This window comes from Halichoerus grypus, chromosome 4, assembly GCF_964656455.1.
Source record: "Halichoerus grypus chromosome 4, mHalGry1.hap1.1, whole genome shotgun sequence".
Taxonomy (NCBI): Eukaryota; Metazoa; Chordata; class Mammalia; order Carnivora; family Phocidae; genus Halichoerus; species Halichoerus grypus.
Window position 1 is genome coordinate 142,706,436 of NC_135715.1, and position 288,358 is coordinate 142,994,793.

The following is a 288,358-nucleotide window of genomic DNA, read 5'->3' on the forward strand; positions in this document are numbered from 1 at the left end:
AGGAAAAAAGACCCTGTAACTACGAAGAACAATTTTACACTTATGTATTGAAAATTCTTGCTTAGTCCCAAACGGTAGCAGCATTGGCCTCACAATCCGTTCCAGAGAGACTGTGATGGCAGCAAACAGTTGAATATACATCTTCCAATGCGTTTGTCCCAAATAGGTTTTGTTGTTCTTCAAAGTCAGATTTAATGCATATGAATTACTTAATTTTAGCAAGCATTCCTCAATTATTATTTCTATAATGAAAACCACACTAAATACACAAGTGAACTATTTCTCTCATTACTGATAATAGAAGTTCTAAGTTAGTTTTTATGTATGAGAATGAGAATTTACAACACATTCATGTAATTGGAAAGTAACAGAGCAAGTAAGAATATTTTTTTAATTCCTCAAAGAATCACTGCATTTTATGAGGTAATTTGTTAAAATCAACAAATGCCATTTCTGAAAATATGTAGAGTCCATTCTTTGCTAACAGACACTCCGTGGCCATATTTTTTTCCTATCTACATGGGACATCCTTTGCCTGAGACCACGTCAGCTCTGTATTTTGTCTTTTTTTATGCTATTATTTGGTGTCAAACTTCTTTCCCACTGTGTCAAAGTCCCACCAGTGAGAATGACTCAAAATAGCTTTCCCAGTTAAGGAAAATCAAAACACAACAGAACAAAAAACTGGCTGCGTCGTGACTGGCTATTGGAGTTCAGCCAGTGAAAGAGAAAAATGTGGTAGCAAAAGTGGCACCACGTAAATGATTATCAGTGGAAAAAATGTCACACATCATGTGGCCTCTGTCTGTTAATTTAATGTGATGCACTTGAGTGTAAAAATAATGGGCTCTGTCAGCCTTATTAATTATCTATGCTTGTTCTGGAAGTCAGGATTGTGAAATGCCTCCGAACCACCTGATGTAATGGGCCATTTTAGAGCTTTACATGCAAGCCTCCTGCACAAGCAATTGCGATCCCAGTGGCTAGCTCATCTGCAGTTAGAGATGTTGTACTGAGCTGGACTCACATAATAACGATATTGGCCGCAAGATGACGGAATAATCAATCTTTCTATAGTGGATTTCTTTAGCTTGGTGGGACAAATTTCCTAGTTAATGAAACCATTCTGATGCCCGGGGCACTTCTTGAGCTCAGGCTGCCTCTGTTCATCCATTATAGTTTAAATATACGGCATTTATGTTAATGGTAGAAGCAGATTAGTCTGTTAAAATTCCTCATGTGCACTTCTTTGGTGTATTCTTTAATATGGCCCTCAGAAACCTGGGAGACAAGCTAGCCAGATAGCGCTCTAACACTGGGAACTATTAATACCTTCATGTCTGAGAATTTACTAATGGAACATTTTAAGAGGGAAATGTTTGTGGGTGAGACGGCTATGAAGAAAGATCTGGCTGCTGAGGGCCATTGCTTCTTTCATTCTTCAAGCAAGCTGATCCATTTTGGTGTGTGTGTGTGTGTGTGTGTGTGTGTGTGTGTGTACATTTACACTATGAACTGCTGAAGGATAAAGAACATGTCTCTTTTTTCTGCCCTGGATCTTGGCACCGTGTTAAGTACCCAATGGCTTTGTAATACTTGTTTGTGAGGGGATGGGTGATCTGGTGAAGATACATAAAGATTGAGATGATAATGATGATTATTTATTAAATGGACTTTAAGATCTGATCTATCCCTATAGATTTTAATATTATGTTGATCTTTCTTACACAGTTTAGGAGAGTATTTTGTTGCTAATGTCTTTTATGCAACTATCATGTATCTTGTATTCAAGGAATAGAGTCTTCTTAGATCATTCATGAAGGAATAAAAACATTATGAAGGGTTAATGTGGAAACTTGATGTCAAATATTCAGGTCCACATGCCATATAAGAATTATGAGACATTCTCATTAGATAAAGATCATTATTTATGTAGTTTCTTCTCATAACTAGATTGATAACCAGATTTAGTTATGTCACCTAGATGCATGTCTCACCAACATGGAATAATTAGTCAATGTGCACCAACAAAACTTTTCCCTTTACTCTTTAACAGTGAAAGCTAATTGTTCAGCTAAAGTCATGGGACATTGAGTAAGTCGGTTAACACACCTGAACTTTGGTTTTGTTGGATACAATGAGGGAGTAACATTGAACGATCTCTAAGGCCCTTTTTAGGTCTGAAAGGATTTGGCTTTGTGATTTTGTGTGTCTCTGAGAATGTCATAAATAAATGATATTACACTGTTCACACCAGGGAAAGAATCATCTTCAGCTCTCTGAAATGGTTCTTTTCACTCAGTTATTCTAGATTATATAACTTATTCATTTTCTTTATAGCCTTTACCACAGCCTCTGATTATCTTGTTTATTTGTTTATTTTCCTGTTTAGGGTTTGCCTCTCCATGAGGCTGGAGACTCTCTTGATCACATATCGATGCCCAGTGCTTAGAAAACCTGAGTGCCTGGCACATGGGGAGTCCAATAAATATTTGTTGAATGAATGAATGAGTACATGAATTCAGCTGTGTCCCCTGGGTATACCTCTTTACTCTTTAAAACAACTTCACTTGGAGTTCAGTGGGATAAAGATGTGGTTGAAACTACCATTTATGTAAAATAATCACTAGAGGATACGATTGAATGTTTTGCTATATATATTCATATATGAATATATATATATCTATATGAACCATCTGCATTTTATTTATTTATGGCCTTATCACTTTAGCTAATCAAAAGTGGGATTTTCAGAAGTAAGTTGTTTATGTGCTGGTTTTTTTTTAGCAACTAAATTTAATTAGCTATTTTGTTCCTAAAATTTATGATTAGCTGTCATACCTGAGTACATAGTAATGTGTAGGTACATTTTTACATCCTGTAAATAAATTTGCCTTTGGGGGCATGCATTTTCATGTGAGAGAAGAATTTTTATCACCATGAAATGTGAATTGTAAATTTTAGAATTCATCATGGAAAGTAGTACATCTTGTAATTTCCTACCAAGCTATTAGAACATCACCTGTTCTTCTATACTTCACTTATGTAACTTCCCATAACATGAAAACGTTGGAAAATCTTGTTTATCTTTCATGAACTGGCTGAATTACTCCTTGCTTCAACATACATTCAAGTTAAGGTCAATCTGGGTACTGTTTTCTGAGCTGTAAATCTGTGGCAAAGGTAGATCCTTCTTTGGGAGACATGACATTGTGGACCTTGCCTCCCAGTGCAGTGAATCCTTGCAAATTAGAAAAAAAAAAAAAGTCAATTTTGTTGGAATACAGGATTTTGTTTTTGTGTTTTTGTTTTTTAAAGATTTTATTTATTTGAGAGAGAGAGAGTGAGAGAGAGACCACAAGTGGGGTGAGGGACACAGGGAGAGGCAGGCTTCCCACTGAGCAGGGAGCCCGATGCAAGGCTCAATCCCAGGACGCTGGGATCATGACCTGGGCTGAAGGCAGACGCTTAACCGACTGAGCCACCCAGGTGCCCCGGAATACAGGATTTTGAATATCAGTGAGAACAGAGTCTGTTACTCCCTGTTATAGGGCTCTATAATCACTCTCTTTTGAACAGTTAAAGGGAGCATTATCTTTCATTGTCCTTGTTGTTTATATACAACATGAAATAGTTTTTCTCACAATGTTCATTTAATCTGTGAACTAACATATTTTCCTCAAGGAAAAGCTCTCAGAGTTTGATAACGTGTATTTATGACAATTTGTTGGAGGCAAACCTTTGCAGCCTTTGATTATGATTTGCCCCCTCAGTAGATCTGGGAACCTTTCCCAGCAGTAGAGCTAAGCCCATGTGGGTTTCATAAGCACACTTGAGATTACAAATTAGCCAGGAGGTAAGAACAAACCCAGTGACATACTAAGGAACACGGGTTTTGGTGGCATGGTCGGGGCGGAAAAAGGAAGGAAAATAATTTGCATTTTCTTGCCTGCAAGAAGTTTGTGGTGCCTCAGCCGCTGTGGGCAAACGCACTCGGCAGTATATCCTTGCTGTATAGCAAGAGTTGAACAAGAGACTCTCACCACAAACTTTAGCCAGTATCACACATGCACGTATATGTATTTCCATGGTACTTGCATTTTGACGATTCTTGAACGGCAACACATTGCATATTAATTAAGTACAACCGGTTCTGAATTGTCTTTAAAAAGGTGCAAATTATGGCTTCAAAGTGACCTGGTAGAGGTGCAAATGAACGTTAGCACAACATTTCTAAAATGGAATCATTTTAAATATACATATATAGATGTGAATTCAGAGTCCGTCTACTTCATTTTTTGGTCGGGAGTTTACTGCCTTAAAATGGGAAATAAATGTGTGAATGCTATCAAGGGTGTGAAATCCTCCATTTGTACAGACTGGAAACTTGGTAATAATTATGAATATAGAAATAGGAGAAATTATACAAAAGTTTAGCCACATTTTAATTTTAAATGCAAGTATTTCAGGGGAAGAGTTTAAATCTGCTTGGAGAGATTTTCTTGCAGTCTTTGATACTAAAAATTTAGGGATTTCCAACCAGCTTTTATAAATGCTAATTTTCTTGTAATTTTAAAACAGAAAATTGCATTGACTAATCTTTTTTTATTTCAAAAGCTGCTTATTCTAAGTGTGTCTGAATCTGATAAACTCATGAGCCCCGACTTAACCCAACCTAAATGAAACTTAACCTTTTCTCTCGTCTCACATGAGTGGACAATGGGTCTCAGCTGCAGGGAGCATTGGAGAAGCCTGCCCAATCACTAGGCCAGCTGGAAGGCCAGGCTCCCCTGCTTTTCAGCCAAATAGACACTGGCGCTGAGTTACCCTAGGGCAGAGGTTTAACATGGTTTGAATGAAGCTTGGATTTCAAAGTATCCATCCCTTTAGGTTGATGTCACTGGGAGTCCAAGACTCCTCTTTCATTAACTGGCCTCTCACATCGATGGCAATAGTGACAGAAAACAGCCAACCACTAAAACAGTTGGTTCTTTTTTATTATTTGTAATTTGGTCTATTTGCATGAGAGCCTGGCAGCATATGGCCTGATGAATTAAAAAAAACAAAACCCTGTAAAGTCTCATCTACGGGCCAGAGCCTCCAGCTCATGGCATTAGCAGGGGCCAGTGGTGCTCCACCTGCCACTTGTCTGGAGGGTGGGGGCATAAACTGATGACCTACTGGGTTTCCACAGCCAAATAGCACTCGGCTGATGCCATGATTTAATTCCTAACAGTACTGTCACAAATGGCTAGAAGTGGCAACACCCACTGTTTCAATAGTAAATCCGACTGGCAAGCTACCTGCTCTTTGCTCTACCTAGTATTCTGTGCTAATTATGCCCTATCAGGCTAACAGCAATAGAGAGGAGCAGAAATGCTTCTTACCCAGTGCATACAGGTCAGTTTTGAAGAGGAACACGTGGGAATGTATAGTCACATTACCATTCCTTGCTAAAGGGATGAGCAGCAAACCAGGGAAAGAAAAAAACATCTTGGCAATGCATCTGTTTACTTTTTCTTTCTTTCTTTTTTTTTTACACTTGGTCATTTCAAAGTCAAAGATTTATATAGTTGTTACATGTTGGTTTTTCTGAAATAGCCATTTTCTTTAGCTGTCAAGTTGGGTCAAAGGAATATATTTTATGATTTCTGCTGAGGCCTGAACATTTCTTTGCCTGAAACAAGGAAATTAAAATTATTTAGAGTCCTACTTCAGAGTTAAACCAAATTACAAACCTTATTTTTTCCTTAATTTTGTGTGCACATGATTATATAATGTCAAACAAACCATACAAACATAGAAACAATGTATAATTGTTACGAAGGTCAAAAAGAGTCATCTTGAAAGTCCAAGTCCATCTACTAGCCCATTTTGATGTAGTTTAGAAATCTTTTATTTCTCCTGCATTTTAAGATTACTAAATACATGCATACTAAAGACATGTGAGTCAGAATTGCCAGCAATCAAAGAAAGGAAGAAATAATTTGGGGGGAAAAGCTTCTGTGATCTTACCAAGTGAGAGATTTTCTTGATAAACCACAGCAGACACATTCAGCACTGTGAGGTTGAGCATAGATAGAACAGTTTACGACAGAGAACACAAATCCCTGCTAAATGTTAAGCATTGCTAATCCCACTAATCCTAAGAATAACTGTGTGAGGTATTTTATGTTTATTATTTTATGTGTAACAACCAGTAAAGCAAGGGCACCGACCAATCAGAATAGCAGCCCTGGAGTAGAATCCCAGAAGCCTCTCTGCTGGGTGAGGTTTTGACCCTTTGGTTCCTGAATTTGGAGGAGGTCCCGAGGATCCTGGTATGGGGGGGCGGGTACGGGGATTGGTGGGATTTGGGCAGTAGCCATTTACCAATATAAGAAAGTGCTTCAATTACTTATTAATCAGTATTAACTCTGTGGTGGCTGAATATCCCAGAGGTAGGCATTATTTTACAGATGAAGACCTTGTGGTTTAGAGAGGTTAGTTAATTTATTTCAAATCCATATCTGTCTCCAAAGACTGAATGAACTCTTCTATGTCATGCTGCTACTGTAATGCACTAAAGAGTTGAGTCAAATTTTTGCTGCTACTCCATCTGAGTAATGTGGATAAAGATATCAGATATGCCCTAGCAAGTGATGAAGCTTGCCTGAGAGTAGAGAAAGTCTATTTTAAACTCAGTGGCCTCTGACATTAGATTGGTATATGTTCCTACATGTAACTGATGCTTGACAGTTTGTTGAATTAAAAGAAAACCTGTGTTGTTGCACTTTCATATAGAGAGGTGTGTAGGAAATAACACCAGCCACCTTTTTAGATAAAATTCTAGGTAAGGGCAAGATATTAAACTATTAAAAATATTTGTTTCCAGTTGAGGTAATTTAGTTTAAACTGAGCTAAGTGAACAAGTTTTATTTCAGTTCAAAATGAATATAAATAACTAAAGCTTAAATTAAAAGGAATACTTTAAGGTTTAAAATTTTCATGTATAGACGTGAAATTTTTCAAGAGAGGAGCATGTATTAGGTGCTATATGGTAGTTGATTTCTTCCTAAGGAAATAAAAACATTTTGCAAAGAAATTGGAAAGAGATGAGATGTTAAGCTCTGTCCCTTCTTTATGGGACCAATTAAGGAAAGACTATAGATACACTCAAATGTATAACCACATTCTATTTAGAAAAATAAGTTCAAGAACATTGATTTTACTGGATAAAATGTAGCTGAGAACATTCCCTAATATATGAACAGATTTTGTTCCAAATGTTTATATGTAACTTGGTGTTCAAATTTCCATACATAAAATTGAAATGGTAGTAGCTTTGTCCTCAGTCTAAATAGTAAAATTTATTTTACCTGTAATTTACCTATTTTTTATTTTACCTATAATGTTTAAGGCTCTACTTTCTATATATTGTTAATGAGAGGAAAAATATTCTGAGTTCCAAGGTAATTCCTGGAACATACAATCTTGACACAAAGCAAGCAAACAAACCAAAACCCATAGTTTAGATCACATCCTCCCATATTTTTTCAGGAATAAGACAGAGGTTCATCAAGGAAAGTGCTGAAGGGTGAGCTTCTTTGTTTAGATTTGCAGTGGGGCGTGGGATTGGGGTGGGGGCACCTGGGTGGCAAAGTCTGTTAAGCCCCACACTCTTGGTTTCATTTCAGGTTGTGATCTCAGGGTCTTGAGATTGAGCACTGGCCGGGCTCAGCGAGGAATCTGCTTGGGACTCTTTCTCCCTCTCCCTCTGTCCACCCGCCACCCCCCCGCTACATACACCTCCCCCCACCCCAAGTGCATGCAAGCTCTCTCTCTCTCTGTCTCTAAAATAAATCTTTTTTTTTTTTTTGTAAAAAAAAAAATAGATTTGCAGTGTAATTCTGGGAAAACACTTTGAAGAATGCTGTAAATGTAAGTATTCCAAATTCCAGCGATTGGCATAGATTGTAGTACTTAAGAGTTTAAGAGCTGGATAGGACTTCCAAAATCACCAAGTTAGGCATGTCCTTCTAATTTGGATAAACTGAATGAAGTTCTTTTTCCTCCCTCTTCCTTTAATTCACAAACACAGGTTAGGGCTAAAGAATCTTTACAGCTTTGCCTGGCCCCATGTTTCTTCTTGGTATGGTCCAAGCTAGCTATATAGCAAGATTTACAGAATATTTGAAGCCTACATGCTAAGAAATATTTATTTTTCATTGCAACCTTCTTTCATTAAAGCATCCATTCTGTTAGTAGCGTCTACTCATTGTGCAAACATTTCTTAAATTTCTGTCCTGTGCACAGTATAATCTTAGCTAATGGGTAAATACGGTAAATAAATAAAATGTGGTTTCTATTTTCAAGATGATTATTTTCTAGGGGCGTCTGGATGGGCTCAGTTGGTTAAGCATCCACCTCCTGATTTTGGCTCAGGTCATGACCTCAGGGGCAGCTCCCCGCTGGGCATGGAGCCTGCTTAGGATTCTCCTTCTCCCTCTTCCCTTCCTCCACCCCTCCCCCCACCCAAAATTATTTTCTAGGCAAGAACAAAAGCTAAAAGTAAGTCAAATAGCAATTCAAGAGCTTAATCAAGAAAGTAAATAAATGCTTCCAAAATAAATCTCGGATGAGAGGGGCCATGAGTTCAGAAGAAGGAAGGAGCACTGTAGTGGCATTGAGATAGATTGATCCATGAAAGGGCAGGGCAACTGAGGTTGATGTGTAAAGTATTTAAGCAGATGAAAATGGAACAGAGGCACAGAGCATGGGCCAAAAAAGGACTCAATACCAATGGATGATTTATTGGAAAGCGTTACTAAGGGGACAGAGTCCAGGTTTAGTGTGTGATACCTACGTTAAAACCATAACCATCCACTAACAAGCTGGTAGGAGCAGTGAAAACCTCCTTATGGTGGGATGACCCTGAATTTCGTGGAGTTGGGGGGATGTTGTCAGGAGACAGAGGTTCATCTCTGCCACATGCCAGAAATATGGTTTTTGAGGAAAAGCTAGACATTTCCTGTCTTCAAATGTCTTTTCCATTCTTCAAATGTGAAGGGAGGGGTTTGTGTTGGGTGGTCTCCAAAATCCCATCCAGCTCATTATTTCTAAGTGATCCATTTTGATGAAATGAGAGTGGTGGGGTAGTTGCTGAACAAAGGGATGAAAGGAGTCTAAGGAAGGGGGGTTCTAAAGAGGACCAGAAGGGAGGGGGACTGATTGGAGCACATTAAGAAGTGGTGAGTCAAGGAGAGGCAGGAGTGTCTAGAGGGGCGTTTCTGTAGTTTGAAATGGCATCTGGGTCTGGCCTGAGAATTGGCACCGCTACGTCAGACTGCCTTCTGTAAAGTACACCTGTTCATTAACTACTCTCTTTTCTCTCCTGCACTTCCTTCAGGGTCCTTGCCACCCCGCCCCCTAACCACCCACGTGTACCCAAACAGTAGAGATCAGAGCACAGAGGAAACGGTTTATCTGCTTCCCAGAGCTCTTGCTTTTCCCTTTTAGATTTGCACAGTTTGAATTGCCATTGATGGTGGTAACTGCAACTCTGCTCCTTTGGTTTGCGTGTCCAGGGCCTCAAGCTTGAGGACTATATCCTTCCAACCTTCCCAGACACACCTAGAGACAACACTGTCAAGTATCTCCAGCTCTGTGTGGGACAGAGGAAATGTTAGTCAGGAGCAGGGACTAGAAAGAGACCTAGTGAATGCAACTCTAGGGATCCCAAGGGAAAAAGACTACTTATCAAAGGAGTAGTAGCAAGTACAGCCGCAGAGCCAGGGTCAGTACACAAAGCATTTCTTATTTGCTAAATGCAGCCTTATATGGTACTTCCATTAACATCTGTTTACCGAGTATCCACCATGTGCCAGATACTATTAAACCTGCTGTAATTTTCTAGGTCTTAGACTAGGTCTAAGTCATTACGTTAAATGAAAATAAAGTGGATATAGTTTCTTCAAAAGGGACTAGTATTTTAAAATCTCTTTCTATTTCACGAGTTAGCATTTAGAACATTCACCATTGTGAAAATCTATTACTATCCTTTTTTTTCCCCCCTTGGACATAAGCTATATTATTGAAAGCACCTTGATATATTTTTTTAACACATTTCTTTAAAGTGATCAATCTTTAAAATATTTCTTAAGTATTACATGAATATACTTGCCATTTATTTTTCTTGTGAGAGAAATGCCTCCTGACATTAAAAATCATCTCGTTAATGTCTCAGTCTCATCCCTAGTCAGGATCCTCTGCACTTCATCAATATAGAACTGGCTGCAGTTCTCGGAACACACCGTACTTTGTTGTCCTATGGATCTTTGCATACACTGCGCTTCCAGTGGGGAATGCATTTCCTTGTGTGGAAAATGCCCATGCAATATTCTTACAGTTAAAAAATCTCCTTTGATCAATTCTTTCACCCCAGTTAGATTGCCCATCTCTCCATCAGGGTCCAATATATTCTATGTAAACTTTTATTATCCTCTCACATGCTATTCACAGTTACTTGCTCAGTTTTCTTTCCCCAGCTAGATTTTATGACCTTGAGGGCAGGGACTATGTCTTATTTGTGGTTATATCCTCAGGGCATGAAGAAGAGAAGCTTAATATTTATACAGCTAATAAATTAGATGAATGAATAAATGGATGAGTGGATGAACAAGCAAGGAAATGACATATGCGTGCATACACCTTCAACTCCTAGGAACACATTGTGCTTGTATTGTGAGGAAAGCAAAGAAAGACGCAGTAGCAATGCATTCTAAGAGATGCATGGAGTGGCTCCTGGATAACACATCTTGAAGGAAGAAGCCTTCGCTTTCTCAAAAATGCAGTCTATCATAAAAAGTCTTTGTAAGCTGGGAGAAATATTTTTAAAAAGCAGAACTCTGTGGTAAAAATTCCACAGTCAGAATGCTTCACTCCTCCATGTGTGGACGGAGTGGAAACACTTAGCCGCCTGATGTTACACTACTGTTGACTTCTCAGTTTTACTATTTGGTCTCTGACCTGAACTTTTCACGTTCCGTGTTAGATTGCTCAAGCTGTCTGCTCCACAGAGAGCCACCTCCCTAACCACTACTTGCTGCTTTCTCTTTTCGAGTTAGCCTACACCCAAAGCCACTGTCAGATGTCACAGGGATGAGACTTCACAAGGTAAGTTAAGACAAAACAAAACAGGAACAAATGCTTTTCAAAACAATCTGGTGAAAGCATTGGTGCAAGAACGATAAGAAGTACCTCTTTGCAGGGTTCCCTAGTTGGGGTGTGGAAGGGACGTAGAGCCTTGGGTTTTGGGGAATCAAAGATGGTGTGAGTGAAATGAGACAGAGCCTGGGGTCCCAAGTGCCCTATCTGAGAAGGAAGCAGGTTATGTTGTCTAGACAAGAGGAAATGCTTTATTTTTTGTTGGAAGATGATTGGAATTTCAAAAGTCAAATGACTAGAAAATGTAACTGAAGGTTTATTTCTTCTTTCTGTTTCATTCTGAAAGTCTATCTTTAAGCCAAAAGTGCAAATTTAAACTTATAAAGCGATCCACAAAGATACAGGCCTGTTGCTCAGCAGGCATCCTCTTTTTCTTCCCCCATCAGGAGTTGTAAACTTGGGGTGGATTCAATACCATGTCTGATATTTTTCTTACTCTCCTTTTGGTGAACACAGAATACATGGCTATTTTAAATGGGGGTTTTTATAATCATCTAAAAATGCTATAGGCATCAGTGTTTGAAATAGTTTCTTTTTTCTATATCATCAGAATTAGATTATTAAGGGATCCTTAAACCTTCCTTTTCAAGAAAAAGGAACATAGACTTGACAGGTATTTGCTGTTCGTGTTCTTCAAGACCCTGCCTCTCATTGAGCTGCAGGGCTATTGGGCTTTTTCCAGGCTGCTTCCACTTTTCCCCTTTCCTCCCTCATAGAATGTAAGGTAGATCAATTGAGAAAGAAAACCAGAGGTTCTGAGAAAAGATTGGACAATGAAAATTACAACAAGGTCCTTTCAGTGTTGATTTTTACACATTTTACACATTTTCATTCCTTTAAACTATTTTATTATCATTATAGCTGAAAGTCAGCATTTTGGCATATTTAAAAGACGGTTTCCTACCAACCTAGATAATTGTATTTTGTGTTGATACATGTTGGGCCTCTTAGCAACCTCTCCTGGCCGATAGCTTTGTGTTATATTTGTGCCAATTTAAAGTCTCCAGTTCTGGCTCTGCCATCTCTCTGCAATGGACCTGAGATTACACCAGAATTTCATTTTTTTTTCCCTCAACCTGAGATGATACTGTTTTTCACAGCGGAACTGTCCTATTTCTCACTGGTGGATCTAATATCCAGGCCTCCCTTTGGATTTGACAGACATATAAGCTAAGGAGAATAGTCTGCATGTGCATAGCTTTTCTATACAAATATTTTATTCTCCTAATACCTTTTCAGGTTATCCACAAATTTTATAGAATAGCAAACTCAAATGCCTGGCAAATAGCTGTGTGGACTCTAGAGCCAGACTGCCTACGTTTAAATTCCTAAACCTCTACTACCTAGTTATGTGACCTTAGGCAAGTTACTTAACTGCCATCTGCCTTAGTTTCCTCATCTGTAAACTAATGGTTTCTACCACATTGGGTTGTCAAGTGAGATAATTTATGTAAAGTGTTAACAACAGTGCATGTCACATAGTAAGTACTCTTTACCTTTTTATCAAACAGAAATAAGTAAGCAAATGCTCAACTTCCCTAACAGGGAAATGAAAATTAAAGTAACAAGAAGATACCACTTTACACACATCAAATTATTAAAAGTTAGAAAAGTGCACTTCGTATCAGGGAACTGTATACTCATAGACGGCTTGTAGAAATGTCAATTGTGACAACCTGTTTGGAAACCAGTCTAGCAAGATCTGTGATGTTTACTGTGGCATTTTCTAAAGTGCCCACCACAGCCTACCACGCCCTACAGCATCTGGGCCCTGGGCGCGACATCTTGCTAATGCCTTTGCCTGCCTCCATCCTCGTGTTCATTGCGCATCGGTCCCAACGATGTTGCCCATTGTCCTCAGTCACTCTGCGCATGCCCTCCCTTCAGACCCTCTGCGCCGTTCCATTCTCAGTCACTCTGCGCATGCCCTCCCTCCAGACCCTCTGCGCCGTTCCATTCTCAGTCACTCTGCGCATGCCCTCCCTCCAGACCCTCTGCGCCGTTCCATTCTCAGTCACTCTGCGCATGCCCTCCCTCCAGACCCTCTGCGCCGTTCCATTCTCAGTCACTCTGCGCATGCCCTCCCTCCAGACCCTCTGCGCCGTTCCATTCTCAGTCACTCTGCGCATGCCCTCCCTCCAGACCCTCTGCGCCGTTCCATTCTCAGTCACTCTGCGCATGCCCTCCCTCCAGACCCTCTGCGCTGTTCCATTCTCAGTCACTCTGCGCATGCCCTCCCTTCAGAGACTTGGTGCTGTTCCGTCTACTTGATCGCTATTCTCTTACCACACCTCGTTGTTTACTCTCTCAAGCCTTTCACGTTTGTGATCAGTTATGTCCTCAGAGCGGTTTTCCCTGACCACTGCGTTTAAAGTAACAATTTCCTCTAACCTTCTCTTTCCTTATTTAGCTTTATAAAAGTATCGCATTTTGTTACATAATAAATCGTTGTCCGTCCCTTCTTCTAGAATGGATGTTCTGTGAGGGCGGGGACTTTGTTCACTGCTGTTCCTAGAGTTCAGTAGGTACTAGAGGGCATGTAATAAATTCAGGCATGTTGCCTGAATGAATTTTTTTTTTTTTTTTTGTAGTAGCAAATGAACAAATAAAAGGAATATGCCCATTGGTAAGAAAATGGTCTGATGAACTGTGACATATCAATAACATGAAGCATTATCCAACTCCTCAGAAGAATGAATTAGAGTTATATCATTGAGGGGTTTCTAAAATGTATTAAGGAAGAAATACAGGTATAGAAGTGTGTATATAATACGACCCCAAGCAGTGATCAAACCTTCCCTCTATCTATGATTTCATGAGAATGGTTACAGAAATACACTCGCCAGGTTGTAAATGTTGATTATCTAGGGAAGGGTGTGCAGGATGATTGTTGAGCAGGATGTAGAAAGGAAGCCAGAAGGAATAGTTGGCTGAAAGGCAAATAAAACGATCACCAGTGTGGGATCCAGCTTCACACCAGCTTCAGTCATATCCTTCTCCACCCCCACTCTTACCTTGACTTAGTGTCAGGCTCTGCTCCTGGTGGCTGATTCACCCCCGTTAAATACTCTCCTTTGAGAGTCAGTGTTGATGTTCTGCTCGAGGCTCCAAGAAGTGAACTCAAGTCTTGCCTTTGCCTACCACTTGAAATCTTGCCTTCCTTGAAAAAGATATCTTCTACTGTGTACTTTACTTTTGTTTTTCATGCAAGGAGTCCTTGATGCTCTGTGGCTGTTGCCTATCACCTTTCGGGGGTTCTGAAGAAACACTATGAAATTGATTCCTGAGTGCTTGGGCCTTTTATGTTCACTAGGGCCCATAAGGCTCCTGAGCCAGGGAAGTGTACCTGGGGGGATGACAACATTGATTAATGGTAATGTGCTTTGCATACATAAAGAGAACTCTATGGAGCTCTCAGAAATTTTGGGAAAAAAACATCAAGTAGAAATGGTAAACATTTTGAAAATAAAGCAGCATTGTCTTAGAAATACAAGAAAGCAGAAGCAAAATATATGGTTTAAATCATTAACAGTACAATTAATGACCAGAAAAAAACATTTTCATGTAAGAATATATTCCCTTTATCATGGGGTTCAGACATGTGAGCTTTATATTCATTAGTCTGATTGTATTTTCTACCAGCTCTAAGGATGGGGCTGTGTCCCGTTTTCACTGACACTGGATGGCAGTTTTCATTCACCCATTTGTCTTGACTTTAAATATAGTAATTTAGGGATACTAATTCTAAACTTAGGCTTCCTGAAGGCAAGATAACATTTCATAGTGACTGATTTTAGAAGACACAAATGGTTTTGCTACAACATAAGTGTGCTACGACTTCTATCTTTACAGAGTTTCTAGCTTATTACTGTCTTAAAAGATGAACATCAATGGTATAAACTTGAGATAGACATCAAAAATTATCCTAGTACAAAAAGAAACTGGGCCAACACATGCCACAAGCCGTTTTGGACATTTTAAGTTAGTTCAAAAATTATTTTTCTGAGAGGAGAAAAAGATGTTTAAATCTTGAAGTTCGGAAAAAATTCCTAAGAATATTTTTCTGACTTGTAGGTTTTCTTGAGCAATTTCTTCTATCAACATATTTATAAAGCCCAACTCTTTCCTTTTCTCAAAAAAAAAAAAAAAGTACATAATATGAAAAGGAGACATAGGGGGTGATAGACTAACACCATGTAAGAATTCTGAATTTCAAACATGCATGTTTAATAATCATCAACCAATAACAAATATCAGATATTAGTAATTGTTTTCTTTCACTGCAAATGCTGGGCTTTAATAGTCACTTGCTTAGGACAGAGTCTTTTGATTATGTGAACTGGCAAAGTTCAAAAGAAATACATCAATAAATCAAAAAATGGAAATACCCTATTCACTTTTTTTTTTTTTTTTAAGAAACGTTGGAGGAAATCAGCAGTATATAAAGGGCAGTAGGTCAGACTACTGCTCTTTCTGTGCTCTCATGATTGACCTTTCACCTTCTGTTGCTTTAAGTTAACTCCTCTGAAAAGCTGTTTTTATCAGCAAGGGGTGGGCGGAGGAAAAAGAGTTGGGGGGGCTTTGTGGTGTCCTTTTCAAAATTCATGAGCTAGACTTGAATAAGAAAGCCATGCTGAAAGCCCATGCTATTAGAATTATGGGGGAAGTTTACATGTGTTGATTAGCTGAGAAGCTCACTTTCAGTATTAACGTGCAACAGTCATTCCGGTTGTGTTCTGATAAAAGTCAGTATAGATATTAGACATCAGCTCAATGACTCCTGACAAGACATGTCTCTATAGAGAGAACCCTCCAGCGCCCTAGGGTTTTGCTCGATTGTTAAGTCTAACATCTTTACCCTTTTTAAGATCTTGGAACCTAAAACAAATAATGCACTTCAATCTTATTAGTAGAGAAAATAGTAGAGAAAACTAGTAGTAGAAAATGTATTGACTAAAGACAATGGCCTTTCATCCTGAACACCTAGAGTCACCCTGGAGAATCTTCACGGTAATTGAAATAAAAGCCTTAGTGGGCTCTTCCCTGGATTATAAATGTGTCTGCCAAGCAATACGATCAGAAGCACATTAATGGACAGCTGTTTAAGATAATGTTCTTTATAAATGTCATTGACCTATCTACTCCATATTTCTAGTCTCTTCTAAGATTTATAATTTTCTGTTCTCATGTTAAAACTACATGAATATAATTCATTTCCAGTAAAGCGTCACCAAAGAATAATAAACAGAATGTCTTTCTTTTAACTGTACATACATACTGATGTTATCTGCTACTCTATAAACAAGAGGAAGTACCGAGAAATAGGTTGAAAAGCTCACTAAATGTTTTAATGTGATTAAGATATGAAAATCATGAAACTAAAAAAATAAAAATAGGCATGTTATTGGGAACATAATGAGCAATATGCAAGTATTTTTACCTGTGAATATGGAGATCTTGAAAATAAGCATTTAAAAAATTCATAACTAAAATTTACTGTGTGGAGTAAAACTTTTAATATTTTATTTTACGACCCACACATTATTTTATTACAAAAATATTTGAATAAATGTTTAATTTCTGTACCACCTCTTAATTCCATTCTCTTTTATAGTCTCCCTGTGTGTGCATGCATGTGCGAACGTGCACACACGCACACACACACACACACACACACTTTTCTCTTTACCAAAAGCAAACATGGACTATTTTGATGAAAATTGAAAGATTGAGGTCAATATATAACTTCAGATAATGGCAGCTATAAACACTAGAATTTTATTTAGAAAATGCAAAGGAAGTATTCCTAGGAAATGAAAAAATAATTATACAGGCTAATTTTACATGATTATGGAACACATGAATACAAATTATATACACTTTATTACTTGTAAACTGTGATTTTGATGAAGAATTTCTTCAGTGAATAATTTTATATAGAAATGAAGAGCAATTTGCTTTTGTGACAATGAGACATATTCTTCCATTAGTGGCATCTACATGGATAAAGACTTTCCAAATCCTCTGGGTTCCCTAACCAATAAAAGGGATCTCACTGTAGATATATCTGGGCCTTGTCCAGGGCGGATGATGCAACAAGAATCAGCACATTAAGTCGGCTTTATCTAGGACAGTGAAGAGTCCCTAATGTGAGGAATAGAGCTTCTCTGGGCTGCAGCATGATGGTATATTCTCTGGTGCAAATTATACCTTCATTTACTTTTGCTTACTTTCAACTAGACAGGATGTCTATAAGATTCATGTAGAATGAGCCCTGGCTCTCGGCCAAGTGGCAAGTTCAAATGCTTTCTTGTATTTTACCTTCTAGAGCTTTCCCCCACAATTTTTATGTACTTCTCAGTAACCAACAACCACAAGTTTATATTTGCTTTTCTGAAAACAAGTTTATATTTGCTTTTGGCATGCTTCTATTTTCTACCCTTTTCTTTCTCTTCCCTCCTCTGGATAACCAACAACCACAAGTTTATATTTGCTTTTGTTTGTTTTTCTGAAAACAAATGTGTTAGAAATTGGAACTGATTATCTGGTTGTCACTTGACACATTATTATGACATAGTTACAGGTATTTCCCCTTTTGGACGGTCTCTTTGTGCCATTTTGCTTTTACTTAAGATCTATATTGGTACCTTTTTTCCATTGAGAGAAATCCGAGGGGAATTTTTGCTTTCACACACACACACACACACACACACACGCACACACAAAGGCAAAAAGCAAAAATAGCATCAGCCTTTGTTTTGCAGCGAGGGAGCCACGATAGAGAGAGGCAGTGTGCACCCCCAGCAGCGAGAGCGACCCCGCCAAGCCCCTTCAGGAACCACACCCAGCATCTCAGCGTCAAGCCGCCAGCCAACTCTGTCAGAGTATCTGGCTTTGTCTAGATTTGTTTTGTGCTTCCATTAACAAGATGTGGCCTAAAAGAGGTTATTTTTGGGGTCTGGGAATGTTCAAAATCTTTTCCATATAAATTAATGGTAATTGCATCTTTGTCTTTCTCCATCTGGCTAACAAAAGTTTTCACTCTGCTTTCGGAGCATGGGGGAACCTGTATTTGGTAAAGTTTATCCTTTGCTAACAGACTTGCTTATTGTTGAATGGACATGACTTGTAAGCTGTTAAAAATAACATATTGTCTTAATCTGCATCTTCCAGATCCAGTAAGAATTAGCCAAGCGATTGAGGTAGGCAGGGGTGGTTCTGGCTCCAAGAGGAAGAATAGTCTTTCTTTCATGGAAATACACATAAGTGATGAAGCTGGAGGGAAAAACATGGATGCAGATAAGATTGTCCAGGAGGAGGGAAGAAAAAGAAAAGGGTAGAAAATAGAAGCCTGCCAATTCGGAATTTAAGCTGAGAAGGAAAAACTCAGAAACTGAAAAGGAATAGCCAGTGCGGTAAGAGAGGTGGGATCCCAGAAGTACGAAAAGGGAGCCGTGAGAAGATTGCAGCCATCTGTGGTGTCGAGTGTTGGAGCAAGCTCAGGAACGGGAGAAGGGGGAGAGCAGAAGCATTCTCAGGGAGGCTGGCGCCTGAGACTTCACGGGGCTTCGAGAGAGCAGTTTCAGAAGAGCAACAGGCTGGGAGGACTGGGAAGTGAAGCCAGGGGGCATAGGCAACACCTGCAGAAGTATCTGCTAATGGGCAGGAAGAAGCAGCGTGAACAGGCTGAGCTAGGGAGAAGACTGAGGGAAGAGACGCATTGGAGTTTTTTGTTCCTGGAAATAAAACTCCGATTCTGATATAAATATGAAGATTTCATCTAAAAAGTTCCTGTAGTATCTAGAAGGTCTCAGGACTATCGCTTTAATATAACAAACAGAAATGAACAAAATGGACAAAGTTAATTAAGTCACTTGATAAATTATATTAAGCTTAAACACAAATTTTATTTTTGAACTCTAATGAGCTTAATTTAGGATACACTGACCCTTATGAATATCAATCAAATTGACAGTGTTCACACTTTTGTTTCTGTGAATACTTTGTATCAGTACTCTGTTGATGAGACATGACAAGTATAATGCTCTTAGTTTAACATTAAGTTAGAATGCATTTTATCTTCAGAATATGCTAGCATGTTTCAGGGGCGCCTGAGTGGCCCAGTTGGTTAGCCACTGACTCTTGGTTTCAGCTCAGGTCATGATCCCAGGGTTGTGAGATCGAGCCCCAGGTAGAACTCTGCACTCAGTATGGAGTCTGATTAAGAGTCTCTCTCCTCCTCCCTCTGGCACTACCCCCTGTGTGTGCACGCCCTCTCTCTCTCTCTCAAAGTAAAGAAATAAATCTTTTAAAAAAGAGAATATGCTAGCATGTTTCATAGAAATATAAGAAAATATTTTCTCTCTGATGGAGAGTTTCGAATGGAACTTCTGAAAATAATAACATTGGGGAAAAAGCAAAAGGCAACTTCTGTAAATTAAGATCAATAATAGTCATGTTAAATACTAGGGACTAATGAAAAGGAATGCGTATAAAAAGACACAATAACTGTTAAGTTATAAACTATCTTAAATAAATCTGTATTCCTCCTGGTTCAGCCTGTAATGAATACAATGATGACGAGATGCTTCAAACTTGATATTGGTTGGATTTAAGCAACTTAAGAAAACAAAGAGTTTGTCATGAACCTCTTTCTCTTAAACATCTAAAGTTTGGTTTTTCTTAAGGCGGTATCCTAGGTCCCTGTCTCTCTTCTGAGTACTCTTTCCCTATGTGGCTTCATTCATTCCCAAGGTTCGGCGTATTGTCTACACACAGATCACTACCACGTCTATATCTGCAGCAAACACTGCTTCTCCAAACTCACGGTCTACTTCCTTTTCCTCCTCGTCTTCCTGCATCTCCTCCTTTTTCTTCTCGCAGCTTACTCAAGAAATAATTGGCATGCAATAAATGGCCCATATTTAAAATGTAAAATTTGGTAAGTTTTTACATACGTATTTGCCCATGAAACCATCACCACAAATAAAATAGTGACTATATTGATCACCCCCAAAGCTTCCTCATACCTTTTCCCCCACCCCCTCACTAGTCCCCAGGTGACCAAAAACCTGTTTTGTCATTGTGTATTGGTTTACATATTCTAGAATTTTATATAAATGGAATGATTTGGTATAATGAATGGAATGTTCCTTTAGCATTTAAAAGGTTTCAGGGCTATAGCTTTAAAATGACAAAACACAAACAAGGTTAATTTAAACATCCATTTGAAATAAATTTTTCAATCTTTTTTTTTCATCTGGCCTTTTTTCACTCATCCTGATTACTCTGTGATTCATCCGTGTTGCTGCATTTATCCATAGTTCATTCTTTTTTTATTGCTGAGCGGTAGTATTCCATTGTGCTGGTATTCCATTGTATGAATATCCATTCACCTGCTGATGGGTATTTGAGTTGTTTCCAATTTTTGGCTATTACAAATAAAACTGCTATAAATATTTGTGTAAGCCTTTGTATGGACATATGTTTTAATTTATCTTGGGTAAATACTGAGGAATGGAATGGCTGGATCACATGGTAGGTATATGTTAAAATTTTGGGGAAGCTTCCAAACTGATTTCTAATGTGGTTGCACCATTGTTATTCCAACCACCAGGGTATGAGAACTCTAATTATTCCTCATACTTGTCAACACTTGGTATGGTCAGTTTTTAATTTTAAACAGTGTTTACTGTTAATCTCACTGTACTTTTAATTTGCATATTCCTAATAACATATGATGTTGAGTGTCTTTTCTGTGTTTATTTCCTAAATGTGTATCACTTTTGGTAAAGTATCTCTTTAAACCTCTTGCTTATATTTTAATTGGGTTGTATCTTACTGAGATACAAACCCATTATCAGGTATATGATTTGAAAATACTTTTTCTCAGTCTGTGGCTTGTCTTTTTATTCTCTCAATGGTGTCTTTCAAAGAATAGATGTCTTTAATTTTGATAAAGTACAATTGACTGATCTTCTCTTTTCTGTATCACATTTTTGGTGTCATTTAAAAAAAATATTTGCCTAAACCAGAGTCACAACAATTTTCTCCTGTATTTGCTTCCAGAAGTTTTATAATGCTATGTTCTACATTTAGGCGTAGGGTCCATTTTGATTTTTTTTTCTTTTGGCATAAGGTATGGATCAAAGTTCATTTTTCTGCATATGGATATCTAGTTTCTACATATGGATGGAACCACTTTTTGAAAGACCATCCTTTCTCAATTGAGATGCCTTTTCACCTTTGTCAAAAAAAAGCCCAGCTGTCTATCAATGTGTAGGTCTATTTCTGGACTCTATTCTGTTTCATTGATCTATTTATTTTCATGCCAATACCACACTACTTTCATCAATGTGGCATATATCCATATTGAAATCAGCTAGTGTTACTCTTACAACATTTTCCCCCCAAGGTTGTTTTGACTTTTCTAGGTCTTTTCATTTCAGGGCATCTACCAGATTTCCCTTCCCTGTGCCACCTTGTGGGAACCCTCTCAGGGATTTAAATGAGATCATCTTAAGACTTACCTCATTTATTTCCTGTATCTTAGGGATCACTCTCCTGTTGCCTGATATCAAGGGTCTTGAAGACAATTCTTTTATTTATTTGTTAGGTTATTTTGTTGTTCTATTTTGGTTGGGTGTGGAAGCCTTCTCTAGCCAGCTTTTTGATCTCCCTCCTTGGATGATTCACAGTTGTCTTAAACTTAATATATCGAAAGGAGAACTCTACCTTCTACAAAAACTCTTCTTTTCCCATCTCAGTATGTGATACCACCAACCACAAGTTGCTTAAACTTAAAACCTAGAAGTCATTCTTGATTTCTCCTTCTGACCAACACCCAATCCTTCAGCAAGTCATAGATTACACCTCCATAGTATACCTTCAATCCATTAATTTCTCATCATCTCTACTCTGTCATCCCAGTTGAGGGTACAGTCCTCTTTCACTGAGATTCTTGTAATAGTCTCCTAACTGATCTCCATATTTCCTCCTTTGCTTCCTCCTTTACCCCACCATAATCGTTCATTATAGTAGCATTGTTGTGAACTTTAAAAACTGTAAACTAAGTCAAATCACACTTTTTAAAAATTCTTTAAAGTCCTCATTGTACGTAAAATAAAAATCCAAGCTCCTAATAATGTCCTACAAGATACAAAAGATTTGACCAACTTTACCTTGAACTATTCACATCCTTCTTAACTATGCTCTAGTCACACTAGCCTCTTTTCTTTCTAGAAAACTCCAAACTTTTTCCTACCTTAGAGCCTTGCCACCATGTGGAATGTTTTACCCTTAGTTTTGTGGTATGACTGATGCTCTCTCATTTTTCATGTCTTGACCTAACTAATAATATCTCTACAGACAAGCTTCCACTAACTTTTCCATTTAAGTACTTTTTCTATCATCATACCCTGCCTGTTATCTTCATGGAACTTGATCACCTTGCAATTATATTCTGTAATTATTTAGCTATTTATTTACATATTTTATGTCTGTTTCTACTAGATTGTACACTTTGGGAGGTCTGAGCCATACCTCTTTCCTCACTGCTGTATCCCCGCTATTTAACATTGCTGTCACAGAGCAGGTATTAAATATTTTGCTGATCAAATGAAGAAAATGATGGAGTTGAAATCACATTTGCTGTGGTTTCCTGATGCTAGAAAAACTATCATTGCTACTTTTTATAAATTGCTGAAATCCTACATTTAGAGAATAATCTCTTTAAGAGTTAGTACTTCAAAAAAAATTAGACTTTTTAGATTTTCATTTATGAGATCATTTCCTGAGGATTAAAATCAGAGGATAGAGTAAATATGTGAATACTGTAAATATGTGAATATGAATAAGATATTCAGGGGAGAAAGAATGGGAGAGTGGAAGAAAGGGGCAAAAAAGATTTTGGAACATAGAATATAAACACAAATTATGTCATATTTACTCACCTAGGTGAATCCTGATCATTATATTATTTTTTAAAAGATTTTGTTTTAGAGAGAGAGAGAGAAAGAGAAGAAGCATGAATGGGGGGAGGGGCAGAGGTATCGAGTGAGAGAGAGAATCTCAAGCAGACTCTGCTGAGCATGGAGCCCATCCCAGGGCTTGATCTCATGACCCTGAGATCATGACCTGAACCAAAATCAAGTGTTGGATGCTTAACCGACTGAGCTACCCAGGTGCCCCATTATATTATTTCTATATTTGTATCTACTATATGTTCCAGTGGCTGTAATATATTTAATATTTATATAATAGCTACTGTATCTCATTTAATTTTCATAACCCAGTGAAAAAGTTATCTTTATTATTCCCATATTATAGATGGGAAATGTAGTTCAGAAAGATTATATTATTCCCTCAAAGTCACAAAACTAGTACTTGCTTTCATAGTATGAGCTTTTTGTTGCTCAGTCCTACTGCCAGACAACCTGGAGTTCTTGAAGTCTTTTCCAAATATCTACAAAGAATATTCTGGAAAATATAGGGACTATGAAGGACAAGAGATACATCTGAGAGATCAGGTTGTATTCTGTGTATGTTCAAAAGCACTGCTCTCATTCTCCCAAGAGAGCTCTCATATTAGAAATGCTATTCTTATGTATAAAAATTGTCCAGATTCTGTTATTTGCCACATCTTAAGTAGCTAACGTTAGCTAATTACTAGTCCCATGCTCCTGTGACATTTAGAATTGCTAAAAGCACAGTTATTAAGCTAACATCAGCCTTTGTGCTGATTATTGTTTACTTTTAATGCCTGACATTCTGTGCAGACCCTAATTTGTCAAAGTTGATGATCTAAGTTCTTGGCCCTTTCTTCCTTTTAGTACGTACCAGATTGCACTGACTAGATTAGAAGTAACTAGGGTTTAATCTTTATTCACTCTGAGACACCTTGATGCCCAAGAAGCCTTCAAACAGCTACCATTTGGGTGGGCTGATCTGACCTCCAAGTTGAGGTTGGTGTCTATGCTATATAAGGGTGTAGTTTCTATTGCTCTCTTTCCTACCTTACCACATTGTCCATCATGTTCTAGCTGCTGGGTGACCTACTTTAGTTTCTTGTTTTCCTGTGAAGTTTCATCCATTCATAAATATTTATGGAGTGAGTACATGTGCCAGGCATTTAGTGCTAGATATGTGGGTAGTAAACTAAAAGATAAAAATATGTGTTTGTGGTTTATATTCTAGCAGGGAGATAAACATGAAACAAAACAAATAAGGAAATGATGTAGCATGTTAGATAGTGTTAGAGAGAGTTAGAAAATACAGCAGGAAGGGGGAATTCGAGAGCCTGGAGTGGTTTGAGATGGGAAGAGTTGCAATTCTAAATAGGATAATCAGGGAGGGCCTCACAGAAAAGATGACAAGAGGTAAGGGAAGACTCCATGTAGGCAACAGCTTTCCTGTTAGGGGAAACAGCATGTGCTCTGAGGTGGGTGCATGCCAGGAATGTGCCAGATGCAGCAAGGAGGTCAGAGCGGCTAGAGTAGAGTGAGTGAGTAGAAGGAACTATCAGGTGAAGTTAAAAAACCAAAAAACAAAAAACAGAATAATAGATGGTTTAGGCTTTATACAGCATTGTAAGTACTTTCACTTTTACTCTTGAAATAAGAGGCCATTGGAAGGTTTTCACGAGAGCAGTGATATAAAATGATGAATTTTAAAGGATCATTTTGGCCTCTGTGTTGAAAATAGACTCTAGGGGCCAAGGTTGGAGCAGTGAGACCACTTAAAAGGCTGTTTTAGTGTTCTGGGCAAGATGAAGGTGGCTTGAGTCTGGAAGGCAACAGAGAAGGTCATCAAATGCAGTAAGCTTCTGGGTATATTTTGAAGGTAGAGCTGACGGGATTTGCACTAGATTTGATATGGGTCTGAAAGAAAGGGCAAGGCAAGAATGACTCCAAGATTTTTTGTTCTGATCAGCTAGCAAGGTGGATTTGCCATTAACAGAGATAGGAAGACAGAAGAGCAGCTCTTGGAGGGGAGGCTCAGGAGTATGGACATGTCAAAGTGGAGATAACTCGCCTGGATGTTTAATAGATATTACGTGAGCAGTTTTTCAGTCAGAATTTGGAACCAAGGGAGGGGTCCAGCCTGAATAGATTGTATCGAGAGCTGTGAGACTGAATGAGATCACTTAAAAAAAAAGAAAATACAGATAGAGAAGGTGTCTAAGTCCTGAGCTCTGGGGTATTCCAAGTTTGCAAGTTCATCTAAATAGATGAAAGGGAAGATGATTAGTGTTGACATGAAAGCAAGGTGAAGAAAGGAGGAAGAGGTAATCACCATTGTAAAATTTTGCTGATAGAATAAGTGAGAAGAAACTGAACACTAACCAGTGCCTATGGCAATATGGGGGTCCTTGGTGGTCTTAGAAACAGCAGTTTGGGTAAAATGGTCGAGGCCAATGCTTGAGTGAAGTCAGTTTAAGAGAAAATGACAAGAATATGAATATGGGCCCTTTGATTTTAAACATTAGTGTCATTTAGAAGGTTCTTATTCCTGACAACAATACAATCCATGCATGCTCTTTTCTGGAGTATTTTGGCTTACCCATCACTTTAAAGCACAGTTTGGGCTCTCTTTCTGTCTGATCATTATGCTATGACCTCCAGCACTGATTAGCAGTTTTGTCCTTGAGGAAATTCCTATTTTCCCCAAAATTTAGATTATGCAATTTTTTAAAAAGATTTTATTAACTTTAGAGAGAGAGAGAGAGCATGAGCGGGGGTTGGGGGGAGGATGGAGAGAAAGAATCTCAAGCAGACTCCCTGCTGAGCACTGAGCCCAGCCATGGGGCTCCATCCCAGGACCCTGAGATCATGACCTGAGCTGAAATCAAGAGTTGGACGCTTAACCAACTGTGCCACCCAGGTGCCCCTAGCTTATGTGATTTTGGTGTGAGTATCACAGAAGGGATGCTATGTTTTTGTACCCTATTACATGATATTGCATAGCCCACTGCTTCACATTATTTATCTCAGTATTGGTGATGTAACTATCTGTTAGTTAAGGTTGTGTTTGTTAGGTTTCTGCGGTGTGCAGTTACTCATTTCCTTTCATAATTTAATCACTATTTGTATGGAGATAATTTGAAACTCATTCTTTATTGAACTCTCTCCCTCATCTTAGTATTCATTCATGTTTGTTTTTTTAGATTTTATTTGTTTATTTGACAGAGAGAGAGAGAGAGAGAGAGCACAAGCAGGGGGAGAGGCAGAGGGAGAAGCAGGATCCCTCCTGAGGAGGGAGCCCGATGCTGGGCTCAATCCAGGACCCTGGGATCATGACCTGAGCTGAAGGCAGACACTTAACCGACTGAGCCACCCAGGTGCCCCTTGTTGATGTTTCTTTCCTGAATTATTACAGTGATTGTTGACAAATGGTGCTTTTCTAATTCCATCATTTATTCTGCCTTTATTAGTTGTAGTCTACCATGAGAAAAATGTTTCTATTTTCCCCATTTAATCATTTATCTATTTTTATTAGTATGAATTCATGGGTTCCTATTTTATTCAATGATTTATTATTTACTAATACCATTACTTATTTTGATAACTATTTTGTCCCAGATTTGGCCAGGGGGAGTCTAATCTGGTTTCTGTGTATTTTTAGCATATTCATTTCGTTCACTGAGGACTTTCTTACTTTCTGGCACAAGGAGCACATCTTGTACTTTCTGTGCCCTGGCCCTGGAATTAGCTTTTTCTCCAAGCCACTCTGCTTCCTTTCTTAAAGGATGGTATTTAGAAACCAACATCTGGGTATTAGATGTGTTTATTGTTGCTGGAGTGTCAATGCTCCCAGGTTCTCCTAGTTGACAGTGTTAGAGAATATATGCATAGAAAAAAAAATATATCCTTTGTATTTTCATATCTGTCAATGACTACTGAAAACCTTGAATTTGCCCTGATACTCCAATTCTATTCCAATACCATGAAGTTCATTTCAGTGTTCTCTGTTTCCATATGGAAATTGTATGTATAGTGAGAAACCTGGCTCACTATACTAATACGATCTCCCCTGTATGTAAAATCTCCTACCTCCCTAGCTCACTACTGCTGCCCCCTGAACAGTAACTTCCCTAACTTCTGCTGGGGCTCCATCTGTGTTCCAGGCTGGTGACCACCATCTCTCCCTCCTCCTAGTCAACCTCCTCATCCCTTTTGGGCTCCAGCACCACAATACTATGCATCGGGCTGGGCCCCTACAGTCATATCACTTCCCTGTCAACTCCTACCTCACTAGGAAGGAAGGAAGGAGGCAAGGAGAGAAAGATAAAATGTATCCATATATAGAACATATTCCATGACCTTTTAATGAACCATTAACATTCATAATTCTGAGTGTTCTTGAATCTACAAGGACGGCAAATTTAGGAAGCTGATGCAATTTTAACTCACGTCAATCATATGATTACATTTTCCATAGTAAATTCAGTAAATGTAATCTCATACAGATGCATTTATTCCTTTCCAGCTTCAAAGTCTTTTTTCAACTAACTTCGTGAAATACTTGTATTTTCATCTTCGTGAGAAAATAAACATTTTGTCCTTTTATCCCATGCAGTCAGTTTCACTCATTTTTCTGATACTTTTGAGTGGTGGTGCTGTTGGAAAGCCATTGCAGTTTCTATATGAAGTATATTATCTGAGAAGACAATAACATATATCCCTCAATTTTAGTAATTGTGGAAAAAAATGCCACTGTTCCCTCTGGCCCTGGTCCAGTCAAAGAAGATTAATGTCTCTGTCCCTTGATAGATCAAAAGGAAGACCTGGGGATCAGTGGCATTTTGGGTATGAACACTTATTTATTATTCTTTGTAATTCCCTCTTTATTGTTATTTCCAAGCATAGGTAATCTATTTGCTCTTTAAAAAAATTAACGTATGTTAATTCCACACATAATACAACAATGAATCCTATAACTTAGCAGAGAATTTTTTAAAGACAGGGATATAATTTTAAACATTTTAACTAAATTTATAATTTTGTTTTATTAATGTCATATACAGTCAATATACTACATTATATGTTTTTTTTTTTTTAAGATTGTATTTGTCAGAGAGAGAGAGGGAGAGAGAGAGAGAGAGTGCAAGCAGGGAGAGTGGCAGGCAGAGGGAGAAGCAGGCTCCCCGCTGAGCAGGGAGCCCGACGCGGACCTCGATCCCAGGACTTTGGGATCATGACCTGACCCAAAGGCGGAGGCTTAAACCGACTGAGTCACCCAGGCACCCCTACATTATGTTTTACATGCAAACATTTATTAACATCATCTGTGCTATAGAAAAATCAACATAAAAAGCTGAGGAAATAGTTTAAATCATGAATTTAAAAGGAAGAGAGTTCAAGAGAGCTTAGCTTCTATTTGGAAATTAGGTGATGGTGGGAGTCCAATGAGAATGCCAGTTCACTTGAACAGTATGGAGAAAAGCCACATTCTAGGAGATAGGTCAAGGTGGAAGAAATAAAGATTGAAGCTGGTCCAGATACTCCTCAAATTTCAGGTGACTGTTCCAGTACTTCTTACAGGAAGCCTCACCTGAGCCCCCTGCTGGCCATTGCTTCCTTAGCAACCTGCACTCTTTTTACCATAGCACTCACTAGATCTTTATTTTGCTTTTCTGTAGTATAGGGCAAGGACCATATCTTGACTCATAAAGCACATAACACAGTGCTTGGCCTATAACAGGTGCTCAAGAAATTAATTTTAGCCTGAAAGCAGTAGAATAAGAGTTTGAAAGAGCAACGTGGTCCTATATTCAACTACAGTGAAATAACCCAGAGAAACACTTTGTTAATTTCCTCCATTAAGATCTTTTAGATACAATGAAAGGAGAATGAATTGAAAAAAAAGTTTCCAAATCAAGCAATGAAATTAAGCAAAACTTGAGACCCTGTCAGTGCTATTATAATAGTGTTGTGTGGTGACAGATGGTAGCTGTACTTGTGATGAGCATGGTATAACATATAGACCTGTGGAATCACTATGTTGTACACCTGAAACTAATGTAACATTGTGTGTCAACTATACTTAAAAAAGAACAACTGAGACACTAATGCTCAATGTTCAGGTTATAGTAAGTGTTAAAATGAAGCAGTATACAGAAATGAATGAGAGCACTGTGGAATCAGATCATGTCAGTTTGAATTCACACTGCACTTATTAGATCTGTGATCTTGTGTTAAACTTGTGTAAACCTCAGTTTCCTCATCTTTAAAATGAAGATCATAACGATCTAATGACAAGATTGTCGTTAGGTGTAGATATGTGCACAACTTGTATATCTAGTAAATTCTCAACAAACACAAACTGTTCTTATGCCTACCTCCATTTTCTAATCTCTGTTCCTTATTTGGTTTAAGATGATTGATTTTGTACAAGAAAATAAATCTTCCAAAAGGTACTGATAACTACTATACAGAAGCTTTCATATTTTGGACTTTAGAGTAAAAGAGGTGTGAGGTCCCAGAGGAAAAGAACACTGTCTCATCCTCCAGTTTATCTCGTGTCTGGTATACAGTATGTACTACATATGGAATTTTGTCACCAAATAGACAATAAATATGAAAATATTCACATTTTCTAAACTTCTGGTCTCTTTTTCTGCAAGTGTGCTTTCATATGTAGAAAAATTAAACCCGAATGCAAGAGTACAACTCCTGATGAAAAACTGAGATTAGTATGAAATTAAGTTTGAAGGACTTAAAACTGAAGTACTGAAATAAACCAGGTATGTGGTGGTTGGTAGGTCTGCACTTTTGACATTGTTTGCCAACTCCAGTTTTGATCTGTTAGATAATCATAGTGCAATTACCCTATCTACCATCTAACCTCACAGTCTCGCTTGAGTATTAGAGATAGCTCAGGTGTCATTTTTAAAAATTGAAAAACAAATTGATTTTGTATTTCTGCACTGCCACCACCAAGAACCAGTCCCGCATGCCTTTCATTAGTAGAACTGTGTATATAATTTACATGTAAAGCTATCATAGAGTTATCATCCTAGACAGTATGCCTGGGGATAATGTGGGAATTATGCTCTTTTGTGTAACTGGGAAGGTCTCCAAGATGAGTGCCATTTCTTGTAACAGCAAAATTCTTTTCTCACATGAGCTACATGACAGAGGAGTGTTACACAGCTCACCCATGGATGCTGGCAGCCAAGTGACACCCAAACAGAGTTCTGATTCTGCATTATGTAATTGGAAATCCCTGCAGTGCAATAACTTTTCAATGTGCACAATGATCTAAATTAATGTCTCACTTCTACTCAGGGAGAACTAGGCTGCCAATGATTTCATTTTTTTTCCCCCTCTTAGTTGAGAGATACAATTTATCTTAGAGAAAATTGTAATGGATGTTCCCGCGTGTCTGTTTTGCAGAATGAAGATATGTTCTGGGCTGTCCTTTTTGTTTTTCTGCTTAATCCTTTGATATGTGTGAGCTTTTCAGTGCTATTTGTGTGCTGGTGTGTGTGTGTGTGTGTGTGTGTGTACTTCTGCGTTCATTAAGTTGGTGTGAGGGACTACGAAGGTACCATAGCTATTGTATATGTTACTTTTATGTCTTAGGTATGGTTGCTTAGTGGCCAAAGTATGGGAGAAACTTTTCCTAAGGCAGCGAGCGGAGAGTCTTCTGGCAGATCCCAAAGATGATGCCATTGGTTATTTTAGAATTATTACTACTGGGTCTGTTTCCTATGGGCCTTTCCCTTTCCTGGATGTGTTTGTGTTTCTTTCAGCTTCAATTCAAAGGTATTACTGCTCTTTGATCTCATTTTTCATAAGTGATTGTTTACCCATGGCATTTTCACGCTAAGAAGAGTATTTCAATGGAAATTACTTCCTTTGGTTCATCTTCAGTATGTGTTTTACAGTAATATTTTGGCTTTCACCAAAGGGAGATGATACTGATTATTTAGAAATGGGCATTTTGATGGTTCCCTCATTGAATTCAAATGTGTGTAAAAACCCTTTTACCCACCATTAGCCTCTACTTGGATTCTCTGGAAGATTTCAAAAGAAAAATGTCTTTACATGAAAAACGTGACTGTGCAATCGGAAAAGAACGTATGTTTTCTGGAAAACCAAGCTCTTCCTTTATCACTTGTAAACACATCGAGCTCAGCTGCCCTAATCTAAGCTTTCACATTCTCTTTCTTGAACCCCAGCAACAGTCACGTAACTGGTTTCTCCACAACTGTTCTGACCCCCTCTAAACTGTTCACACACAGAATTCATAGTGGAGCCTGTCAACCTCTTCCTCTCCTCAAAACCAACCACGTACCCAGGCTTAAAATTCCTCGGTGGTTTTCCTTTGTTTCTTATCCTGGCTTTCAGGGTGCGGCTCAGTCCCCAGCCTCATGCCATCCACTCCACGCTTCTCCTTCTCTGAGGGCTAGTCTCCGCCTGTCTCCCTTCAGGCCCACAAGGGGCCAAGTTCCCTCCTACCCATACCCAGATCCTTAAACTTGCAACGCAGTAGCTTACACTTCTTATCCTGTTAACTCCACTCTTTCTTCTGATACTAACTCAAATTTCATTTCCTAGGGGAAGCTTTCCCCATTGATGTAATTTGTTCCTTTCCTTTTAATGTCAGACTCCCACAAGCACTAGACTTTTCTCCTCTATAGGACATTTTACAGTTGTAAGTTTATATTCATTATGTGGAGTGATTTGGACTAATATCCATCTTTCTTAAGACACGAAGGCAGGGCTTATTTTTGCGTGACTTTATATCCCACCACCAAATACAGTGCCTGGAATGTGACAGGGGGCTCCAGAAATACACACACACACACACACACACACATATATATATATATATATATATATATATATTTTTTTTTTTTTTTTTAATGAATGAAGAAACAAAGCCACATGGCAAGAATTTGGAATAAGCCTTTACTAAGTCTGTTGTGATGGTTTAAGGCTAGAAAATATGGCTATTAAGCTATTAAAGTGTGTTAGAGCTTTTCTTGGTGGGTTGATTTTGGTTATCAAGTTCACCAGCTGCATTGGAAAGCAGGATCACTTAGATTTCATCTGAAAAGACTTTACAGGGCAAGTGCCCCAACTCATGAAAGAAGATGAATCTGCGGTGCGTTCTTAACCTCCTTGGTGTTTACAAATAGAGTTTGAAAAGTGGTCAGCGTGTCTGAAATGCCTATGGGAGGAACTATATAATCATATTGTAACAAAAAAGTTTATTGAGTTATTACTAGGTGTCAGACAGTGTGCTAAACTCTAAACCTTTGCTAACTCATTTATATTCATAAGTCTTCCGAGACTTTGGTACTACTATTATCTGCTTTTCACAAGTGAAGAAACTGAAACGTGTTAAGTAACATACCCACAGTCCCAGAATTAGGTGGATTCGAGAGGTTTATAGGATTCAAAGACCCAATTCCTATACTGCCTAATTAAAAATAACATATCTGTGTGTTTTTTTGAGCAAGTAGAAGATGAACATTTTGTGTTTTGCCTAAGAAGTAGGAGTAGGAGATGAAAACTAAAGAATAAAAATCTTTAAGAATAAGTGCAGTGCCTGGGATGAAAGTTCATCTTTAAGAATAAGTAAGTGACTCAGTCAGTTAAGCATTCAACTCTTGGTTTCAGCTCAGGTCGTGATCTTGGGGTCGTGAGGTCCAGCCCCGAGTTGGGTTTTGCGCTTGGTGAGGAGTCTGCTTGAGATTCTCTCTCTCCCTCTGCCCTTCCCCACTGCCCTCTCTTTCTCAAATAAATAAATGAATCTTTAAAAAAAAAAAAGTGAGTGCAGATGTTTTTTGCTCCTCTCCCAATATAAATATCATCTGTGTTATATTTTAAAAAACAATGAAATAAAAATTAAAATGATAACCTATTTTATTCTGTTTACAGAATACTTTTAACATTTTTGGTATTGTTTGAATCTATACACTACAATCTTAATATTGTCCTTGGCATTAAAATTCAGGTACTATTAACAATAATAATATGATACCTTACATTTATGTGCCATTTTGCAGTTTATTAGGTATTTTCATTTACATGCTGAATTTAATTCTCCCAAATCCTGCTTAAAATAGGAGTCATCTCCATTTTAAAGACATGAAGTTGAGGATTCGACTCTCAGGCATAGAGTGGATGACTAGATCAGGGCTGGACTCCCCATCTTCTGACCCCAAGATCAGTGCACAGCCCTCATTATCACAGGGCCTCTCGGTTACCCCCAAATCAGAGGATAATCTGCTTCTGTGACACATATTTCCATCAACAGGACCTGCGTGCTATTCAACATACGCTGAAATACTTTGCTGCATTGTGTTCTGTTTTGTTTCATCTCTCGGTAAAATTTAGGTAAAGTTCATTAGACATGGTTTCTTTTACGAAAAAGAGAAAAACTGAAATGTTTTATTTTTTTATCAAAAAAGTTTAACCTGTCAAGTTAGACACACACACAAATTTACTTTATATATACTTTATACATAAGTGTTAGTCATTACTTTATAAGACTGCAAGGGAAGTATGATTAGCAACATTTTCCTTACACCTCATTAGTATCATGATTTCTAGTAAAAAAATGGTCTCAGGCTGAGCTTGACACTGTTTTCTTATTGTTAGCTGCTGGGAATCACAATAAATACAAAATGTTTAAAATATGGTAAAACAATTAAAATGGCATTTTTATGATAGGTCCTATTATCCTGGCACAAATGATGATATTTTCAATGCAATAATTATTGTGTCTCATTTTTTGAAAGTCTGTTTTTGAAAAGCTTCCTTTTTAATCTTGCTCTGTTTACACCAAACAATTCAAAATTTCTTCAGTGTAACATTAGCACAGGAAATTAGTGACAACAGGGTAGCCTGCCTGACCGTAAGACCTCCAGAGATTTTACTTTGAAGGCCTTAGAGGGTGCAGTGAAATTTTACCAGCATATACCACAGTGCAGGGCAGATAAACTCAGAAGAGACTTCTTCAAGGTTGTATTTTTTTTTCTTATTTGAATAGCCCAAACTATAATATGATTTAGATTTCCCATCAAGTTTTGATTCTTTTCTATAGTGTATTATATGGATATGTTACCACATTGCCTCCCATGGTGGCTGGGAAGATGGGAATTTTACAAGCAGGCAGAAATAGAATAAAGAAACAATTCAATATTCTTTCATTCAAGCATCCCTAGATGTAAATTGACAAGGTCAGCCAGGAGTTGTATTGGTAGTTACAGTTGGTTATCTAAAATCAAAATGACAGGACACAATGTTCTTAAGTTCTGAGCTGAAGGCTCAAATGTTGCAATCCGTTTGTGTTTCATTTTGCAAAATAGTGCAGTTCCTTTTTAACAGTTTTGACCTTTATAAAGAAATTTCAGGAGAGACCAAGAAAAAAAAAATAAATAAAAGCATGTTGTTGGACTCCTTCCTTAGCAGAAGAGTAAACTTTATTATATATCTTATTTTCCACAACTGTGGAAAGCCTTTGCTGTGTGGGGAAGGAGAAAACCCAGAGTCTGAGAAGACATGAGGTGTGTCAGAGCAGTGAACACAAGCTCAGAAGACCTGGCATGGAGTCCTAGGCCTGCCACATACCAGCCTTGAAACCGGCCCTTCCCCCACTGTACAGTTCATGATCCCCAGCTTACCGAATTCCCAGAGTTATGATAGGGCCACGAGGTTCTGTGAGGGAGAGTTCTGTGAAGGCTTATGCCAAGGTCAGGTGGTATCTCCATCATTTTAATCCTTTACACAAATTAACAATTCTTTTTTCTCGTTTCCTAACATCAAAGTTGATGATTTCTCAGTTGCAAAGTGAATGTCTCAGGAAGTGCAGATCTGGAAAAACCAGATAACTGCACATAAGTTTGGTCAGATCAGCAATGTTGTTATGGTATATGTACTTCATTGCCGTCTTTGTTTTTACTACCAGCCCTTTGTAGTGCTTTAGGTACCAGAGTTTTTGAGAATGGATATCCCTATTACACTGCTGAGGGTCAAGGTTAAGCTTTATATAGGATGGTGGTGATTAGTTATCGGCCGTGGCTGGTTTCCTCATCATGTCTCTCAGAAACTGTCAACAGTATTTATGATTTTGCTGATCCTCAAGCATGGACACCCACATGCCTTGTGGTGGTCTGATTCTGCCATATTGCTATCATTATTAACATAAAATGTGGGGGCGCCTGGGTGGCTCCATCTGTTAAGCATCTGCCTTCAGCTCAGGTCATGATCCCAGGGTCCTGGGATCAAGCCCCGCGTCTGGCTCCCTGCTCAGTGGGGAGCCTGCTTCTCCCTCTCCCTCTGCTGCTCCCCCTGCTTGTGTTCTCTTGTGCTCCCTCTCTCAAATAAATAAATAAAATCAAACAGAATGTGGTGTGTTTTCTAACTTCTTTTGAGTTAGGAAACATAGAAGCCAGTGTCATTGAGGGCTGGTAGTGGTGGTGAAATAAGCCCATAACAAGAGGCATCTAGATATTTTGCTGCCTTTTTGCTGTTAAAGCTCAGTTGGCATCATAGCTAAGAATACACTTGGTCTACATTTCTTACCTAATCCACACAGGGATCAAGAAGACGCCTTTCATTCTTTTTTTTTTTTTTTTTAAAGATTGATATATTTTTTTAGTACTCAGTACATTCAAATGATTCAAAAATCAGAAGGTATACAAAAACACATGAAAAGTCATTCTTGGCTTCTCACAGCTACAGCTCTGAGAGAGAAGAAAACCAAAGCCAGGATGTTAGCTGTATAGGTAAATGGGAAGGGTTGAAGGGGTTCCTATGTTGTCCATAGTTCCTATGTTCCTGCCTACATCCTTAATTCACACACATCTTTTTCTGCCATGGACACGAACAAGGTAACGCTGCCACAGGTTTCTTGTGCATATTTACAGCGATAATAATAATATATATTGTTTTTCTTAAGCACAAAAGTATCTTAACATAATACACATGGTTTGGCACCCTTATTTTTACTTAATAACTTAAGCTTACTTTTTCAGCAATACTCCTGTGATTCTGTGTACGAAACTATTCCTTTGAAGGGTTAGGTTTCAGGATGTACTTCTGTAATTTTTTGTAGTTTTCCTCAATGAACTCGGGAAAAGCAAGGTAACTGGTTCTTCCAGAAATTGAGCAAAAAAGTGAAAACAGGCATTCTGTTTTAAGGATGGGTCCTCCTAGTAGGTGGTGTTTGAGTTTCTTGGGTACCCATTAAGCATCTTTCCTATTTTCTAAAGAAAATGATAATGGATGTATTTGTTTCTCCTCTAATTCATCACAATGTAGGTGTAATGGTCTGACATACAAAAAAAAAAAAAAAATCAGAAAGATCTAGTCAAATGTGCCTTTAAGATAGATGTAAGAAAAGTCCTGGGCAAAATTGATGTTTCTCATAGAGCTTGAATACCTAGCAATTGCCTGCCTTTCTCTGTTCTCTGTAAGTATGTGTTCCATGAAGAGAAATCCTAAGGTTTTTCTGTGTTGGTCCTAATGTATCCAGCACATTAGCACATGTTTTCAGCAAAGTTTGGCATAGCTTCCTTTCACAAAGGACAGAAAGTGAAAGTTTAAACACAATTTATAAAATTCAGAATTTATAATCCTAACATTAAAAGTATATTATAATTAATATTTTTACAATATTTAATCTGCTGGAAAAAATCACATACTCGTCATGAATACTGTTTCAGATGGTTTTTAGTTATGTAAATTATTTCTCTCCTGACTGTAATTACATGATGGACTGGTTTCTAGGGTATCATATACTTAATGTGAGTTTCTAAAAATGCTTTAATCATATAATTGCTAGCTTATCAAGTAGAAAATGTAGGTCTGAGAACACTATCATTATGTCATTATTCTCCACAAAAGACTGTGAAACACGCTGAAGAGGCCATTATGAGGCAAATAACAGTTTTCTGTGGTGTCTAAATTTGCAAGGATTAAAAAAAAAAAAAGAAAATGCCTAAAGGTAAAGAATTTAAAACCTAGCCAGGCTATTTATCTTGTGTCTCTATCTGTGAAAAATCAGTGCAGACAAAGGAAGAAAATAGGTAACACTTGGAATGGTGAAGCTAGTAGATTATCTAACTCCATGAGTGACACTAATATTTAATAATTGATTCATTAAATTCCACGTAGAAAGTCTAAAGGAAATAAAATAAACCTGAGGCTTACTGTTTGCATTAGAATCTAGTTCTAGAATCTAGAATCTGTTCTTGTGCTTGTTCTTACTGGGTGTACTGTGGTCAAGTATGATTGCAATAGATACTGATTTATATTCACTTGGCTTATACCCAATAGGAACCCAGAAATATTATGTGGAATGGCTAAATGGTTAAATTCAAATCTAGTTTTACAGAACTCGAAGATTAAAAAAAAAAATTCTTTTTTTGACTCAATGGGTACCATGGGTCAGAAAATCTATTTTCAGCGAAGTCTACTCCATTTGTGGGTTTGGTATGAGAAGATAAGACCCCTAAAAAGTCCCTCTCTTTCTGTCAATGTATCTTTGTTACACACACACACACACACACACACACACACACACACGGAGATATAGATCTGTACATTTCCCTGCTCTCCCATTTAAAGTGGTGACAGCTACAGCTCTGAGAGAGAAGAAAACCAAAGCCAGGATGTTAGCTGGGTAGGTAAATGGGAAGGGTTGAAGGGGTTCCTATGTTGTAACCTCAAAGTCCGGTAGTTACTCTGTTATTGTTGATTCTGCTATTGAATCTGGTCCATGATTAATATAACCAGCTGATTTGTATTTTCATGCAATAAACTCAGTTTTTTCTCCCATAAAGTCAAGGTTTAAAAAGCGTTGTTAAAGCACTGATACATTTTGCTATTGAATCCTTTTCTTTCCCTTCGCCTGTTAAAAAGCAACTAAAACTAATATTTTTTTTAAAAATGATGAGTTTTACAAGAGTGTAGTTTGCTGAACTGATGGAAAATGGATTCATTCCTAATCACTCAGGTCTCTCAAGGAAACCTGAAACTTGATGAGTTAGTTCTGTTGGTGACTTTTATGCTTATGCCGGCGACAGGCTAGGGCAGCGCTTGAGTCAGAATGTGCCGACCCAGAATGTGTCAGAACGCGTGCGTTTGAATCCTGGCTCTGCCACTTACCTTTCCGTGACTTTGACTGACTTACTTGGCCTCTCTGTGTTTCAGTTTCCCCATTTGTGGAATGGAGATGGTGATATTAAGTACATCATAGAAGATTAAAGGCCGTTCTCCATGCAGCCCTTTTAACTCAGTGGGGCATGTAGTCCACACTCAGTGAATGTTAGTCCTTGGTTTTCTTCCTGATAACCCTCCTGTTCTCTTTCTTCCTCCTGTACCTTCTTCACAAGTCATTGCCCCGTTCAACGAAGCAGTCAGTACTCAAAACATAACCAGTATTTGTTTAAAAAGCGTCGTTGCCACTCGGGGGCGCCTGGGTGGCTCTGTTGGTTAAGCATCTGACTCTTGGTTTCGGCTCAGGTCATGGTCTCGGGGTCATGAGATAGAGCCCCATCTTGGGCTCTGCGCTGAGCTGAGTGTGGAGTCTGCTTGACATTCTCTCTCCCCCTGCTCATGTGCTTGCTTACACACTCTCTCTCAAAAATAATTAAAATTAAAAAAAAAAAGTGTCCCTGCCACTTAATAGCTGGGCAATCTTAAGACATTTCTCTTAATTTCTGAGGGTAACTTTTCTCATTTGTAGGATTCTGTTTTCTTGAGAGGATCAAATGACATATTAAATGTGAAGATGCTTTAAAAGCTGCAGATCAGTAGAGATTATAGTTAGAGGTGTGAACTGTAGAAAGGTAAAGATACTGTCCTTATTTATTTCTTTTTTTGAACAGAAGTAATTTTTTTCTATTTGAACAGATCTTTATTTTGGAAAACTGGAAAATCCAGAAAATCAGGAAGAAGAAAAAAAGCCTATATTTCTTCCATCTCAAAGAGAGATATTGGTAACATCTTAGTGTAGTGCATTTTATTATATCATTTAAGTTACACCATAGAAATATAATTTGGTATTATCATTTCTTACTTCGATTTTTGCATATTGCTAGTGTACCAACGTTAAAATGTAATTGAAGCCCTGTTTCTTTAAGTCACTACCGTCAATTTCTTTGTATAGTATATATACATACTGTATATGTGCAATGCAAGTTTTTTTCCTGTTTTATTTGTATGTTTTGTATGCCTTGTAGAGTAATATATGCATGGCTTTTATATTGCACTTTGGGAGGTGAAAAATTTTAGATGCTAAAAATTTTCATAAGAAGCTATATTTGGCTTTAATTACCAAATCAAGTACCTTTTTACTCCACTGCATTATAAACAATCAAAATGTCTGCCCTTAGGTGTATTTGTCTATATGCCTTAATTGCAGCAAAATTTGTTATGAAAATTTGAGGTTGAGGAAGGAAAGTTGATGAAACCCTCAGCTTTAAGAATGCAGAAATTTGAAACACCCATGGACTAACAATCTGAAACCAATAATCAATAAAGCTAATTTGTAAACTGATACTGATTTTGAATCTATAGGCGGTCAAAATGGGTATGGATGCACATGCTTTGAAATAATTTTAAGTTGGTTAAATCACAGTTATCAAAACATCATATCATTGACAACTATTTAAGGACAACTGTTTTTAAAAAAACAGAAGTTGTGGTATAATTTTTGCCAGCCACTCTTCTCCATTACCAACTAACCACATAATACTATATGAGAACTTAGGGAAAAAATGAGAAAAAAAACCCGGACAATGTTTGATAAGGTACAAGAACAAAATACAAAACAAAAACAAAAACAAAACAAAAAAACCCACAAAAAACAAAAACCCAACCCACCCAAAAACAAAACCTCAAAGAAGCAGAATAATAGACAATTAAAAACCAAAACCAAAACCAAAAACAACCCCATACAGGTTAAAAGAGGTGCTCAGTGAAAAGGAAAGCTGTAAGACCAGATTCAAGGCAGCAGCATCCACAGACATGCCTATTAGCGGAGTTGAGCCAGAACTTGAATTTGGATGGTTCAGATGAACTTACTGTGAATACATTTAGTTTTTTTCATTTGCAAAATATCAATTGCTATGTGCTAGAACATCTGTTAAGACACTGAGATTTAAAAATAAAAGACAAAGTCTCTGCCCTCCAGATCATGGTGCAATGATGAAGACAGATCCATACACAAATAATTCAAATGTAACATGGCAAAGGCGGTGATGGTGTTAAGCCCAGGTTATTATGACACCCAAGGGAGAGAAAGTGTAGGCACGTGCGGCAGGGTGGGGGAGTTTAATTTCAGGGAAGGATTCCTGGGGAGGTGACGTTGTGTTGTCTCACTGTGAGGAGTTAGGCACGTGGAGGGTGAACGACCTATAAACCAAGGCCTGGAAGGGACAGACCGTCTGTTGTTAGTTCTGTATTGTTGATTCGGAATCTGCGGTGGGAAGACGGGAGCCGTAGGCTGGGAGTAGACTGCGGAAGAGCATGGTAGCTATGTGAAAATGCTGGGACTTTATTCTGAAGGGGAAGGGGAAAAGCATTTTAGAGTTTTAAACCTGCAACTTGTATGTCAGATAGGTTATCCTGCTGTCGCTGTTGAGGATGGAATTGAATGAAATGATGCATAAAACAGAGAGAACTCTTATTTTCTAGGACAATCTAGAATCTCCTCATAGAAGATCTTCAGAAAATTAAGGGAAGAATCTAAAAATGGCCCTGTCCTTTTTGCGTGATGATTTTGCTCTTCTCTGTGGATAGAGAAGCTTATGGAGCGTGGGGCAGGGAGGGAAGTAGTAGGGAAAATAATGAGACTTTCCTCCCAGGCTTCACCTGCAATCGGGGAAAAATGGACACTGTGCTCCTTGGGGACCACATAGGTGAAAAGGCTTAACAATTATTCCTGGAGAATGGCTCCTTCAGAGGCTAAATCTTGATTTGGGGAACTTATTTTGAGGTCACTAATTTAATTGATTTGGTAATCCAGTTTTTACTTTTTATCAGATGTCATTTATGTTTCTTTTTAAAAAAGGTTTTATGTATTTATTTTAGAGATAGTGCAAGTAGGGGGAGGGGCAGAGAGTGGCAGGGGAGAGAGAATCTCAAGCAGGCTCCACGCTCAGCCTGACAGGGGACTCGATCTCATGACCCTGAGATCATGACCTGAGTTGAAACCAAGAGTCAGACACTCAACCGACTGAGCCACCCAGACACCCCTGTCATTTATATTTCTAACATTCATATTAAAGAGCTAGAAAAGATAAATGTACAGAGTGGCAAAATTAAGGTAGAAGAGTCTAAGATAATAAATGTTTTTTACTGGGATGCCTGGGTGGCTCAGTCGGTTAAGCGTCTGCCTTCGGCCCAGGTCATGATCCCAGGGTCCTGGGATCGAGTCCCACATTGGGCTCCTTGCTCAGCGGGGAGCCTGCTTCTCTCTCTCTCTCCCTCTGCTTGTGCTCGCTCTGTCAAATAAATAAAATCTTAAAATAAATAAATAAATAAATAAATAAATAAATAAATAAATAAATGTTTTTTACTGACCATAAGAATTGTAACCTATCCTATGGCCAAAAAAAAAAATAAGTAATTGCCTAAGAGCAAGTATAAATCTTATTACTAACAGTGTTTTTCATTATGAACAAACCAATTTACAGAAGCCCTAAATTACATGAGATAAACATCTAAAATTCTGCAGCTTTCTCGTGACCCATTTCAATGGTAATACCAAAATATTCCCCAACTCTCTCATTCTCTCTCCCCATCATTCCTCCGGTTTTGTGCTGGCACAAAATCCTCTACATGTGTTGGAGAAACTATTTTGTCAGTGGTTGGTGACTGGCTTTAAAAAAGAAAGAAATGATTAAGGATAAGCAGTTATTTTTACCACATAGGTAAAGCACTACCACTAGTGTCCGTTATAGATTAGTGATGGTGATGTTGTTTTATTGAGTACTGGAATAAAGAAGGCAGAGTGAAATGTTCAAATTTATATATGATACAGTCTTTTCTGGCCAGTAAAATCCGAGAGAAGAAAAAAACTGCAGGCTCTGAGAGGGAGCAGAATATGGCCAATAATTTTGAGACAGACAAGTGTTAGGCTCTCCTTATGGAGAATAATTAGAACTTGATTTCTGAACTAATGGACATCTTGCAGATGATTTTTGTTGGTGGTGGTGGTCAAAATCGACTCAACATTCTTTCATGACCAAAGAGGAAATCCTGGGAGTTATTAGAAAAGCACTTTGAAGCCAACCAAAGTATTTTTATGAAGGCATTTTAAAAATGGAATTTTGAAACCTGTATTATTAGTTACATTTTGGAAGTTTTGCATCAAGAAAACCAATGAATTGCGGAGAATGAGGGGTCACTTCTTATAGCTCCAAACAAGAAACTTGAAGACATAAAGAAATCAGTAAATGTTGGAATGGTCCAAATGTTGGTGGTCCAAATTGAGACAACTGAGACATTGCTTAGATGTTGAGGTGAACTTATAATGATACATTGTGGTTAGACTGTTTAAGCGATCCAGGCCAACAGAACCTTCCCATACAATGGATACAGGCTTGCGGTTTGGGAGTCAGAATGAATTGTATTAGAGTTTGAGGAAGTTACCTAAACTAAATTAGAATCTTCTTTTTCTTGTAAAGTGAAAATAATGAATAGTGCCTACGTGATAGGGTGAGGATTTAATAAAATAATACATGTAAAGCTGAGGTTAGTGGCTTGTATTTACCACCTAAATATAAGCTGAGCACACCGCAAGTACTTTATAGAATGGTAGCTGCTGTTGTTATTACTACGTTATTCTTACGTAATGCACCCCTGTGCAAAGGCCAGGCAGGTGCCTGAGCTAAATGGGCCACAGGTTCGGTTTAAGAAACCATTTCTTAGGTATATTCTTGTATGAGTCTGGGCAGACTAACGAACGAATTACTCCCAGATCCGAGTGGCTTCATACAGCAAAGGTTTATTGCTCAAGTTCTGGTGCAGTGTGGATGGCAAGGTTGGGGAGAGTAGTAGCTCTATTTCATGTAGTTATTTAAGGACATAATTCCTTTTGTCTAGTGGTTCCACCCTCCCCAAGGGCTTCGGAATCCTCTCTGGATTTCTGGCATTGGAACAGCTGGTAAGGGAAGAAAGAAAAATGGAAGGTGTTGTGGGCCAGCCCTGGAGGCTCTGTGCATTGCTTCTGCCCAAAGCTCATCATCTGGAACTTTAAATACATCGCCCACTGTAACTGAACTGGAGGCTGGGGAACATAGACTGACTGTGGACCCAAAAGGGAAAGGAAATATCTGTCACAGATTTCTTCCTGAGCTTTCTGTTACATGTCAACCAGGATAGAAAGTGGAAAGAAGAAATGGCTACAGTGTATTATCACAGCATGCTCAAATGAATGAAATATAAGCATGAAGATGAAGCAAAGGGTTTGTTGATTACATTAGGTGATAAATAATTCTAATCACTAATCCTTGTATTCAATTGTAGTAACATTTAATAAAGTCCTTAATTTACAAAATGCAGTCCTATCCTTTAGGTAGGTAAGGCAGCGTAGTGAAAAGACCATGGTCTTTGAAATAACACAGGCTTGGGTTTAATTTGTGGCTCCCACACCCACCACCTGTGTGAGCTGAGGCTGATTTGTTACCTCTTTATGCTTTCATTTCTCATCAGAAAAGTGAAATCCGGAGAACATTTCCTTGGGAATTATGAGGGTTAAATGAATTACAGTAGTAAAGCATCAAGCCTAGTGCCTACTCTCTCTCTCTCTCTCTCTCTTTTTTTTTAATAGTAATTACTGGGTCACCTGGGTGGCTCAGTGGGTTAAGCTGCTGACTTTTGATTTCGGCTCAGGTCATGATCTTGGGGTCCTGGGATCAAGCCCCTCTGTGCTCAGCGGGGAGTCTGCTTCAGGATTTTGTCTTTCTCCTCCTACCCCTACCCCTGCTCACACATGCACTCTCTCTCTCTAAAATAAAAATGATCTTTTAGAAAATATGTTAATTTTCTTTAAATTAGTGATTATCATTTGACTGACTTATTCAACACTTTTGAGAAATGTTATTAGCCCCAAGACACTTAGATTCAGGTAAAATAAATGATTTGTTAGAGTTTGGCCAGAACTAAACCCACTTTTCCGATTTCAAATCCCTGATCTTTATTTTACCAAGAACATATATCAGAAATGTTTCAGTTAACATGGTAGAAAAGAACCTCAAAGGCAAGCACCTAAAATCTTTATGGAAATTTATCTAACCATGGCTTACTTTAAAACTTGAGGCAAATCTAAAGAAAAGAAAGTACTCAAAATTTTCAAGTATTTACCCATCATTTAAAATTCTATGTCCCACACTCCTTCCAGGTTATAAATTAAGTTGTGTCTTCCCATTCAGACATACTTCCTATCTCTTGGGAATGAAATGCATAGTGTGATTCTTTGTGGTTCAACTGTAAGTCAAACAGAAGAGAGTTCTGGGATATCTAAACTGCCCAGCTGGAAACCCCAGGCTGCTCTTAGTCAGTAACCCAATGTGGATGTGTATAACCTTTCAAAGACTACTATTACTTAGTATCACTATGGAAATTACACTATTTCTGAGTAGGCAGTATGTTTAAGGCCCCATGATTCTTAGTCTGGTTGGCAAGACTTTTTTTAGGAATCACAGCTGTAAACATGCACTTAATTTATTTTACACCCTGTTTTACACTTTTTTCTGCAAGCATTTTAAGTTACATTCACACCTATTAGTAAACTAATGCCTGCATATCTTCTCATGCTTGCCCTTGTATTTATTTTGTATACATTTTTCTCACCCACTTCTAACTTGGCTTCACACTTTTTTTTTTTTTTTAAATACTAGAGCTCATTAATTTTACTTCCTTTATACTCTGCCTGGATCACTTCTTTCATGTCCAGTGAAACAGCCGGCTCCACCAAAAATCAAAGTAGAAAACAACATTTCCATTTGAAATCATTGCTATATTTACTATACTATTATGAAATGGTAAAGATAAGAAAAATGAGGTCATTTCTGGCAAGTTAAGATCTCAGCTTAAAAATACAAAATCAAAACCAAGCATCAGCTTATCCAATAAAAGTTTCAAATTGTCAAATTTACATTTAAAGTCTTTTTTTGCCGTCACAGAAAATGGAAGCCTATTTATCAAAGCATCTATGTGGCTATCCAAGCTGGTGCATGCCTATTAAAAATCAAATGATCTTTTTAAAGCTGATCTTAGTCCTTTGAAATAAAAAGTTCTTGAATAAAAAATAGCCTTCAGTCTCCCTTATTTAAATACTCTGTTTCATTAGACTATGTACTTTTATCTGGGCAGACACAAGTTTATTCAGCCCCATATTAAATTAAACTGATGTGGATCAAAAATGAATTCAAGGGGCCGCAAAGAAAATATATGCTGTTATTTCTAAACCAAATGCCTAAAATGGGAGTGTTAGGGCCATTTATTAAAACTTTATCTGTACCACACAAGCACAGGAAATTCGAGCTGTATATATTATGCAACCAGGGTTACTATTAAAAATACTTAACAACCAGTACAGCACAGGAAGCAACTAATCAGAGCGGATACATATTATTTGCTGTAGACTCTTCTGGATGATACTGTTAGATCTCTGTCGACAATAAAAAATTAACAATGCATTTGCCAGCAGGTGATTGTATTTCTATGTTACCAAACCATAGATTAACATTTTCGTCAAGAAAATGACTAGTCTTATAAATAAAATCTTATTCTAACTTTTCTTTGTAATTAATATAAGCTTCTTTAACAAAAATTATTGCCACGTCTACTATTGGCTGAAACAGTTCTAATTCTTCTAGAGTTGCATAATTAACAGAGCCATTATTAGTCAGACGGACTTGTGTGGAGAAGCAATCATGATTTGAGGAGCTATACAGATCTGGTACAAGGATGGTTTCAAAGTATCAGATAGGACTAAAATGTAATGACTCCAGTTCAGTTCTATCTATAGAACACCTTGATTCTCAAGACTTCATACTTTCAAATTATTACAAATATATAAATTTTTTAGAACTCAGATGCTGTAATTATATAAGTATTGCATATATAATGTATGTATTGGATTAAATATATTTTATATAACTTCTAATATTAAATATATAATCTCTAATCTAATTTTACATAATTTCTAATATTTATCTAATATGATTCACAGTATAACATATACATTATATTATTATATATGTTATAGGAGTATATTATACATATAATTATATACTTCTAATGTATGATTATAATGTATAATTATAATTGTGTAAACATACATAGTTATATAGTTTATGAGATATATACACATAATTTGAATGTTCTATATTACCTCACTCTATTAAAAGAGAGACAGTAGGGGAGCAGTGTAGTATAAGTAATGGAATGTTTCAGATCTTAGGTTTGCTCTTACTAGCTATACAACCTAAATGTGCTTTATTTCTCTAAGTTTTAGTTTTTTTAACTTTAAATGGGAGAAGTAATACCATCTTAGAATTGTAAGTATAAGGTAAGGAATGTATATGGAAGACTTACTGGGGTAGCTGGTATTGGGTAAGCATAAAATACATTGTCTGGTAAAGCAGAAAAGGAGGGAGGAAGTAGATCAGAGTAGCAAGAAGCCGCTTTTAACTGTTACTATATTTACTTACATTGTTTCGATTCCAGTGATCACATTGAACTACTTTGTAATATATAACTCAAGTTTCAAAAACAGAGCATGGGTTTAAAAATTCTAAAACAGGAAAAAATGTTTTGATGTTCTCAAACAAGTAGTAAGCGGCTATTTCTTGAATAAGTCAGGGCAGTGAGACTTATGAGGATGAAAATGACCAATATGAGGGGAAACTTTGCAAACACATCAATTGTAGTGTGTGGTTTGTGATTATAGAATGTTTACATGGTGGGAAAATGCTGATTTCAAATGACTCTTCAGTTTTACAGAGTTCACATCAGGGTTAAGACTAGTGAATGTAACACAAGAAGGTTGATGTAGAAAAACCAAGCCACAAAGTCAAAACTCCCCAAACAGTATTTGGCTGAGCCCTTTGCAGTTAACAGAATTCTCCATGTGGCTTTCTCAATCCTGCAGTCAGAACTCCCACCAGAAATGCTAGTGGAGATTCCCTGAACCAGAAACAAGCATCATTGTGAAAAGATTTCTGCTTACTTTGCTTCTCAAACTTGGAAGTTGGTTAGCATTTCTGATTTGACCACCAGATGTTTAAGAAAGGAAAATAGTCTTCAAGAGTCTTAGCAAATATTCCAAGCATAAACAACACTTAGTATTTTTGTTTCATAAAGGATTAATATTTGTACAAAGAGAAAACAAAAATGTCTCTGTATCAGATTTCTCAAAAAAAATTAATTTGGTAGACTTGGGAAAGGGAAAGAAAAAATGGATATAGCAAAGTTTATATTGATTTTTATCATCATATTGAACTTGTCTAGGACATCTGGATTATTTAGGATATCATTTTATCTACATATGCTGTATTTATATGATTATTTTGTCAAATTCAAAACACTTGATATAAATTTAAAGCTCTGTGTTTACATCTGAGTGCCAAACAGCTTAATTTTTTTTTAACATTGCTATAAACAACATTCTGATACCCTTCTGCATAAGGCTCTCAAAATATTGAAGAAATCCCAAGCCCTTTCTTGCCCTACTCTTTAAGGGGAGGTGTTGTCAGCTTTCTTGCTGGTGGGATATTAGAACACAGCTGCGGGTAGTGACGTGTTTCGCATTCAGAAAGGCAAGGGCATAACCATGGCAGATACTAAAAAGATATAAAAGGTAGATTCCCAATCCCATAAAGTCTATAAACATGTTGACATAATGGGTAAACCAGCAGGTAAACCTTACAATACTGAGTGGAGGATAGAGGATGCTTTAAGTAAACAGTTCTAAATCTCCAGTTTTTGAGGCAAGGTCAGAAACAGATTTTCTGTGGGAATCAAGCAGGGATAGAACAGCAAATAATTCTGTACTTACATGGCATTCATTGGCATGCATCCCCTTGTATATATATATATCTTGTCTTCATTTTTTTTTTAAAGAATTTATTTATTTGGAGAGAGAGAGGGTGAGAGAGCACAAGCTGGGGGAGTGGCAGAGGGAGAGGGAGAAGCAGGCTCCCCACTGAGCAGGGAGCCCAACGACGTGGGGCAGACACTTAACTGACTGAGCCACCCAGGCGCCCCTTTTGCCTCCATTCTTGGAAGATATGTTCACTAGATGTAGAATTCTAGGGTGACCAATTATTTTCCCTTCAACTCATGAAGGATGAAGGATGTCAGTGTTCCTAGCCCCTAGAGTTTCTGCTAAGATGTTGGCAGTCATTTGAATTATAGTTCCCCTATATGAAATGAAGGCTTTCTCTCTTAATCCAGCCCCACTTTCCAGCAGTTATAATTGTCCTGAAGTTTGTCCTGTGGTTTAAGTCCTAAGACCGTGGCTTTCTATCTGAGTTCTAGCCATCCCATATATGTGCCCCTCACAGCAGCCTGCATTTGTGTTAGGTTAAAAAAAAAAAAAAAACTGTTAAAAACATAGGAAGCATATCATGCCATTTCCTTCATCTGAGTGTTGAATCCTCTTCATTATCATCTTATTTTTGTTCACTCTCTGGAGACTTCAAGTGGTTTTATTTTTTGTTTTATGCAGATTTTTGTAGTTTTATCTACAGAAGGGTTTACCTGAGAGGAGCTTATTTGGCCATGACAGGAAATAGAATGCTCTCAGTATTATGCACCCTGTATTTCTCAGACTGGACTAGATAAATGGTTAAAATACAGTCATAACAATAGTTTTAAAGTAAGTTCCAGCCACACCATTACCTACTCAGAAGGAATTTTAGCCCTCGTCAATTTTTTCCCAAATTACTTGGAAATCCTCAGTGGATGTTTCATTTACTCTCCATACATGGTGTCTCATTTTCTTTTCTCTTCCTCTGGCTTACTATAACTCTTATCCTTTGTGAGAATTTTGGCCCAATATAAGTTAGAGGAAACAGTTATCACAAGAGACTACCCTCACTTCTGACACCAACTACAAATTTAGGGGTTTCCCTCAGCTTTGATAACTTACCAGAAGGGCACCAAGAACTCTCTGAAAACTATTATGGTTATATCTTATGTAAGGGAGGGAAAGGTACAGATTAAAATCAGCCAAAGGAAGCAGTACATAGGGCAGAATCTAGAAGAAGCACCAAACACAGAGCTTCTATTCTCTCCCTCTGGAGTCAGGATGCCTTACCCTCTTGCTATCAATGTGTGACCATATACAGAGAGTACTGCAAACCAGGGAAGCCCACCTGAGCCTTGGTGTTCAGAGTATCAACTGTGGGCTCCATCATGAGGCCATGATTGATGGCCATGTGGTTGATCTCAATCTCTAGTCTCCAGCCCATCTGGGCATAACCAAAAGCCCCCTCTTCCCTAGATTGCATTGTTGGTTGCTCAGACATGGTCATCCCCCAACCCTAAATACTGTTGAGTATGGCCCTTTCCCACCCTAAATCACTTTGTTAGACCATCCAGCATGATCTGAGGTCCTAAGGTAAACAAAGACACTCCTATCAGGAGAAATGGTCTCCCAGAATCTGAGATTACCTACCAAAGGCCAACCCTTCTCTTTGGGCAAGGCCAAATTCTTTACATACTTGTTATTAATGGCAACCAAAAACAGTAAGGTAACTATTGATACCCATTAATCCCTCAAGGATATTCAGGGCACTGTGTTCTTGTTGCTGCAGAAACAATTGGTACTGATGTAGTTGACACCTTGTGTTCGTGATAACCCATGGAGTTCTCTGAGAAGCAGGTCTCTTTACTTTTTACTGATTATATTTTTTCTGATTATTAACCTCTTATGTGAATTGATGGCCCCAGCACAGAGGGCAATCCCATGGTAGAAACTATTATCTTTTCTTTCTGCCACATTTTGTTTCCTCTGCTGGAGATGCTCTTCCTACTTATTTTTGCCTGGATAACTCTTGATTCAGATCAGAGGTGACTTCCTATAGGAAAGCATCCTTGACTGCCTCAGTGTTGGGGAGATGCTGCTCCTAGTGCTCTCACAGCATACTTGGCTTGCCTCTAACCCCCACAAAAAGTGTGATGATATGACACATTTAACCTTCCCAATACTCTGGACTATGAATTTCTTAGGGCAGAAATGGGTCCTATTTACCTTTGCATGTCTGGCATCTTTCATGACATATGACACCAAATAAAGGGTCAGCAAATGATTTTTAAATGAGTGCAATACTTTGAAATGTCACTCCTCTGAAACTGACCTACTGTTTTTAAATAAAACATGTATAGCTCTTCTGTCTTTTCTCTTTGACTGTTTACTGAAAAGATTTTTAGTCCCTCAGGCTAGGAGGGAGGATTCCTACAGATCCCTAATATGTCCACTCCGGCTTGAATCGTGGAGTGAGCAGAGTTTAATATCAGTCTGGGACATGTTCATTGACCAGAATTTATGCCACCATTGTACATTAAAAGATTAAAAAAAAAAAAAACTGCACCTGGACCTTTGCAGAGAAACTTCATTTTCCTCTCAGAAGTAACAGGACTCCTCTAGTTCAGAGGTTGCAGGAGAGGTTCTCAGAATATAGTGCTTTACATCTCATAATGATATGATGTTCAAAATTATCATGACATGAACATCCATGTGTAAATCATATTTGTTTATAGGCAAATGAAGAAATATAAAATAATCCTGATATTATTCAATTACCTTGGAATTCTTTATTTTTTCAAGTTCTTTGTGCGTTTTTAATTTTTTTAAAGTTTTTGTTTAATTTCCAGTTAGTTAACATAAAGTGTAATATGAGTTTCAGGTGTACAATATAGTGATTCAACACTTCGATTCATCACCCTGTGCTCATCACTGGTACATTCCTTTTCTCCATCACCTATTTAACTCATCCCCCCATCCACCTCCCTTCTGGTAACCATCAATTTGTTCTCTGTAGTTCAGAGTCTGTTTCCTGGTTCTTCTCTTTCTCTCTTCCCCACCCCCCCCTTTGCTCATTTGCTCTGTTACTTAAACTCCACATATGAGTGAAACCATATAGTATTTGTCTTTCTGTGACTGACTTATTTCATTTACTATAACACTCTCCAGCTCCATCCATGTCATTGCAAATGGCAAAATTTCATTCTTTTTTTATGGCTGAATAATATTCCTGTGTGTGTGTGTGTACGTGTGTACCATACCTTCTTTATCCCTTCATTAATTGATGGACATTTGGGCTGTTTCCATAATTTAGCTATTGTAGATAATGCTATGATAAACATTAGGGTGCATGTATCCCTTTTGAATTAGTGCATTACTAATACCTAGTAGTGCAATTGCTGGATCATAGGCTAGTTCTATTTTTAACTTTTTGAGGAAACTCCATACCATTTTTCACAGTGGCTACACCAGTTTGCGTTCCCACCAGTAGTGCAAAAGTGTTCCCCTTTCTCCACATCCTCACCAACACCTATTGTTTCTTGTGTTGTTGATTGTCACCATTCTGATAGGTGTGAGGTGATAGCTCATGGTAGTTTTGATTTGCATTTCCCTGATGGTAAGTGATGTTGAGCATCATTTCATGTGTCTATTGGCCATCTGTATGTCTTCTTTGGAAAAAGGTCTATTCATGTCTTCTGCTCATTTTTTAATTGGATTGTTTTTGGGGTGTTAGTTTATAAGTTCTTTATATGTTTGGATACTAACCCTTTATCAGATAAGTCATTTGCAAATATCTTCTCTCATTCTGTAGGTTATCTTTAAGTTTTGTTGATTTTTTTCCTTTGCTGTGCATAAGCTTCTTGTTTTGATATAGTCCCAATAGTTTATTTTTGATTTTGTTTCCCTTGCCTTAGGAGATGTATCTGGAAAGAAGTTGCTATAGCTGATGTCAAAGAAGTTACTGCCGGGGCACCTGGGTGGCTCAGTCAGTTAAGTGTCTGCCTTGTGCTCAGGTCATGATCACAGAGTCCCGGGATCGAGCCCCATGTTGGGCTCCCTGCTCAGTGGGGAGTCTGCTTCTCCTGCTGCCCCTCACCCCAATCATGCTCTCTCTCTCACTCTCTCTCAAATGAATAAATAAAATATATATATTTTTAAAGATTTTATTTATTTATTTAACAGAGAGAGACACCGCGAGAGAGGGAACACAAGCAGGGGGAGTGGGAGAAGGAGAAGCAGGCTCTCCGCTGAGCAGAGAGCCCGATGCGGGGCTCAATCCCAGGACCCTGGGATCACGACCCGAGCTGAAGGCAGACGCCCAATGACTGAGCCACCCAGGCGCCCCTGAATAAATAAAATCTTTAAAAAAAAAGTTACTGCTTGCATTCTCTTCTCTTCCAGGATTTTTATAGTTTCAGGTCTCATATTTAAGTCTTTAATCCATTTTGAATTCATTTTTGTGTATGGTGTAAGAAATGGTCCAGTTTCATTCTTTTGCAGGTTGCTCTCCAGTTTTCCCAGCACCATCTGTTCAAGAGACTTTTTCCCATGGGTATTCTTTCCTGCTTTGTCGAAGATTAATTGACGATGTATTTGGGTGTTCATTTCTGGGTTTCCTATTCTGTTCTATTGATCTATGTGTCTATTTTTGTGCCAGTACCATACTCTTTTGATGACTACATCTGTAATATAACTTGAGTCTGGAATCGTGATGCCTTCAGCTTTGCTTTTATTTTTCAAGATTGCTTTGGCTATTCAGGGTCTTTTGTGATTCTATACAAATTTTAGAATTGTTTGTTCTAGTTCTGTGAAAAATGCTATTGGTATTTTGATAGAGATTGCATTAAATGTGTAGGTTGCTTTGGGTAGTATAAACATTTTTAAAATATTTATTCTTCCAATCCATGAGCATGGAATGTCTTTCCATTTCTTTGTGTCATCTTCAGTTTCATTCATCAGTGTTTCATAGTTTTCAGAGTAAGGTTAGGTTGTGTATTTGAGATTTTTCTTGTTTCTTGAGGTAGGCCTGTATTGCTATGTCCTTCCATCTTAGAACTGCTTTTGCTGCATCCCAAAGGTTGTGGACTGTTGTGTTCTCATTTTCATTCATTTCCATGTATTTTTTTTATTTCTTCTGTGATTTCCTGGTTGACCCATTCATTGTTTAGTAGCATATTGTTTAACCTCCATGTACTTGTGGCTTTTCCAGATTTTTTCTTGTGGTTAACTTCGAATTTCTTAGCATTGTGGTCAGAAGATGTGCATGGTATGACTTCAGTCCATTTTTATTTGTTGAGGCCTGTTTTGTGTTCTAATATGTGATTTATTCTGGAGAATGTTCCTTGTGCACTTGAAAAGAATGTATATTCTGGTGTTTTAGGATGGAATGTTCCAAATATATCTGTTAAATCCATCTGGTCCAATGTGTCACTCAAGACCATTGTTTCCTTGTTTATTTTCTCTTTAGATGATCTGTCCATTGATGTTGATGTCCCCTATGGTTATTGTATTAGTATCAACTAGTTTCTTTTTTTTTTAAAGATTTTATTTATTTGACAGAGAGAGACACAGCAAGAGGGGGAACACAAGCAGGGGGAGTGGGAGAGGGAGAAGCAGACTCCCCGCTGAGCAGGGAGCCGGATGCGGGGCTCGATCCCAGGACTCTGGGATCATGATCTGAGCCGAAGGCAGATGCTTAACGACTGAGCCACCCAGGCACCCCTCAACTAGTTTCTTTATGTTTGTTATTAATTGTTTTATGTATTTGGGTGCTCCCATGTTGCATGTTTGGGTGCATAAATATTTACAATTGTTAGATCTTCTTGTTGGATTGTCCCCTTTATGATTACATAGTGCCCTTCTTGTTTCTGGTTACAGTCTTTGTTTTAAAGTCTAGTCCAACCAGAGTATTGCTACTCTGGTTTTCTTTAGACATCCACTTACGTGATAATTGTTTCTCCATTCCCTCGCTTTCTTTTTTTTTTAATTTTTATTTTTTTTAAAGATTTTATTTATTTATTTGACATAGAGAGACAGCTAGAGAGGGAACACAAGCAGGGGGAGCGGGAGAGGGAGAAGCAGGCTCCTGGCTGAGCAGGGAGCCCGATGCAGGGCCCAATCCCAGGACCCTAGGATCATGACCCGAGCCAAAGGCAGACACTTAATGACTGAGCCACCCAGGCACCCACGTTCCCTTGCTTTCAATCTGCAGGTGTCTTTAGATCTAAAATGAGTCTCTTGTAAGCAGCATATAGATGGGTCTTGTTTTTTTTATCCATTCTGACACCTTATATCTTTTGATTGGAATGTTTAGTCCATTTAAATTCAAAGTAATTATTGATAGACATGTGTTTATTGCCATTTTATTACTTGTTTTGTGGTTGTTTCTGGAGATTTTCTCTGATCCTTTCTTGTCTCTCTCTCTTTCATGTTTTGCTGACTTTTTTAGTGCTATATTTGGATTTTTTTCTCTTACTCTCTGAATGTTTATTAGTGATTTTTGATATATGGTTACTATTAGTTTTGTATATAACCTCTTCTGCATATAGCAGTCCAGATTAAGTTGATGATCGTTCATGTTTCAACCCATTCTTTTTCCTCTCCTCTCCATGTTTTACATATATGTTATTATATTTTATATCCTTCTTTTGTGTGTGTGAACCTTGACTTTTATACAAACATTTGTTTTTACTGCTTTTTTAAAAATTTTATTTTGTTATGTTAATCACCATACCTTACATTATTAGTTTTTAATGTAGTGTTCCATGATTCATTGTTTGCGTATAACACCCAGTGCTCCATTCAATACTTGCCCTCTTTAATACCCATCACCAGGCTAACCCATCCCCCCACCCCCTCCCCTCTAGAACCCTCAGTTTGTTTCTCAGAGTCCATAGTCTCTCATGATTCATCTCCCCCTCCGATTCCCCCCTTCATTTTTCCCTTCATACTATCTTCTCTCTCTCTCTCTTTTTTTTTAAACATATAATGTATTATTTGTTTCAGAGGTACAGGTCTGTGATTCATCAGTCTTACACAATTCACAGTGCTCACCATAGCACATACCCTCCCCAATGTCTATCACCCAGCCACCCCATCCCTCCCACCCCCTACCACTCCAGCAACCCTCAGTTTGTTTCCTGAGATGAAGAATTCCTCATATCAGTGAGATCATATAATACATGTCTTTCTCTGATTGACTTATTTCACTTAGCATAGTACCCTCTAGTTCTATACACGTTGTTGCAAAAGGCAAGATTTTGTTGTTTTTTTTTTTATTTGATGGCTGCATAATATTCCATTGTATATATATACCACATCTTCTTTATCCATTCATCTGTTGATGGACATCTTGGCTCTTTCCATAGTTTGGCTATTATGGACATTGCTGCTATAAACATCAGGGTGCATGTACCCCTTCGGATCCCTACATTTGTATCTATGGGGTAAATACCCAGTAGTGCAATTGCTGGGTCGAATGGTAGCTCCATTTTCAACTTTTTGAGGAACCTCCATACTGTTTTCCAGAGCGGCTGCACCAGCTTGCATTCCCACCAACAGTGTAGGAGAGTTCCCCTTTCTCCGCATCCCCGCCAACATCTGTCATTTCCTGACTTGTTAATTTTAGCCATTCTGACTGGTGTGAGGTGGTATCTCATTGAGGTTTTAATTTGGATTTCCCTGATGCCAAGCGATGTTGAGCACTTCTTCATGTGTCTGTTGGCCATTTGGATGTCTTCTTTGGAAAAATGTCTGTTCATGTCTTCTGCCCATTTCTTGATTGGATCATTTGTTCTTTGGGTGTTGAGTTTGATAAGTTCTTTATAGCCCTTTATCCGATATGTCATTTGCAAAATCTTCTCCCATTCTGTCGGTTGTCTTTTGGTTTTGTTGACTGTTTCCTTTGCTGTGCAAAAGCTTTTTATCTTGATGAAGTCCCAATAGTTCATTTTTGCCCTTGCTTCCCTTGCCTTTGGTGACGTTTCTAGGAAGATGTTGCTGCAGCTGAGGTTGAAGAGGTTGCTGCCTGTGTTCTCCTCTAGGATTTTGATGGACTCCTGTCTCACATTTAGGTCTTTCATCCATTTGGAGTCTATTTTTGTTTGTGGTGTAAGGAAATGGCCCAGTTTCATTCTTCTGCATATGGCTGTCTAGTTTTCCTAACACCATTTGTTGAAGAGACTGTCTTTTTTCCATTGGACATTCTTCCCTGCTTTGTCGAAGATTAGTTGACCATAGAGTTGAGTGTCCATTTCTGGGCTCTCTATTCTGTTCCATTGATCTTTGTGTCTGTTTTTGTGCCAGTACCATACTGTCTTGATGATTAAAGGTTTGTAATAGAGCTTAAAGTCTGGAATTGTGATGCCACCAGCTTTGCTTTTCTTTTTCAACATTCCTCTGGCTATTCGGGGTCTTTTCTGGTTCCATACAAATTTTAGGATTATTTGTTCCATTTCTTTGAAAAAAGCTGATGGTATTTTTTTTTTTTTTTAGATTTTTTTTATTTATTTATTTATTGGAGAGCGAGCGAGAGAGAAACAGCATGAGAGAGGAGAGGGTCAGAGGGAGAAGCAGGCTCCCCGCTGAGCCGGGAGCCTGATGTGGGACTCGATCCCAGGACCCTGGGATCATGACCTGAGCCGAAGGCAGTCGCTTAACCAACTGAGCCACCCAGGCGCCCAAGCTGATGGTATTTTGATAGGGATTGCATTAAATGTGTAGATTGCTCTAGGTAGCATTGACATCTTCAGAACATTTTTTCTTCCAATCCATGAGCATGGAACATTTTTTCATTTCTTTTTATCTTCCTCAATTTCTTTCATAAGTATTTTATAGTTTTCTGAGTACAGATTCTTTGCCTCTTTGGTTAGATTTATTCCTAGGTATCTTATGGTTTTGGGTGCAATTGTAAATGGGATCGACTCCTTAATTTCTCTTTCTTCTGTCTTGTTTTTGGTGTATAGGAATGCCACTGATTTCTGTGCATTGATTTTATATCCTGCCACTTTCCTGAAATCCTGTATGAGTTCTAGCAGTTTTGGGGTGGAGTCTTTTGGGTTTTCCACATAAAGTATCATATCATCTGCAAAGAGTGAGAGTTTGACTTCTTCTTTGCTGATTAGGATGCCTTTTATTTCTTTTTGTTGTCTGATTGCTGTGGCTAAGACCTCTAATACTATGTTGAATAGCAGTGGTGATAGTGGCCATCCCTGCCGTGTTCCTGACCTTAGGGAGAAAGCTCTCAGTTTTTCCCCATTGAGAATGATATTTGCTGTGGGTTTATCATAGATAGCTTTTATGATAGTGAGGTATGTACCCTCTATCCCTATACTCTGAAGATTTTTGATCAGGGAAGAATGCTATACTTGGTCAAATGCTTTTTCTGCATCTATTGAGAAGATCATATGGTTCTTGTTCTTTCTTTTATTAATGTATTGTATCACATTGATTTGCAGCTGTTGAACCAACCTTGCAGCCAGGGATAAATCCCACTTGGTTGTGGTAAATAATCCTTTTAATGTACTGTTGGATCCTACTGGCTAGTATTTTGGTGAGAATTTTTGCATCCATGTTCTTCAGGGATATTGGTCTGTAATTCTCCTTTTTGATGGGATCTTTGATTTTGGGATCAAGGTAATGGTGGCCTCATAAAACAAGTTTGGAACTTTTCCTTCCATTTCTATTTTTTGGAACAGTTTCAGAAGAATAGGTATTAATTCTTCTTTAAATGTTTGGTAGAATTCCCCTGGGAAGGCATCTGGCCCCGGGCTCTTGTTTTTTGGGAGATTTTTGATTACTGCTTCCATTTCCTTAGTGGTTATGGGTCTGTTCAGGTTTTCTATTTCTTCCTGGTTCAGTTTTGGTAGTTGATACATCTCTAGGAATGCATTTCTTCCAGATTATCTAATTTGCTGACATAGAGTTGCTCATAGTATATTCTTATAATTGTTTGTATTTCTTTGGTGTTGGTTGTGATCTCTCCTTTTTCATTCATGATTTTGTTTATTTGGGTCATTTCTCTTTTCTTTTTGATAAGTCTGGCCAGGGTTTATCAATCTTGTTAATTCTTTCAAAGAACCAGCTCCTACTTTTATTGATCTGTTCTACTGTTATTTTGGCTTCTATTTCATTGATTTCTGCTCTGATCTTTACTATTTCTCTTCTCCTGCTGGGTTTAGGCTTTATTTGCTGTTCTTTCTCCAGCTCCTTTAGGTGTAGGGTTAGGTTGTGTATTTGAGAGCTTTCTTGTTTCTTGAGAAAGGCTTATATTGCTATATACTTTTCTCTTAGGACTGCCTTTGCTGCATCCCAAAGATTTTGAACAGTTGTGTTTTCATTTTCATTTGTCCCATGAATTTTTAAAATTCTTCTTTAATTTCCTGGTTGACCCATTCATTCTTTAGTAGGATGCTCTTTAGCCTCCATGTATTTGAGTTCTTTCCGACTTTCCTCTTGTGATTGAGTTCTAGTTTCAAAGCATTGTGGTCTGAAAATAGGCAGGGAATGATCCCAATCTTTTGGTACTGGTTGAGATCTGATTTGTGACCTAGGAAGTGATCTGTTCTGGAGAATGTTCCATGGGCACTAGAGAAGAATGTGTATTCTGTTGCTTTGGGATGGAATGTTCTGAATATATCTGTGAAGTCCATTTGGTCCAGTGTGTCAGTTAAAGTCTTTATTTCCTTGTTGATCTTTTGCTTAGATGATCTGTCCATTTCAGTGAGGGGGGTGTTAATGTCCCCCACTATTATTGTATTGTTGTCGATGTGTTTCTTTGATTTTGTTATTAATTGGCTTATATAATTGGCTGCTCCCATGTTAGGGGCATAGATATTCACAATTGTTAGATCTTCTTGTTGGATAGACCCTTAAGTATGGTATAGTGTCCTTCCTCATCTCTTATTATAGTCTTTGGTTTAAAATCTAATTTGTCTGATATAAGGATTGCCACCCCAGCTTTCTTTTGATGTCCATTAGTGTGGTACATGGTTTTCCACCCCATCACTTTCAATCTGGAGGTGTCTTTGGGTCTAAGATGAGTCTCTTACAGACAGCATATCGATGGGTCTTGTTTTTTTATCCAATCTGATAGCCTGTGTCTTTTGATTGGGGCATTTAGCCCATTTACATTCAGGGTAACTATTGAAAGATATGAATTTAGTGCCATTGTATTGCCTGTAAGGTGACTGTTACTGTATATTGTCTGTGTTCCTTTCTGGTCTATGTTACTTTTAGGCTCTTTCTTTGCTTAGAGGACCCCTTTCAATATTTCTTGTAAGGCTGGTTTCATGTTTGCAAATTCTTTTAGTTTTTGTTTGTCTTGGAAGCTTTTGATCTCTCCTTGCATTTTCAATGACAGCCTAGCTGGATATAGTATTCTTGGCTGCATATTTTTCTCATTTAGTGCTCTGAATATATCATGCCAGTCCTTTCTGGCCTGCCAGGTGTCTGTGGATAGGTCTGTTGCCAATCCAATGTTTCTACCATTGTAGGTTACAGACCTCTTGTCCTGAGCTGCTTTCAGGATTTTCTCTTTGTCTCTGAGACTTGTAAGTTTTACTATTAGATGTTGGGGTGTTGACCAATTTTTTTGATTTTGAGGGGGATTCTCTGTGCCTCCTGGATTTTGATGCCTGTTTCCTTCCCCAAGTTAAGGAAGTTCTCTGCTGTAATTTGCTCCAATATAACTTCTGCCTCTCTTTCTCTTTCTTCTTCTTCTGGGATCCCAATTATTCTAATATTGTTTCGTCTTATGGTATCACTTATCTCTTGAATTCTGCCCTCGTGATCCAGTAGTTGTTTATCTGTTTTTCTCAGCTTCTTTATTCTCCATCATTTGGTCTTCTATATCACAAATTCTCTCTTCTGCCTCATTTATCTTAGCAGTTAGAGCCTCCATTTTTTATTGTACCTCATTAATAGCCTTTTTGATTTCGACTTGGTTAGATTTTAGTTCTTTTATTTCTCCAGAAAGGGTTTCTCTAATATCTTCCATGCTTTTTTCAGGCCCAGCTAGTATCTTTATAATTGTCATTCTGAACTCTAGTTCCAACATCTTACTAATATCTGTATTGATTAGATCTGTGGCAGTTGGTACTGCCTCTTGTTCTTTTTTTTGAGGTGAGTTTTTCTGTCTTGTCATTTTGTCCAGAGAAGAATAGACGAATGAGAGAACAAAATGCTAACAGGGTAACAATGACCCCAGAAAAATATACACTCAACAAATCAGAAGAGACCTGAAACCAGGGGAAAAGAAAGGGAAAGAAAGAAAAAAGGAAAAGGAAAAGAAAAAGAAAAAAAAAAGAATATGATCAAATATGATCAGGCTGGTGAATAGATCAGTGCCACACACTAGATTTGGGGCATATTTTTGGTCTGTTAGAAGAAACTGCCTCCCAAAATTTTAAAGAAAGAAAAACTTATATATGTACAAAAATAAGGGTAAATACGATGAAGGGATGGAATATGATTGTAAAGATGAAAATTATAAAAGATTTTATAAAAGGAATTAATAAGAAGTTGGTTGAAAAAGGAAAGAAGAGAAATTTATAAAAAAAAAAAGGGAGAGAATGTGATCAGGCAGGAGACTAGAAGAAAGCCATACACTAGAGATTTAGGGTATATTTTGGTCTTTTAGAAGAAACTGTATCCCAAAATTTTAAAGAGAGAACAACTTATATATATACCAAAAATAAGGTTAACTACAATGAAGGGATAGAATATGACTCTAAAAATGAAAAATAAAAAAGATTTTTAAAAAAGGGATTGACAAGATGTTGGTTGAAAAAGGGAAAAAGAAAAATTCAAAAAAAAAAAAGAAAAAGAAAAAAAGAAAATTAAAAAAATTAACTTTGAAAGACTAAAGAATCATGGGAAAAAGAGCCATGAATTCTATGTGCTGTATTCCCCTAGTGCTGGAGTTCTGCCGTTCTCATTGATTGGTAAACTTGGTCTTGGCTGGCTGTTCTTGGTGATCTTCTGGAGGAGGGGCCTGTTGCAGTGGTTCTCAGATGTCTTTGCCAGAGGCGGAATTGCCCCGCCCTTGCCAGGGCCGGGCTAAGTCATCTGTTCAAGTTTGTTCTCGGTAGCTTTTGTTCCCTGCAAGCTTTCCGTACAGCTTTGGAGGATGAGAGTGAAAATGGCAGCCTCCCAATCTCCGCCCCGGAGGAGCCGACTACTCCGGGCCCCACTTCTCAGTGAGCCCCCAGAGAAAAGCAGTCAATCACTCCTGTCTCCCCAGTCTCCAGCCGCAGTCTGTGCTCACCCGGCCTGTGACTGAGCATTTCTATCTCTGGCACACGACCCTGTGTGGAGTCTCGAAACCCAGCTGATTCCTGCGGTGTGCTCCCTCGCAGCTCCTCCTCCCAGGGGGAGGAAGCAGAGTTTCCCTGGGTCTGCCACTTATTGGGTCCCTGCTGGAACAGAAGTGGCCTGACTGTGCCGTGGATCACGGTTTATGGCAACCCCGAGCTGAGAGCCCACTCCTCGGCTCCATCTCTGTAGCTGGCTTCCCTGCTCCAATACCTGGGAACTCTGCTGCATTCAGGCACCCCTGGTCTTTCTGTGACCCCGAGGGTCTTGAGACCACACTGTCCCAGCTTAGCCACTGGAGCGATGTCCCTTAGTGGAGCAGACTTCTCAAAGTTCCAATTTTGTGCTCTGCTGCTCTATCACTTGCCAATAACGGCTGACAGAGGCTCCCTCCCCCCGAGGTCTATCTTCCCAAATATCGTTTCCGATTCAGTTCTCGCTCATCCTACCTTCTAGAAAGTGGTCACTTTTCTGTTCAGAGAGTTGCTGCTATTCTTTTCTTTGATCTTCTGTTGAGTTCGTATGTGTTCAGAATGGTTTGATCCCTATCTAGCTGAATTCCTGGGACCAGATGAAATTTAGGTCTCCTAGTCCTCCACCATCTTGCTCCTCTTCCCCATTTTTCCTGCTTTTGTGTTTCCTGCCTTTGTACTGTCACTTTTGGTCTCTCCTTTCCTCTTTAATATTTCCTGCAGGGCTGGTTTAGTGGTCATGAAATCCTTTAGTTTTGGGGAGACTCTTTTTATCTCTCCCTCTATTCTGGATTGACAGCCTTGCTGGATAGAGTACTCTTGGCTGCAGATTTTTCCCTTTCAGCACGTTGAATATATCATGGTACTTTCTTCTGGCTTGCCAAGTTTCTTTTGAAAGATCTCCAGCTAACCTTATGGGTTTTCCATTGTGAGTTAACTTCTTTTGTCTTGCTTGCTTTTAAGATTTTTCTTTATCACTATATTTTGCAAATTTAATTATAATGTCTTGGTATTGGCCTACTTTTGTTGAATTTGATGGGATTTCTCTGTGCCTTCTAGATCTGGAGGTCTGTTTCCTTCCCCAGATTAGGGAAGTTTCCAGCTATTATTTCTTCAAATAAATTTTCTGTCCTCTTTTTTCTCTCTTCTTCTTCTAAGATTCCTATAATATGACAGTTATTATATTTGATTGAGTCACTGAGTTCCTTAAGTCTGTTCTCAATTTGCATGTTTCTTCCTTCTCTCTTCTTTTTGCCTTCACTGCTCTCCATTACTTTGTCTTCTAGGTCATTCATTCATTCTTCTGCTTCCAGCTTGCTGTTCATTGCATCAATCCTCTTTCTAATCTTGTTTATTGCACTCTTCATCTGTGATACATTCTTTTTTAACTCTGTTATCTCTGTGGTAATGGTCTCACTGATGTCTTCTGTTCTTTTCTCAAGCCCAGTGCATATCCTTATGATCATTACTTTAAATTCTCCATTAAGCATGTTACTTATATCTGTTTTGCTTAGGCCTCTGGCTGGGGCCATATCTTGTTCTTTCATCTGGGATAAATTCCTCTGTGTTCACATTTTGTCTAAGTCTCTGCCTTCTCTGTGTTAGAAAAGCCAGTTATGTTTCCTGCTCCTAAGAGTAATGGCCTTATGAAGAAGAGGTCATGTAGTGCCCAGGGCCCAGTACTTCAGGCAGTGTCTCCAGTATATGCTGCATGCACTCTGCTGTTGTGTTCTGGCTGTTAGATTCTTCAGGCCAGGTGTCTGCAGAGGCTCTCTTCACCTGCTGTGGGCAGTGTTTGGTCCCTGGCCTGAATGTGGTGAGTTTAAGTGTGCTTTAGTTTGCTTGTAAAATGAGAACTGTCACCATCTCCAACAGAACTGAGGCTCTATAAAACTCTCTGGTCAGGAGATGTAGTGTGGGCAGGGTTTGTGCTGGTATTCTATGAAAGGGGCCCACTGTGCTGGGACTGAGGCAAGCGTGACTGAGAAGGGCAGTCCCACCAGAGCAGAGGGGTGTGGGTCGTGGTGTAAACAAGTGAGGAAGCCAGTGTCTGTGCTGAGTTGCTTCCCACTGCAGGTGACTCTGTGTTTATGCTGAGGGGCAGGGGAGGGAAGTGGCACTGGCCAGCTCCTTTGTTTCTGGAGAGGCATCTCTGTGAACACTGCCTCTCAGGGTTGTGCTCTGAGAATGGTGAATAATCTCCCCACTGTGTGCCCCAGGCATTCTTCAGATGGCTGTTTGCATGCTATCTGCCCTGGAGTGTTGGCCTGCCTTCTCTCCTGGAGCAGCACAGTGCCCTCTGGGCTCTATCCCAGCCAAGTTTGCTGACCTTTAAAACTCCAGGCTTTTAGCCCCATTTGTAAGAACTCACGAAGCCAATGGCTTCGGGGAAACATTCTCCTTGTGTGTTCCTTGTTCACAAAAGAAACATGTTGTCCATCTCTGTAACCGTGGCTTGCTCCCCACAGCAGCACCCACAATCTGTTTCTCCCCTAAACTATGTCTCCTACTTCCTACCTTCCTTGATGTAGCCTCTTCTCTCCCTTTAGTTGTGGAGTTTGTTCTGTCAGTGTCCAGGTCAATTTCTAAGGTATTTAGGATGATGTGATAGTTATCTAGTTGTGTTCTTGGGATGGTGAGCCTAGGGTCCTCCTATTCTATTGCTATTTTCGTGTTCTCTTCTGGAATTCATGTATTTAAAAGTAAAGCAGGATGCATATTTCTTCATTTTATTTAAAATGAATAATAGTGGAAGTGCTTTTTAAAGAAAATGTTTTGCCCTTTCATATCTAATAGGATACAAATAATAGTAAAATAAAGTTTATAGGTCCTGATCATCACATAATTCCCGAGCTAAGAGAACATATGTCTCTAAAATATAGCAAGCCAGGGCATCTAGGGTACACTTTTAGGAGCCAGTCTTGCACTTGCACTAGCCAGAGAGTAAGTGTCCCCTTAAATTTTGTGCCCTGTGCACATTGCTGCCTGAGCCTAGTCTTGGCCATGAATATGTTCTGCGTCCATCACTTATGAAATATGTGGCCTTGGAAGTGGAAATTATTCTCTCTAAACCTCAGTTTCCTCATAATGAGATGATGGCATCTTGAGAATTTTAATTTCATGACAGTGTGCAGGATGAGGGGAATGCAAAAGCAGAGGACCAATAGACAAGTTTTAAAAAAATCATAAACTTATAGAATAATAAATGATAAACTAACCTGATAAATTTATTTTCTTTCTTTCATTTTATTGAGGAGGATCTTACTCAAGAGGATGTAAAGACTTATCTAAGGCCATTAATCTGTTTTGAGCAGAACCAATGCTGGAGATGTTTCCAGGATTCTGTTCAGTGTTCTTTCCATTATACCCCACTTACTAGACAGCATAGTGAAGTAGCTTGGAGACTCTGGGAACACAGAGTCTGAGAACTTAGAGAAGGAAGAGAATAATGCCATCAACTGAAATAACCAATGGAAATTGGTAGGAAAGATGGTGAGTTAGCAAAGGATTGGAGTAGAAAAAACATACTCGCGCTAGTATGTGAAAGATTTAGATAATATGTGAGAAAGAACTTTTGTGAAGGAAGCCTCCTAGGAGTTTGTAATAGGATATTTAGGCAAACTGAGAACATCTTTCTATGATGATCTTTTAAAAGTAGGCTAATTTTGGGGGGCTGTTTAAGTGTAGCATTGCTTGTAAGCAAGAATTTGTATACCGTAATTCCTCAAGCTCCATCTGAAGCCTGCAATTCTTTGAAGTTTTTAGATTTAGTGCACTTGGCTTGTAAAATGGATGTTGGATATGGGACATAAAAATAAGAAGGATTTGAAATGACCCTTTAAATGGGAGAGGAATCAGCCATGCTGTATCAGAGGGGTTACTGTGGTGTAACCTTTTCAAATCCTGCAGGCTGTAGTGCTTTTCAAGACCCAAGAATCTGAAACTTCATCCCTGCACTAGCTATATGTAGCTGGAGCGTCTCTCAAGGCAGTTACAAAGAAGGAAGACTGCTTTATCAAGAGGCAGCATCTGCACCAGGCAACTAGGAAGGTTCTTGAACTGAGTTTTCATCAGCAAAAAGGGAAGATGAGCCTGACCGAGTGGTTGTCTCAACAGTTTCCTGTTGAAGACAGTCTGTAACCTAAAGAAGTCAGATTTAACATCTTTTTAGTTTTCTGGCTCAATTGGTAAATAGTTATATTTTTATCATTGGTGGTTTTCTTCAAACATAACCATGGACTCAAAATACTTTTACAAAAAAAATGATTTTAAGGAAAATACTATATTTCAATCTGTATTATTGTGAGAGAAATCAGTGACCAAAAATGATGTTTCAAAATCCAACTTTGAACTGTGTTAGGCTGATACCCAGAAAAGCAACTTTTACTGTGGAAATATGTGAGTCTTGGTGAACTAGACCAAATAGATTTGCTATATTTCGGTGGAGTAGTTTTTTTTTTTTTTTTTTAAAGCATCTTGATGAGAGAGAGAGAGAGAGAGTGGGGGCTACTAACTAGTTCATTAACTGCAGTGATGGGTACCACTCATGAAGAATGTGTTCAGATCTGTGGTCTTTTCTTCATGGTACACAGATTTTATTTCAATGGCCATTACAAAGTAGTCTGAAGGACATGGGCCAGAAATTATTATTAATTTAGGCAAACTAGAGAAACATTGGCAGTAATTATTTTTGTAGGTATGTAGCTGTGTGATCCCAGGAAAGCCTTCATTGAAATTGGTCATTTGGGGATGGTGACTGCCCTCAGTATCCATCTATTTGAATAGGATGGAGAGGGTCTATAGGAATGAAGTTTTGGGTACTGGATCTTGGGGCCATAGAGGAAGGTGATGCTGAAATGATGACAATATTATGGGATGCATTCACAAGCCCAGTCTATAGATAAGCGTCAGCTTCTCCAGCTTTGACTGGACTACAGAGGAATGCGGAGCCATTTTGATACCAGGAAGGTTTTGTGAGCAATTGCAAGCAGGAATTTTGATATATAGAAATCTTTCAGCCAAATGCTGGCATACTGCAAATGAATTAGAGCTGTTCTTTTTTTGTAGCATTAATTAGTTCATATTCTTGCTCTATAGTCTTTGCCCATTTCACAGAGAAATGTTGGATCAAACTCTTGATGAGAAGTTATGCTAGGTTTGTCACATCCATGCTTTTAGTAGTGTTTTGGAAAGGAAATTTATTATTTATTCATTTATCATGTATTTTTAGCTGGATTCTAGAGTATAAATGAGGGACAATGAGAAATGAAGGCAAAGTGATAAGAGTAAATTATGATGGAACCTTAGGTGACATGCCAGTGAAAGTAGATTTTATTTGTAAGACATGGGGAATAATTGAAGGATTAAAAGAAGCACTGAGAGCAAAGGTGAAACAGTCTGAGAGCAAAGGTGAAACAGGTGAAACAGGTCTGTTAGCTTTATGCAGCCCTCATGTTATGCCTGGATTGTGTTTTAAAACATAACATCCAGCAAGAGTGATGCTGGGTTGACTACAAGCTGTTTGTACCTACTGTGTCACACCTGGTACACTACCCACACTTAGGTTTATTGCACAGCCCCATAGACATTAGTGTTTGCAAGTCTTGATCTAGAAGTGTGTCCTCAAACACTGTATAGAAACACTATCCCTCCCATAAGTATTACCAGGTCTGACCAACCTGTAAGTTCACATTCAGTCTCATTAACATGAATGCTAAATAACTATGGTTCTTCCAAACAGAGGGTTGATGGAGGGAGGCAGGTGGGGTCTGGCCCAGATGGGTGATAGGGATTAAAGGGCACTTGTTGTGATGAGCACTGGGTGTTGTATGTAAGTGATGAATCACTGATTTCTACTCCTGAAACCAATATTGCACTGTATGTTGACTAACTAGAATTTAAATAAAAATTTGACAAGAAAAAAAATTATTATGGTTCTTCCATATACATGACCACCCATTTTCAGCACCATTTATTTCTGAAAAATCTCCACGATGTCTCATATGTCCAAGAGGAAAAAAAAAAAAAGGCCACTCATGTTTGTTACCATGCTGCCAGCAAGTCACTTGGGGGTAGGGATTGCATTATAACCCCTGCACTTGATGCCTTTCTGGGAAACAGCTTTCCTGCTCTCCACTGGCCTCAAGGATGCCTACCACTGCTTGGCCCAGTGCTCTGCAGGCCTCACCAGATGTGGCCACTCCCATTCAGACCACTGGTGGGGTGGTTTCTTTTTCCATACTAATTTCAAATTTTTATTTAGATGCCAGAGCCTATAATCTCAGAGCTTTACTGGAAAATAGCAGCGTTAGCTCTGAATCTAATTTTTCTTCCATATGTGTTGCAAAACCCATCCTTAGAACTGTCTGGCAGCATGACCCCAAGGCACCACATTATTTATCATTTTTTTCTCTGATTTTCTCTAGGTTCTTCCAATCCCCAAATCCCGCATACTTCATATTTCCTTCTTCTGGTGAAAAAGTACAGAAGCTTTAATGCATTTCAACTTGTCCAAATGGGCCCTCAGTGTGGAAGATGACTTTAGTCTCTCAAACAGGTAAGGGAAATCACTTTTGAAGTAACAAGACACAGTACTAGAATAATATTACCTAAGGTAAGTAACAGACGGCATTTATTTTCATGTTTTTATAGTTTGAATGTGTAGCCATAATCACATTGATATAAATCTACCCACAAGCACAATCTTTGTAGAATCTCTGTTTTAAAGGTTGGGACTGTTCTTTACCTACTCTAGTAAATTCTACCTAAATACTCCTTTCCTGCTAGCTTTGGTTGACTGATACCACAATGGTCAAGCTAATTTCTACTCAACTCTTTGCATCTCTACTACGTGAGAGTCGAAGATCAGATGTCAGTCTTGCCTTCTGATGCCTTTTCCCATCTTCTCCAAACATGTCAAAACTCACTTCAGTACTTCTGTCTGTGAATCTTTCCTTGCTTAATTATATCTTGTTTTCATCACTGCTATTATATTAGTCCATCACTTTCTGAAAGGTTTTTTATGGAGAACTGTTTTCTTGAAAGATATTAATAAGTATTCTTTTGGAGGGGTAGGGAAAGAAATTTTTGGTCAGCTAAATTTGGATAATTCTGCTCACTCTATCCACCTTTTTCAGTTCACTTGAATGTATTAAATGTTCTAAGAAGTTTTTCAATAAAGAAACTAATTTTGTATCCAGTGTTATTAATATATGCTCCAAAATGTATGTTACATTTGTTACATATTACAGCTGTGTTAAACTGCAAATTTCTTAGTAAATAAATCTCCTCAATTTCTGTCATAACTCTCCTTAGTACCTGATTCAATACTGTGTATAATGTAACTAACCTTACATATTATAAACTAGACACCGTGTTAGGTCCTGCAAGTTCAAAGATGAATAATTTTTGTAAAGATTTATGGAATAACAAGTAGCTTTCAATGAATAGTATGTTGCTGACATTTAGTGTTTATTGAATTATGGTAGCCTTGGAGTTTGATTTTCAATTCTAACTGCGACAGTTTATGCTTTATTTCTCTGTCCCCATTTAAGAACCTCTTAATCTTTTTTCCCCTGTTGTTATTATGCAAAGACTTTTAAAGATATTTGAAAACCAAGGTAAAATTACCAAAATATTACACAGCAATTTATGATTTTGAATAAGTAAAATAAATTTACTTATTTTTTGGAATCTAATATTTTTTTAAGTGAGAAATAGAAAATTTCTAACAAGAGGAATCAAGGGATGGTGAAATATCCAAACAAGGCTTTAAAATAGCATTCCTAAAACTCTGATATCCCCAAAGCAGGAAGCAATAGGAGCTATAAATAATGGCAGGAAGAGGTGAATGAAATATTTTGTTTCATTGCTGGTTAGGATGTAGGAGTGCTATTGTGGTTATTGAGGGAGGTTGGGCTCAGTGGATGGTGTACATCAGTGCTATTTTTTTTTCTTTTTTTAAAGATTTTATTTATTTATTTGTCAGAGAGAGAGAAACAGAGAGTGAGGACAAGCAGGGATAGGGACAGAGGGAGAAGCAGACTCCCCGCTGAGCAGGGAGCCCGATGTGGGCCTCCATCCCAGGACCCTGGGATCATGACCTGAGCCGAAGGCAGCCGCTTAACCGACGGAGCCACCCAGGCGTCCCCACTTTTTTTTTTTTTTAAGATTTATTTATTTATTTTGAGAGTGGGTGGGAAGGGGTAGAAGGAGAGGATCTTTCAAGCAGAAAGAGCTGCTGAGCTGAGCACAGCTGAGCAGCTCTTGCTGCTGAGCACTGCTGAGCACAGAGCCCAAATGTTGGGCTCAGTCCCACAACCCATGATATCATGACCTGAGCCAAAACCAAGAGTTGGACACTCAACTGACTGAGCCACCTAGGTGCCCCATCAGTGCTAATTTTTAATACTCAGAAGATTAATAGCTTTTGGACCCAAGAGGTAGACAGAGTTCAAAGGGACCCCTTATTACTCAAGAATTTGCAGTAGTATTTGGAGTATTTAATCTGTTTGGAGCTAAAAGAATTATGGCCACAAAAGAAATAGCTCTTGGTTATTTTGTAATTCAATGAACACTTGTTGGATCTTTATTTGATGTCATCAGTGTGTTAGGCTCAGTAGTGGTGGTGGTGGTTGTGGTGGTCATTAAAAATAAACGATATATTCTGAAGAGAATATCATCTTTTGGAAGAGATGGAAAGCTTGATGATATATGGAAAGCTTCAAAATATGACATGATAGAGTATGTAAAAAATGTTACTACATGTGATTGAGGAAAACAACAGAATGTTCAAAAACATCTTGAGGAGTGAACTGGGTTTGCTCTAATTCATTTAGGAAGATGAAGAGCTCCTAGATAAAATGTTAAGACACACAAAAAACAAAAACAAAATAAATAGTTTGAGTAGGTGAAGGAAAACAAATATTAAGGTTAAAATCTTGGCAAGTGAATGCACATGTTATTTCACAGAGAAGAAGTTGAAGAAGAAACTACTTCTGGAGTCAGATAAGGGTCTTGTCAGCAGAACCTTCCCACATTCTATACAATGGCGGTGATCCTTGGCATTAGCTTTAGGGGAAAAAAACTGTGGTCTCCACGGCAAATCACAAGATATATTAAAATTCTTACAACCCACCAACTTCTACATGCTTCTAATACAGCAAGAAGAAAATGATACCACTGAGAAAAATATGTAGAATATGTTTTTTGTAAATTTTAATTCAAACAGAAATGGAACAGTTTAGGTTTACAGACAGAATTGAAAAAAAAAACTTCTTCTTGCTTTTGAAAGTCAGGAGTTTGGAACAGAAAGATGAACAAGGGAAGTGAAACACTGACTTCACAAATAATGCTGAAGAACATAATTTTTTTGACACCATTGCTTGTGATGAAAAACACATGGGTCTGTCAAGAGGAGGAAACACCTCGTTACAGCATGCGGGGCTGTCAAGATGATCTCAGGGTGAAGGAGAGAATTTAAACTAAAATTTGAGATGGATTTGGCATAATTGGAAAAGCAAAAGGAGGAAAGGTGCCAAGTATTTCTTAGGAAAAACTATGAGAAATTATTATCAGAGCCTCAGGTATCTATGCTCCAATTCCCCAAATAGAATCACTTACCAAAATAAGAAAAATATTTCAGAAGAATGCTACCACCTGGTTGTCCTCAAAGACTGTCCCTACTTAGAACTCTTGCTGTCTACCACGGTTTGAGTCCCACTGCTTATGGATGCTATCATGGGCCTCTCATGCCCTTTTTGGAAGGTCTCATTTAGACTTCTGCCCATGTCCTCGGGAACCATGATGAAGTTAGTTTCATTTCTTAGTCCTGGGTCTGTGTTGTTCCAGCATCTTCCTTTCTCAAACAGTTTAAGTTTTGCCAAGTCCAATGCTGGATTGTTCTTATATTTCTGAATCAAACATATTAAGTAGATATGTATTCTAATAAAAACTTTAGAGAGGTTCTTAACTACTAAGATCATACCTGTGATTTTGTGTCCTGTGTTAAAAACGTGAGTGTGATTAATTTAAAACTGAGACCACTAGATGTTTCTGTCTTTAAGGATAGTCCCTAATAATCTGCCAGTGGCTAATTACTGGGAACAGCGTAAAGAAGATGTTTTCTGGCCTTTTCTAGGTGGTGAGGAGGGGAGTCCTTTGATCTGTGAAGGAAAGAGTATAGGAGCTGGTGGTTGTGGTAGAGGAGGAATAGGGGAGGAGATAAGAAAGAGGAGGGACGGTTGTCTCCCTTTCTTTCTCCCACTCCCCATCCTAGAGTCAACCACATGCCTAATATTTAGATCTGCCCTTTGCCCACTACTACCCAAGCCAAACTCTCCTCTGGTCTGCCACTTAATCTCATTTCCACTCCAAATTGAAGTTTTCCAAAGAAACTATTAGTTTACTGAGATCAGATGTGTGTGTGTGTGTGTGTGTGTGTGTGTGTGTTTGTGTGTTAATAAAAGTTGGGAAAGATTTGTTAACTCTTCTGTGGATTAAAAAGATATTTGTGGCAATGTATTCTAACTCAGATACAAGGACAAAGCTAAATTGTATATTTGTATTATAATTGTTACTTAAGTCAAAAGGTATGTAGGAATAGTGAAGTAAAAAAATATTTCATTAACATTTTAAATAATTTTAAAAGCCAGAGTTTACTGAAGGGCCCAATATAATAAAATGGGAAGTACTTTAACCTTCTCGTATTTCTCCAATTAAAAGTAATTTGCAGATATTTAGAAAACAAAAGCTTTTAAAGATTAAATTCATGTCTTATCTATAAGAAATGGGTATGAAAGATGCCATGAAATTGTGTGTGTATGTGTTTTTATAATGTCTTGGGTTAGATTATGCTAATGGCAATATCTCCATTTATTCAATCTAATATTTGGTTTTGATATTTACTCTTCACTTGCTGAGACAGAGTGGCGCGGGTGAATCTGTTGATTGCTATGGAAATGTGAAATAATTTTCTTGTGGAGCTGAGACTTCTGATTTCTAGAAATCAAAGGTCTTAACTTTAAGTATTAACTTTGAAAAGGGGCACGGGAAAAGGGCTAGTCTTTACACCCAAGATTTATATACAAAATCAAATGCATCCATGAGCATATAGATCATTCAAAAAAGGTAAGTGAGGGGCACCTGGGTGGCTCAGTTGGTTGAGCGACTGTCTTCAGCTCAGGTCATGATCCTGGAGTCCCGGGATCGAGTCCCGCATCGGGCTCCTTGCTCAGTGGGGAGCCTGCTTCTCCCTCTGACCCTCTCCCCTCTCATGCTCTCTCTCACTCTCTCTCTCTCAAATAAATAAATAAAATCTTTAAAAAAAAAAAAAAGGTAAGTGAAACCTGATTGTCTAATCAGGAGAGACCATGTTATGAGAGATGTGGCAAAATAACACAGTTGTTCATTGTGTCGTGGTGCCATAGACACAGCCCAGAGATAAAAGGAAGTTTAAGACAGTGCTTCTCAAACTTTAATGGTCATATCAATCAGCTGGGGATCTTACTGAAATGCAAATTCTGCTTTAACAGAATTGAGTAGGCCTTCAATTCTGCATTTCTAAAAGCTTTCAGGGAATGCCTATGCCCTTGGTCTTCAGACCACACCTCATAATGTGGATGAGAAATTGGGGTAAGTTTCATGATTCCATTCTGTTTTTCTGTACCTCCCTTTTCTCCAACAGTGGGCCGACCTTCCCATCTACGCAAGTCGGAGTGAATTGTGGTACTAAAAGGGTAAGGTGAGGCACAGTTTCTGTAACACTTTGCTGGAGATAAGTCAACTAAAAAGAAGTTACATGTCCTTTACATATTAGCTTGCTAAGATCACTGCTGGGCCACAACAGAAATAATAAGATTATTGGTAACATATGTACTCCATGAGATTTTCTTGAGCTTTATGTTGTTTTGTTGATAGTTAAAGGTAGGAAAGTTGGAATTTTCTACCAAACTATGTATCTAGCACAAATATGTCACTTAGTAATTTGAAAATAAGGGAAATTATTACTTGGATTGAAAAAAATAAGATGCATAGAATATAAATAAATGATGCACCACCACTGTAATTAAGTGAATGCTTCCATTTCTTCTGGTAATTGGTTAGCTTATCATTTCTTACAAATCCATGTGCGACTTCCTCGATGGCAAGGACTGTACCTTGTGCCCTGTCTGTGCATTCTGGAGGGTGCTGGGCAGTTCAGGGCGTGCCAGGGCCCTCATCACATGCAGCCTTTTCTGCGCCTCACTCTGTATTCCACTGCTTTGTTTTGCAAACAAGATGCCTGAGTAGAAAGCCTGTCGTGTGAAAGCTGTAGTTCAGGGTGCACATGTGGTTCCAGTTTTCACTTCCTGAGGATCATTTGTTTTGAGGTGACTCTCGTTCTGTTTACTTTTACGGAGAGCCTTGTCTAGCATTTGAAAAGGATCTTGACAAGAGCTGTTGTATGATTCTCTGGAACAAATTATGTCACTTTTCAGATTGTAAACATCTGCCAAATTATTGTTAAAATTTGTGGATGAGTTGATTATACTCTTCTGTCTTGTGTATGTTTGAAACTCTGCATAAGCAAAATCTGAAAGAAATAGGGACTCAGACAAGGGAAAACACTATTTATCAGGTCAAGGTTGTGTAAGAATAGGGAGCCCAAAATGGACACAAAGACATGCATTTATGTATCTATTACATATGTATGTCCTTTGATAGAACTGTAAATTCAAAATTTTACAAAAAGATTTAGTTGATTAATTCTAGAGATTAAAAAGGGTCAACTCTTTAGAAGCTTATTACTATCTTGATCTACTCAACTAGGTTACAAAGGATCTAATGTAAGAAGATATTTTAAAAGGCTACAATGGGAGTGCCTGGGTGGCACAGTCGACTGGTTAAGCCTTGGACTCTTGGTTTTGGCTTAGGTCCTGATCTCAAGGTTGTGAGATTGAGCCCCGCATGGGGCTCCATACTCAGGGGGGAGTCTGCTGAAGTTTCTCTTTCCCTCTCCTTCTGCCCCCACCATTACCACCTCCACCCCCACACTCTCTTCCACTCTCTCTCTAAAATAGATAAATCAATCTTAAAAAAAAAACAAAGGCTATAGTGCCTAATGAAACTTCCCTGCTCATGATCAGGATAGAGAATAAAGCTTCAAGTTTGGTGGTTATATGGGTCCATTCGTTGTCTCATTAGTGCTCACTTACTGAACTTAATTTGTCATGTCAAATATTAGTTACTAAGAAACACTGTATGAGAATCTGGACTGATTAGTGCAAAACCAATACTACGGTTAGTGAAACAACTTGAAGTAAATCAGATCAGTCATTCATGCACTTGTTTGTTTGAGCAACAAACATGTAACTACGAGCATATTTTGTACAAGACATTATTCTAATAACTACAGGAGAAACAAGTTATATTAGGTTTATTTTTTCTCCAGTATCTTGCAGCTTAGTTAAGAAGATATATGTATTTAACTGTAACACAAAGAATCTGCAGTAAGTTCTACCAGAAAGGTATAAATGAAGGTCTAATGAAGTTAGCGGGTAGGTAGGCAGAGTACTTTTGTCTAAGAAGGTTGCCCTGTAGATGATGAGTTAATAAAAGAGTCTTCATGTTAAAAAAAACTTCTAGATAGGTCAGTGTGAGAAATGTTATTTTCTAACTTGAAAATATCCTAGCCCTTTAGGCTTTACTTATTTAGGTAGACATTTATAAACATAAACAGGTCAAAACTGTGATTTAACATTTTAGTACCAGGTTAGGTTATAACCTATTGAATATACAAATAATACAAATAAAGTTACAGACCAGATTGTAGTATGATTCAGATTTTGTAACAGTTCATGTGTATATTCATGTCCACCTATACGCGTCTATCTAGATTTGGAAAATTTGGGACAAGAAGTACACCAAACTCTAAGAGTCGTTAAGTCTAGGGGATAGAGTTGGGTGGGTGGAATAGGGAGAAAATTTTACTTCTAAGGTGAACTTTGGGAGAGTTTTGCTTTTTTTTTTTCTCTTTGGTACTTTTCAAATTAAGAAGTTATAATTTCAGTTCTCATATAGAAAGAATCTTTAAAAAGAATCAAGTCCATGTCTCTGTCTTTAGGTAAAATGATAAAATCATGTCTTGCCCATCCCACAGGTGAGGAGAGCTAGGCCTTTTCTTATTTTAGGTTTTAGATTTTTCCTTTTTATGTAAACAAAGCACTGCAGTGTGATTGCATATTGTGGCTTATATAACAATACTAGGAGGAAAATACACCACAATTAAAACTGTGTGAGAGACAGGAAAGGTTATGGGTGATCTATTTTCTTTTCCTTATATTCCAAATTTTCTGTACTATGATTTTTTGATGTTTTGATTAATATTAATTTAAAGAATAAAACAAAAAGTTATCTAAAATACATTGGCTTATGTAATGACATGCATGTGCATTTTAAGACCATTAAAGGATTAAATTTACAATGCGTTTTGAAACTGTCACAAGAATAAGATTACAATTAGATACGTCTTATTTCTAAAATATAAATCAGTGAGATAACATCATTTATAAGTGATACCATGTGTGAATCATTAACAAGTTAATAATGGCCAGCTTCAAGGATACTCTTGCTTTTCTAATAAATGTTGCATTCACATTAAAAACATAACACAAGAAAGGAGAATATTTCACAAACATCTGCTAAAAGTGTCAGGATGTTTGGTTATTTTTTCCCTAAAAGTCAATATTATAAGTAGTGTTGTAACATTTTAGATATCAAGATGTTTACTAGGAAGTGTTCATCATGCATTTTCCCCTCTTAGCTATGCGGCAGCTCCATATAACGGAAAGGCCATGGATGCTGCTTTTAGACCCAGGTCCACCACATGTGAACCGTGGGGAGCATCATTGTTGGGTGTCCCTTAAGCTCTCTCGCCATCAGTATCTTTGTTTGTTAAAAAAAAAAAAGGAAATAAGAGAAAAAAATTATTCTTTTCTTCCCTTGGTGGATATTATATCTGCTGTATTTTGTCTAAGAAACCGCATGCCTTCAGTTGGGTGGGTGGAAGTGGGTGGGGTTCTTAGAGTGAGGGGATGGTTGGGGGTCAGCAGGGCTGGTTTCATGGGCACGTGACCAGTGCAGTCGCACAGAGCTCCATGTTCAGCAGGGTCTCCCACTTGATTTCAGGTTCTATGGTCATCATTCTAAAATTCTTAGTTATTTTATCTTAATTTTGAGATTTATAAGTGAAGTTGGATATGACAATGGAGAAGGACTGGGGTCTCCCAGCTGACTCCCTGCCATCCCAAGGTGGCTCTTAGCTGCTGGCTCCTTTGCCCCCTGGACTGTGACTGGCCTCCCGGGTCCTCCTCCTTCAGCAGGGTCCTGGGCACAGGTGAGGAGAAGGTCTTGCCCATCCCATAGGTGAGGAGAGCTGGGCTTGGTGCATTGCACACGTGGGGGTGAGCCTTTTACCCACTCCCAATCCAGGTAACTAGTAAAATCCATATCTCTTGGGCTGGGGTGTTGAGCTTGTAAGAGGGAACATGCCTGGTTGAGTACTCCTGTCTGCAACTGGGACACCATGTGTGTGTTGGGGGCTGGTATGAGGGGATACCTGGCAGCTGATGAGCTGTCCACATGTAGATGTGTGCACATTCTATGTGATGGGTGAGGCCCTGGCTCTGTAAGCCACTGAGCTGACCAGATCATTCCTCAGCCCAGGGGAGCTAACATTGAATAGCAAGCAAGTAAGAAAGAAGGATAGAAGAGAGGGAAGAAAGGAAGGAAGGAAGGAAGGAAGGAAGGGGGAGGGAGGGAGGAAAGAAAGAAGGAGGGGGGAGAGGAAGGAAGGAAGGAAGGAAGGAAGGAAAAAACAGAAAAAAAAAGAAAAACAAAAACCCAGAGAGATTGACCATGAATGAAAGGTAGTCTTTCTATTTTAGTGTCTGTGATGACACTTTGTACCTGCTTTTTGAACCACGGACCTCACATTTTCATTTTGTGCCGGGCCCTGCAAATTATATAGTCTGTTCTGTGTGTCAAGGTGTGTATGAGGTTGCTGAAAAGATTGGATGAGGTAAGATACAGTAAGCATCTCACAAAGGGTCTGGTACATAGTAAGTCTTTGCTAAGTAGAAGGATTAGGAAGTAAATTGTGTGCCTTCAAAATATAAAAAGATTAGGAAGAAAATTCTGGAAGGGACAAATAATCCTACCAAAATCATGAGTGAGGAATCCTTCCATTTTGCTTTCCCTCCTCTTTCCCTATCTTTAGTATGGGTGACTATTTCTAGGGCACGGCTCGCTCCTTTGATAATAGAGATTTTGTTTTTGAGGACTCATTCCGCAGGTTTTTGGTATCACTATTTGGAAAGTGATTTGCAATGCAAGAGGCCATTTCTAGAGCCATGTGAGGAAGAATGATTGGCTGAACACATCATGTGTGGTCCCAGTCCATCCAGTCACCTGAGCAGTATTTTAATGTGGGTTAAAAGGTAGCCTGGAGGACGTTAGAGCTGGAAGGCCTTATAGAACCTTTACCTGAGCCCCTCCTCTCCCAAGCTGATTTGTTCTTGTTCTCTGTATGTGTGTCTGAACTTCAAAACGGAGCATTGCAAAAGCAGCATGGACCTGTTAAATGTTGTAGACTCTCAGCAAGAGAAAAAAATCATCGTAGCCTCTGGGACAGGAAAATGCCCTGTTTGTTTTTGTGTCTTAAGATTAGTAGTTTCTCAAAAAGGAGTTTACGTAGCTCACTGAGAAACATTTTCCAGAGAATTAAGTCTCTGTTTTATCTTATTTTTACCTTTGCCACTAACCCATGAGCAGTAAAACTCCAGAACCTTATAAAGTCTTATATGGCCAATAAAATAATTCATGAATGTAATATGTTTGGTCTGGGGAAATCTATTTTTATCCATTACATGGTACATGGAGTGCCCCGTACTTTCTTCCAAGTAACTTTTGGAGGCTATCTGGTGAAATAATTCACTATGACTAGCAGTTATTTTCTGGAGACTGCTATTGTTTTGACATGGAAAGCATTGAAAACATATGGTCTTTCATGTCTCTTGCCTTGTGCTTTCCTTAAAAATGTTTATATTTGCTTGTGGTAAAATGCATTAAGTTTCATAATCCTGAACAACCTTCTGGTACGCAGATTCACTTTCAAGCCGTGCAACTGGAGAAACAGAAGTTTTTACAAAAAGATGAGATTTTCTTCTGTAGCTGTGCATTTTATACAACACAGGTGCCAAATTTTATTTTATTTTTTTTTCTAATGTTCAAATTCCAAAGCAACTGCTAGGGTAAATTATCTCTGGGCCACCTTCTTGATAGCTAACATTCTTCCAGAATCAATGTAAGTTTGGCCAGAATTTGTCAGCCTGAAAGAGATGGCAAGGTCTGTGCTCGTTTAACCTCAGAATGTGGTTTCTACACTGTTCATTGACCCTTTGATTATGACAATAAATGTTTCCTGTGCATATGGTGGAATGAGATGGCTTGATTGAAAGCTTTTCCTTGATACAAGATGACTATAAAGAGTACATTTTCTTCATACACTATGATAAATTGACTGGGCATTATTGCTAATGCTATTTCATTTATGTCCAGAATCAGTAATCTATCTTTCTCCTTAGCATTTGCCATTTTTAAGTCAAGGAAGTAAGAGGTAGTTTTAGCTGTGCTCATTAGCAATGGAAATCCAAAGCAAAATTTGAAGACATCTAAATATACATATTTAGAAAGGAGATGGTTTTCAGGTTTGCTGAAATTAAATCTCAGTTAGAGATTGCATGCTAGTTGGTCAAGCTTTATATTTTGATTTATTTTGTTATATGCATTATAATGTAATGGACTGTATACCATCTTTTTAAGGCATATGCATACCTTTGCTTTCCTGACCTTTGTTTTCAGTTGATGGCAAGTTCAGTCTAAAATGTTTGTTGGGACTAAATTTGGAGTAGTTTTATCATACTGGTGATAGACTTTATACCAAACTAGAATTCCGAGGCCCATTATAAGATTGAAAAATACCTTAGCGTGTTCAGTATTGAAAGTCTGCAACTTTTCTTTTCAAAGCTCCTTTATAATATGTATATAATAAAATATTCTAGTTATGTTTTAATTTATCAATTTATTAGAATTGTGTCTCTTTTAAAGAACTTCAGCGTACCAAAGAAAAATTGGAAGAGACACTCCCTTGCCCCCAAGTTTATGGCAACACCAGTTAAAATATTAGAGTAATTATAATGCCCAAAAGCTCATTTTATAATGAATGTGGTTTTCCAAAGCATATAATTTTCCGGTACTTTGGGCCAATTTTCAAAGAAAAATTATTTAATCTTTATTTGAGGTATTAGTTAAAGGAAAAACAGCTTGACTCTAAGCACTTTGGAATTCATTCAAGACTCAAATTGTTAAAAGTGATTCAATCTGTTCACCGTCTTGGGTTTTTCAGAGATTACCCACCTGTAGTAAATTGAAAAACCAGGGAAAACTGTATTGTTAGAACATCTTCCAGTTGGCCCATTAAGTACTTTATGGAGATTTCTTGCCTGGAAAAGATGGGCATGACATGCACCATTTGTTCTATTTGCTTTGAGAAGATAATAATGGCAAAAAAAACAAAAAACAAAAAACCCCAAACCCTCCAATATTCTTAAAGGTGTACAGATATTCCCCTATGGACAGCACATGAATTTTCAAGATGAAGGCACTTTGAAAGGGATTTTGACTCTATGGAAGTTACATGAGCATTGGGATGGGAGAATCAGGCCAATCCTTATTAGTATGATTAAACCGTTCTTACACAGGCTCTACCTAGAATAGAAACAAGTCATCCAGAACCTGACTGAAGTGAGGTAATGAATATAATAAGCTACGGAAGCAAGAGAAGTCAGGGTGCTGCCAAGTGGTTGAGTTTGATTAGTATTAGAATGAGAAAGCTCTGATTTTGAAGGAAGTATTCAGTAGCATCAGTATTTTCAGACACTAAAAATTCTGACAAGTACTGTGTGACCCAAGCCAAGAGGCTGAGAGTGACTCTGTTCACCCAGTTTCATTGTGAGCATTTTATTCAAGGAAGAGCCCCTAGAACTTGTGAAAGGTACCTACCGTGAAGTTGTCAGAAATAGTATAACTCTGTCTGATAAATTCTTGATATTCCGAATATATTCACCATGATCTGTTTGGCATGCGTTGTGATCTCTCTAAGCGGTCCTTGCCCATCTCGAGCCAATGAAATGTTTTGTGTTTTGAATGTATTTCTGTTTTAGCAGTCAGATTCAGCCAGTGGAACAGATTTCTGAGTCTGATACTGAATGGTTTCAGTTTGGAGTTTTGCAGACTGGGAACATTTTTGTAGTGAAAGCCACAATGAAACAGAGCTTTGCCCTGTGAACGTATATTCAAAAATCAGTCAAACTTTGATTTAGGTCAAATATTTCAAAATAAATTCTTCAGCTTTAAAGTTATAAAAATTATTATAAAAATATTGTTGAGAAATATTTTTTTCTTACTACAAATCACCTTTTAATATATGACGATAAACAGAGCTCAGTCACAAAAGAACAATCAATGTATCTTTTGAAGAAAAACAGTTCTGATTATTTTATTTTGTTTTATTTAGACCTGTCCCGGCTGAATCCAGATAATATGTGAGGAAGCTAGAGACTGGGCCCCCTAACCCGTGCTGCCCTAATAAGGTTTGGTCAAAAACTATAACCAAGTGATTGAAACAGATTATATATCCTAATTTGAGGCACTTTTGAGTTTTGTTTTGTTGAAACTCTGCACCACTGCCTCTTGCTTGAATAAGGGAATTTGACAAACCCAGCCAAGTCCAGGTAGATGCTGGCCTCTGGTGAGGAACTAGTAGGAGGCTAAGGGTCTACCTGGACTGTGTGCAGGGAGAAGCTAAACGAGGTCCCTTGTGATTCTCTTGGCCAGTTAGAAATTCTTCAAAAACAAATCTTGTTTCTAGGAGGTGATCTCTAGGCTAACCTATTGAGAAGCCTTGGAAAATTGCCTTCACCCAATGGCTCCATTTTGTTAGTCATTCTGGAACCTAATACTGGGGGAAATTAGCAAAAATCAAGACTTTCTGTGAAGCAGATGAAAGAAGCTCTTTTACTCATCCCAAACATACAATTTAGAGACGTGTAAAAAAAAAAATGGAAGAATCACACAATATATATTGGAGAATCCATTTCTAGAGAGTGTCATAAATTGCCAGACCTGGAAAGTTCTCAGAACTAGAAGTCATTTAGTCAAACCCCTTCACCTCCTTTTCTTATACCTTAAGTAAACTGAGGACTGGGCTGATTCAGTGACATAATTGCCAAGGCTTATTTATGTAACAAGCTACAGAAGTAGGTGGCTACATGTTATACTAAAACTTAAATTCCAATTTTCCTGCCTAATAATCTAGAGGGTATTTCTTTCCTATAAAAAGACATGCCCATAACCAACCATTACTGTACGCCCTTGACACATGACATCTCCTGATTTCCTAAATTAACAAGTGAACGTTTATGCAACTTACCACATTTTAACAATATTTAACAGTATTTTCAACTTTTAATAAAGTTTTTCTTGCTAAGTAAATAATTTGTACTCTCACTGGAGTATAGGTAGACTGTTCTTCAGTTGCTTTAACTTGCTTCTATATGAAATGTTCATATTAATCCAAGACACTAAGTCACTGCTGAATTGAACATTCCAAACTTTCAGACAACCTTTCACTAGAGCCTACTTTCATTGGCTTCTCTGCTTCTGTTTCCAGCTCTAAGGTTAAATATATTGGGGAAGAGAAGCTGGAAATGGCTTGTTTGTTCACCTATCAAGAGAGACGTGTTGAGATAAGATGCTGACACTTAGCGGGGCCCACTTAGTAGCCAATTTTCTCTTCTGTCTGAGTATTACTGACTTTTGTGAGAGGTTAAAAATGCAAAGGTCAAATTTACTAATTCAGGAGTCTACTGTATCTCTAACCTAGGGTAAGATCTTTTGACAAAATCCTTTTAATTTCTGGCAGTACTACGCACAATCCACCATCTCCCCTATCTGTCACCCATCCTCTCTATCGAGTGATGTAACACGAGGTCAGTAGATACCACTGGAGATAAGTCTACCAGTCATAGACATGGAAACAGATTAATAAGAACAACAACAACAAAAAAAACCAGAGGCCACCTGGAAGTTAAGAGCAGGTGTGTTGTTTCCCTGAGAATTTTGGTCCCTAACTCTGCACCCAGTGACTGTCAGGCTATGCTGAATCCAGAATCAGCAAAAGGTTGGCTTCGTTGTCACTGCATTTCTGGTTGTTTGTTGGCAATATTCATATCACATGGTCTCTTTTTACAGTCTCTTTTCAATTGCTTGTTCTTTCTTCATCTCTTCCCCCATTTCAGTCAGTTGTTTCCTCCTATCTTTGCAGTATCTTGGACATGTGTCTTTTTTCCCATTGCCACTCCTACCACCAAACTCCAACCCTCTCTACCGCTTACTTGATTGATGAATTGGCCTCTAGTTGTTTTTTTCCACCTTGATTTTCCCTCTGCAGTTAATTTTATTTTCCTTTGGTAGACTAAGCTTCTTAAGACACAGGCCATTCATCCACTTAAATTCTCAAAAGATTTCAAAGCTTTGCCATTGGCTACCAAGTGAAGAAGAAATGCTTCCAGCTGATGTTCAATGTTTTCTTTTATGGTGGAGGTAAAAACAACTCAAATACCTATAGGCATCAGATATATGTGAAGCAAGGTTTAAGGAAAACTTGTCTTTATTACAAATGACAAGAAGGCAGCCTGGTCATAATAACAAACGGTAACTGACCTGTGCAGAGGCAATAGGAAGCGATAGGAACTGTGGCCATTGACGGAGTTTATTCCCTGTTCAGAGGTCTACCTCTCATCTCCACTGATATGTGGAAATGCAAGCCCAGCATTGCTGCCAGAACTTTAGATTTTTTCAAGAGAAGCTAAACATTTAGAATTTTATGTGCAACCTCCCATTTTAAAATACTGATAGCTTACTCAAACGAAACTCTCTCTCTCTCTCTTCAGGTAAAAAAGAAAACTAAGTACCGGCCAGGCCAAACAAGTCACCAGGTAGCTAAATTCAGCTCATGGTCTGAATGAGCTGTATGTAGTATACTTTTCCCCCTATATGGACTTTATGTTCCATGCCATAGCTTTTTTCCCATCATGACCTCCATGGTCTTGCTTCTTTGCCTTTGTCCTTGTAGTTCGTATCCCCAGGAAAGTCTTTTTTTTTTTTTTTTTTTTTTAAGATTTTATTGATTTGACAGAGAGAGACACAGCGAGAGAGGGAACACAAGCAGGGGGAGTGGGAGAGGGAGAAGGAGGCTTCCCGCCGAGCAGGGAGCCCGATGTGGGGCTCGATCCTAGGACCCTGGGATCATGACCTGAGCCGAAGGCAGATGCTTAACGACTGAGCCACCCAGGTGCCCCCCCAGCAAAGTCTTCTTAACATCCAAACTATTAAAATCTTACCTATCATGGAAGCCCACCTCAAATTCTATGTCCCCCAAGACCACCTCCTCCTCCTCTCAGCCAGGCACCTTACTTTCTTACAGACCTTGAATCCTCTCTTCTGTGGCCCATTCCTTACCTCTGCCTTGCACATTAGCTGTTTCTACTTGACTCTAAGATGCATGAGGTAAGACTGTCTCTAGAACCCCACAGTCTTTGCAAATAATACCTAACTATAGCTGAAGCTCGATGAATCTGATTTTGAATTTACCAAGAGATGGGGGAAAGAGTGTCTGTATTTGGAGATTTTTCTTTCAATTCAGAACTTTCAGTCCATCTGCTTCTTATCAAAAGAAAGTGGGTCCCTTCAGTCCTCTCCTTCCTCCCAGTGCCCAGATACCACATCCACAATGTCTGCAAAAACTCACTTTTGTGGCACAAAAGGTGGCCTGGAATCTGCCTACTTTAAGGAGGAGAAGCCTCACTGTATGGAAGATCATCTGGTAGATGGACAGTGGGTCCTGGCCAGGATGATGCTCCTATTCCTTTCTCAATAAAAAGACAACGGATTTGCTCATTCTTGTTCTCACCTAGCACTCTTTTAATTCCTCTATCAGGCACCAGATAGTAGCCCTCCATCTTCAGAATTAGTGTTCTGAACCTAAACTTTCTCTGCTCTTCCAACATTGAGTTCTGCACTGCTTTTACTGATCAGATAACAGGCAATCAGGCAGGCTGCCACAAAGCAAAGACACAACCACTGAGAACTTAGTCATGCATATTTAAAAGCACTCAGCCTGAGCACAGTTTTTATTGATGAATGATAAATGCTTTGGCATTCCTTACCACCATAGTGCAATTTAAAAATAAGCCTACCATAGTAGGTCCTTACCTTTCAGATGTAGAAAAGCCTGTGTAGAAAGCAGTACTTCTTTACAGTGCTGATGTGCTTACGAGTATCATCATTCTTGTGCTCTTGACTAAATTGGTTGGGGGTTTTCGTTATACTCTAAGAAACTCAAGCCAAGGACATGCCCTAAACTATATTGTAGTGAGCAGAGTTATAGTTTATATCTAGCATAATAAACATCAAGAAACTATTAAAAACAGGGAGTGTTAGAATAATCACTAAAAGATTCAAGGAAATCTAAAAGAAAAATGCCCATTTTCCAGCCTCCTTACACGTAATCATTAATTTGATTTCTTGTTTCCTTCTAGTATTTCTCCAAATTTGCAAATACGTTTTACCTAGTGTTAAGCATACCTGGTAAAACTTTTGCTGAACTGCTGTTTTGTTTTATGGTTAAATATTTCCTCACCAAAAAAAATGATCCTGGTATATTCCACTAGATTGTTGCATCTTTTAATGAAAAGTGATCTAGAGATATAATAGGAACTAAATATGTGTATTCTGAGGTATTTCGTTTTCTGAGAGATGAAGAAAAATAGCATAAAATCATAAATCAAGAACAATTTCACCAACCATAAATACAGGCTCTCTCTCCAATTGTTTATTATTTGCTGATGCTGGAAACACAATCCAGAGATGAGTTTGCAAAATAGAGATTCATATAGGAACTAAAGAAATATTGCAAGACAGATGCTGGTCCGTATTCATCTTTTTTTTTTTTAAAGATTTTATTTATTTATTTGACAGAGAGAGACACAGCGAGAGAGGGAACACAAGCAGGGGGAGTGGGAGAGGGAGAAGCAGGCCTCCCGCGGAGCGGGGAGCCCAATGCGGGGCTCGATCCCAGGACCCTGGGATCATGACCTGAGCCGAAGGCAGACGCTTAATGACTGAGCCACCCAGGCGCCCCGTATTCATCTTTAAATGGGTTTAACTTGCATTTAGAAAAATTTACTCTTAAATAAAGATGGACACTCTTGCCTTATTGGCCAGTTCTGAGTCACATGTGATTCAGGAGGTTTCCTGAGAGAATTCTCTAAGGTGGAGAGACAGGGCCTTCCTCCTAGCTCGGTAGCCTTCAGTATATCGCACAGTATTGGAGTTTTGTGCATTCAATTAAGTAGGTTTATGGATTATATTTTTAATTTTAAAAAAAACAAAATGGACGAGTGGCTTATAAAACAGTTCAGGAAAGGAGCAGAGGGTTGAAGGTAACGTGGGTAATACAAGCCAAGCACATTTTAACAAATGTACAAATTGCTTTGCATACTCAGTGGAGAATAAGGAGAAAAAAGTATCAAGACTTATCTTGATATATTATTAAACAGTGCTCTTCATTCTCAATAGTTCCTTTCTACACTGTTTTTAAAGGCTGCCCTGCCCCATGAACATCACTGTGAAGTGGTCCCGAGCGTGGCCAGGAGCCCAAGGGCCCCTGTGGGGGAGACGAGGCAGCTGCTTTAGGGTCAGAAACGGACCCTGGAGAAGCCACGTGTTGAGGGGCCTCAGTGGAGCCCACGTGGATGGAGATTAGCTGGAGATAAGATGGATGCTCGTCACTGCTAACCCCTCTCTCCTGCTTTGGTACTTCATAATTCTCCAGCCCCAGTGAAGACAGAACAAGGGGAAGAAGTGAAAGAAACCTCAGCCACCTTGTGCAACTGGGGGCTTCAAAGAGAAATTGCGGTCATTTATAGAAAAACAAGGACTGTTCTTTTTCTTTTAATACATCTGAGTGTGTAGCCTGAAAATGATACCGGGTCCATTATGCAGAGATCATTTCCAGTTCATCTTTGTTTATCTTCCTGTTTCTAGACCTCGTGATTCCCAAAGTTGATATTAGTGTCACCTGGGGACCTTAAAAAGCTGCCAATGCCTGTGTTCCATCCCCAGAGATTGTCATTTAAGTTGTCTGGAGTGCGGCCCTGGCTTTGCGATTTTAGAAAGATCCTAGGTGGGACCCTTGGGTGGTTCAGTGGGTTAAGCTTCTGACTCTTGATTTCGGCTCAGGTCATGATCTCAGGATTGCTAGATTGAGCCCTAAGCCCCACATGGTGAGTCAGGGGGTGGGGTGGCAGTCCACTGGGCGCTCAGCATAGAGCCTGCTTGGCTGCCTGGGATTCTGTCTCTCTCCTCACCTTTCCCTACCCTCATGCATGTGCTCTCTCGCTCACTCTCTCAAAAAAAAAAAAAAAAATTCCTAGGTGATCCTAATGTGCAGACATTGGTTTACTCTTACACAGAACGTTTCGATTTCAGACTGTGGATTTTTTTTTTTGAAAAGATTTATTCATTTGACAGAGCGTGAGTGGGTGCGACAGGCAGAGGGAGAGAATCCTTAAGCAGACTCCTCGCTGAGTGTGGACCCCGACGCAGGGCTCCATCCCACAACCCAGGAGATCATGACCTGAGCCAAAACCAAGAGTCGGATGCTTAACTGACTAAGTCCCCCTCCCCGCCACCGGCACCCTGGTGTTTGTAGATTCTTAAAGTTCAGATTGCTGCAAGTGTTATAGATGCTTCTGTCACAGCCCATGCCTCTCCGCCATCTACATCTCTGTTCCTTGGGCTGCAGCCCCCAAAGGACTGTGAGCCGCCCCAGGGCAGGGGCCTTGCTGTTTTTTTTGCTGGGCATTGCTCTCCAGCATCCAGCACAGCATGTGGCATGGAGAAGACGCAGAATAAATATTTATTACATGGATGAAGGAATGACAGCGAGGTCTTTGTCCCTTTCTTACTCATTGTATCCCACTCCCAGCTCCTCTTGAACTAGAAAGCTCTCTGGCGAAAAGCAGATGCATCCTGAAGGCTGGTTACAGGAGCAACCATGGGAGGAAACAGATGTACATGCACTCCTCAGCTGAACTTCTCGACATCACCAGTTTGGAGATTTTGATCAAATGCCAAGTCTGTTGTCATAGCCTTAAAGTTCTGAGAGGAAGAAAGTGCTGCCTTTTTATTTCTGCAATTAGTCAGGCCCATTCTGTGTAGAGTGAATAATTCGATATTTAGGAATGGTTTTTGTTAGGTTGGCTCAATTCAGGGTTTTATGTCCTTATATTCTATATATTGATCTGCCTATGATATTTTTTTGACATTTACTATGCCTCTAGATTATATATTCTTGTTCAGTTGCCAGGAATTCAGTTGATCACAATAGCAAATTTTAAACTTTACCAAGTGCAAAGCATGATGTCTAAAGCTGTGCTTTAGCTGTAACATTTTATTCCATATGTAGGTAGTAATGATTAGAAGATGAATGCATTTCAAAAGCTTTCTTCTGGGGTCTTTTTTTAAAACCATTTTGTGCCATACACTTTTCTCTCCGATTGTGCCTACAGCTGGGTATGAAGGAGGTCGCTTGTTGTTGTTGTATGTAAGAAGAGCATCGGGTGCTGTATGTAAGTGATAAATCACTAAATTCTACACCAGAAACTAATATTATACCATATGTTAACTGATGGGAATTTAAATAAAAACTTGGGGGGAAAAAGGAAATGCGGATTTATATTTTAAAATTGGACAATGGACTTGATTCACCTCTACCTGATCTGTACTTATCGCTAGGAACAGAGAGCTCATGGCATGCGCAGCACACAAAGATCTGCCAAATAAAGGTGATTGGCAAGAAGAAAAGCAAAGCAAATAGACTTCTCTAGTTTGTTTTCTTTTTTTTATATATATAAATCTGTTTGCTTTTTTTGCTGTCTCATTAAGTTGCCCAGACAGTTGGTGAATCTTTGAAGGCATCAACTCTACTCTCCACTGCCTGCCAAGCAGCGATCACCATAGTAGATTTTGTAAAATGTGAAAGGAAATGTTTTTCTATTCTGTAAAACTCTATCTTTTGACGTTTATTACAAAAAGACAAAGTAATGACATGTGGAGTGACTCTTGTAAGATACTCAGTATGATACAAAATACAACAAGGAAAGTCTGTAAAAGCAAATAACCTACTCACCACTAATCTTTTAAAGCCAGTTGCCATCTTTTCTGGACCCCAGATGCTTGGAATTAAGTTAATCATTATGCTTGGGCCAGGATATACTATCATCATTTGAACAAGCATGACCTTATTTGTTTTAATAACATAAAGATGCCCATGAGCCTACAACCTAACCCAAGAGCCAGAATATTATGTTTCTCTTAAGTTTATATGTACACTCTTTTCTGACCCCCTTCACTTGCCTGAGAGGTAAACAATATCCCATATTTATTTATTATCCCTTTTAAAAATAGTTTTATCATATATACATAAGCAAAAAGATATGCCTAAATCTGTACAATGCATTGTTCGGTTTTGTTTACTTTTGCTTCTTCTCAATATGTATGTTTACTAAGATTCATCCTTGTATCTATAATTCATTCATTTTTAAATTATTTTATAATACAAATATATACCACACAACCATATACCAGAATTTATCCATTTTCCTGTGAATGGACATTTGGAATTTTCAAAGCTTTTGCTGTTGTGAACTCTAGCATAGGAGCTCTCTCATGTCGTGCCTGGTCCACACATGCAAATATTTACCTTGCATGTATGCCTTGGAAGGCACTTGCTGGCCATTGGGTATTTAAATGTTTGAATCTACGAGATCTACAACTTTATAAATTATTTTCATAAAACCAAGGACATAGTTTCATTCTCTAACACTCAGCATTGTCAGACTTCTCATTTTTGCTGCATATTTTGAAAAATGATATTGCATTGTGATCTAATACACATCGTTGAGATTTTTCATGATGTGGATCAAGTTCATCTGTTTATTGGCCAGAAGTGTTGCTTGTGTATGAAATAGTTCTTCCTGACTCTTCCCTTTATTTTTCTATTTTTTTTATTGCTGTGTATGCCTTTTATATATTCTAGATACTGTCACCTTCAGTTCTATGTGTTGCAAGTAACATCTCCCATTTTGTAACTAGTCCTGTCCCTTTCTTTCAGTGTCTTTTAATTTTAATATGGCCAAATGTATCAATATCTCTCTAAATTAAGCCACTTTGAATACAAATATGTACACACACAAGGAAAGGAGATATTTGATATATATACACAGATATAATAAATATATACATATATATAAGTATGTGTGCATATACTTCCAAATATATTTCCATTGTTTTCATGATTCTAAATCTCATGATTCCAAAACAAATTTGTGGGATAGGAAATACCAAAGTTTTTATATACATTGATTGCAAGCTATTTTCTGAATTGAGAATTAAAAGAAAAAATGCATCTTAGTATTCAGTAGTATACTCTACATTTGTTATATACAAAACTCCAATTTAAAAGAATCAACCTATGCACACACACACAATATTACTCAGCCATAAAAAGGAATGAAATTTTGCCATTTGCAGTGATGTAGATGGAGCTAGAGAGTATAATGCTAAGCAAAATAAGTCAGTCAGAGAAAGATAAATACATATGATCTCACTCATTTGTGGAATTTAAGAAACAAAACAGATGAATATGGCGGGGTTGGGGGAGGGGCAAGAGGCAAACCAGAAAACAGACTCTTCACTCTAGAGAACAAACTGAGGGTTGCTGGAGGGGAGGTGGGCAGGGGATGGGCTAATAGGTGATGGGGATTAAGGAGGGCACTTGTGATGTGCACCGGGCATTGTATGGAAGTGTTGAATCACTAAATTCTACACCTGGAACTAATATTATACTGTATGTTAACTAACTGGAATTTAAATAAAAACTTGAAAAAAAATCCATACTTTTCTCTTTACCGCTGGCCAAAAAATTATCCATTATACACTGTGAGAATGTGTATTTTTTCTAGAGACCAAATCTCCTCATATTTATTTCACATACATATATAGGCAGATAACCACTAACGACTACCGCTGGCCAAAAAATTATCCATTATACACTGTGAGAATGTGTATTCTCTCTAGAGACCAAATCTCCTGGTATTTATTTCATATACATATATAGGCAGATAACCACTGATGACTCCAAAATGTAGGAAACCACTACATAATAATTCTTGATTCATAAAATAAATGCCGTGACATAAAATCATAGCTATTATTGAGTCCTTGCTAAGTACCAGACACTATTCTAAGCACTTCACAGGTATTAATATAGTTTGCACAAACATCCTATGAGGTGGGTACCACTGTGACCATTTACACATGATAAAACTGACCGACATCAAGAAACTTGCTCCAGTTTTCCTAGAACACAGTGGAGCTAGAATGGGAAATAAAACTATCAGGACACCTTTGAAAACAAAAGAGAGCTTATTCAAACTCCCCTGGGAAAACAGGTGGAGCAGGGAATCAGGCCAGCCAAGATTATGTGGCCACCTAGCCATGCAGCAGATAGAGACCAAATCTTCCCAGGGTTTTTATCACTTCGGGAACAGTGGACATAATCGATTTCCTGTGGGTCTTCTCATCCTTTAACCTGCGACAATTTTCAGTGAGTCCCTTCCTCTGCAGCCTTGAGCAGTCTTTCACGCACTTAGGCATCAACGTCAAGACGGAGCAAACCTTAGTACCTAGAGCCTCGCCAAAGTGGGCCTCAAAAATTCCTTGCTGTCTTCTCCAGAAAAGCCTGAGTCTCTGCCAGAGAAGCCTTTGTGCTAAACCTGTGTGTGCCAAAGGAACTGGTTATGGCACTGTGCTCTCTTTTAAGTAGAAACAAGTATCATGTATCCAAGTCTCCATGTAGTAGAAGAGGAAGGAAAGAAAAACGGGGTTTCTGAAATACAGCTCAAAAGTGAGAGAGCAAGTGAAGTGAAGACCATGGGACTTCCGAGTCTTTATTTGGCTTTTCTGCTGACTTATCATAAAAATTGCTGCTTAAAAAAATGTGGATGGGGAATAAATCAACATTAGTCTTCATAAAGCACCCCGAAAAGCATGATGCATAAATAGCCATCATTTACTATTTTTGTGTAAAGATAAATTAATATAAGGTTTCTCTTATTAGAGTTCATTCTAAAGCAATGTGTTATATTTGTGTGTGTGTGTGTGTGTGTGTGTGTATTTAATCTTCTGTATATTATGATGTTTTGACATCTTAACAAAAATCTTTCTGGCTGGGGAGAGACTGCCTGCCCCTCTTGGGGCTAGCTATTTCTTCCGAGCTAGCGGGGGGCCCAGCTAGCACATGCCTTTGATAGGCAAACCAACCAACCCCGAGCCACACCTCCTCGACCTGGGTCCTACGCCCCAGGAGCAATAGTTCTCTGCCTTCATTGTCCCAGGGCCAGGTACTGAGCACCTGGAGAACCATCCTTACAGCCCAACGCCTGCTGAAATTATTCAAACTAGCCAATCCTAAACTGTTTACCTGCCCTGGCTTGCTTTTTCCACAGAACCCCGGAAAGGGCTGAGGCTCCAGCTGTGCTCTCCTGTTTTCTGCTTCCTGACCACCCTGGTGTATTTCCCTGTGGCTCAGCATGATGTGCCCTGCCGTGCCTCTGGTCTCCAGGACCTGTGAGTATAATCAGCTTTCTTTTCCCGAGTCTCTCCTCTGTCTCTTCTCGTGGCTGTCCCTGACCGACCACGTCATAAGACAATACAAAGCAGGTCAGAACTTTGGAAATGGAAAAGCTTAAAAACCAAGTGAAAGAGGGGGAATCGGTGCAGTGCTCTGGGGTTGGGAGTCACTTTGCGCCAAGCAGCCCCAAATGTGCTTCCTAGACATTTACTCATCAGATTGTCAGCAGCTAAACCTGCCCCTAACTCCCAACTCCTTGTCTACGTGAATGCCACGTGTGGTGGTCTGTGGATGGAGGATGACAACTGTGTGCAGTAAAGAGAGAGAATGGTATTGCCTCACAGTAATACTTTCTTTTCGGATTGGTCCTAAGTCACGTGCTCTTCACTTGTAGAGAAGCATTATCATTGAAAAGGAAAACTTAAAAACTTTCTTTTTTCTTTTATTTAATAGGTTGCTTGGTTGTGCTTTTTGATTAAATGCTTTATTGATTCAACAATATTAACCTTGTTGAGTAAAGCATCTACACATATGAGACAAATCTGATCGTTATCTTATAATGACTTATGAGATTATATTATTATTATTATATTATTATTTGGCATTCCCTTATTGGCTTGATGCAGAAGCCAGTGTGTTTGGCTTCACACTTGACTTCCTTTCTCTTAGCCACGTCCAGAAACACAAGCTCTTAAATTGAGCCACAGTTATTAATTATGGAGGTCTCAGGCTCTTACATATAACAGGTTCTTACTAAGTGTTTGTTGAGGGAATAGAGTCCTGGATTGTTCTTGGACTATGTGATCCTATTTTATCATAATATTTTTCTGAACATTGGCATACTTGAAATTCAAATGGGAAAAGAACCTGACTTCTCCATCGTAGAATGACATCTATAGGTTGGGTTTATCCTAAAGCTACTTTTTACTTAATGGTTGAGTTTTACTCATAAGTAATACATCCTTAACCTGTTATCAATAATGTTAAAAAAATAATCTGCAGAGAAGTACACCTATCCCTATATCTTCACTTCACATGGAGTCTTGGCTACTCAGGATAGAATTCCAAGACTTTCATGTTGGTTATATATTATACATTTATCTGATTATCCACTTGAGGTATTCAAGAGATTATTTAGAGACTCTCAGTGGTTTTTTTTTTAGCTTTTTTTTTTTTACGTGTAGTTCAAATGAAATTTTATGTGTTTAATAAAGACATGTTTTGAAATTTTAAGAGCTATACAAGTCAGGTAAAAAGCCACATTTATTAGTCCTTGGAGATCACTATAAAACTCAGACATAAAATTAATTTCTCAAGACACACAAAAGATAGAACTCCCTATAGCTTTTGTCAGATGTCAAAAAACAGTGATATATTAGTCCTATGAAGTTGCTTCGCCACCAGCAGGTTTTAGTTAACATTATTATGATAGTGAATGACCCTAAAGAGAGCTCCCTCCTTCATTTAAGGCTCCTTCCTAATAACCTACAGCTGTGTGAACGCCATCAGCTGTGGGAGTTTCTGATGGGCACATTAAAAGTGTTGGTATGTCACTCCATATGGTTCTTATGGGCTTCCTTTGACGACTCATAATATTCCATCAGTCCAGCTGTCAATGGCCAATTCCTCAGCTGGGCTGATGACTTGAACAGTGACTCACCAGTCTTTAATTGTTTCTCATTGTTGCTACTAAAAAGCCGGGAGCTCTTTGTTTGCAGTGAGTACAAAATGGAGAGGCACTCCTTTCAAAATGAAGCAGCCTCGTCTCTGAGTAGGACAGGCTTCTCAAACCTCAGTAAACTTTTGTTTTACACACTGAAGTCCACTTCGTTGTGGGGATACAAAGTAATTTGGAGGAGAAATTGTTATCACTTCAATTGCATGAAAATGTAGTCACACATTTGCAAAAGAGGCCCCAAATGCAGCATTGGGCACAAGTTTAAAAAGTGATCTTGTTTTGTTGGCTTATGATGGCGGTATTTAACTTTCACACTTGTTTTCTGAAGAAAAGCAATGAACAACATAAAGAGGTAATGGCAGTTATATTGTAAAACTTTGGTTTAGAAAGAATTCATGAGATCATTACATCTTTTATTTGAGGAAAAAAGGGCATTATTGAAAAATAGCAGAAAACCCACAAATTATATACAAAATTAAACAGAATTTAAAGAGAAAAAAGGGTAAATATGTAAGGCCTAATTCTGTAATGAGGTTAAAGTTTTATTTTTTAATCTTTTCTTTTGGTACTGAATCTTAATTTAGTCAGTCTTATAGAGTCTTAGCAATTTATTGCTTAAATCGTTAGAGGAAAATTATGTGTTAGTGTTCGTATGTGACCCTCATTATTGAATTTTAGACATGTGTCTTTTTTTAAACTGGAAAATCCTTCTATTTTAAGAAGTTTTGTGGGAAGGAAGTAGTTTCTAGACTAGAATGATTGCCTGTGTATCTTTAGGTTTCTCTTATCTTTAAAAGTTCATTTAATTTCTCTGTTTCTGTTTACCTGCTTTCATAGCAAGCAGGAGAACACCAAATTTACTCCAGGATATGAAGAGTATCTTTATAAATGTTTATAAATACTTCTTCAATAGTTCGAAGGCCTGTGCAAGTAAGGCTGAAACAAAAATGAGGAATAATTATTTCTATTTCATTAGGTATTAGTGTCTGTGAAATATTCCTAACTCTTCAAAATCCATTAAGGCCTATTTTTATAGAAACTTGAAGCTAAAGACTCTAAGGAACATCAGTGGAACTTCATTTACCCAAAACTAATGGGCCCAGATGCAGTTGGAATTCTAAGAAAAAGACTATTGTTGTATAACGCTCAACTCTCTTACAGCCACTTTGCTTTAATGCTCTCCTCGCATTTCTGAAGGGTCACTTACATTGTGGTAGCCACTTACTACTTCCTCTCACTACTTTATCTTTCCTCATATATGTCATGTCTTCATCAAGGATAAGGATGACCCAGGATTTCTTAAGGGACTTTCCTACTATACCTTGCAAACAAATGTCAGTAATTGGCTCATCAAATCTTTTCTTACATGGTGGAAGAAATGTATTAATTGTTCTTTAAAATGCTCTCTTGAAGTTGGAAAGCAAGTGGGAAGAAGGTGCTTTATCACTTATTAAACTGGTTCCTACAATGTGTTGACTTATTTAAAATATATCTTAGATAATACGATGCTAAGAAATGCCAGAATGAGGATAGAAGAGTAACATTTGAAATGTGATAATTAATGTTGGAAACAGTACTTAAGTGTAAAATACAGAGACCATATATGTGTGTGTGTGCGTGTGTGTGTGTGTATACATACATACATACACACAACAGTCTCATTTCTTAAATTCTTTAATCAGGATTTAGTTATAAGCCTCTTTGTGGTTTTATTTCACAAAACATTGAAAAATAAGAGAAAGAAGGAAAAGAATGAAAAAGCACAAGATGAAAATAGGAAAGCTGTCTAGCACAATAATTTATTATTTTTTTATATGATAGTATTGGGTCTGTTTTATCTGCAGTTGGAATGAAATTATGGCAAAGCCAGTGACCACCTCCCTCCTATCCACATGTTCCCTAACATGTTCTAGTGGAGGACATGCAATAAGGGAGTCTCTTACTTCTTTGGATCAGTGACTTTGGTTATAAAAATGAGGCCCTCTAGAAAAACTGAGGAGATGAGCAACAGGAAAACTATTTTGCAATAAAAAATAAACCCGGATTTTGGGAGCTGAGGGAAGCTGGAAATGCAGTCATTGAAAAAATGACTGAGGTACTGGAACAGCTGGACATGAACATGCAGAAAAAGGAGTCTAGACACTGACCTTCCATCCTTCACAGACATCAACTCAAAATGGATCCTAGACCTAAATGTAAAATGTAAAACTATAAAACTCCTGGGAGGTGCTATAGGAGAAAATCTATACAGCCTTGAGTGTGGCGATGACTTTTTTGGATATAACACCAAAGACAGGATCCATAAAAAAAAGTAATTGATAAACTGGGCTTCATTAAAATAAAAAACTTCTCTGCAAGAGACCATGTCAAGAGAGCGAGAAGAGAGACTGGGAGAAAATATTTGCAAAAGACACATCTCATAAAGGACTGGTATGAACAGTATATAAAGAACTCTTAAAACTCAACAGTAAGAAAATAAACAACCCAATTAAAAAATGAGCAAGGGACCTGAACAGACAATGCACCGAAGAAGACCTACAGATGGCAAATATGCATACAAACAGATGTTCAACATCCTATGTCATTAGGGAATTAGAAATTAAAACAACAATGGGATACTACTATATACCCATTAGAATGGCCAAAATTCAAAACACTGACACCACCAAATGCTGACCAGAATGTGGAGCAAACAGGAGCTCTCACTCATTGCTGGTGGGAATGTGGAATGGTACAGCCACTTTGGAAGACCGTTTGGCGGTTTCTTACAAAACTAAACATATTCTTACCATATGATCTAGCAGTTGTGCTCCTTTGTATTTACCTTAATGAACTAAAAACCCATGTCCACACAAAAGCCTGTACAGTGATGTTTATAGCAGCTTTATTCATAATGACCCAAATCTGGAAGCAACCATGTTGTCCTTTGGGAGGTGAATGGATAAATAAACTGTGGTAAACCCAGACAGTGGAATATTCTTCAGTGCTAAAAAGAAATGAGCTATCAAGCCATGAAACGACATGGAGGAACCTTAAATTTATATTACCAGGTGAAAAAAATCAAACTGAAAAGGCTACATACTGTATGATTTCAACTATATGACATTCTGGAACAGACAAAACTATGGAAACGGTAAAAAGATCAGTGGTTTCCAAGGGTTAGGGGGAGGGAGGGACAAATAAGCAGAGTACTGAGGCGTTTTAGGACAGTGAAACTCTTCTGTGTGATAATACAGTGGTGGATACATGTCATTATGCATTTGTAAAAATCCATAGAATGTATAACACCAAGACTGAACCCTAATGTAAATTATGGATTTGGAGTAGATAAGGATGTGTCATTATAGGTTCATTGATTTTAACAAACATTCCACTGTGGTGCTGGGTGTTGACAGAAGAAGGGGTCGTGTGTATGTGTGGGAGCCAGGGATATAGGAGAACTTTCTGTACTTTCTGCTCAATTTTGCTATGGAAGTAAAACTAAATTCTAAAAAATTAAGCACATTTAAATGGCTGGGAACATTTAAAAGACCCTTTTTTTTCTTTTTTACGATTTTATTTTTATTTTAGAGAGAGAGCATGCAAGCAGGGGGAGGGGCCTAGGGAGAGTGAGAGAGAGAATCTCAAACAAACTCTGCCCTGAGTGTGGAGCCCAGTGAGGGGCTTGATCTCATGACCCTGAGATCATGACTTGAGCTGATAATCAATAGTCAGAGGCTTAACTGATGGAGCCACCCAGGCACCCCAATGCCACAGACCTTATAAGAAAGCTGCTCTGTGTATCCTCAGGTTAGTGGTAAATTGGGGGAGCAAAGAGCTTGGGATTGTGCCAGCCGTAAAGCATGGAAGGGCTCACAAGAAGAACCAGGGCATGGCGAAAGTACCTGTCAAAGAACCAGCTGCCAGGTGGATGGGATGGTTCAAGAATGAACCAGCTCATCTTTCCTCCAGAAAGATATTAGGGAAGGTAACTGGTTGGAGATTGCATTTGAGGGGCTGGATGATAGTTGGTAGGAAAGCAGACATCTGCTTCCATATCTGTGCAAAGAATCTGTTTTGCATTTTGTAATGCTCCTTTTGGGGTAGGTTGGAGAAAACATACTGAAGGAAACAAGTGTCAGGCACATAATTGATACTCTATAAAGTTGTCAGTGAATAGAAAACGTATGAGGCAAACAACACAAACTGCATAAGGACAGAGTGTTAAATATAAACATTACCTGAAAATATTTTATTAATTTTCCATTTTTTTGGAAAGCACTATAGCAATTTTATAAGGAGGGCATGAAAGTGAGCAGATTTTAAGCTAATGCTTAAAAAATAAAGAATATTAAAGGAAATAGAAAGATCTTTTTGTTTGAATTCTAAACTGTGACATAAGGAAATCTCATAGCTCAGTCAACTAGAAGGGAGATAAAATAGTGTCCAGGCATTTCTTAATTGGAAATTTCTTTTTCTCAGCCCAAAAAGAAACTTTCCATCTGTTCTAGCATCTGCTTACTGTGGTTCAAGAATTTCTCCAATTTAACAAATAGGTGTGACAATTGTGACATCTGGGAATTTTTTCTAAGGAAACACAAAAAGAGTTTAGGTGGCTGGTAACTGGTTTCATAAGCTTTTCATAGATTTTTTTTATATATACACAGAATTAAAATGACTGATCACATGGTACATTTATAGTTCTTTTCAAAAAGAAGCTTTGAACTGGTGTGCCACTAGAATTATACTTGTTGTTGTTGTTGTTGTTGTTGTTTATTGTTCACTCATTATTGCAAGAAGAGCAGGGAGAGGTTTGCCTGATGGCAGTCCAGTAGGATTTGGGAGATGTGACTTCTTGGTTGGTTTGAGGGGCTTTTGGAAAATTGCCTCATTTCTCTGACTCAGTTTGTCCAGTGGTTAAAAAATGCAAATTTAAATAGCTGTCCATTCTGAAAATACTAGAATGTTGAAGAAGAAAATATACTAAAAATATAGTTGCTATAGGCTGAATGTTTGTGTCCCACTCTTATTTCCATGTTGAAATCCCAATGTCCAATGTGATGATATTAGCAGGTGGTGCCTTTGAACAGTTCTTAAGCCATGAAGGTGGAGCCCTCATGCATGGGATTAGTGCCTTATAAAAGTGGCTCCAGAGAACTCTCTAGCTCTTCCTCCATGTGAGGACATCATGAGAAGGCACAGGCTATGAACCAGGAAGCAGGCCTTCACCAGAGCGCAACTATGCTGACTCCTTGATCTTGGACTTCCCAGCCTCAAGAACTGTGAGAAATAATCTTTTGATCTAGAAGTTACTCAGTTTCTTGTATTTTGTTATAGCAGCCAGAATGGACTAAGACAACAGTCTATGGATGCAAATGAAGACCATTACAATTGGACTTCCTCCATCTCTTATGCCTTTTTTGGAAACTCTGAATTCTGAAATTTTGTAATTTCTTGCTCTCATTTGAGCAAAAACAAAACAAAACAAAAAAACCCCCATGATCGTAAAAAGTTCAGAGATTTTGAATATGGCTTTAATATATAAATATTTCTTTTACCTCTTAAGATTAATTTTAGGGGTGCCTGGGTGGCTCAGTTATGTAAGCATCTGCCTTTGACTCAGGTCATGATCTCAGGGTCCTGGGATCAAGCCCTGCGTCAAGCTCCCTGCTCAGCAGGGAGTCTGCTTCTCCCTCTCCCTCTGCCTCTCCCCCCTGCCCCCGCCTACTCATGCTCTCTCTCTCTTTCTCAAATAAATAAATAAAATCTTAAAAGTTTCTACTGTTCATGTTAATTTATTATTTTTGGTTTGTCTTCATAGCTATACAGTGTCTCCAGTATTTCATTGTGCTTTTCAACAAGTGTCAGACTCCCAGTGAAGCAAGAAATTTTGTGCAATCATTATCTTTCTGTCTTTCACATTTGAAAATTGAAGAAGTGAGAGTGTGACTATAATTGGTATTCTGTCATGTGCTTAAAGCAAATGTTCCTTGGCCCTCTGACTGTAATGGATGTTCCAGTTCTACTTTGATTTGAAGTGATTGTCTGCAGTCTCACAGTACAGGTCATCCCAATGTGGCCATCAGCAGTGGCTCCAGGGTGACCTGAGACTTTTGTGTTCCTGACCAGCCAGCTCATCTTCAGATCATGACCAGAACTCATGAGGCTTTCAGTCACTCAGAGTCATTTCGTGTAAAAGGGGCCTTTTCTGTCCACACTTTCTTCTTTTGATTTGATTGGAATTCTATGAGCTATAGGAAAGAGGTGATGTGTGGGAAAGGCTGAGAAATGGAGGAATTCTGATGCAAAGCTGCCTAATGTAATATAAGGTGAATAATAGTTGGGAGTTAATATTTCCTTACTAGGCCAAAGTATAAGTTTTCTTTCATATATTCCCCCAAAAGCAAAGAATATGAGAGACTTTTAGCTCTTTAAGTGGTCCTCCATATTTTGTTGACTTGTTAGAATCTTTATTTGCTATTCTATTTTCTTTATCTCTACCTATAATGTTAAGGATATTAATAGTCAGAAAAGGAGAAAGAAAAAAAACCACATATATTACCACAAAATATAGGAAGAGATGCTCAACCTAGGTTTAATTAGCAAGACCACAGTGAGCTACCATTTTACACACAACAGATTGGAAAAAATTAAATAGTCTTATAATATCAAGTGTTGGTGAGGACATGGATCGACTGGATTTCTCATTCATTGCTGGTAGGAATAGAAAATATTTTCTTGTAATAATTATTTCTGGCCTTACCTTGTGAATTAGAGCATTGCATACCATTTGACTCAGCAATTCTACTCCCTTATGCATATACAGTCATATGTTCAACATGAGCATATGTTTATAATAGTCCTACACTGGAAACAATCCAATTGTGGCCCCCAAATGAATCAATGATAATGTTGTGAGCCAAGGATAATGATTCTGCACAATTGATTGCATCCAAAATAAGACTAAATAAAACCAGAAAGACTAAGAGCATCTAAAAAAGCATCTGAAACATAGAATGTGTGTAATTACTTGCTGAATAGATGAATGATAAAAGTCATTGATTTGGGGGTACTATGTGACTCTAGGTATTGATGAATGTTTAGGAAGACTTTGCTGACTAATTTCTCTCTGATGAGAAAACAAATATTTATTAAGAGCTTCTTTACCAAGTATTTTCTCAACACTTAATGATTCTGTATTACATTAGTTTGTATTTTGCTGTGTAAATGGCACTAGAATATTGTCACCCTGCCCATTTTGTAACTAGAACCAGATTATAAACTTCTGGAGGGAAAGGACCACATTTTTCAGTTTCCTTTCTCTTTTCTTACAAAACTAGATGGAGTGTGCCATTGGTAACTGCTTAGGACTTAATGGTGAAACAAAAATCCGCTCAAATTTTCCTCCTTTCCAAAAAAATCTGTTTTGAAAAAGGATAAATCATGGTCAAAAGCAGGATCTTTCAACCAGGCTAAGTGCTCTGGGACTTCAAGTGGATTCATTCATTCACTCATTCATAGTGCACACATAGGTGGGAATGGGGAGGGCAGAGAAAGAGGGAGAGAAAGACTCTTAAGCAGAGCATGGAGCCTGAGGCGGGGCTCAATCTCACGACCCTGTGATCATTACCTGAGCCGAAATCAAGAGTCAGATGCTCAACTGACTAAGCTGCCAGACGCCCCTCAAGTGGATACTTTTAAAGAAAAGTTAAACATAAGGAAAAAAGAAAAGCTTAACATATATGGTGAAGTTGTGGCAATTATCTCTGTGTGTAGGAATATGTTTGTAACAAATACAAAGAAAATCTTATGTGGTAATTCTGAGATATAATGAAATTCTTAGCACACAAGGCATCAATGATAGAAAAACATTGTATATTTGATATTCATCCAATTAAAAACATGCTAAACAGTGTACTACGCTCATTATCCTGCAAAGAAAAATGGAATCCAGGAAGCTGTTGATATTTCAGTTCTAAGAGGTTATTTTTGTTGTTGTTGTTTAATCAAGTACTAATCAGGAGAGATGCACTTTATGACAAGAGAGCCAATTTATCTGACTTCAAAACTACCCAGGCAGTTAGCCTTAGATGATTATTCTTAGAAGTATGTTAGCCCATTTCCAATTAAACTGTACTTCCTGTTGTTACAGTGGTTACAAGAGGCCCAAATTGAAAGAGAAAAGGAAAATATGCTTCCCCACCCTTTTCCTTCTACCCAGTTCATCACCAATTTAAACCCTCTGATATGCTAATTGGTTCACAGGTATCAGAGGAGAATCTTTTGAGAGAAAGCAACAGAAATCCCAAACCAAAATAACTCATCCAAAAAGGGAGTTTATTGTTTCATTAACTGAGCACTCTATATCTGCTATGACCAGGATTTATTGCTAGTTACGTTTCTTCTGGGTTGGCTCCATTTTAAAACAGGCTTTTTAGTGGTGGTTCTGTGTCTCGTCTAACAGGAAAGAGAAACTTTCTCCTTCAAGAGTAGAGCAAAAACTTGGTTCTTGTAGTCTCATTTTGAGCCATGGACCCATCCCTTAATTACTGTGTCCAGGGAAAGAGAATTAGTTTAGACTTATGATACATGCCTACCTCTGTAGACATACGAGTGGGGGGTCAGTTGACGGCAAATACATATGCTGCATCTAGAACAGCCTGATATTTGGACAAAATTTAGTGTATTGTTACCAAAGATAACTATACTAAATGTTGCAGTTAGCTATTACATTATACCCTTCAAGTCAGTCCCACATTTTCTTATATCTTTAGTAACTATGGGCTATGTATTTTCTTGGACATAGAGGTATGAGAGATACCCAGCAAGCTAGAACAGTTTTTTGTTTCTTGGTTGGTGAAAGAAGGTGCAAGCAACTTTTTTGCTAGGTGACTTAACAAAGGGTCTATTTGGAGCTGTTTTTCTTAATTCTGAGAAGAGTTTCTGGAGGGTCTCTTCTTACTCAAATGGAAGAAGTAGGAACCCATTGGTTCACAAGTGTGTATCAGAATACTTTGTGGCTTGATGAAATTTTCTCCAAAGAATCTTTGCAATGCAAGCTTGAGGAAAGCTGAAGTAAATTTGCATTGTCAAAGGCTTCTCAGGGGGAAATAGAATCTCCCCATTCCAGTGGAGACCACCTATCAGAACATGAGATAGATTGAAATGATTTCAAGTAAGTTCCCCTGTGTCTCCAAAGGAGCATTCACCCTGAGGGAAGACAGATGTTTGACTAGTGAATTGTAGGAAATCATGAGGGAAGATTCATTCCATAACAGTCTGTGGCTGGAAGATCTCTCTGTCACAACAGGGGCACTGTGAAAACAATGGCCCTTGACTGAAAGGGTAAAAGGAGACCTGGAACTTCAGAAGCCTGTGTGTGGTGGACCTCTGCAGAGTGTGTGGCATTGCTGGTGTGGGTAGAAAGGTGATGCACTAGACTGGATCGGTTGAGTGCAATCAGTTTGTATGACAGTGACAACAGAAATGACGATTGTTGGGGCTGGCATGAAACTGGTGAGACAGCTTGAGTGCCTGCCTTCTCTCCTCCTCCTTTAGTATTTCTCTTTCCCTCCCTCCCTCCCTGTCTGCCTCCTTGCCTCCTTCCCTCCCTCCCTTCCTTTGTTAATTCTCCTGCTAACAACAAGTAGCTCAGAAACAGGGATTGATCCTTTTGGGTTACACAAGCATCCACAGTTCTTGACAACTTGGTTAAAGGGAGAGGTTTCAAGAGGTAGCCATTGGATTTCCTTTTAAAATGGTCCTGTGGGGGATTGAATGATTAATTTGAATATTAAAAAGATTTATGATCTTAATTATACCTCAAGCTGGTAATGCAGGCCACATTGATTTTACCAGATTAATTAAAAAAAAAACAACACAAAAACAAAACCCACAACTTAGAGAGTTATTCCTAAGAGTTCTGGTACTCCTTCTTCTGTTTTCTAGCTTCCAAACCTGATCAGGCTTAAAATTATCTTTAAAATAAATGATTCCCACACCATCAAATGTAGACGTGAGTGTTAGTAACATATCTAAAGAAAGAGTAAAACAAGTGGAAGCGGGGAGGGGTTCTTGGTCAGCAGAGAAAAATGAGGGCCGGAGAGTGGAGAGTCAAGGTTGGTGCTTCTCGTTCCTGCAGAGGGAATGCAGGCTCATGGACCTGTCAGGCATCTTGGCAGGGGCGTCTCCACTCTCAGTCAAGTTTCCTTAGCCAGATGCCATTGAACAACCAAATCAAATAATTAGTTCCCTTCATTTTCAAATTCTGTGTTCATAAAGCAAACATATGTTAGCCTCTCCACAGGGAAATCATTTACTGAATAAAGTATATATTCAACTGGACTCCTTAGTGGCGGAGGATGGCAACCTTAAACTGAGCTTTGAAAACACCGATTTCAAAATTAATAGAATAAATACATTGGAAGATGTAAAAATAAACAGACAGTATCATTCTCAGTTCAAACTTAAATGAGTGATTGAAGGATGTCAACTTTCTCACAAAGACCATCAAGACAGAAAAAAGTTTGTGTTGGACTTTTATTCTTCATTTTTTTGAGAGACTTGTCATGTGAGATGAACATGAGACTCATGTTTTCTGCCCTGCTCTTGTCCGAGGGCTCCAGGAAGTCTTCCTTGGGGAAATAGCATGTGACCTGGGATATGGTATCTAAGGGAGGAGGAGCATTAATGGTAGCAGAAGACAGTGGGGAAGATTTCTAAATTGTATCAGTCAGGGTTCTTGGTTACAAACAATAGAAGCCAACTCACTACCAGATTAAAAAACAAATCACTGAAAAAATATTGGGCATGTCACAGAATCAAGTGGGAGACTGGGAAATAGGACCAGAGAACGAGAATCCAAAAAAGTTAACACACCAGGGTAATTTTTGCTTCAGATGCTATAACTGGTTCTGTCCCCACTTGATATTTGTGCTGAGCTGTAAGTAAGCTGACTGCTACTGTGTTCTTGTTTCATTTCTACAGGTTTCAAAATCTTGGTGGGAGCATCTGATTGGCCAAGTATGGTAGCCATTTTCTAAGATGGGCTCCTATTGATGATTACTACGTGGTATTCAGCCTTTTCTGTAGTGCTCCCCTGCCCCGCATCCCAATATTGTATTAGGGTTGATCCCTGTGACCAATAGAATATAGGAGAAGTAATGGTATGTAACTTCTGAGGCCAGGTCGTAAAAGATAATATCATTTCTGCCTTGCTCTCTCTTGGACCACTTGCATCAGAGGAAGCCAGCTGCTATGTTGTGAGGGCACTTACACAGCCTTTTGGAGAAGTATCCATGGTGAGGAACTAAGGCCTTCTGCCCAAAACAGCACCAACAAGTCAGCCATGTGTGTGAAGCATCTTGGAAGTGGATCCTTCAGTCATAGTTAAGATTCAGTTGATGCCTTGATTACAGCTTCATGAGAGATTAAGCTGGAATGGCCCCGCTAAACTACTCCTGAATTCCCGCCCCACAGAGACTGTGTGAAATAATAAATGTTTATTTTGTTTTAAATTGCTAAATTTTAGGGTAACTTGTTATGCAGAAATAGGTCACTAATATACATGCCTGATTCTTATCTGGAAGAGAGAGAAGGCATCTCATTTTAGAGATGAGGAAATTAACTCAGATTTAAAAAGTCTAAATTTGTTTCAAAAATCACTTAATAAATATTTGCATGGCCCTCCTATATACCAGCCGCTGTTCTAAATGCCTTACAGATATTAACTCCTGTCCTCCTCCTAGCAGCCCTGTGAAATAGACACTATTAATACCTATTATAGACCGAGTTGTGTCTCCCCAAAACCAATTATGTTGAAGCCCTTGCCTCCAGTGTGACTATATTTGAAGATGGGGCCCCTAAAGAAGTAACTAAGGTTAAATGAGGTCATACGCATGGGGGCCCTAATACACTCTGGTTGATGTCCTTAGAAGAGGAAGAGCCCCCAGGGATGTACAAGCACAGAGAAAAAGCCAGCTGCCGGTCAAGGAGGGTAGGCCTCAGGTGGAACCAAACCTGCTGACACTTTCATGTTAGACTTCCAACCTACAGAAGGTGAGAAAATAGCTTTCTGTGTGTAAGCTACCCGGTCTGTGGTGTCTGTTACGGCAGTCCTAGCTAGCACTAGTCAACACCTGAGGTTGGCGTGACTCAGGCAATGCCGATTGCTGCTTTGACCCTGCTGTCCATTATGCCAGTCACCCCCACCTCACCTTTACTGGTTGAGGTTGTAGATAAAAGAAATGAAGCACAAGGAAGTGACTAGTCCACAGTCACATAATTGGTAATAGTAAATTGGGATTTGAGCTCGCAAAATGAATCCACTGTACTGCACATTAATAAATCCAGGCAAGAAGATTTTAACAGATACACTTTTCCCTGTGAATTTTGTGTCCTGTACACATTTTTTTTTTAAGATTTTATTTATTTGACAGAGAGAGAGACAGCCAGAGAGGGAACACAAGCAGGGGGAGTGGGAGAGGGAGAAGCAGGCTTCCCACAGAGCAGGGAGCCTGATATGGGGCTCAATCCCAGGACCCTGGGATCATGACCTGAGCCGGAGGCAGACGCTTAACGACTGAGCCACCCAGGCGCCCCTCCTGTACATATTTTTTTAATCGAAATTATTGATAGAGATTCTAAATAAGTTTAATAAGGTTTAAAAATTATTTTGGTCTTGGTGTTGGGAAAACGGGACAGCTATGTGAAAAAGAATGAAACTGGACCATTTTCTTACACCATACACAAAAATAAACTCAAAATGGATTAAGGACCTAAATGTGAGACCTGAAACCATAAAAATCCTAGAAAAGAACATGGGTAGTAATTTCTCTGACGTCGGCCATAGCAACAATTTTTCTAGAAATGTCTCTTGAGGCAAGGGAAATAAAAACAAAAATAAACTATTGGGACTATCAAAATAAAAAGCTTCTGCACAGCAAAGGAAATAATCAACAAATCTAAAAGATAACCTATGGAATGGGAGAAGATATTTGCAAATGACCTGTCCAATAAAGTGTTAGTATCCAAAATATATAAAGAGCTTATATGACTCACCATCAGAAAACCAAATAATCCAATTAAAAAATGCACAGAACACAAGAACAGACATTTCTCCAAATTAAACATACAGGTGGCCAGCAGACACATGAAAAGATGCTCAGCATCACTAGTCATCAGGGAAATGCAAATCAAAACCACAATGAGGTATCACCTCACACCTGTCAGAATGCCTAAAATCAAAAACACAAGAAACAACAAGTGTTGGTAAGGATGTGGAGAAAAAGGAACCCTCTTGCACTGTTGATGGGAATGCAAACTGGTGCAGCCACTGTGGAAATATGATCCCATAATTATGCTACTGAGTATTTACCCAAAGAATATGAAAACACTAATTCAAAAAGACATATGCACCCCTATGTTTATCGAAGCATTATTTACAATAGCCAAATTGTGGAAGCAGCCTAAGTGTCCATGGACAGATGAATGGATAAAGAAGATGTGGGTGGTATATATATACACAATGGAGTATTACTCAGCCTTAAAAAAGAATGAAATGCCATTTGCAACAACATGGATGGATCTAGAGAGTATAATGCTAAGTAAAATAAATGAGAGAAAGATAAATACTGTGTGATTTCACTCATGTGAAATTTAAGAAACAAACAAAAAGAGACAAACCAAAAAACAGACTCTTAAGTATAGAGAACAAACTGATGGTTACCAGTGGGGGGTGGGGGGATGAGTCGAACTGGAGAAGGGGATTAAGAGTACACGTATCAGGATGAGCACTGGGTAAAGTATAGAATTGCAGAATCACTATATTGTACAACTGAAACTAATATAACACTGTATGTTACCTATATTGGAATTAAAAAAAAACTGTTTTGGTCTTCATTAGAATAAAAGATCCATTCTGAATTTTCTGGACTATTTGAAAAATGTCATTTATGACTAAATGTTTGCCTGGGATACACTGAACTGTAAATAAGTTCCGACTGTCACTGTGTCCTCCTTCACCCTCTCAAGTTTCCATATGCCCACAGCAACATCTGACTGGCTGAGCCTTGATCATGGACCCAACGCCTTCCTGCCAGTTCAATGCAGTTAATTTTCTTAGCTGTGTGGCAGGAAACGCTCATGTAATAACTTAGATGGAGAGAGAATCCCCAATACTCTTTTGGGTTAATCCAAATGTAGCTCAGGATATCCTCAGTCCCTGCCTTGTACTCAGACACTCAGAACTTGGTTGGTTCCTCAGAACATATCCAATTTTATAATACACTTACGAGGTATTACTGTTTTACTAAAACTTCTGCACAGAGGGTAGGATTCCCCTTGCACAGAGTCCAGCAGAACCTTCATATGATCACTTTGGTTTTCATCCTCAAAGTTCCTCTCCTTGCCATTAGTCTCAACTGCCCTAAAAATCCCCTCTGCTGCCTTGATCATTTCAGTTCCATGCAGACTCCACTCAGCAAGACAAATGTCCTATCTTTAGTGAAGAAGCAACTACCTATGGCAAACTCCACTGCCTGTAGTTAACACGGGTGTGGGATGGTTTGTGTAAACAAAGAGGGAGTAGAGGAAGCCATTGATGGGCTGGGGGCTGCCTGGCTTGCTTTAAAGATGCTCAGATTTAGGGCGCCTGGGTGGCTCAGTCGTTAAGCGTCTGCCTTCGGCTCAGGTCATGATCCCAGGGTCTTGGGATCGAGTCCCACATCGGGCTCCCTGCTCGGCGGGAAGCCTGCTTCTCCCTCTCCCACTCCCCCTGCTTGTGTTCCCTCTCTCGCTGTGTCTCTCTCTGTCAAATAAATAAATAAAATCTTTAAAAAAAAAAAAAAAAAAAAAAAAAAATAAAGATGCTCAGATTTAATGACAGACACACCAACTGCGAAACCACAAAGACACCTGTGCTAGCTCAAGAAAATATTTCTGTAAGCTGTGTTTAGTTGGTTTGCTGCTCCTTCTTCAGTGTCCTCACTCTCCCTTAAGTGACTTTTCAAAATATTCATCCCAGGAACAGGAAGCTAAGATAGCAGTGTATAATGACTCGTAGAGGTGATGAGAGAGAGAGTTGGATAAATCACCAGTGATGTCATGGCTTGTAGATAGAAAAACTGGTTAGTTCATACTGGAATCACAACAGTTAAATTTCAGCTCAAATCTGAAAACCAACTGTCTATTTTGTAATTTCATTGACAGCCTGCATCCTTATTCTGCACTTATTTTGCTACGTGTCATTGGGTTTTCTACTCTAGGACAATGTTTGAGGTTCTGACCCAGTACCAGCTGATGGAGAGGCTGAAATTAAAAAGCAGAGCTATACATGCAAATTGGTAGGGACCTGGCATTTTGGCAATTTTCTTCTTTTGCCAATGATAGAATTGCCCTTGTTTGAGTCACTTCAGGGCCAAAATATATCTATTTCACACATATGTGAAACAAAGGAATCAAATCTTGGTGGGAGAGCGTATGGATTAACCTATTTTGTTTCTTTTTTTTTTCCTCAAGTAGTAGATTTTCAGTAAGAGATTTTGTAGCAGCTCTGTGTGTGGTATTTTCAGAAAATGCTGTAACTGAATAAAGTATTAATGCACTTAAAGGTAAACATTGATGATGTGTAATGAACAATCTGCTAAATGCTAATATAATTTATCCTTTTTAAAATTTATAAACATGACATATTGCATGCACTTAGTGCTAATCTATTTTAGACATTCATTTGGTTTGACCTATGACCATAATACATTATGTTCCTTGAGATATTTATCTTGTCATTTGGAAACAAGATTACAATTAATGCGACACACATGACTTTAAATTACTACCTCAACTAGAGATGTGTGAGTAATGAATTAGCCACAGCTTTGAACCCTCTGCTTATAATTTAAATTACCAGCCCTTAGCTGATGCCTCATTGTAATCCATTAAATAAGTCACAGAATCAAAGACCCACATCTAGTTTTTGATACTAGACCTAGCGATGATATTTTTCCATTTAATTTACCTAACCCTACGCTGATGTATCCAAATTCGAAAAATGAAAATAATTGTAAAAAAGAGCATTTATATATTAATGATATTAATACTAGAATAAAACCATAGCCAGGGTTCATCTAAACTAGATGTACAAAAACATTATCCTTTGTTCCTTTGTTCCACTTTTAAGGAGAAAAAAATGATACTGGAAAACATGAGCTCATACCAAGGATTTAGTCCACAAGACATTTTTCAGGAGAGCGCTCTACAAGAAAAAGTCCAATTTGTTATGTTTTCTGTACCTCCTTCTCAGCATTGACTTTATCAGACTGGAAGTTCTATATATTTTTATTTTTATTTATTTATTTTAAAGATTTTATTTGAGAGAGAGAGAGAGAGAGTGCACACATGCTGATGAGTGGGGGGAGGAGCTGACTCCCCACAGAACAGGGAGCTGGATGTGGGGCTTGATCCCAGAACCCTGATATCATGACCTGAGCCAAAGGCAGAGGCTTAACAGACTGAGCCACCCAGGCGCCCCTGTAAGTTCTATTTAGAAACATACTAAATATTTGTTGAATGATGTCTGTGGTGATAAATGATAATCATTTATTATGAATAATTGTAGATTAAGTTTTGCCTGCTATCTTCCATTTGCTACGACTGGATGGATACTTTAAGAATAACTGACATACAATATTGTATTAGTTTCAGGTGTACAACATAGTGATTTGGTATTTGTGTACCTTATGAAATGATCACCACAATGAGTCTAGTTGCCATCTGTCACCATACAAAGTTGATATAATATTATTGACTCTATTCCCTATGCTGTACATTATATTGCCATGTCTTTTTTATTTTATAACTGGGAGATTGTACCTCTTAATGCCCTTCACCTATTTCATCCATCCCCCTACCTCCTCCCCTTAATAAATTATTTAGTAAGCTCTTACCGTATGCTAGGCACTGTACTAAAGCATATTTTATGTATAAATTCATGTTTTGTGTGTTAACTCATATACATATATATCATATATACTTACAAGTAACATATAGTTAATAAATATTGTATATATGTATAATTTAATATAGATAAAATCTTTCTCCAACAAGATAATAAGGGTCTTAAGAGTCCAGATTGTCTTAAGCCTTTTTAGTATTTTCCCCCGTGTGCCAGGCAAAATGTTATCACACAATTGTCACTCAATAGAACCTACTGAATTAATATGTTCTTTTGGAACTGCACTGGAAGGCAAATAGTCCCACAGGGTGACTAGAACTACAGATAACCCAAACCAGTGGCAAATAATAATCATCTGAGAAGCGTAGCTTTCTCTCAGATATATTAAAATGTTGTAGATTAACTAGATTCAATCCATCAACAAGTGAAATGCCTGGTATTAGGCTGGGGTGGTGGATAAATAAATTTCTCTGCATTTATAGTCTAACTGAAGAGCCCAGAGTGGTATGTATGAACACAAGAACTATTAAATGCTGACTCATTTGGTACTATCTAAAACATGAGTTCAGATAGGAAGGTATTAGAAAGGGAGCAAAATAACAGAGTGATTCCTCAACTACACAGGTGTCTGGATCAGACTGATGGGGCATGAATCTGGACTCCGCTCCTTTTTTACTGTGTGTCTTGAGGCAGATTACTTAACTGCTCTGAGCTTTTTGCACCTCTAAAACAGAGTAGTACCTCCCTGTGAAGCTGTGATAAATAAGGTCACATATGTTAAACACTTAGAACATTGCCTTACACATGCTAGTAGTCCTTTGGATTAATCAAAAAAGGTTTCAAGGTAAAATGATACTTTAGCTAAATCTGAAAAGGTGAGGCTTTGGGTAAGAGAGGGAGAGGTCAAGGACAATGCAGGCAGAGAAAGCAGAAGTAAGAGAAGGCAAGAATGAGAACAGTACATATTAGCAAGAGTCAGGGAGTCTTTTAAAATGGAGTGGAAAAGGTAGCAGCAGGGGAAAAATTAAATTTTCTCAGTAAAGTGGGTTCAGGTAGTCGGGAGACTTACAGAGGTGTTTAGATTGGAAATAACACGCAGATGAGGATCCTCAACTGCTTCATTCTCTGCCTGTAATACTCATAACATAAGTTTTAGATGGCATATTGTTGTGACTGAATACTCCTTTATCTTTGCTTTTTTCCCCAGCACTTGGCATGTTGTCTTGTGTATTATGAGCAATAACTATATTTTTATATAAATTAATGAGTTTGCATCCTGACTTTTTGTTTGTTTAGGTCTACAAAAGAGGAAAAGTATATACATATTAAAGATGACCAATAAATGCTTAGGCATCTTGGACTTAAAGCTCTATGAAAGTCCAATATGAATTATATTTAATATAGAGTATATCTTTGTAAATGCCCTCCCTCATGGTGCCAAATTTTATGACTCAGAGTATATTAAGATAGTACTCTAAAATGTTTTAATAATAGAATTAATTATAATGAATATTGATTTAGAATATCTATATCAAAATTTTCCCTAATTTTTTTAAAATAAGAAATGTACGTCTTTGGGCAATTTACATTTTAGTTTATTGAACTTATTGTGAAGTTTCACAAATTAAGGCCATCGATAATTTCATCTGTGGAATGACTCAATATGACACATTGTGAAGAAAGAAAATAGGGCATTTTCCAAAATACCAGGCCTAATTTTAAGTGAAATTAATCTGTTAGCTTCCTGCTAGATAGCTTGGTTTTCCCATTCCCAAAGAGCTGGGAATAGTTTGTTTTTATTGAACTTGACGATTGTACTCCAAGAAACATGTCTTTGAAAAAATAAATTGTTATTTTCTGTCCTTTAGAAATAGCTATTTGAGGAGTTTATAGGATTTTCCTAGGTGTCTGATTGAAGCTGTCTGATTCTTATGTAGATTTTCTCCGTCATACAGCATTTGGTTTGCAGAATGGTGGCTCAGAGAAAAATGGTTGCCTAACAGAGGCAGAAGTATAATTATGATATCATTAGAAATATTTAAATATAAATAACATTCTATATTTGTCCTTGTCACTTGTCTCGGTTTTGACAGGAGGAGCTGGTTTTGATGGGATTCCTGTGGCCCCATAGATTTTATCCTGTTATCCAATTTTCCGCTGCACTGATCTCCTTCTGTCAAACTGACTGCCAGCCAGCCTTACATTTTCCCGAGAGGAGGAGCAAAGCTTTGTATTATAGTGGACAGAAGAAGGAGAACAAAAAACTGAATTTTCCCCTCCAAGTACTATACTCTCTCTTTCTAATGGAAAATTCCACCATCCGAGGGGTTGGGAGGATAGGGGGATAGGGGACAGGGAAGATGTCACATTTTCATTCAATTGTGCAAGATAATGTTGCAAAGCTGACCGATACCAAGTTGAGCAGCATACAGATCAGCAGAGTTTTTCAGGATGCTCAGAGTCACAAGAGTGGCTGAAATGTGGCCAAAACTGGTTTGTGCTCAGTATTCCCTCGCATTTCAAATATTGGCTTGCTGTTGTATAAAATGAAGGGATACTTCCAATCACAGTGTCAGGAAAAAGAATAGGGGCATTTTCCCTCCATGTGAAGATGTTGCAGTGGATGGTGTTTTATTTGGAGGTTTTCCCCTGACATTGGCTCATGGTTTAGGAACTAGAGCAGAGATCAGACAGATAACAAAAATGAGTGGATTTGACGGCATATTAAACAGTAGAGAAAAGTGAGAAGTAGGGTGAGGTAGCAAGGTCAGGCCCCATCTAAAAGCCTCCAAAATTTCAAATTGCAATAACCAAACCAAACTGAAAAATACTCTTGATGCCACACCTATAATTTTTAAGCTCAATATGGCCCATGGCATTTTGGATGCACTCTCTAGTTTAGAGAAAGAGTGGTCCTATGAGCTTTCCAAGGAACCAGTGATACTGAAAGGACAGGTTTTTAGACCTGTGATCACTAATTGTTTAGATCAAGACCTTATTGAGTCTCGGGAACTGTATTTGTCCTTTATTTGTAAAATTTAAGCCTTACAATAATCTTTGAAAAATTGATTACATCATGAAAAGGCACAAAGTTCAACAAATATTTTCCTTCTTATTTACATTGTAAGGAAAACGTTTAAGTTTGTATTAGAATCTTGGGACTATATTTAGCATCATGTGGGTCAATTTCTATAACTGTAAGTACAAATGCATTATACAGAATTGAAAATGTTGAACTGGGGCGCCTGGGTGGCTCAGTCAGTTAAGCGTCTGCCTTCGCCTCAGGTGGTGATCCCAGTGTCCTGGGATCAACCCACATTGGGCTCCCTGCTCAACAGGGAGCCTGTTTCTCCCTCTTCCTTTGCACCCCCCCCAACTCGTGCTCGCTCTATCTTGCTCTCTCTCAAAAAAATAAATAAATAAAATCTTTTTAAAAAATGGTCAACTATATAAGAAAAAAGTTTATTATAAGAAATTCTGGTGTCAGCCATTAAAATTTAAAGTTCCATTCTGAATTTAGTGAAATGCCTTGCTGAATAAGGTATGATATCCTCACAAGGGCATGGATAGTTAAGATAGTGGGAACAAATGTGAAAGGAATTAATCCATCTTACTTTTCTAGGGAGTCTGTGCTTTAAAATGGAAGTTGTACAACCCCATGGATTAGGGATATTTGTTTTTACCCTCGGTCACATAGCAAATGAAAATGACTAATCTATCTTCTGATATCAAAGGAAGTCGTGATGCCTATCAGAATTCTGGGGCTTTGGGGAATTTTTTAATGATTGAGTATTTGCCAATTTAATATAGGAATCAGATCATTGAAAGCCTTTGTGTCCTGCTTGTGGATACAAATACAGTATTCGTGACTGTACTTTGAAACATTTTGAGCACATTAACTAAAATTACATTCTTACACTAATTCAGTCTTTGATGGGTCCAATGTGTATGAACTAGTGTTTTGAAATGAGTTCAACACCTGAAACCCCACCTGTTTTGCTTTTTGACTCACATTAATGTATCTAGTCACTCATGTACCACCTTTTCCCTCTGTCTTAAGAGACATGGTTATGAGACAAATTAAGAAAAAAGGAAGTCGTGGTTAATAACAGTATTTTAGTGTCCACACTAGCTTTTAACAAAGCTATACTCAAGGTAAGTTAGTAGTACATCTGTAGTAGAAGAAGCTGAACATCCAACTATTGAAAAACATTATAATTTCTGTTGCTGTCAAATCTATATATTCACTTTAGCTGCTGAAATTCCATTCTATTTTAGTATGGAAGTAAATAAATCTGCATATATTCTGCTCTTTCCTTATATTCTGCTCATTGAGCATCTATAATTCCTTAAAAACCATAACACATTTACCAGGTAAATAAGATTAATCAAATAGTAATTCATTGGGTAGGTAGGTAGCCAGATTGAATTGGCTGGTTACCTACTTGAGATTACACTGAAAGCATGTGTATAACTAGAAAACAACAAAAAACTAAACATAAAAAATCACGAGAAACTACTTCCGTGTGTGGGTATATTTTTTTAATAGAGCGGAGGCCATGGAAGATCTCCCTAAAGATCTCCTAGCTTCCTGTTTGTGTCCTGCCTGTATCATTACATTCTTTAATTTGCACCATTTTTCAATTTATGGCTTCTGACAGTATTTTTTTTTTTTTAAAGATTTTATTTATTTATTTGACAGAGAGACAGCGAGAGAGAGAACGCAAGCAGGGGGAGTGGGAGAGGGAGAAGCAGGCCTCCTGCTGAGCAGGGAGCCCGATGCGGGACTCGATCCCAGGACCCTGGGATCATGACCTGAGCCAAAGGCAGACGCTTAACGACTGAGCCACCCAGGCGCCCAGCTTCTGACAGTATTTTAATGGCATCCTTTTTTGCAGGCCCATATGGAGGACATTGATTCTGTTGTTCCAATAACAGTATGAGATATGTTTGTGGTTGCATTTTGGGCTAAAAGAAACTCTTTACAGCTTCCTGTTCCTCCATATGTTGCTGAAAATGTTATTGTTGGTCAGGTCTGGAGATATCTTCTGTGTCGTTGACTATTTCTTTTAGATCTTCACATCAGCACTTTTTGTACATGTAGCGAAATTTCTTGCAACAGTTGGACTTAAAAAAATCAAGACTCTCTATCTCTACCAGAGACAGACAGAAAAACAATCAAATTAACCTTTTGGAGTGAGCAATTCTTCCAGATTTCTAAGGAAATTCTGTGTGTGCCGTTCTTTTTATGTACTAAGGAATATAGAGGGATGGAACACTTAGCTATTGTAAAGGTTAAAATTCTAAATGAATCAATCACAAATTGTAAAGGAAGAAAGTGGGAAATATTTAATGAAAAATTCTAATTCTCTAAAGCCTCGCTACTCAAAATGTGGTCTGCTCACCTGCGTGACTGAAATGGTGAGCCTTAGACCTTACCGTGTAGATCAGAATGTGTACATTAACAAGGTCCCAGGCATGTGTGTGCATCATTCAGTCACAGAAGCACATAGTTGGTTTCTTTGCAGTCAATACAAAGATTCAAAATTTGGACTTCTCGATGATGTTTTCAGAAAGCATTAAGGTTTATAGAGGTACACTGCTTTGTAAATACAGCACGAATCATTTCTGTTTCAATCTGCAACACAAGTAAATTAACCTCTCCAATATGGCCAGTTTAATTTTTAATTACTGTTGGAAGCTTAAAGATAGATAAGCTTAGAACAGAAAATACAAAGTGAAATCAAACCTCAAAGGTCACATTTGAAAAACCAAAATACCTGCAAACATGCTGGAAAATGTTCATGTGTTCGTAAGTGTATGAATCTTTAAAATCATGCATTTTTTTTTTTTTTAGTGTTTGAGTTATTGACAGAATAGTTACTTTTGACTTATTTGACTGTAAAAATGCCACCGGGGAAGGAAACATATGTTTTTCTCTTCTCAAAATTCAAAACTGGCTGGATGAACTAAACTCAAACTTATGAAAATAATTCACCTTCAGGCTGAGACTTTCTTATCACAGTGGCAACCAGAGTTCAGGCTGACTTGCCGGGTATTTATGAACACCTGTAATCATAGGTTTTAAAAAGGCTGTTTCCCCCTTTATCATCATGTCTGAGAATTGATGGTAAAGGGATCACTGATATTTGCCCTCTTGTTTGGATATCTCTTGATCTGATGGTACAGAAGTGTTTGTTTTCTTGGATGTTCTCATTTTTCCCCTCCTCTCCTCTGGACTTTCTTCCTTTTCTCCCTTTCTCTCTCTCAGTCAAGTATTTGAGTGCCCCTTATGAGCACAGCTTTGTTTCAGTCTATAAAAAGATTCAAAAGGAACAGAAGACATGGCTCTCATCTTAGAATCTTCTAAGTGTCTAATATTTTTCTGAGATAAAACACCATCTTGGCATGACCTACCTTAGTGTTTTTCTTATTGTCATCATATAGTCAGGGCCAGTTACTTCTATTTTTTACTCTAGTTTCTTTTTCCTTCTTCCACATCACTCGTGTTTCTTTGTAAGTGTATCAGTTACTACGGAAACATCACTGTTCTGGGTGTGGTGACCACCGCAATTTATGTATGAGATTCTCACAATTTGAGTCCACGAAACCAAGATCATATAACACCCTTCTATTATACTTCATGCTTTGTTTTTAGATATACTTTACTTTGATGGAGATGGTATCCTCCTATAAAGCAGTTTTTACTTGGTTCAGTGCATTTGAAGTTTTAATTTAGGCATACTTAGCAAAAAAAAAAAATGTTAACCACAAACATTTGTATTAAGCAAAAATTCTATTATTTTTTAACATCCTGCAAAAATTAACAAGACACAGTGGAGGCATACTGATGTGGTCCTTAAATAGAGGAATAGCATCTGACTCTAACAAAACTTACCAAATGCTGTAAACTTTGAAAAAAAATCAAGACAAATGAATATAAATCATAAATAAATTGCTTAAAGTCTAGTTTTCAGATCTATGGTAGGTTGCCTGCAGAGTGAAAGGAAAGAATTTTTTTCCCCTCATGTCACAAAGTGAATGGTTCCAATTTAGGTTTCAGTCGTGGGGCCCATGAATTAATTGTCAACAGACAGTTTAACAAGAGAAAAGTTTATTATGCCTGTGGGAGAATTCAGTAGTGAGTAACTAGCAGAATAGCCAAAGGTAAGGATTCACACATCAGTGTGTGTGTGTGTGTGTGTGTGTGTGTGTGTGCATGTGCGTGAGTGAGAGGGCTTCAGTGTGAAAGTATGGGAAGTTCTTTGGGGCAGCCTAGGAGGCTGGAAGCTGCCCCACAAGGGGGTTGTGGCATCTATATTTACAGGAGGCTCTACTTTTATCAGCTAAGGAAAGTTCTTATAAGATTTCTTTGTGCTGATCCCCTCAATGACTTTTCCAAACTTTCTCAGTGTACTGGTGTTTAAAAAGTTATATTTAGCGTTTGTAATATGCATGAATCCTCATTCAATTCAAATAAATGTAGAAAATGTGTCTTCGGATATACTTAGAAAGCGTGTCTCTATCTTAAAAAAGGAATGTGAGATTTAGCCTCTATGCTCTCCTATGTAATATTAGAACTAATTTGAGTGGTTAGCATAGCCTGTTTGTTAGAATTATCACATAATTGTACATCATATAGCCATTGAGCAAATGTGCTCCATTCTTCACCTCACAAAAGATGCTTTACTTTTTCTTTTTAAAGATTTTATTCATTTATTTGAGAGAGAGAGACATAGCGAGAGAGGGAACACAAGCCGGGGGAGTGGGAGAGGGAAAAGCAAGCTTCCCGCTGAGCAGGGAGCCCGATGCGGGGCTCAATCCCAGGACCCTGGGATCATGACCTGGAGCCGGAGGCAGACGCTTAATGACCGAGCCACCCAGGCGCCCCACAAAAGATGCTTTAAAAAGGGAAACTTAAGGAATGGCCAGGGAATCATGAACACAAATGGAAAAACAGGCAATGGCAGAAGCGTTTGTGTTTGGCTTCCATCTACCAGCTCCAAGTTCCCCTGGATTTTTGGATTGCTGCTCCCAGTCAGTGTTTTCCTCTTGGGTCTTTGATTTCTGGCTTTTTGTCCTGATTCCTTAACTGTCTACATGCCCATCTTTCTTCCATTACACTGTAGCTCCTCACTGGAAAGGAAGGGGGCCCTACTCATCTCTTCTCTCCTGTATTTTGTGCCTGGTCCATTGTAAGTGGACTACTTCTTGTACCAGATATTTGAGGAACCAAATTTTTATTTGTCCTGTCAGAAATTACCAATGATGGAAAATTTTAAGGATTGGTGGATACTTTGGATCCTGAAATTATTCCTTTTGGATGATGAATTCTCTGCTTAGGCCTGTGACCTGGAGTGTAGGGGGTATTCATCCCTTATTTTTTCCTTTCCCATACATGGGTGTATTACACCAGGAAAAGCTGTGTGATGCAGATAACTGCGTCACCGACAGGAATTCAGGGACACTGGGGAAGGTGTGGATATTATAACGTCTTTTTCAAGCTAGTTTCTCCTTGGAATAACTACTACCGATGCTTTTTAAAAAAAATCACCACTGCAACTGTAATTACTAACTCTTGCAAGCATTCACCATTTACCAAGCCCTGTGCCTGGCACCTTGTGTATATTTCTTATTTCTTTCTTTCTATAGCCCTAAGAAAGGGAAGATACTGTCTCCATTTTACATTCAAGACAACTAAAGCTCAGAGAAGCTAAATCACTTGACCAAATTTACATAGCTCAGTAGAAAAGCATTCCAAAGCCAGTTGCCCCAACACATAGTTGGGGGTGTGACCCCTCCCCCCCCGCCCTTCCCCCTGCTATATAGCAGCACAGGTGGTCAGATTGTTCTGCCATCAGCAGAGAACTAGTACAGTTGGGAACACAAAGTAGGCTTTGATTGGTTGTTTTATATTAGCGGCCAGCATATGCACAGCTGGGGAATTTATAAAACAGAGAATGGGCTCATATGTAAGCTTCATTATTATTATTATTTTAAAGTCTCCAACCACACTTAATTTGCTTTTTAAAGTCAAATCTTTGGGAGAGTAAGTTGAATTACCTCTAATTTCACCTTTCACATTGATACTGGCTCTCAAAAAGTGTTCAATTATTAGAATAGTGTAACTTTGGGGGGACTTCAAACAATCTAAGTAAAATCAAACTAATACATAGACATAGCGGTGTCTATAGTTCTCCTGATGAAGAAGGCAGTCATCCAATGCAAGTAAGTTGACAGCAGAGTGAAGACAATGCTAACACAAGTTCAATATTTGGAAAATGAAAGAAAATTGGAACGATTTAAAAGTAATTTATGAAATTTTTATGTTTAAGAAAAACAGAGTGTATCAGTTCCAAATATGTATTTCTTTTTATTTGCTCAAGTTTTAGGACTTGGTCAATAGCTATCTCCATGATTTGTGACTAGTTTTTGTTTTTTTTTTAAAGATTTTATTTATTTGAGAGTGAGTGAGCACACAACGGGGGGCAGGGGGGAGGGGCAGAGGGAGAGGGAGAAGCAGACTCTCCCCTGAGCAGGGAGCCCAATATGGGATTCGATCCCAGGACCCTGGGATCATGACCTGAACCGAAGGCAGATGCTTAACCGACTGAGTCACCCAGTGCCCCTTGTGACTAGTTTTTTTAAAAAAATACATACAATTTAAAAAGGGTGTGATTTATTGTAAGATTACAGCCCAATATGTTTATTCTCTTCTCCTTTTTTGATATCCATCACTGATTCTTTATCATACTTTTTAATATCAGTTATTACCCATGTAACTGGTATGTTTATATAATGCAATAATTGTTCAATTCTCCAGGATTCTGTATCTGCACATTTCTAAGAGTTAATCAAGAATAAACTCTTTCCTTTTTCTCCCTTCCTTTCTTCCATCCTTCCTTCCTTCCTTCCTTCCTTCCTTCCTTCCTTCCTTCCTTCCTTCTTTTTAAAATAAGGTTACCTTTCTTGTAGGATTAACATTCTGAAAAACACCCAGTGTTTTCCATTGATAAGAAATGAAAACCAGTGTTTCATTTGAAACCATTATCAAGTGCATGGAGGCATGCCAACTTATCCTTATTCTCTAGTGAGGAGGGTCACTAGAAAGAGGGAGAGAGAATGTGTTTGTCTTCCTCTCACCTCCTCTTTAACACACTCTTCCTCTACAAGCCTGGCTACAGGGCCTGAAGTTGCCTTCTCAACTGAGAGTGACATAAAGTCCTTTATCCCCAAACATGAACCGTTCGTCTTTTAATTCCACTGTGCTTCATTCTATGGGGTCTAGAAAGTTTTCTTGGGTTCCAAGAGAGCCTTTAAAATATGCAAATTCTCTTGAGATGGCTTAGTTATCATTACCTCTTTAATAGGATACAGTTAACAGTAACAGAGACTAAAATGGCACTTCGAACAGACATAACGGATGGGAGGGTCCCTGAAAGGTTGAAAAGTTCTGAGGAATGAAGGCTGATTCTGATAATTCTACATTGTGTATCAGTCAGCACTTTCTAGGCAGAGTATTGATTCCATCTGTAACATAGCGTTTGACTGTTGAGGAGTATTGAGGAGAACCTCTTTATATTTGAAAATGTATTGGAAATAATCCTATAGAAAGCACCTGACATGGAACTGATGTCATGGTTACAGAGGTCATGCTGCCTCAGACAATAATATGGGATAACCCTTTAGGAACACTGTGACCCAAGAGGATATGGTGGTTTATATAGGCCGCCATTTAGGGGGTTTCATGGACCTGTTGATCATTGTCCTGCTCCTGTGCCAGAACCGGCGAGGGTCCTGAACTACCCGATCAGTTTAGTCTGAAGAAGAATTAAGTAGGTATGTGCCTCTTACTACCTTCACACACCCCCCTCCACCCCTCCCCTTTGGGGAACTCTATGTTTAGAGACTACTGTCAAATACATACTATTTGGTAAATCTACATATATGGATTCTCGAGACTCAGAAAGTTCCTAGCAATGTATGTGTGTGTATATTATATATATATATATATATATTTTTTTTCTTTTTGGAAGTTTTGAAGTATTGTTACAGCTTAGCTCCTCAGAGTTTAGGATGCAAGAGGTTTATCAGGGATTAACACCTGTGGGAGAGAAGGGATGAAAGGAAGATCAGGTAGAGACAGAAGTCGAACTGTGAAGCAGACCTGGCCAAACCTTGGTCAACCCTGCGGGCTCCTCTGAGGTGAGCCTTCCCTGTCAGGGCCTTGGGCCAAAATGGCTGGGCTTTTGGGCTCCTGCCTGGCACAGTCACAGGATGCAGACTGGCCCAGATAGGGTGAAGCTGTGGGTGAGGTAGCGCTCTGCAATTCAAGCCAGTCCTGTGGGAGCAGGTTGCTGGAGGCCGCCCCCTGAGCCCACTTCCTGCAGCTTCGCAGGGGGGTGAGGGCAGTGCATCTCCGAGCGTTCCAGAAGTCTCCAGTTCTATGATGCCTTATTCACTCCCTCATCTCTCTCTAACCTGTTGAATATTAACTTTGTGAGTTTCCTTCTCATTTTACTCTATTGGTTTCTTTCCCCACAGGGCTAGAGCTTATAACCGCTACTACGTGAGTGTTGCGTAAAGATGGAGAGTGGGGACTTGGTTTGGATTCTCTGCCTCCACCACTAACTAGCTCTTTCACCCAGACTAGGTTTCTTAACCTCGCTAACCCTCAGCGCCCCCATGTGTGAGTCAGTGGATGATTAAATGAGGAAGGCATACAAATTCACTGGCTCAGTATCTGGCAGAGTGTATGTGCCCAGTTAAGTGTTAGTTATTATTAGTAATAATGTTTTTGGTTATCATTATTCTCTACCCTCACTTGATCCGGAATTTAGAGGTTGAGACATTTTCGAGAGGCATTGGTCAATATTAGAAGAAACCAACTCGGAAATCTATCTGCCTATTAGGCATCATGGTAGCAGAACAAAAAGTAAGTTAAAATAATTAAATAAGTGCAAGGCAAGGGGTGAGAGAAAACACCATCTGCCAGCTCTCGGTGAGTCATTTAGGAGTGAGTTGGAAGATAATGAAGGCTATTGCATTCTGGTCATGGATGGGTCCTTCTGCTTGGCTGGTGCTATCGCCTCTCTCTGAATAAAAATAGCCCATGCATCCTTTACTGCAGCTCAGTAAACACAGATGATGTGAATAAAAATAAAAGGATGCACAACAAAATCTTTGGGGAGATTTGCTGCAATTTACTTTGCTTCTTAGCCTACCCATGAATTTCAGTACAATCAACAGTTTAATCTGAACAGCAAGGCATTCATTTTTTGGCTGTTGATAGTCAGTTTTATACTATTTCCTAGTAGCACTGATCATCTGAAATGCTCATTAGAGCCACGAAACAATCTTCAGCTTGAAAGCAGTGTGGTGGATTGAGTGCAACACTGCACATGTCACAAACAAAGGCTCAAATTTGGCTTCGGCCACCCACTACCTGTGAGGACCATCGGTATTCCCTGAGGTGTGGTTTCTCTCCAACCAAATGGTGATGCTAATCAATCTTGCAATGTTTAAATGAGATCATATGAGAGACGGGTAAATATTCTTTTTAAAATGGTTTGGAAATATTGTTTTATCATGATCATTTATGGAAAGCTACTTTTGAAGGACAGTTTCACATAATGATTTTTTGAGAGTCAACTGACTACCAGTTCCTAGCCATGCAAAATTACTTAAATTGGAGGGACTGGGGAAAAAACTTGAATTTTGGTGGCTCATTTTTCCTATCCACAAAATGGGAATAATAATATACTGACCTCATCAAGTTATTTTGAGGATGCAATGAGATGATCTAGATCAAACGCTCAGAGTACAGGGCCTGGCACAGAGTGCTTACTTGGCTGCTACTTTTATGATTTAATCCGAGAGCAAATAAGAGTCATTTCTTTGTGTCTTGCACTGTTAAAAGCAGTACTTTTTTGGGCAATTCCGGAATGGTTTACTAACATTTTCATTTTGATTCTGGAGTTACATAGTGTCGCCTCTTAACTTAGAGCTGACATTCTGGGGAGATTATAATCACAGAAAAATAGAAGATAGAGAAGAGGCCTTTGGAAAGGGGAGAGTACAGAGTGGCTCCAGGTTTTGTTTTGTTTTTAAGAATATTTCTGTTTCCAAATGGATTCTGTTTTTTTAAAAAGCACAGATTCTAAGAGGTATATAATATAGAGGAAAATCCACAGGCGTGGAGGTCTAGAGCCTGAGGTTATAGTCCTGCCTCTGCCATGAACACGTGTCTATGGGCATTGAAGAAAATATTGAGTATTGCTGGCGCCAAAAGAGATGGGTCAACAAGAGCCGTGCTTCTCAAGCTTGGCCACGCATAAAAATCACCGGGAGTGCTTTTGAAAAATAACCTGTCTACGTCAGGTCAATCGAAGTGTAATCTCTCTGGGGAAACACCAGTCCCTCTCCAGGTGTTTGGGATACACAGCAAGGCTCACTGACCACTCGACTGGGTCGTCACTGGGTCTCCGACTCTGCAGTCTTGCACATCTGTACGTTTTTCTGTGCTGTCTGTCACGTACAGAAAGAGTGCTTCTTAAGCTAGAAACAGATATAAAGCAGTAGCTGGAGAAGGTTAAGGAATTTGATTTAAGCTATTAGCTTCTGAAAAACAGAAAGCTATTTTCTAAGCCTCACTGTAAACTATAAACCTCTCTCCTTATGAGAGATGTGATCACTGTATGTCAACTGGACAGGCTTCATATTGGATTCAGCTACCCTTTTCAGTTTACCTGTTCTTTATGTGGAAAGCTGTACCATTGGAGAAGCTTGCTTCCAATTCAGGCAGATACTTTGTACAACATTTAAAAATCACACGTAAGGCCTCACGTCTGCATATGGGCAATAAGAAAAGAAAAAAATAAAATAAAATGGAAGACTGTTTCCAGAGAGGGATTTTCTCACTCACTGATCTCAGCACAGAGCATCAGCCTGGAAAGAATGTTTTTGTAATAGAAATATTCAGTGAAAAGGCACCAATGAATTCCATTTATATCCTTAAAACGATAGAGGGAACATATGGCTTAGATTAGGAAAGTGAGAGTTAGCTATGAGGATGCATTTGCAGGAGACATTAATTAGGACTGAGAGTACCTCAAGCACTTGGGAAACAAATTTGTTTAATAAGCTCCATGGTTTGCAGATGCCTTTCCCTCGTCCTCCCCCATGATTCCAAGTGAAGCGGTTTTATCTGTTCAGAGCTAAGCATACTTGAGAAGTCACATGATTTTTGTGCTTCACTCCATTCACGTTTGGAAGCAAGTTGACAGGACCTTCGCGGGAGTAAGATATCTCTTACAGCAGTGTACACCTGAGTGAGGACATTGTCATGCTAAATCAGGATCTTATTTTCAGCTTGATGTTTTCAGGGCTTTGCCTTTCAGGAGCCCTCCATTCACTGGACTCCTACAACTGAATGCTGATGTGCTGTCTATTCCTGGAGATGCTCTGCCCTGGGGTGTGCTTGAGTGGAGGATACTGCACGCATCCTGTCTTGTGTTTGTATCGGCTCCTGCTGCTTCCTTTGATCAGTGGCTGACAAAATCTCTCTTGAGCTTTGTGGAGTGGATGAAGGCCATGTGTCTCAGCCAGAGTATTTGCAACTTGTTTTTTGGCATTGTCATAATGTTAATATTCTTTAGGAAGCTTTAAAACATGAGCACCAGGGCGCCTGGGTGGTTCAGTTGGTTAAGCGACTGCCTTCGGCTCAGGTCATGATCCTGGATCAAGTCCCGCATCGGACTCCCTGCTCAGCAGGGAGTCTGCTTCTCCCTCTGATCCTCCCCCCTCTCGTGCTCTCTCTCTGTCTCATTCTCTCTCTCAAATAAATAAATAAAATTAAAACAAAACAAAACAAAAAAACAAAAAAAAACCATGAGCACCAGGCCGTAGGTACATGGAATTCTCTGGTGAATACTGGCTGGGACAGCTGACATATGGGTTATGTTGAATCCTCAAAAGCATATACTGTATCACTTTCTTAAGCTAGGAGGGCTGTAATGACTCTCTTGGGACAAATAAACATTTCCTGTGAGGTCCCTACTTGCTTAATTGCTAGCCTTGAGTTTTAAAATCCTTGCTACCCTAAGTGAACTCATTTTAATAAAATAAAAATTTTCAGCTTTTATTGGTGCTTGTTGGAGAAGGCCAAGATCAAATGGGAATTGAGGAAGAACTTGTTCTCTCATTGAGGCAACATTTGTGAGGTAAAATAGACCAGGGTAAGTGATTAAGAGTGAAGATTCTGGAGCCAGACTTCTGGGCTTTAAGTCCTAGCTCTACTACTTGCTTGCTTTAAATCTTGGGCTACTAAGGCAAATAAACTCTCTGTATCTCTGTTTCCTCATCTACGAAATGGGGATAATGATAGACTGAATGAGCTAATGCTTATAAAGCAATTAGTTTTTGCATATCAAAAGTACTTAATAAATGCAACTGTCCATTGGACAGAGCCCCATGCTGGTACTCTTGTTAATTTCAAATGATCATCTGCCTTCAGAACTAGGTTGATTCTACAGGCCTAATCCATGATTCTCCTTCTTTCTTGAGGCTGGTGCTAAATGGTTTTCTGATGCTAGATAAGGGGTGTGAAACCCAAATACCTACCTGTCCTTGTTTATAGAATGTAGATTAATTCAATGCTGCTTATAGCTATGTTGGGAGAAAAACATAAGACCATTTTTATAAACACTTTCAGCTCCACTGGGATGTGTACAGCAGGACCAGAAAATGATTTGTATAATAACTTGACTTATTAATCAAAACTTTTCCAAAATAATAACATTAATGCCATGATACGAGACACTTTCTAATCAACACTTTTTTAGCATCTAGATCCCTGAATCACAATAATATGAAATGTTATTGAAATATAACTGATTCCCAGATTGTGTCCACTAAAATATTTGATTTTGGTCAGTAATTTATTACAAACAAAACTAAAATTCATTTGCTTTTTTATTTCTAAGTTACCCCACCTAGTTCCAAAAAGGATTTAAGAATACTGAAAAGTGTTTGTTGAATATGTTCAAAAAATAGGAGTTACTAGCTTTTATCATCTGTGGCTTTCAGTATTAATACTTGATGGAAAGAAGTCAGTGATATTTTTCTTCTCAGTTTCATTCGAACACATCTTTGCTGCATGTGTTACTCATTATATCCAACAGAAACTGGGTAAGAAACTCTTTCCTAAGGAACAGAGCCTTGTTAGAAAACTTGGGATTAAATAGCCATGTTCTTTATTTTTAGATTATGAACTAACTATAAATTGACAGCAAGTGGTCATGTTATCATAGTCTTTGACACCTCAGGGGAGGCCCTTCTTTCTGACCCCACCCAATCTTCAGTTCCTCTAGTGTGTTTGTGGTTACTCTTTTCGTAGTTCAATAACCGGGTTCCTTAGACAAGAGATGAATGTGGGGGGTGGGGGGGATGAGGGTTTTTTTTCCCTTCATACATACCAGGACGTTAGTACATGTTGGTGATAGTCTATGTTTCTTTGCTACAGAACATAATAAATTTGAAGACAATCGAGGGAGTACAGGAAACTTGGGTCATAGTCCTACCATCCAGCTAACTGTGGGAACTCAGACCAGTTTGTTTTCTTCAAACCCTGCTCTTCATATGTTAAATGAAGAGGATGAGCTGGTTCTAAACTCTCCTTTCTAACTGTTGTACAGTGATCGTAAGATACTAGGAATCAGCAGAATTGTAGATCCTATAGCAGTTATTTTACACCTTGAGTGGATAATTCTTTAAAGTTATGTTTACTTTATTCATATAACACAAAACCAAAATATGGAGGTTTTAATATATTGGATATCCGATGCAGATGTAACCAAAGCTTTTCATTCTGTTTTGTATCATTTTAGTGTCCTACTCTTATTAATATGTGCCCCTTGACTTCTATTTTACTCATTCTTGGAGGTAGGTGCATTTATGTATTTATTTGTTTTTTGTATAATGTGGGAACATATAAGTGATTGAGAAGGAATATAGTCTTGTCAGGCAAGTTGCTAAAAATTAATATGCATTAATTCAAGAAATTTTTATTCGGTAATCTAGTAAATAGGACTAAAATAATTCATAACACACGTGGCTTGCCTCAAAGAAGCTTATGGTCTAGTGGGGATACAGAAAAGTAAATGGATAATTATAAAACTGCACAATACAGGTGATGGTTGGGGAAAGTATGGAGTGCAAAATGAGCATAGGTGGGCACCTAATCCAGCCCAGGGACATCACTGTGGATGTGCCAGAAGACATGACATGTGAGTGGATGACTGGAGTTAGGCAGAATATGGGATTCTTTCTGGCAGAGTAAAGCAGCATGTACAGGAACCTAGAGGTGAGAGAGAACCATAAATGTCCAGGAACTGAAAGTAATTTATAATATGTATCTAAGGGGGAGGGGGCAGCAGGAAGAGATGAGGCTGCAGAGGAACGCAAAGAATTTGAGTTTGATCCTGAGGGCAAATTGGAGGGTTTCCACAGAGGAATAACATATAATACTAACATTAAAAAACAAATGAAACAGGGGCGTTTGGATGGCTCAGTCGGTGAGGTGTCTGCCTTCAACTCAGGTCATGATCCTGGGGTCCTGGGATCAAGCCCCAAATTAGGCTCCCTGCTCAGCGGGGAGTCTGCTTCTCCCTCTCCTTCTACCACTTTCCCCCTACTCATGCTCTCTCTCTCTCTTTGTCTCTCTCTCAAATAAGTAAATAAAATCTTTAAGAAAAATCAAAACAAATGAAACAGAACACTGACTGCAGTGTGGCAAATGATTTGGATTTGGAGTGGGGCAGAACTGGAGGCAAGGAGATCAGAGTGCTGTACCAATAAGCTAAGGTAGAGGTAATGGTAGCAGAACCAAAGGGGGAAGCACTAAGGAAGAAGAAAAGATGGATTCAAGGAATATTAAGAAGATAAAATCAATAGGCTTTGATGATTGATTCATTTAAAAAATATTTATTGGATTTCTATGTCCAAACATTATGGAGTAGCTGGTGTTACATATACCTGCTTGCCGTTAATAACTATGAAATTGGTATATGTGCTGCCGAAGCGAGCACAATAACTATGAAATTGGGACAAAATAAATAAAATAGTATCTGCAGGTATTACATAGCAGCTCAGTGTTGGGCTACAATGCTTGGGAAAGGGGAAACCCATGAGGTCAGCTCTAGATTCACATACTTCCTCCCAAAGGACATTGTCCAGACTATCATGTGGAGAGAGAGAACTCAAGAGAGCATCAGTTTTGCCAAATGAAGGATGTGTTTGTGGCTGTTCCGATGACTGATATTTGGATTTAGGACATCAAATATGGGAGACCTGCAGAGAAGAAACTCAAGAAATCTGAGTGGAAATTCTTCTCAGGTCCATGGTCAACTCCAGGACTATATACATGTGGGTCAGAATTCCAAAAGGTCTGGAAGAGAGCCTCCTCCAGAAGGATGAGAACTCAGGAGACATTTCAGTGCAGGGAAGATGTGGGAGTGCGAGCCTACCCAGAGTGAGGATTCCCTGATGAAACCCCTAGACAGTTAATTGGATCCTAGAAAGCACATGGCAGGAGTCTTATGTCTTAAGAGTGAAAGTAAAATGAGAATAGAGTATCCTAACAAAGCCTAAAGCCAGCTCTCAATAGGATAAGCTACATCTGCATCTGCAGTAATGTCGTTGCCCTGTCATAGACAAAACGCAACCATCTTGAGAAGAGGACAAATCGTGCAGAGCCTCCAACATGTACTATCCCCAAGGCTGAGCATTCAATAAAAAATTATTACACGTGCAAGGGGGGAGGAAAAACATCTGATAATGAGGTGACAAGACTATAAAAGTGAACCTAGAAATAGTGCTGACAAGAACTTTATAGAGTTTCCTATATGCAGATACTAGTTCAGCTGTGTGCAAGACAATCTCTGAACTCCTACAATTTATATCTTAGAGAAAACAGACAACAGACAAGATGGATCAGTAAAATATTGAGTATGTTAGATTATGAAGAAATGCTTTGGAGAAAAAGAAAGCATGGCAAGGAGATAGGGAGTATTGAGAGGGTGGGGTTTATGTGGGGGGCCAGGAAAAGCATTAGTGTATTGGGCTGATGGAAAGGGAAATTAAAAGATGACAATCATGTTTTGAGCTTGTACTTTTATATTGCCTGGAGATGGACAACACAAGAGGAGGAGCAGAATTGTTTGTCAGAAGATGCTATTTTGAGAATGCTTAGTGTGAGATGTTGGTGAGGCTTTAATTGGACACGAGAATTTGGAGAGCAGAAGATGTCTGTTCTAGAGATGTTAATTTGGAATTGATGAGCATACGATAACAGCTATGACTAACAGATAGTGTAAAACGAGAAGGGAAAAACCATAAAGTACTTCAGGATTTAAAATACAGACATGACCAAATGAAGGGTGGCAAGTTCAGGCAAAAAAGACCGGGCCCTGCGCAGAGACCACTTCCAAAGATGATTCGGTGAATTGAGACTGTTCCCCAGACACACCTTGAGAAGAACAAGCTGAGAATGGCAGGGCCATATTAAGGGAGGTGACATCAGTGTCACCTCCAGGACAGTAGATTGCCCCTTCTAGGACACTTGGATTAAATGTGGGAAGCAGGCTGCACTGATACCCATGAAAATCTCAGACCCTGCCAGGTCCACTGTTGTCTCCTGTATTGTCACAACTGGAAATATAAGCTCTTGGTTGGGACCTCTGGGGACACCTTTCAGTTCAGAGTGCCTGCCTTCCACAACCTCCACCCCAGCATTGACCAAAGACTAAGATAGAAGGAGTCTCAGAGGGGGATATCCTTGGGACCTTTGTAGCAAGACCAGGTTTCTATGAATGGGGAGAGGGGGAATGAGCCTCACCCAGGGACAGGTCCCCCTGTGCCTGACACACACATGCAGAAGAAGGAAATGGCATGGCCCTGCCATGACCCTCCAGGTGTGCTGTAGGGCCTGGTGAGCCGAGAGAGACCTGAGCTCCAGGCTTCAGTCAGCTGGTCAACATCCCCCATGTACTGTGTAAATAGCCTCCCTTTCTCTGCATCAAGCAGAGCAAAGGAAGGCAGCCTGCTGCCCCCCTCCCCCAGACCAACTGATGTTAGCCCCAGTTGCCAGGTGCTGGTTTGTATTGGAGACGGAACCCTCCTTGGGGTTCCGAGTGGTCACCGGTGGCCCAGCGGACACTGGCAATCGGAGGCAAAGCTTGGAGGTCCTTCGGAGACATGGAGGGCCAACTGGTGACCACCAAAATGTCTCCCCATCTGGTCCTGGAGCAGCTATGGACTGCTCTGGTGGTGATGTATGAATGTGTGACATGTGCCAGGAGTCTCTGGGTTTCACCGGGAGATCCTGGTGTGCACTGTGGTGATGGCGTTCATAGTAACTAGTCAACACGGTTTAATGAGAGGAGAGGGGCTGCTCAGGAGGTGTTTTGCCCAGGGTGAAGTGTCTGGGAAAGGCGTGGAGGAGATGGGACCAGAGACACAAGCCTGTGAAGCCCTCATGTCATCTGTGGGGAGAATGGAAATCCCAGCTGGTCTTCGGTGCAGCACATGGTGCAACTGCTTAAGGAAGGTCAGAAAAGCCAGCCTGCTAACCTTTCCCAGGTGAATGATGGAAATCCTATCTTGGGAGCATCATGGGACCATGGAGAACCCCCTGGGAGGAAAACAACAGATGACTCCAATGACAGCCCTGATCTGCAGGGACATCCAGACCCACTGGTCCAAGAAACCACCAGCTAACTGCAGGTGCAGAGTTCAGGCAAAGGCAGAGGAGAAAGGAAGACAGGGGCTCCAGAATCCAGGGGGACAGCGGGACACCAGCAAGGATGGGAGGCAACTCCAGACCCTGGGCCAGACCATGCCGAAGATGCTGCATGAGCTGGAGCTCATGAGATGTCATGCGGAAGGTGGGGGCTCAGAAGGAGAGGAAGCAGGAAGGCAGAGACTGGCAATGGCCCTGTCCACCTGTCAGCAGTCCCTCAGAAGGGCACCACTGACCATGGCGACTTCAATGGGCCCTTGGACGGTCCCGACACAGAGAAAGAAGAGCTGTCCAGGGAAATGTGGAGGAAAATCAGAGGACTGCAGAGCTCACAGGACAAATAATGCACCTCCAAGCTGGGGAAGTGTCTTTGCCCTTTGAAAATGCCCAGCTGGAAAGTGAGATTCAGAAGCTCCAGCTGAAGCTCCAAATACAGCCTGAGATTTGTGGAGAGCATGTCCTGTAACTAGAGAGAAAGTGGGCTGAGGAGGAAACACACCATGTGGAAATGGAGAAGCAGCTCCCCAAGGCATGCAGGAGCAGAATGCCATCCATCACACCTGCAACCTCTACAGGAAGATGGCCGAGGACCTGGGTAGAGGGTTGCAGAGAACCACCTCCTCTCACGAGGAGGAGGTCCTTCTGTGTGAGGAGGGAAGTCAGAAGAGCCGGAGGGCCACTCTGTTGGCAGAGAGAGAGCTCCAGGAGCTGAGGAGAGAAAGCCATGGCCTTAGGCAGAGGCCCCATCGGGCCAAGGGTCCAGCCAAGGGTCCAGCAGAAGTTTACTCATGCATCTGCTGCTCCTCCTGCAGCCCTCGAGGGCCAGGGGCTCCCCCTGCGTCCCCAGGTGCCCCAGGAGAAGCATGGGTGCACTGGCCAGGCTCTGACTCAGCTTCCCAGTAGCCAGGCCCTGGACGCCCACACCCAGGGCACAATCGCTCCTGTGCTTCACCCCCAAGCCATGGCCATTGCTTTTTAAGTTTAGGTCAACCCTGTTATTTAGTTGATGCTACATAGTTCTCAGTGACGTTCCCTCTAGCAGATGAGTGTGAGATGCTATTTTTCAGTAAGTGTTTATTAAACATAAAATAAAATAAAATACAGATATGAGACCTAAAAGTGTATCAGTGAGACTAATAAATGACTGGATCGATGGGATGATCCAGTAGAACACATTGTCATGGAAGTCAGATGTTTTTCCAGGAGGAAGTGGTCAGCAATACCAGGCGCTGATAAATCAAACCGTTTTCTTGGATTTAGAAACAAAGAACTTGGTAAAAATTGATGAGACTTATGATTAAAACGGGAGGCAGGATTCAGAGGGCATTGAGATGAGGAGAAAATAAGAGGTATATTTGTTAAGATATAAACAACTCTGAATCTGGCTTTTAAGGGCGCTAGTTGAAGAGGATTGTCAGGTTCTGGGAGTGAGAAGAGTGTGTGTGTGTTAAGAATGAAAGACTTAAACACATTTAAGTGTACTTACACTTTTTGAAGGACTACTTAACTATGCAATGTAGATGGGAAAAAGATGAGAGCATGGTGATGTCTAGATTAGGTACATGGTATTTTAATTTCTAGGATGATTCTCTAGTGGCACTCTTGAGTCACAGAGGAAAATTTTAACTCTTGTTTCACAGTTACTCAAGTGATATTAATGTCAAATCTTGCACACCAGAACTTCTAGCTTTATCTCAGATTTTCTCTCATTTAACTAGTTATAAGTAGTTTTATTTAAAATATTTTAAAAGATACAAACTTTATGGCAATTTTTCTTTATTTAACATTGGCTCAAGTGAAATTTTAGTGTAGCTCAGTTTATTTATATCTGAAATTAAACTAAAAACATTGCTGCAATCACTGTTTGTGAGATTGGAATCTCAAAATTAATTTTAAATGGATGCATCTTTTGTTATGTACATAGTTAAACTTTCCTTTGTGTTTACACACATTATTCTTTGAACAGATCTTTAAAATGTTTTTCTCAGTCTTCTTTAACTACTGAGCCCAAATTACAATCATTGGTATTTTAGTCAGTAATTGAGTATTTCCAAAACTTTTAAAGATTTATATGCTAATGGAATTTCTTCTATTAATGGATGTATATGGACAATGTGTACATACTTTTAGAAGTCCATTATCTTCATTATTCAAGTTCAGGTAAGAAATATTAATTCAAGATGGTCCTGATTAAACTTCCAGGAATAAAGTGATAAAAAATCCTAATATTTCTGAGAACTTGTGCCATAATATCCCCCCAAAAAAAGGAAATTTTGAAGGACATTTTTATGTTAGTGGAAATGAATTGTGACAAAAACATACTCATTGAATGTATTAAAATTGAATGTATTAAAATGGGCTTGCCTCTGACAAGATAGACATCAGTACTAAGAACTGATAATTATTACAGATTTACTAATAGAAATACATATTTTTTCAAGGCTCACCAGCTGATGTTTGAGGCATTCAATTTTTCAGACTAATTTGGGAATTTTTTCCTGAGTTTTGATGGTTTTACAGTTTGTTATTCATCTTGATATCTTCTGCACTGAAAACATCTTGTTATCCTAAAGTGTCTCTTTATTCATGAATGGAGATCATCAAGAAAGATAAACTATTCCAACAAGTCATTTTGAAGAACTAATTATTGTTTTATTATACTGCTAATGCTCAAAGTGATCATATGATGCTTAGGCTATCTTGGTTCTGATAAACTTGAAAACAACCAAAAGAATTTAGTGGGAATAATGACACTCTCTTATGTTGCTTGAGGGAGTATATTGAACAGGGTGACTTGCTGTGCTCTTCAAACCAAGAGGGGAGATTATTCTTAACAGGGCACAAAACCAGGTACTGATCTGTGTTCAGTTTAGCATTTCTGAAAGTCTAGAAACATCTTGAAATATATAGTTTAGTATGTGGTTTATATTTCATGAAGTTTATATTCTAAAGACAAATATGATTCATTACTTGGGAATTAAAGTCAAATTTTCACCTCAATAGGCTAAAGGTAGTTTAGCACATAAATACCTCTTCTGAAGGAACTTACATGATTGACCTGGTGTAATGGAGTATTTGGATTTGAAGTTAGACTCCCAAACTTTTCCTTATGTGGATGGAGGCTGAAGGAGAGAAATACACATCTTTTTTACCCTGCTGTCCAGTAGTTGTTTTCATCTGAGGTGTGGTTGCTTTCCAGCCACAGGTGGTCTGACCCAGTGGCTGTGCCTCCCTATAAGTCATTAAACCAAGGCTACTGAAGGGAAAGCTTCACTCTCCCTCCCTCCCCGTCATATCTTATCAAGAGTACTAGTGGGTTCTTTGTCTTATACTTTCAGGCCTTTTGGAGGACACTAAATAGCCATGCTCTCAAGAAATTAGTCTCTGATTTCCATACAAGGACTAGGTCTGATATGGGGAGTAAGAGTCAGTCACTTTACCTGCTTTTGGGAAGGTATTTTACACAAGGTCTGCTGGATTATAATTTTGTGCTGCTTGGAATGGTGATTCTGAGCTTTATGTCTTTGTATACCAGTTTCCATGTGTCCCTGGATTTTCCTGGAGTTTTGTGGAAAGACACATTAAAGAAAATTACAGCTCTTTACAACTCTTCTGTGTGCATAAAAGTGACTAATTAATCCTTGGTGTTGGTGGGCCCAAGAGAATGAGTGTACCAACAAGTCATCCAGTCAGGCATCACCAGTAATAAAGGAACCAGAAACGTGTTCTTGTAATTTAAAGCCAAACCTGACTTCAGTTTAAAGACGGCTCCTGATCTAATTGTGGCCTTGCTTATGGTAGTTAATTTTATGTATCAAGTTAACTGGGCCATGATGCCCAGATATTAGGTCAAACATTATTCTGAATGTTTCTGTGAAGGTGCTTTTATGGATGAGATTACCATTTAAATCTGTGGACTTTGAGTAAAGCACTCTCCATAGATGGATGAGTTTTATCCAGTCAGCTGAAGGCCTTACTAGAATGAAGATTGACCTTCCAGGGCAAGAAGGAATTCTGGCAGCAGACTGCCTGTAGACTCAATTTGCAATTCTTCCCTTCGTCTCCAGTCTGTTGGCCTCCTCCATCAGATTTTGGGTTTGCCAAGCCTCCACAATCAGGTGAACCAATTCCTTAAAATAAATCTCTCTATATACATATATCCTGTTGCTTCTGTTTCTCTGAACAACCCTGGCCCATTATGTAATCATACCATTACCATAATGCCTGGCACATGAGAGGAACTTAAAATTATTGAATGAATTGATTAATGAATACAAATATATACCTGGAATTTTATTTGAAAAAAAAATAGCTCAATATTGAATCTTGAGGTGATAAAGAATGGTTCTTGACACCTTTGAATCCAAAAATTGAAACTAAGGTGCAACCTTCCTTGCACTTGTTAAACTTGGCTTCAAAAAGATGTACTAGTTTAGGGAACAAAAGATCTGCATTCTAGTCTTGGCATTGCTTATCATTAGCTTTGTGACCCTTGATCTCTCTAGGTCTCCACTTGTTTCTTCAACTGTAAAATGACAGATGTGAGTAAGTTGATTTTTCAAGTCCCTTCGGTTGTAAAATGTCTTAATTCTGTAAATTCCTCTTATGGACCCTGCTACTGTGGTTATTCTGAGTGTATCACTAAATCCCATGGACTCCACTAACCAGCTGCCAATGCAGTGATATCGTAGGGCACATCAAGTCCTAAGAGTTACGTGGTTAAGGGAGAAATAAGAGTGCTGTCACTGAATGCTACGGTGTTTCCTCTCCCCAGTAGGCACTGCAGAGAAAACTTGGAGACAGCAGAAGTTTACTACATTTACAATTGACAGATGAATGTTAAAATCCCTCTCACATTTTTCTTTGAGAGTAAAGGAAAGAAGGCCGCATCACTAAATTGTATCATGAATAAAAGTTCTCTCATTTACATTCATTGCCTTGCCTGCCCAGGAACTTGGTTATTTGGCAGCAACTTAATGTCTGGAGAAAGCTATAGGTTATTTTGCAACCCACACTTAATAGTATTGTCTAACAAATCTGATTTAATCTTTTCATTTTGTTGTCAATTTGAGAGTACAACACCAGCTCTAAACAATAAAATTTTAATGACTGGAACAATATTTTATGTTTAATCTCCAAACATATTTCTTTTATAGGAAATTCTGTGAATTTTCTGTCATATACATTGAATGGAGACATTCATCTGAGCTGAAAAAGAAAAGATCATTGCAATTGTGAATCTTGTCAAAGGACAAATGAAAATGTGTTCATCTTGGAGAAGGCATAAGTTACAAAGTGCCTGCTTTTATTAAAAATCACGGGAAAAAAATTAAATATCAGCAAGATCAACATTAATTGGAATCTCAGGGTTTTTTCTCCCCCTAAAATAAAGTTGCTTTTTTGTTGTTGAAAACTCAATATTTGGTAGCAGAAAATATAGACAAAAGAACATTTCAAATAATGAGAATCCCACCCACCCAACAATAGCTATGCTTAATGCATTGGTGTTTATTTTTTCGTAAGGTTTTTTTATATACACCTGTCCCCCTTCCCAACTCACAAACACAAATCTGCACATAAACCAGATGTCTTCAAGACTGACTAGTCTGGGGGTGCCTGGGTGGCTCAGTCGTTAAGTGTCTGCCTTTGGCTCACATCATAGTCCCAGGGTCCTGGGATCGAGCCCTGCATCAGACTCCCTGCTCCGTGGGAAACCTGCTTCTCCCTCTCCCACTCCCCCTGTTTGTGTTCCCTCTCTCACTGTGTCTCTCTCTGTCAAATAAAATCTTAAAAAAAAAAAAAAAAGACTGACTAGTCTGTGACATCAAACTGAGGCCATTTCTCCTCTAATATTAAAATTATGAACTTCCAATCCTCCACATGACCATAGTTATAGAACCCTTGTCTTTCCTTGCATCTTAATGTTTTATGGGATTGGCCAAGAATCCCAACGTTTTTGACTCAAGCTGGAGGAATGCTCTCATGCATCTCACCTTGATGCGGAACCTGGCCGGCCCTTGGCATGCCCCATCTGCCTCCCTGTACCTACTTCACACAGCATTTCCTTGGTTTGCGGGAGAAGGAGGCACCTTCCCTGGGTGCTCAGTTCAGTTATGGACATGCCTCTCCCAACCTGATAAGCCTCAGAGGATTATTTTTTTTTTCTTCTCAAGGTACACTTCTAGGTACTCAAGTGACTGGATCAGGCGTTAGCTTTACACTGTTGGCAAAACCAAGTCTCTTCTGATGGCATAGGTCAAGTGTTGAGAGAAGACCCTAAGTCCAGACCTGCTGACTCTAGCTTCCTAGGTTTTTTTTTCCCCAGATTCCAGTTGTTCTTTCTTCCATTCAGGTCTCAGCCAGGGCGCCCCCTGCTTCAAAAGAGCAGATATTTGAATCACAAAATGAACTGAATTTTAACATAGATCCTTTTTCTTCTAGAAATTATCTTGACTCCTATGTAAATTTGTGGATATCATTGAATACCTGGGGGAAGGGGCTCATCTGCGTCACCAATCAAGAGCATCTCAGAGATGGGCCTTGCCTTGCCAAATATACCTAATTATCATTTTTTCCTCTGAACATTAGCTAGGTACCGGTCTTGCAGGAACATTTCTGCTAGGAAAGATGGGTAGCATAATGGTTACATAAACAACCACTGGATCCAGATAGCTCACATTTAAAGCTCTGCTCTATCATTTGCTGGCTGATGACCTTGTGAAATTTACCCAACAGCTGTCCCCATCAATAAAACAGGGCTGATGACAATTGTACCTTTCTCATATGTAGTTATGGGGACTAAATGTATGAATACTAACATTGTTCCTGGTTCATAGTGAGGGCTCAATTAACATTAGCCATTACTGCTTCAGTGATTGTAATAATTAAAAGGGCTTCCAAAAGTTATTCCATCCAGAACAATCAAAAGAGAAGTATCATTACTGAAGCTAAAAAATTGATAGTAAATTTTAAATATCACTTTTCCATTATATAAAAAAATAAAGTCTTAATCCCTTGGTGCCCTGTTTTGCACCATTTAATTTTAAATGTTGTTTTTTTAAGCCCATACATTTTTGTAGTTTTTCTACAACTCCCCACAATATATTGTGAAACTCTTCTCCTTGTCAAACGCTATACTTCTATAATATTTTAAAATTTATTATCCTATTTATAGAACTATATTTTATCAATCACTTCTTGTTTTCTTGTTTCCAGTGTTATAAATGTTAATGAAAGAAGGTCTCATGAGTAGGTGGTCACATGGCTTCTGAATTATTTTCTTGAGACAATACCAGAAAAGAAATTTTAAAGCTTTAAAAATATACTGCTAAATTGCCTCCAGACACACTTACTAGTTTATACCAGAGTCAGTGGCCCTGCCCCTTCACCAATAGAGAGCACTTAAAAACTAAATGTTTAATAATTTGATAGAAAAAGCATGTTGCCATATGTGTATTTCTTTACTAATAGGTTGAATGGTTTTTGTAATAGACTTTTTTTTAAAGATTTATTTTAGAGAGAGAGGGAGAGCATGGCAGGGGGGCAAGGAGGAGGGGATAGGGAGACGGAAAGGGAGAGACTCTCCAGCAGTCTCTGCTGAGTGCAGAGCCTTAGGTGGGGCTCGATCCCATGACTCTGAAAGCATGACTTGAGCTGAAACCAAGAGTCAGACACCCAACAAACTGAGCTACCCCGGCCCCCCTAGACTTTATTTTTTAGAGCAGTTTTAGGTTCACGGTGAAATTGAGAGGAAGAAATTTCCCATATATCCCAGCCCCCACATATACATAATGTCTGTCACTATCAACATCCCCCACTAGAGTGGGTACATTTGTCCCAATGATGAACATACACTGACACATCATTATCACCCAGAGTCCATAGTTTATATTAGAGTTCACTGTTGGTGTCACGGTAGGTTTTTAATCTATTCTTTTTCAGTTAGTTATGTTCCTAGCCTATTTTTCCTTTTTTTGCTTTTTTAAAAAGATTTTTTAATTTATTCATTAGAGAGAGAGAGAGAGCACGAGAAGGGGGGAGGGTCAGAGGGAAAGGGAGAAGAAGACTCCCCGCTGAGCTAGGAGCCTGATGCGGGACTCGGTCCCAGGACCCTGGGATCATGACCTGAGCTGAAGGCAGACGCTTAACCAACTGAGCCACCCAGGCACCCTTTCTTTTCATTGCTTTAAAAGAGCTTTTTATATAGCTTTGCGCAGTGGCAGTATCGTAGCCAATGAGGTTTATCCGAGGCACGATTATTGCTAATTGAAAAGAGCTTTTTATATATATGTAGGAGAGTCACAAGTTTCCTTAATGCCATCAAGAAAGAAGGAAATTTAGCTTATTAATTTTCTATAACTAGTCCAGTGTTTCCCATGAGCCCTCACTCTTGGGGAAGTGGACTGGTGAAAGTTGTGGAGAAGCAGAACTTAAATTTATCAACGAATGTATCTTAGGTCTAATTTAAACATTTATTCTTTAGATTAATCTTAAGTACATGCTCAGACTTTAAGGTATACTTTCCTTCTCCTTGCTCTTTCACCAAGGCGATACCTGATATGTTTGTGTATTGGCAGGGATAGGTATTTATGTGATCCCATAGGGTACGGGGGTAGTCTGACAAAGGGTACAAAGGTATTTGTGTAATCATCTGTGATGTTTATTATCTATCTAGTTACTTGGCTCTCTGATGGAATCTTCTATTGATGCTGAAGCTGGTCTCTTGCCTTGGTCAGGGTCTGGTGACCCCCTTGGCTGCCTCAGCTGGAGCCTTGTCACATTCCATCTAGCTCTGGCTTAATTTCTCCACTCTTCTGCCTTGGAAACATTTTTATCTTCAGCAAGAGCCAAAGGAAGCCTGGTACTATAAACTCAGGCTCTTTTTCTTCCCAACCACTTCAGGAGGCCATTTTTGTCTTTTTCAGACTTTCAAATTGGGAGTGGGGGACAAACCTTTCCTGCTTATGGCTTTTCTCTTTATCTTTCTAAAACCTCACTCCTGTCTGGGATTTTGGTTCAGGAGAGAAGAGTTAGGATACTTTTATCTGATTATTTACTTCCCCTACTTTTTTCTTTTCCACACTCAGGTAGGGTAGAATTGGCAGGTTTTCTTTCACTTCCTGTCTAGCTGAAACTTTCTTTGGAACTCCCCTCATATTCTGTTCCTGGGGGTAAGTTTTAATCATGGAAGGAGCCCTTTGCGCTGAATCCGCTAGTTTTGGCAATTAGAAGTGGAAACCTTGAGGCAACTACAAACCAGAGCCTATACAGGGCAAAATGCATTGTTTTGGTATTCCCCAGATACTATTCATTTTATAAATATATTTGTACATATAGATTCAGATGTTCAGATCAGATAGAATTGAGGTCTCTTATGTAGGTTACAAATGTTTATGCCCCATTTTTTCCTTTTCGTAAAAAAGTTATGTTTCTTATAGTAGAGAAGTTCTACAGTTTCATGTAGTCGATCTACCAATTGCATGTTCTATGGCTTCTACATTTTGTAAAACTTAGAAAGCATTTTCCCTCACCAAGGAAAAATTATGTTCACATTTATTTCCTTCAAATATTTTTTGGCTCAATTTTTTTTTTTTACTTTACCTGGAGGCATTTGGAATAAAGTGTAGTATAGCCATATATATTATATACATGATAGCAATCTAAATCTAAATATATATATATATTTATAAATACATATATGTAAATATATATATTTGTAGATACACATATCTACACATGTATATATATTTAATAATCAACTCCAGCTCATTATATTTATTGAACAGTCCTTTTTTTCTTACTAGTTTGAAGTATACTAAATTCTTATTTGCTTGTCTTTGTTTCTACCCTGTTCCATTAATATACTTGTGTGTTCCTTTCCTATTTCAACAGTATATTTTTAAAGCTAGCTTTGCAATATTTGAATATCTTTGTTCAGGCTCCTTCCCTCATTGTTTTCATTTTTCTGCATTTTCTTGGATTTTTCATGAATTTCATTCAAGAGATTTCTAGAATAATATTTACTTTACCCCAAAATTGATTGTCATTCTATTTGGAGTACATTAAATTTTAAGATTAAGTTACCTTAAAAAAACACAAAATCTATTTTTTTGATAGAGCTTGTTAACACTCATTAATTTAGGGCATGGCAATAATTACCTGAATCTCTACCCTTCCCATCATCCAAAGTACAATTTAAAAATTGCCAGGTAGACTAAGGTGTCAAGGTTTATCTAGACAACAAAACCCAAGAAAATATTTATGACTTAAATATTTGGGAATTGGACAAAAAATTGTTTTGCCTTATATTGTCTAGATAAATAATGTAAATTTATGTATGTACATGTATAAATTCCAAGATTCCCTTCCTTCTGATTTCAGAAAGTGTTAGTGGTTTTCCATTATTATACCTATCAAGTTCCAACACTTTACACTTTCATCTGTTTTAGCGATTTCAATAACTGAACAAATAGAGTATAGAGGTTGACTATCAATTTTACCCTAGCTTTTGCTTTTTCCTCTATTTTCTTATGTTTTAATTATATCAAAATTTTTTTATGTGACCTCTAAATTATAGTTTTCTTTCAGTCAATATTATCCTTTCAGGCCTAAATTTATGAAAATAACCCCACATTAATCAATAGACTCATTTTCTCCTGTGAGTATGGATGGATAGATGGTTGTATTCCCTTTGAACTAAATCTTTTCTCTCAAGAACTACCTATGATATGTACCTTGACAATGAAGATTGTGTTTATTGGAGGGACTTTAGGGTGTTGGATTTTGCACAGTCTCCTGTAATGACCTTCTGCACTGTGAAGAGTCAAGGTCAACTCATTGGCTACTTTGCCACTCTCATCCTTTGTGCCTTCCAAATACTTAGGTTTGAGTGAATTGAGAGGGACAAGGAGGGGCTGATGATTTGGGTGATGTGTGGAAAAGTCATCTGTAAGAATTGTAGAAGTTTGTAATCATTCATCTTAGAGCTCACAAGCAAAGTAAAGGATCTAGCCACTTGACACTTATACCCCTTCATTGCTCTAAACATTTCTCTTGGCTCAGTATTGGGAAATAAAGGAGCAGACCAGCCAAGCTAGAAGGGGGAAAAATAATGAATGCCAAGGGATAACTTGACCTGAGGAGCATCCAGATTAGCCATTCCATCTTTAGGTGCCACCAGTTGGAGGCAAGTGATTGTAATTTTTCACTCATCTATAAGGATTTCTATGATTTTATTTTCATCTAAAATATTTTTGCACTAATCCTTAGAATACTTAATTTTACCAAAAAAAATAAAACATGATTTCTTCATATAAAGTTATATTCTATGCTTTTAGCACCTTAAGTTATTTTTAATGAAAGAATTATGTTATAAGTTTTAGCTCATGGCAATAAATCAGCAAAAACTGAGTTTACTTGGTATATCATAACCACCCACATTTAGCACAGGTGTTCAGCAAAAGATTTAGGAACTGTTTTGGAAGCTCTCATTAGCTGAGATAAATTAGCAGAATATCTATACTATTAAACTGTTCAAGTACATATTTTCTTTCTTGATCATTTTGTAGAGGTCTCATAAATATCCACAGCTGGCATGCTTGTCTTTCAGGAAGTTCTTAAATGTATCAATAGTACTAAAGCCCAGTATTATAATAGTTCTAAATGTCAGAGCAGTTGGCTGGCCATAGGACATTGAGCAAACCCAACCAAAGCTCCAACCCACCAGATGAACCTCATTTCATCCCCAAGGCCCTTTTGTTTCTGAAGCAGTTCATGGGATCTGTATAGACCAGAGTGGTTTTTCCTAAGGGAACTAATTGCTTATAAGAACAATGATGAGGGTAAATTTGAAGTCTACCATGACGTTTCGAGCAAGAGGAATTAAAATAGCAAAAATGCCACTGCAAAATATAAGTTATGCTGGAAGGGCTCAGGCTTCCAGGGAAAATCATTATTTTAATCAAATAACGATGGGAAGGGTTCCACATAAAGATGTCAGATGTTACGATAGTGAGTTAACTTTCTGATTACTTGCCAGTGTGACAGTCTGAGAAGGCACAGGCTAGGAGAGGACAGAGGATAAGTTATCACATGCTGACACTCTGAAGCCACTTTGTCCCTGAATGGAAACATGAAGTTAGGATGTGGACGCAGAATGAGAGAGATGAACTACTGGAAAGGAAAATGCTTTCTTCACACTTGTGGCAAGGGAAACCCTGACCAATAGCATTTGGACTAAAGAGTTATACAGTGTTAAAAAAAAAAAAAGTTATATAGTGTGAGTCAGAGAATAAAGAAGCCAATGTGAATATTTCAAACAGGGAATTTAATATTGGACACTGTTTATGTAGGTGATGTAAGGGCCAAGGAGCCCCATAGGAGATGGTGAGCAAATTCAGAGATTAACCACAGCAGGAAACCGCCAGACCCCTAGGACTGGAGGGGCAGAGAGGAGGTAGTGTTACTGGAGCCCAGAGGCTGGGACTGTGCAATAGAAGCTGAAACCACAGAATGAAGAGCTATTTGCTGGGAGATGGAATCAGAGAGGAGACTCAGTGAAGACTAATAACATCCTTGGAGGCAGAGAGAAGGGGAGAAGTACTCTGGCCTCACTCCTTAGCTGGCCCTCCAAACTTCCATCATTGCCTCCCATTGGCCAAGCCTACCTATATGCCAGAGGGCAAGGGAGCCTGGGAAATGTGTCTTCTTGTAACAAAGAGCACAGGAAGGGCACGATTCGAGCAGATCTGAGCAAAAAGAAGCACAGCCAACCAGCCCATCTTGCCTTACCTCGTACAGAGTATTTTAAATATTGAGGGCTGCCTCCTAAGAAACTTTGGAACTGATGTTTTATGTTTTGGAACATAAGTACCAGTAAAAATGTTAATATTTCTTTCTGCTCTGTAACTGCAATAAAAAAAAATACAAATGCTATTGAAATAAGAGAATTTGATGGTCATCTAAAATAGGAGCACGTGAGTGTTCAGTGGCCAGACTAGACTTCAGTCTGCATTTCCCTCTTCATTTTTTTACCTTGTCTGTATCACCATATGCTGCTTATCTAGTTGTCACAAAGCTGAGCATCTGCAAAAAAGAATAGTTCTGCCATTTTTAAAAGAACAGATGAAAGTTTTCCATGATGCAAGAGTGGTTTTAAAAAGATAATTGTGCTCCTCCTGTTCTTACAACTGAACTTTATTTTGTGTTCTGTAAGTGATTTCTGATCTCCTGGCTAGAGGACTAAAAGAGATTCCTATTTTTAGATGCTTTACCGTTGACTTTCTATGGGATTGTGCTTACCTACACAGAAATAAGAAAGAGTCCAAAGACAGAGAAAGGGAGATACAAATAGGACCATCATGGTGCCCCCAAATCAAGAAACCACTGTTCTCTCTGTTATTTGTTCCATTTCCCCTTTTGTAGCACCATGGCATTAAGTCTACTATTTGGTTGAAAATAATAATAACATTTATTGAATACTCACTATTTGCCAGACAAAATTTAAATAGTTCACATGTGTTACCTCATTTAATAATCAAAACAAATCTACAAGGATGGTACTTTATTACCCTGTTTTGTAGGTGAAGTAAACCAAGGAGTAGAGGGGAATTACAGTCACATACCTACCTGGTATGTGACAGGGACCATATTTGAACTTTGCAGCTCGTCCGCAGAGCCCATGCTGAACCATGATGGTATACAGCCCACTCTCTCAGGTAGTCTCAGGGAAACCTGGTGGACTAGAAACATGCCCACAGACTTTATCAAGAGCAGAGGTACTGATCTGAAGAAGTGGGTTAGTGAAGTTCTAAGGCTCTCTTTGGACAACTGTGCTTGAACATCTACCAACAAGTGGGCGAAGAAATTGTCTGGTGTCCAAATGGGAGTCATGAGAGAGTAGTGGTCAAGCACACAGAGTCTGGCCAGTTTGACCTGGCTTCTTAGGTATTTTGCATAGATTTGGGGTGTTAGTTACTTTATGAAATAATAATGAGTGTTTACCTATAGGGCAGTTGTAAGAATGAAATGAAATAATATAAGTAAAGCATAAATAATATAAATGAAATAATATAAGCAAATGAAATAATATGTCGCATAGTTATTACCATATTCAATGAGTAGTTGTTGTTATAATCACTACTATTATTGTTATTATTATCAAATGAAGGAGGGGATCAATTTGGAGCCCAGATTATCCCCTTCTTATATTAGTATAATAAGTCCCAGTTAACCACTGATTCATCCCCCCAAATCTATCTTGCCGTATAGGAGCCTAATATTAATGAGCCCTTCTAAAGACTATAGCTTAAACTCTGGTTTAATTCTAAATTCTCTACCCTGTTAAATACAGCAAAGTAAACAAAACCAACTCCCCACTGAAGACTTCTTTGAGGCCTACACGAATAAAAAAATCCTTTAGAGCTTGTGGTGTCTAAATGGGTTGTCTGTCCAATCAGATGGGGGCCCCCAAATGTGGGGCAATGATTGAGTGGAAGCCAGTGACACAGGTGATGAAAGAATTCACCTGAGGCGGAACAAGGTGATAGAAGTTTATTGAACACACCTGCAAGGGAGCGGCAGGCGACAGCAGAGGAGGGGCTGTCTGTAATGAGGCAGTGGGTGGGGGCTGTTTTTAAAGGGGGAAGGTGAGGAGGTATGGCAATGGCTGGAATACTCCCTTTTTTGGTAACTGTACCAAGTTGTAAGTAGCCCATTGGTTAGTTAGGGCCTATGGGTATTTTGAAGTGGGTCCCTTAATGGGCTGGTCTGTATTCACCCAGGGGGGTCACTGTGGGCCCTTTTCTACATTCCATCACTCAAGCCTATTTGCCTAAAAGTGGCCTCTACAGAGCTCTCTCAGTACTGTCTCCAATATGACCCCCAAAATATGTTGTAATGGTAGCTCCCTTCTTCCTCTTTGTAAGGTAAGTTCTTAGAACATTCAAACTATGCAGTATCCCCTAGGCTTGTCCCATGCTTCTGTCTTCCTGGTCATGTGGTGTTTCCCCTCTACCTAGGAAATCACTCCCTCCTTCAACCTACCTATAGTTCTTTATCTTAGGTCTATCTTACATGAATGTATTCCACAAAGCCTTTTCTTATCTATTCAAATAAATGCAATGTCTCTTTGATCTCTGAACTCCACACATTTGCTCCTCACCTATGCAGGTATCATTTAACACCTTGTATTTTATTTGTGAACTTACCTTATCCCTTCTTGTTAAGATAAAGACTCAAGAACTGATTTTATATCTGCAACATTCATTGTGCCTTGCACAGAAAAGTCCTTCAAAAAATATTTGTAGAATTAAATTTAATATAGAGAAAATTTTGAGGAATACAATTTCCACTTCAGTTATCAGTCTTGGTCCTGCTTCTCTGCTCTGCTGTTTCTGACTGAAGACTTTCTTCCCTGGTTTCAGATTTACCATTGTTCAAGTAAACTGTGCATTGAAGAGGCCTTTGTTGAAAAGAGATCTTCAATGAGAAACATTCTGCCATTCATTTTGCTGTTACGTAAGGCCAAAAGAGTTTTGCCTTTAAACTCAGCCTACTACAGGGCACCTGGGTGGTGCAGTCAGTTAAGCGGCCAACTTTTGGTTTTGGCTCAGGTCATGATCCCAGGGTCTTGAGATCAAGTCCTGTGTCAGGGCCCGGGCTCAGTGTGGAGTCTGCTTGAGATTCTCTCTCCCTCTGCCCCTCCTGCTCATGCTTTCTTTCTCTCTCTCTAAAATAAATAAATAAATCTTAAAAAAAAAACCCAGACCCAGCCTACTACAGCCTTTGGAATGGCTCCTTAATTGACCATTAAGCATGCACATGCACATATAAACTCTTTAGTGAATTGAGAAACATTCCACCAAACAAAGCTTGCTTTCCACAGCCTCCAAGGGGATAAGCATCTTTTGAATGAATCAAGACCTTCACCCACCCTTCCACTGAAGGAGATCATGTTACTTCAAAGAAGGTAGGACACACAAAACTCATAGCTCAGAACACACATACACACACAAACCAGGTTTCACTTCTTTTTTCTTTTCAAATTCATAGATACTATGGAAATTGGTAAGATGAATCCAAGGAGAAAAATTCTGATTTCTTGAATTTTATGTATATGTATATGTATATGTCGTGATAAAGATGAATGTGGTAGAGAAGTGAACACATTTTGAAACAATGCTTTTGTTGACATCATTTGGCAGTAGGGTTTGCTGGGAGTGTATGTATTAAACAGTGTAGGGAGAACTATCCAGTGAGGGAAACAGGATAAAATGCAAAGTCCCAACTTTTTAGATTTGTGTCTACAGAGGGTCTCTGTAACAGTGTGGCAAGGTTTCAGGCTTGAAGAACTTAGCCATTGCATTTGGATTTTTAAAAGATCCCATGCCATAAATTCTGGTTGCAATTAGAGCTTATAAAAAGAAAAATACCCTAGGAGTTATTAATATGTAAATCTAGTAATTTGAAAAATTGAATGATCTCAGGTTAGGGTTTCTGAATGTATGACATCTAATTTTGGCCAAAATGACATCATATTTCCACAGTTCTGCGTAAGTTGACAGTAAATTGCATAATGTTTCTTTAAAATTAACACAGAGAAAGAGTGTTTAGGGAGAGCATAAGGTAAGAACACAAATGTGGCTACAATGCATCATACCAATGATCCACATAGTCTGAATGCTCATCCTCGAAGTAGCCAATATCATGTTTTGGTAGGAAAAAAAATCCAGTAACAAAGGAGATCGCATCTTTATAAATGGGGCAGAATGGCTCCTTTAAAAATGTTCTCTTTATCTCTGTCAAACTTAAGAGTGTTTTATCCCAATACCAGTACCAGCAGAATAACCAATTATTCTTATCTCTGCCAGTAGTCCTTCCATTGAGAGGGATAGTGTTGATAGGTGGAAATGTTTCTTGGAATTGCTCAATGGCCAAGCCTGTAGACACAGCTGGAATTAATCTTGAAATGGGATGCATGGCTAATCAGTTTACAATATGGACATAAGATTTGACTGCTATTACCCTGCTTACAAGCACTTAAAACAATCTCAAATAACCTGAAATAATTGATTTGTTTTGAAACCTAGATACATAGGTCTTTTGCCTGACTTAAAGAATAAATTGCTATAGTTAGCAGCCTGCATTAATCAGTTTATGTCCTTTTAATACCACAAACACCAAGGGGCACTCCATATTCTTTTATCACGCTGAAATCTGGTTCAGACACAGATTCTTCAATTTCAGTTCTTTGTCTTTATAGTCACATGAAGGGCAGATTTGTGAAGAAGAGCATGGCTCTCTCAAAGTTAAGAATTGTTTTCATATATTTTGCTTTATTTTAATAATCTTTTGTGAATGTGTCATGTACATAAATGTAATTGTTTTTATGTAGCTATTTGTATTTAATCCTATTACAATTCAGCCTTTGTGTAAAGAAGTAAGGAAGCCTCTTGTTTTTCAAAAACCTTGCCCAGTTAAAGCTCTAAAAGTGTCACCTGGTTTGAATATTCAAGGTTTGGAAAATTCAAGTGAGTCAGTCTATGTGGGAAATAATCATTGGCTTTGGAGTAAGAAACCTTGGGTTTGAATGTTAGCTCTACTGATTAGCTGGCTGATTAGAGCAAGTAATTTAAATTCCGAGCCTCATTTTCTTTTGAAACTTGGAGTTAGTAGTCTCTACCATACCTTCATTCATTCTTTCTTTCATTTATCCAATATTTATTAGACACTTTCTAGGTGTTAGGCACTTTACTAGATTTTAGTGATACAAAGAATGAATAATAACTCACTCAGTACACTCCAAGGACTTATAAGTTAGAGGTGTGTTGAAAGTAATTAAGGCACTATTGTGAGGGATATCTGGTATAGGACCAAAATGCCAGGAAATTGAAGATGAAAGTGAATTTATTTCTCTGCTTTGGGGGAAGGTTTAAAAAGAGATAACATGTAATATAGCCCCAATGCAAAAAGAAGATGAACAGGCATAGAGATATGAACAAGATGGCTTATTTAAAGAACTGTAGAGAACATTGTGAGATTGTTATAGAATATGGGGGATGGAGTAAAAGGAAACATTTCTTTGCCATGGAAATCTAACTGTAGTATCTATTGGTCCCACATCACTTTCATGCTTATCTATCCTTTCAAAGAAATCTAATGGATTATTCAAGCATTTTTTTCTCTTTGAAAACATGGTCCACCTTCCCATATGTTGTGTTCGGGGGGGCCCATGCGTGCACCGCTTAAGTGTTCAGTAATGCTTCTTTTTATTATGGGTTTATTCAAACTTTCAGATGTGGGGGGAAAGCTCACCAATCTTTATTTTCCAGAGTCTTCCTTGGAAAGTATCTTAGGGTAGGGAGTTGTACTGGCCAGCTATCATTTTTTTGTGACATGGTGATCTAAACTGCAAAGATAGATATGTTGGTTAAAGTTCTATGATTTCAACACCTAGTTCTCATAAAATTCTTAGACGGTTACCTTTCAGCCCCATCCTGTGAACATTCATGTGACAAAAAATTGTTCAGAGCTGTGTGACCCAAGAAAGTCGTATAAAATGTGAAATTTTATTATCTAGATCTTAAAGGATAAATAGAAAGTGAGTGGACATTCCAGGCCAAGGAAGCTTCATAAATAAGGCAAAGAGACAAACTCAGAGCAGGGAACATGAAGGAGGATAGAGGAAATACAAAATTATTGGATGGGACATGATGATTGCCTACTTGCATGTGGGCTTTATTCAATAGATACTTCGAGCTAACCAAAGATTTTACATCACAGAAATGTGACCAGAGTTGTTCTCTAGGAAAATGGATCATAAATCAGGTGGTAGAGAAGATTGGGGATGTAGAATGCAGCTAGTGAGTACTTAGAGAATAAACACATGGTAAAAAAGGAATTGTGTGGGGTGCCTGGGTGGCTCAGTCATTAAGCGTCTGCCTTCGGCTCAGGTCATGATCCCAGGGTTCTGGGATCGAGCCCTGCATCAGGCTCCCGGCTGGGCAGGAAGCCTGCTTCTCCCTCTCCCACTCCCCCTGCTTGTGTTCCTGCTCTCGCTGTCTCTCTCTCTGTCAAATAAATAAAATCTTTAAAAAAAAAATAGATTTTTAAAAAGGAATTGTGATTGCAATATTTAAAACAAAGGGAACAAATTAGAGATAAATTTTGGAAGTAGAATCAATCACCAAGCAACTGACAGGGAAAGGGGTCTAAAATGATTCAAAGTTTTGGAACTGAAGTGATGTTCGTTCCATTAATAGGAAGTGAGGGCACACAGGGAGGAGGAAGAGACCATTTCAGGGAGAATACAATGAGTCAGCTACACATATATAGTATTAGTGGAGATAATAGACAACTAAAATTAGGTATGTTGGGTCAGAGGAAATAAAACCTTTTCAATTGTTAAACATCTGTGTCTGTTCCTTTTCTGGTTTTTGACCATAATAAACTAAAATGAAAGGTGAATTATGATTACAATCCTATCTTCCCAAGTTACTGGGAATTGAATACAATATTGTTCTAATCTAATCTTACAACATCCTCATCAATGTAGCCTCTTTTCACGCTAATATGTGTTCCCTCACCTAGGTTTCTAACTCAGCAGTCTCAATTAGATCGTCAGCAGAGAATCTCTGTCTCTCCCCTTTATTTCTGTATGACAGCTGGAAAAGGTTATTGGTTCTGAACCCAGATAGCTTCTGTGTAAGTCTTTCTAAACTCCCATAATTAATCTTTTGCAGACTGACAGTAATTCTACTGTCTTCATTTTGCAGACACAAACTCATTTGGCTTTGCAATACTTCAGATAACTTATTACTATGTTAAAAAAGAATGGAGATACTCCTCCAGGTTTCTCCAGTTCTGCTATATGCTGTCAGGTCAACATTCTCAACACAACTAAGCAGAGACAGATGGTGCCCATTTCCTCAGTGACAGAATCATCCAGCAATGTCAAAGGCATTTACATCCTTGAGAGAGGGAGAGATGCTTTATGATTAAAACTTTCCCACCACGTATGTTTCAGAATACAGAAATAAAACTTTGATAAAAATTCATGTTCAATTATGTTAAAGTATAATTACATGAATCATTTAGAAATAAACTCAGTTACTTTGTTTTATTATCAATTCTCCAAGGACCTTTCTGGAAGACATTAGTGTGCCTGACTAGAAGGTGTCTACAGTAATGATTATGTAAAATTCAAAATTGGACACAGTGTCCTCTAAAAGTATTTTAAACCACTGTAGTAAAATTGAAAAAGGAAAACTGAAACATTGTTTAGGAAAACGGCCACTAATTTGGATAACATAAATTGTGTCTTTTGTTTCCTTAATCACTTTTCTTATCCTTTATTTTATATATTACTGCAATGGATTTATCTGTATCAGTTCTATAAACAGGACCTTAAATTACCTGCTTAAGTAACTTATAAGTTTGATACTAAAGGCATTTTAAACTTTCTCCCATCCTATTTCCTTCTCTACTGTAAAGATAGCTAGTATTAATTTTTTAAACTATAATTTAAAAGTCCTGAAGAATCTAGTGACCTGAATTTTAGTCCCAATTCTGGCATCAACTATTTACAGAATCTTTGCCAACTGTCTTATTTTCTCTGAATCTTAGATTCCTCATATACAAAGAGCAAGGATTATTTAGCTAAGATCGCTTCCATTTTTGAAATTCTATTGTTGAATTATTTGCTCAGGTGAAAACAGTAAATAGATAATGATATAAATGTAAAGCATAGTTTAGTGAGATACAAAAATATATTTTTCATTAAAGTTATATTATTTTTTGATCTAAAATTATAAAGTAAAAAACCTGTAAAGTTGGAAATGACAATATTTTATCTTGAAAATATCAGTCTTAGGAGCACATCTTCATATTCTATTATTTCTGCCTCCAGAATTTTCTACCCAGAGGGATTATATCCTTTGAAAGCATCTATTTCACTGGTTGAACTATAATTATGTAGAAGGAAATACATATTCATTCCCTGTATTTATTCAGTTATTCTTAGTTTGTTGATTTCACCCTCATAAGTATGTTTCTGAAATATTTCTGAAAAGTTTTTATGTCATAAATGTATAATTGCTTGATTTTCTTTTTTCCATTTTCTTTTCTTTTTATTTAGTTATTTATTTTTAAAGATTTTATTTATTTATTTTGTCAGAGAGGGAGAGAGAGAGCACAAGCAGGGGGAGCAGCAGAGGGAGAGGGAGAAGCAGGCTCCCCGCTGAGCAGGGAGCTCAATGCGGGGCTCGATCCCAGGACCCTGAGATCATGACCTGAATCCAAGGCAGATGCTTAACTGACTACGCCACCCAGGTGTCCCCCTTTTTTCCATTTTAATGTATAATTTACATACAGTAAAATCCACGATTTTTAGTGTATAATTCTGAATTTTCACAAACTTCGCACAGTTGTATAAGCATAACCCATCAAGATAATTCTGTCACCCTGCTCCCCAGTTTCGACATTCTCCTTTGTAGTCAGTCTGCCTACTGTCCTCAACCCCCAACAATCACAGATCTCTTTTCTCTCCTTATAGTTTTGCCTTTGCCTGACCATCACATAATGAAATCATACAATATGCAACCTTTTGTGTCTGGATTCGTGCACCTAGCAATATCAACGTTATTGCATGTACCTTCCTTTTTATTGCTGAATAGTACTCCATTCTGTGAATGTGACCTACTTTGTCTACCCATTTCTCAGTGAAAGGCATTTTGACTGTTTCTAATTTAGGGGGTTATTAATAAAGCCAGTATAAACATTAGCATCCACATTTTTGCGTGATCACAGGTTTTCATTTTTGTTGTTACATACCAAAGAATGAGATTTCTGAGTAATATGATAGGTTTATATGGTTATTATTTTGAGTACCTACCACCAGTTTATGAGTTCTGGTTGTTCTGCATCATTGTCAACAATTGGTATTGCCATTTTTTAAAAGGCATTCTCATAGGTATGTAGTGGTATATAAATGTGGTTTCGATTTGCATTTCCCGAATGTCTAATTGTGTTGAGTATCTTATGTCTTCATTTGCCACTTGTATATCTTTTTTGGTGAAATGTCTGTGCAAATCTGTTGTATATGGTGTGAGATACAGATTGAAGTTTTCTTTACTGAACAGGAAGATCTAATTTTTCTAGCACTATTTGTTGAAAAGACTATCTTTTCTCCATCAATGTGTTTTATACCTTTGTCAAAATCAATTGACCATATAAGTGAGAGTTTATTTCTGGATACTTTATTCAGTTCCATGGATCTATATGTCTGTCCTTTCCAATACACTACACTGTAATGATTTATGTATGGCAGTTTGAAAATCAGGTAGTGTGAGTACATTATCTTTGGTCTTCAGAATGGTTTTGGGTATTCTAATTCCTTTGTCTTTTCATATAAGCTTTAGAATCAACTGGCAGATTTCTTTTTAAAAAAATTACTTGCTGGGATGTTGATGGAATTGCTTTGACTCAATAGATCAGTTATTTACAATAGCTTCATTGAAATATATTGCACATACAATGCCATTTGCCTATTTCAAGTACACAATTCAGTAATATTCAGAATTAGACAACCATTACCATAATAAATTTTAGAACTTTTTAACACTCCGTAAAGAAACTTCCCACCCCTTAGCCAACCCTCCTAATCTCCCATTCCCCAACTCTAGGCAACCACTAATCTACCCTCTAAAGATTTACCTATTCTGGACATTTCATATAAATGGAACAATATAATATGTAGTCCTTTGTTACTGGTTTCTTTCACTCAGCATGTTTTCATGGCTTATCCATGTTGTGGAATGTATTAATGTACTTCATTTTTTATTGCTGAAATATTCAACTTTAAGATTATACAATATTTTATTAATTAGTTGATAGACTTTTAGGTTGCTTCCACTTTTTAGTTGTTACAAACAATGTTGCTGTGAAAATCATATACAAGTTTTACTTGGACATATATTTTCATTTCTCCTGGGTATATACCTAGGAGATAAAAGGCTGCCATTTGATAACTCTATGTTTAACCATTTGAGGAACCACCAGATTTTTTCCCAAAGCAGTTACTTCATTTTATAATCCCATCAATGTCTGAGAGTTCCAATTTCTTTATGTTCTTACCAATACTTGTTATCTTCCTTTTTTTTTTTTTTTTACTACAGCTATCTTAGTGGTTGCGTAGTGGTATCTCATTGTGGTTTTAATTTGCATTTCCCTGATGGCTAATGATGTTAAACATCTTTTCATGTGCTTAATTGACCATTTGTATATTTTATTTGGAGAAGTGTCTATTCAGATCCTTTTCCCAGTTTTTAACTGGATTATTTTTCTTTTTATTGTTGTAATAGTTCTTTATATATTCTAGATATAAGCTCTTTATCAAATATATGATTTGTGAAATTTTTCTGCAAATCTTTGGGCTTTCTTTTTCGACTTTACTCATAGTCTTTTGAACACAAAAGTTTTTCATTTTGATGACATCCAATTTCTTTTTTCTTTTTTCACTTGTGCTTTTGGTGTCATAGCTAAGAAAGCATTGCATAATCCAAGGTCATAAACATGCACATCTATGTTCTCTTGTAAGAATTGCATAGTTTTGGCTCATAAATTTAGGTCTTTGATACATTTTGAGTAAATACTTGATAATATAGTGTGAGGTAGAGATCAAACTTCATTTTTTGACGGGTGTTCAGTTGTTCCAGCATCATTTGTTCAAGATATTTCTTTCCCCATTAAATTGTTTTGGCACTCTTGTTGAAAACCAATTGATCATAAATATAAGGGTTCGATTTTGGACTCTCAAATTTATTCCATTTATCCATAAGTCTATCTTTATGTCAATACCACATAGTCTTGATTAGGTTTATAGTAAGTTTTGAAATTGGTAAGTATGCATCCTCTTTGATCTTTTTTCAAGGTTGTTTTTTCAAGGTTGTTTTGGCTATTCTAGGTCCCTTTTTTTTGGCTTATGGATTTTACAGTTAGCCTGTCAATTTCTGCAAAGAAATTAGCTGGGATTTTTATAAGGATTGCATTGAAACTGTAGAATACTTGGGGGAGTACTACTATTTTAACAATATCAAGTCTTCTGATCCATAAGCATGGAATATTTTTCCATTTATTTAAGTTTTCTTTAACTTTTTAAACAGTGTCTTTAGTTTTAGAGTATAAATTTCATTCTTTTAGTTAAATTTATTTCTAAATATTTTATTCTTTTTATGTGCTTGTAAGTAGAATTGTTTTCTTAATTTCATATTCGAAATGTTCATTGATGGTGTATAGAAATACAATTGATTTTTGTATATATATCTTCTGCAAATTTGTTGAACTTGTTTATTAGCTGTAATAGGTTCTGTGTGTGTGTGTGTGTGTGTGTGTGTGTTGTGTGTGTGTGTCTGTGTTCGTTCCTTAGAATCCTCTATGAGATATTTAATTCCAATCTGGATGGCTTTTTTTTTTCTTGCCTCATTTTGAATCTCAAATACAATGTTGAGTAGAAGGTGTGAAATTGACATCTTTGTCTTGTTCCTGACCTGAGGAGAAGCATTCAGTCTTTCACTATCAAATATGATATTAGCTGTGAGGTTTTTAAATTAAATTAAATTAAATTTTTTTATAGGTTCCCTTTTTCAGGTTGAGGAAGTTTCCTTCTATTCCTATGTTGTTTAGTATTTTTATCATGAAAGGGTATTTAGTTTTATCAGGTGCAATTTTACATCTATTGAGACAATCAAGTGGGTTTTTTTTTTTTACCCTTTGTTCTAGTAATATGGCATATTAAATTAATTGATTTTTAGATATTGAAACAGTCTCGCATTCCTTGGGTAATTCCACTATATACATTGCTTTATTATATTTCTAGCATTTTGTTGGGGGTTTTTATGTCTGAAGTTTTCTTGTGATGTCTTTGTCTTATTTTGTTAACAAGATAATACCAATCTTGAATGAGTTGGCAAGTGTTTTGTCTTACTTTGGGGAGAAGCTCATGAAGAATTAATATAAAATTACTAATTCAATATCATTACTAGTTATATATGTATTCAGATTTTCTATTTTGTCTTGAGTCAGTTTTGTAGTTTCTAACTTTTAAAGAATTTTTCCTATTTCATCTAACTCATTTAATTTGTTGCCATACAGTTGCCTTTAGTATTCCCTTATAAAACTTATTTCTGTAAGGGCAGTAGTAATGTCTCTTCTTTCATTTTTGATTTTAAAAATTTGCGTCTTCCCTGATTTCTTTTTTCTTGTTTTCCCCTGATAAGTCTAGCCAAAGTTTCCTCAATTTTATTGATCTTTTCAAAGAACTAAGTTTGGGATCTTTCTTCTTTTTAATGTAGGTGTTTGCTTTATAAATTTTCCTCTGAGTACTTATTTAGTTGCATCCCATAAGTTTTGTATGTTATATTTTCATTTACATTCATTTCGAAGTATTTTCTATTTTTCCTTGTGATTTATTCCTTGACCCATTGGTTATTTAAACACTATGGTGTTTATTTTGCATATGTTTGTAAATATGTATAAATGAGTTTTGAGAGAATTGACATCTTAAAAATATTGAGTTTTTTAATCCATTAAGATGGTATATTTCCCCATTTATTTATGTCTCCTTTGATTTCTTCCACCAGTATTTTATAGCTTTCAATGGACAGATCTTGCACATAATTTTTAAGATTCATGTTAAAGTATTTCGTATTTTGGAAGCTATTGTAAATCATATTTTTTATTTCAATTTTCAGTTGCTCATTGATAGTTATAAACTTATGATTAATTTTTGAACATTTAGCCTATATCCTGCAACTCTGCTTAGTCATTTTAATGGCTTTTAAAAAATATATTCTTTAAAATTTTCTATTTAGAATATCATGTCATATGTAAGAGAGATATTTTTATTTCTTCCTTTCAATTACCAGTGACTTTTCTTACTTTTCTTTCCTTACAATTTTGACTAGAATACAATGCAATTTTGAATAGAAGTTGTGAAAGTGGGTATCTTTACTTTGCTCTATATCTTAGGGGGAATATAGTCTTTCTCCTTTAAGTATAATGTTGATTATGCATTTTTCTAGATATCCTTTATCAGCTTGATAAAGTTTTTATCTATTTCTAATTTTCTGAATTTTTTTTAATCATGAACAGATGGTGAATTTTATCAGAGACTTCTGCATTTATTGAGAGGATCATACGATTTTCCTCTTTAGTCTATAGATATGGTGAATTTATTGTTTGATTTTTAGATGTTGAACCAGTCTTGGATTTTTTTAAAGATTATTTATTTATTTGACAGAGAGAGACAAAGCGAGAGAGGGAACACAAGCAGGGGGAGTGGGAGAGGGAGAAGCAGGCTTCCTGCAGAGCTGGGAGCCGGATGTGGGGCTCGATCCCAGGACCCTGGGATCATGACCCGAGCCAAGACGCTTAATGACTGAGCCACCCAGGCACCCCACCAGTCTTGGATTTTTGAGATAATGTTTCACTTGGTCATGATACATTATCCTTTTTATATATTGTTGGATTAGATTTGCTATTATTTTTTACAGATTTTTGTGTCTATATTTATGAAATATGTTGACCTATAGTTTACTTTTCTTATAATATCTTTTCTAGTTTTGATGTCAGAATAATATTAACTTCATAGAATAGGATTAATTTTCTAAAAGAATTTGTGTAGAATTGGTATAATCTCTTTTTTAACTTTTTGGTAGAATTTGTCAGTGAATCCATTTAAGCCTAGAGTTTTCTTTGTAGAGAAATTTTAAACTACAATTTCAATTTCTTTAATATATATAGCATTCTTCAAGTTGGCATTTCTTCTTTAGTAATGTTTGACTATTTGTGTCCTCAAAGGGATTTATTAATTTCATTTAGATTTTTGAATTTATTGACACAAAATTTTCACTATTCACATAATCCCATTAATAGCCTAGACTCTGTAGAGATGCTTCCTATTCTTATTCCTGGCATTGGTAATTTGTGTCTTCTCTATTTTTTCCCCTGGCAGTCTGGCTGGAGGTTTATCAGTTTGATAGGTCTTGTCAAAGAATCATCTTTTGGGGACTTTAAAAGCATGCTTGAGGTTTAGGAGAGAGAAGGGAATGGACTTGCTGCAAATTTGCATAATTTCATGCTTAGGATATTAATGATCTGTGAGGGGAATGCCCCAAAAGAGAAGCTTCTGTTCACATTTTATCTATCTTGAGTCAATGATTTTGGCTTTCAAATTTAATATGGAAGAAAAATACATCACCTATAATCAAAGGCAAAGAGAGATCTATCTTCTTAAAAAAAAACCCAGCATTATACTATGATTTCCTTGAGAAGATAATTTGCTGAAAACAACAATAATGAAACAAGCCACCTAAGGCCTCTGTAGATCTAACTTTCTCTTCAAGAGAGAAAGGTTGATTGTATTATTTTAGAACTCCTCAAAATCAAATGTGTTTCTAGTGTTTAGACAACCATAGTCTCATGATAACTATCTGTTCTCTAAAAATATCATCATACGAAGTACCAGCCATACCATAGATTAAGGAATGTAACCATTATTTAACATAGGAGAGCTTACAAGTGGACTATAACAATAGAAGAAATACTGTAATCATACTTGTAAAACCTATGCAAATTAATTATTTTAAAAGGGGATAAACAGAGTCCCTTTTCTCTCAGGACAGTATAGAATCTGCAGCATCTTCTTTGCTTAATCCCAAATTGAAGAAGATATCTTTTCTGACTCTTGTCCAGAAGGTTGGAAAAGATACCACATAGATGAGGAGTTGGGGTAGAAAATGGCACCCAGAGTCATCTATACTCTCCATATGCAATAATGTAGTTACTTCTCCCTCAAAATAAACTCATATCACATTGAAAGTAAATAGCTCCACTTGCTTTATGGTCCTGAAGGTACCATACTGGAAGGGGACTGCAAGCTAAGTTTGGGGAAATAGTTCAGACAATTCAGTTTTCTAGTAGGATAATCATAGTTCTAGCATTTGGATCAGCTGACTGTGGCTCAGGCTCTAAAGGAAGTACAGATTATATCTTTGAGGCCAGGGAGGCCCATGGAAGAAACTGTTAAAGAGCTGAGTGTTTCCAGGAGCAGTTCCCTATTTATTGGTGTCACTGTCCCTTTCCTATTTTTGGTCTAGGGTTCTTTCCCTTGATTCTGGATGAGTCTGAGCCTAAAAGGAACTTGATGCTTCCTGACTTCAAAGTCTTGGTCATAAAAAACCAATACAGTTTTCCCTTGGCTCTTTCTCTTGGGATACATGGAGGTCTGTGATCATGTGAAGTCAAGCTACCCTGAAGCCACCATCCCAGAGAGATCTTTTAGAGAGATTATATAGACATAGAGAGAGGTGTCCAAGGAGACCGACTGTTCTGTCCCCAACTGTTTGAGTCCTCTTATCATCAATCACCAGATACATGAGTGAATGAGCCTTCAGATGGTTATAGCCCCCAGACTTCTAGTCTTGTGGGAGAGGCCTGGACATAGTGAAACAGAGGCAGATTGTCCCTACTCTGCCTCATCCTAAATCTTAACCCACAAAATCCATAAATATAATAAATGATTATTTAATGGCACTGCAGTTTAGGGTAACTTGTTATACAGCTGTAGATAACTAATATATTTAGGCATCTGACCTGAGGGCAGCCAAATTATAGAATGAGGAGATGGTATACTATAATAGTTTTGTTTGATGGGAACAATTCAATTTTTTCTAGAATTTGAACTTGAGATAGATAAAGTAAGTTGTCAGTGGGAACAGGAATATAAAGACACACAGAGAAAAATCAGTGGCAGAAGCTATGAAACATCACCTAACAAGCAAGAGTATGTGTACTACTCAGAGCAGAGGATGCGGTGATTAGTTGGTAGTGACAAAAGACAGAGAAATGTTAAATAACTATAGCAAGAGAAGTAAATGGCTAAAAGTAAGAGTTCTGGGGCTAGACTCCCATGTTCAAGTCTTGGCTCCATGAACTTGGGAAGTTGCTTAAATTTTCTGTGCTTTAATTTCCTTCTCTTATGTACAAATTGAGGCAAAGCAGTTAGAACAATGTCTACTCCATAACATATGTTCAATATTACTGTTGATACCGATGCAACTCTTTAGCTAGGGGTGCAAAGAGTTAACCAAGTAGAAAGAGCTAACCTGGAAAACTGATGTACTTCCAGTTCCTCGGAGTGTTTAGGGACTCTGTAGGCCCAGCTCCTGTGACTCCTGGGTTTCCATGAGGCCCAGCAGGATGTCTGAGATTCTTGCCTTCCTTATTGTAACATCTAGTCTTAATCTGAAGCACATCTTTACTTCAGTAACTATCCACCTTGTAACCACCTTGTGCTAGGATAGATATGGACATAGAAACATACTTAATACATACTTGTGAACTGCCCAACTGTCAAAAGGAAATCATAGAATGTTGTAGAGTTTTCAGCTGAGGTAGGATAAACTCATCCAAAGTATCCTCTGGATTTCCTTAAGTGATCTGCTTTCTTCAGGAGAATAATACCTCATTTACCCAATAAAGAAAACTGCTAAACATCTACAAAGGAAACACCAGAATTGGCATATAACTAAGAAATTCACTCTTGGAGATCAGCTAAAGTGCTCTTTGTGGCTCCCAGGCTTGTCAGTGGGTGGCAAAGTCATAGCCTGGCTACTTCTACTGCCTAGACGTTACTCATGACTGGAAGATGGGAACAATCATACTCTTTAGCATTTTGTTATCACAATCTGTATATTTCTATTGTGTCATAAAGGAGATATTGAAGCATGAATCAAATGCACACCTGATCTTCATCATAGGAAACCCCCTAAGTAGAATCCTGGCTCCTTTCATCAGGAGAAGCAGCTAAGGAGAATGAAGAACAGCTTGTGCTGTGACCTTAAGCAAGTCCTTTGACTTATCTGTGCCTCTGTTTCCTCTTCTGTTGAGTAGATGAGTTTTGTATGGTGCCTTATTTTTAGATATTTTTAATACAAATTTTCAAGCACACAGAAAAGTAGAAGAAATGGTGCAATGGACATTCATATACACACCATCTGGATTCAACCATTGCTAACATTTTGCATAATTTGCTTCATCAATGCATGAATATCTATTTATGACTTTGCCAGATCATTTTAAAATGAATTATAGATGTCAGGACATTTCATCCCTAAATACTTCAGCTCGTTATATTCAGAAATCAAGAATATTTTCCTCCATAATCACAAGCCCATTTATAGGATGATTTTAGAGTCCTAGCTCTGGGTGTGTTGGACTTGGTTTAAGGCTGAGATATAAGAGAGGACGGACAGAGAAAGATAATACCATGAAGCTCCTACACTACAAGTTCCAGTCCTCTCAATTATACAGGCTCTTTTTAAAGTCATTTACCTTAAACTTGCCAAGGAAAACTATCTTAGCCATAATTGCTTAAGGCCATTATTTCTTTTCAACCTGGCTTCTCCTCCCTTACAATATCTCCTACCCCTTGCCCCCTAAACACACACACACAATCATCAGGTGGGATTGGAATGACTATGAGCATTCTCAGGATTGCACTTAAAGCATATTAGATAATTAGTTTTGCTTGCAATGACTGCTGTGCAAAGTGAACTTATTGCTAGCTCTCCAGGGGTACGAATGAATTCTAATCTCCTATTGTTACTATTCATGCCTAGAAGTCTTAAAACAACATGAACTACAGTGCCTGGTGCAGGAAGTATTTGGGGAATGAGGGAAACAATGGGTCAAAATCAATGGAGCCACAGCTAATCTGGGAAAAGTCATCCAATCAGAATATGAGCAAATTGGGAAGCTGAGGATTTGATTCTCATGCATGCCTAATCAAAAAGAAAGTTCTCTTCTATCAGGAATATATTGGCTAATGAAGCATATAGTTAAATATGCAATATGTGCACTATGTGCAAGAACTGCACAAAATAGAATTTATCAGAAACCCCGGTGCTGTACTACACCATGAATACCTCTGAGTGCAATGTTGCATGTTTTATGTACCTAAATATATCACATCATGTTTTAGAGAATCTTGTTCATTTTTACCTAAGGAAGTCTGGCAGGTTCAGAGGAACTATCATGCAAAATTGTTACAGGTACCGTAAAATGACAAGTATATATGTGAATTAAATATGGCAAAATGTTAACAATTGTCCAGGTAGTGGGTATATGGATGATTATTGTGCTATTGTTCTATACTTAAAAGTTATATAATGAAAACAGCCATCCTATAAAATCTACTTAGTTTACAGGAGAGAAAACTGACATACATATATCAGTAAGTTGATGTATATGATAGAAGAAGAATTTGATTAAACAATTATACTGCTGAAAACTGTGGAGCAGCAATTTAAAAATGCATTTTGGTTTGACTTACTGTGTATGACTTAATTTCAGTTTAATTTTGTTTATTTTTCATAACTGTTAATCAGATCAACATTCAACTATAACTGGTACGAAGTATGTTAATGGAAGCCAAAAAAAAAAAAAAGTGAAAAGGTAGGAGACTGGCAGAGGCTTTGAAATGGCAAATACTCCCTTAGCATGTCACAATAGAATTTAAAAGCTCCAATGTTAAACTCATTAAAATATTTTCTAGTCCATGAAAGAGAACTTTTCAATCATGCAAAAAGCAAGATTAAATTATCTTTCTGTTCTCTCTATGACATTGCAAAACTATTATGTGGAGAAGCAATCAAGGAGTATACAGCCAAAAAATTTAGGAAAATTTTCAAAAAATTTTTGGATATTTGTACCACTTATTAGCTTTTAAATTTTGTAATTTGTTCTGACTTTTTTTTCTCATTTAAAATAATATACACCTTTTTGAATTTATAATTCAAGTTTTGTATATTGTATACAAGTTTTGAATTTATAATTTTGTCATCTTAAAGAGGGCTGCATCAGGGAAATCCAAATCAAAACCTCAATGAGATACCACCTCACACCAGTCAGAATGGCTAAAATTAACAAGTCAGGAAATGACAGATGTTGGCAGGGATGCGGAGAAAGGGGAATCCTCCTACACTGTTGGTGGGACTGCAAGCTGGTGCAACCACTCTGGAAAACAGTATGGAGGTTCCTCAAAAGGTTGAAAATAGAGATACCATACAATCCAGCAATTGCAGTACTGGGTATTTACCCCAAAAATACAAATGTAGGGATCCGAAGGGGTACGTGGACCCCAATGTTTATAGCAGCAATGTCCACAATAGCCAAACTGTGGAAAGAGCCAAGATGTCCATCAACAGACGAATGGATAAAGAAGAAGTGGTATATATATACAATGGAATATTATGCAGCCATCCAAAGGAATGAGATCTTGCCATTTGCAACAACGTGGATGGAACTGGAGGGTGTTATGCTGAGCAAAATAAGTCAATCAGAGGAAGACATGTATCATATGACCTCACTGATATGAGGAATTCTTAATCTCAGGAAACGAACTGAGGGTTGCTGGAGTGGTGGGGGGTGGGAGGGATGGGGTGGCTGGGTGATAGACATTGGAGAGGGTATGTGCTATGGTGAGCACTGTGAATTGTGCAAGACTGTTGAATCACAGATCTGTAGCTCTGAAACAAATAATATATGTTAAAAAAAAAGAAGAAGAAGAAGAAGATAGCAGGAGGGGAAGAATGAAGGGGGGGAAATCGGAGGGGGAGACGAACCACGAGAGATGATGGACTCTGAAAAACAAACTGAGGGTTCTAGAGGGGGGTGGGAGGATGGGTTAGCCTGGTGATGGGTATTAAAGAGGGCACGTACTGCATGGAGCACTGGGTGTTATATGCAAACAATGAATCATGGAACACTGCATCAAAACTAATGATGTAATGTATGGTGATTAACATAACAATAAAAAATTTTTTAAAAAAAGAGGGTTGAAAAATTCTACTTGTCCCAGGTCCCAGGATTGGTCTCTTGTCATCACTCTGGATTTTAGACATTGTTCAAATAAAAAAAAATTGCTTTTTTTTTATTCTTCCCAACCTGACTTTTTCTAGTAGCAAACTATAATGTTAAAGCTAACGGAATACTCAAAATTCAAACATTTAAAATATTAACGAAGAAATTGAATCTCTAAAAAATGGCAACTTGTCCCAAATCAGATAAGTATGTAGTGACAGAAAACACAATGGTCAGGATTCAGGGCTCCTGACACTTGGCTCTGTTCTTCTCATCATGCTACGTCATCTCTCTTAGTTAAAGAAACATGTTATAAAATTTGAAGCTCAAAATATGGCATTGATGGGATAATTCTGTAAAGTTCACTCTATTGATTTACTCAGCCACTAATGTATGCATCAAATATTCAGTGAGCATTGGGGATTGGCCCCTTACCTGAAGCAGCTGACCTTAAGGAAGCTCACAGGAGCAGGATTATAGACTAGTACAGAGAAATGTTGTAAATAGGCAGTAATTGTACACATTGGAAATCCAACAGGAAAGAAATGTCTTCTGACTCATATTTTTTTGTGCCCCCACATATTCCTTGGAGAGGGAGAGAGAGGAGGGCTAGTCCTGGCTCTATCAGCTACCACAGAAAATCTCTTATCAAGCATATTGACCCCCCACCCCCACCTTTCTTATTCAAACTCAAAGGAGGTAAAGAATGTTAGAAACTTCTTTACTCCTGAATCCTCCTCTGTATTAGGGTTCTCCAGAGAAACAGAACCAGTAAGGATATACAAATATCCATATATATAAAATATATATGCAATTATGGAGGCTGAGAAGCCCCAAGATCTACAGTCCGAAGGCCTGAGAACCAGAAGAGCTAATGGTGTAAATTCCAATCCAAGTCCAAAGGCAGAAGACTGATGTCGCAGCTTGAAGACCATCAGGCGGAGATAGTTAATTCTCCCCTACTTAGCCATTTGTTCTATTTAGACCTTCAACAGATTGGATGAGGCCCACCCACACTGGGAAGGGCAACCTACTTTACTCAATCTATAGAGTCAAGATATTAATCTCATCATAAATATCCTCACAAACACACACAGAAATAATGTTTAACCAAGTATCTGTGCACCTTGTAACCCAGTATGGTTGACACGTAAAATTAACCATGATATTCACCTTCCTCCTCTCCCCCTCTGTCTCCTTTTGCATCACTATTTTAGATCAGGGTTCCCCAGAAGCAAACCCTCAGATAAAAATTTGTAGAAAAGTGGTTTACTAAGAAATGTCCCCAAGAAAAAGTACAAGTGGAACAGACAGTAGGATTGGGAAGGAGAGGAGGACAAGGGAAGGTGCAATATTAAGCCGAGTTCCAGGGAGCTTAACTTTGTCCCAGTCCCATTAGGAAGCTCTGGAGGCATGCGGGCCACCTCTCAAATTGCCCCGGCCCAGGTCTTGGGAACTGGTATATTTATAGCCACACAAGGTCCGTCAGTGGCAACAGGCTGTACCTGGAGGACATAAATCTCCAGGTTCTTTCTGTTCTCTGTCCAGATAGGAAAAGTAGGCTCTGTTAGCCTGAGGGTGGTTTGCTGATGAGGTGTCAACAGGTATGGCTTCTGGAAGTTAAAACACCATATCCAGGAATATCTAAAGGGAACTAAGGGAGTTTGGCAGAGCACAGACATGAGCCACAATTTTGACTGACCTCTTAGCAATGATTACAGTAATTTCACTGTCATCAAGGACTCCTGCAGAGGATACCAGACTGTGTTTTCCACACAGAGTATTATTCAATTTTCATGTCAAATATATGGTACTCAGTATAATGTCCATTTTACAGGTGGGAAGACTGAGGCTCAGAGTGAGTTAGTGGCCGGCAGGAAAAACATAGCCTGGATACAGTCCTCCCTTCTCCCAGATGCTGCCTGTCCTTTGCTCCATGTCCTTGCCCACCGCTCTGAATTATCTGGTGAAACCATTACTATTTGCCATGGAAGAAAATGAATAGAATGCCAACATTTCCATTTGTGGTAGGGAAAATCTGTCTAATTATTTAGAGTTATACTCTCATATGTCTTGTAAACTGCCCAGAGCGTAATTCTGCATTAATTCAAAGCAAAACTTACTAGTTCTGTTAAAGAGTAATGTACATCTAAGCTGGAAAATAAAAATATCTGCAATTTCCCCAAAAGTTTATTTTTTAAAGCTACTTAAAAAATGCAATAGTCGGCTGATGGAATTTTTTTACACCCATATTTACACTCTGGGTTTGAGAAATTTGCTGAATATAAAAGAAGTCTTTAGACTACAGAGTGTAGTGTTATTTTTCAGTAACAAGACATAGCATTTCCAAATTTAGCCATTCACTCCTAAATGTAAAGAACAAGTGGTTAAAAAAAAAAATTACATGTGTAAGCCATACATGCTGGAACTTCCAGCATTGGTGAGTCATATAACTACCTTCTGAAGGCTCTCAAAGGGACAGCTGTGTGTTTCTTAAACAAAAATAAATAGGTTTCTATACTCCATTACTCCAGAGTTAGCAATTACTTTGAGTTTGTCATTAAAAATGCATATAAGTGAAGATATAATTAGGCAGATTTAGAAAGCTTTATGTTTTCTGTAGTTACTGTTTTGCAAAAGGAATTTTATCAAAACAATTTATCCCTCTCCAATGTTAATTTTAAAAGTGACTTAGCAAGGGATACAGTTCAACCAAATTATAGCATCCCTTTAGAATGGATCTCAGGTTGTTTTTCTTCATGTGTGATTTCCTCACTCATCATACAATTGATATTTTTGAGTTACTGGAATTTCTCAAAAGAATTGAATAACTGAAAATTGTTTTAAGAGACATCTCCCCTGGGTGCCTGGGTGGCTCAGTGGGTTAACCGACTGCCTTCGGCTCAGGTCATGATCCCAGAGTCCTGGGATCGAGTCCCACATCGGGCTCCTGGCTCAGCGGGGAGCCTGCTTCTCCCTCTGACCCTTTCCCCTCTCATGCTGTTTCTCTCTCTCTCTCAAATAAATAAATAAATAAAATCTTAAAAAAAAAAAAAAAAGACAGTCAGAACCTTTAAAAAAAAAAAAAAGAGAGACATCTCCCAAATTAGAGTTTTCTAATTATAAATGCAGAGAGAAACTAGAAGTTTGCTAAATTTGCATATTTGCACAATATTGAATGTTAAAAAGTTACTCTGAGAATTCTTTCTTATTAATTTTCACCTTGTATTTTAACACGTATCTGGCTTCTTTTATTGTTGTGTCTAGCATTACTTTACATAGAGCATTGCACTTCAAGGAATGCTTTTGCATGTGTGGGTATATTTAAAATTACCATATAATGGTGTGGAGATGAATTCTTGCAGTAATTAGGAGAAAGACAGCTTGAAGCACCTAAATTATGTGGTTACAACTGGCCCTCTTCTAGTCACCCTCATTTTAAAAAAACAGAGCTAAAAGAAGTTATCATGTTTTGTGAATTTGTTTCTTTTTTTATTAAAAAAGAAAGTAATGCTTTAAAATCTCAGTGCAGACTAGAAGAAGAGCAAGCCATTTCAATATAAGTCCCTTAATTTTCTGGCATTTCCTGGGTTCTTTTGGACACTGGTGAGTGATGGTTATTGTTTTCCCATAGTAGTATCATATGCATGTGACTTCTGAGTGCAGGAGACCCCTATACACACACACACACCACACACACACGCGCAGAGAGGACCCACACACTTCTTTCTATCCAGTGTCCATGTCCAATCCCAGGGAATCTCTCTTTCCTTCACCCCCTGGGAGCCCTCCCCCTCCCAATCACCCTGCAGAATGTCTTCAGGGAGTGAAGGAAGAATCTCTAGACAAGGAATTTAAAAGCCTGTTTACCAGCTGGAAATCTGAAGGCAGAAGAAAGGGAAAAAATGTGGAAAAAATTCAGTAAGTTATTTAGCATATACTGCTATCTTCTGTCTCCACCCACAGTATTTTACTATGAGGTCTTTACTTTTTGGATATAGCACATCAGTACCAGTCCCTCAACCCATTCTCCCTCTTATTTTTCTGAGAGTCACTTGGCTGAAATTCAAGGAGGTAGAGCTCTGTGGCTAATCCCCAAAACCATGCAGGAGGCCATGGTGCGTGATGTATGCAAATGCGGGGCATGCGGGAGGACCACAGTGAGCAGGAGGGCATGGTAATACTGTAGTAACAATTTACATCTTCCCTCACCACCTAGCTAAATAAAGAGAAGCCAGTTTTAGACAAAGTTATGTAAATTCCTTTTTTTCTAATTGATGGATTTCCTCACCTTGATACCATGTCATCTTTACTGAGTTTTAAGAACAGTAGACTGATTTCTAAAAGCTTCTTATCTTGAAGAAATAGGATCAAGATTTCAAAACATTTGCAATTGGAAACCTTTAGTAGAAAAACTATCATAATGAGCAAAAGGGGTAAAAAGGTGAAACATGTGCAAAACAGATGTTATACTCAATTTCATGCCAGAACAAATTAAAAATCAGAGCCTCACTTTGTGATTTAGGTGATAGACAATCTATGCAGATGTGTGTTGGCTGAAAAAAATTCTCCAGGCAAACTGGACTTTCTTTCAATGGTGGGAACCTACTTTCCTAATGTAAGTGGGCTTAATTACTAAAACAGAAATCTCTTGGGCGCCTGGGTGGCTCAGTTGGTTAAAACAGAAATCTCTTCCTTGTGTCAAGATTGTCTCCAGTGTCCAAACCTTGATATTCGATCAGCACCTCATGCAAATGAAAGGCCTGTGCATGAAATGGAAAAATATGATTAGAAAATTTAAAAACATTTTCATAAAGAATAAAATATCCATTACTGCTTGGTAATTTAAGATGTGTAAAAATACATGCATTGGGCATCAATGAAGTGCAAAACATGTTGTTAGAACACCAGATGGGTGGTCAAACAGTAACAAAAATATAAGACACAGTTTGGATGGAGGTAGACAGCCTTAAACCCCAAAACAGTTTCAAAAGGACAGTCACTGCCTGTGTAGATGCTCATAGGTCTTTTAAAAATGTGGTGTAAGCATCCCGACCCTAAGGGGATTTCGATGTAATGAGATACATTTGAATTAATAACCTAGAGATTTCAAGTATTCTTTATAACCATCATCATTAAACAAAAATAGGATTTCTTAATTTGGGGTCTATGAGTATTTTCATAGATGGGCTTCAGAGGGTCACTGACTCTTCTAAAGTTGTTTACATGTATATTTGTTTGTTTGTTTTGAGGAAAGAGTGCATGGCTTTTATACATTCTCATGAAGGTCCAAATATTAAAAAACCGTGTTGGAGAAAATAGAACTCCACTAACCGTAGGAGACAAGAGGATTTATCTCATATAAAAAAATGAACTGTGCCACCCACAGAAGCTTTGCAAATAGCCCGAGTGTACAACAAAGTACGTGCTGCATTCAGGCCTTCAGAGAAGTGCACTACAACAACACCAGTAACATATTTTCCATTTGAGTTATTTTAGAAGTCTGAGCTCTTTGTCATCAGACACCCTCTCTTTACAATCTGAACAATTTAAAGAGCCTGGGAACTAAGCATAGGTTGCACCATGTTGTACATTATTGGCAATTACTCAAGAAAGAGCTGGGAAGAGGAAGGAAATAAATAAATATGGGCTTGACCTGATGTGCAGGGGATATTGACACAGACAAAAAGAAGGGTGAGGCCAAGTACCAGGCTGTGAGTTGCAAAGTAATAAAATTTAATTCAATTTAGCAACATTTTATTTGTTTAAAATTTATTTATTTATATATTTATACATATATTTATATAATTATTAACATTAACTATTAACCTATGACATTGGTTCCTGGTGAGAAAATATGGAAACTTGAAACGTGGTGGCCACCTTACAATTTTTCTTATTTCAACACAGGAATAACTTGTCAAATAATGAAGAAGTCAAGATTTGGGTATTGTTTGTTTCTCGCTGATGAGAGGATGTTAACAAGTGACAAGCACAGTATGGTAGATTTGCATTATGTCAGTTTAGCTAAGCTAGAAATAAATTTTCCAGAATTCCCTGCTTGCCTACTTCCATGTTAATGCGAGATGCAAGAGACGTTGTGTGTGAAATTTGGTAGGTGGAAACGAAGCAAAAGGCATGGTCTTCTATGCTTAGAAAGTCAGTCCAGGGCACCATGCTCTACTCACCTTGTTGGTGAGGGCTGTGGTAGGCCTGCAGCTTCTTAGTTCCTGCCAGACCTTCAGCTGCTCTGACTCCCCAGCCAGGTGCTGAGCTAGCTCTGTGATGAGGAGTATGAGTTTCTCCTGCAGCACACCCACACCATCCAAGTTGGAGGCCGTGAGAGATTGACTTTAGCTCTGGTTTCTCCTTTCATATTCTTCTTCCTTACTGCTTACCCTGCTGACTTCAGGCCAGCACCAGATGCAGAAGCAACGGTCTTCAAAAATTGTTTAACCAGCTCCCACAATCATATAAGGTCAACCCCCATTATAAATTCCTTTTCTGTGCCATGCATAATGGTTCTGCTTTTGCTAAATGATTTCATATACCCACACATACCCATATAACCTGAGGGATATACACAGAAAAAGGATTTAAGTTAGGGGTAAATTGTTAAAGTCAGAAGTAATATTTTTATTCTTTTTAAAACTGAGGCAAGCGAAACCATTTCTCATGCAAATGTATTAAAATTTATAAAGCAAAAAACATTTAAAAATAGTTTTGTGTTTTCCTGGGCTTAGGCAATAATTAGAAACGACAAAAACTCTTCTAAATCAGTTTTAGTTTCCATCACTTTTTCGTATTAGATACTTTCTAATAGGAACTTGAAGAACCAGAGCTTACTTTCTGCAGAGAAAGTAGAGAAAGGGAAAATCCAGGATCTGCATAGAGTCACTCTCTGAACTCTTTTTTATTTCTCAGAGTCGACTGGGAAGGACACTAATCTTTTTCAGAAAAAAAAAAATCACATCTTATTAAATGTAATTGGTCAGAGCTATCATTAATGGAATTAGATGACTGTTTTATACCTAGCGAATCCCCTTATTTGCTTTTCCAAATGTTGGTAGAAGTTAACTAGATACCACATTGGTCTAATAAAAGAGGGTTTATGGAGAGAATCACAGAATAAGTTGAGAGTCATTGGATTTTAGGGAAGAATTTGTTAGAAGGAATAAAAATCAAGGCAAATTAGATTGAGTTAGAGAGTATTGATTGAGGATGAAAATTTTATAACACAAGGGTAAAAATATAGCACTCTCTACCCCTTCCTCTTCTCTCCCTCCTTTCTCTCTTGATACTTTAAAGTGCATATGATATCCATTCGTAGGTTACATGGCCTTCCAGCTTGAGTGCCACTGACCAAATGGCTAGTGTCTCTTTAACACAGTTATTGAGAGTATTGATTGTAACAGTTCAGCCAATGGATTGGTTATGGTAGGGGAGGGTTTCTACTCTTGATCCAATCATCTATGAGCAGGGAACAAAGTATAAAAAGTGGCTGCTACATGGTAGTGGGAGGGCCTTCTCAAATAAGATATGGGCTGGGCAGGCATTCTAAGATAGTTTCTGCTCTATAGTATTTTCTTCATTATCCAGTAGAAAGCAATTGTACTCAAATGCTATTATTAAGTAGAGAATCAAGTAACTTTCTTGGTGCTTTCCCACTCCAGAAGTGACGATTGCTTGGATAATATTTTTTGAAAGCACGGAGTCTTCTGGTAATAAAAACTACATAAATATTAGATATAGGGACGCCTGGGTGTCTCAGTCGGTTAAGCATCTGCCTTCGGCTCAGGTCATGATCCCAGGATCCTGGGATCAAGTCCCGCATGGGGCTTCTTGCTCAGTGGGAAGCCTTCTTCTCCCTCTGCCTGCTGCTCCCTCTGCTTGTACACGTACTCTCTCTCTCTGTCTCTCTGACAAATAAATAAAATCATTTAAAAAATATTGGTTATAACCATATGTCTTTCAATATTTTTTTATTGTCTTGAAAGGCCAGTTAAAAAAAATCTTCACTCTAGGTAACTGTTTGATTTCCTTATCAATCAGGGTTCAGATCACCCATTCTCAAGTTCGTAATAAATATGTGGCAATAATTTTAAGAGTTTTTATGATGTATATTGTCTCTCTGGGGTTGTGCTTCTTCCTGCTGAATGATAGAAAAATGTTATGCTCCCTCAAAGTTCATGCAAAGAAAATGTTCCTTTTAACATTGAGCCATAAATAAAATAAATAAGACATTTCTGACAAGCATGAAAATTAGCACAGTGGGATTGAGAAATAATGCACATGAAGAATAATGAAATTGCAGAATGCTACAAGCATGAGGGGCTTTAGGGAACATTTAGAGATTAAGTCATCCAATCCAACCCTTTTAACTTCCAGATTAAGGAAATGAAGGTTAATGGAGATTAGGTAGCTTTCTGAGAACTAGTTTGTATGTAAACCAGTCCTGGGCCTTATAATCTTAAATACAACCAAAATAGCAAAATCTTCACTTAAAAAGTACATCAGAAAAATGAAAATATTTTCCATATTCTCTTTTCCTCTTCTTAAAGCGTTATTGTTCATTGATGTGAGCATACCATTTAAAGATATAAAGGGAAAATTGGTTGAACCTTCTCTGTCTGTATGATTAGAAAAAATCATTCAATCTTTTATTCAAAGTGACTTTTTTACCATAAATTGCTGCATAGTATATTTTTTTAATCAATTTTTCTTGAGAATAGTTTTAAGAATACTTATGACACTTATTGACATAATTAGCTGTATCTTTGACTTTTACAAAATCAGAATTGGGAGATTTCAAGGTTGAAGAGAAGATTAAAAGAATAGTACCAGACTTAATTTCCAACACAGACTGGCATTGAATACCAAGGGCAGGAATCATATTTAATTTATTGTACATTCCTAAAATACTGGGGATGCTGGCAAGAACAGAGGAAAAGCAGTGAGAGCTTTAAAGTGTTCAGGCAGAAAGAGTCCTAATGCACTATTTTGAACTTACATGAGCCTGAAATACTATCACTATACCATGATCCCTGTCAAAGGGTAACATTAAAAAGTTCTAAAATTCAGAGTAAATGAAACATAAAACTTAATTGTTGAATCGATATGTCAGGGGAAATAGGCAACAGTCATTTTAACATTGAACCATATGCAATTGTTTGTATATTGCCTTTTCTCCCCCTAGAGACATTCTGGTTTCCTTCGCATTGGTCAAGTCTCTTGGCTCATTTGTAAACTTAAATTTTACCCAGGGAAAGCCTTTCATGTCTATTTATATCACATTCTGCTTTCATTTGGTTTATTTAATGATTTATTAAATGCATTAAGCATAGTGAAATTTCCTATGAGAGTTGGAACATATGAATAAAATTATTTTAAAATTATGTTTATGTTGTGATTTATAGAATTGCAAATTGTCAAAGACATAAGGGATCATGGTAAAGTAGCACACAGTTGCTTGGAGCCCACACATTACTCCAAGACCTCACTTGAAAGCTGGTAATTTCCCTGAAACAGCCCATAGGGGAAGCATATGCAAGACAACTCACAGCACATGGTTTGAATAGATGTGCCTATACTGTGAAATGCCAAATCGAGGAAGGTATTAATGGAGAATATGAATACAGGAGCAACTTCTTCCCTTGATTCAGAGCCTGGCCCCATTTTTATCCATTTTTTTTAATCATCTATCTTATTAAAGGGAGGATGAAATTTTACTCAAGACCAAACACTTTCCCCTTTAAAGTGTGAGCTAATGGATGTATTATGTAGAGAACAATATAAATGCATACCTCTTTTATTAGTTGATGGATTTAAAAAGTAGTAAAACAACATTTGGTAGCCATGTCAACTTGTATAGATAGTGAACAAGTTACTTAACTTTTTGTGTATCAGTGTCTTTAAACAATTCAATTATTAATTTAACAAGTACTGATGGTCTACTAAGTGTAAAACATTTTGCTAATCCCTGGGGTAGAGAAGTGGAGTGAGTGATGAGAAGTAAGCCTGGAAGGGTATGCAGATGTCAGATTTTAAAGGGCCTCGTATGACATTCTAAGCAGTTAGGATGTATCCCTTTTAGTCTGTTAGTGTCATTAAAAGATTCTAATCGAGGGAGGAGCATGATTAGGCCTGGCTCTTAGAATTAACACTGTGACAGTAGCATACAGGATGGATGGGAAGAGGACAGACCTAGACCCAGGTAGGAGACAATGGTAATTAATTGGAACGGAGATGATGGTAGCCTGAACAATGGCCATGTCAGTGATGATGGAGGGAAGGGATGGGTTTGAGAAATTGTTAGGGAGTCAATCAGTAGCATTTATGATTGATTAGATGGCGAAGCTAAGAAGCAACATGACTTGATAGTGATTGATAAGATGCTGGAATGACTGATGGTGATTTCTGGCTTGTACAAATTGGGCATATATGGAACTTCCATAACCCCGATATACTTTTATACCAATAAAAGTAACTGTTAAAGAAGATTGCCAGTGTCATCTATCCAGTTAAACATGTAAAGCAATAAAATTCATTTTAAAGGTATGTATGTAATGAAAGCAAGGTTAAAAACTGCATTCTGTTGTTTCACTTTTGCTAACAAATAGCTTGAGGAAACAGGTATAAATGGCCAATCTTTATAGTTCGTGTTTATAGGAATAGCCCTCATGTCCCCATGGAAATGAAGAACAGGCTTTATAGAAAATTCCATACAAAACTTTGAGGTCTGCCATGACAGGACTTGATAGACTAGGGCAACTGAAAATTCAGTTTCTAACTCCAGAGAGCAAATGTTAAAAGATAGAATTGATAAATACTTGACTTCAACTAATTCCTTGAATATCTAGCCATGCATTTCATGTCATCTATCATTGTGGTTTCTCAGCACTTGGAAATATGAGCCCTGAATAAAAATGTAAGGGACCACCTGTCTTCATGGCAGTATTCCAAGAATCTGCAGCCTAATTTATGCTTACCACTAGCAGGAAATGTAGATGGCTACCTTCTAGTTGCCATCCTCAGACCCATCTTTCGAAAGAGAGTATTGCAAAGAAACTAATCTTATGTTAAGGCAGATATAATAGAGTGTACTTCTTGTGCATGGCAAGCTAGAATTAGGTGTTAGGATCTGAGGAGGCACTTAGAGTGGGAGGGAAATCAGGTAAGGTAGCCTCACTATAGATATCTTCTAACATCTCTGTTAGCCATTTGACTTGGAGTCTAACATGATATGATAGTGATGCGGTAACCCAATAGTGAAGCTGACCAGGAGTATTGCACTTCAGTCTAGAAGAGTTCGGTAATATGAGAGTAATTTCTTTTTGTTTAATAGGTAGTTGCTTTTTTTTTGAAAGTTGATAATTTTTTGCCTTTTTTTTTCTCATAACTGTGAACTGAGCTCTTGGATTGTTATGGTATAAAGTAAAAAGTCACGGCTTCTAACCAGTAAAGTACTAAGCTCTGTTTGTAAGAAAGAATTTCACTGACTGAAAATGGGAAATAAAGACATTTGTAACAATTGTTTATGATTTCAAATTATACCATAAAAATTGATAGAGTTTAGTAGTTTCTTTAATATCACCATGTTTAAAACTTGTAACATATCACAGCGGTTAGTATATGGGATTAAATTAGGACCTAGGATCAAGTTTCAAAACCTGCATCTGACATTTACACTGTGGATCAGTTATTTAACCTTTCTAAACTCTCATCACTTCATCTATAATACAGAAATGATCAGAATTACCTTATCTGATAAGGGAGCTCAAAGTAAATGCTCAGTAAATCCTTGTTGGTTAGTACTAGTGCCAATAGTAGTAGTAGTAGAAATGCTAGTAGTAGAAGAAAAGAAGTAGGACATCCTTCCTTGTCCCACAAAATAATTAAATGAATTTATTTAAAAAAACTTTAAAAATTATAAATAGAAGAAAAGAATCAGGATTTATTTATTTATTTATTTTAGTGTATAGGAGAAAAAAAAGGAAGTCAGAGACCATAGTGTGAGGTTGTGTTTGTACCTCTGTGGGTTTATATGAGGGGGTATGTCTTTGTACATCATTAGAACTAACATAGTTACTTTTTATGCATTTTATGACAACAATGGGTCATGTTCTCAACAATATATTCTTGAAACAAAAATAGTAATGGGTTGTTTCTTGTTCGATCCTTTCACAAAATCCCAAGTCTTATTAATAGTCAACTCAATGAAGTTGTCCATGAAGAACAAATTTCATGCGGTTCTACCATGTAGCCTTTTCCTGGTCCACTTCATTGATTTAAGGAAGTACTTACAGCAAATTAAGAGATAGGTACAGCCAACTCATTTAGGACAATATTTTCAGTTGGCATTCTAATGAGAGCAGCAGGTTTGAGCTCATCATCCCCTGAAGAAGGTTAGATTCACAAACTTTAGGAACAAAGGAACAATTGGGAAACTTGGCATCCTTGTGATAATGTAAGAAGGTCAACCAAAATCCTCAGTGGATTACTCAATATAAAAGACTTTTAATAATCATGGCAAAGAAAAACTACTTATGCTGGGGGTTATTTTTCTTTTAAAAAAAGTTTTATAATTGCAAAATAGTGCTTTCTAATTTTTTTTCGATTTATAGGCTGTTTCATTAAATTGAATATGTACATGGCTTCAGAATTTCAATGTGAGATAACTGGGGCACATCATCACAAACACTGAAGGCCAGGAAATCTTAATCACGTTAAGTAGCAGTACTGCATGTTGAGAATTATTAAATTTGTTGTTTTGGAGAAGATTGGGGAAAATGAGATAAAGACTGGGGAAGTGACAATAAATGTATTTCTTTAATTTTTTATTTAATTTTCTATTTAAATGAAATCACAATCACGTCAAATAACAACAGTATGAAAATATGCTATGATTCTAGTAATTTTTACTAGCATTCTAACTAAAAAGAAAAAAAAACATTTTTGGGAGAACAAAACATATAAATTTACCACAGTCATGCCCATTGAAGTAATGTAAAGTCTGTTCTCTCATAGCTCTTGCTCACTTGAATGATGGTGGTTTTCTTTATTCAATACTGAATGATCAGTAATCAGGCATGTTGGTCAAGAGCAAGGTTGAACAATTAAAGAGACTAGGAAAGGGTTTCCTAAATCTACTTTATTATATAACTGGGTTCCTTTTTTTTCTTTTTTTAACATTTTTTATTTATTTATGAGAGAGAGAGAGAGTGGAGCAGAGGGAGAAGGACAAGCAGACTCTGCACTGAGCAAGGAGCCCAACCCGGGGTTCGATCTCAGGACTCTGAGATCAAGACCTGAGTCTAAACCAAGAGTCAGATGCTTAACTGACTGAGCCACCCAGGCACCCTTATACCTGGGTTCCTATTAAAAAAAACAAAAACAAACAGATTATGGCATCATTCCAACCTACTGGATCAGAATCGGGGTTGGGGGGGGAAAGTTGTTTCAAATCTGTATTTTTAACAAGCATGCTAGGTGAATCTTATAATCAGACAAATCTCAAGACAACAAACTGAAAAATCCCTCTAAGAAACATTTTGGAGATGGCCTTTGCTTTAGAAATTCATTCCCCCCACATCCATACTCTCTCATCCTTCAGAACCACAGAACAATCCATATATTCTCATTCAAAATATCATTGCTAACAATTTTTGTACTTTTTCCTCCTGCTCAAAGAATTCATTCAGATTACAATCTGCAGAGGTCTCTGCTATTTTTTTGTCATACTTGCATTTTGTGGGTAGATTTTTCACTCACAATTCCTGTGGTCTAGGATTCATGTTGCTGAGCACTACACTTTGCCCTTAAGGAAATATAGATTAAAATCTGGTTTATTCTAGTTTTATACATTTAACACATTGAGATATGCCCATTATTTCCCCCCCTTAACAAATTGATACAAGACACAAGATAAATTATGGGAATAACTGCCCAGATTGTCTACTTTTTGTATCTTTTTAAGTACTTCCAGGTGCCAAAGAGGTTTCTGGTTCAGTTTCCAGATTCTAAGTTTGTTTTCCTTTCTTTCTTTCTCTTTTTCTTTCTTTCTTTCTTTCTTTCTTTCTTTCTTTCTTTCTTTCTTTCTTTCTTTCTTTCTTTCTTTCTTTCTTTCTTTCTTTCTCTTTCTTTCTTTCTTTCTTTCTTTCTTTCTTTCTTTCTTTCTTCTTTTTCTTTCTCTCTTTCTTTCTCTCTCTCTTCCTGTAAAAGGTATGATGATATTTTAATTTGACATCTAAATATCACTATCAGGCCTTTCATTTAGACCAGCTACCAGCCCAATAGGATGCTTCTATGGGCTCAATTACTAAGCAATGTTGTAGGAGTCTGATCACTCCTACACACAAAAACACAAACTGAAGTGTTTTCTTCTTCAAAATGATTTTTCTGTTAAATATCTAAGTAATCTTAAATAATCTTTAGCCATGCAAAGAAGAGAATTTAATTGTTACAAAATACTTATGAAATGCTTTATAAAATAGTGTCAAGAGAACGAGACCGATCTCATATCTCTACCCTATAACGTCTTCTTTTAATGTAGGTGTGCTCAGTTCTTAATTATTTTTTATCTGCTTATTTATAATGAGGATTACCTCATTCTTTTTTAGCTACTTTTAGCAAGAGTGAACATAGCTAGTCATTCAGTCACTCAATATCTTCTTACCTTGTGATCTAACAGTTTTCACTGATGAAAAATCATATTTCATATAATTTTCCAAATTATAATTACTAAATACATCAATTCTGAGTCCACTTAATTTAGAAGTGGAGACATGTCTTGTAGTATAAAAGTACAATATACTCTTATAAAAGATACTTTTAAAAAAGATCTCTTAAAAAAGATACTCTTTTTTGGTTGCTATATATTTATTTTTTTTAAATTTTTTTATTGTTATGTTAATCACCATACATTACATCATTAGTTTTTGATGTAGTATTCCATGATTCATTGTTTGTGCGTAACACCCAGTGCTCCATGCAGAACGTGCCCTCTTTAATACCCATCACCAGGCTAACCCATCCCCCCACCCCCTCCCCTCTAGAACCCTCAGTTTGTTTTTCAGAGTCCATCGTCTCTCAGCGTTCGTCTCCCCCTCCGATTTCTCCCCCTTCATTCTTCCCCTCCTGCTATTTTCTTCTTCTTTTTTTTTTCTTAACATATATTGCATCATTTGTTTCAGAGGTACAGATCTGTGATTCAACAGTCTTGCACAATTCACAGCGCTCACCATAGCACATACCCTCCCCAATGTCTATCACCCAGCCACCCCATCCCTCCCACCCCACTCTCCACTCCAGCAACCCTCAGTTTGTTTCTTGAGATTAAGAATTCCTCATATCAGTGAGATCATATGATACATGTCTTTCTCTGAAGATAGTCCTGTTATAAGCCAGATGCTCCATATCCCTGAATACTCAGTGAAAATCATCTTAGCAGTATATTCCTGGAAGAGAGTGCAGGGATTTATAAAGGAAACATTACTATTTATTGTTTAACACACACTTTCACAGTAAGGGCACTATTTTCAGGAGGGTGACTTGGTGTCAAATAATGGATCCTTTGACTGTACTTGTGATTTTCAAATCCACATATTTCCATATGTGACTTCAGTGCAATACTACTTGGCTTTTAGTATTTCTTTTCCAGAGATATTGAAGGTCTTTATCAAGAGGATCCTTGAAACATAGCCACCTGACCATTGGAAAAAAGTCCTCCACCCCACAGAGGTGAAAACTTTTCAGGTTATTTGATTTCATTTGATTGAATGGGATAATCTTCTCCTTCAGAGTTGATGTGCATATTTCATAACACAACTGGCACAAAAGATAGCAATACAGAAAAGCAGAAAGTCAAACCTTCAGTTATAAATGTTTCTTGTGGCAGTGACCCTTTGTGAATTTTAAAATTGAATTTAAGACCCCTTTTTGTCATTCTCCATATTTTAAATCTGGGTGAATAATTCTGCCCCTCGAGTCAAGGCATTTTATTATATGACAAAGCATTTTAACTATGTGTTTGTGAGCCCAAATACATCCTAAAACAAGGCAGTAGGAGTGATGGTTTAAGATACTGTTTACTGGAGGAATTCTTATAAAACAAATGATTTTTCTTATATTATCTTATATCAATTTCAGAATATATCTTTTAAAGATACCCAAAATCTGTATGTGCATACATATGTAGTTTATAAATTTACTTGAACTTTTCTTCACCAAAGGGAACAGGATAAGCTGTGTTTGTGTTTGAAAATATTAAATATCCAAAGAACAACATTAATCACAAAAACTAAAATTGTACTTTTGTATACTATTTTAAATAAGCATATTATGGGGAAATATATATTTTTAAAAACTGAATATTTTATAGCATTAATTTCTTAATAGACCCAATCTGTAAAATCTTATTGTTCCCAAGACTTTCTAATAAAAGTAACTTGTCATTCAGTTGAGCCATCATTTATTAATAATTGTTCATATGAAGAAATTATATGGGATACAAATATGAATAAGGCACCATATTTAAGAAAGTAGCACATACAAAAATTATAGTTGATCTTTTTGAAAATAATTTTTCTAAGAATTAACAAAATATCATTTTTCTCTCAAATGAAAGTATCTTTAATTTTTCTCCTGATAATAAAGCAAATACATGTCCATAGTAAAAATAATTCAAGCAAATACTGTTCTGTGTAGTAGTAAGGGAACCTCATCCTTCTTTTTTTTTTTTTTGAAGATTTTATTTATTTATTTGACAGAGAGACACAGCAAGAGAAGGAACACAAGCAGGGGGAGTGGGAGAGGGAGAAGCAGGCTTCCCGCTGAGCAGGGAACCCAGTGCGGGGCTCGAATCCAGGACCCTGGGACCATGACCTGAGCCGAAGGCAGACGCTTAACGACTGAGCCACTCAGGCACCGGAACCTCACCCTTCTTGAACCTCCTAATCTTTCAATCCTCTCCCTGCACCCTACTCAATGCTCCACTACTCCCATTCTACAAAGGTAATAAAAGTGTGATGCATATGTACACATGTATATCTATGTGCTTGCACATGTGTGCATTTGCATATGCAGCACTTGGTATGTAGTTCAGTGCCTGACATGTGATAAGCACTCAATAGATGTAATTGAATTGTAATTGATATGTGATGCAATTGCATATTTGTTTAATAACTTTTTTTGTAACTAAAATCTTTTATCCTGTAATATGGCAGAAATTTATTTTCATACAAAATCATATAGATCTCTGTTAAATGTTTCAGTGGATATTTAGCATTCATTTTATTATTATATCTTAATTTGTTAACCAGATTCTTCTTTTTTAAATTGAGGTATAATTCACATACAACACTATATTAGTTCCAGCTGTACAACATAATGATTTAATATTTGTATGTATTGTGAAATGCTTACCACAATAAGTCTAGTTAGTATCTGTCACCACACATGATTACTGAATTTTTTTTCTTGCAATGAGAACTTTTAAGATCCACTCTCTTAGCAACTTTCAAATAGGCAATATAGTCACCATGCTGTACATTATTACATCTTCATGACTCATTGATTTTAAAACTGGAAGTTTGTACCTTCTGACTCCCTTCACCATTTCGCCCAATCCTCACCCCCAACCTCAGGCAAATACCAGTCTGTTTTTTGTGACTATGAGCTTGTTCTTTCTTTTTTCAGATTCACATATAAGTGAGATCACACAGTATTTGTTCTTCTCCGTCTGACTTATTTCACTTAGCGTAATACCCTCAAGATCCATCCATGTTGTTGCAAATGGCAAAATTTCCTTCCTTTTAAATGACTGAATAATGTGCTATTGTATATACAGCTGACCCTTAACAATGCAGGACTTAGGGGTGCCAATCCCCCATATAGTCGAAAATCCAAGTATAATTTTTGACTCCCTTCAAATGTAACTACTAATAACCTACTTGACTGGAAGCTTTCTAGTAACACAAATAGTTGATTAACACATATTTTGTATGATATATGTCTTATATACCTTATTCTTACAACAAAGTAATCTAGAGAAAAGAAAATGTTAAGAAAATCATAAGGAAGAGAAAATACATTTACAGTACTTTACTATATTTATAAAAAAAAATCTGTATATAAGTGGACCTGTGCAGTTCAAACCCTTGTTGTTCAAGGATCAACTGTATATACCACATTTTATGTATTCATTCATCTGCCAATGGATACTTAGGTTGTTTTCATACTTTGACTATTGTAAATCATGCTGCAGTGCAAATAGGCTGCATATGTCTTTTCAAGTTAGTGTATCTGTTTCCTTTGGATAAATCCCCAGAAGTGCATTGCTGGATCATATGGTAGTTCTATTTTTAATTTTTTGAGGAATTTCCATACTGTTTTCCATGGTGAATGTGCCCATGTACATTCCCACCAATGGTGTACAATGGTTCCCTTTTCTCCACATCCTTGCCAGCATTTATTATATCTTGTCCTTTTGATTATACCCATTTTAACAGATGTGAAGTGATATCTCATTGTGGTTTGATTTGCATTTTCTTGATAATTTGTGATATTGAGTGTATTTTCATGTACGTATTGGCCATCTGTATGTTTTCTTGGAAAAATGTTTACTCAGATCCATTGCATACTTTTTTTTTTTTTAAAGATTTTATTTATTTATTTGACAGAGAGACACAGCGAGAGAGGGAACACAAGCAGGGGGAGTGGGAGAGGGAGAAGCAGGCTTCCCGCGGAGCAGGGAGCCCGATGCGGGGCTCGATCCCAGGACCCTGGGATCATGACCTGAGCTGAAGGCAGACGCTTTAACGACTGAGCCACCCAGGCGCCCCATCGCATACTTTTTAAAAAATTTTATTGTTTGCTTGCTGTTGAGTGGTATGAGCTTTTTATATATTTTGGATACTAACCCTTTATCAGATATATGATTTGCAAATATCTTCTTCCATTTGGTAGGTTGCCTTTTCATTTTGTTGATGGTTTCCTTTGCTGGGCAGAGGCTTTTAGTTGATGTAGCCCCATTTGTTTATTTTTGCTTTTGTTGTCATTGCTTTTGATACCAAATCCAAAAATACCATCACCAAGACTGATGTCAAGGATCTTACCACCTTCGTTTTCTTCTAGGAGCTTTATGGTTTCAGGTCTTACATTCAAACCTTTAATCCATTTTGAGTTAATTTTTGTGCACGGGGTAAGATAGCGGTCTAGTTTCATTCTTTTGCATGTGGCTGTTCAGTTTTTCTAGCACTATTTACTGAAGAGACTGTTCTTTACTCATTGTATATTCTTGGCTCGTTTGTTATAAATGACAAGGTATACATGGATTTATTTCTGGGCTCTTTATTCTATTCCACGATCTAAGTGTCTTTTTTTATGCCAATACCATACTCTTTTGATTACTATAGCTTTGGTGGGATTTTGTTTTGCAGTTTCCTTTCTTTTTTCTTCCACATTTTTATTTAAATTCTAGTCAGTTAACATATAGTGTAATAATGGTTTCAGGAGTAGAATTTAGTGATTCATCACTTACATATATTACCCAGTGCTCATCATAACAACTGTCCTCCTTAACTATAGCTCTGTAATATAGTTTGAAATCAGGAAGCATGATGCCTCCAGCTTTGTTCTTCTTTCTCAAGATTACTTTGGCTATTTGGGGTCTTTTGTGGTTCCATACAAATTTTAGAATTATTTGTTCTATTTCTGTGAAAAATGCCATTGGAATTTTGGTAGGGATTGCATTGACTCTGTAGATTGCTTCAGGTGGTATGGACATTGCAATATTAATTCTTCCAATCCGTGAGTACAGAGTATCTTTTCATTTATTTGTGTCTTCTTCAATCTCTTCATCAGTTTTCAGAGTACAGGCTTTTAATCTCCTTGATTAAATTTGTTCCTAGGCATTTTATTCTTTTTTATGCTACTGTAAATTGGATTGTTTTCTTAATTTCTCTTTCTGATAGTTTTTAGTGAATAGAAATACAACAGATTTCTGTATATTGATTTTGTACTCTGCCACTTTACTGAATTTGTTTGTTAGTTCTAATATTTTTTTCAGTGGAGTCTTTAAGGTTTTCTATATATGATATCATGTTATATACAAATAGTGACAGCTTTACTTCTTTCTTACCAATTTGAATGCCTTTTATTTCTTTTTTTTTTTTTTAAAGATTTTATTTATTTATTTGAGAGAGAGAGAATGAGAGACAAGAGAGCATGAGAGGGAGGAGGGTCACAGGGAGAAGCAGACTCCCTGCTGAGCAGGGAGCCGGATGCGGGACTCGATCCCAGGACTCCAGGATCATGACCTGAGCCGAAGGCAGTCGCTTAACCAACTGAGCCACCCAGGCGCCCCTGAATGCCTTTTATTTCTTTTTCTTGCCTAATTGCTCTGGCTAGGACCTCTAGTGCTATGTTGAATAAAAGTGGTGAGAGTGGACATTCTTGTCTTGTTCCTAATCTTAGAAAAAAAGCTTTCAGATTTTCACCCTTCAGTATGATGTTAGTTGTGGGATTGTCATATATGGCATTATTATGTTAAGTTACATTCCTTCCATACCTACTTTGTTGAAATTTTTTTATCATAAATGGATGCTGAATTTTCTCAAATGCTTTTTCTGCATCTATTGTGATGATCATATAATTTTGTCCCCTTCATTTTGTTAATGGAGTATCACATTGATTGATTTGTGGTTGTTGCATCATCCTTACATCCCTGGAATAAATCAACTTGATCATTGTGTATGATCCTTTTCATGTATTGTTGAATTTGGTTTGCTAATATTTTGTTGAGGATTTTTGAATCTATATTCGTCAGGGATATTGGCCTGCAATTTTCTGTTCTTGTGGTGTCCTTGTCTGTTTTTGGTATCAGGGTAACGCTGGCTTCATAAAAAGATTTGGAAGTATTTCCTTTTTTATTTTTTGAAAGAGTTTGAGGATTTCTCTTTCTTCATAGAATATTTAGTAGAATTTTTTGGTAGAATTTTGGTACTGGACTTCTGTTTGTTGAGCTTTTTTTTTAAAATTACTGATTCAATTCCATTACTAGTAGTCTGTTCAGATTTTCCATTTCCTCATGATTCAGTCTTGGAAGGTGGTATGTTTCTAGAAATTTATCCATTTCTTCTAGGTTATTCAATTTGTTGGCATATAATTGCTCATAATAGTTTCTTATGATCTTTTGTATTTCTGTGGTATCAGTTGTAATGTTTCCTCTTCCATTTATGATTTTGAGTCCTCATGTTTTCTTAGTCCAGCTAAAATTTTGTCAATTTTGTTTACTTGTTATTTTTTTTCAGTTCAACAATTATTTATTAAGAATTCACTGACAGCCAACTCGTTTTTGCTATTCCTGTTCCCTCCAATTCTTTTTGTCACAGGATTGAGGAAAACAATTAGCCCCATATAGCGTCATAAGCAAAGATAAGTTAGGGAACCATATATTACATTCCATTTAGTGCTCTTCCTCAAGTTTCATTAGAATCATTATTTGTCTTATACTCTATCCAGCGGTTCATTGCTGAATGCATTTCACTGTTCACTCAAATGCTGGTTTATTCCATTTTCACATCCCGGAACAGTGCAGGCAGTCCTAGTTTATATCCAAAATTCATTCCTGGAAACCATACCATATAGAGATCTGTGGTAAGACAAATCAAATGCCCCCTTAAGACTAGTGTCATAATTGAGGGTCATAGTCCTTTTCCAGTCTTTTTACACTTAAATCTAATTCATCTGTTTCATCCAAATTATTCCGATGCATTTATCCTTTCAGATAACTGAACATTCTTGTATTTATGTATTTTCTCATTTTGGTTAAAATGAATAATATGTATAGGTTCATTTAGAGAGAATATTTTTATCAATTTTAAGTCTTCCTATCCTTTACAGAAACATGGTAGGCTTTTCCATGTATTTAAGTTTGCCTTTATCTCCTACCAAACTGCTTACAATTCTTTATATGCTTCTTGTATATTTCTGAAATCATATAATATCTTTGCAGATATCCCTGGAAAACTCTTGGGAAGAATTGCCTTTGGTTACATTCCCCACCTCTGAATAAGTCACCATGGCCAAGGGGAAGTAGCATTTAGGCTTAGTGAAGAACTCCACTGAGGCCAGGGAGAGAGAAGGTGCACAGGTTGGTGGTACACCCAATCCAAATGGCATGACTGATCAGGATTACTGTGGATAGAGTTGGGGTAGAATCCTAAAAAACGAGATGTTAGGTAGACAAAGCCAAGTTCTTAAATAGCCACTATATTTTTTAAGACAATTTAGTCAGACATTGAGTTAATTACTTGATCTGTCATTGTAGATATTCTGATCATAGACAATAGATCTAGATAGGATTATAAATATTTTATTCTGTATTTCCTACGTCTTTCACCATAATGCAACAAAAATGTCAATTCTGTAGAACCAAAAAGTAAGAGAAAAATTTATAGCAAATATTTCTTCTTTTGGTGAACTATGATTAATCACAAGTACTAGCTCACCCTGTCTATGCGCTTTAATACCAACCCCCCTTCTCCTCTCCACCTTGGTAATCATCACTTGTACCTACACTATCTCATGAAAAATTAGCAAACTGGAATAAAGAAACCTAGATTTTCACAGCAAATCAATGTCTTTACAAAGTTGTATACCAAACATTATTTTAGAGAATGCATCTTTCTCCATTTTTCTTTCTGTTTTATTTAAGTTCTGCTTTTTTTTAACTTGGCTTGGGGAATACAAGAAAAAGAAGATTTTCAAATTTCTTTTTTATCTTGTTTTCATACAGATCTCTATTTGTGCTTCTGTGTCTTAGGTTTGTTACATAACACTGCTCTGCAAATTTTCTTGAGGCCACATTTTAATTATAGGATTCAAATCCAGTACCACTTGGGGTTGTAAATATGTGTCCAGAGACTTAGGATAAGAAGTAAAAATTAAAACAATATTTTAATTTCCGTCTTGGGGCAGACATAGCAATGAGGAGAACAAGTGACCTAATGACTAAGGTTTAAACTAGGTTACTATTAATGGTTAATTGCTTCTCCATGGAAATAAAAATGATGAATGTTAATCTATAAATTAATTTCTACAGACTTGCAGTAATACATTGATACTTCTGAGTCATTTCTGAGGTGTTATTGCTTGTGTTTAACAATAAAATAGGAACTGACGGCAGATAGCAGTTTACAGAAGAAAACCATTAACTAACATAGATTGATTTATAAGCCTCCTGTTTCTATACTGCAGGGGATATGAACTAATAAAAATTCAATCTCTAGCACATTTTATAAGCTATAAAACACTGTGTATATTTGAAGTTGTGCTACCTCAAAACACAAGAGAAAACTCAGAAATAGTTTACCCTAAGAGAAAAAGGGATGTGATGAAATATTTAGAAATCAATGAAGATACTTCTTTAAGAAACCAGTAATTATAGAATGTCCAATATTTGGAAGTGATGCCCTTAATATCACTATATGATAACAGATTGATTACTTAACAAAGTTAAAATAGCAATAATAATAGCAAATGATGTTACATGTGAATAACAAGGATTTTTGTTTTGGTTTTGAAGAAAATAACACATGCATTTATATTTTAATTAAATAAAAGAAAATATTTGTTTTCTTTTATTTAATTAATAAATTTTGTTTTTGAGAGCAATTTTAGCTTCCCAGCAATATTGAGTGGAAAGTACACAGAGTTCCCTGTCCCTACTCCACATGCATACAAATACAACCTCCATCACTATCAACATTCCTCACACACATTTGTTATAATTGATGAATCTACACCAGTACATCATTACTACCTAGGGCCCATAGTTCACCTTAGGGTTGACTCTTGGCACTGTATATTCTATGGATTTTGACAAGTGTATAATGATATGTATCTACCACTGTAATATCATACAGATTAGTTACACTGCCCTAAAAGTCCTCTGTGCTCTGCCTATTCATCCCTCCTTTCCCTGTAACCCCTGGCAACTACTAGTCTTTTCATTATCTCCAGTTTTGCCATTTCTGGGTTGTTGTTCATATAGTTGAATCATATAATATGTAGTCTTTTCACATTGGCTTCTTTCACTTAGTAATATGCATTTAAGTTTCCTCCATGTCTTTTCTTGGCTCAATTGCCCATTTCTTTTTAGTACTGAATAATATTCTATTGTCTGGATGTACCACAGTTTATTTACCCACTCACCTACTAAAGGACATCTTAGTTGCTTCCAGGTTTTAGCAATTATAAATAAAATTTTATAAACATCCATGTGTAGGTTTTTGTGAGGACATAAATTTTCAATTCATTTGGGTAAATACAAAGGAACAGGATTTCTGGATTACATGGCGATAGCATGTTCTGTTTTGTAATAAATGGCCAAACTATCTTCCAAAGTGGCTGTATCATTTTTCATTCCCACTAGCAGTGAATGAGAGTTTGTATTGCTCTGTGTGCTTGCCAACATTTAGTGTTGTCAGTGTTTTGGATTGTATCATTATAATTGTTATGTAGTGGCATCTCATTCTTTTAATTTGAAATTCCCTAATGACATATGATGTTGATTATCTTTTCATATGCTTACTTGCCAACTATATTTCGTCTTTGGTCAGGTGTCTGTTCAGGTTTATACCATTTTTAAATTGGGCTCTTCATTTTCTTGTTTTGAATTTAAGAGTTCTTCGTATATTTTGGATAACAGTTCTTCATCTATTTTCTCTCACTGTGGCTACTTTTTGAATTCTCTTGATGCTTTATTTTTAGCACTGTCACAGATTTATTCTTTTTGTCAGTTTTTACTGTCATTCAAATGGGTTCATGGGAGAGAGGTGAGATAAATATGGATATTCAGTTGATTATTTTGAATCAAAAGTCCAGTTCCTTTTTAACGATGAGTAAGGAAAAAAAATACTCCTTTTAGAAATATTTGTTTATTTAAACTCATTTTGTTTGTGTTGTCATTTATTGAAAGCTTTACCATGAGCCACATTCAGTGATAATGGCTTTATATACATTTTGTCATTTAATCTTCATGTAATCCTTAAAGGCAGGCATTACCATTCCCCTCTTAGAGAAAGAAAACTGATGTTTAGGAAAGCTAAATAATTTTCCCCATTTATACAGCTAGTAAATGATTGATTTGAGAGCTAAACCTACAGTTGATTGTGCCAGAAGTCATGCTCTAATAACTCTGCATACTGCTTCCCTATTCTCTTTCTAAATTAATACTGCCATGATCCATTCAGTCTATCTAGTACATTTATCTGCAAACACTTATTATTATTGCCTGTTATGAGCTGGGTACTTTTCAGATGTTGTATTTATATAGATGAACATTCATTCATTCTGCACCCATTCTTATCCTTGAGGGGTTCCTAGTTTAAAGGGAGGTTGACAAGTAAACTGCTAAATTACAGTACAGCAGATGCAACACAAGCAGTCCTGTGATAACCTAGAGGTTGAATGTTTATGACAGATTAACCCATCAGTATTCAAGATTAAGGTAAATAGAAAGTAAATATATTAAAATAATTTTTATTATTTTACACATAGGGCAGAGAAAATATTTCCTTCAATTTGGAATGAATAGTATATAAGAAAATACTGAACCACTAGGCCTGATTGGAAATACTGGAATTTCAGACTGATCACAGTCATCACCAATATTCCTCGAGTTGTATGTCATTCCATTACAAAAAGGTGATACTAATGAAAACAAGTCAAACCAGTAGGAGTATATAGCGGATAGGTAATGGTGCTTTGCTCTTGTTTTCATTCTAGGAAAAAAAAAAATCACTTGATCATGAAGAAGCAACTGGACACTTTTTTTTTGGATCAAACCAAAATATTAGTTTCCCTACTATTTTTCTGAGTCTGAATATTACTCTATTAACAAATGACAATTCTTGAAATTTTCAACCTAGCTTTATACTTTATTGGAAAACATGCCAGGAAAGCACTTCAAAAGTATTGAACCTTACATGGTTCTTAATTCCACAGTCAACCTAAGACTTTCAGAGTCAGTTCCTGCCTTAAATATTCTGAGGGTGCATGTCATTTTTTTTTTCTTTTTAGATGCAGGAGAAGTGAAAAATAACTCATGATACCAAAGATCACAGAAGAGTGTTACATCCACACAGTCATAGTGAGCACTATGCCCTCATTCTAGCCTTTTTTCAGAAACCATCTGACTTTCTAATAGACATATTTTAAATCATAAGTATTAGTGTTATTGTAGCTGAGAAGGAAGATTCAATAGCTTTCCCACAGAGAACTTTACAATGTATAAAAACATAAATGAAGATTAATTCGGTGTGTGTAAAACAAATTGGGGGGTGGTATCTTCATAGGGCCACCAGGCTTAAGAAATAACTTAAAAAATAAATTTGGAACCCTGGCTTTGATGACAGGGATAGGAATGATTCATCTATTTGATGTTACAGATTTCTTGAACTATTGAAAAATTTTACCAAAAAAAAAAAAAAAAACTGTGTATAGCAGCTATTAGAATGCTAATGGTCTTGGAAAATAGTTTAAGAATAGTGTATAATAGCATGTATGACCTGGGATTTTATTTGTGGCATATTGGTTTAGTTTAACATTAATTCACAAGATATACATGGAATCCTGCTTCTTTAGTAAAGTTCAATATAGAGTTTAAAAATTATAGAATGTCCTTTCTAACTTTAGGATCAGACAAAGAACAGAGGTAAAGATCCTATGATTAGTGAGGTCTTGGGCTCTTTTAATAAAAGAGAGTTCAAAAAAAAAAAAAAGAAAAACCAAAGCTTGGGAAAAAAAGCAAAAACTCAAACCAGTTATTTCTTTTCTTGTAGGCTAATGTGAAAAAAACTGGAGAGGAAGTTGAAAAATGGGCAGTTGTGAAACATGTATGATATCAATCATTTACACAAGTTTTAATTTACATGAGAAATTAGAAGATTTTTATAATTCTAATTGAATTGCTTGGTTGTTTTCAAAAATACAAATCTATGTTTTTGAAAATACAAATCAATAAGATGTGTGGTTTGGAGGATTTAACCTCATGCCACATGCTTGTTTGTTTGGCCTCAACAGCTCAGGGAGTTCTGTGTGGTAACTTAAGGAAACCACACTATGTAACTAAAGGATGTCAAAGGGGTAGAAAGCAGAATTAGTTTACAGCCTTGTCAGCTTCACAGTATTGCTGTTCAACAATATCGTTCAATGCTGTCATAAGATCTATTTTCAATATTTCAATGTTTCAATAAGGCAGTGCCTCTTAGTGATCACTTTAATGGTATAGCAAACCATTTTTCTCTGCTTTTCCCTCTTCTTGTTCTACATTATCTTCTGGAGTGATCTTACACACACTTACGGCTTTGATGACCACCTATGTTCTAATACATCCAAATTTATACTCAGTCTAACTTCTTATCAGATCAATGGCATACTGCTTCCTGGATATCCTCATTTGGACATTCCATACATACCTCAAACATATCCCAGATTCATTCATCTTTTCAGTCTTCTCCCTCATTCCAAGCTCCAAATCTGCATCTTTTCCTGTGCTCCTGATCTCAGTAAATAGTACAATTACCCACTCACACATTCAGACATGAAACCTGATCATTATTTTCATTCCTCCTCTTTCCTACGTCCAATGGACCATCAGGACCTGTCAATTCTATTACCTAACTTTTAGAGAGGGAGTCAGAGAGGGGCACAGGGAGAGGGAGAGAGAGAGAATCCCAAGCAGACTCCACACCCAGCATGGAGCCTTTCGCAGGGCTCGATCTCATAGTCCTGAGATCATGACCCGAGCTGAAATCAAGAGTCTGATGCTTAACCGACTGAGCCACCCAGGCACCCCCCCCCCATACCTTAGTTTTAAACAAAGTTTGGTCTTGGTCTTTAGCTGTGAATGACTAATTTAGGCACAAAATCCTATCCTTGCATATGGCTAAACCTGTGTATGTGCTTTGTGTACACGTTACTCGCCGGTGATTCCCTACCTGAACTATGAAGTCAGTTTTTTGATGGTTCCCAAAATATGCCTTTTGAGAGCTTTGATTTCAGTTTCTGTCTGAATTCAATATTACACTGCTCTTATAGCTGAAGAACCATTTTCAACTTATGCAAAAAAAAAAAAAAAAAAAGCCAGCCCAAGAAGGAAATAGGTAGGATGTTTATCATGTGTGTGTGTGTGTGTGTGTGTGTTTTAATGAATAGTGTGTTACCCAAGTTGAGGGTCATAATTCCCAAGAAGCACTTCTAACTGGAAGAGACAGAAAAATAACCCTCCAAATATTTTGAGTAGGTATCCACACATACGAATATATTACTTCTCTAAATGTGATTGTTACTTTCCAGTGTTGAGAAAAAGACATGCAGTACATGTACCTGTATCTTAAATACCATGGTCATAATTTTAAAATGTCTGTGTTGTTCAGCACCTTCTAGAGCAAGCTCAACTTGCCCATTTGAGTTAGTATATTTTTACTTATACATAGTATGTGCTAAAAGTCTGGGAAGATAGAAAGGTGAATCAGACATGGCTCCCATTCTAGAGGAAACTAAAACTAAAAATTGGTTAAAAGTGAAACTAAAATAGCAGTATACTCTCCCTACTCCACAAGGAAGATCTCAGACCACTAGGTTAATTGATTTAATTCAATACCAACATGAGAACATAGTTTTTCAGTGCTTTTCACTTCTGTAAATCTGACCATAAACTATTAGAAAAGCTATAGCTTTTGAGGCATATATCTTTATATATTGTAAAAATCAGATGCTGGTTTGGTCTAGTCAATTAAATATTTGGTAAACTCAATGAGTAAAACAGGAATAATCATTTAAACGGATTATTTGAAATGGGTTTTGAGTAAAACAACCATTGACTTGATCTCTTGTTTTTATTGTTGAATTAGTTATTAGGTTATAATTACATATTTTTTAATTTCTAGTCTAATTTCAAATATAATATTAAAAAAACAAAAAATACCCCATGATGCTTTAAATATATATGTTCAAATATCTACCAGTAGGTCCGTCAATAGAAATATGACACTCGTTCACAGAGGAGAAAAAGTGGAGCCACTTGTTAGCTCTACAGTACTCCTAATTGCAAACAAGAGTGAAGAATTTTGAAGTTTACATGTACAAGATGTGCTGAAAGTTCTAATATAAATTATGAGAGTCCCTAAGTCCTATGTTTCCTTATAAGTCACCCCCTTACAATATTTTTAATGAGTGAAGGAAATGCATCTTGTCACAAAAATAATGTAAAAGAAAAAAATATTTGAAGACCACAAATGCGATTATTTCAAGTTAAGACCACATCATAATCTTGTTTCTTTATATATAGGTTGTTTAGCCAGTGACTCTACCTTGCACAGCCAACTTTCTAAAATCAGATTTTTATTCCTTGAAAATAATGCAGTATAGATGATGTGTTGACAAGGGTCAACAATCATAATCTTAACTAATTAATTTTAGGATAGAAATGTTATGAGCTATATGAAAACATTCTGTTTATACACACACACACACACACACACACACGTACACACAGACTAAATACTTCTAAATCTGATTTTGTAATCCATCACACTTAAAAGTAGAACCCTGTACATTAGCATGTTAAGTAAAGTAGATAATAAATAAAGTATATGTGATTTATATATTTACATATTTTATTTAAATATATACTATTCATATTTGCACTTAGAAGTTTAATTATTACTTCTATTTAAATAAGTGAAATTATATTTCAGTCATTAAAAAACTTGGTTGTCTGATTCCTTGCCTAGTTGAAGACTAAGATTTTGGCATAAATCTGAGATTATTTTTCTGAATATCTTAATCCTCTATGTGGGAAATGTACTATTTTTATTTGAGAAACTCTATGAAATAACCTCCTGCAGACCAGCCGGGTTCTAAGTACAAATATTAACTTAGTTAACAATCCTGACAACCCTATACAGTGGGAACTCTTATAATGCCCCATTTACAGATGCAGAAGTGGCTTACCATAGGCCAGACAGCTAAGTGGCAGAATTAGGAGTCATGTGGCAGAATCAGAGTCCATATGCCAGTTTGGAAAGGACTGGCAGCCATATCTCAGCAGGTTTCATTTATTAATTTGAAGTCAAGGGCACAGAAAAGAACGGCCACACCTTGGTATCTTGGCTGCAGGACATCCAGGGACCTGGAGTCTTTGCTTCGAGTTGTTACTCTGTGTGTTATCCAAGAGTTTGAGTCACGTCGTACCTGCCCCTCTCCTTGGGCCGTGTCTGCAGAGCACCTAACCAACCAGCGGGCAATAAAGGGAAAGTTGGCATCAAGCAGGAGCCCTTTTCTTTACGTGACACAGAGATGACCCCTTTGTTATCTTTGACTGACTCCGCAGATGCCGTGGTATTTGGTTAGCCATGGTTACAAACTGGTTTTTGTGGTAAGTATGACTTTTGTGATTCTTTGAAGTCTCTGCCAGAGCTAGAGATTTGAGTCTCTATATCAATTGCCTCCATTAATGATGTAACTTTGTGAGTTTATCTAGCTATAGATCATCCCAGAATGATGTTTAAGCTTCTTCAACAAGAGATTGAGGACTACTCTTTATTACTATAGGATGTTTTTCACTGTCTTCCAGAATTTAAGTTAAAAAATGTAGTTTCTGTAATGATGATAAATGTTCTATTCCTTTTCACAAGCTTGGGGAAAACACATTAGACTTTTTTGGCTGTAAGTGAAGACTCCTTATGCTATAAGGGAAAACAGGGTTTCAAAGGGCAATAACTATACTTAGTATGTAACTTGCTTTTTTCATTTTACTACTGTATTTTGAATAATAGAACTTAGCTGAGTGTTTGGATTTAAATTACTCCTACCTCTTGAATTGCTGTTCAAACACCCTGAGATCACTCTATGTGTTATGTGAGAAGGTAAAAAGCCCTAAAATTGCCTCAGAAATTTTATTTTTCTGTGTTATAATTTAAATTTGGTAATTTCCCTCAAGAATAATAGAAATAATGTTCAGTGATAAATAAAGCTTGTGAACTTAGTTGGTTTTCTTTCCCACACTAGGGAAGGGAGCTGATATTCACTGTGTTCACAGCATGCCAGACATTTGACCTCATTTAAACCCCACACAAATGTATGAGATGGATATTTATTCTCTCCATTTTATTGGTGAAGAAATTGAATCTCGGAGATATTAGGTAAATTGCCTAAGGCCACACAGGCCCTTAGTGGGATCCATACTGGGGTTATCCTGACCTCAACAATTGTGTTCTGTCCATCACAATACCATATATTTGGGGCTTTTAAAAAATCTTGGTTATTTTCATTTTTAAACTAATCACTGATATCAACAGTGTACTTTAAAGAAGGGGAACATTTTTTGAGAGAGAGAGGGAGCCATTCACTCTTTTCATTGGAGATATAAAAATTATGCTGAATACCTTGGCAAGTGCCAAGTTTTAAACTGAGAAGTACCAGTATGCTTAGGTAAATACCTCTTTTGAAACAATTAAAATGTAGATTGAAGTCCAAGTGTGAAATGTGAGCCTTTGTATCCTGACCCCTGTGGAACCAATGCACAAAGCACAGTAGCGTGCACCTCAGAGTCCTCTGATGGATGACTGGGGGGGGATTACACACAGCCATCAGCAGGTGAGAGGCATCAACGGTTACAGCTCAGTTTCCTTGACCTCCAATCCAAGGCAGAGGCTGAGTAACTGTCAACAGAAAAGAAACCATTGTACAAGAGAATTGCTTAAAATACTTCAGTTGTTCTCCCTGCAAAGTGGAGGCACTGTTTGTGGTTTGGAGAGCTATAGTGACAGTTTGAAGCGGTTGTACCAATTTTGAGTGTATTTATATATATCTCTTATGTGGTGTGCTTTCTTATCTTGAAGAGCATGTGTTAAAACAGTTGAGGTATGTTGACAAAATGGGGTCTGTAAGGAAAGCACAAGTCTTGACATTTCCTCGCTTCATAATTTGTGTTCAGTTGGTCCTGTGAGTGTTGATAAAGGACAATGCTAGTGCCTATTTGTGATGTGAATATACCAGTTAAAAGATGATCAATTATGGATTTATTTCCAGTTTTCTCCATCTCTTGGCAGCTGTGAGCAGTACTGTTCCAAATTTTCATTAGATTATAGAAAGTTTATTACTTCCCTAGATAAATAAAATATAAATACAGTTTCACCCTGCAAAGAGATTATTAAGCTAATGTTACAAAAGATTTATTAATTTTATTGTAGTTAACAGTTCATAATACTGAACAGGAGAACTCAAGACAACTCGATTTTAGAACCTAACGATGTCTTGCAAATCACATATTAAGTGCCCAATAAATATTTGTGAAGTAAATATGCATGAATAGAGTTCTTGCTGAGAGTTCTCATTTCTCAATTATATTTCCATTTTTATGTGTGAAGTGGAAGTATTTATTTCTAACAATTTTGGTGATATCTTTCAAAAATCCTTGAGCCCTTTAGACAAAAATAATACTATTCTACCAATCACACACATGTACACACGCACACACACACACACACACACACACACATGCACTAACCATGAACTTCAGGTATATTTGGGAAGGTAAGAATACCTGCTTTGCCTTTGGCTTAGTAATCAACATCTTCTGCCTCTGATGACAAAAGTAGGAAATGTGCTACTTGCTATTTACCATGAATGTTTACTACCTATTTTCTTAGGTCTGGTGTACAAAACTGTTGGTAGGGTTTCTGGATAGGCTGAGTTACCACAAGCAAGCAACCCTACACCTAGGTAGGGTGGTTTTAAACAGCCAGTTCACAGGGTCCAAGAAGAAGCTGACTTTTCTTTGCCAATATCAATTATTTTAGTATTTTGGGAGCAGGGTTGATTAGACCCAGAAGACATACCTAGTCCCTTACAGACAATTTAGTCCAAATATTCATGTTTATTTGATGCATAGCTTGGTAAACATGTCTGAGAGTTTTCATATTACTTTTCTTCCCTCTCACTGTTGATTCAATTCTCAATTCTGCCTAAATATCGGACTTCAAAATTTACATGGTCTTAACTTGTGCCTTATATGTGCCTGGTAGGAAGCTTGATAATGAATTTATTAAGTAAATATTGGGTCTTAAATAGTATAACATCGCACCAAGGAAGAAGCACCTAATTCGTAACTCCCCTCAAGTTAGATGTTCCTAATGAAGAGTTGGGTTTTATTGGAAGGAGATGTTTTGTGATTTCACATACATAGAGAATGAGATGTAGAGATTGTTCATACTGCAAAGATGGAAAAAAAGAGAAGATGGGCAGAGTGCAATGGATGAAGAAGGCAGATATATGAGGAAAAGAAAAGAGCATTTATTATTTTGAAAACTTTTCTGTAATGTCTTAAGATACATGTTTGAAAGAACTTTGCTCACAGCTGCCACGAGATTCAGAAATAAATCACAGATGAAAGAAATAGAAAAGGTAGTGAATTATGGAAAGGAGGGAATTGGGATGGAGAGGATGAAAGAAAAATGTATAGAAGAACAAAGGTATTTGTAAATTAGCTGTGAATTTCTGCCTTTCTTGAATTTTGAGAATCCTCTGGTTTCATATTCTCTGCTTCTTTAGACAGGATGTACATTTATAGACTGTTTACTTTAGTAACTGAAACCTTTGCTTTTTTCCTCTTTGAAAAAATGAAATGTGAAGTTAGAAGGGAGAAGTTTGTTCACAGCTACTTAAAAATGCAAACCTCATCTGGGGGCCATTGTAGAGATTCAAAATATTCTTTAATGATCTAAAGTGACAAAAATTTAGAACAAATATGCTATTCTTATTAGCTATTGAGATTTCTTAGATCTTTTTTCTGTAAAATATTTTAGTGATATCAGTGACATTTGAGTGAGAACAACTTTTAGTATCAGTAATGGTAGGTTTTTGCTTTACAATTATCTTAAAATTCTTCTGATAAGTCAATAACCACACATAGCCCAATGGATCTAAGGACACTATGGCTAGGTTCCTTGAATTGAAGAAACATCTCGCTACTTGAAAACTGTCTCTTCAGAAAACTATCTCCTTGCTGTGGGCAAAGTGTTGGGCTCTGAAGACACTCTGTCTGGGCTAGAGTCCTAGGTCTGCCTCTTACTGTCCAGATAATCTTGGGAAAAGTTATTTCTTCTCTCCGAATTAATAAATGCAAAGAACTCAGAAGAATGTCTGACATATAAGAAGTATTTGATAAATTTAGTTATTATGATGCATTGCCTGATATAGATAGAAAAGACCACAGATCACTTCAAAACATTAAAACAGAAAACTATAAAGGAAGTAAATAAGGGTGTTTATTGTCAGGCAAGGTGAGGATTTTTCTTTAAAAATTCTATCAAAGTATTTTCTGCATAATTAGTAGTTCAACAAATATGTGCTGAAAAGCTGGGTGGCTAAACGAATAAAATCTAAAACTAGAGCTACTCACCAAAAAGTAGTTATTGAGATATGAAATGAACTTATAACTCATTAGGTCCATTTTGGGTAGAGAAAAAGTATCAGACCTAACTTATGTCTTCAAGTTTGTTTTAATTAGTTGAATAGAGAAGATCATATATATGACAGACAAAAGCAAATAATAGGCACTAAATAGGTACTTGAGTACTCATTAAATGAATAATGAAAAAATCCAAAACAATTATAAATGGTAATAGAAATATAAGGAACTATAAAGTAGGCATTCAGAGGATCATTAGCACCAATTGGGTTGATATAGTTCAGAAACTGGGATTCAGAATGGTATTTAAAGAATGTATAGATTTAAGCTTGTCATTCTCAACACTGGTAGCACATTAAAGTAGTGAACATCCAGGTTCTACCCCAAGAAAATCTTGTTTGACTGATCTGAGGTCAAGCCCAGGCATTTATATGCTTTAAAAGCTGGGGCGCCTGGGTGGCTCAGTCGGTTAAGCAGCTGCCTTCGGCTCAGGTCATGATCCCAGGGTCCTGGGATCGAGCCCCACGTCAGGCTCCCTGCTCGGTGGGGAGCCTGCTTCTTCCTCTCCCTCTCTCTGCTGTTCTGCCTACTTGTGCTCTCTCTCTCTCTGTCAAATAAATAAAATCTTTAAAAAAAAATAAATAAAAGCTACCAAGGTGAGTTTAATATTCCAGTCAAAGTGAGTCTCTGGTATAAATGGTCAGGACAGAGAAAAAATTCCAGGCAGGGCTTGGGGAGAGGGATGGTAGTATGGAGGAATCTGTGTGTAGGGCCATTAAAAGGTATGTAGTGGCTCAGAAGGATGCTAGACCGAGGCTAGACTGGCTTAATTTTGAGGTATTAATGTCCAAACTGGGGCAGCCTGGATGAGGATAAAAGTAACAGATATGTGACTTTCTCTTCTGCATGGGCTTTGACTTTAGATAGACCCAGCTTAATCCCACCCCCTTACCCCCGGGCAGGTTGCATGATCTCTATATACCTTATATTTCTCATCTAGTGGATGTGGCTCTCATAAGGACCTTGGGGACAGAAAGGACATGGTGAAAGGAAATGCTAAGTTAAATGAGTTAAAATACTACTAGGAAAATGGTAATGTCACAGCAGAGACAGGAAGATGGAAGTGCCCAAAAGGGAACAAAAGCAAGTCACGTGCTTCACGAGTTTGTAAGACTGTATTTCTAGAGAAATAAACCATTCAAAAGAATCTCCAAACAAATTACATTGTGGATCAGAAAGCAGCTATTTTATGGAACAAAGTAAATCCCCTCCCCCGAGCTCCTCCCTATAAATTCTCCCTCAAAACCGATCATACCAACTCAGAAATGAAACTAGAAATGTATAAGTCAGTTTGGGCAAAATAAGAAATGATCCTCTTGAAAGTTTACTTGGTGTTTCAAACATTCATTTAGAAGCAGAAGTATGTAAGTCCCGTGAGAAAATGCAAAATGAAAATGGGAAGTACTGAAAATGAAAGCCACATACATTTTGTAAGAATCTGTCCTTCAAATTCTTTTAGTAGACTTTTCTACATAAATATAATTGAAATAGTTAGGCTTTCTGGCGAATGTTATCTACATGGTGGCACATATTAGTATTGCTATTTCTAGATTCAAGAAGTATGGTTGCTTAGAAACATATTAAATAACCATCTCGGCACCCTTTAGACTTAGTATAAAAAGAACAAAGAGTGCTAAGTGAGGCAGAATGATCTGGAGAGGAGTTGACCTATGATTAAATTTTCTCTTTATCTGAAGCTGTTATATAATTTGCTAGGTCAGCTTTCGATATCATTGGCCTAAATGTTTCTATTATTTCCATGCATTATAATGCATGTTCACTCATTTTATCGCCACAATAACTCTGAAAGATAGAGTAGATATGTTATCCCATTGCACAGTAGGAGAAGGTGCATTATAGAGGGGCCTGACTGTGCCCAGAAAATGTGTCTGGCTGAGGAATAACAGTGACCAGGCTAGAACCCAACTTTCTTGAGTCTTAGTGTGATACTGTTTTATTTCAGACTATAATATTCACTCCAGTGCTCTTTTTTACTTTTAAAATCTTTTTTTAAATCACTTTTAAAATCACAGTCAGTAAAAAGCATCCCTGTATCTTTCTTCAGGTTGATAGAACACTAGTAAAACCAAATGTATTCATTTTGTGGAATTATGTATGACTTGGACTCTGACAAATGTTACTTTCTGAAGGAAGCGATATTTCATATTTTCAATAGGTACAGAACTTGGTTTTAGATAGATTCAGCTTAAATATCCTGGACAATTTGCATAATCTCTATACACCTCAGACTTCTCATCTATAAACTAGATAATTTGTACTTTATATTTGTGAAGGATTTTATCAAGTGAGAATGCATGTAATGTTCTTAACACACAATAGGCTTGATACATGTTATCTATGTCATTTTGAAGTCAAAATAACTATTTCATAGTAATATGAGTAGATTTTATTGATTTATTTAGAAAACTGTACTTAAAAAATAACAAAACCCACATTGTAACTGAAGATACTCTGAAAAAGAATTCAGGTTAAAAGAGGGCAAAAAATACATAAAATATAAAAAATACAATAAAAATATCAACACACATTTTTATGAAGCTAGATAAATTGGTATTAAAGGTCATGTAGAAAAATAAATGTACAAGGAGAGTAAAAAAAAAAAAACACTAAAAAGAAAAGCGATATGGACAGCCACATGCAAAAGAATGCAGCTAGACCACTGTCTTACACCATGCGTAAAATTAACTCAAATTAAATGAGAGGCTTGAACATAAGACCTGAAACCAGAAAACTCCTAGAAGAAAACATAGGGGGGTAAACTCCTTGATACTGGTTTTAAGAATGATATTTTGGATTTGAAACCAAAAGCAAAGACAACAAAAATAAAAATAAATAAGGGGACTATATCTATGTAAAAAGCATCTTCACAGCAAAGGAAACCATCAGCAAAATGAAAAGGCAACCTACAGAATGGGAGAAAATATTTGCAAATCATATATCTGATAAGGGGTTAATATCCCAAATATATAAAGCACTCCTACAACTCAATAGCAAAAAATACAAACAATCCAACTAAAAAATGGGCAAAGGATCTGAACAGACATTTCTCCAAAGACACACAGATGGCCAACAGGAAGAGATGCTCAACATTACTAGTCATCAGGGAAATGCAAATCAAAACCACAATGAGGTATCACCTCACACCTGTTAGGACAAGTGATAACAAATGCTGATAAGGATGTGAGGAAGAGGGAACCCTTGTGCACTGTTGATGGGAATGTAAATGGGTACATTCACTATGGAAAACAGTATGGAGGTTCCTCGAAAAATTAAAAATAGAACGAACATATGACCCATCAATTCCACATCTGTGTATTTATCTGAGGAAAACAAAAACACTAACTTGGAAAAGACATATGCACCCCCCTTTTCATTGTGGCATTAGTTGCAATAGTAAAGACATGGAAATAACCTTAGTGTCCATAAATGGATGAATGGAATAAAGAAGTTGTGGGGAGATTATATATAAAATAAAAAAGAATTGTGTACACACATAATGGAATATTATTTGGCCAGGAAAAAGGAAATTCTGCCATTTGGGACAACATGACTTAGACCTTGAAGGCATTATGCTAATTGAAATAAGTCAGGAAGAGATATACAAATACTATATTATCTCATTTATATGTAGAATCTAAAAAATATATATATAAAAACCCAAAACTGAACTCATAGATACAGAGAACAAATTGGTGGTTCCCGGAGATGAGGAGCAGGAGTGGGTGATGGAGGGCCAAAAGGTCCAAGCTTCCAGTGACGAGATAAATAAGTCCAGGGGATGTAATGAACAGCGTGGTCTGTAGTATTGTATATTTGAAAGTTTCTAAGAGAGTAGATCATAAAAGTTTTTATCACAAGAAAAAAATTTTGCAACCATGTGGTAATGACGTTTAACTAAACTTATGGTGGTAATCATTTCACAATATATGCACATATCAAATCAGTATGTTGTACATTTAAAACTAATGCAATGAATACATCAATTATATCTCAACTAAAAAAAACAAAAAGCACACATACAAAAGAAAAGCTATAAATGGGGACTAGCTCTAGCAGACATTAAAACCTACTGTCAGTCATTTATAAATGAAATGATGTGGTGCTGGCACATAATGAAGAGGTGGACCAGTGAAATTAAATGGAAATTGTAGAAACAAACCCAAGTACACATAGAACTTCAGTATGTATGTGTGTGTGTGTGTGTGTGTGTGTGTGTGTGTGTGTGTGTGTATGCATTTCCAAATCCCTTGCCAAACCTGAAAATCTGCCTTTTCTCTAACTCTTTTCCTCCACTGCTTGGAGGCACTACCTGGATAGTTGGACCTTGATTTCATTCCTCGCTTGTGGATTTTGAATTCACTCTATACCAGTACTGTTCAGCACATCTTTCTGTATTAAAATCTGCACTGTCCAATAGAGGGGCTATTGAGTTTTGAAATATGTCTAGTACTACTGAGGAACTTACTTTAAAATTGCTTTAAATTTTATTTTTTTAAATTTTATTTTTTTAAAAGATTTTACTTCTTTGAGAGAGAGAGAGTGAGTGAATAAGAGAGAAAGAGAGAGAGAAGGAGCGGGGGGGGGAGGGGCAGAGGGAGAGGGAGAAGCAGAGTCCCCATTGAGCAGCGAGACCAACGTGGGCCTCAATCCCAGGACTCTGGGATCATGACCTGAGCCGAAGGCAGATGCTTAACTGACTGAGCCACCCAGGCGCCCCAAAATTGCTTTAAATTTTAATTAATTTATATTAAAAAGCTACGTGAGACTTGTGGGGACTCTACTAGATGATCCAGCTTTATACTCCAAGCTCCTGTTTAATTCATACCAGTGTCTAGCATGGTACCTGAGGGCCGACTGGTTTTTAATTTTCCAGCCCCTATTAATTCCATTACAAATATTTGGCAGGTGGGCCGGTTACACCCTGATATTCAGCTCCATCTCGGTGCACAGTCAAGGAAGAGAACTACAACTGCAGTAGGTGCTTCTTGCATGGCTTTTCCCTTAGCCAGGCATGAGCTGGTTTAGTCTTCACCATACAGGCTTGCAAAAATCCACTCTTATTTATAGGAAGCTCACAGTATTGCTTTTATATAATAGTGAATAAAAGGCAAAAGCAGATATAATCATATTTATTCACTTGCTTTAAGGAAACTCTAGGTTTCTTATAGTAGTATTTTCAGCTCTTTTTATGGAGAAATTTGTCTTTGAGGCAACATAGGTGGTCAGTGGTTTACATCAATACTGCTCTCGAAAGCAGAACATCAGATGGGAAGGCTCAGGAGCAACAGAGGGAAAACAGTAGAATTTCGAAAAAGAGTTTCTGTTACTCTAAAACTGGTTCAAGTCAGATCGTCAAAGACAGCTTTGGGCAAAGTCAAGTAAAATGGTAAGCAGCATGTTGGCTTGGAAAGAGCTAGTACTTAGGTCCATACTTCCAACTCTCCTGTCCCCTTCAGCTGTGAGAGGAAAGCTGCTCAGCTTCTCAGCATCAGATCTTTATCTGGCAAAAAGAGAAGAAGGGTTGTATTGTGTAAGTGTGGTTTGGGAGCTAGAGTGAGCTCATGTAAACAAATGGTCAACGAAGGTGAATTGCCCTCCACCCCCGTCCCTTCCCATGCTACCACTACGCCAAAGAGGTTTTGTAGAATTTCTGGAAACCACCCAAATACCCTCTCTTTATAAATGAGGAAATTGAGTACAGTACATACATAGACAAAAGTGATCCCAGCAGCAGACTCTAAAAAAGGAGATGGTGGGCGCCTGGGTGGCTCAGATGGTTAAGCGTCTGCCTTCGGCTCAGGTCATGATCCCAGGGTCCTGGGATTGAGTCCCGCATCGGGCTCCCTGCCCGGCAGGGAACCTGCTTCTCCCTCTGCCTCTCTCTCTCTTTCTCTCTGTCTCTTAAGAATAAATAAATAAAATCTTTAAAAAAAAAAAAACAAAAAAGATGGTAAGTGTCATCAGCATCACACCCACTGGGTGCTCTGTGCCACCACCTTTGAAATCCGTACTCACTGCTGGAAACTCAGAAACACAAACCCTCAAATCCATGTTTTGAGTTCTCCTTTCTTACGCTGTGATTTTCGATATTTGATTTTTCTTCCGGTATTAAACATATTACCGGGAGTGGTTGAGTTTCTCTTATTGGAGCTAATGATTTCAGTCACTTAAATTAAAAATTACTACCCCAACATTATTTTATCTAGTGGACAGACAAGTTCTTTGCTGTCAGTATTTAGAATTATCTACAACTTTCTCACACCTAATGTGAGTTTTAATGGCTTATCCTGAATTTTAATGCACCCAAATAAAGTTCACTTTATTTTTTGTTTTGTTTTGTTCTGTTTTTTGTTTTCTGTTTGTTTTTCAAAACTCTGGGTGAACCTCTGTGACGTCATTGATCATGAGACCCAGCATGGAGACGTCTGTCTGTGATAGAGCACCTGTGCAATCACGCAGTAGAAACACCTTAGTCATGTTACTTATGAGAGTTAGTGTTTTATAGCACAGGGTTAAAATACAGTATCAAGGAATATATCAAGTATTTGCTTAAAGGAAAACTCAAAGTAGTACAGTTTGGGCGTTTGTTTTGTTCGGAGTTTATTATGCTTTTGACTTACAGCAGCTATAAAACCCATTTCCCTTTTTCTTCCTGTTTCCTGATTTGGGTATTTGAGTTTACATAGGTAAACATATAGAAGACCTTTCCTGTGTCAGGTTAATTTTCTCATATAGAATTTTGGACCTTAGTTACAACTTAACCTAATGAGAAATCATTTTTGCTGTGGTATTCAGATATAATAGAGCCTAAGAGAAAGACAAATTAAAGATTCATGATTTTTCTGTTTGTTATGAGGCAATAAAACCTAAATACTGTGCATAGAATATGACAAAATATAACATATAACTAACATTTTACCAAATTTTGGAATATAGCCAGAGTATTATATTTTCCCATTTTTACTCCTTGCAGAAATGAATACGGAATTAGAGAATATGGACACGATTGAAAAAAGACATAAAATATGAAAAATCTAGTCCAATGTATTTAATTTCTCTTGAGTGAAGTTGTTCATGATAAATATTTTTCATCATTTATACCACTTTTACAATTTATTGGATTGTCTTTTAAGATTACCCCCATTTTATTTCAAGGTATGAGGAAGGAGATTAAGAAACAAGAATATTGCTCAGTGGTATCACTCTGGAGATGAGCACTGATTACCCCTAGGAGGCATATGACATGGGTAGTTTTGTCATCATCCATTATTAGGGACTTCAAACTTGTAGACATTAGCAACAGTGTGCTTTATTCTTCGAGGAGTCATCTGGTTTCCCCATCCTTCACTTCAGATATTATTTCCCTGACAGTTTCTCTTATTTTCTTTTATTTTCAGGCTCTCTCCCTTTCCCATCAGCTCGTACCTATCCCATATTTGTATGTTATTTATTTATCCATCCATCCGTCTTATTCAGGAAGAACTCATAAGATGATAAGGCTAATATTAATCATAAAGGGGAAAAGATCCCCAAAGAAGGATTTCATTCACAGTGCTGAATTTTTGCCTCTTTATTTTTCCTTTATAGACGATATTTGGGAAAAATTCCAAGATGAAACCTCCCCTGAACAATAGCTTCTTAAGTGAAGCTATTTTACAGCTGATTTTCTCCCTTTACAATATTATGCTTTGGTGCAATATTTCTGGGCACTTAACCTCTCACTCCTCAACAGGAATCTCTTTCTTTATTGAGAGTAACAAAGCCAGGAGAGGAAGCAGGTGTTCAGCAGTCACAACTGGGGGTAAAAAAAAAAAAGAAAAGAAAAGAAAAGAAAGAAAGAATGAAAATCTTTATCCCCAATCTATCTAGAGCATAATCTTTTTAAAAATTTGCCTTCTTAGCCATTATATTGTCAGTTTCATTCAATTTGCTTAACTGTGAGTGTACTCTACCACCTTGTCAGACAATTTCTGGAACATCCTATTTTTTCTTGTTCTTGCTAATGAGAGGGAAGCCCTAGGCGGCATACTTCTTTGGCACAGCTCATGCCCTGACCCAGGGGTAATGGGCCTAACTAGAATAAGGACAAAGGGGGCTCTCGGGAGCTTTATCATTAGTCCTTTATAATCATAGTCTGTAGTAATTCATGGATCGGTAATCAAGAAGTCTAATTTTGAAACAAGTTATTTTAATAATATGAGCTAGTTATAAAACCATAATGTATAAATTAAATTGTAATACCATAGGTCCACTACTTTTTATTTCCTAATTGAATGTAAAGTGATCCAAAATGATGTATAGAAATAATTAAACTTTCTAAAGTGATAAATTAGTGAAATTAACTTGTTAATTATTGTGAGACATTGAAATATTAGAACTCTCCACTCAGATAGAAGAAGATATTGGAGAAATTAAGTGATGATATCTTTTCTTATTTTTCTCCTATATTTTATCTCTTTTTAGAGTTCTGAATTCCAAGATCTACATTTTAAAACTCTAAAATAAATTATTTGATGGTTTCTTTTCATTCAGAGTCATTTCAGTATGCTTTCTTCAGTCAAGCACAGAAATGTTTCTTAAATCAGGTTGCATTTCACATGTCATAAAACACCTTAAGTTGCAAAAAATAAAAAAAAATAAAAACACCTTAAGTTGCTAACATCCTGTGAAAGGGAAAATGGACATTGTCATATATTGTCATGAGGGCATAAATTGGTAGAGCCTCTGTGAAGAGCAACTTGGCAGCATACATTAAAATGTGAGAAGCATGTAAAAGTTGACTTAGAAGTTCCACTTCTAGGTACTTATTTATCCTCTATATATACAGGTTAATGTGCAAAATGATGCATGCACAATGATATGCACTGGAGCATTTTTATAATACTGAAGATTAGAAACAACCCAAATGTCACTAATAGAAAAGCAGTAAAGTTTGCTATATCCATACTGTAGAATGACATAGGAAATGTTAAAATAATAAACAATACTAATAAAATGATAAAATTATTAAAATATTAATACTACCATTTATTGAACAGTTAATTTGTAAATTTTCATTTAATCCTCATAATATCTCTATGATGTATATAGTATTTTTAATCTGATTTTATAGGTTAAAAAGCTGAGGTATGGAGAGGTTTCCTATGGTGACCAAGACAGAATATAGTGAGGCCAGAATACAAACCCAGTCAGTCTTATTCTGTGTTATACTATATAAACAACTGTAAAGATTTATAGAATATGTACCTATTTGTAAAAGAAATCTATATTTAAAAAGAGAGGGAGGGAGTTTACACCCCTAATTTATCCATAGAATATAATTCTTTAAAATTATGCCTAAGTATTTTATTGTTTGTTAATGCCTGTAACCTTTCATCATACAATCAAAGTAAGTAGTTTTCAATGACGGTTAAGGTTTTATAAGTCACACATCGCAGAGCACGCTATGCACTCTTCAGTATGGTAGCCTGTAGGCGCATGCAGCTCTTGAGCATTTACTGTATAAAACACTCACCAGATTTTGAAGATTTAGTACAGAAAAGTAAAATATCTTATTAGCAATTTTATTCATTACATATTGAAATAATATTTTTATTATACTGGGTTAAACAAAATATATTGTTGAAGTAAATTTCACCTATTTGTTTTTACTTTTTACAATGTAGGTATTAAAATATTTAAAATTACTCACATTAGGGGCTCCTGGTTGGCTCAGCTGGTTAGAGCCGGACTCTTCATTTTGGCTCAGGTCATGATCTCAGGGTCATGGGATCAAGCCCCACATGGGGCTCTGCCCTCAGCTGGGAGTCTGCTGGAGATTCTCTCACTCTATTCCTCCCTCTCCCTCTCTCAAATAAGTAAACGGATCTTGTTAATCTTAACTTCTTAATTATTGTGAGACATTGAAATTCACATCATATTTCTATTCGATATGAATGATCTAATGCATTCAGGTTTCATTGTACTTCACTTGCCTCCCCTTCTGCATTATTTTTCCAGCATGGTGGTTATCAATACCTGATGTACGTTAGAATCACCTGAGAAACATTTAAAATACACCTGAGCCCCACTAAGAAGTTCTGAATTAGTTGTTCTGGGCTGGGGTCCCAGAATCATGTTTATTTTTTATTTTCCTTTTTTATTTTTATTTTTTTTAAGACTTTGCTGTCTAATACAAAGCCAGAGTGGAGAATTACTGCTTTAAGCCTATGAGCCTAATGCAATTGTACAAGGAATTTAATTTTTCAAAAGGCATTTCTTCCAATAATATTTTAGAAGTTAAGTTTTGCATTTTCTTAACTAGGTAGGGATCTTTATTTTGTAGGGCAATACCAAATAGTCAGAAGGCAGAGGAAATTTTTAATTAGAAGAACATTCAGAATTTTTTTGACTCTGTGCTTAAATTTGTTTGATGGCTGTTAGAACAAAGAAGTCTTTTTTTTTTAAGATTTTATTTATTTACTTGTCAGAGAGAGAAAGAGAGAGGGAGAGTACAAGCAGGGGGAGCGGCAGACAGAGGGAGAAGCAGGCTCCCCGCTGAGCAAGGAGCCCGATGCAGGACTCGATCCCAGAACCCTGAGATCATGACCTGAGCCAAAGGCAGACGCTTAACCAACTGAGCCACCCAGGCATCCTTAGAACAAAGAAGTCTTATCCATATTGCCGTTTGTCCTCCAGACGTGGCCATGTAAAACATTTAAAACACTTCAAATAGAGTAAATAGAAGTTTCAAATCTGCTATGACTGTCAGAACTAAATGTGGCCAAGAGTACTCTTTCAAAGATGATATCTTTACAAATCATAACATAGAATTTCCTGGCCCCAAATATCTCCAGTGTCATATAAATGGATTGTGGTAAACATACTAACAGAATCATTTGTATCCTTTCAGATAAGCCCCGGTTTTATAAGATGCCACTAAAAGATGATCCTTATACATCATTGTATTCCACGGAGCCTATATTCAGCCTCTCAATTTTTCTATCATTTTTCATAATTAATTTGTTGCCTTCTCTGCCACAATGTGCTCCATATTTTGACTCCCAATGTTTATTGAATGGTAGTGATAGAATACTGCTGATTAAAAAAAAAAATGAAGGAAAAAAAATTGTGGCTTATAAAATTACCTATTTTCAGGGAGGAAGAAATTACTTATAAAATCTGAGTTTTTTCTGGCTTCTTTGATATTAGCTACATAATTGTTTTATGTTTATAAGATGCTAGAAATTGAATCCATAGGACTCAAAGTTTTATTAGCATTTGAGCTATTAAAAAGTTACCTCTATATGATTTAATTTTTTTCCAAACTACTGAAATTCTCTTATTTGTTGACTGTAGTGACAAGCTAGAATATAAATTCACTGAGGGCCAGCACCTATCTTCCCCCTTTCACTACATCTCCCCAGTGTCGAGTAAAATAACTAACACATGCATTTTTTTAATGAAAGAAAAATAGAAATTTATTGCAATACTTTGAAGTACAATATAACCCCATTATGATAAAATTTCTTAATAATGGAGTGAAGTTGTAATTCAGTCACTCTGAATTTAGCACTTTTACTGTTTCATTTTTACTCCTGAAAATTTTTAAAAATAAAAACTTTAAATGTTTAGAAATATTTTAAAATTAATTTTTAAATGTTCTAAAATATGTTTAAAATGAAAATAATTTGCTTTCAAATTTGGGGAAATTTTCGAGCTTTAATTTAAGCTTGGCCTACCAAATATTCTTTCAGTTTTCAGTGGCAAAATGGCAGCTCTTTAACATTTTGAAAAAGATACAACCGCTGTAATTTTCAAACAAATGGTAGTGACATATATTACCCATTTACAGAGGTTGAGTTATTGTAACGGAGTGTGACCTAATGTGCTGTGAGAGTACCTTGAGTTAAAGCATGTGAACTGAGCTACAATCACTTTAGCAGCCTTTTATAATAGGGGCAGCTTTGTACTAAGCTTCTCTGGGTGATAGTTCAGACTCAAACACTATGTAACTGTCTCCTCTGCTCTTACTTAATTACCTAGGGACTAGAACTGATGCGCTAATATGCAAATACAAATTCTAATACTAATACTCTTAGTTAACAACAACAACAAAATTTTAGAAAGCCACTTTTAACTATGAAAATCTAGTGGATATCATTATAGTGGTCAAGATTTATTGTTTTTCAGGGGCGCCTGGGTGGCTCAGTCGTTAAGCCTCTGCCTTTGGCTCAGGTCATGGTCCCGGGGTCCTAGGATCGAGCCCCACATCGGGCTCCCTGCTCAGCGGGAAGCTTGCTTCTCCCTCTCCCACTCCCCCTGCTTATATTCCCTCTCTCGCTGTGTCTCTCTCAAATAAACAAATAAATAAAATCTTAAAAAAAAAGATTTATTGTCTTTTAGGCACTATGCATGGATAATATCATCTAATCTTCACAATAACTCTATGATGAAAATACTAGTATTGTTCCTTTTAAGGATTAAAGAACTGCAGGTTAGAGAAGTTATGACACTTGCTCAGTGTTCTGCAGTTAGTGTTAGAGATGAAATTTAATCACAAAAAATCTGACTTCTCATGTACAGTTTTAAACATTATATAATGTTTCTAAATGTATAATATGCATACAGTGGGATTTAAGGTTAAAGTATGTAGTAGATAAACTTTTTACAAAGTTACTTATTGAAATGTGTATTTTTGAAAGTTTAACTTTTGGGGTGCCTGGCTCAGTTGGTTGAGTGTCTGACTCTTGGTTTTGGTTCAGGTCATGATCTCAGGGTTCTGAGATAAAGCTCCAAGTCGGGCTCCATGCTCAGTGCAGAGTCAGCTTGAGATCCTCTCCCTCTCCTTCTCCCCCTCCCCTGCTCACACACTCTCTAACTCTCTCCCTCTCTCTCTCTCTCTCTCTCTCTCAAATAAATAAATAAATAAATAAATAAATAAATAAATAAGTAAATAAGTAAGTAAGTAAATAAAATCTTTAAAACCCAGCTGGCTCAGTCGGTGGAGTGTGTGACTCTTGATCCTCAGGGTTGTGAGTTTGAGCCCCACGTTGGGTGTAGAGATGACTTAAAAGTTTAACTTTTAATCAAAACTATGATTCCAAAATATTTTTGCATGTGGAGTGCCTGGGTGGCTCCGTCAGTTAAGTGTCTGCCTTCAGCTCAGGTCATGATCCTGGGGTCCTGGGATTAAGCCCCACATTGGGCTCCTTGCTTAGTGGGGAATCTGCTTCTTCCTCTCCCTCTGCCCCTCCCCTGCTCATGCTCTCTCTTTCCCTCAAATAAATAATAAATGACATCTTAAAAGAATATATTTTTGCATGGAATGAGGCTAAAGTCAGCAGAGTGGGAAACCTACATAGACCACATAAATTTTATGGTGGTGCTCAGGCATACCTATTAAAACCCCTAATAGTTAAGCTTTTAGGGTGTAAGTATAATATGGATTGTTTGGTCACTAAGATAGATGCTCATATAGTGAATTTTTCTGTAATTATGGCATTCCTTTTGGTGAGGCACCTACATCTCATTTTAATATGCAAAATACCAATTATAAATTGCAATTGAGATTATACACACTTTGGTTTTCTTTCCTCTTAGCTTATCCTGGATCAGTGCTTTAAAAATAAGTCTTTTTTTTTTTTATTATTATGTTATGTTAGTCACTATACAGTACATCATTAGTTTTTTTTATTATGTTATGTTAATCACCATACATTACATCATTAGTTTTTTTTAAATTTTTTATTGTTATGTTAATCACCATACATCATTAGTTTTTGATGTAGTGTTCCATGATGCATTGTTTGCGTATAACACCCAGTGATCCATTCAGTACGTGCCCTTCTTAATACCCATCACAAGGCTAACCCATCCCCACACCCCACTCCCCTCTAGAACCCTCAGTTTGTTTCTCAGAGTCCATAGTCTCTCATGGTTCGTCTCCCCCTCTGATTCCCCCCCTTCATTTTTTCCTTCCTACTATCTTCTTCTTTTTTTTTTAACATATAATGTATTATTTGTTTCAGAGGTACGGGTCTGTGATTCAACAGTCTTACACAATTCACAGCACTCACCATAACACATACCCTCCCCAATGTCTATCACCCAGCCACCCCATCCCTCCCACCCCCACCACTCCAGCAACCCTCAGTTTGTTTCCTGAGATTAAGAATTCCTCATATCAGTGAGATCATATGATACATGTCTTTCTCTGATTGACTTATTTTGCTCAGCATAATACCCTCCAGTTCCATCCATGTCGTTGCAAATGGCAAGATTTCATTCCTTTTGATGGTACATCATTAGTTTTTGATGTAGTGTTCCATGATTCATTGTTTGCATATAACACCCAGTGCTCCATGCAATACGTGCCCTCCTTAATACCCATCACCATGCTAACCCATCCCCCTCCCCCACTCCCCTCTAAAAATAAGTCTTTTAAAACATAATGCTGGAGATGCTGATGGAAATGTAGGTGCAACGGTGATTGTGATGAAATCGGTCACACGCATTCAGAATGGTTTGAAGACCGAATTGATCAATTACCTGAAACCACTCATTATTGTAAAAAACCGGCTGCAAAGAAAACAAAAATATCATGTTAATTATTTAAAATTTGATTTCAGTGGCCTGACAATAACTATAAACTTCTTCCTTTAGATACAGTGTGTTTGGGGACACTAAAAGTTCTGACAAGAATGTTTATTCTATCTCAAACATCAGTTTTGAAATGTACAAAGACTACTATGGAAAGTATTGAATTTTTTAAAGCAAAGCAGGATGATATTCAAGTAACTCAGCAACATCAGCACAGGGTGGTGAGAGATGAAATCGCAAAAGTTGCAGAAGCCTTGTTTATAGTGGTTGGTTCAGTTGCCAAGGTTCAATTGTTCAAGTGATTGGTGAGACACCAATTACTGTTTGGCTGCCAGTCAAGTGATGCTGTCTGGGACAAAGCAAGGGAAAAAATTCTGAGGGGGCAACTCTGTCAAATACAATAATTTATCAAACAATGACAGATACGGCCCAGATGTAAAGCAGCATTTATGATCCTTAGCACAGAAAAGTCCATAATATCCCCTGGAGACTCTAAGATGAATTCCCCGATATTAGCATCTCAACTGATCTTTTGTCAGACAGATTTGAGAAAAGGAGCCCAAGGACGTATTGTTTGGCCAATCTTTGTTAACTGTTACAACTGGAGAAGAGATTTTAATATTATTGATAACTTCAAGATAAACAGTAACATGCGAGGGGTGTATTGGACTAGGCACAGATGGTGCTAAGGCGGTGCCATCCAGTAAGAACAAGTTGTGCCACGGATTCAAGCTGTCGTACTGGAAACAAGATCTACGCACTGTTTCGTGCATGAGGAAAGCTTTCACCCTCGGAGATGGTTTTAAAAATTTAAGGAAAAAACCTATTCAAGCTATAAAGATTGTCAACCACATTAAGGACAAGCAAATTGAATTCTCTATTTTTTCTAGCCTTAGAGAAAATATTCACATCGATTGCATACAATTACTGTTTTCTGCAGTAACCTGAAGAAAAACTCCATGTCTTTGGTGATAAAATCTACACAATGAGTCAAAGCATGTGTGTAAATTAGATCGGCTTTGCAAATCAGCATCTTAATGATACATTTTCCCTCCTTTGATAAACTAAACTTATCTTTCAAGGGAAGTGAACTTTATTATTCCAGGTGAAATTGAAAATGAATGTGATCGTTGCAGATCTGATTCTTTGGGACGCATACCCTGATTTGAATGAGTTAGATTATTATATTGGTGTGAATAACCTTATAGACAGTTCTTTGAAAGAAGTAACTAAAAATATTCTGAAAATGATGAATATTCACTAGGTAAATATCTCCATAAATACTTGGCCAAAGAGAATGACTAGTGAGTGGGTAAGCTCTACATTTTTCATTATCCTTGACATATTTTATATTAAAATACATTCTGCAAATGGCTTCTTTCGGACGTTCACTGAGCTAACATTACTTACAGAATTTTTTTACACTGTGATCTATGCAAATGGTTCATATTATGTTTATGTTAGGATATTTGTAGTGATTGTTTTGGGGTTATTACTTATAGCCAATTTTTTGCAAATTTTTCAGAGACACTTGAAAAATGATTCTCCTCTTTGTAAGGTATAGAACTCATGATATAACTATTAAATAAAATTTATTAATGATATTATTCATGTCCTCTGTATATCCATATTCACTTTTATCTGCTTGTCCTTTCAAAGATTGAGAAAGCTTTAGTAAAGTTTCTCACCATTTTTGTTTTTTCTCTTTGTCTTTTTTATATATTTATAAATACTTAGATACTAAGTTATTTAGCATTTTAAGGTTACAATTATACCTTCATCATAGACTGTAGCCATCTTTATAACAAGTTAAAATTCTTGTTCTATAAATAAATGTCCAACATTTTCCTTTCATTCACTCTGAGTTATGTTTTGTCATGTGTGTGTCTTATAGATCTTTTGTATGTAGCAAGTAGGTTTTCATTTTCTTGACCAAATTTGGGAAATCTTTTTATTTCAATAATGGATTTCCTCTATTCATTTTTATGTCATTGTTTATGGACTGGCCTTCCTTCCCACTCTTTCCCTCTTTCTCTTTTTTTCTTTTACTCTTTAATTTTATTTGCTTCTTCCTGTTTCATTTTTTTTTAAGATTTTACTTATTTATTTGAGAGAGAGAGAGAGAGCAAGAGAGAGCACAGGTGGGGGGAGGGGCAGAGAGAGAGAGGGAGAGGGAGAAGCAGACTCCCTGCTGAGCAGGGAGCCCAATGCAACATGGGATTCGATCCCGGGACCATGGAATCATGACCTGAGCTGAAGGCAGACATTTAACGGACTGAGACACCCACCCTTCTTCCTATTTTTTTTTTCATTTTCCTTTTATTTTATTATCTGAGATTTCTCTTATTTATTTTCTTCTCTAGTAATTGTAAGTTGCAAGGTTGTATTTGGACAACCAACCATTAAATTTTTTTTATTATGTTGTTAATCACCATACATCATTAGTTTTTGATGTAGTGTTCCATGATTCATTGTTTGTGTATAACACCCAGTGCTCCATTCAATACGTGCACTTCTTAATACCCATCACCAGGCTAACCTATACCCCCACCTCCCTCCCCTCTAGAACCCTCAGGTTTTTTCTCAGAGTCCATGGTCTCTCATGGTTCGTCTCCCCCTCTGATTTCCCGCCCTTCATTTTTCCCTTCCTACTATCTTCTTCTTCTTTTTTTTAACATATAATGTATTATTTGTTTCAGAGGTACAGGTCTGTGATTCAACAGTCTTACACAATTCACAGCACTCACCATAACACATACCCTCCCCAATGTCTATCACCCAGCCACCCCATCCCTCCCACCCCCACCACTCCAGCAACCCTCAGTTTGTTTCCTGAGATTAAGAATTCCTCATATCAGTGAGATCATATGATACATGTCTTTCTCTGATTGACTTATTTCGCTCAGCATAATACCCTCCAGTTCTATCCACGTTGTTGCAAATGGCAAGATTTCATTCCTTTTGATGGCTGCATAATATTCCCTTGTATATATATACCACATATTCTTCATCCATTTATCTGTTGATGGACATCTTGGCTCTTTCCACAGTTTGGCTATTGTGGACATTGCTGCTATAAACATCGGGGTGCATGTACCCCTTCAGATCCCTACATTTGTATCTTTGGGGTAAATACCCAGTAGTGTAATTGCTGGGTCATAGGGTAGCTCTATTTTCAACTTTTTGAGGAACCTCCATACTGTTTTCCAGAGTGGCTGTCCCAGCTTGCATTCCCACCAACAGTGTAGGAGGCTTCCCCTTTCTCCACATCCTCGCCAGCATCTGTCGTTTCCTGACTTGTTAATTTTAGCCATTCTGACTGGTGTGAGGTGGTATCTCATTGAGGTTTTGATTTGGATTTCCCTGATGCCGAGTGATGTTGAGCACTTTTTCATGTGTCTGTTGGCCATTTGGATGTCTTCTTTGGAAAAATGTCTGTTCATGTCTTCTGCCCACTTCTTGATTGGATTATTTGTTCTTTGGGTGTTGAGTTTAGAAGTTCTTTATAGATTTTGGATACTAGCCCTTTATCTGATATGTCATTTGCAAATATCTTCTCCCATTCCCTTGGTTGTCTTTTGTTTGTTGACTGTTTCTTTTGCTGTGCAAAAGCTTTTTATCTTGATGAAGTCCCAATAGTTCATTTTTGCCCTTGCTTCCCTTGCCTTTGGTGATGTTTCTAGGAAGAAGTTGCTGCGGCTGAGGTCAAAGAGGTTGCTGCCTGTGTTCTTCTTTAGGATTTTGATGGACTCCTGTCTCACATTTAGGTCTTTCAACCATTTTGAGTCTATTTTTGTGTGTGGTGTAAGGAAATGGTCCAGTTTCATTCTTCCGCATGTGGCTGTCCAATTTTCCCAACACCATTTGTTGAAGAGACTGTCTTTTTTCCATTGGACATTCTTTCCTGCTTTGTCGAAGATTAGTTGACCATAGAGTTGAGGGTCCATTTCTGGGCTCTCTATTCTGTTGCATTGATCTATGTGTCTGTTTTTGTGCTGGTACCATACTGTCTTGATGATTACAGCTTTGTAATAGAGCTTGAAGTCTGGAATTGTGATGCCACCAGCTTTGCTTTTCTTTTCAACATTCCTCTGGCTATTCGGGGTCTTTTCTGGTTCCATACAAATTTTAGGATTATTTGTTCCATTTCTTTGAAAAAAGTTGAAGGTATTTTGATGGGGATTGCATTGAATGTGTAGATTGCTCTAGGTAGCATTGACATCTTCACAATATTTGTTCTTCCAATCCATGAGCATGGCACGTTTTTCCATTTCTTTGTGTCTTCCTCAATTTCTTTCATGAGTATTTATAGTTTTCTGAGTACAGATTCTTTGCCTCTTTGGTTAGGTTTATCAGACAACAAAAAGAAATAAAAGGCATCCGAATCAGCAAAGAAGAAGTCAAACTCTCACTCTTTGCAGATGGTATGATACTTTATGTGGAAAACCCAAAAGACTCCACCCCAAAACTGCTAGAACTCATACAGGAATTCAGTAAAGTAGCAGGATATAAAATCAATGCATAGAAATCAGTGACATTCCTATACACCAACAACAAGACAGAAGAAAGAGAAATTAAGGAGTCAATCCCATTTGCAATTGTACCCAAAACCATAAGATACCTAGGAATAAATCCAACCATTAAATTTTTTTGAAAACATCTTTAAAAGTTTATTTTGTACATTATTAGCTTCAAAAATTAATTAGCTGTGCTTGTGATCCTATGGCATCCCACCTTCTCAGACTAGAGATGCTGTTTATTTCCCCTCTTTTTAAAAATTTTATTTAGCACTCTCCCTTCAAATGTGTAATTCTTAGCTTTTAAGTATGTTCAAATCTCAGCCATAAAAATAATGCTCTTTCCTTGACCACATATCTTTCTCCTTCACCTGTTTCATCTCCTTACTACCACACTTCTCTAAAGAAGTGCTGATACCAGCTGTACTCATTCTTCACCTCCCTGGGCTTATACCAAAGCACTCCCCCAATTTATCCCTACCTCATGGGGACTGCTTATCAGTCTCTGACTCTTTTATAATGTCATACTGCTCCACTAAGCCTTCATTTGCCGTGGTTCCTCAAAGCTTTGTCCTACATTCCTTATCTCCTCTCTGGAACACCCATGCTAAAGTTTCAAATGACGCTATGTGCAGATGACTTGCAAATATGTATCTCTAGTCACAGGCCTCCCCTCTGAGACTTAAGATCTGTATTGCAACTGCCCTCTTGACATCTCTAGAGATGTCAAAGGATGTTAAAATCAATGTGTTTATCACTGAATTCTTGGTTGTCCTCCCTGAACCAACTTATACTCTCATCCCCTGAACAAAAAGAGCTGTGATAAAGCCAAGTGAGTGATGGGAAAAGTGGCAGGAAACAAGACTGGAGTCGTGACCTGGGACCTGATCATGACAAGGCATGGAGGTCATGGCAAGGACTTTAGATTTTTACTTTGAAATGCAAAACCATTAGACTTTTGAATGGGGAAGTAATAAGATTTGTATTTTAAAGAATTCCTCATCAATGGAGAAAATAAACAAGAGGGGAACAGCGAGACCCATTAAAAGTCTATTGCAGAGGTTTGGGTGACAGATAAGGAGGCCTGTAAGAGTATGGTAGCAGTGGAAGACATTAGATGTGGTCAGATTCTAACATTTTTTTAAGGTAAATAAATAATATTTGTGGCCAGGCTGGATGTAGAATGTAAGATAAAGAGATGAGTACAAGGACAGCTCCTGGGTTTTTGGTGTCATTCCCTGATGAAGGGAACTTTGGGACAATGGCAGATGTGGGAAAGAACTGGAACCAAGAGTTGAGTTTACAACCAGGTGATAGGAGATGCTCATTAGGCATCAGGTGAAGATACTGACTAGGCAGTGGGATTTACAAGTTGAGTTCAGAGTAGAGGTCAGAGCTGCAGATACAAATTTGGAAGTCATCAGTATATAGGGGATCTTGAAAACTGCCCTGGGTGTTAGAAATAGGACTTTGGTTGCCTGATATTGATGACAAGCACTGAGGAAGTTTTTTTTCAGGTTAAAAGGGGAGCTTATTTAGGCCCACTCATTAAAGAACTGTAGAGCACAGTGGACAGGGAGGCAGGTGAATGTACCTGTGCTAAACTGGACATGGGAATTTCTGGAGCCACAGCAGGTCTCCAGCGGGGCGCCTGGGTGGCTCGGTCAATTAAGTGTCTACCTTCAGCTCAGGTCATGATGCCAGAGTCCTGGGATCGAGTCCTGTATCGGACTCCTTGCTCAACAGGGAGTCTGCTTCTCCCTCTCCCTTTGTACCTTTGCTCCTGCACTCTCTCTCTCTCTCTCAAATAAATAGAGTTTAAAAAAAAAAAAAAGACACTCCAAGGCTTACTTCAAGCATCCTTTGCTTATGAAGTCATTCCAGTCATTATTGGTCCAGCTTATACCCTGCAGAACTCCCTCCTGTACCCCGTAAATGCCCCAATGTAACAATTATTACATTTTATTCCACTCATGTTTTTACATGTCTTTCTTTTCTGCTAGATTTGGAGCCGATAGAGTGCTAGGGTACTAGATTTGGAGCTGATAGAGTGCTAGGGTACTCTGCCCCTACACAGTTCCAGGTACATAAAAGATACTTAATGCAATTTTAATAATAAAATTGGTAATATTCGGGGTGGTATTTTAAAATCTCCAACAGGCGTACTGAACAAGAAATGACCAATCTCAACAGATATTCATAAAAACACCATACTAGTACATATCAGCAGAATATCAATTCATCAAAGTTTGCTTTATTTCCACTTCATACCTCCCTTCTTTATTATGTCGATCTTTGTGGACCTGGTAAAATAACATATGACCAAATGACATTATAGTTAAATACATAGTTCTTTTCAAAACCCAGTTTCCTGAAACAGCTCTGGTCTATGCTCCTACCATGTCAAGTTCCATAGCAAGGTCTTATCAGAGCTTCAAATGAATGTGTCTTCCAAATTATTTAAAAGAGAATGAGTTTTTTACCTTCTCAAGTGATGGTTTTGACACTCCCCATGTAGTTCTACATCCTATGAAGTACGGACACACCAGCTGGATTGCTGAGAACAGTGACATTCTAAGCCTTTCATTGAGGGATTATTTATGCAGCAGCCAGCACTATGTTAACCCTTACTAAACATTAAGTAAAAATCCACTAGCTGCCAGTTTGTGTCTCACATTATGCAAGGTAAAAATCCAACCTCCAAGACCAAAGCAACCACGGATGCAGGTAACAAAAGAGCCACAACCTCCTTAAAGAAGACGTTTGTTTTTTGATTTAGTGATACTCTTCCTCAGAGGACACTTAACTAAACAAGGGTTGAGTTGAAACAAAAGCAAAGCGATGTATGATGATATTTTCTGTGGTCCCCAAAGAGAGGCAGATTGATACAGGTTTTAGCCATCATATTATGAGACAGTGCCTTTTAGAATTTCAGCATGTAGGACCACAAATCATCTCAAATGCTACTTAATCTGTGGAAAGTATTTACAACAGCCAATGCCCCCTAGAATAAAAGAGAGCATTTAATGTGGCAGACCATGATGGAGGGGAGGCAATAAAAGAGAAAGCACAGCTTGAACCGCAGTATAACTGGGTGACTTACACCTCCCTGCTGAAGGCAGCAGACTCGCAGTTACGAAACTGCTAATCTGTTCTACTGTTTTTTAATCAGATGTTGGCATTATCTGCCACTAATTGCTTTTTCATTTCCACTTGTAATTATTCCATTGCATGTTTGTAGTGAGAAGCTGAAAATGAGGCAGATCACTGAGAAAGAATTAATTGTTAATGAATAATCATCAGTAGGAAGCCAATTTCATTATCTTCAAAGAGGTAGCCAGAGATTAACCACTAGCTGTGGTTCTCCTACTTTCTGTGCATGACTGTAAAGTAATCACAAATAATCACGCCCTCCAACTTCATCAATTATTTTCTATTATGTGGATTGATACCCATTTTTGTCTTTGTTGTTTAATGATAATGGCAGTATTCATGCTGGGGAGTGCTAATTGGAAGGTGTTACATTCAGTGGGCTCTAGGCCTAATTATTAGAGCATCTTCTTCATTAGCACATGGTCCTACAAGGGTTGCATGGTGGGAGTTACTGATTTTTCCGAGTTACAAGAATATCATATTAGGAAACTTTTGCATGTCTTTATGCCAAGTAACACAGAGAAAATCCTATATCTGGTCAAAGTTGGCCAACAGAGACTTTCTGTTTAAATAAAATAGGATGTTTTAACCTGAGATGAGTCTTTGAACGCAAAGCCTGTTTTGCCCTAGAAGCTAGGTCTGCCCAGGACTGTAAATAAGCTTTTGCTTCTGCTTTGTTTCTGCCGCGTACTAGCACTCATTCTTCAGAAGGGCCCACACAGCTCCCCAGGCCTTTTGGAGCTCTCAGAGGAGTTTTGCCAGATATTAATGGAAACATTTTGAGATGAGTTTGAAAGTCAGGATGGCAGGGTTCTAATGTTGTTGCCTTGCTGGTTAGGTGATGTCACTCCATACAGACTTGGAAAGAAAGTAAATAGATAGCCCTACTTCACATTTGCAGAGGGCTGCATATCTTTTCAAGGCTCCTTCACATGTATTGGCTCACAGTGTCCTTTAACAGAGCAGCAAGATCTGTTGCTGGTGGACCTACTGTGGCCCCAGAAACTCCTACGGCACAGAATGTCACGTTCAGGTTAGAGCAGGTACACTTACCTGCCTCCCTTTCCATCGTGCTCTACAGTTTTTAATGAGTGTGACTAAATAGGCAGTCCTGTAATCAGAAAGACCTTCCTCGGTGCTTGTAATTATTCCAATGCAACCAAGACCCTATTTCTAAGTAGACCCACAGCGAAAGAAAAGTATAACATACAGCAAGCTCGAGCACATTGGACTATAGAGCGTGTCTTTGTCTTGTCACATCTCTAGGAGAGACCTTACCAAAGAGATAGAAAAATTGGGTATAGTTAAGATGTGGGTTTTGGTATTGGTCTTACTCATTTTTGTTAGCCATGTGAACTAGTGTAAATTATTTTACCTCTTGGAACTTCAGTTTCCCTCGTTAGGTTGTTAATAAAAATGAATGAAATATCATATGTAGTGTTAAACTTGGGGCCTGGCATCTAATCAGTGCTTATCTTAGGAGCAGATCCTGAAGAACTTTAAATGTCTGAGTAACAGGTTGTTTTCTGGAAATAAAAGTTTCTGAGAATGTTAGGTAAGTAACCCCAAGTTCTCCAACAGGCAAATCCTGAAAAGTCATTGACTTAGTACAAAAAGGTTTATTTTTTGCTCATGAAGAGTCTGCTGTGAGGTGGTCATGCCCTTCCTCTAGTTGGGGATTCAGGTTCCCTCCATCTGATGATACTGTCATCTGAAGACATGGCTTCCTAGATAATCAAGGAAGAGGAAGAAAGAAATAGCAGAGGCATATTGACTCTCATGTGTCATCCCCAGAAGTGATGCATTGTGTCGATTCATACTCCCAGATGTCAGAATACAGTCACAAGGTTCCAATCTAGTGTCTGAGAAATGTGGTCCTTTTGTGTGCCTGGGAAGAAGACATGTGTGATAAACACAGCATTGTGCATTGTGTCTGCTATGGTTTGCAAAGAGTGAAATAATCAGGAAATTGGTTTTAGAAAGATTATGTTGGGAGCAGGGAAAAGACGAATTCAGGATGCACTTTAGGAGAGTATTATAATTGCAGAAGGAAAGAGATAATGGGAGCTTGAGAATAGTTTGAAACTGTGTTTAGAAATGTCAGAGAAGAGAAAGGAGTCAAAAAAGATAAAATTTCAAGCTTAAATAGTGGTTCTATGGAGACATATTAGTAATGAATGAGGAGACTAGATGTAGAGGATGAGAAGGGAAAGCATAGCAGGTGGTTTTCAAAATAGACTAGATTATATAGCTGGTGGCCACTGTTATGATCAGGGAGGAATAACCATAGCAAAGAGGAAAATACACCTGTTAGAGATCTGGACATTCAAACATCTGGGAGAAGGGCTCAAATGTGTCTTAATCTTTACTGGTAGAGTCACTGGTGAGAGGTAACAAACGTTCAGGCAGGTAAAAAGTGTCTCTGAATTGCTTGGTGAAAATTCTATTCAGAACTTTTCTTCTTAATAAAATAATACAATTATTCTTTTACACAATAACCTTTACCCAGGCACAAAATAACTTTACCTTCCAAGGACAACAATACTAGGTTCTTGGCTTTTCTATTATTAAATGAAGTTGGGCAAGACAGGTGAGAAGTAGTGTAAAGGGGATAGAATGCACACAGGTATACCCACATTTACACAGTGTTTGTAATATTAAATGCAAAAAAAAAAAGATTTCCATGGGATGAACATAAGTTTTCTAACTTATTAATAGGTGACATTATTTTGGCATTTGGACATTGACCCATTCCTAAGTGGCAAGTGGTAAACTGATGCTATGGCATGAAATGCTTTCTTTTGTATAAGTCATAATAACAAAGACCCTTTGTTTATATGCCTTGTTTGCCTGACCTGCCACTTGTCTGACTTGTCTTACTTACATAAGGCATTTCATAGGGCATTGACCATGCATTTCAAGATCCTGGTCTTATTATGATATAGGCATTAGAAATAGTTGACTGATGCTTGGCCACTCTCAGCCACTTGGCTAATGCCTTTGATGAGAAATGCATTCTACTCTCCCATCTCCAACCTTACTATTCCATTCAACCATGGCTACCACTGTGCCATTGTTGCAAAGTTAGAAGCCAAAGATTTTATTTTATTTATTTTGTTATTTCTTTTGCATGGAACAAAGGGATGTTCAAGATAGAGGTAGTACAATAGAGACAGTTACCAACCTTCAGTAGCAACTCCATTGCATTAGAAGCTAGACAAGAGAATATGCATACCTTAAGGGCAAACAAGAACACTTTGATTAAAATGGTATCCTGTACATAGGGTATAAGGAATGCACCAGCCCTAAAAGACATTCTCTTCAAGACCCAGAGTAGAAATCAAATCTAACATGCTTTATTTATTGGTATTTAATATTTTTGTATAGTAATAATACTGTAAATTTTAACACTTGTGGCATTTTATTCATTAATTTAGTTGTCAGGTATTGGGCAGAGGATATGAAAAAAGTTTCAACCCATGCCTATTATCTCTTAATGGCAGCCTATTTCAGAGTGCTTCATGGGTGAGCAAGAGAAATCCAAAATAGAGATTTTAGAGGGTTCTGACTGTTTTTAGGGATAAACGTAGTTTAAAAACTAAATGGTATGATAAAATACTATGAAATATCCTGAGATTTTAGTCCTGAACCTCAGGGTAAAAATCACTGCTTTTAAAAAGACATTAGTGATAAAAGTAGGTGGGACTAGCTCCAACACATAAAAATAAATCTTGATACAATGAAGGAAACTACCAAAATGTCCTTAGGAACGTTCATTCTGTCAGTCAACTCAGCTATCATTTATTCTTACAAATGAGATCTTCCTAACACTTCATACATTTTCAATACTTTATGCAAGAGATAAGAGCTAATTCTATAACACCAGGCTCACATCCTCTACATTTCCATGGGAAGAACTAGTTTCTGAATCAAACATAAAGATTAGCAGAGAATCTCAGGAATGAAGCTGTAACAGAGACTGTTCTCAAGTGAAAACTTTAACCCTACAATGCTATTCTCCCATTTTGTCATCTCATATCAATTTTAATACCTTATGTCTCATCAGAGAGCAGTTATACTCTGACATGTTCTCTCCTGGTGCAAGATGGCAGCTACTAAAATATAAATCACTGCAGAGAATTGCTGGATTTAGAGCCAATTCTTCTAATCGAAAACAACAGCAATGTTAATTTCAGCTTGAGAACGATGGCTTTTGTATGGTGATATAATGGTACAGACTATAATGGTGTCAACTACCGCGATAAAATATGCTTCAAATGGGCTACCTTTTTTACATTTAGACCAGGGTGACTTCTGTCACATTTCTTTTTTTGGCATGGAAACTGACAATCTATTAAATAAATATTAATCCCTAGCAGTCTTCAAAGCAGGCTCAACCATATCAGGATTTTAAATAACTTCATTAATTGCTTAACTACCTTTCCCCTAAATTCCTAAGGGATCCTTTGATGCTAGTCACTCTAATGAATTACCAAGTGATTCATGACTTCAACCTGTTATCATGCAAAATACATTTCCAGTTGGAAATCTTTACAGATGAATTTGCCAGAAAGTAAGTAACCACTCCAGACTTTAAAGAGGGCAAATTCCATTTATGCAATGTATGAAGAAACGTGATTTGGTGCTTTTTTTTTTTTTTAACATTAGTACTCTAAAATGGTATAATGTGTCCATAAATTCAATTTGGGCAATATATGATCAAATGAGGGATTCTATTTAAATGGTAAAAGAGAAATTGGATTATTTGTGGGTGGATTATCCATGACAATAACAGTGGCTATTGCTGGTTCTTACTTTCCTGTAAACTTCTTTTATCACTTCTCTCCTCCCAAAGTAGTCACTGAAAACACAGAATGTTTTCTATGAATCTAGAGAAGACACATTTGAGAAGGTAACTATTTTTCAAAGGACAAGAGATGATTTTTAGAAATCTATTTTTCAAAAGTTTCTATTTTTTTCTCCACTTGAATAGTGACCAAGCACTGAGAATTCTTTTTTGTAATGAAATTTATTTTTAGAATCTATACATGTACATAATTGTTTAAAATACTGTAGAGCTAATAAGGAGAACCATTCCTGGAGATGCCTTTCTGGAGGCTTCCATTCTCTGTTGCATTCTAGACCACCTCCTCTAGCATGGTACAGAGCCACCATCCAAGGATTTCCTTTTGCCTCTGCATGTGTCAAATCACCAATTTCCAGTGTTCTAAAAGTTAAATAGGGAAGAAGAGCTAAAAGAAAGTCTTTCTTTTAACCTTCTTTTATAGGAAGAGATCTTGGAGTCTGAGGCCTCACTGGAAATTAAATTTTCTCTTTCCTGAAAAGATAATCGAGGGGTAGTTGCTTAGGTCAGATAATCCTCTGTTGTTACTTCCACTTTCAGTAGCTGTGCCTTCAATTCTCAAGCCTTTCTGGGGTTCTGTGGCATGAATCAATTCACTTTCCTGGCACCTACAGATTTCAATTTTCCATCTGCCTAATATCTAGAGCATCCATCTGATGCTCTATCACTCTTCACATGCTGAAATGTTTGCCTTTTCTTTGCTATCACATACATACGGGTTCTAGAGTGGACTTTTTTGTCAGTGCATAATCACATTCGTGGTAAAGGTTCTTTGTACCTTAAGGAGATGTTGAATCAGACACAAAGTAGTGGTGGAGTTCCTCAGATCGCACAGCTGCCCTAATGGGTGGCTTTCATTGTCTCCTTCTTTTCACTCTTTCTCTTGTCTTCTTCACTTATAACAACTTATCCAGAAATTCATTCTTTTTGCATTAACTGTCTGGTATATTCAGATATGACAATCATATGGGATAAAAGAATTGGTAAACTGTCAATTAGGTCTTGTTCCTATAATCATCAGGTAAATGTTTTTATATTTTCAGTGTTCATTTAAATACCAAATAATTCATTTTTCTGGGTACAGAGCCATTTCAAAACTTCATATATTCAGAAATCTGGATTTTTACTTATCAGAGATTAATTGATGGCATGGGAAAATAATTGATATAGGTTCTCTACTTCATAGAGAACCAAACCAGATGTAGATAAATACCAAATTTATTTCACAAAGTAGTAAATCTCCTATGCCCTTCTTACTTTTGTTGAGGGTTGCCATTGAGGAGAAAATAAGCCAGTTCTTTGTCCCTCCCTGGTTGACTTCATAGCCCACCTGCTTCTGTGAAATTTAAAAGAAAAGGAATTTATTTCTGACTTAATTGTTGGCTAGCTCTCTTGAATCACATGTTTATAATACATAATTTCTCAAATACAGAAAACTTACTAGTGGATGCGTCCCATTTTATGAAAAGCCCAATATATGAAATGTTTGTAAGCCACTTGGTTTTTATAAAAGAAGACCTGTAGGCTTTGGAATAGGACCAAATTTGGAATTATTAGAGATTCAAGGTATGACTTAAGTTTTGCTCTGGTATTCTCTTCACATATGTGTGTACTCTAGGGGAGAAGTACATATACCAATTGACCATGTTCATAATTGCTATAATATGGTCAAGTGATACTTGTTATTTTCTACTCAAAGGCATGCAAGCTAAAGATAAAATTGTATGATATTGAAAAAAAGATGCTTTCAAATAAGCAGGGTGTTTATTTGACATTTTATAACAAATTTTGCCTATAGGTTCTTAGTTCCTAGATTATCTTACCCCTCTAAAACAAACACTGATAGAGAGTAGTTCTAGAATGTATGTTATTTTTTCCCCAAACACTATGATGAATTCCTCCATGAGTAAAGAATTCGGCCTTGCTGCCAGGTGAGCCTTGATCAGATAACACTAATGTTTTTGCTGATACTATAACCATTCCCTGTGCTATATCAGATTCAGTAGTGACTCAAGGTAAACACATATTTTCAGTTTCCTTCCTTTTGTTTTTTAGATCTTTCATTTGGTATAGAGGATATGGTCTTTTTTTCAAATAGCATCTATATTAATAGACTAAATCCTTTACTGGAACCCAAATCACAAAGCACTGTTTTCTTAATCAGATAGCATAAATTAAAAAGAAAAGGAAGGAAAAACACCAAGAATCTTCAGTTATCAGGAAAGTATGCAAGTGAAGTGAACCTAAAATGAATCAGTTTGAACTATACCACAAGTCACATTTACAGCCAATTTCAAAACACAATTCAAGTTCTGATCACAACATTCTTGTATAGTTCTGGTAACATCATTTGTGGCTTCACCTAAGCACATTAACTGTTTACAACCAATCTGTGACAGTTGAAGAAAGCCATACATTCTGGTTTTCACAGTTTGTGTGTTTGGTGGTACTTTTGCAACTACTGTGGTCTCACCACTCAGAAAAGGCACTCATTCATTCACACCCTAGGCGACTATAGCTTAAGTGTTCTAATGTCTGGGTGAGTAAGCATTTTGAAGGATAAATTATCTTTTCTCATAAATTTTTATAAGTACTAAGTTTAAATAAATATTTTAAAAATAAAGGGAATAATGTCAAACAGATTAAAGATTTTTATTTTTTATGAAGGAATTTTATGTAACTCTTTTTTATTACTTTTTTAACATGCTATACATTACATGCCCATGAGTTATTTATTTTATAACTGGTAGTTTGTACCTTTTGACCTCCTTCACCCATTTCACACCTCCCCACCACCCACCCCCACATTATTTAGAGTAAGACTTCATCATCTGTTCTAATAATATTGATGAAGGATTTGACAAAAGGTATTAAAAAATAGAATGACTTTTGAAACCGAATTATTAGGTGAGCAAGTTCAGGATACAGACTCTTTAGTAATTTGACAATTATTGACTAAATGCATAGTTCATAGGCTTTTCCAAAGTACTTGGGTACTCCCAAATAACTAAGCAGAATCTCTGTCTTCAAGACAGAAGGAGGTGTGGTACTAAATAACAGAAAATAATATGAACAGATAATTATAATCACAAAGCTATGTAGAAAGGAAATAAAGTCATATTAAAGTTGGATAATGAAAAAAGAGGGCAACTTTACAAGAAGATAAAAAATGAAAATGGGATGGATGGATCATATAATAGTTCTGTTTTTAATTTCTTGAAGAATCTCCATACTGTTTTACATTGTGGTTGTACTAGTTTACGTTCCCACCAACAGTGTACAAGGGTTCCTTTTCCTCCACATCCTTGAGAACATTTGTTATCTCTTATCATTTTTATAACGGCCATCCTAATAGGTACGAAATGATATCTCATTGTGGTTTTGATTTGCATTTCCCTCATGATTAGTGTTGTTGGACACCTTTTGGTTATTTGTATGTCTTCTTTGGAAAAATGTCTCTTCAGGTCCTTTGACCATTTTTAATTGAGTTACTTGTGGTTTTTTTGCTATTGAGTTATGTAAGTTTATTGTATATTCTGGGTATTGATCCCTTATTGGATATGTGGTTTCCAAATATTTTCTTCCACTCCATAAGTTGCCTTTTTATTTTGTTGATGGTTTCCTTTCATGAGCAGAAACTTTTTAGTTTGATATAGTCCCACTTGTTTGCTTTTGCTTTTGTTGCCTTTGCTTTTGGTGTTACATCCAAAAAATAATTGCCAAGACCAATGCTGACAACCTTGCTTACCCTATATGTGGAACTTGTGTATGGAAGCCCCATTGGCTATCAGAACCAGGTGATTTGGGGACCTGTCTTTTGGATAGTAGCTGCAAAATCTGGGGTGAAAACTTGTGTATACAAGTTTTTTTTAGGCAGATAGTGATGGACTTGGAGCAGGCTACAGGTAGGTGGAGGGGGAGGTGTCCACTAGCTTCCCTGGTTTCATGGGAGGATCATAGCCAGTTCCTAGATGTGTACTAAATTAGAAGCAGGTAGCAGCTTTCAAATTATGCATATGGACCCCTTTCACGATAAGCCTGGGAGATGGGTGATTGTTCCTATTTCCTCTGTGTTGGGCCCTGAGAGAACAGCCATAATGAGGGCTTACATGCCAAAAACAACTGCTCCTTTGTTTGCTATGGTTTTGTGGGTCTTATGGATGAAAGCCTTGTTGGTTTTCAGAGCTAGGGTTTTGGGAACCCATCCCTCTGATGGAAATCTTAAAAGTTGGAGGCACTGAGTTAAATCCAAACACTTTGCTTCTCAGGGAGAAGCAGGCCATTGGGAGTTCTCTCCCAATTGTATGGTACTATATTTGGGTTGGGGGTTTATGGCAAGAGTGTATCATTCTTTCGTTCCCATTTCAATGTGGGTATTTTCCCATTCACCTGACATGTAGGAGTTGCTCAGCTAGTCTCTGAATTTTTCTCGTAGGTAACTGCTCTGTGTGCAGCTATACATTTGGTATGTCCGTGGAGAGGAAGGGAGTTCAGGAGCCTCCTACGGCACCATCTTCATCAACCGGCCATCCACTCCTTCACTCCTTCCCATTTCCTCTCTCGTCCTGGTTGAAGCTGCCATTGTTTCTTTCTTTCTTTTATTTTTTTAAGATCGGATTTATTAAGATTAATTTATATACAATAAAATTCCCATGTTCAGTTTTATGGTTTGATAAGTTTTGGCAAACATAAACATTATGTGACTACCACCACAACTGAAATATATAACATTTCCCATCATCCTATAAAGTGCTCTCATGGCCCTTTGTAGTCAGTCCCCTCATCCCCACCAGTAGCAATATCTGATTTCTTCTCTATCCCAAGATCATCACACAATGGAAATCTTAAAGAATGTAGCCTTTTGTGACTAGCTTGTCACTGAACATAATGATTGTGAGATTCATCTGTGTTGGTGCATGTAGACGTAGTTTGTTCTTCCTAATGCTGAGTAATATTACATTTTACAAAAGTACTACAATTTACCTCTTTACCAATTAATATACATCTGGATTACTTGGGGCTATTATGAAAGAAAGTGTTATGAACATTCTCACACAGGTCTTTGTATGGAGAAATGTTTTATTTTTAATAAACATGTAGAAATGGAATTGCTTGGTTACATGGTAGGTATATATTGACCTCTACAAGAAATTGCTAAACTGTTTTCTAAAGTTGCCATATCATCTTGCATTCCCACCACAAGGTGTGTTTGGTTAGTCTGCATCCTTGCCAACACTCAGCATTTCCGGTTTATTAATTTTAGCTAATATAGTAGATGTGAGGTAGTTTCTCATTGTGCTTTTAACTAGCAACATCTTAATGATGTTGACAAATCTTACATGTGTTTATTTTGCCACCTGTATTTTTTTGTGAAGTGTCTGTTAAAATCTTTTGTCAATTTTTTTTTAAAAGATTTTATTTATTTGACAGAGAGAGACACAGCGACAGCAGGAACACAAGCAGGGGGAGTGGGAGAGGGAGAAGTATGCTCCCCGCTGAGCAGGGAGCCCGATGCGGGGCTCAATCCCAGGACCCCAGGATCATGACCTGAGCCGAAGGCAGACGCTTAACGACTGAGCCACACAGGCGCCCCTCTTTTGTCAATTTTTAAAAAAAGTTGTGGTGTTTCTCTTTAGTGAGTTGTAAGAATTCTTTATATAGCTGGAATAAATTCCCTTAAGAAGTAGATGTTTTGCTAACAGACTTTGGCTTGTCTCTTCCTGACAGTGTTTTTTAAGAGTAGTTTTAAATTTTCATGAAGTCCAATTTGTTACCCTATCTAAGAAATCTTTGATTAACCAAAGTCACAAAGAGTGTATCTGTGTTTTCTCCTAGAAATGTTATAATTTTAGTTGTTTTACAGATGGTATGAGGTAATCCTAGAGCTTAATTTTTGCATAAGAGCTTTTTGTGTTTTGTTTTGTTTTTTGGGTTTTTTGTAGGTCAGAGCTCTTCCCACTACATCAGAATTTTCTCTGTTTTGTTGGAGATGAGAAGGTCTTAATATCTACACTTACCTGTATTATCTCAAGCTCATGATTATTTGCTTCTATGGTAGGCATAGGCCAGAACAGCCATGTTGACTCTCCTAGGCATTATAAGTAATTTTGAAAATCACAGACTAGTCATCATTACCTAGATGCAATGTGGCTGTATATGGGCCTGCCAAATCATTGTTATATAACCAACAGACACTGAAACAAGGTGGCGCTGGTAGCATAGTAACATAGATCCAGATGATGTGGCCTAGTCCTTTTTCTTGAATACTCCTGGTAAGTGATATTGGAAATGCTTTCACAATGTTCCCTGTAGAACATTATATTTATAGTCCTAGTATTATAACATTATATGAAGAAGTTACTCTTCCCATTTTGTAGCATCCACCTTTATTGGAACTATAAGATACTAAGTAACAAAAGATGAATAATGACTTATTTTACTATATTTGCTGTTTTATTTTTTAAGATGCCAATGCAGATTCCACAATGGCACGTATAGAATTTAGTCTGATTTTTAGAGTTTTCAGAAAACTGGAAGTGAATTTCCCTTTTGGCTAGAAGTCTGTGTGGGTTCCTGGTTCCTCCTCCCACAAACTTCCTATTTATTCTGCTTTACTCCACATGGATTCTACAGATTTGATTTAAACTGCTCTGACTCGCACAGACATATCTACCCTAGAGAAGTTTGACTGTTTTAACATTCTACTCATCACTAATGTTCCTGTTCCATTTGGGCTTTCAATTTGGATGCATTCCAAATTACTATTTATTCTGATAGAAACACTACTAATTACACAAAGCATCTTAATAAAGAGTGGAAACATAATTCAGAGCATCCTCCTTGTGGTGTTCTAATACCTAGTAGCTTTAAAATAGCATTAAGACACTTTTTTCCCCCAAAGCTCTTATCCCATGCTATTAAAACTCTTGCTACTTGATGTTTTTCTAATGTTGAGCAAACTTAGATTCAAGGGTTGATGGAGAATTATTGATCCTTCAGATAGAGCTTAAATTTGACCAATTTAGTAAGGTTTAAGCAAGCATATTGACTTGCTGCTAAAGCTTAAAAATGTCACTAGAATTATGCTAAAGTAGGCTACAAAATAAAGTAATAAACTTGATTTTCTTGATCCTGATACTCCTCAAAGTTTCTTACTGGATCCCAAGCTTTTGCTTCCTTGTTTATATTACTATAATAGATTGAGTTAATTACTCTGAATCTTCTTCCCTTCCTTGTATCCACACCCTTTTCTATGTAGTTTTGCAGTTTTCCTATCAAGAAGTGAAATATTTCCCTTGGCTCTTGATTCTGAGTTCAGGCATGTGACTGGCTTTGGCCAAATGGGCTATCAGTAAATGCTATGCAAACAGAGACTTGAAGAAGGACTTTAAAGATTGGATTTACTCTCTTGTGCTTCTGGCCAGTGCCATAAAATAGCAGGCCCAGACTAGCCTCCTGTTGGTCCCACAATAAGTACAAGAGACACAGGAAGCAGGGCTGAATTGACCCAGCCAAGACCAGCCTGGATTAGTCTGCCCCCAAATTACATTCAAACACATAAGTGAATCCAGTGTAGATAAGCTGAACTTCACAGATACATAACAGATGTTTATTATTGTATAATCATTATATCTCATTGTTTCACAGGTATGTGGGTTTGTTTGATTGGTTTTTTGTACTTTTGTTTTTGGGGGGTTTTGCTTGTTTTGGTAAAAGAATGAATTTTTTAAAAAATATATTTTTTAAGATTTTATTTATTTATATGACAGAGAGAGAGGATACAAGTAGACAGAGTGGCAGGCAGAGGGAGAGGGAGTGGCAGGTTCCCTGCTGAGCAGGCAGCCTGATTCGGGCTCCACCCCAGGACCCTGGGATCATGACCTGAGCTGAAGGCAGACGCTTAACTGACTGAGCCACCCAGGCGCCCCTTAGCAAATATTTTAAACTAATTTTTTTCAAGTATACTTAACATACAGTGTTGTTAGTTTCAGTTGTACAATATAATGATTCAGTAATTCTATACATTTCTCAGTGCTCATCAAGTTAAGTGGACTCTTAGAACCCATTTTAAAAGCACTAAATTTTTACTCTCACCCACATACATTTTATGTGTATGATGTCATCCTTTATATCCTTTTATTTTATGAATCCCTTGACTGATTTTTATAGATATAATTGCTTTTACTGCTTTTTGCTTTAACCTCTGTACTGGTTTTATAAGTGATTAATCTACTACTTTTATGATGTTTATATTTGTCTGTGAAGTTTTTTCCTTTCCTAATTTTCTTACTCCTGATTATAGCCTTTTTTTCCACTCAAAGAATTCCCTTTAACATTTCTTGTAAGGCCAGTTTAGTGGTGATGAACTCCTTTAACTTTTGTTTGTATAGGAAACGCTTTATCTCTCCTTCTATTCTGAATGATAGCCTTGCTAGGTAGAGTATCCTTGGTTGCAGGTTTTTTTCCTTTCAGCACTTTGAATATATTATGTCACTCCCTTTTGGCCCACAAAGTTTCTGCTGAAAAATCAGCTGATAGCCTTATGGGGTTTCCTTTGTATATAATTGTTTTCTTTTCTCCTGCTGCTTTTAAAATTCTCTATCACTAATTGTTACCATTTTAATTATTATGTGTCTTGATGTGGATCTCCTCAGATTGATTTTGTTGGGGGCTCTCTGTATCTCCTGGATCTGGATGTCTCCTTCTCCAGATTTAGGGAAGTTTTCAGCTATTCTTTCTTTTTTTTCCCCCAGCTATTATTTCTTCAAATAAATTTTCTGCCCCTTTTCCTCTCTTTTATTCTGGGATCCCTAATGGAAATGTTATTACACATGATGATCTTTCTAAGTTCCCTTAACCCAGTCTCATTTTTTTTTTAAGATTTTATTTATTTATTTGAGAGAGAGAGTGAGAGAGAGAGAGCATGAGCAGGAAGGAGGGTTAGAGGGAGAGGGAGAAGCAGACTCCCCACTGAACAGGGAACCTGATGTGGGACTGGATCCCAGGACCCTGGGATCATGACCTGAGCTGAAGGCAGACCCACCCAGCTGCCCCAGAAATATGAAATGATTTTAAATAAATTTAACTATAATTTATATACCATAATAACTCTTGAGAAGTACCTGGATATAACAATTACCATGGATGTTCTCTCAGTATACCCCCTACTTGACCAACTTGCTAGACTTGCTGTCTGTTCCTTCTGTCCTGTGGCACCCAGATACTTGTGAAAATAGACTCTTAAAAAGTACTTATTACTAAAGTATAGTGAAACGTAACATACAATGTTCTATTCTTTTTAGGTGTACAACATATTGATTCAACAATTCTATACATTACTCAATGCTTACCACTAGTCACCATCATCATACAACCTTGTTATGACATTATTGACTATATTCTGTACGCTGTACTTTTCATCTCTGTGACTTATTTTATTTTTATTTTTTTTATTATGTTAGTTACCATACATTACATCATTAGTTTTTGATGTAGTGTTCCATGATTCATTGTTTGCGTATAACACCCAGTGCTCCATTCAGTATGTGCCCTCTTTAATACCCATCACCAGGCTAACCCATCCCCCCACCCCCCTCCCCTCTAGAACCCTCAGTTTGTTTCTCAGAGTCCATAGTCTCTCATGGTTCATCTCCCCCTCCAATTTCCCCCCGACTTACTTATTTTAAAACTAGAAGCTTGTCCCTCTTAATCCCTTTCACCTATTTTGCCCATCCCTCACCCACCTATCTTCTGGCAATCATCAGTTTATTCTCTGTATTTTTTAGTCTATTTCTTTCTGTTTTGTTTTTTAGAGTCTACATATAAGTGAAATCATGTGGTATTTGTCTTTGTCTCTCTGAATTATGTCACTTTGCATGCTATCCACTAGGTCCATTCATGTTGTCACAAATGAAGGCTTCACTTTTTTTGTGGCTGAATAATATTCCATTGTGTGTATGTGTGTGCATGTGTGTATGTGTGTGTGCATGTGTGTGTGGGGGGGGTACCACATCTTCTTTATCCATTTACTGTAGATGGACATTTGGGTTGCTTCCATATCTTGGCTACTGTAGATAATGCTGTGATAAATATAGGGGTGCATGTATATTTTTTTGAACTAGTGTTTTTGTTTTCTTTAGGTAAATACTCAGTAGTAGAATTATTGGATCATATGATCTTTCAAAATAGGCTCTTCTTAAGGATAAGCACATGCCCTTTATTCTTAACATGAATCACTTGTGTTGATTCTTGAACTTGTTTATGCCACTTGTTTTTCGTTTTGTAGCTATAACATTTAATTAAATATTAAATAAACAAAATGTAAAGAGTTTTTATTTCCATGAACACTAAATTTAATGCTTTGGAAAGTTTTGAAAATTTATTTAGCATTGCTATCAAATTAAGTACAGGTGAGAAAACAGAAAAGATTGGGAAAAAGTCAGAAAAACTTAGATTCTGCTTTAAATTGTTCATCTGTGTCTTTAAGTTCTTATTTCACAAATACACAAAACAAAACATATGCAAAACAAACAAAGCAAAATAGTACTTGAAGATGTGTCTGGATTTGTTTGTGCAAACAATCAACTCAGGGCTCCAGGTAGTAGTCCCACACCAAAGAAAGAGTCTTGGCCCTACATTTGAACTTTGGCAAATGAGTGGGTGTATTTCTTAACTTAAATTAGTATGTTAAAATATATGTGTATGGTTTTTTTTTTTATGACTTTAAAGTAGGCTTTAACCGACTTTTTTGGTTACATAAGTAATTATTTAGCTTAATTCTCTTTTAGTCTCATCAGTTCCAATCCATTGGTTCAAAAGCCTTTTCTCCTACAAAAAAATATGGGGATTCATGCTCTAACAACTTGAAAGGTGGGTACACATATAGGGTGGGTACATGACCAACTCCAGCCATCTCAGAAAAGAACTAGCATAATATACAGTATTTGAAATCTTTATAGTCTGAGAAGTGCTGTACATATGTTATATATTACTGTAATTTTTGGTGACAATAGAAGGAGTTTTGTAAAACAGGAATACTTTTATTTTAGTGGAAGATGAATTATTTGCTCCTTTGGTTTATTTTTCCTACAATGCAAAGCCAGAAGCACATTTACTTCTGTCTGGAAATTCCCTGGATGGCAGATGCTTTTGAGAAAGGGTTTCTTGTTCTTTTTTTGTTTGTTTTTTCATTTTATGATTGTAATGGCAGGTTTAGCAAGAACAAGGAACTTTCAAAATCTGCTCCTTTTACACTTATCATCCCAGAGAATTTCATTCAGACAAGAGGAGTTACCTTTCTAAGTCACAAGCACACTATAACCCAGGAAAGGAATATCGGCTGGAGATGCTTGGAATTCAAAAACACCGGCAAAAGTAATATATCCAGATTCAGTTTTTTAGTAAATGCAACTAAAGAATCCTAATGAATATATTGTGTAAAGACAAAAGTAGCCTCCACTTTCACAAGAGGTGAGAGCAAGGGGCTCATAAAATCTGGGTTTTGTTTTCTAGGATTCAGTTAATTCCAGTGGGGTACATTTACTAACTTCTCTTTTTCTCATTTATTTGGAAAGAATTTATACAATAAAAATTACCTCAAGAATCCTTAGAAATGAAAAAAAAAAAGAACCCTCAGAAATGGAGCATATGAAAAAATTGTCAAGGACTACTCGTGTTATTATATATTTTTGTGGCTTGTCTGGTGGTTATCTTTGTGTGGTTCTGTGATCATTTATATGATCTACTCTTAGTTCTCTCATTATGAGAGTCTCTATTCTTAACTGCTACTATTTAAGCAATATATTTATTGGCAATTTTAGATGACAGATGGACATGTGCTCAGATGATGGGTATGCACATCTGATTTTGGTAAATATCCCACAGTAAACAAGTAAATGAATGTTCAGAGAATATCTGAAATACTATATTTAAGGTTCCTGTGCACATTTTGTTTAGCATTACAAATTGACTGTCTAACAGAATTAGGTAGAGAAAATATATATCAGATCCATGATGCTTTGTGAATAATTGACTAGCCACACAGGTGCATAAGATTTCAGTTGAGATTTCCTTGTTTTTATGAGGAATATGTATTATTAGAAGAAGGAGGGGGGTTCCAGAGATTCCTTGTCATTTTCACAATAACAAAATTTTATGCATAATTTATCACGTGGCCAAAGTTTTCTAAATGTGTTGCCATTGTTGTGATATCATCTATACCACCGTTGCCCGAAGAACAGAGAATTTTATCATTTATTCTGATAGTAAGTGTTATGCTTCAAGCACAATTAGTTGTCTTTTCTTCTGTTCTGGGGATGGGTGCTTCCACAGTGCAACACTCTAGCCATCCTTCAGAGCACTCTGCACTTTCACCTTGAAGCATTGGTCACAATTGTAATGATGTGATAACTCATAATGATTCATTTCATATTTGTCACCCCTACTGGATTATAAACTGAAAGCAGTCAAAGTTCATGGCAGAAGTTTAACTCATACTGTGTCCCCAGCAAAAAGTAGGTAATTAACGCATGTTTTTTATTAATTAAAGAATGCATAGACAGGAAGGAGTGGAGAAACCTATGCTTTCCTCCACTCATTCTTCTCTTAGCTTTTCTAGGGCTCTTGCACATAGTGGGGGTCCCTTGAGGAGGCAGAGGGTACCCAGGTAGTAAGCTCCTCTCCCTCCTCCAAACTTCTGCTCAGCCCATACTCAATCCCTCTTCCTTTGGCTCTAGGTATCAGATATCCTATCACTGTGGACATAAACAGATTGGAACATAATTTATTCTGAGACTAGTAAAGGCTTTAGTGCACTGCCAAAGTATCACTGCCTTCACACATGGCCAAGGCCATCCTCATACCGCTTCATGTAGCATACATCCAGACTCTTTCATAGAGAAAATATATTGTGGGAAACTATACTATTTCAAGTACATCCTTAACTTTCTGCAGTTGACCTTAGAGAAAAAAATCAGGCACTTCATACAATTCTCTTTAGTGCCACTGTCAGAGAAAGAACATGAGATAGTTGGAATACAATACTAGCAGAGTTTTATATTTTAGTGTTGTCTATGCTGATAATAATGTAATCATTCGGCCACATACAGTACAGTTATAAAATAAATCATTAGAAATACATACATAACATACTAAGTCAGTGGAGTGGGGAAGGTAGCTAATGCAGAGATAAACAAGATAAAATAGATAAAAATAAGCGTTGACCACTATTTAAGGAAATGCATGTAAAAATCAGGTTGTAATAATAAAAATAATGTGAAACATTGTGAAGATTAATCAAATCTGATGATGAAATGTGGGATTGAAAGTATCTGAAGATTCAAAAACTAAAGCAAGAAAACTAATAGGATGTAAATGCTTAATGTTAAATAGTGAGGAAAACTTTATGTTATATTATGGTTTGGTGGTTCAAACAATATAAAAAATAATTTATAAGAGATGGTAGAAGAGCTAGAAAGTAGATGTGGCCAATTATAACTTAAAGTCATCAATCAATAAATATCCATGTCTTTACCTAGACTACCCTACCTCGACTATTTCAGTAAGCTTTGAAATGACCCTCCCACTTTCTAAGCTCTCCCACTTGTTTATCAGGCTTCTTTCCTGAGTCTGCCATTACATCAATTTCTCCTTCATGCATTCATATTTCATAAGGTCCCACTGAATGCCACCTGTTTTCCATGAAGCCTTCTCTGATAACCAGCTGTTAGTGAATGTCTCCCTCCTCTAAAATGTCATAAAACTTTATCAGCACCTTTTTTTATTTATGACTCTTAGAATTTTCTACTTTGTATTTTAGTGACTAATGCACATTTTTACAACTTCCTCACTAGTCCATAAATTTTTGAGGGTGAAATTTTACTGTACACTCTGCCAAACGTATTATAATATCTAGCTCACAGCAGGTGCTCAATTGATCAATGTAGACAGTACATGATTTTCAAGACAGTTTTTGTACATGAGATTTTGGAGAGCGTTCACCTTTCCCTTTCCTCCCCTTGTCTGCTTTTCTAAACTTGGCTGCGAGGCGCACTCAAGACAGTTCCTCGTGAAGCTTTCCATGGCCCCCAAGTTCAAAGTGGTCTCTTCTCGGACATAATCCCATGTATTCAACATCTAAAATGTTTGAGTCACTGCACCAGACAATTGATACTCATCATGTACTACTCATATGGTAGGTCACCATTTTTGTGTGTATCAACCTCCCTCATGCAAGATTGTGAACTTTTCAAGAATAGGGATCACATTTTATACATTTTAATAGTTACTATCCTTTAGTATTTATTCTATATTTAGTAGTTACTGTCAGCCCAGAGTGGTGTTTCACATTTGCTGCTGCTTTTTTGTTACTGGAGTATCCTGAGCATCTAGAACACTGCTGGCGCATAGTAGGTTCTAAATAAATATTTGTTGAACGTGGTTGAATAAATGAGAAGTAAAAGTTGATTTCTACTAACTCTGAGTGAAAGGTTGAATTTTTTTTTTTTTAAGATTTTATTTATTTATTTGACAGAGAGAGACACAGTGAGAGAGGGGACACAAGCAGGGGGAGTGGGAGAGGGAGAAGCAGGCTTCCCGCGGAGCAGGGAGCCCGATGTGGGGCTCGATCCCAGGACCCTGGGATCATGACCTGAGCTGAAGGCAGACGCTTAATGACTGAGCCACCCAAGCGCCCCAAAGGTTGACTCTTTTAACAACTGCTTCCAGGAGCTGGTTTCTTAGCGATGAGAAGTAGAAAGCAGTGTTCACTTCCAGCATACCTACACAGCAACAGGCCGGTTAACTGGACCACTTATATAGACATGTTCTTCATGATCCTCATTTCACTTTCTCTTTGACATACTCCCTTTAGGAGGCACATGTCAGATCAGAGTGGCCTCTATTTGGAAATATTTGATCATTAATTGTGTAGATCATTTATGCCATTTCCCCCTCAGTCAAGTGATTTTTCTCTGGAGCTCCTGAGTCAGTATACCCAATGTGTCCTTCTTTGGCATTTTCCTTATTCTTATGATGATTACCAAATTACATTTTAGTCACTTTGAATTCAGCCAGATAACTTTGTCTCCTTTGTCTCCTTTCACTCATCATTAATAAGCATATGATAATCACCTAAACATGGAGATGTTGGCTAAGCTAGAGTGTTTTGAATTCATGCAGCCAAATGCAGTGGTATTTAATCACATGAAGGTTTAGCTTAGAACACTGGTCTGTGTTTCTCTTTTCACTATTGGAGCCATTACCCTGTAGGAGCCTTCCTTCCTTTCTCCTGCTACTTGCTGAAGATACAACAGGCAATAAGTCAGAAATGCTTCCTGTCCTAATGGGATTAAATTTTTAGAGATTACACTTTTGGAGAAGACTAATGTTTACTATTTTTATTATCATTATTATAAATGCAGCAAAAAGTACAGAGAACTATGGGAGCTTACAAAAATCTATCCTGGTTGTATGGAAAAGGGGCAGTGGTGTTAAAGTTGAGTCATGAAGAGCTAGTCAGAATAAGTGAGGAAAATAGGAGGAGAGAGGGAGGGAAATACTCCAGGAAGAAGGAAGCAAGGGGTCACTTCCCTTGAGTGGTCACTTCTCCCTATATCCATCAGCTAACAAGAATGAATATCTTGTTCATTAAATTGTTTGGTTGGCTTAAAGAGGTATTTGACTCATTACATAAGAAACACCATAGCATATTAATATAAAATTGTGTATATGTATTTGAAAGCCTGCATCTTCTTCCATAAATTAGAAATAAAGCAAAACTTGTCAAATCCTGGCCATTTGATACCTAGGAAATCTCTTTTTCTTTACCCTAATTTACACTAATTTGGAGGGGGGCAGGCATAAGATTAAGTCCTTTTTTTATCCTTAAGATTATTTCAAAGGCAAGTTAAAGGGCAAACTAGTCATTTGCTCTATTAATTTTTCAAATATTTATTAGCTTCTATCCTCAAAAGAACAGATATTATTAGTCATTTTCATATTGGTGATTTTTTAATCAACTTTTAAATGGATGTTTTTTGAAAAGTTTTTCACAATTTCTAGTTTCTAGGTTAATTGACATTTCAGTAAATAAATCATAGTACCCTAAATATAATCCTTGAGAACCAGATTAAAGGGCATTAAAATATAAAAACTGGTAGGGGAAGAAGACTTCATTAAATGAAATGGATGTAATTTAGTTGAAAGAAACAAAATAATTTCAAATTGAAAATTACTATTCTGTGGTAATCCTCCTATAGTTCATATGGAATGTGACTTTCTAAAGGCAGGGTTATTGGATTTTTATTCATATTATGATTTGGCCCCTTTCTAGAAGAGTGAAAATTTTATGTAACTCTAAAAGCATGGAATATACTTTGGAAAAATATATGTCTAATTTTTATTACTGCAGCTATTTCTAGTGAAAAATATCCTTTGGTCAGGGAATGAGAAAGAACCCTAACTATTTATGTGCACTCTTTTTGCTCATAAAACTAAGCAAGTCTAATAGACTAAAATTTATCTAAGTCACAACTGTCTGATTAGTGGCATTTTTCTTGCAATAAGATCACAAAGGATATTTTCATCTCTTTCAATTCAGCAGTCAGGTCAAGGCCCCCTAATAGAAGGCTGCATTACTCTTTAGTCCTGCCACTTTTAGTAGCATTTACTTCATTCTGTGTTGAGTGAAGGAGAGTAGGTATCACCCTTTATAGGTGCAGAGGGGAAAATGAGAAACCTTGAGTCTTCTTTCACTCCAAAAAGAGAACCATCGGACCTAACCACATGACTTCTCCTTTGAGTATGTAGATAAGAGAATGATCATCTTTCAGGAAACATCATGACTTCTTTGCTTTAAAATGTTGCAGAATTTCTTATTGCCCATACTAAATGTTTTTAAGCAACTGAGCATCAGATTCACCTGCAGGACTTGTGGAATCATGGGTTGCTGGACCTGCCCCAGAGTTTCTGATTCAGTAGGTCTGGGATGGGGTGCATACATGGAGAATCCTGGCCTACAGGATAAAGACTAAAATTCTTATTATGCCCTAAAAGGCCCATCATAATCTGCAGACAGCAGAGGTCACTTGGACTCTGGAATCAAAAACCTTGGGTTCTAACTTCTGCCACTTACTCACTATGTGACCGTGACCAAATTATTTCATCTGTAAAATTGGGCTACTAATAATATTTCTCTCTTAGGGTTGTTATGAATATTATATGAGATAGTACATTGCAATATGCTAAAAAACAATGTGTCCTACTATGGTAGGTTCCAGATGAATATGAGCTATTGTTATCATCCTCATCTTTCCAATTTTTTCTTAGTTAGATATCTCATTTACAAGCATATCAGATTTATTCTAAACCATAGTTACATCATAGCTAATGTTATGTCTTTGAAATGTCTTCAAATGTTCAGTTTTCTCAATATGGTTCCTATCCTTTTCCTACACCCTTCCCATCTTCATCTAGTTAACTCCTATTCATTAGTGAGATTTCAACTTCTATGTAACTTTTCTAGGGAAGCACTGACCACATGCCCAGTAGTTACTTAGTAAATATCTGCTGAATACATGAAAGAGTTGTGACTCATGCTGCCCTTTGGGGCTGTACCCTCACGAAGAAAACCTTGTGAAGAGATTTTGCCCCTTAACTGGAAAAATGTGCCAAGAGTAGAGATTTTGGTTTTATTTTTTTGTTGCTGTTGTTCCACACTGAGGAGAGAACTGAGTGACAAATGATAGCTACAACCTTTGGTGAAGTTCTGAATATCAGAGGAATATGTCAGGCATATTGTGTAAATATAGGGATTTCAATTTCTTTTATATTTGGATATGCCATTCTACGATTGTTTCAATACCTAAAAATGGTAAGGCTAAGAAGAACTTGGAAGCATATGCCAACATAGTGTTTTTACCAGTGTTTTTAGGAAGTATGGCTATTTTGTATAACCAACATAGCACAGTAGTTAAAAGCATGGATACAGAAATACAATATGACTTACTTTCTGATGACTTCAGATCCTTCCCTTTCTGAGACCAGATTCTCTGTAAAATGAGCATAATAGTATTACCAAATTACAATTGAGATAAGATATGCAAAGCTTAGTACTTATTTTTAAGAACAGAAAGAGATAGATTTTTAGCTATTCATTGCTTTATGAAATGGCAATTATGGTTTCCTTCTTGTGCAGATTCAGTTGAAAGCTAATAGTGTATATAACTCTGCACTGACTTGATTTTATGAAAAGAGAAAGAATTTCAGCATTTAATTGGGGGGCTGGAGTGGGAATGATGACCAAATAGAGTACAAACCAAGTCAGTAATGTGTAGGGAATCTCCATAAAATTCCCATTCAGAATTATTTGGGGAATCTCTAAACCATAAAGCATACAGAATCACTTCAGAGTTTAATTATTGGAGAATTTAGGCTGATTTGTCTTTAATGAACTAGTGTAACATTCTATAATATTGTTTCCACATTTGCCTATGATGCAGGGTCCTGGGCTATTGCACAGGGCCATCACCAATCTTATATCAGCTTTCTGCTATTATCCTTTTCATACAGGATCAGATGGTCAGATGGGTCAGATGACTTCTAAGGTTTAAGAGGGAAAATTCCAATGATGCTGAAACACTTGGAATCTAGGCTTCTCTGACCCACTTCTCTCCAGACTGTACCAGCAGCCTTTCCACATACCACCGTCATTGAACTTATCAAATGGTTATTGCCCATGTCAGTTGTCATCCACTTCCCCCCCCACTCCCCACCATTTTAGCTGATAGAACCAAATTGAAGAAACTAAAAAACATTTAAGAATCAGAATATGTGGATCAACGTTCACTGACAAATTCATGAACACAGAGTCTTCACAGTATATGCATAGCCTAAGTGAATAGAAGTTCTTGATGCTACTCAATGATTTAAGAAGCCAATGGTATTGACCAGATGGAATTCTAAATAATCACATCTCTAAAATACCGTTTAGTGGAAGTCACTCTTTTTCCTTAATAATAGTCATCTAATAGTCTCAGCAGAGAAGACTTGACAAATTCTTTAAATTCCAGGAATTAGAGCTCTTTTCAGAAGGGAACCTGGAATTGCATGACAAGGGTCAGCCACCAATATAATTTCTTAAGATGCTTTACATTCTCTTCACTGAAACTCGGCAGAGGTGATATCCCTAGTTGCAGAAGTATATGATTTGAAGAAGAATTTGAAGAAGAGTCCTAAGTTCAACTTCTTGCTTTTCAAACCCAGGAGAAAACAAGTTGTTTTATCTATTTTGGGTTAGTAAGGGGAACCAAACCAGAAAGGGATTTTAGTTTTCTCTGTATATTGTAGTCTTGGGCAATTCCCTCCTTTAGATCACAAAGGGGGCTATTAGAGACAGACCTTTTTTGCCCTTCGAGTTAATGTGACCTCTCTTTAAAATAAATTAAAATTCTGTCACAGTATGTCTCTTGAAGTTTCCTCCTCCTCCAAATACATTCTATACACAAACTCAAATGGATTAATATTTTATATCTAATTAAAAATAACTGCAAAAGAGTGCCATATCATGTCACAGTGGACATATATCAACAATGTCTTTCAACTTGAACTCTAGGGAAGAAAGATCTCAAATTCTACGCATGAATATTCAGTAAGTTTGTGAATCTTTCAATAACAAGTTAAGATTCAGAAAGGAGTATCAGTACACACAAAAATAAGAGAATAAACAAATAAAATGAAATCCTGTGTTACTGACAAAGCCATAGAATGTCTGTTATTCCTTCTAACTATGTATCTATACAGCCTAAACATGTAATTGAAGAAGTAAAAATACAATTCAATTATTTTACCCATATAAAGGGTAAAATGTTTAAATATTTAAATATGGAGCAATATTTAAAATTTTCCCTCCATCAAAGAGACTAAAGTTTCTAGTTATTTAAATATATGCAATATTGTATAAAGGTTGTATGAGAGAATTACTTCTGTTGTTATAAATAAGATAATTCATTTTCCAAAATTATTTATGAAGGAAATGACCAACAGATGCCCAGGGATAATACAAAAATAACTCATCACTTGTTTGGGGAGAAATGTAAGTCTCCCAACTTGTAGCTTGAAATATATGTACAACTTACAAATTTGGAATAACATTTATTTATTTTTATTTATTTATTTTAAAGATTTTATTTATTTATCTGTCAGAGAGAGAGAGCACAAGCAGGGGGAGTGGCAGGCAGAGGGAGAAGCAGGCTCCCTGCTGAGCAAGGGGCCCGACATGGGACTCCATCCCAGAACCCTGGGATCATGACCTGAGCTGAAGGCAGCCGCTTAACTGAAGAGCCACCCAGGCATCCCAGAATAGCATATATTTAATGCCTAGAAATGCCATCAGAAAAAGGATAAGGGAGGAGTAGATTTCAGATAAATAGAACAAAAATCATAGAAAATTAACATTCTAGATATCGCAGCCCCAAGGATAGCTTTGATTTACAAAGCACCATTGAACCTATTTCTTTTGGGTAGACTTTTGGAAATAAAGGAAAGGGTGATTAAGTTTTTATGGGCTCTCATCCTGATCTGGACAATAAAGCTGCTTGGCGAAACCTCCTGAAAAAAAACAGTAGGTCCCCTTTTGGAGGATCTGGAAAGGCCTCCAGGAGAACTTAAAAGAAAAACCCCACTGTCTCTTCCAACTCTGATGTATATGACATTCTGTATAAATTGACATCCCAACTCAGTTAAAAAGCCATGGTTTTAATAAAGAAAGCTTGAATTCTGATTTATTTCACAGGATAGCAATCCTATCCATGTTTCTAGAATTTGTATAATGAAATACAGAAATGAATTCAGCCTAAAATTCTGGAATTTGTATAATGAAATACAGAAACGAATGCAGTATAAAAAGCCTAAATTCAAGCCTAACTGAATTCATTTCTATAAAATGAAGAGTATATCAAGAGAAGACTACTAATCTTCACAAAACTTCACAAAAAGTTGATATTCAGTCAACAAAAATGATGTCTTTGTTTACTCTTATTCTCATCAATATGAAATTTTCCAAAGACTGGAATGTCTACAACTGCTTCGCAGACTAGAGTTCATTGAAGAACATCAACTGTGGATCATATTCTCTCTTAGAACACTTCTGCTTTAATTCAATGGAAATTAATTTAATTCAATTAATTCAAAGATCCTGCATCTGTACAAATTAACCAATGCTCTCAGTATGTGGTTATTGGTTCACTAAAAATGTTAGTTATGAGATAGTTTGTCTATTAGATGTTTTATTGTCTTGTACTTGTAAGCATAATGATATAGAATTTCAGAAAAGGATGTCAAGTAAAAGTATCCCAAGGGATTTAAACAAAGGAACATGTCTAGGGTAGCATCACAGCTTTGACAACAGTAGTTATATTTGATTTGATTGTAAAAAAAATATGTTTTAAGTGTTTGAGTAATATCTATGCCAGAATTGAATAGGAAATGGCAGAAACTTAAATTCTTATATCTACGTAAGCTAATGCATTCTTATTCACACAGAAGAAATACTGCCTCTTCAAAATGGACTACTATGTTTATCAGTTTACAGAAAAGGAAACACGGAATAGCTCATAGGAGTTAGGAAAGCAGCTATATACAGAACAGAAAACAGAAAGAAAATGGTTTATCATCTTAAGAATTATTGTCTAGTTGGTATCAATTTGCATAGTTGCAATTACATCAAACAAAGGCCTTCCCCATAGATTAACATTCATTGGTTAAGAACTGACAAGATAGAATGGAAACCACAGACAACTGGTTTGCTTTGGAGAATAAGGAGAAGGAGAGATGAGCAAAGAGATGATACTATTGTTTAAAAAAACAACAACAAAACTCTTCTGAAGTGACTGAGTGTTTCACTATTAGGTGTTATACCCCTAGGCAGGGATGATGATGATGATGATTATTATTATTGTATTTTAATATTTTGAAGGGTATTGCATTGGCAACATTAATTCCTGAAAACTATTTACCAAATCTATTGTTTTGAAAATCATTTTGGCCAAATCATTGTTTAAGTATACCGGTGTTTTCCATCTAACTTTCGGGCGATGGGGATTCCATGTGGATCGGAGAGGCCAGGACTGGGGAGTAACTATGGCTTCTGTGCAAGAGCAGAAAATTTCCACAGAGTGAAGCAAGTAGCGTGGGGGACCAAAAGCTTTCAGTGTACTGAAGAAAAGAGTTATACTACTGTGTATGTCAGAATAGGTAGAAAGACAGCCCGGCTTTATGCTTTTAATCATTTTAACTGGCAGCAGTCAAAATTTCAAGAAAATAAATCTTAAGAATACTGTTTATACAACAGATTTAAGTGACCTTGAATGTTTTTTAAACTCCCAATTTATCATGAACGAACGCGTACCGGGTTCATATGCAATGCATTAATCATCAACTGTATAGAATAAGCTACATAATAAAATTAAATTAAATCACAATTTACCAAAACACTAACATGCTAACAACTTTGTTAAGTCACAGTGTAAAAACGAAATGCATAAAACACTAGAATCACTATACCAAACAATGTAATTGAAGTTAAAATGCTATTTTCTGTGGTTCTTTTAGAGAAAATAACAAGTTGTTTACTTTAATGCAGTGACATTTTATTTTGTGATTAATTTTAAAATAACATTGTAAAAACTACAAACTCATTTTAATTTGACAAGCATTTGGTAATTAATTTTCAAACAATGCTATGAGAACCCAGAAAGCACTCTTCCTTTGACATGTATTTTATAATTTATTTTAAAACAATGCTGCACAAATCTGCAAAGGCATAATTCATTTGGGAGTTCATTAATTATGCAAATGAGTTGCAATTAACAAATCTGTTCCAAGGATGGCATTTGCATAATAATGAACTTCATGTTTGTGACATTATTTAATAAGATACCTTTGTGCATTTTTAAACAAAACACTCCTGTGAATACTATATGATGAGATGGGGTTGAAAATGGACATCTACTCAATGAGATTCAAAACTGTATCCAGAAAAATGTTGTTAAAATAAACAGAATTATATATAATTCAAATAATAAATATGGATATTCCGTTTAAAGCACAGGGGTTTTGATTAATCTCAGCTTCCCTAAATAGCATAAGACTTTAATTTACATTTATAAAAACCAATATACAAATAAGGCTAAGGCAAGCTGAATCAAGCAAAACTATAAACTTCTATTTAATATTGCAAGTGAAGGTAGGTCATATACTATACACATGAATCTTAAAATACGTATTTTTCAATAGGAAGGAAAATGTAACATCGAATCAAAAAACCCCTCCTTTCTCAGGGGTTATGGCAGGATGACTATGAAAGTCAGATGATATTCATTTATTCAGTCAGTATCATTAATTGAGCATCTACAATGGCCAGACTGTCCTCAAGTTAGGGCAGATCAAAAGAAGAATAAGACGTATGACCCTCAAGTGTCATGAAGCCTAATGAGGGACACAGATACATAAACACCAAAACTCAGAGTTACCTTAGAGAGAGAAATGCAAAGTGTTACAGGAGTACAGATGATAAGAATAGCAAACTCAGTTTGGTGGAATTCAGGAAGTTCTCAAAGATAAAAAGGGAACAAATGTTTTGAAGGATGGGAAGAAGTTCACCAGTAGGTAAGAAGGTCAGAGTACTTGAGAGAAAAGAAACTACATGCATGGAGTCATGAAATAGTGAATGATGGAGATGTGTTTAAGAAAATGGTAAGAAGGTCACTGTGACTTGAAGCAGAGGATATGGGTTGGGGAATAAGTGCTTTTGGAGCAAGACTGTGAGGAGTTTCAGAGCTCTAGTTTGAAATTTTAGAAAGATAATGAGAACAGTGTTACAGTAGATGGGCTTGGAAGGGATGGAACAATGGGCAATTTTCTCTGCAGCTAATCAGCAGAGAGTATCTTGAATGATCTGTGGCGTGTGTTTTGAGTATAGGGTGAGATCAGATGAGTTTGTAAGCCAAGTACTTGCCATTCCAAATCAATGTAACTCTGTCATGACCATAGGATTTTATGATCCTATCATATGTTTTTCCTGAGTGCTTGTTCTTTACTTGTGCTTTTAGCCTCTCCAGTCACGTTTCAGTTTAATACCAAAGGTCTCTTAGAAATTACTCCATGCCCCAACTGCACCATCTTTCTGCAGCTAGAGGGTCTTCCAAACCCAGCCTTGTCCACCCTCCACTTAACTAAAGTTTATCCAGACTTCAAAACTATATCCTCATGGCTTGGAAATTTAAGTAAATAAGTAACAATGAGTGATACTGTAGCCCAAGCAGTCAGGCAAACTGGTAGTACCTTTAGAACTACTTGGTATTCTTTCCTGAGTTTTATTTCAGAGTCTCATGGTAGAAAGAATAGTTGAAAGAAAGAAAAAGAAATGTCCTGATACTAAAATTTAACAGCCTTAATTTTAACGCAGAGGCAGGTTTTGTTTTTATTTAGTTTAATTTAGTTTCTTTTGTTTGTATTTAGTATAAAGATATCCACTTTCTTCAGCTTCAGTTTTTTTAGTAAGCTTTTTTTTTTTTCCTTTCAGCTGCTGCTGAGCGAGTCTTGTCACCTATTCCACAAAAGCAAAAAGAGGGAGGTGAACATTTACTGCCTCTTGGTCATCCAGCACCTCTTCTCCATTCTTCTCATTCTTTCCTCTGGGGAATTGTCTTTTCCCCACTGTGTGCAGTTCTACCTGGGTGCTAAAGCTAAGTGCTTTCCCTTCTATTTCTTCCACTAGATTCCATTAGGCCTTGAAGTTTAAGGAAAACACTACTTGGAACAAATGAAGTTTAAACAGAGAAGAGTCCCAGTGAAGGCTCTGTACTGTCAACGGTCATTTCTAATAATGGCATTGATCCCTGGTAACTAGAAGCAGAGGTTGAAAGCCCCCCTCCTTTTTTACTTATTTATTTATTTTAGAGAGGGAGAGCTGGGGGGAGTGGCAGAGGGAGAGACAAAGTCTTAAGCAGGTTTCACACCCACCAAGGAACCCAAGCAGGGCTCAATCTCACAACCCCGAGATCATGCCCTGATCAGAAACTAAGAGTCAGATGCTCAAGCAACTGAGCCACCCAGGCACCCAGAGGTTGTAAGGCTTTTAGAAGATTACAGAGACACAGAGAATTCAACTCTGTCTGCTCCCTCTACCTTCATACCATCTCCCAACCTAGTTTTGCCCCTGCCTTCAGAAGGACTAGACAAACAGGCCTGTGTTGTGGCATCTCGAAAGCAGGAATGGGTAACTTGGCCAGATAGTAATGATCCTAATGTCAAAAGCAGATATGCCTGGTATCAGCCATAAGACCTTGAACGTCAGGGCCATTTTTTCTGCCTCGGACAATTAGCTAGCTAAAAATGACTTCCAGCTGTCACTGAAATGCACCAGATTTAAAAGTGTAAAAAGGACGAAAAATTTTTTTTTAATTATGGCAGTGTAGTAACTGCATTGTCTATGGCCATTAAAATAGCAATTATGTTTGTTTATCATAGCAGGAATTATATGATTTTAGATACAAGAGATTTCAGGATGAAAACTTCCATCAGGCACCTAGATATGTTGAAATATTTGGATACTAGGCATTGTGATAAAATATTTTATCACAATATACAGAGAATTGTTGAGAGAGAAAAAAGAAAACATTGTTGAGTAAAGAAAAAATATTATCAGGGTAAATACTATCCTCATACAGTTTTTATTAAATAGTATATGTAGGAGATGAAAGGGAACACCTTATGACCCATGTATTTGTCTAATGATGCCATACACACCGATCAGGCTTTGAAATTCTTTTTTCTCTATTTATGTTTCCCAAATCCTCATAAAGCATCCCCCAATTACTGGGGACGTCACGGATGCTGTTCTCTCCACAAGTTCACAAACAGTGAGGTAGTGACCATCCTCTTCCCCGCCAAGGATATCAGCCATAATCTATTCTGAAGGACTTCCTTCTCACGTCCCTTCTCCCTTTTGAAATCCAGTTGCCAGAAATGGTTAGTCTCTTGGAGTTAACCCAGGCTGCTGTCAGCAGGCATTTTTAAGTTGATATCTGAGAGCTTCATGGAGCATAAGCATTTTCTCTGGTTTGACTTAATGTGCATATGAGGCCAAAGGAGGTTTATACTTGACTGTTACTAGATGCAGCTGATAAAAAAAATGTTGACTAACGTGCAGTGCCTGATTATTTATATCAGCAATTCTTGTCCCTAGCTGGGGGCTGTGTGATTTGCAGATTTTTTTTTTCTTCTTTTTTTCCTGTATGTAGCCTACAATATCCTGGTACAAAAGACATATCCAATTTCAATGGTCTATTATTCTATGTATATTTTGATCATATTCCATGCCGATAAGTAGCAGTAGCAATAACAAAAAGCAAAGCAACAATGCAAGAGAAGCTATTGTTTTCCACGGTATTGTTAATTTATCTTAAAATAGTGAGAGTATGCCCTTTTACACTTCACAATTGGAAGACACAGTAGCTCCGAAGAGATTTTATATTTTAGGGATCTTTGTTCAGCCTTCCAGTATTAGCATGTGTTATTACTACCTTACTCAAGCAGACCCCGAACAGGATTCTGGGAGACAGATGCTTAGTTGTTGATTGGCTTTCTACAATGATATGACACTGTTTTTGTCACTGAGCACTGCCCATTTGGCCTATATTTCCCTGCCCCCCCACACACACACTCCACACTCCAATTAAGGCTGGCAGTGTTAAGTCTGAAAAAGCCATTTTGCTCAGCTGGTAGTCTCCTAGGGCTCTGGGATTAAATACGTTAAGATAGGAATAATCCATACACATTCTAGTCTGTGGAGTTTCCACTTTATATCAAAGGGGGATCAGTAGTAAAAGAATAACAGGTGACAATATACTATATATAGTGTGAAACTGAAGGTCACAGAGCCCTTCCCAATAAAAGCAGAATTGAAATAATGCTCCTCCTCTTACCACCTTGAGTTAGATCCATATAATAGAAAACCATAATAATAGCGACTTTAAAAAGGTACAAGTTTATTTCCCTTTCATATAGAAGAAATCTGGAGTTAGGTGGTCCAGGATAATGTGACAGCCACACAGTCTTCGAGAATCAACAAAGCTTTTATTTTTTAGTCCTCATTCCACCCTCAAGTTTACCTCATAATTCCAGATGGCGACCAGAGCTCCATTCTCACATCTGCAGTCCAAACATTAGGAAGAGAGAACAAAACATTAAATATCCCTGCTGAATCCATTCCCTTCGAGCAGCCTACCCAGCATTCTGTTTCACCTCATGGGCTAGCACCTCATTTGGTCACACCTACATGTAAGAGAGGAAGAAAACTGTAATCCTTAGGTTGCTTGCTTTCTACCTCAAATAAATATTTGTTCCTGAGGAAGAGGGAGAAGGTGAATATTAGACAGCAACTTGCATTCTCCTTCATCATTTTTGGTGGGAGAAGTGAGAAGATATATCTGAGCATGGATGCATAACCTTGAACTACTGAAAAGCTGATCCTAGGCTCAAACGTGGGGCCCAGGCTTCATCTACATGGCCGCCACTTGGGCTGACTTACTTGATCCAGGAATAAAAGGGTTATAGAGAAATGTCCATAATATAAAGCAGAGACCAGAAGATTATACACTTTATAAATCAATGACCCCTTTGTACTCTTTAGCCATTTCATTATGGGTTTTCTCTCCATATTGCTCAGAGCATTTGGCCTTGTTGACCCTCAGCAAGTTGTGAATTAGCCCATTCATCTTAAAGAGAAAAAGGGTTATCTATTGTAGTACATGCTACATATTTTTTTTTATTTGAAATGTAATAATTTTTCAAAAGAATGTGTTTACTCACACAGTTATGTCATCAGCTTATTGAAAGTATCCATAGACTTAAGAATACATGTTAAACTGATGTAGTTGCGAAATACAGTTCATAATCATTTTCCCCTAACCATACAGAAATGCTGAAAATTGAGCTTAATTTTTCTTAGCTAGATAAACATAGCCAAAGTGTTGCTTCATTTAGATTCAAACATATAATCTGAAAACAGAGACTTCAATTCTAGTGTTTTTCCTAAAGAATGTTTGGGAGCAGGAAAAGTGGTAAATTTTTTTTTTTTTCATTTATTTTTTTTAAAGATTTTATTTACTTGAGAGAGAGAGAAAGAGAGAGAACAAGCATGAGGGGCAGAGGGAGAGGGGAAAAACAGACTCCCTGCTTAGCAGGGAGCCCGATGTGGGACTCAATCCCAGGACCAACGGATCATGACCTGAGCCAAAGGCAGACACTTAGCTGACTGAGCCACCCAGGCACCCCCCCCTTTTTTTTTCATTTAATTATAAAGAAGGACTGTTAACATTTTATTATTTTTATTTGGCCTATGTAAATATCTGCAAACTATCTTTGGAGGAAGAGTTGATTCAATTTTTCAAACTGAATTTATTTCTGAAATTATAAATGAGCTATGTTGTAACAGTGATGTGTAAGATGAACAATATACATATTCTTAGCTACTTCTGGTTATAATAATTTTGGAAAACATTACATTCATTTCACAGCAATACAATTAGAACTAAAACTGAAAATCTGAATAAAATGAAAAATTAAAACTGCCATTTAAGCTAGTTCTACAAAGAACTTGGAGGGATCATTTTAAAGATCTAAAAGATGGGAAGGGGAAAATCATCACCGTACAATAGAAATCAGGTTAAAAGGCAAACATGTACAAAAGAGCAATTGACATTGAAGAAACCCCCATAAAGGAAGAAGGGATGGTGAGTTCAGAAGTCAAAGGCCTTTACTGAAGACAGGGTCTCTTTGCTTCTGAGGCTCCACCACCTTGTGATTCCTCAACAAAGGGCTATTCTTTGACTGAATTACCACTCTTACTCCTGTGACCCTATTTCCTTTCCCTGAAACTTAGTTTGACCTCCTTTCAAAAGAGAAATATTTAACTCCCCAGAATCTCTCTCAACCCAGGTCTACAGGCTAGAGATTCTCCAGGAAATTTCTTTTGACTTTAGAGTTCACATATTCTGGAAAATCCCACTGTATACTAAGATAACCATTTCAAGTCAAAATGTAATGAGGAGTGATACTGTCAAATGCTGGGAGACAGGTGGAATATTTTCTGGGTTCTGGAACACCTAACTTCCTAACCTTTATAAATTCTATGTAATCAATAAAAATTCAATTAAAAAAATGAAAAAGTGGAGCTTGATAATTTGAATAGTACTAACTCGGGGCCCTTCGGATGTCGACTGAGCCAAAATGTAACTTCTTCTAAAAAGGGACGCCATGTAACAAAGGCTGTTTTCAAAAGCCAAAGGACCAGCACTGCTCACCAGACCATCTAGGACAGCTGCACAAGTTCAACAGTGAAATAATTAGACATTCCAGACTGCTGCCATTTGATATGAGGTGCCCAGACAAGGTCTCTGAGGCAGTAAAACAAGGGTCGGTAACACAATGAAAAAAAAAAATAGTGTGAATGGAATGAGTAATACTGAATGGAATTAAGATTCTGCACTTGCTTCACCAAAGATTTATAATCAAGAAAATCTCAAACCTAAATAAAGTAAGGCCTGGAATGTTGGAAAGCTTCAGAGATGGGAACATGTGTGAGGCTGCCAAATGGGTCATTGTTTCTAAAAATGATGTGTCCCAAGATGACAGCAGACTTGTTTTTCAGACAACTGGCATTCATTTATGTGATTGATCCAATACTTTCTTCTTTCTTGATTTGTCCAGAATATGTTCTGTTCTGACAAGGCTGGAGAGGAATCCACATGTGTTGCCAAATTGAAAACTGTGACCGTTAGGGGGTTTAGATTTTTATGAATATCATTTTCATTTGGTAAATGTTACTATAATATTTAGGAAAGGAAGAAGAAATGGGTCAGATTGAGCATTTCATGCAGTTGTCAGTTCAGAAAGCTCAGACTCAGAGGCTATAAACAGCTTCCTGTTAATGAGCTCTTTTTATCTAAGTTCAAAGGACTAATTATTATTTGTATATTTTAGTTGTTTTTCCTCCTGATTATTTCTTAAAAAGTCTTTCCAATGGCATTTGTCTTTGATTAGCATCTGTTAGATTGTATTGTGTTCTTGTTTGATTTGTTGGCTTTATCAGTGGTAGTTGGAAATGGTTCGGCGTAGGGCTACTCATTATTTTCCAAAGACTGATTCCCAGAAAATTTACATGTTGTCTTCACTTATATCCTTGTGGTTTCCTCACTCCTACAACTACCCCAGCCAGCTGCTTTCTGTGTCCCTGTCTTAATTAAAGGTGTCGCTATTTATACAAAGCTAGGAGTCATCCTCTATCATAGCTCTTTTACCCCCACATGCAATCAATCACCCAATCTTGACAGCTTACTACAGAAATGTCTTCAAAATCGATTGCTTCTTCTCCTTTCTTATCATCTCTCTATGAGGCTATTGAGATGACTTTCTCATTGGCCTCCCTATCGTGATTCTGCAGTCCCTTTCTCCTGCCCCCTCACACCCACCCCACTACTACTGGCCGTCATAGGCAAGACCTACAGAGTTGATTCTCTGGTTAAAGGCTTCCTTCCATTCATCTCCCATTGCCTGCAGGATACACTGCAGTCAGTAGGATGGCACCAAGGCCATTTCTTATCCTACCTCACTTCCTTTCCTGCCACATCCTCCCATGCCCTCTGCTTCTAGCCACTGACCATCTCACTATTCTCTAAAATTCTATGCCCTTTTATGACTCTGTATCTTGACACATGCAGATCTTGAGCCTCGAAAGCCTTTCCTCACTCTCTGCCAGTCTTTTTTTTTTTTTTTTAATGAGATTCAGTCCAAATGTTTCTTTACCATGATCTTTCCCTGCAGTACTAGGCAGAATGTGCTGCTTCTTGAAGTCTATTGAAACCTATATTGCAGAAACCTATGTTATGGCATGTGCCATGTTCTGTTTGGAATCACCTTTCTATATGGCTGCCTCTGAACATTCTGTGAGCTCTATGATAGCAAAAACTGTTTTATTCATCTTCTTATACCCACCTCCAAGCACGGGTCCTGGCACAAAGCAGGAGCTCAGAAAGAGTTTGGGTACCAAATGATTTTGTAAGTCAGACATTTCAGATTGCTTATAAGCTTTAATAAGAGCAAGTCTTCCGTTGGCATTCTGAGAAAACCCTACACACAGGAAATGATTTTCAGAAGCAAGAAATTTCTGTGTAAAATCAACATATGAAGCTACAATACCATGGTCATAAATGGGAAAATGCCCTGCTAACATCCATCCATCCATCTACCCATTCTTTCAACAAATATTTTTGATTGTCCACTCAGTGCCAGGTACTATGCCAGATGCATCAATGATAACAGCTCTGGGGAAAGACGGAGAAGCCTTTACAGGCATACCTGGAAACTCAACTATTTCTACCAGCAATATTCTCTGGGAAAATGAGCAAGAGATTATGTATGTGTGTACATTATGTGTGTGTGTGTGTGTGTATTATATGTGTATATATAGATTATATATACACATATATATACACACAGAGTGATATTCAAAATGTTTTAACCATCAGTCAGGCGGATACATCTATTTTACCCTGAAGCTCTTATTCACAGAAAAGGTATGCTGGAATGACGTGAGAAGAGGTAGGAGAGGTAGGAGAAGGCATAGTAAGATGATCTACCAGCAAGCATAGGACTTAGGGTACAGCTTTGAAGAGAGATTTTAAACCTCTCCATCTTTCTTTCTTTTCCAACCTCACAGGGGAAAAAATGTCAGTAATGAATTAGAGATTGAAGCATCTGATTTTTTTATTGTTTGAGTATCCACACACCTTTGGCAACTGTTTTCTAGGGACTATCAATCTTTGTGCTGAAAAGCACTGCATTACTTAAAAAAAAAAAAGTGGCTTTTTGTGAAAAGCAGGGCAATGGTCAACCAAGAGAGATGATAAACCCAACTCTTACTGGCAGAGCTGATAATGATCAGTCAGTTGCATGCTATTTCACAGCTGATACCTCTTCCAACAACAACAACAACAAAAAAGGAAAAAATGATATTAATTGCAAAAGTTTCACAGATGTCTGCAGCAGTTGACCAGAGCTCCTGGGTTATTGCTTGTCAGACTATTAATGGGTTTGGCTAACCATGACAGTCATTACTTTTCCCCCTCCTGTGAGCTACTTTCTGTGTAATTTATGCATAGGTTTTGCCAAGATTTGACAACTTTCAGGATATTAACATAAAATTAGACTGCAGAGCTGAACAATGGGTGGCTTTAAAATTAGCTGTGGTGAAAACCAGTCAAACAGAATTGGCTTTTCCTTTGCATTGCTCCTCAGTTTATTATCGATGTCTTCCTTTCCACATGTAAGAGATCATGTCAGCAATTATGCACAGATTGGAGGAAGGAGGAAGGTCTGAGAGAGGCGTGCTATCCTATGACCTTGGGGAAGAGGCTCTTATAACCCAGGCAAGCTCCTGCTAGATAGAATGCCTGACAATGGCTGAAATGAACTTGTGCAGCAACCATTGCTGAAATTTATCAAAACACACCCCCATTTTGAAGCTCATCTGAGAGGAGAACTTTTCCCTCTCTTGGTTCCACACAGCTTGCTCTTGAATGCCATTACAGAATGCGATGTGCGTGTTAATAAGCCAGGACATCTGGTAACCAGCTTTTTTCTGATTCATTAACCGACTCTGCTTCTGTGGCCAGGGGGGATGAGAGGAGAAATTGGAAGGTTTTGCTTTTAGCAAATGGGCACTTGATATATGCCTTGCATCTTTGGTCTTGCCTCAACTTTTAAACTTTACTCCAAGGTTAGCATTTAAATGCAAGCAACCTTCGGTGAGCAGTGTCTTGTCCCATTTGGAAAACAAATAGTACTTAAATCATTCTGTATAGTCTGAGAATGCAGAAAAGAGGACACAAATCTTAGAAATCGTGTAGCCTAAATCCTATTTTAAGGCAGATCGGGAAGGAAAGAACTTGCTTTGGATCACACAGGTATAGTTGTGACAAAGCAGGGCACAGACTCCACATCTCTTGACCCTCCTTCCAGTCTTTCTATGTCAGCACATTGTTTTCACTAACTTTTGTTTTTTTCATTTGCCTTATTGTTATTTTTTAAGTCACCAAACAGTGTCTGCCTGATTTTTCTTTCCTGACCTCCCATTCATATGCCTTAGAACACCAAAGCCAACTACAAGTGCCAAATCAGTCCTCCTGCCTCCTCTAATAAGTGATTAGGGACCCATTCAAGCATTTATAAAAGGTACTTAGGGATAGTTAAACTTTTGAAGAATGGACAACTTCAATCCAGGTTGTGAGTAACCCTAGGGAATAGAATTAACTAACTAGAATACAATGAGAAAACTCAAATAGAAAATAAGCAAGGTTCTGAAAACCTCCCAATAATCAAGATGTTTCAAATTTTTTTAAAAATACCATTATCCCCCTCAGAAATTTTTTAAAAAGCAAAAAACCTTCTTACTGAAGTAAACCAGGTCTGAATGCTGCAGAGAGTGATTTGAGCAAAAGAAGTCTGACTTGATGGTACATGTTGGGCGATGAAATGGACAATGAAGTTTCCATATGTTGTTTTTATGCAGTAATTAGAAACTGTCACACACCGTTTCATTTTTTCATTTCCTTGGGCTTATTTGCATGTTGGAACTTCCTTTGGAGCAGAATGGAGAGCATCAAACTGGCACCCAGTTGAAATGAGGAGCAGTGGCTCGCGGGTGTCCTCCCCACCTCAGAGGCAGGAAGGCAGCCGGGGGCAGGTAGGGCGGGGGGTGCAGGGGACAGCGAGGCTGCCAGTGGTGCAGCTGCCCTGGACGCTGCTCACATGGCGCCTCACCCTGCCTGGGTTGAACCGCTAACCAAGCCCTCCAATTGGTCATTCTGGAGCACTTTGGCTCCCCTCAGCTGATCTCCCCCTTAAAGCACTTTCATTCCATCCCAATTATCTTTCCTTTTCTATTTGCCTGGGCACATTTGAAGGCAGGTACCCCATCTTGCCTACTGCCAGGCACAATATGGTTCCCACGGGACCTTAGCAAATCTGAATAAATAACCTTTTCATGTCTGGATTCTTATTTTCTATCTTTTTCTATCTTTTTAAAAAATCATCAGCAGGGGTGCCTGGGTGGCTTAACTAGTTAGTTAAGCATCTGTGTTCGGCTTAGGTCATGATCCCAGAGTCCTGGGATCGAGCTGCTCGGCGGGAAGTCTGCTTCTCCCCCTCCCTCTGCGCCTCCTCTCTGCTCATGGCTCTCTTTCTCTCTCTCTCAAGTAAATAAATAAAAATTTTAAAAAAATAAAAAATAAAAAATCATCAGCATTGTAAAAACAAAAAATTAGTCCAAGCAGTTTCCATTTAATAAGGATTGTAGCTGGAAGTTGTAAACTCCAAAAGTCTTTTGAGTGTCAACTGCATTCTAAAAATCTGCTGCTTTCTACTACTAAGCTGTTACTAGTGAAACGAGAAATCCCAGGAAGCTGGAAGAAGAAAGAGACTTCATTTGTCTAAGATGGATTATCTACCTACCTGGACAGCTATTCAACAGAATATTAAATGACCCGGAACTGTAAGAAGAATTGAATTAGGTGGACATGATTTGACTTACTATATAGTAAAACAGTTTCCAAATATCACATTGTTGTCAGAAAGAAATTCCTTGAGAAGTTTAAAACGCCATCTTAATTAAAATCATTTAAATAAAGAATTTATTTAAAAATAAGCATCAAGAAAAACCTCTGATTAATTCCACCTCCAGAAGCAAGCATTATTACCATTTTGATATCTGACTTTTTCATGTATGAATATATAGATACGTTTATATATAAATTGTTCACAAAAAAGTTGACTAATAAACTAGTGCTTTGTAAAATACTTTTTTGGCATAAAAGACATCAAGAACATTTTTTTCATGACCAGTATTTCTATTACATTATTTTAATGGCTAAATTCTAGAATATAGGTATTCCATATTTTATTTAGGCAATCTCCTTATTTTTAAGACATCTGGATGTTTTAAAATTTTTCCTATTGTAATTGATGTGATGACCATTGCTGAACGTTTGTCTTAAGTGTATTTCTTTGGGATCTATTTTCAGAAGTAGAAGTGTCTGGTAAAAGGCTACGCCCATTTTTAAGGCTTTAGATACATATTGCCATATTGCCATTTGCCTTCCAGAAAAGTTGTATTAATTTAGAATCCCACCAGCAGAGCATGGCACACTTGTTTCCTCGCTCCCCTGCCAACACTCAGTATTATGGTTCTTTTTAATCTTTGCTAATCTGAGGAGTGAAAAATGGTGTGTCTTTGTTGTTTTAATTAATTCATTCCTGAAACCAGTGCTTCTGAAGCTAGAATGGCACCTACTTGCTCCTATACATAATTGCATGTCAGTCGTTATACCTAGAATTCGTTATTACTTGTATTTTATGGTACTGTCAGGGGTTTACAGCAGGTAAAACTAATCTGTTTAGGCCACAAGGCTGTTTGGTCTCCTAGGAAAATACAGATTTATGTAAATAAAGCATGGGGGCTATATTCTTCCTTGTGTCTGGGAGAATACAAAATACAATGACATTTAAAAGCCATCCTTTGCTTGATGCTGAGGAAGAAAAGGCGTGAGCTGGCTGGAAGGTAACAGTGCTATTGGTCAGCCCCGGGGATGGCATCCGTTGGCTGCAGCATGGCTGCTAGAGGTGACTGTGTTGGTATCTGTAACATGTTGATGTGTGAAGTGAAGAAAGGAATCCTATTCCTCAGGAGAATCCTGCATATGTCAAGTATATTGTCTCATTAAGCCAATCCATTTATCAACCCACTGAATGCCAATTAAATTGCACAGGATGGTGCAGGTATATGGTGGGCTGTTGGTGCCAAACTTTATTACAGCTGAGCTTTTCTGGCACAGGATGTTCTATCCAGCAAAATGGCAGGCATGTCAAAGCCAAATTAAATGTTCTTGAAATAATGCCTTTAAAGAGGATGAAATGCCACAACCTGGCAGAAGAGAACGTGAAATGTAATGTCAGTTCTTAGTGTACTTTTAGTTCCAATGAAGATGTCAAGGCTCAGATCCAGCCAGTGCCAAATGTCTTCACAGCGTGCAAATTAGATCAGTGTAATTTCATCAGGAGAATGATCAGACTCTGCTGTAGCTATGGTTGAATTCACTGCTTCTGCCGAGGGCTGGGCTGAGGACGGGGGGCCAGCTGAGCTCACACTGCCATCCTCAGAAAGAGAGGGAATCTGATTTAATGTATTGTTCTCTTGATGCCACTGTTGAAAGTCGGCCCCACCTCTCAGAAATATTGCTAAATGAGCATCTAACATAGATTACATTGATTTTGTTTGGAATTAAAAAAAAAATCTGTTCCGTGAAAATTAAACCCCAAGTAAGTAAAATACTAAGCCAGCTGCCAGGAGGGTATTAGAAGCAGAAGAGTTTTATGTTTGTGATTAAACATGAGATTTGTATGAAAACATAGATATTGGTATTAAATACTTAAAGTATTCAAATTCCAGCTATGTTTGGAAATATATAATCTAATACATTGATATAATGATACATATTCTTAAGAGGCACCAGAGATAAATTGGTAATACAAAATAAACAATACTGAAAATATCTAAAAAAAAAAAAAGCCCATTTAGAATGTTGCAAGTAATATTCAGTGTTAAGTGTAGGAAAAAGGGATCAGGGTAAGTATTTGGGGAAGGACACTATAAGTGATTTAACGTTTGGAATAAATTTAGATCAACCAATTTTATAACAAAAGGACACTTATCCTGAAATTGTTTCCTTTTTTGAAATTGTTTCTTAATGCAGCACTGTTCAATGGATTCCTGAAATGTTATTTTGGTTTAAAAATGGATTTTTCTTTTCTTTCTCACGTATAGTTTTCTATCAGAATAATAGTGTCAGGTTTCCTCTTTGGATTTGTTAACTGTATCCTCAGGAAAGACAAAGCAGAAATCCTAACACTTGGGTGGAAGCTAAAGCAGCTAGAGAATTTTCAGTGTTTCATGTTTAAAGAAGTTGTGGTTGATTTGCAGCCTTTTCAAACTATACACATTATGCTAAAGCCATAATAAAGCACATTGTTTTAATTTTATTTGCATAATATTTTTAAATGTTTATTGTACGATCTTTATAAGATATATAAACAATGCTAACTAATGAAGAGGAAAATAAAAAATTACCCATAACCCACCATCCAGACATAACAATGCTAATACTTTTATATATATTTTCTAGTCTTCAGTCAGTTTACCTCTGATTTTTTTCCAGTTGGGGTCCTATTGTTTATATAGTTTTATCTCCTGCTCTTAACATATCATGAGCATTTTCTATGCCAATAAACAGTCTTTAAAATGGTTTTAATGGTACATAATACTCTATTGTATGTAACCTCCCCTATTATTGGATATTTGTATTGGTATTTATTTAGCTATTTACCTTCACAATGAACATACAAATAAATTTTTTGTCTATATCTAATTAATTTCTTAGGACAAATTCCTAAGAGTTAAAGAATTACTAAGTTAAGGGTATGAATTTTCAAGGTTCTCGTTACTACCATGCTATTTCTCAAAATCTACCTACAAATCTATGGTTTGTAGCCCCCCAAAAAATGCCTTGATAAAACAATTTATCCATAAAACAATTCATTTTTCTGTACCAACAGCCATGTTATGACTTCTACATTTCAAACCTTAAATTAAATAGAAATGGGATGAAAAATAGTTCAAAATACTCTAAAACTACTTGAAGTCTGAGACTAAGATTATGGCTCTCTTCCCTCTGTTATTGCTATTCACTAATGAAAAATGTGCATTCTCAGTTGCGGAAACTAATTTAACTGATTGATTCAATTATTGAGGAACACGGTGAAAGTCAATGAAAATGATTTTCCCGGCCTTGAAACTATTTTGACATTCTCCCCGTATATTTACATGGTATAGACAAACCAACAATTTACGAAAAGCTAGTGTAACTTTGAATTACTTTTCATTCCTGTATATTTCTTCAAAAGCATTTAGACTCTCTCCTGTGGAACTTTCTTTCATTTTCTATTTGAGCAGTAGGCACAAGACCCAAGGCTATCTCTGGGGCTTGCCAAGGCCCAGATGCCAAGCCTTGGAACATTCTAGTAGCAACATCTGGCCTCTGGGTGAGCTCCACAGGCAGCTGTGCACTCAGCTCAGAATTACCTCCGGGGAAGCCACATAGTCAAATAATCTACTGATATTGGGGCTGGCTGTTCTCTGAGGAAACATTTGTCTTTCTGCTCACTTTGAATATGTAGCAGATAACATTAGAGCTATTAATTATGTGGAAAAATAATGTTTTCTACACAAAACAATTTGTTTTAAAATCTTGCTTCGTTACTTTAATTGGTAGTGTTGCATTCCCGCCTAGTTTCCAGCTGTTTGTGACATTTTTCAGGAGTCAGAAGAGACGCTGACTATTTCCATTCTGGATAAATTTTGAACTGCAACAAATTTACGAAAAGTGGCCAGATTTGCATTTACAAGTGGCTTAAATTATTGATGGTAATTGAAAAAAAGATACCTCCAAGATATTTCCTCAAAAATAACTTTCCTAGTTGATTGTGTTAAGAATATTTCCTAAGTATCTACGATGCTGTGATCCACTCGGATAATTGGTTTCCTGTCATTAGATGGCTAAAGATCTGTTTTAATGTCTTTTTCAATCAAGAGATTAAAATCCATGTTCAAACAACACCAGTAATTAATTTAAAGTTATTATCAATTTAGCATAAAGAGTAATCCCAACTGTTTTCCTTTTTGAGTATGCAAGATTAATCAGACACAAGAAAAAAATACAATTAATGTATTGCCTCCAACAATTTTCTGTTTTTCAAGGGAAAAGACGAAAAAAATGGATTTATGAATATTTGCCTAGTATGTGAAAAACAAGACCTAACTAATATCATGTCAAAAACACAACACAAAAACTTCTTCTGATAAATCTTTATCCTATAATTTTTAGAAATTGCTAGATTTTAGCTTCTTAATAAACTCTGCTTATTGTAACATTACTGTGTAGTTCATTTTCATGATAATGAACTGTTCAAATTTTTATACTTCCTTAAAGGTGTATTTTCCAAGAAAGTTTAAAAGCAGAAATGTGTTTCCATCTATTTGGAGAGTTTGATATTTTTTAGTATTTTTCAAAGAAAACATTATTTATATAATCTTGAGTTGCAGTACTGATTGAGTGATTAGTATTTTCTAGCATAGATTCAAAATGTGAACATATAAATGCTTTATTTCTGCAATAAAATCAGACTTCAATTGGATATTTACCCACCGTTCAAAAGAAGTAGGAAAAATCCCTCTATAAGGACCATTTAAATGTAGTTTCCCTACAATGTCTAAATGATTAAGATTGAGGATCAATATGATAGAATATAGATAGATGGTTCTTAAGCAAACCCAATGCAATGGAAATTATTGATTGGGTTGTAAAATTGGCAGCAAACGGTCAGTTGAAGACATTCAGGTTTTGGCATTTCTGCTTTCTCATAAAGGGGATAATTGCTTTTTTTTTAATATACAGAAATAATTTATTGCCTCTTCACAAGGATGTAACTACTCAAGCTTTGCTGAAACTTCGTATTCCATGAAGGCATCTAACATGCCAATCTGCACGCAGAGGTGCTCCTTCCTCCCCTATCCATTTATGTGGTAGTTTTCATGGATTTCTGGCTGGATGTCAAAGACAAAGGCCAGCAGGTTATCCAGGACTTCATCCTTGTTCTGCTGGAAGTAGGCCTGGAGGATGGTCATCTTCTCCTGGGTCTCCTTCTCCACTTCGGTGCTGCAGCTGCCATGGGATCCCAGAGCCGCAGCTTCCTTGGCCTTGAACTCCTCTCTTTGCAGGCGGTATTGCTCAATTTCAGCCTGAACTTCTTCTTTGGCCTGCTTCAGCCTCCGGTTCTTTCACTTGCGGGCCTCCACCACCTTCTTGGCGGCCCACTTCTCAGCCTGCAGCAGGTGCTGGATACCCTGCGACTGGCTGGCCATGGTGGTGGCGACTCTGAGGCCAAGGGATGCGGCCTAAATCGGTTCAAGCAGGGCGATAATTTCTTTTTTAACTAAAGACTTAGAAACAACCAAATTAGCCCACATAACATGAGTTAATATAGCCTGTTTTGTAAAACTATCAACTTGAACAGAACTATTACGAATTACTGTATGAACCAGACAACTAAGAAGTCTTTCTTATGCTCTTGGCCCCGAGCTCAAATTCAACGACCCAGAAACTACCAAACTGTGTTTAACTTTGCTCTTTTCCCTTCAAACCTATCCTTTCTTTCAATTCTTAAATATGCACTTTCTCATTGGCTTTTATTCCTGTGGACGAGGTCTAAAATTTTCCATAATGCTGTCACTGGTCACAACTTTGTCTTGTCCCTGGCTTCACTCATCAGTGGGGCATGGGGATTAGATTAGCCTTGTTCCACTTCTCTGTTCTGACTTCGAATCAAATGGTCACTCTAATAGTCTGAACAAAATGGGGTAAAAAAAAAAAAAAAAAAAAACTTTTATTTTGTCCCTATAGGAAGAAAAATGTCTTTAGGCTAGCAATGAGCGACCCAAATGTGGCTGGGACAATAATCTGTCTCTACTTCGGCACTGTCATAGACAATGCCTTAGGCCCATATTTTCCTCCACTTGAGAGCAGGGACAGCACCAGCATGTAGTCTCTAGCTAGTGCCTTAGACTGAAGCAATAAATTGCAGCATGGGTGTCGATGCCAGGTGAGAGCAAGGAGGTGGAGACAAAGGCTCACCTAACTGGAAGGGTGGCTACACTCAGAAAGAGAGAACTGTAGAGTTGCAAGCTTAACATAGGGTAAGAATATTCAGGCCTTGAAATGCTTCTAGTAGGGTTGGGATTATGAAGCAATTATAACTTTTTGGACAGAGAAGTGACATTCGTGCAACTACAGGCTGCTTGGAATTTTCCAGTTTTATCTTCCTTGTATTTTTCTCTTCCCATAACCCCCTTCATTATCCCTTACCTCTTTTTGCTCTTCTCTTCAAAAGCTGTCTCCGCAGGTGACATCAGCAAGGTGGCAGAGCAAGAACCTCTGAAAACTTTCTCCTCCATAAAAGCAAGGAGAAAACTGGGGGAAAAAATGATCAGAATCAAATTTTGCATAACTTTGGAAATTAACTAAAGGATTTCCGCACTTCACAAAGAGTTCATTCAAGGAAAAGATGGGAATCACGGTAAGAGCAGCGAGTTATGCGGCGTTTTAACTTGCGCTATTCTTATCTTCACTCCCCAGCTCAGTGGTATCCTTGAAAATTAACAGCCCATAATCACAGTGAAAACCAGCAGTCTGGCAGCCACTGGAAGGAATGGAACACAGTTGAAGCTCCTTCATAGTCCCATTCCCAGAGAACTGTCAATGGTTGACCTATTTAGTGGTTCTCCAGAAGACCCCCCCCCGCCTTGCAAGGTTGTCTTTATCTGACCTGACTAGGAGATTCACCACTGTGAAAAGTTTTTTCTCTGGGGCATTTGTAAAAACAATACAGAATATTGTTAACATTGTGGTTGCCTGGGTCATGGATAACAGTTGGAGCAAACAGGCTTACAAAGAGTAAGCTTAAAAAGAAAAATTGGGAAATATGTTCCTAGGGGCTTTGGCAAGAGTAACATATCCCTGGTGATCTAGAAAGTTGTGCACATGCCCAGGGCAGTGTACAGTTTTCAGGAACAACCCAAAGAGGTACTAAGTTCTCACTCTTGCCTGCCCTTGAGATTCTGCACAAGCTGGAAGTAATGGTTAAGGCAGTTCCCAACTGCCTGGCTCAATGACGAAGGCATACCCTAACATGCACGTAGAGCCCTTTATCAAAAATTAGGAGATTAATTGGTTCTAGGCATTAGAGGAAATCTCTGCTTAATTATTAGCTGACTGCTAACCTAAATGATCAGAGATTTCAGTGGCCAAAAATGACAAAGAATACAGACTTTATAGAATTAGGTCAGAAAGATCACCAAACAGCAACAGACAGCAAAAGTAACAAACCCCGGGGAGGTAGAGATTCTGATTTCCATAGTTCCTACATTATATTATTTATAATATCAAATTTTCAACAAAAACTTATGACACATGCAGAGAAGTAAGAAATTTGGCCCATAACATGAAAAAAGGCCATCAATAGCAAATGTACCTTAGAAAGCTCAGATATGGACTGATGAGACAAAGACTTGAAGTCACTTATCTAAATATGTTTAAAGAACTAAAAGAAACCATGTCTAAAGAACTAGAAGAAAGTATGGGAACGAGATCTCATTATGAAGGATAGTTTTACTGCTTAAAGGATTCTTAGCTGTCCTTTTTCTTCCAGCATTTTGAATATTCATTCTTCAGCTTTCTGGCCTTCATGGTTTCTAATGAGAAGTTAGCTGTTAATCATATTGAGGATTCCTTGTATGAGATGTTTCCTACTGGAAAATAGGATGTCTTCACTTCATTTGCTTTAGAGGGATTTTATAGGTTTCTTTTCTTAAAAAAACACAAATTAATGGCTCAGTAGTTCCCATGCATAACTCCACTAATGAATTATAGGTCTGTTTCCTTTGATAAACATGATATTTATAGACTCTGCCAGACATATGATATCATCATTCTAAATATTAATGTTGTTAGGAAAACTCATCCAAAACTTAGGAATTAGACAAAGTAGGATTACATGTTTTTTCAATGTTACATTGAAGTACCATCCACAGGACCACTCGAAGATTAATTATCTAGGGGATTGGAACTTTGTTTATTCAACTATTAACTACTGATTAGGGCCCAGGCTCTGTGAAGTTCCATATTTATATATATAATTTATATATATAATATCTATATCTATATATATTTTGATAGAGATACAAATTAATTCTTCCTGGTAGAAAATATGATTGTACTGACTGTAGACTATTATGTCATTTTGTATTTAACCTAGCAATCTTATTCTGACTTTCCTTCTCCATTTGCTATAAATATCCGGGTCCTCAAATACTCTTTGAATCAAATTTATCATCCTGCTGGCTCAGTCATTAGTGAGTTTCATTAATATTAGAAGTTGTCCAGTTTACAGAAGTCTTTTTAGGACTCATGCCATAATTAATTTTTTTCAACCCCAAAACATTTTTCAGAAAATAAGTCCGTATTTAAAGAAAAGTGTGAGACTTGCCTATTTCAATACAACCTACTTTCTCCTGGTCCAATGCATTAAGTATGCAGTAGAGAGCCTCACAGGCATATGCCCCTTTCTGCATCTATTTCTTGAAAGGAATGTGAACTCTATGTCCTATTTTCACCCACAGGCAGGTCCCTGAAGAAATACTTATGAAGTGGGGAAATAAAGGACTCCAATTCAAATGATGTAATAGCAAATCTGATTAATGGAATCCATGTGAAATTCTTGACATTCATTTTGCCTTAATTAAATCCCTGATCATGATGCCCAGATGTTAGATGTTAGACTTAAAAAAAAAAAAAAACATGTGAGCATCTAATATGTAAACTTTCAGTCTTTCTTCTTTTGGAGATTTAAATTATTACCCATTTTAGGATTCCCTTAAATTATACTGTATCCTCAAATCATTTCTCACCCAACAAATGTTAACAAAAATGCATTTTAATGAAATTTATTCACTAATGTTGAAAAATGCAGAAATGATAGAATAACCAAAAAAAAATGCAACTTGAATTATTGGTATATCCATCTATAATTATTGTCCAGAAAAAATATTAAAAAAAACAAATTAATATACAGTCAAAAAGGAAAAGCGTGCTTCAAAAGTTGTATATGCAAACTAGAAGATGACAGACACCATGTATGCAGGTTTTAAGAAAAGGAAGAGAAGGAAAAGTGAGGATATCATCAGTTTCACTAAAGCCATGAGACTTGAAGGGTGACCATAGAGCCAGGTAGACTTATATTCTTGACATTATAGTCCTTGGCTTATTACCTTTGGTGTAGTAATTATAGTCTTATTCCTGATACCATATTTATTTTTAAAATTCTTCTGCTTTATGAATTACCTGGATTTTCAACTTTTTGTTTTAGATCACATATCTCTAAGCACCAATAATATCATACTGTCTAGGTTTTCCTTTGAGTTTTTCAGGTTTGCTTGTTTGTTTTTTGTATTTTATTTAAAGATGAAAGTCTGAATTAAATAAAAACACTTCAAATGGAAGTTTAACGTTCTTCTTGGAAAATAATGGCTGTTTTTATGCCACAATGTAAATAATGAGCCAAAGAACAATTCTGTTTTTAGTGAATTTGCATGTCTTGATAACTTTTTCAGAAATGGGTCGTTGGTTTCTGCTTTAGTTCAGACAAGAAGCAAAGGACTTTCTGTATAAAATATTTTTCAATATGCTTAATTGCTACAGTTGAAGTTTCTTTTATTTCCCTAATGAATTACTTCCCTATTATGAAGAAATGACTCTCTAAAGGACAATCATTTATTACACCTGAGCCTTCCTGGTCCCAATTGTACCACATGCTGCTTAATAATTTGCAATGATTTAGGAAGATTGCCATAACCACTCAATTAAACAATGGCTTTGGATGCAACCTATAGCATGAGGCACATCCTTAGTACACATTTAGAACTGTCTTGTTAATTAGAATCCAGCAACCACTGTGTTCTGAATATCCCATAGACAGCAGACATCCTATCCTGGAGGACTAAAAGTAGTCACTTGTTTTCTTTATCCAACTAGGCAGATGTAGGGTTGCCATAGAGTGGAAATAGAGCCATGCGGAAACGAAGTAGACTAAAATTTAGGAAACTGGATTTCTATTTCTGGGTCTATTACTTTTTGGTTTTTGATCCTTGGGTAATGATATTCTCTGAGCTTCAGTTTCCTCCTTTATATAGAATGTGAGCTATAGCTGATAATTTCTTAGGCATTTTACTAATCAATGTAACACCTCTACATAACTTAAAAATATTTTGCAAAATGTTACCAAGGTATTTATGAAAAGTCTCAGTGGCTTATTTCCATGTAGCATCCTAAAGCAACATGATGAGAAATCAAGCACTATAAAACAGGATAACTAATTTAAAAGTGTAATTGTAAAAATTTTTAATTACTTCTAGACATATGATATAGAAATGACAGGCAATGTACTTTAACTAACAGTAATTTTATGGCAAAAATCAACCTTCCTGTGGGGAAAATAGACACATGTCCATATGTCTAGGTAATGAAGTCTGAAGGATAAAGGAAATATGAATGAATGCTGAAAACAAATTTTACTGAATTCACAGTTATGCCTTGGACCAGTCCTATATTATTAAGATTTGAAATAAGCCCCTTATGTTTACTATTTTAGACTGTAGAAAGTAGGTAGAATATATTCAACAAACAACATAGATATAGTCTTCTAATAGATAAATTCACCTTGTACATAATTAAAACAGATTTAAGGTGAACACTAACCTTAACTTATCTTTTATTGTATCATCTCTATAATGATCTATTTGTAAAATTCAATGTCTAATATTCATTATCTTTTTTTGCATTCATAGGTCTGTCTGAAGAAAATGAATATTAATTTACATAGACCATAATGCCTATGACAATATTACTGTATAATTCTCTTTACATAATACCTAGTATGGCATGATAGAAATTTGAAACACTTTGTGATACCTCCCCATAGAGTGCAAAGATTATAAATTTTGGATTTGACATATCTAGTTTGTTTTCTAATAATTTCTGACTGATAATGAATAAGCCAGTTTGGGTTTCTGAGACATTTTCCTTATTTATAAAAATAGGCATAATAATATTATTCAGAGTCTTTTTGATGTATAATAATATACTGACATTTATTTTCAGGGTAGTATCTATGCACATTCTTCAAATACACTATTATTCCCATCTCCCTAGACATTCTTTAAGAACATGAAGGGAATTTGCTTGTTTGAGAAGGAATAGGGAAGGAGATGGAGGAAGAGTGCAAGGACAAGGCAGCATTTTGCAATTTTTTAAAAATATGACATGTGAAGCTCATCTCTTTAAAAAGAAAAGCACCATTTAAAACAAAGCCAGTAACAAGAGACAAGGAAGGGCACCACATAATGATAAAGGAATTAACAAGAGAATATAACAATTATAAATATCTGTGCACCCAACATAGGAGCACCTAAATACATTAAGCAAAAATTAACAGACATAAAGGGAGAGATTGATAATAATACACTAATAGTTGGAGACTTTAACACCAATTATATCAGTGATAGATCATCCAGACAAAAAATCAATAAGGAAACGGTGGCTTTGAATGACACATTAGAACAGATGGACATAACAGATATATACAGAACATTCCATCCCAAAATAGCAGCATACACATTCTTTTCAAGTGCACGTGGAACATTCTCCAGGGTAGGTCACATGTTAAACCACAAAGCAAGTCTCCATAAATTTAAGAAAATTGAAATCATATCAAGCATCTTTTCCAATTGCAATGGTATGAAACTAAAAATCAATTTTAAAAAAACTCCACAATCATTTGGAGGCTGAACAACACATTACTAGCCAACTGATGGGTCAATGAAGAACTCAAAGAAGAAATAAAAAAATACCTATAGACAAATGAAAATGATAACACAATGGTCCAAAATCTTTGGGACTCAGTGAAAGCAGTTCTAAGAGGGAAGTTTATAGTGATACAGGCCTACCTCAAAAAAAAAAAAAAAAAAAACAAGAAAAATCTCAAATAATCACCTAACTGTACACTTGGAGAAACTAGAAAAAGAAGAATAAACAAAGCCCAAATTTAGTAGAAGGACAGAAGTAGGAAGATCACAAAGGAAATAAATGAAATAGAGATTGAAAAAACAATAGAAAAGATCAATGAAACCAAGAGCTGGTTCTTTGAAAAGATAAACGAAATTGAGAAAGCTTTAGCCACACTCATCAAGAAAAAAGAGATAACTCAAATAAATTAAATCAGAAATGAAAGAGAAGTAATAACACCACCACAGAAATACAAAGGATTATAAGAGAGTACTATGAAAAAATATACGCCAACAAATTGGACAATGTAGAAGAAATGGATAAATTCCTAGAAACATGAAATCTCCCAAACTGAGTCAGGAAGAAATAGAAAATCTTAACACACTGATTACTGGTAACAAAATTGAATTGGTAATCAAAAACTGCCAAAAAACAAAATTCCAGGATCAGAAAGAGTTGCAGGTGAATTCTATCAAACAGTTAAAGAAAAGTTAATACCTATTCTCCTCAAAATATTCCAAAGAGTAGAGGAGAAGAAAAGTTTCCATATTCATTCTACAAGGCCAGCATTACCTTGATACCAAAACCAGACAAAGACACTACAGAAAAAAAAATAAATAAATAAACAAACAAAACTATAGGCCATTATCCCTGATGAACATAGATGCAAAAATCCTTAAAAAAATATTAGCAAACTGAATTCAACAATACATTAAAAGGATCATTCACCACAATCAAGTGGAATTTATTCCAGAGATGTAACAGTGGCTCAATATCTACAAATCAATCACTGTGATATATCAAATTGATGAAATGAGAGATAAAACCATATGATCATCTCAATAGATGCAGGAAAAGTATCTGACAAAATTCAACAGCCATTCATAATAAAAACCCTCAACAAAGTGATTTAGTGGGAACATATCTCAACATAATAAAGGCCATATATGAAAAATCCACAGCCAATATGATATTCAATGGTGAAAAACTGAAAGTTTTTTCTCTAAGATCAGGAACAAAACAGGGATGTTCACTGTTGTCACTTTTATTCAACATAGAACTAGAAGTCCTAGCCACAGCAATCAGACAAGAAAAAGAAATAAAAGGCATCCATATTGGTAAAGAATATGACATGATACTACATATAGAAAACACTAATGATTCCACCAAAAAAGTGTTAGAACTAATAAATGAATTGAGTAAAGTTACAGCATACAAAACTAATATATAGAAATAAGTTGCATTTCTATACACTAATTAACAAAGTAGCAGAAAGAGAAATTAAGAAAGCAATCCCATTTACAATTGCATCAAAAAGAATAAAATACCTAGGAATAAATTTAACCAAGGAGGTGAAGGACCTGTACTCTGAAAACTATAACATGTTGATGAGAGAAATTAAAGGTGACACAAATGGAAAGATATACCATGCTCATGGATTGAAAGAATTAATATTGTTAAGTGACCGTACCACCCAAAGCAATCTACAGATTCAGTGCAGTCCCTATCAAAACACCAACAGTATTTCTCATAGAACTAGAACAAATAATACTAAAATTTGTATGGAATCACAAAAGACTCTGAATAGCCAAAGTAATCTTGAGAAAAAAGAACAAAGCTGGATGTATCACAATCCCAGATTTCAAGATATACTGCAAAGCTGTCATAATCAAAACAGTATGGTACTGGTGCCAAAATAGACACAGATCAATGGAATAGGATAGAGAGCCCAGACAGAAACCCATGCCTCTATGGTCAATTAATCTACAACAAAGGAAGCAAGAATATAACATTGGGGAAAAGAGAGTCTGTTCAATAAGTGGTGTTGGAAAAACTGGACATCTACATATAAAATAATAAAACTGGACGATTTTCTTCTATCACAAAAATAGCATGGATTAAAGAACTAAATGTGAGACCCAAAACTATAAAACTCCTAAAAAAAATTTTTTTTAGGAATTTCTTTCTTCCTAAAAGAAAACATAGGTGTAATCTTTTGGACATCAGTCTTAGCAACATATTTTCTAGATATGTCTCCTCAGGCAAGGGAGCAAAAGCAAAAATAAAAAATCGAGACTACACCAAAATAAAAAGCTTTTGTCCAGTGAAGGAAATCATCAACAAAACAAAAAGGCAACTTACTGAATGGGAAAAGATATTTGTAAATGTTATATCTGATAAGTGGTTAATATCTAAAATATATTAAAAAACTTATACAACTCAACACCAGAAAAAGCAAATTTAAAAATGAACAGAGGGCATGAATAGACATTTTTCCAAAGAAGACATACATTTTTCCAAAGATGGCCAACAGACACATGAAAAGATGTTCAACATAGTCACCAGGGAAGCACAAATCAAAACTACAGTGAGATATTACTTCGTCCCAGCCAGAATGACTAGTATCGAAAAGATAAAAAGTAACTAGTGTCAGTGAGGATATGGAGAAAAGGGAGCTCTCTTGCACTGTTGGTGGGAATGTAAATTGGTGCAGCCACTGTGGAAAACAGTATGGACGTTTGTAAAAAAATTAAATATAAAAATACCATACAATTTAGTAATTCCACTACTGGGTATTTACCTGGAGAAGATGAAAACACTAATTCAAAAAGATTATGCACCCCTATGTTTATTGCAGCATTATTTACAGTAGCCAAGATATGGAAGCAACATAAGTGTTCATCAATAGATGAAAGGATAAAGAATTATATATATGGAATATTACTCAGCAATTATGTGTTATATATGGAATATTACTAGCAATTATATGTAATATGTAATAATATAATATTCCATTATATGTAATAGAATATTACTCAGCCACAAAAAAATAATGAGATCTTGCCATTTGCAATAACATGAATGAACCTAGAAGCTATCATGCTAAACGAAATAAGTCTGATAGACAAAGACAAATACTATGTGATTTCATTTATATGTGGAATCTAAAAAATGAAATAAGTGAACAAACAAAAAGAAACAATCATAAACAGAACAAACTGGTTGTTGCCAGAGGGGAGAGGGTTAAGGGAAATGAGCAAAATAGGTGAAGGAGATTGAGAGGTACAAACTTCCAATTATGAAATAAATAAGTCACGGAGATGAAAGGCACAGCATAGGAAATATAGTCAATAATATTGTAATAATATTGTATGGTGACAAATGGTAATTACACTTACTGTGATGAGTACAGTGTAATGTATGCAATTGTCAGATCACTATGTTGTACCCCTAAAAGTAATATAACATTGTATGTCAGCTATACTTCAATTTAAAAAATAAATGAAAACAAAAGTGCTAATGCCTATCTCACAGCATCTGTGAGTACTAAATGAGATAATGTCCTAAGTGCTTTGTGCTTTTTATTAATAATTTTCAAAATAGAGATAACTTGTTTTACTTGATTATAAAATATATGTACCATTATAATTTTGATGCATATTTTCGAGACTTTTCTATGCCTAGATTGAGAAAATTTTTTCCAAAAGAATGGGATTCTGTAACTAAAACATTTTGAAATCTAATTTTTTACCTAATAATATAAATTGAAGAACTCCTATGTCAAATAAAGATTTACTACATATCTTGAATGGTTGAAGAGTATTCCATTATATGGATATATTATAATTTATTTAAGTAGTTCCCAATTGTTTGATATTATCTTTGAAATAGTGAAAATTTAGAAGCTGTAGTCAACTTTCCTAAACATATATATTTGTGCACTTGTCCAAGTAATTCTTCAAAATAAATTAGTCAACAGATATGCCTTGGCTTTTGACATATGATGCTAAAAGCCAATGTATTTGTTACAGGTTATTGCAAAAAAAAAACCAAAAAAAACAAAAAAACAAAACTTTGTGGCTTGAACTAACAATAATCATTTATTATCTCCTATGATTTCTGTGGGTGAGAAATTCACACACTAGGGATGGCCCGCCTGTACTCTAGGATGTCTAGATCTCAGCTGGAAAACCAGAAGTCTAGGGCCTGCAGTCATCTGAAGGCTTGGTCATTGACTCACATTTCTAGTTGTCTGGTGCTTGATGCTAGGCACAGGCTAAGGGCCTAGCTTCTTCACATGGTGGTGGCTCGGTTTCGAGAGAGAGAGCTAGGTGAAACCATACTGTGTTTTATGACTTAGCCTTAGAAATCATACAACATCACTTCTGCCACATTCCATTAGTTGAAGTAGTTACAAAGGTCACCCAGGTTCAAGGGGAGGAGACATAGACCCCATCTCTTGATGGGAGAGTGTTCATGTCACATTTATAAGAAAAACATGTGACATGAGTTATATATTGGTGCTGCTCTTTTTGGAAAAATACCTGTCTCAGCCTTTGGATTGATCTATATCACCAACATGACCTCCATTAGTAATATATGTTTTGAGTAATATCTTTGCCTATCTGATGATATGAAAAATGGTATTTCACTATTGTTTTAGCTTGTTTTTATACTTAAATGTACCAAACATTGTTTTGTAATGTTTGCAACATTTACCATTTATATTTTTTAATGATTATTTTGTTGTTTAAAATAACCTTTATGTTTCTATGGATGTATTCATCTGTTTAATAGTGATTTATAAAACTTCTTCATATGCTATATTAAGAAGATAACTCTTTGTCACTTTTGTTGAAAATATTTTTTCCCAGAGTGTTTTTTTTATTGTTTTATTGTGTTATTCATTCTTTACTGACTTTTAAATATGTTTTCTATTTTATATGCCATGCTTAGATATACCTTCCTTACCCCAGAATTACAATTTTTTTACTTGTATGCTAATTTATTCATTTATAAGTTACATCAAGATAAATTCCCCATGGATTAAAGACAGGATCTAATATTTTTCTAGCTTTTTAGCTTTTTAGTTTTGTTTGTTGAAGTAGTCAGAATAGCAACAAGTTTTAAAAATAGTAATAACCAAAGAAAATGGAAAAGGATTCTTATGCTGATTATGTTCTCCTGAATAATCTATGCCTGCTCTACCTATTGGAAATGTTACATTTACCATACATTAACTCCCATATATACTTGAGTCCCTTTCTGGACTCTTTATCATTGATCTCCATTGCAATTCAATATCATATCACTTTAATCATTACAATTTTAAAAATATGTTTTAATATCTAGAAAGCTCCCTTTCTCTTCAAATGCCTTGTAATTCATGAAGAGCTGTTCAATACTCAGTCCCTTACTCTGCTTCCTCCCTGGTGATCTGATTCAGGCTCATGGCTTTAAGCACCTTCCATAATGACAGCTCCCCTGTTTATATCTCCAGTCCAGACCTCTCTTGTGAACTCCAAATCCAATTACCCTGTGGGACTTGCATAGGCCTTTTTGTTTCAATAGTTCAGAACTAAGCCCTTAAATTTTTTTTCTCTCTAGATCTTCTCTTCTCTCAGTCTTTCCCAACCCAATAAAGAGCATTATATCAGCTATTCAGGTGATATAATGACAGGCAGATGTAATATTGTGATAGCCAATCATTATATCAATGTAGAAATGTTTGAATTATTTTAACGTATCAGTTAAAATAGGAAATGTGACTTTTGGGGGACAAGTTAAATCTACACTGAAACTAGAGTGTCAAAATTCAAGCCTTATTTAGCATGCAAATAATGGGTGCTATAAAGGTAAGTCAAGGACCCTTGGTCTTATGGAACATTTTAGGAGTTATTTTCATATTTTGGATTTATAGCATCTATTTATAGAGTGCATCTTCAGCCTCTTTCTCAAGGCTGTTGTGGTTTCTTGCTAGTTTCTGGGAGCTAAACTGTGTTAATAAGTTTGCCCACAAGTAAAAAATGTACTATTAACGCTTCCATGTTTCTCATAAAGAGGGTTTTTTTTTTTCTTAAAAATACTTGTATTTTCTATGTTTTAAATAATTAAAGTAAATATGCAGTTGTGGTTTGAAAAAGTGAAGTATCAAAATACTCTTGAAGAACATACTACCAAGTGAAGATAAATTGTAGATTTCAGTAAGAAGTAAAGATTAACATTAAAAATCACACATTAAAACAAGAGTAAGCTATGGACTCTGAAAAACAAACTGAGAGTTCTAGAGGGGAGGGGGGTAGGTGGATGGGTTAGCCCGGTGATGGGTATTAAAGAGGGCATGTATTGAATGGAGCACTGGGTGTTATACGCAAACAAGGAATCATGGAACACTACATCAAAAGCTAATGATGTAATGTATGGTGATTAACATAACAATAAAATTAAAATAAATAAATAAATAAAACAAGAGTAAGTTATATTTCTCACTATTGTTAATAGTTTAAAATATAGTAACTCTAACATAAAACCAGTGGAACCATATAAGATGATTTTGAGGAAAAAAAAAACAAAAAATGCCACATATGAAACAAATGATACAATTGCTTACAAAGCTATTTGGTGATAGATAATTATTTTGCATCTGGTGACCATCCCTATATTATTTGGTAAAAGTAGAGAGTCGTATACAGTAACAAGGTTTACAAATAGTAGTATCCAAAGAAAACAGGAAAGAGTCTTATACTGATTATCCTCCATTTGTCCTTCCAGATCTATTCTCTGCTCTTCTTCATGGTAATCTGCACTCCAGCAGGCTAACTTGTATGGACTACATCATCTGAATTCTCTCAACCTCTTACTTCCCATTGGGTTCATCCAGTGGGAGGGACTATGTAGAGATCAGAGAGAGGAGGGTGGGAGGAAGGTGAGGGAGATAAAAAGACTGCAAGAGAGAAAGAGAGATGGAATGTGTTTTGATTGTGAATACCTTCCTCTACCTACAATCATAACTATTAGGTGGTCCATTTCCCACGACTCAGCTCTCATCAGATTCAATATCACTGCCATGCGTTGGCCCATTCAGGCTTTGGAGTGGTAATGACTTTCCATGGTTGCTGCCCTGAGGTGTTTCACCATTCCTTGTTGGTCTTTAATGCTGCCACACCTCTCTACATGTTCCCTTCATCAAAATCTCTCCCATTATCTCTGTGAGAGAGCCTTCTGTTTTCTGCCTGGACCTTGACTGATAAAAAGTTCCACTTTGGTTCAATTGTATTCATAAAAGGAAAAAATACAGCTTGTAAACTCTTCTGTGATCATTGTTACAAAGCTATTAATGATGAGTTACTACTCTTCTATCCTGTTAGTTCAATTTAAACTTCGAGTGCTTTTTCACAAGCCAGCTACCAAGCAATACTAGGATGATAAAAATAAAGAAAAGACAGAGTAACTGTCTCTCAAGGAGTTTATTCAGCAGTTTATTAACACTTGAAAAAGTTCAATAAGTTTATGTAGGACAGAATGCAAAAAAGAGCCACTAATAGACAGTAAATATAATTGAAAACAGAGAAGAAAATGATTTGAGCTAGCAGGAAAGGCTTTGTTGAGGAGGTAGGACTTTAACTGGACCTTGGAGGATATAAATATTCTCCCGTATGCCTCCACCACAAAATGTTTCCTGTCTGTTTCATCACACAAATAGTATTTTTTTCCCCACTCGAATTTCTCTTCAATAGTTTAGAGTCATTTATGTACTGCATGAAGTAGTGCCTACACATGACTCCTATATCGGTTTTCTCGCCTGACCCAGCCTGGGCCGGGATATGCTCTGAGTGGCATAACAATGCCTTTGCTCACCTGTTAGGGGCACGCTGCGCCAGTACCGTGTCAGCCCTTCTTGCTCACCTGTTAGGGGCACGCGGCGCCAGCACTGTGTCAGCCCCTCAAGAAGCTTTATGTGAGGAGAGATTCCGATAACTTCTAGACAGTCATATAGGAAGAATTTGCCAAAAGTGACCCCCAAAGACTCTACAGGACAAGCAGTGACCCAGCTCTAGAGTTAGAATTTCATTTATTCTCTCTCCCTTTCATTTAATATTTCTCAGAAACAGCTCCTACTTAAGAGACAAAATCAGGTTTAGATTCATAAAGCCTATCTTTATGGAACACAAGCTAATGAGAAACTTCCATAACCTGAGATGACATGATTACTAAAAATAGTGCCCTTACCATTTTTACCTTGTGTCTGACCACGAAAAGAGATGTAAAGTACATTTACAGCCAGAATTCCCGAACCCAAATTGCTTGTTAGGTTTGTTTATCCAGTCGTACCACATGCCATACAGTGACGAACTATTTAGAGAAGGTTTACTACACACTTTTCTGTCTAGGAATTTGTTTTCTTGCTTTTCGATTTTCTGCCTCATATCACGCTGGGGATAATTTAATGTGACTACATTAAGTGTTTTCTGAACCGCTGCTATTTCTAAATAGTTCTGACGTGTTTGGGGGTATCCTTTCCTCAGCAGCCAGATTTCCTTGAAAGGGATTCTGGTTCAATTAACTAATTTAGCATACTGAGCATATAAGCTGATGCAAACACCCCCAATTATTATTTTGTTAATCAATGGCCTAGGAACTCAGGCTGAAACAGGAATATGGCACACAGATGGAGGTTTTATGGAAAGTACATTCTGGTGGGGGAGACCTAAAATCAATAAATAGTTAAATAATTAAAAGAGAATATACCAGAAAGTAATGATAGGCACATAAAGAGTGACTGGGTGACAACTTTATGGAAAGCCTTTTTCAGATCTATTTTCTAAAGAATCTAGAAGAGCATAGTTCATATCAAGAGGTAGCAAATCTCTCTTGTGCCCCCTTTCCCTTGTAGAGACTTTAGAAAGAAATAAAAAGGATGAAGAATTAAACATCAAACAAAAAGGACAGAGCAAAGAAAAGGAACAGGCTTACCTGATGACAATAAAATAGCCAGTGAGCAGGACCAGTGGGCAGGAACACCAGGACAAAGTGGTTGGGAGAATATGTGCCCACAGGAAGTGTGGGTGTCTTGAGCTGCCATCACGGTTACAGAGTTTTTGGCCTGTAGAGCTGGAAGTGATCTTCGGTCATGTATTCCACCCTCCTATCTTACAGATGGAATGGCTGGCATCTGAAGACTGATGAGACTCACCCATGCCATGGTTAGAGATTTAGAGCCAGAACTGGAAGTTAGTCTTCCTGGTATACTTAGTTTGCATCTCTACCAACGTTTGCTTTCATCTGGGTTCCTTGGGATATGGATACTAAAAAATAGGATTCCTGAGGTAGAATCAAGAAGTGATAGTGTGGGATTTAGGTATTCACAAAATTTGGTATTTTACTAAGTTTATTATGGGGCAAATAATGTGTTTGTAGGTCAGAACATCCTGCAAATTACTAGTGAGTCTGACTCACGGAGCCCTTTGTCATGGAGTTATAGAGAAATGCAAGTCCTCTTCCTTTTCCCCCAAACCATGAACCAAAGCAGCTCGAAAACTTAAAAGGTAAAGGAACTTCTAATCTGTTGCAAGAGAGGTGCTTAAAAAGGCCCAAACTAGAGACCAAAAAAATAAATAAATAAATAGATAGGTAAAATAAGGATGATTAGCTCCTTAGTTATTTGGAAGGAATTCTAGTGAAGATTAAAAAACACCATGGTCTGGCCTGTAGTTAAATCCCATAATATATAATTTTAGCAATCATCTGGGAGACAGCCAATAGTGGTGTGTAATTATGGAAATGCTGACATTGCAGAACACAGTGGAAACCAAATCACTTTTCAACATGCATACCCAAGATCTAATAAGAAACTTCCATTGATGAGGCAAAAATAATTGGGAAATAGAAAAAAGTGAATAAGAATATGTGAGTAAATGTTGAAAATGAACTGAATTCTCCTTACTCTGTCTCTGTGCTCTTTCCACTAGCTCTTTGCTCCCTACTCTGAGGGAGTGACAGCGTCGTGGGAATCTTCCCACCAAGTCCTCTGAATAAAGGTAAGAAGCTGGACGAATGTCTCAAGGAACTTTTTAAAACATACTGCTTCTGCTGACATGAGGAAAACGTTAATAAGAAAAATATCTCAAATGTATTTTTGAAGTTGTTGGGGAAAAAAGCATTAAATAGCAACTTTGTAACTCTCAGTTTACCACGGACCTAGGTAGGGGCCCTGGAAAAGTGTAAAATTGCACATGAGGGTAGAGCTGAGAGAGGACAGCTGCTTTGAGAACTTTCTGAAACAGGAGGAACAAGAGAAATAGCAAGTCACTTACCATTTGGGATTGGGAATTGTAGATCTCGATCCCACTTCTCAGCTACATTTCTCTTGGCTGCAGAGTCTGCATTCATTAAAAGCCTGTAACAACCCTCTTGTTGTCAGAAGGACTAAGTGATGGTAAACACTTTGTCAGACAAGAGGTACCATGTGCAGCCTCAGCCAAAAGCAGATGCAAGAGGTGCACTTTCCGTTAGAACTGAGATCTAATGGTTCAGCTCCATGGAACGGAAGTTTCAGAGAGGAGGAGGAAAAGCAGAGCTATATAGGAGCCTGGTAAATGGGATCCCCCGTCATTGTTTCCCAGTCTTGCTCATGGTATTCTTCATCTATTATTGGTTAGCTAATGCTGCTTAACAAATTACCCCCAAATTTAGCATCTTAAAACAACAGTAAACATGTATTATCTCACACAGTTTCTGTGGGTCAGAAATTCAAGAGGGTCTCAGCTGAGGTAGTTCTGGCCCCTCATGCCTTAGGAAGCTGTGGTCAAAGATGTTAGCTCACTCTCAGGGCTGTAAACAAGAGGATAGCATTCATTGCTGGCTGTGAGCAGGAGACCTCAGTTTTTCGGCACTTGGGGACTCTTCATAGGGTTGTTCTTCAAGGCATGGCAGTTGATTCCCCTCAGAATGAAGGACTAAAGGTCAAACCGAAGCCTCAGTGACTTTTGTCCTAGCCTTGGAAGTCACACTCTTTCATTTCCACAATCGCCTCTAGGTTAAATGAGCCTCTAGGTTATGTGTCAGTACTACACAGTGTGGGAGGGGATTATTCACGGGCATGAATCCCGGGAATTGAGGCCCACGGAGCCATCTTGGAGACTACCTGCCACAGTCATGATACACCAACATCAGAACTTTGCCTTTTCCATATGAACCATCTTAAGCAGTCATATCTATGAAATCATAGATTTGATGTGGTCTTTATATTAATTATCATGTGATAATTTCCAAATATATAGATAACTATTAAAAGAAAATACATTTTTTTTCTTGTGTCTCCTAATAGCAACTCAAGCATGGCCAGGGTTATACATCCTACCCTTCAGAAAGCATCACCAGCCACAGACTTGAGCTGGTCTTGCTTGAAGGAGATCCTTTTAAGTCTAGTGTAAGTCAGGAGGCATTTGTTTCATGTGACAGCCTCACTTACAATAAACGCCCTAGAAGTCTAAGATAATAGTACTCGGGGTAGACCACCACACTACAACAAAGTCCATTTGCTACAGCGGTTATAACTGTCACTTGCCAACTATCTTTTGTAATTACTTCAAACAGAAACAGTTTAAAGAACTGAACCATAAGGGTAAAGCAGATTGTTCTCAGGACATAAAACTAAACTCACCTTATTATGTATTGTTATACTGCTGTCCACTCTCATTACCGAAGGCCATAAAGCAATTCTAACTGTTCCCTGGAATGTCACCAGCAATAAGCGTTTTTGCTTTACTGTTCAGTTGAGCTGAATGTAATAGTTATATTTTAGAACTCTTCCAGCTGGGAAATCTAGGAATGGCTTCTGGTCTTTGTGAATTCATTAAAATATTTGGTTTGAGTAACCTCGGTGTTACCTTAAGTGCGGTTGGGGAAATCATGTGTCATAATCACTGAATTTTATTAGCCACCAGCCCTTTTTAATCATAAAATGCAATGTTCTGAAACTGAAAGCCTGTTCTGTCCCATGCTGGTGACTTTATCTCTTCTCTTGGAGGTATGTCCATGAGCCCCCATTATGCTTTCCTGAGGGTGCTGTATTTGCTGGCGTCCTTCATGGACAAAGGTGACAATATGGACAATGTAAAGTGTGGCTGGTGGGAAGAATCTCTATGCTGAGTACACACACTATCTCCCATACTTCAGCCTACTAAGCCTGGGACCATTTGTAGGGTCAAGATTCTGTGGTTTTTATCTTATACCCATCAGCTTTACATTTTTATTTCATTCGGGAAGAAAATAATCTCTTTTACTTTAATCTAAATTCCTATCTGAATGAATATACCTATATAGTGTTAGTTAGGTTTTTTTCCCCACCATTCTCCTTCATAAAAGGGGGGGCATTGGGGAGAGCTGCAGGGTAGTATATACATCCACCATGCTGATGCAATTATTTTCCAGAGTCTTTCCTTTTTCTTCATCAGTTCCCTTTTATTAGGAAATATAATTTCCGAGAATAAATGTTTTGCAGCTTAAAACTACATATGCCCAGCTTCTGTTTCCTTAAAACTAGGGAGAGAAAGATCAGCCTGGATTATTCTGGAGACAGTCAATACCCAGTCCCTTGTTACGCTCTATGTGACTTGGGCATTTTTGAAGGCAATTTACGCAGTTATTATTTTCCTTTTCCTTTATAATCATGTAGGAAGTGCAGTGTGTCTTCATCATCAAACACCCATTTTAATGAAAGAGACTGTAAGGCTATAAAGGACCGCTGTGCAGGTATCTAAGAAAAAGAGTCCAAGTAGCTCTGGAGCTAAAAGTGGATCTGAAGGTCATGCTGAGGGGTTGTTGCTTCTGTCTCTCAAATACCATGTGTTTTCTGTCATCCTTGTTCTGTCTTTGCTTCTCAACTCTCAGGCAGCTTCTGCTTGCCACTGGCCCCCAACCCTTCACACTACATGGCTGTTTCAATGCCAACAATCATTTTGCCAACATCTCTGCGAGTCACCATTCACATCAGAGGAAAAGCAAGAAATCTGAATGTTATTTGTGCCTTTTCTGTGGATTCTAAGGAAGATGATATTAATGATAATGTCTTGTCTACTGAATGGGATGAGGAATATGGAAATGCAAAATTACACATAGAGAGAGATTTTTAGTTGCACTAGGAAAGAAAAGGGAAAGTTAAAAGATAGATGAATTATCTTTGTAGCCAGTAAGAAACTTGATGAGTCTTTCAGAAGGACATACATGTTTAATCAGGACTTTTGTCAAGTTTTGTTGTGTATTGCCTAATGGAATTCTCTTTTTCGTTTCCCCATCACGTCTTCTGTAATATCTATTTTTGTATGGTCAAGATTGCATTGCACACATCTACTTTCCTAGCTTTATTTCCCAGAAGTCATCCTTACATATGCAAAGCCCAGCTAGGATGAGCTGCTTTGTAGATGCCCCTTGTTTTTTAATACTTCTGTGACTTTGCTCATGTTAATCTACTTCTTCAGCAGAAATCCCTTGCATCAATTTCAACAGCTACTCTACATCAAGACCAAACTCAAATGCTACTTTCTCCAGCAAAATTAGCCTTTCCTTCTCAAGTCTTAACAACACTTGGTTTAGTGCGCTGCACTAAACATACTGATAGCATGCCTCACCTGCCCTATCAGACTGCAAGAAACATCTTATTCATCTCTAAAATTCCCCACATATGAAGTCAAGGACAGTGCATGCCACATATGAGCATTCAATAAACGTTTCCTGAATTGAATAAAAAAGTCAGTAACTCAGTTCACTGTGTGGTTTGCATACAGTGTGTTCTTTTTAAAAAAAATTATTTTATTTTATTTTTTTGCATATGGTGTGTTCTATCCAGATTTGTATAGCATAATACTATCAAATAGTAGGCTAAAACACACTTCCATGATGAAGCTATGTTGGCTTCTTGATGATAAAATAATAAGCTTTCATCTACCTGCCACAGTAAGTCCTGAAGATAAATGGGAGCATGAACATGCAAACACTTTGGGAAGTGAAAACATTCTAAGTAAAAGATACTGTTTATTTCTGTAGCTACTATATGGAATAAGATAGGATCCCTATCACTCAAATGGCTCTCTGTACTGTGGCGTAATCATGATAATTTTGGTTAATCTGAATCCTCCAAGTCAATACTACTCAAATTGTGAACCTTGGACCAGTGCCAATCCGTGAACAGAAACGTTGGGAGTAAGCATTTAAAAACTTTTATAGCAATTTGACAGAACAGTATAACTACTGAATTTAATAATAAAAATGTGGCTCATGTCTGTACACCTTTGCTTTATTAGTTTCATTTTGCCAGTAATTCATTTCCACTGTTGTATAATAGAACTGATTCACAACAGACTGAAAACAAAAACAAAACATCAGAAAAGCTGGACCTTCAATGTAGACAGTTTGAGAAACACTGCCTTAAGTCATTCTCTCCAGAACAAAGATACTCACCTTGTGTACACGACAGTTTTGGGGGAAAAGATGAAGATAAACTTGTAGATATTATAAAATACTAGTATCAACAAAATGCCAATAAAAGTTGATATTAAAAAAACAATATAGTGAGTGATGAGAAAAAAGTATCTGAAATATGACAGTTCTGATTCATAGTATTGATTTTGATCAAAGTCTTTCTAAAACCTTTTTGTGCAGCTTTAACAACCCTCTATGCAAACTCGTCTTTCCACTATATGGGCTTACATTCTGGAACTTTTAGAGAAAAATAACATTCTCTCCTATTGTTAAATAAATTTGGGGGTTGAGTTTGCTTAAAAAAAACTTCTATGCACCCGTTTAATTAACATTAACAGTAATTCCTCAGTCATCTCTAAGTCTTCTCTACGAAAAATTCCTTCACGACGTCAATAAAGACAGTGTTTGAAATACAACTGAACTTTGGTAATCTGTTAACTTTCTCACCTATTTGAAACTGACTTTTTAATGGAAAGTCTTCTTAACATAAGTCAGGACAGTATTTTTTTTTAAGATTTTATTTATTTATATATTTATTTGACAGAGAGAGAGAGAGAAAGAGCAGGAGAAAGAGAGAAAGCACACTCAGGCGGAGCAGGAGAGGGAGAAGCAGGCTCTCCGCTAAGCAGGGAGCCCGATGCTGGGCTCCATCCCAAGACCCTGGGATCATGACCTGAGCCGAAGGCTTAACTAACTGAGCCACCCAGGCGCCCCAGTCAGGACAGTATTTTGAGGAAGCAGTATGTGGTTCCTTTTGTCAGAGCATCTTGTTTTTCCAGATTACCAAGACAATACATTCTACAGAGGTTTAGAGAATGTTCTACGGATTTCTCATTCTGTAGAAACTAACATTTGCCAGTGCCTTAAAATTTAATATTCATGAATCACATTGCAGATTTTGATTTTAGGAATCTTGGAATCATTATTT

General features: G+C 37.3%; 1 long non-coding RNA gene and 2 pseudogenes across 1 annotated transcript; 2 read left to right on the forward strand and 1 right to left on the reverse strand.

Annotated features, from left to right (window-relative positions):
- The first annotated feature begins 11,044 nt into the window (after positions 1-11,044).
- LOC144381636 (uncharacterized) lies at positions 11,045-137,516 on the forward strand. The gene is made up of 4 exons (XR_013447246.1): positions 11,045-11,154; positions 67,916-68,046; positions 92,219-92,339; positions 136,902-137,516. It is a non-coding gene; the product is annotated as an uncharacterized LOC144381636 (long non-coding RNA).
- A 2,433-nt stretch (positions 137,517-139,949) lies between these two features.
- Positions 139,950-140,108, forward strand: LOC118527852 (U4 spliceosomal RNA; annotated as a pseudogene).
- Positions 140,109-265,972: 125,864 nt separating this feature from the next.
- On the reverse strand, positions 265,973-266,420 carry LOC118527851 (V-type proton ATPase subunit G 1 pseudogene; annotated as a pseudogene).
- Between the last annotated feature and the right edge of the window lie 21,938 nt (positions 266,421-288,358).